The 224,832-nt window shown below is 37.2% G+C and overlaps 8 protein-coding genes across 14 annotated transcripts; 6 read left to right on the top strand and 2 right to left on the bottom strand.

The window, feature by feature from the left end:
• Positions 1 to 18,120: 18,120 nt before the first annotated feature.
• On the top strand, positions 18,121 to 46,827 carry herc4 (HECT and RLD domain containing E3 ubiquitin protein ligase 4). Of its 2 annotated transcripts, XM_088917001.1 has the most exons (25): positions 18,121 to 18,378; positions 19,837 to 19,969; positions 22,309 to 22,605; positions 26,675 to 26,834; positions 28,727 to 28,803; positions 30,279 to 30,500; positions 30,846 to 30,937; positions 31,691 to 31,821; positions 32,545 to 32,735; positions 33,436 to 33,512; positions 33,824 to 33,948; positions 35,099 to 35,158; positions 35,861 to 35,972; positions 36,668 to 36,857; positions 38,290 to 38,462; positions 39,268 to 39,387; positions 40,946 to 41,044; positions 41,613 to 41,780; positions 42,318 to 42,461; positions 42,632 to 42,798; positions 42,892 to 42,958; positions 43,692 to 43,774; positions 45,008 to 45,191; positions 45,636 to 45,738; positions 46,021 to 46,827. In XM_088917001.1, the coding sequence occupies exons 3-25, from the start codon at positions 22,380 to 22,382 to the stop codon at positions 46,227 to 46,229; spliced, it is 3,180 nt and encodes a 1,059-aa protein (XP_088773127.1). In that variant the 5' UTR covers positions 18,121 to 18,378; positions 19,837 to 19,969; positions 22,309 to 22,379; the 3' UTR covers positions 46,230 to 46,827. The 2 variants fall into 2 exon arrangements, with proteins under 2 accessions (XP_088773127.1, XP_088773129.1); XM_088917003.1 differs by lacking the exon at positions 18,121 to 18,378 and having other exon boundaries at positions 19,835 to 19,969; positions 32,545 to 32,705.
• A 261-nt stretch (positions 46,828 to 47,088) lies between these two features.
• cox5b2 (cytochrome c oxidase subunit 5B2) lies at positions 47,089 to 50,095 on the bottom strand. Its single transcript, XM_088917004.1, has 4 exons — positions 49,904 to 50,095; positions 48,906 to 48,976; positions 48,110 to 48,209; positions 47,089 to 47,743 (listed from the first exon to the last, which is right to left on the bottom strand). The coding sequence occupies exons 1-4, from the start codon at positions 50,004 to 50,006 to the stop codon at positions 47,631 to 47,633; spliced, it is 387 nt and encodes a 128-aa protein (XP_088773130.1). The 5' UTR covers positions 50,007 to 50,095; the 3' UTR covers positions 47,089 to 47,630.
• Positions 50,096 to 50,215: 120 nt separating this feature from the next.
• dnajc12 (DnaJ heat shock protein family (Hsp40) member C12) lies at positions 50,216 to 75,478 on the top strand. Of its 5 annotated transcripts, XM_088915920.1 has the most exons (10): positions 50,216 to 50,626; positions 54,587 to 54,829; positions 55,119 to 55,202; positions 56,625 to 56,743; positions 61,780 to 61,917; positions 66,330 to 66,407; positions 69,567 to 69,645; positions 72,410 to 72,549; positions 73,940 to 74,135; positions 74,676 to 75,478. In XM_088915920.1, exons 5-10 carry the CDS (start codon positions 61,864 to 61,866, stop codon positions 74,759 to 74,761), a joined length of 633 nt encoding a protein of 210 aa, XP_088772046.1. In that variant the 5' UTR covers positions 50,216 to 50,626; positions 54,587 to 54,829; positions 55,119 to 55,202; positions 56,625 to 56,743; positions 61,780 to 61,863; the 3' UTR covers positions 74,762 to 75,478. The 5 variants fall into 5 exon arrangements, with proteins under 5 accessions (XP_088772046.1, XP_088772047.1, XP_088772048.1 ...); XM_088915921.1 differs by lacking the exons at positions 50,216 to 50,626; positions 55,119 to 55,202 and having other exon boundaries at positions 54,726 to 54,829; XM_088915922.1 differs by lacking the exons at positions 50,216 to 50,626; positions 54,587 to 54,829 and having other exon boundaries at positions 72,413 to 72,549.
• Positions 52,388 to 65,298, bottom strand: sirt1 (sirtuin 1). Its single transcript, XM_088915919.1, has 9 exons — positions 64,877 to 65,298; positions 63,926 to 64,045; positions 63,416 to 63,654; positions 62,230 to 62,382; positions 61,750 to 61,897; positions 60,354 to 60,433; positions 59,980 to 60,166; positions 56,532 to 57,098; positions 52,388 to 54,840 (listed from the first exon to the last, which is right to left on the bottom strand). The coding sequence occupies exons 1-9, from the start codon at positions 65,247 to 65,249 to the stop codon at positions 54,539 to 54,541; spliced, it is 2,169 nt and encodes a 722-aa protein (XP_088772045.1). The 5' UTR covers positions 65,250 to 65,298; the 3' UTR covers positions 52,388 to 54,538.
• Positions 75,479 to 83,063: 7,585 nt separating the features above from the next.
• On the top strand, positions 83,064 to 85,845 carry LOC148834950 (uncharacterized). The gene is made up of 5 exons (XM_088915785.1): positions 83,064 to 83,148; positions 83,258 to 83,599; positions 84,508 to 84,680; positions 84,906 to 85,016; positions 85,723 to 85,845. Exons 1-5 carry the CDS (start codon positions 83,064 to 83,066, stop codon positions 85,777 to 85,779), a joined length of 768 nt encoding a protein of 255 aa, XP_088771911.1. The 3' UTR covers positions 85,780 to 85,845.
• A 5,950-nt stretch (positions 85,846 to 91,795) lies between these two features.
• On the top strand, positions 91,796 to 97,458 carry LOC148834949 (fatty acid-binding protein, intestinal-like). Of its 2 annotated transcripts, none has more exons than XM_088916653.1 (5): positions 91,796 to 91,928; positions 93,969 to 94,043; positions 96,010 to 96,182; positions 96,408 to 96,518; positions 97,350 to 97,458. In XM_088916653.1, exons 2-5 carry the CDS (start codon positions 93,977 to 93,979, stop codon positions 97,389 to 97,391), a joined length of 393 nt encoding a protein of 130 aa, XP_088772779.1. In that variant the 5' UTR covers positions 91,796 to 91,928; positions 93,969 to 93,976; the 3' UTR covers positions 97,392 to 97,458. The 2 variants fall into 2 exon arrangements, with proteins under 2 accessions (XP_088772779.1, XP_088772777.1); XM_088916651.1 differs by having other exon boundaries at positions 97,227 to 97,458.
• A 4,134-nt stretch (positions 97,459 to 101,592) lies between these two features.
• tm9sf3 (transmembrane 9 superfamily member 3) lies at positions 101,593 to 138,765 on the top strand. The gene is made up of 15 exons (XM_088917663.1): positions 101,593 to 101,866; positions 107,248 to 107,443; positions 109,051 to 109,173; positions 110,054 to 110,214; positions 110,371 to 110,448; positions 110,745 to 110,876; positions 112,354 to 112,520; positions 116,278 to 116,372; positions 121,846 to 121,976; positions 127,074 to 127,213; positions 127,881 to 127,949; positions 128,099 to 128,245; positions 131,701 to 131,784; positions 133,377 to 133,453; positions 137,001 to 138,765. The coding sequence occupies exons 1-15, from the start codon at positions 101,774 to 101,776 to the stop codon at positions 137,066 to 137,068; spliced, it is 1,761 nt and encodes a 586-aa protein (XP_088773789.1). The 5' UTR covers positions 101,593 to 101,773; the 3' UTR covers positions 137,069 to 138,765.
• Positions 138,766 to 144,040: 5,275 nt separating this feature from the next.
• Positions 144,041 to 220,547, top strand: LOC148834947 (tolloid-like protein 2). Its single transcript, XM_088916673.1, has 21 exons — positions 144,041 to 144,230; positions 183,709 to 183,819; positions 186,428 to 186,508; positions 192,110 to 192,280; positions 194,365 to 194,482; positions 195,012 to 195,190; positions 197,303 to 197,408; positions 199,846 to 199,970; positions 205,492 to 205,607; positions 205,947 to 206,049; positions 209,077 to 209,193; positions 210,751 to 210,896; positions 211,706 to 211,901; positions 212,086 to 212,211; positions 213,514 to 213,674; positions 213,920 to 214,100; positions 216,579 to 216,704; positions 217,161 to 217,288; positions 217,859 to 218,072; positions 218,396 to 218,646; positions 220,419 to 220,547. The coding sequence occupies exons 1-21, from the start codon at positions 144,041 to 144,043 to the stop codon at positions 220,545 to 220,547; spliced, it is 3,075 nt and encodes a 1,024-aa protein (XP_088772799.1).
• The last annotated feature ends 4,285 nt before the right edge of the window (positions 220,548 to 224,832 follow it).

Below are 224,832 nucleotides of genomic sequence, written 5' to 3'. Positions count from 1 at the left end.
TATACTGTACTGTATATCACCTATAATAATCTGTTTATACAGCATTTAAACGATTCTACCATGAATGAGATATTGGAGCCATTTCCTTAAAAGCTATACAATCCCTATCTTGCTTAATATGCAGAGATTCATTAAGACAAATATGTAACTGCTAATATGGAATAGTATGGTGATAAACATAATGTCTCTTGAAAAATGATGAAGACTAAAACCAGTCACTGATTGAGGAAGGTGAAAGGGGAAAAGGGCAATCATAATTTTGACATTTGAATTATGATTTCAAACAAGACAAAATCCAATCTGAAATGTATCCATCCATCATAAAGCAGGTGGAGGATAAAAATAGAATCGAGGGTTTTCAGCCAAGTGTCAGCTGCTATCACTATGAAAATAAAAATATTCATCACTCAGCTCAAAGTAAATTGTTTGTTCTGACTCAAATGCTGTTTTAACAGATGGTATATTGAAGAGTCTCTGCTGGTCTGTCCCGGACACAATCTATATTTGTGTATGCTGGCTTCATGAGAGGGATGACACCAAGAACAAAACCTAAATAGACGTGAAGTCAAGACCTCTGCATGTAGTGACGTCCAAAAGCCTATACGTCAAGCCAGCTGCCAGCCTATCAGCTACTCTTATCCTTTCTGATTTCAACCATGGACACCATCTCCTGCCAAAATATCTGGGAAATGTAAACTGTGTGTCTGTCACTTTCCTGGAGGAAAAAAGAAAACCACACCAGCCCCACTAGCTGTCCCCTTTTTGGGGCTTAGTTCATCTCAACTTGAAGGGCAAATATTTGTTAATATATGTCAGCTCCCCACAGCAGTGTGAATTGAGAAATGTGCTGAAGAGCCTGAATCCCGCCTTGATGTGTTCTTACAGAAATTTAAAGTGAATGGGACAGAATGGGATAGAGATACGGAGAAAATTCAAAGATATTTTACACCTGTTTATTGTTAAAGATCCCTTTCTTTACAACAATATGCAATACACAACATACGCTCTATAAGGCCACATAACAAGCTAGAAAGTATATCAGAAACATGCTTATTTTGGTTCTGCACTTTGTCTCATTCTTATAAAGCCTCCTAATCATAATTATTCTCTGACTGAACTATTTTCATGTTCATAAGCAAAGGATATCATCTTCTAAATAGGTGTACTGTATTTTTCCCCAAAACTAACTGAACTAACCTTAGAGGTTTCAGTATAAAATAAGGAAAAGGGATATTTTAAAAAAATATATGTCTAGGCGATTGAATACATCTTTGTCCCTGAATTTATATCTCTAATTTAGTATAGGTCACATCTTGGAGTTCTTGGAAAAATCTAATTATTGGAAGATTATGTATTTGGTGGCCCTTGAAAGGTCTGGTGTTGTGCTAGTGTCTTCATTATTGTCATAAAACAGCATTATTTAATACTTGCTGAACAAGCCTTTTCTCTGATGCAAGAAAAATATTACAGACCTGGGTAACTGATTTTGATGCTATCTTATAACCTCAAATCCAATGACAAGCAATTTTAGTCAGAAGTTATTTTTAGAAAATGTAGACACTTTAAAAGAATTAGAAGGGGTTGAAGGTTACATGACTTGCATGTCAGCATTGACCTGTCAACAATATTGTGAATACTACAAGAAAGATCATAAGAGCTCTTGTGAAATTGGGCGGGGGATCAGATCTCTCTTTTTATAGTTACTTATAGTCGGCAATTGGAAGGGTAAGCTGTACATAGGATGCTTCTGTTTGTCTGTGTTCCACAACTCATCTTTGGCTGTCTTCCAATTAAAGGAGTGATGTTGTCTCACTAGAGTAAGTTATCAAAGAGCTGACTGACCAGTGACAAGATAGGCAATTGATTTAAGCTAGGGCAGGGAATATTTCACAAATAGACGAGTGTTTTCTTACTTTCCAACATTTCCTGTATTCAATACACTGTATTACACATATCAATATCAATACATGTTTTGTCATTGTATTGATTAGGACCAGGTAAGTTAAGCCAATTAAAATAAGATTGTCTAACACTGGTGTACATTAAATATATTGGGGATAAGACATGAATGAATCCAATGAATGATCTGTGAGCTATGGCCTTATCAGATCATTCTCTTTCTTTATCACAGTAGCACCATCTACTTCTAATTCATAGATCAGATGTTATATTGTTTTTCATTAGAAAGTACATTAAGAACTATGCACATAGCAAAATGGTCTCAACAGCCTAGCTGAATAGGCAGTTAACACCTGACTGTTATGTGGAGAATATAATCTTACAAGCACTAGGCTTGAAAAAAAATCATATGTTGTCTTTTGTCTTTTTTACATATCAACTTGCTGTCCAAATTTCTTCTTTGAATGAAGCCCTTTGGTAAGACCACTTTGTCAGTGACATTTAGTAGGTTTCCCCTCTATGTAGAGTGAGCGTGTTGGGGATAATTTGTTGGCTGTCAGTTCTGAATTTAGGAATGTGCCCTTGCACTTTAGAAGGGTAAAGAGGAAATATGTGAAATGCACCTGTCAGATTACATATCACCTGAACCAACAAGCCCATGAATTGGATAAGCCGGTTATAGGCAAAATTCTGGGTCCAAATCCAACCCCAGACAAAACAGTTAAAGATATATCAATAGTACATCCTGATGAAAAGCCATTTTAACATGTGGTATGATTTCTCTTTAATGGCTGGCTTTACAATACACATGAATGACACAAGTAGAAGTGCATTTAAAACAAAGAACAGGAAGTACTTATTTACCCTAAGGATTTTAGGAGAATCAAAAAGGCTATCGAGCTATCTTGTTAAGGCCAATGCCCTGGCGTTTTAAAGAAATGCCTGTATCCTTGGATCAATTAGCTATTATTCTCAATTTAAAAATGAATCATTTTTGAGGAACTTTACCAAAAGGCTACTGAACATTTAACTATACCACATTGGATCTATTATAGTTGTTGCATGTTCAACGAACTGTTGCCATCCATTTTCCATTGATTTCATATCAGTTCTATTCCATTTTACTTAGCTTAAACTGTGTCTCTTTCCCTTTAAAAGTGATTTCCAGAAATTGTAAACTATGACTTTGGACTCAGCCTGAACAGTTTCAAAATACAGTATACTTCAAAGCTCACTATATTGTGAAGAAACTTCCCTAATGGTTCTCTCATCTCTGTTTGCCTCAGAACACGATTGTTTGAGAAGACAATATACTACAAGCATTTCCAGGTGCTTTAACAAACTGGGTAAGAAAGCTAACATTAATTACAGCTACCATTTCAGTTTCTGCTACTGATCTTCCAATAAGTCTTTCCCAGTTAATGTTGAGAAAGCTTAAGTCTTCCATAAAAACTCCTTCTTTCTTTGCACATACTGGAAATGTATAATTTCATTATACATTTAAGATCTACAGTATATCATGTTCCTAACCATATATGTTTACAAGGGGTTTTAATTAGTCTGACACACATATATTTAGATTCTTGAATCTTCTAGTTTAATTAATTAATTGCTTACACTTACTGTATATAGCACTTTTCTGGACACTCCATTCAAATCGTTTTACAGTTAATGGGGACTCCCCTCCACCACCACCAATGTGCAGTCCCACCTGGATGATGAATCATGAATCATAAATGCAAGTTTAAGTTCCTGAACCTGAATACTCTTTTTGATACACACCTCCCCCTCTTCTATCTTTCCTGTCTCTCTGGAACAGAGTGTAACAAAAAGTGTTACATTCCTCTCCATCATTTTCAGTTAGCCAGATTTCTGTGATTCCAGTAAAATCATAACTGTCTGATAATGTGGTACAGTAGCTTCTACCAAGTCTAATTTGTTTCCGAAACTCCTGGCATTTAGGTGTAAGTGCTTCATTCCCTGATCATGTGTTTTGTTTTTCCCTTCGGTTCTCCTCTGGTCTTTGTTCCCCACATACCTTTCTTTTTAATTGTCTTTGGTTTCTCCCCCCTTACATTCCTGTTAAATGTTTTTGGGTTATTTTATGGGTTCTTATGCCAAGGAGACTGATGGCCACCTCATTCAGATGTAATTTGTCACATCTGTACATGTGTACACATCTGCTATGGAAAGATTTCCAGTTGTAGCGGCGAGGCTTAATAATAAGGCAGAATTAAGTGTTTCTGAGCTTCCCAAATGAGGCCCCATTTCTCTGTTCATCTCTGTGGAGCAGCCACAGAGAGACCATTAGTGCAGGGTGATTTAAGGTTTCCTAGGACAGCTCCCAAAGGGGGATGCACTTAGCTAAGTCTGGCTATCATGATCAATGGTCATCCACTGGCGCCTATCAGTCTAGGGAGTGCCGGATGGACATCTGGACTGCATTACTAAGTGTCAGGACTAAGTGACTCATATCTCACCTTGATCAACCAATCAGGGACTGGTAGGGCTGAGTAACCCACGTGGGACTCTGATGCCCATGGAACTTTCAGCCAATGAATGAGCTGAAGTTCCTCCAGGTAAAAACAGGCAACACAGAGAAGGGGAGATTCAGATTCAACAAGATTCAGATTCGGGAGATTCAGTAAGATTCTGGAGAGGATTCTGTGGACTGTTCTAAAGGGAATTCAAAGGAGAATTCCAGGGCAGGACGGCCCAGGAGCAGAAGGCTCCCAAGGGCAGGACATTCTCGCAGCGCGCCTCCTGACCATCCCGAGACTCAGCCCGGACAACCACGGAACGGCCAGTGTGTCCGAGTGCCAGAACTTTCCTTTGTTCTAAGAGTCTAGAGTGGAGGTTGCCAGAGAGTAACCAGCAGCAGGCCTCATGAACAGGTCGGAACTGTGGACAGCTGAATCACTATTCAGAACTAGCTCTTCATCAGGAACGAACCGGTCCTCTTCCTGACTTGCTGGGATCCACAGTCATCTTTTCTCCTGTGCACAAACTTTGCTAGTTAAAGCCAACACTAACTAGCCGGTCAGTGAGCATCTGCAGCGCACCGTCGCAAGCCGCACAGCACAGCCTGGCACCGAGCCAGACAGCGCGGATTGGACAGCAACAGCCTGCAACTGTTTCTTTGTGCCCGCAGGAGATCTGAATCCCCAGAAATTGGATGAGTATTCAACTTCAATGCATTACAGCTCGAGAATTCAATTGTTATCCCAACCAGTTGATATCAATTTAATTCCTAAGAGTTATGTACTTGTTTTGAGTATCTAATGTAGAAGTTGTAACCAAGTTCATTTACGAAACGGTCTTAATGAATGATATACTGAACGTATGTCCTCTTGATATATGTAACACTTCGTAACTGATTGAATATATATCTTTTGTATTCTGATAACCTTCTCGATAAGATCTGTTAGGTTTACATGTATATTCTATGTATTAATAAATGTATCCTCGTGTATTAGTACCTGTGTGTGTGCGTTGTTTGAGTTATGTCGCATGGTTGGATTCTAAAGCCATCAAAAGAATCAATTTTGTGATTTACTGCTACAATTAATAATTGTCTCAGTAAATGCCCAAACCCTACAGAACTGGTGCCTTCAGAGAGCCACTATGATTATTTATTTGGCGTCCCTGAACGGCTATGAAACACTACATTTATGGCGTCCCTGGGTGGGCGTGGCAAGACTGAAATGAATCAACCAAGCGGAATAATTCATATAAAACGCCGCGGGTTTCATACACGACAATACAGTGTGCTGAAAGCCGAAAGAAAAAAAGTTCCACTTGCTCTTTAAGCAGTGCTTGATTGTTTTGTGATCTTTTGCAATCTACCGGGTTGATTGCATACTTGATCTTAAACTGTGATTTCGTACTTAAAAGTAATACTCTTTAAGTTTAACGATGGTTGCTAAAAGGTCTGAATTCGAGTCGCTTTTAAGCACTCTCTCTAGCAGCGACAAGTCTGACCACGATCTCTTCCATATCTCCGTCAGCGGAGAAGCTAGAAGAATAAATCTCCATTCTCTGAGAGAGATAGCGAAGGACATAGAGAGATTTGACCCCGCAGTGTCAGAGAATAATATCGAGAGTTATATTCAAGACCTCAGGTATAACCTGCAGTTCCTGCCAAACGCCACAGAACAGGAGAAAGTGTTTCTGGTCAGGAAAACTACCAGCAGAGCTGTACATGAGTGGATGGCTAGGCAGATGAAAGAAGTCTGTAATGACTTTGAGCAGCTATGTCAAGCACTTATCGAAGAATACAGTGCGTTTATTGACCCGACTGCCGCGATAGCCGCCGCCCTTAACATTAAGCACGAGAGAGCAGAGTCCCCTCGCGAATATTACGAGAGACTTAGATGAACTTATTTTGCAGGGCGAAATGATGAGGGTTGCGAAGAGAACACACATTTCAAGGGTTTATTCATTGCGAATCTCCATCCATCAGTCAGAAAGATGATCTTAATGCATACAGATGCACAGACCATGAAAATGACTGATATTAAGAGATTCGTGCAGAAAGCCTGGGAGTATGATGTCCAAAGTCGCTCTGAGCAAAAAGCTGCTAAAGCGACCGTGTTCGCCGTCAGAGCCAGCAGGGTTAATTCCCTCCTGCTCGAAGGAGCACAGGCTCCTGAGCTGGCTAAGCCCCGTTCCAAAGCAGGCACACAGGACCGCACCCAGCGTCCTAAGTGCCATGAGAACACCGGGGGAGGAAAAGGGCTAGATAAAGCTGAACAAAAGGATTCAGTAGCCACCCGCCTGGCCAGGCTTGAACAAGCTTTATTAGGACAGGGACAACCGCTCCCCAAGGCTGCCGGAAGCGTGAATGAGCTGATACTCTCCACTGGAGGAGGCGGAGACCCGCCCCCTCCCACTCCCTCAGTCTATCTGATTGAGCGGAAGGGTTCCTGCCTGGATGAGGTCAGCCACTCCCAAGTGAGTGCTGACTCCACCCCTGAAGTCACAGAGCAGGCAGTAAAACACAGAGGAAAAGCAGGAAGCTTTTACCTCAAGGCTGCCATGGGAGATGTCTTACCCAGTGAGACACTGATTGACACTGTAGTTGAAAGGTGTTTGATGTCACACAGCAAGCTCAAACGGGTAAAAAAAGAAAAGGGTATGCGACTCAGAGTGGAACCTTTGGTGGATCACCGGAAAGGCAAAGTGTGGAAACAGGTCAAGGCTCCTAAGCCTTCTGTACAGAAGGAAAGGGGGGCCAAGAGGCAGACTGTGCTCACACAGTGCCCACCGAACACAGAGGCCTATGTGAAGATTCCTTCTGTTCCCTCTGGACAAGAAATAAAAATATTTTCTTGTTCCCCGGATATACAGGGAAGTCGTGTCCCGGCTGAGGTCACAACAGCCTCCCTGCCACAGGAGCGGTGCTCCAAGCAGCCGCCTGATCCACCAGGTAAAGCACACCCCTTTTACATCCCTAAAGAGGAGCAGATCTCCCCACCTGGCGATGAAAAGGAGCTTTCCCTGTGCACCCTGGCACCCAAGAGGGGTCATGACCACCACCCTGCAGTGGTGGAAGGGATCCAGATGGCAGGAGAGCAGGTTGGTGATGTAGCCCTCGCCCTTAGCCCTGAGAGGTCCTCTATCAGTGAGGATCTGCTTGAGCAGCTGTCACGGGGCCACCGCCAGGTGCCCCTGGTGCAACATTCACAGGTTAGACAGGAGGTCCAGCTGGACGCTGAGACTACTGCGCTGTGGACACACCTGATCCCAGATGCCGATTCCCTCTGCTGTGACCCAGGGAACCTGCAGTCAGGTAACATTATTTCTCACAACTACCAGGTAGTGAGTGAGACTGACCTGATTGTTCCTGCCTCAACGGCAGGGTTTCCAACACACCCAGTCCCCCAGAAGGGACAGGGAATGAAAGCCGAGCCGGTTTTCTTACAGCCACCAGCTCAGTCTGTCAGTCTGAGTCTGACCAACAGTGGTTCACCCAGACTGGAGCTGGATGGTCAAGCCACCCGCCTGCCAGTGCAGGACATCGCAAAGAGGGGTATCAGAATCCCCGCCTGCACTGACATGGGCCTGGTGGGTGATAGCGAGTTCGAAGACAGTGAACTAGCTATCCCAGTGCTGGGGCAGCTCCCTGAACCCCTAGCGAGGGAAGGGGGGAGCGAGCAGGTGTCCTACACCCACGCCCAGCGAACGATTGTAAACATGCCGATAGAGGGATTCCTCAATCAGGAAGTGTGCAGGGTGGACCGGAACAGTGAGAATGGGGTAACAATCTCAGATCACTCAGGTGCTCCAGATGACCACTCAGCCGAGGGTCAGGCATGGTCCACCGCTGCACCGCCCCCTGCAGGGTTCCTAGAGCACAGGCATGAACAAATCGAAAAAGCAGATGCCCTGGAAAAGGAGGAGCAGCATCAGCAGCTGCGTCAGATCTCCTCAGATTTCCAGGATGTTGGTGCCCAAGATGCCACATGGCATACTGAGAAAGACACCATGTACACGCTGCGCCAGCTTAGAAAGGCGACAGTCACTCAGAAGGAGATGACTGGGATCAGCCACCCGAAAAGACTTTTGGGAGGACTGATCGCTGCCGCCACTGTTGCACGTTTGCTTTTTCTGGTAGGTTTGTGTGCTACTGGCACTCTCACCCTGACTGCCCCAAGAAGGCAGGTGTCAGAGATACCAGAGGGTAGTGACAGACTGTATCGACAGCAGCAAAAGTTGGAAAGCTTAGGGAAAACCCTACAGGCAATTTCCTATGCAACAGGGTTAAACCTTATTCCCCAACCAGTGGACATGATTGTTGGTGTTATACAGTGGGTTTATGCTTGTGTGCAACAGGCCAGAATGTTGACACAAGACCTGTTAAGGGAGCTTAGTGCCACTGTAGCCAGTCTAACCACGGCACAATTCCCAACCCACTTGATTCCACTCTTCTCAGTAGAGGAGTGTGTGACATTAACCCCATCGTTCATAGCTCACCCAGAAGGCAAACCAAGATTGAATTCGGTTCCAAATCTTGAGATGGGTATGGCTACCAAAGCTATCCATTGGCTGTGTCTAAACGATTCACCAATGAAGGGTGTAAAGCTACTAACGAGCAGAGGAAGGTTAATGAACCCCATGAAGAGCAGGTGGGAAGTAAATGGCTGGTCAGCACACCACATTTAACTGTCACCATGACTTGTGACAGGCATGATACAGCTACCGCAATGCAGCTACCTAATCAAAACAGTTTTCCTGCAAGTTCCTGAGGAGGCCATAGTACAGCATGGTAAATTAACACTGTACGGTCTGGAACCAGACAATATAAGACCAAACTTGAGGTCTTGGATGCCTTCAGGTGCCACAATATTGAATTGGATAGAAATCCAAGAAACAGTAAGCCTGAAGAGGTACAGGTAGTTGAGTTTGCTTTAATGGAACAAACCTCCAAACCACCCTAGCAGATACCCAACACAGGTGTTGTGGTTTATCGGGGGGCTGGGAACAGGAACTGTTGTTATTGTAACACTACTGCCAGGTAGCTGGATCATGACTGACAGTGTACTCTGAATGATGTACTCTCACATCAAGATGTACTCCGGGTAGCATGAATGAGTCAAAGGTAGCATGTCAAAAGAAAGGAAGTGACTTCTCCCCAAATATCTGCCTACAGAGGTATCAGATATTGACAGTGAACTTCCTGATGTGTAATTCCTAGACTTAGATAATGTCTCCTACCGTGTTTATACATACTCCAGATGTTGTTCATAATGTTTGCATCCAATGCTGGTTCCGGTATGAATTCTCGAGGAGTAATGTGGACATTTAAGATTAATGTTCTAATGGCAAGGGACATCATTTAACTCTGTTTTGTTTTGAAGGCAACAACGCCTCAGGACCTCGTGACCTTCAAAAAGGGGGGATATGTAGCGGCGAGGCTTAATAATAAGGCAGAATTAAGTGTTTCTGAGCTTCCCAAATGAGGCCCCATTTCTCTGTTCATCTCTGTGGAGCAGCCACAGAGAGACCATTAGTGCAGGGTGATTTAAGGTTTCCTAGGACAGCTCCCAAAGGGGGATGCACTTAGCTAAGTCTGGCTATCATGATCAATGGTCATCCACTGGCGCCTATCAGTCTAGGGAGTGCCGGATGGACATCTGGACTGCATTACTAAGTGTCAGGACTAAGTGACTCATATCTCACCTTGATCAACCAATCAGGGACTGGTAGGGCTGAGTAACCCACGTGGGACTCTGATGCCCATGGAACTTTCAGCCAATGAATGAGCTGAAGTTCCTCCAGGTAAAAACAGGCAACACAGAGAAGGGGAGATTCAGATTCAACAAGATTCAGATTCGGGAGATTCAGTAAGATTCTGGAGAGGATTCTGTGGACTGTTCTAAAGGGAATTCAAAGGAGAATTCCAGGGCAGGACGGCCCAGGAGCAGAAGGCTCCCAAGGGCAGGACATTCTCGCAGCGCGCCTCCTGACCATCCCGAGACTCAGCCCGGACAACCACGGAACGGCCAGTGTGTCCGAGTGCCAGAACTTTCCTTTGTTCTAAGAGTCTAGAGTGGAGGTTGCCAGAGAGTAACCAGCAGCAGGCCTCATGAACAGGTCGGAACTGTGGACAGCTGAATCACTATTCAGAACTAGCTCTTCATCAGGAACGAACCGGTCCTCTTCCTGACTTGCTGGGATCCACAGTCATCTTTTCTCCTGTGCACAAACTTTGCTAGTTAAAGCCAACACTAACTAGCCGGTCAGTGAGCATCTGCAGCGCACCGTCGCAAGCCGCACAGCACAGCCTGGCACCGAGCCAGACAGCGCGGATTGGACAGCAACAGCCTGCAACTGTTTCTTTGTGCCCGCAGGAGATCTGAATCCCCAGAAATTGGATGAGTATTCAACTTCAATGCATTACAGCTCGAGAATTCAATTGTTATCCCAACCAGTTGATATCAATTTAATTCCTAAGAGTTATGTACTTGTTTTGAGTATCTAATGTAGAAGTTGTAACCAAGTTCATTTACGAAACGGTCTTAATGAATGATATACTGAACGTATGCCCTCTTGATATATGTAACACTTCGTAACTGATTGAATATATATCTTTTGTATTCTGATAACCTTCTCGATAAGATCTGTTAGGTTTACATGCATATTCTATGTATTAATAAATGTATCCTCGTGTATTAGTACCTGTGTGTGTGCGTTGTTTGAGTTATGTCGCATGGTTGGATTCTAAAGCCATCAAAAGAATCAATTTTGTGATTTACTGCTACAATTAATAATTGTCTCAGTAAATGCCCAAACCCTACAGAACTGGTGCCTTCAGAGAGCCACTATGATTATTTATTTGGCGTCCCTGAACGGCTATGAAACACTACACAGTTGACCAGAGTGCAGAGGCCCTGCTCCGCACACCCGAATCTATAGTGAACCAGAAGAAGAGGAAGCTACAGTACATGCAAGAGCATTTAAAACCAATAATAGGAGGCAATTATGCAGACAAAGGGCTGTAGGAATACAAATTAAACTACTCAACTCTGTTGATAAAGCCAATACCCTGGCCTACTCTAACTACTGTAAGAGCACAGCCCAGTAAGGAAAAAATCCCACAGAAACCTCTGGGGAAATATGCTTGGTCATGTGACTGTTAAAAAGTAGAAAGCAGAGGCTTCCTGTATCAGTCTGGGGGAGCGGATGCCTGCAGTCTGAGAGGCAGAGGGCAGAACTCTTGTGTGTGTGCCACGCACCAGAGGGAGATGTACTGGCTGTGGACTGAAGAATCTGTGAATTCCTGGGAAAACTGATGTGTGAGTTTTGAACTTTTGGAAACTTTGAAGAAGAGTCTGAGCGGCTGTTCTGTAGCTCGTTTGTTTTAAGGCTGTTAGGCAGTGTATGTGCTCAGCTGCAAGAGGTAGGGACTTCAAGAAGAAGTGTATGCAGGAGCTCAAAGAGGAGCATAGGCTTTTGTTTGGGTGTTTGGTAGTAGTGGTATTTTTATTTTCCCTGCATTGAGAAATCAATTGCACTTTCAAACTTTGATTTGGCCTGGACCTGCCTATTTTTATAGATCCCATTACAACACACCCAAGGGCTTGTCTCACTACCAAAGCCTTTTGTATTTTTATAATGTTTGCTGTATATCTTATTTTATCATACCTTCCTACTAGAGATGTATTGGGTAGCTTTATATCGTCTGTCAGTAGATCTCTTCATCTAAGCTTATGTACAAATCAATAAAAATAATTCAAAACCAGATTACATTGATAAAGTTAAAGTGACATGACTCGGTAATGAAGCAAGAATATGTTTTACGCTAACAGCCTGCAGGAACAAAATCGTTTTAGTCTTGAACAGACAAGATTACGTGACAACAAGTATTAAAAATCTCAAAGGTATTGTTAGTCAACTGAGTGGACTTCAGCATGATTACTGCAACCTGAACCAGGGGACACAAGTGGAAACTATGTGAAAATGCATTTAAAACAAACACCAGGAGGCACTTCTTTACAGAAAGGTTGTGGAAGTAGAACAAGCTTCCCAGCCATATTGTTGAAACCAATATCTTGGCCACTTTCAAGAAAAGGGGCTAGAAGAGATCTTTGGACCCATTAGCTACTACTACAGTAAATGGGCTGACTGCCTCCTCCTGTTTGCAGCCTTTCTTATCCTATTATGCCTGTTTCCCTGTTTTCCAGAACTGAAAAATGCTGTATGCCAAACCTACTAAGCATAACCCTCTTCTGATACTGACAGTGTGATCGGGGCTCTTGTTTTTTAACACACTCCAGACTATCTAATGTTTTGGAGATCTTCCTTTGATGTGCGTTTTCCTTTGTTTATCTATAAACCTCATATCTGGAATGATACTAGCTAATGAATTTGCACACAAGGCAGAGTCTCTCAAATATCATTTCATGTTTACAACAGCAGATCCATCTGAACTAGTTCCAAAACCAATTTATTTCTAGCTGCTCACCAGCTTAAGGGCAGTCGCTGTTCACACAGGGCTCACACTTGTCAGAAATCCCAGTTTAAGCATTGCCATGCAGATGATGTCTATATGTAATTGACTAATTTTCCTATTTAGAGCCACCGCATACATATGTTCGATTTGTAGATGTAATTTCCATGAAATCTCATCATCTCATCAACTATTACAGAAATTAAAAACATTGAAAGCCTCCTGAAAGAGTGTTAAAAAGAACATACCCAGATGAAAAGCAAATGTATTTGTAATGTGTTGAATTACAGTATATGTGATACTGTACATCATATGTTCTTATACAATATGCTTAAATATGATATGTTGCTTATATAGATCTATAGCATAGTAAAATGTATATTTTGTTAATCAAGATACTTTCACATTTTTTATTTTTTGCTGTTTTCAGACAATATATTTCATATAAATATTACAACAAAACAATGCAATTAAAAAATAAAATAAGACATTTTTTCTTTGACTGTGGCATGTTGAAATATTCCACAAAAATAATGGTCCTGTGGTACAGATTGCTTAAGTAGCATAACAACAATAAAGATTTGAGAAATGAATTCTTGTGTTTAGTGTGTTTTTTAGTATATGACACCAATATAGTAATGACAAAATGGATTCATTTAAAATGTCTGAAACAAAGTAATTTATGAAGTAAATATTTTGCACTTTCAAAAATGTATTAAATATTTACTATGCATCTATTACTCAGTATAGTCATATACCAAAAATCGCTTGAAGCAAAATAATGCAAATATGTAATCCATTTAGCAGATACTGAATTATTTATGAAAGACATAATAGACAGACATTAATATAAGAGATATCCTTCGGCTGAAAAAGAAAGTGTTATTCTTCACTAGGAAAAAAAAGACAAAACATAAAGCATTAAACACATTAAACTTTTTATTTTTAATTGCCTTACAGAGAGACATTAGCAAAACAAAAATGCAAAATTCCACTTATGAATTATTATTTAAAATACATTTTAACTTAATTGGATTGAAAACATTTTATTTTTATACAAGAGCGGTATGGTGGCACATTTTCAGCATTACTGCCTTGCAGCGCTGAGTTCAATTCTGGACCTGAGGTGGTATCTGCATGGACTTTGTATGTTCTCCCCATGTTTACATCGGTTGCATTGGGTGCTCTGGTTTCCTACTACAGTCCAAAATACACTGGTAGGTTAATCGCTTCAGGGAAAATTGGCCTTGGTGTGAATGTGTGTGTTTATGTCTGTGTGATTGCGATGGCATGGTGTCCCATCCAGGGTGTATCCTGCCTTGTGCCCATTGGGTCCAGTTCCCCTGCCACCCTGAATTGGAAGAAGCTGTTAGAAAATGGATGGATGGATTTTTTTTCGGCAGGTGTGACAAACTCTGGTTATGGAGCACAATCATCAGATTTTATAGGTCACCCTTAAATCATCGATTTTTGGTAGCTATGATCATTTTTATTTTGCACATATACTGTAAGCAAGAGATCTGTTGAATTAAGTAACTTAATGTACATATAATTTGAGATGAATATAGAAACATCCTACAGTTCTCAAGTTACACCCTACAGATCCAGTTATAATTTCCTGCATTAGTGGAACCAATTAACTTAACTAAACTGATCCAAACTCATATATGTTTGCAAACTGGTGATTTAAAGGTTACATACTGGACCTCCTGGGTTTTTAAATTTGTTTTCGTGATGTAAAACTTTCTCCTGAATGACCCCAAAACCCCAGAGATTTAATAAACAGTTTCAGCAAGAATCTAATTTTAGAAGAAAATAAATATTTTCATAATTCTCATGTAGAGTAATAATTTCTAATTATAAGAAGATAATTATGTAGTTTTAGATATTCCATTTATGCACTGTGTGTATCAATAAGCAGATCCCATCTAATTCATCTTACAAGTTACAGGTGATATTTTCCTATAAGTCTTTCTCCAATGCGAGGTTTGAAAACATCATCATTACTCACCTGTGTCTGAACTCTAAATGCGCACCAATTGCCTTTTACCTTATTTATGTTCAGGGTAAATATTAGGTATAAACATACACAGCTTCCGGGTACCTAACCACCATCAGTTTTCAGAACAGGTGTTATTCAATAATTGATTCTTTACACAAATGCAGAGCTTAAAGGTGGTTTTATGTAAGCCCTGCAATCTTTTCGAAGCTGTTGCTAAAGATTATAATTTTGGTTAGAATTTTCTTGTAACCCAGTGTATAAATGTTTTTGTCTTGCTTGTTTTCTGTCTATCCAGCTATTGTAACCTAATATTGATCTTGAAACCACATATTGATCTTGGAAAATCACAGACCAAGACAGTTTCTCAAAAAGATTTGTGGCCAGACTGACCACTTCTTTCAGGACTGTAATGAAATAAAAAACAGTTTTTAAGGTTCAGATGTTAATCCCACAGATTAGGTGTTTATTGATGTTGAAATTTAATAATCGTTAATAAAATTATTAATAAAATTCACATACAGTAGTCTGTAGTGGTACATCTAAAAAGTGACATGACTTTCTTTGGGAATTAGATTTCATTTATTATATTTAATAACAAGTTTACTCTCTAGAAACTAGAAAAGTATAAGAAATTTAATGTGCTCATAGCAACATCTGGTGGTCATACAAAGCAAAATTAAGAAAAAGAGTGAAATAGGTCATCATTAAGTTGAGTTTCAGCAAGAGACCAGGGAATCAGAGAGGAGTCAGAGAAGGCCTTGTATATTAGCTTTTTCCAATCAAGACATTAACTTTGTCATTAAAGGATAAACCAAATTATTTCAGACTAAACTCAGTCTTTAAATAGTGGGTTTGTTAGCCTGGTCAGCAGGTACAGCTGGATTTGGGGTGAAGACAAGTCTCGGATATAAGATTAGTACACTAATAATCATTATTCACTAATTTATTATTGTTATCATTATTATGTATCTGTGATAATTTAATCTGCTGTTCTTTTTAATACTGCATTCTGCATTGCTGAATTTCTGTTGTGATAATCATAGTTACTGCTCACAAGAATATACATTGTATATCTGTTGAAATAAAGTTTCAAAATGTAAAAAAGGTATCTGAGAGTAACTAGGATTTCATAAAACAATGTGCAAAAGTGGGCCCCCAGAAAAAAAGCCAATATTTACACTACAAATCTCTTAAAATCAAATCAAATTGATTTGTGAATCAATGAATCAAATTGGTTACAATCACTTTGAATCTATAGGAATGGAAATCTGCATTCATAATTAATAGTAGAACTTTTAATTGTTATAGAGTTCAGTTTCATGTTATGTTTTATTGTGGGTTCTTATGGAGACCAATGACTTGAAAGTGGAAGCCAGAAAAACTTGAAAATAACTGTAATCTTGCATTGCACAACTACCCCCTTTCAACTGAGATTTTTGCCTTGCTTGTTTTGGTTCTTATTTTTGTTTGTCACTTTTGAAATCAGTACACATTTTGTTTTAAATTACCAAAATAATTAATAATTAATAATGATATAATGAATTTGGTGCCTTTCAACTCAAAAGATCACACAGTACTTCAAATGCTGTTAAGGTGGATATTTCTCTTACTCTTCCACTGAAGTGCAATGCCCACTAGGCTGATGAGAAGCAGCAATTTTGTGCCAACATTCCCACCTCACAGCAGATTAGATGGGATGAATTACTTTGATAGAAATAGCTGGATAAGATGTTTGGATGAATTTCCTACTTGCTGCCAAACTAGATGGGCAATATGGCTTCCTCCTGTTTTTAACATTGTTATCTTATTCTTTCATAAGCTGAAATAGGGGGGAAATTTAGGTAGGCCAGACTAAGTCAGACTAAGTGGACTAATCTACTTTAGTACAGAATTAAGTGAGTGCAAAGAGAATGAATGCTGAACCGACACAATGAAACTAGTTTAGGAAAAAAACATACAAAAAATGAATTGCAAAACACTTCTAGTAAGAAGTGCAGTTTCCAAATGATTTTGTCTGTCCATTTTATGAGTCAAAGCTTGTGTAGAAACATACAATCCCAAATTGCTTAAACTCAATTCCTAAAATGTTATAGGTATTTATAAGAGCATATTAAAGCTTCCTCCTCTGGTATGTGTCATAGATTCTATAATGCACTACAGGTTGTTGTGATTTTAAACACTGCAGAATGGTGCACAACAACAAAACAATAGCCATAAGTTTTAAGACAAAGAAACTCTCAGGGGACCTTCATCCCCTAAAATACAAACCTTCTAAACAAGTTGAAAAATTCAAGCTTAGTAACAACCTGCAAAAACACAGGAATTTACGATTATTGTTCATAACGTAGACAAAACGTATGGTCATTATCTTTGGTTAATGTAATATGAATAATCATATAATTAAATGTCTGATAGGTAGTCTTCACACTTGACTCTAAATAATTGTATTGTTGACTAAACTATATTTTCAAAAAACATGATTCCGAGAGAAAAAAACTCATAGGTTGTGTGCAGCTTTGTGTTTGATACATTATCTATAAATATATACAAGCTTAGCACACAGAAATGCTACAACATTAGCAATTTCTTCCAAAAACTGAAGCAGAATCCAAGTTGCTATTGTTACTATGGAAACTGGACTACTGTGACAGTGCTTAGCAATTTGAATAATAATACGAAGAAAATCGATAACGCTTGTTGGTACCTCATGATTATTTCATTGAAACCAGTGTAAATCCATGCGCGTACGATAAAAGCATCAGTTTAAATATGTTGACTAGCAATGCTTTTGGCCTAATAACTACTGGACATGGTGCTGCTGTACATTCTAAGGGCAAAAAATACATTATGTACATATAAACACCACATAATTCTGATTTGTATTTAATCTGCGTTTTATTTTAAATAATAAAGGTAAATAAACTGCAATTAGAGCTACACAATACATTAGGGTACACCGTACCGGTTATAATCCCCCTTGAGGCCCGATCACGACATGCTGTTTAATCATTTTCAATCTGTTCTGGGCGAACATTTAAATCGTCCACGTCCCCAACTGTTCCGAACACAAAGGCGTGCCATCCCTGCAGGCCATGTACTGAAACAGCCTCACGTTTTTAACACAAGCCCTAGCAGCTTCTGGGTGCTAAAACGCACGAGTACTGTGTAGGACAGCTCTGCAACAGCGCCGACACCGCCGACAGACGTCTAGAATTTGCGAGAGAGCCTCGGAGGGGAGGAAAGAGCGCGTTGTGGGTGTTGCTGTCATATCGTCACGTCCGGGGCAATGATATGAGCTGTAGAGTCTATGCAGCTTCTAGAAGCAAATTCATAACATTCAGAAAATAGAAGAAGCTCCTATATTTTCTCCTGTTTCGTCAACTCCCTTACATCAGTTTTTGAACACGGCCTCAACTCGCTGTTGTGCCAGGAGGTGTTTGCAGTGAGAATAGTGGGACTAACGTAGAAGACAAGACAGCCAAAATATTCCCCATGGTGGTGTAACACTGAACAGACACATTTTCAGGTAAGATTAAATGCATCGAGATGATGGTGTTTAGTCGTAATAAAAACGATAAGGTACAGTACAAGCTAAATTGGTTTTAGTGCCTATATAGAAGTAATTTGGATATTGTTTTTTTTTCTTGAAAATAAAATAGGAATAAAGCTGTTTCGTGTTGTGCTGGCTGGCAGATGACCCCGCTTTCTGTATGTAACACTAAAGTTATGAACCTGTCAGTGTATAGTCAATGTGTGTGCATGTATTTGCGGAATGAATTCTTACTTAAGAGTAAGAAGTCTGAATGAACTTCGTTTTTGCATCTAATACAAAAACAAAATGTAGCTGTGCAGTTCTCCTACTGTATGTTAGGTGCTTATTTTTTCTTGCCTTAATAAAACGCCGATCAATCAAAAGCATTCAAAGTAATGCCTAACAAATGCATAGGAAGAAACATTTTTATGTTAATGTGGAAAATGAATTCTATCATCGTGGGCTAACGCTGCGAGGCCTGTAGTTCGTCCTCTCTTAGAATATCTTGAACTCCTGGGACTAGAGGCGGTGTTAACTAAGCAGTAGTGGTAATGTCTTCCTTTGCAGTCACAGGTAAAATTGTAAAATGCCTTATGTGAAATTTAGAAGTAACAGGGGATAAATAAGAAACGTGAAAAATTTCATATAGTACTGTCAGACAAGTAAGTGCGAAGGATATTGTGAAGTCTGTGTTAATTCAGGGAGTCGCATCATTTCTCCACAGTTCTGGAACCTTCAGGTTGCTGCTGTGCTGCGGGGTTAAAGCTATCCTGTGACTCAGGGTTGGCACTGGGCTTTAATAACTACCAGCGAGGCGACACGCCTGTAGTGAACGCTCAACACTCGCTTAACTGCGCCGATAGTGTTCTGACACGTTCGTCATGGTACCTCTCCACACACACTCCGATTCCTATACCAAGAGCAACGATGTACTGTATCGTTACGTTATTTAAATGACATCTTTCGTTTCTTCAGAGCCTGCTGAGAAGAATAACCTGCGAAATACGTTTGAAAAACTTTGTACCTATACAACTATAAACGAGCTGAAATCAAAAAGTGTACAATACGTACAGTACAGCGTGTTTATGACCACCACACATGGCACTCGCCTATCTACTTGTCCCCCTGCTCTTGTGAAATCACATGACTTTATGCAAAGCGAGTTATACAAAATATAAGGAGGTCTCGAATCATTTAGTGATCAGGGAGTAATTGTTATGTATCACTATGTTTAATTTAGTAATTAAGTATACAGTAGGCTGCTACTATTCTCATGTGGCTAGAATAAGTCTTCTCATTGGGCTGTAACAACAACTTTTGTTTTCTGGGAGTTTTTCTTGTTTTTCTGCTTTTGTTGTCTGCCTGCATGTACAAGTCTTTAACTTACAGTTAACTTACAGTTTTTGCTTGCAGTTCATTAATGCTAACGCATGGGATGTTTTGTTGTTCCAGGAAACAGATGTACAGCTTGCAGGTGCCGCGTTGACTGGTGGCTGAATGAAAGAGGCAACTGACTTCATTCTCATACTGTCCAGTCAGTCAGTCTGACAACACCAGAAAGACAACTGACCAGCCAGTTGTCTTTGTAAGTAATTGAAAACAAGTTTCCTGAGTCATAGGCATTCCTGTACACCGTGACTTTCACAGATAGTGGAAACTGTCAAGAATATTGAATAAAGGTTTTAGGGGCAGTTAACATTGTCGTTGGTAATGTTCATAAAATTAATCTTTTTGTCTAAGGGCAGCTGTACTAGTATGTTGATATAGCAGGTGTGTGCAGGCCTGGATTTTGTGTGTTCATTTTTGGGGGGTGTCTTTAGAACTCCAGTACATGAAGAGCTAGGACAGAAACGCTGTTAAATTGATCCAGTTATGCCCACAATGAGTTGATATGGCTTTCTGCGAGTTAGTTGGAATGAATCCTGCAGACACAGTGGCTCTCCAGAACCAGCACCTCCAGGTTGAAGAAAATAACAGTAAACGAGGCGTGGCCAACCTTAAGGCCTTAAGAGCCATACTGCAGGAGGTTGTAGGTCTCCCTTAAACATTGGAAAAATTGGAACAAGCACGATTTGATCAGTTGAGCAAGTTATTTGATTGAGACAGGTCAGAAATGGCCAGCCATTAAACCTTAAGAATGGCAGGCTGTTAGTCATTTACAGTTCTAATGATTACTGAACAAACCAGCTGGGTGAAATTAAATTGATCCAAGTGCCAAGTGATGCTTGAAGGGAGATCCATAAAACCTGCTAGATGTACCTCTCCAGAATCAGAGATGGCCACTTCTGACCTCAATAATTACTACCCAGACAAAAATACTTTGAAGCCTTAATTTGTCTAATGTTGGAGTGGAGGTGGATGTCACAAACCTTGCCTACTTTGTTGTTCACTTCTGTTTTCGTCAGGGCCAAAAACACGCTGCAACTGCATTTGATGCATTTCCTATTGCAGTATTTCACAGAACTAGGACAGGGTATGAGTGTTGCAATTTTCATGCAATACGTCAGTCACTCTGAATTGTTTCTCAAGTACAAATCTGTGATGTCATGAAATTGTTGAATACTGAATAGCCCTGTATAATTTTATACATTTTAAAAGCAAATTATGATTCTAATATTAACTGTACACGCTAACCTTTTTTATGAGTTTTTTAAAACTCATAAAAACAACTAAAATTACTGTTTGTTTTACATTGATTTTTCATTGCTGTACTATATGTACAGTCTAGGATCTGCATTTGGGTCATTTTGTCATCCTCTAGGTCAGCAAAACTATTGAAACCCTCCTATCTGTTCATCTCTTCTTCCTAATTCTTTGCCATTGCTGACTTTGCTTACACGACAGGTCCATTTTATTTAACTTCTCATTTTCACTCTCCATAAGTAATAGATTTATGGAAAAAACTTTTCCAATAAAATGTAGGACACATCTTCACCAAACTAATCCCACCATAATAATACATTGATAAAAAAAAGTACTGTTCTAATGTTGTCATCTTTATCTGAATTGCAGTGACTGGTTTAATTTGGGAGATGTTATCCTGTGGTAATGTTTTTATCATCCATCTATCCATTTTCTAAACTCTTTATTCAATACAGTGTCACAAGCACCAGAGCCGATTCCAGGAAGTAATGGGCACAAGGCAGGACACACTCCAGACAGGACACTAGGCACAGACATACACAAACACGCACATGCACACACTCACATCAGTTTTCCTAAAAGCCAGTTAACCTAACAGTATGTCTTGGGACTGTGGAAGGAAAACAGTGCACCCACAAAAAAGCCACGCAAATACAGGGTGTCATACAAACTCCACGCGTCAGGAATTAAACCCAGGGCCCCCTCGCTGCAAGGTAGCAATGCTAACCACTGCACCACTGTGCAGTATCACTATATTTTGGCATTACCGTTCATTCTGAGTTTATTATTTGCTTTGTTTCAGTGACATGCCATTTACATCTTGTAAGTGATGGCTTAAATACTGCTCTGCTTAGTTCCCGAATGTCTCAACCAGTAAATGTGACAGTGTGGGGTGCAGCTGGACATGAGAGGCAAGAGATCACTTTTTTTTAATCTGGCTATGTTGTTATTATTATATCTGTGACTGTTTCTCCTATGGGGGAGCATAAAGCCATAGCAGAATAACAGAAACAAAAGCAAATTGGTAATCTATTTTTTTTACAAAGCGGTTCCTAGCAAGAAGGACTTGAGAAGCACTGATCTCTCTCTTTTAAAAGACCTTGATTACTTTATTGTTCCCAAGTGCAACAACTTCCAAAAGACAGTACAAAAGTGCAATTCAGAACGCCAAAGGAGAGGGTTACTCCTGACCAAACGGCTCACAACTGGATGAGTTTGGCTGAATATCTTGACTGCAAGAAACACTCGTTTCTTCTCTGTTCTTGTTCCCTGTGCTTCCAGTGTTAGAGCAGCACAGTCCCGCTGGTTGTTGAACGTAAACACGGGAACTGGCCTGGAGGAGGCAGGGCGCCATGCTGTGCTGGGGAAATGCTTCTTTTGGCCAGCTGGGTTTGGGCGGGATTGACGAAGAGATTGTGGTGGAGCCACGGAACTGTGAGTTCTTCAATGGTAAGAAGGTCTGTGACGTGGGGTGCGGACGCAGGCACACCGTGTTTGTGCTGGACGATGGGGCCGTGTATACCTGTGGCTGCAATGACCTTGGACAGCTAGGACACGAAAAGTCCAGGAAGAAACCAGGTAAGCAGTGAGATTTCTTTTTTATTTCTGTAACACTGGTGCACATGATGAAGCACAGGTATACAGAAGATTTTGCAAGCAGAGTCCCGTTCAAGGATAAATCATTCTGTTCAGTTAAAAACATAAGAAAGGCCAAGTGGCCTGCTCTCAATTGTAGCATGTCTGGCTCGTTTGGTAGTATGTAGCTAATTGATTCAAGGATCTTATCCTCCTGTTTCTTGAAAGAAACCAGGGTGTCAGCTTTAACAAAATGGTTGTATAGCTTGTTCCATTTCCCACAAATCTCTGACTAAAAAGTACCTCCTATACTTTTAAATGCACTTCTTCATACTTTCTCTTTGTATCATTTATAAGAACGGGATAGTCAGTGAAATGGTTGAATGATAGTGTGAGAAATTATGCCATCTACAGTATCATGTTCCTTCAAATTCAGGTAAACATCAGGCCTGTCTTATGCCAGGTTGTAATAGTTAAAGCGGTATCCAAAGGCAATAAATAATGTTTATGTAATTTTAAAACAAAACATGTGAATTGAAGGGAGTTCTCAAAATATGGCGCATGCCTTCAAAACTAAATAGAATACAACCTATGATTAAATCTCTCTGCAAACCCAGATGCCACACAAAAAATTTCTCCCTATTCTAAAATGCACCCACTAAGCAGGAGAGGCTATTTTAAACTGAGGGATTCTTCACTCAGGAACTCCAAGTTCTCTAGAAGCTACAGAATAGAAAGCTCTCTTGGCAAGATTCAGAAATAGTACTTAGCTCCAGTCGGGTCATCTGTGATAATCTTGAATAAAGACCTCTCACCTGCACACTCTTCAGGTTCTCTCCTTGTCTCTCTTAGGGAGGTTTTTCCTCCCCTTTTTTTCTCTTGTCTTGAGCTGTTTTTATGATGGTCCAGAACTTAATTACGGTAAACTAAGGTAAACTTTGATTTCTATGATCACAGTATCTGGACCCCCTACATCTGAGCTAACATCCCCTCTGCTTTGAAGATGGAAATGTTTACACTGCCAGGTGTTACACACTCTATCTAAACTCTTAGACACTTCCTAGTCACTTACTGTATAGCAGTAACAAAAGGTACAAAACAAAAGCTGTACCTTTGAGATGTTTTAAAACAGTAGCAGTGAAGGTTAAGTGGCAGACTTTAAATATGTCTCTTGACTTCAAATGCAGACATTTTCACTATATTCCATATTTTTATATTTTTCACTGTTTTCACTGATGGATTAGGCAATGTTGCCCTACTGTGCAGGATTACCACTAATGGAAAACACAAAATATTATATAAATATGTGTTTATTTTCTAAATGCTTTTGAAATTTTGCGATTTTCTGATGTTCTGTCCTGTTTAGCAAATCCTCTTAGTTGTTTAAACAAACCTATTGATGTTTGTCTAATTAAAAAAGTCACATTAAAACACAGATTGTACTTACATGTTATTTAAAGCTCCATTGTTTGTCAATGCACAATACTTATTGAAGCTACTGAATTTGTAAGAATGCCTATATTATCAGTCAGTTTTACACGATGAACATAGCACAATAGAGGAGTAAACTTTCAGGCAGAAATGTACTGTATGTCACCCAAAGACAGAAATTCATGGAAGGATCTTGGAGGCCTTTATTCAGCAGATACATTTCTGTTATTATGTACATTATATTTCCTTAGTACTATTCCACATTTTATTCCAGATTCCATCTGGCTTCATAAAACAAACCCACATGGTTCTTCACAGTGTAACCAGAGGGGCCTATAAAGGGTAGCTCCTGTCTATTCTTACTGCACAGCTCTGAAAAGATTCCGCTTTTTTTAAAGTAATAGTTCTGGCAACAGTTATTAATGGCAACTTTTTAACATCCCATCAAAAACCCATTTTGTAGTTGCTTTTTACTTAAAGTCTCTTTTCTGAATTGTTTTCCAAGTATACGCAATCCCCACAATTCTTTTTTTGAAGCTCACACTGTATACCTTTTCTAGTGACAGTTTATATAAGCAAATTAGCTCGATATAAAGACAAATAATTGAATAAGATTAGAAGCTTATGTTTCATTCTGTATATTCATTAGAGAATTGGGGGTTTTATTTTTCATTTCTCCTTCAGATTTCTGTTTCGGTTCTGTGTTTTACCACCCTGTTTCTCTGTTGCTTAACTGTGCAGCACACCAATGAGGTGCTTTAGTGTGCTGAGGGGGAGGGGATTGCTGTCACACTGTAAATGCCTGTGATGACTAAGCTGATTCCAGGCATTCCCCATCCAGGTCTTTGCACATACAGCAGAATTTAGGGGCGGTTATACTGGTGTCTGTCGGAAACAAGCAGGGAGAGCCCTATTTCATTTTAAAATGCTCTTGAGTTAGAGAAAGATAACTTGTAGGATTATGCATGCTTACTTCCTTTATTGTCACATATGGCAAATTTCCTTTGCAGGCACATAAAAAACGTAATACTGTACATTTAACATTACGCGTCAATGAATAGGAAACACACCTGCATAGCATGAGAAAAACACATAAGCAGCTTAAGTAATCATTACAGTTCGGGAAAAAAAAAGAAATTGGGTTTTGAGTGTGTGAGATAGACATAAGTAACATACTGTATAGAACAAAATTAAGCAGGTTAATAGCTGTGGGAATAAAGGATAACTTAGTTCTGTTCCATTTACTGTACTGTATATATATGGAAGGAGTTCCATTTTATTGTGCAAAGGGTGGTCATGACAGTCAATGATTATGTTGGCCTTCCTCACTGTTTGATGTAGATAATAATAATACTTGCTGTGTGAGCTGATGCATCTATATTGAAGCTGTCCAGTTCACTGTCAAATTTTCAGCATACTGTAGCTCTAACTATAGTACAAGATTTGAGATCAAAGATTGAGACTGATTTTTTTATAATACCATTTAAACTAATATGTATTACACTTTATGTATTGTGCTAGTAGTGCAAAACTGATGTTTTTATGAACTTGTTAAAGTATCTAACAAAGTTAAAGTAATTATAATTTTTGGTAGTGATTTATATACGTGAAATGAGAAAATAAAACTAAAAGCAGAAGGACAGGTTTTGATTTTTTTAATGTGTTATAGTGTTATCCTCATGCTGCCTGCACAGTTATTTTTCCTTGTCTGTACAATAAAATGTGTGTACGCCTGCTACAGAAAACATTGTGAATTTGTTGCAGTGACAAGGAAGATGCTCCGTAAAGAAATCAATAAGAAAGCTGAAGTTAATAAATTGCAAGGTTAATCCAGCACCAACCTTTCAGAGCTGTGGTGGGATTTGGAAAACGTGACAGGGCAGTTCTCAAATCAGTGCTTCAGGAAAGCTGTATACAGTAGGTTATATAAACCTAATCAAAAGTAGCATTAAGTGTATGCAATTATTAAAGACCCCAAAATTTAAACAAGCAACTTTATTAACAGTTTGACTTAATAAGTTTGTTTTCAGTCCAGCATTTTTTTTTCAAATTGTTTTCCCTTGCAGTTTTCTTGTAGTTCACTTGCACTTAAAATAAAGGGGAATGTTTTCCCCCTGGAGCATTGTCCTTTCAGCTCTGCCACCTTCTTGAATTTATTCTAGATTCATTGATAAAGGATATACTTTTTAATCAGTCGAAACACGGGAATGATGAATTGATTAATCTTTACTCAGTTATATATCAGAGTGGAATAACTGTGATAAAAGGTGTTTCTACAATGGATCTTGACCTTTTTGTTCCATAAAATCAAACACTATTCATGGGATGTTTTAGAAATGTATTTTTATATTATGGAAAATGTCTCATTCAAGCCAGCTTTATTTAGGACAAAATTGTGGGTATACTGAGAGTTATTTCAGTGACCAACATAAATTAGACATTTTGCATATTTTTAAAACAAACCATATAGGGCTTCCTCGCTTAGTGCTCTGTGCGCTAATTTGGAGCAGCAGAAGCATATGATTGTACACCTGTGTGCCCAGCAGTGGGCATCAGAGGTTACATAAAGCACTGAGCGAGGTGTGAAGAAAGAAAAGGTGCCAGGCAAGGCCAGTCAGCTGGTGTCTCCTTGTGTCTGTAGAGCAGGTTGGGGCCCTGGATGCTCAGAACATTGTGGCAGTTTCCTGCGGAGAGGCCCACACGCTTGCCTTGAACGACAAGGGCCAGGTGTTTGCATGGGGCCTGGCTTCAGATGGACAGCTGGGCCTGCCAGGAGCAGAAGAGTGCATTCGGGTCCCCAGGTAACTCCTCTGCCTTCTCCTTGACGAGAGAACCTGACTTCTAGTCATATTTAGTGACCTTTCTTTTTTGTAAAATTTTAAATCAACAAATGTTATTTTTTTAACATGCACCCACCCAGTTCAGCTATTCTGTCTTCATGTCTTAAGTTACAGCTATGACCTCTGTACCTACACAAGGCATTGGAGAGGTACAAACATGCTCCTTCAACTCACCCATTTACTATAGCTATTCAGTGTTTGACTTGCTGCAGGCTCTGCAGCAATTTCCCGGAGGTGCATCTTTCACTGAAGTCACTGCAAACCTGCAGAGAGAAACCTGAGTCCTTTCTAAGCAAAACCGGCCCTTAAAATAATAGGGCCAAGTAATTTTCTCTTTTCTGGGCTATATGAGTTTTCTGAACTTGGTGTCAAGTTTTCAGATCATGGGTCTCTCTGGTGTCTTATGAGAACAGTTAATCTTCTACTGTTCATTATATGAGCACTGTTGTTTTGAACCCCAACATTCTCTCTCTCCTTGGGTCTTTCTGTCCTTCCTCTCTCCTTTCTTTTTATCCTGTGTTGCTGTACTGTTGATGACTCTTCATAATTTACCTTGAATTTAATTAACAAAGGTAAACTAGACAATTCCTTTGATCAATGTGTCAAACACCCCACCCCAGTTCCTTTCTTGAAGGTCCCAGGAACTGCAAATGTTGACGCTCTCTAGATATTGACCATTGTCTCTAAATTCTTAGAAAACCCAATAGTCCCTTCCAACGGGTGTAACAACATTGTTTTGCTCAGCTTTTTACAGCTTTTTACAAATTCATGTAGAGGTCACAAAACCATTTATCCATATTTCTTTTAAGTCAGGTTCAGAAGTTTTCTGTTTCAGATCTTCCTTATAGAGGCTCCAATAAGTATGTCATGTAACAGGAAGTGTGGAGTGTAACAGTGATGCATCATTGAAACTGGAAAACGGCATTACGTACTGCTTGGCCAAGTAATCAGTATAGTTTTTCATGGTAGTGTTATGCATTATCCTCATAATTTTACTTGTTAGCCCTGAATGATATTTCACTTCTTTCCAATGCTTACAGTACATGCTGTTACAGTTTGTAATTTATATGACAAAATATATAATGATGTCTTGTCTCATAATGCGAAGATATATGTTCTTCTCATTCTTGGTTGTAGCAAAAATATTGCATTAAAGCTTGACATGGATTCCAACTCTTTCACTTCACAGCAGGATTCAGATCTTTTTATTTTCATTTGGATGACCCCAAACCACAGTGATAAATTGCTTCCTCTTTAATGTGATAACCACATGGTGTATAGTAGTATTTTATTAACATTATGCAGTAAGCCTGCATTGACGTCTGGTGATGGCTACAACCTTCCTTTATTCAGTGTGGTGATTTTCTGCTTTTGCTTGAAGTAATTTAGCTAGTAATGCCCCACCACTTGTTCCTTCATTTTAGTTTTGGAGAGTCAGTAATCAAAAAAGCTTCCAGCAGTCCAGACTCTTTTGTGCACAATCTTAGTCTTTTATTTACAATGTTCAGTGGTGCTCACCACTCCAGAGGGAATGCTGAGATCACAGCAGTATAAGAAACATCTCTTTTGAAATGGGAAGTCAAGCCAGAATGTTTGCAATAGAAATCAAACCTCAATGTTCACAAATAAAAGGCTGGGAAAACATCGTATGATATTTATGAAAATTTGAGAGGTCAGAGCCCATATAGGAACCCCTGACTCCACAGATTGTATGTGGTCTAGGTAAAATTAGCCATGTGTAGGAGGATCCACATTTACTGTAGGGTAACTGGACTCGATCCGCCTCATTCTCCCCAACACATGATTAATTAGCATTTTTTATAAACTCACAATTATTTGTTGTTTATTAACAGAAATATTAAGTGTTTATCAGACGTACAGATAGTCCAGGTGACCTGTGGATTCTGGCACTCCCTTGCACTGTCAAAAGGTACGTTACTAGAACATAATATCTGCTGAACTACAGCGATATCAGTGATAGGAGTCCAACCGGCATGCACCCAGCCTTATCTTCTATGTTTTTTAATCATTTAAAAAAAACATCTTAATCATTGTAGTTGGTTGTATATTGTTAATATTATGTACTTATTAAAACAATTTAAATATTTTTTTATTTGTAATCCTAAAAAGCACAGTGCAGTTTCACTCTTCCACTCTTAAGCCTACCATGAAGGAGCGTGTATGAAAACGTCTACATGTCCTCTGAAAACACTGGATTGACTTAAATTTCACAAGAATATAACTGAGTTTACAATCAGGAGGAGGTCATTCAGTCCATCAGTCTATTTGAAAGTTCTCAAGGCTAATCATTTTAAACATTTGTCATCTTGATGCTCAACTGTTATTCAGCACTGAACATGTACTTATAGTAGGCTCTTAGGATCCTTGTTCTTGCCTCCCTTTTCACCTATAGATCATAACAGGCTTTGTCATTTTAGCCAGGCCCTGAAATGGACTTGGGCTAAAGCAAATAAAAATAACTCAGAAACACTCCAAAAATTAAAAAAAACTCATAAAACTCCTGTAGTACAGTATGTCAATCTAAGCATAAGGCAGGAGAAACGGGAAAGCAATGATATAGCTAAATTAGTTGCACAGAGAAACTGCAGAGAGGCAGAGGAATGCTATGCAAGACACAGGAGGAATAGGGATGGGGGATCTGTTCTTATTTCTGCTGTATTGGAGCCTTTTGGTTTTTCAAGGTTTCTAATATTATAATTGTAGTAATGATTTTGAGTAATAATTTCTGATGGTATCTCCTTTAAAAGCAACTGTTTTGTCAAGACAGGGCATGCAAACTGCTGTTAACCAGTAGTTAAGTCAGCTGTGAAATAAGGTGTCTGATTTCAAATTCAAATAACTTTGTCATGAATATTAAATTACAGTGCTGCTAAATCAACAGCAATTAGTAAACATTTACAACCACTCTGGACCATGACATTGAGAGGCTCACCTGCTCATTTTATAAATCTGCAATAAGATGAAATCTGTTGAAGAGGTTAAGTTCCCAATAGCCCAGTTATGGGGATCATACATTTTGGAGGACAAAGCAGGAAACCAAACCATATGCAGTAGCACAAACTGAAAATCGTTTTACAATGGATGCGACAGAGGTACTATTTGAGTGAGAACATAATTAATACAGAGCCTTGAAATATTAAAAACATGGAAATGTGGTGAAAAAGTTTCCAGTTCTCTGTACGTGTAGTATGTTGCAGTTGTTTTTGTTTGGTCTTTCTTGTTCCAGGTCTTTTGTAGTCATTTTATTTGTCAGAAACTGAAAAATAATGCACTATGAATTCACTGAATTCTAGATGGATGAGTGGGTATGTGTCCCAGAGCATTTGTAAGTTAAATAAAAGTTTTGTTTTATTAAATTATAAATCCATTAATGTATTTGTGTAGGCAGCCAGATCTTCTCCTGGGGACAGAATAAATATGGCCAGCTGGGTCTGGGCAACGACGCCAAAAGCCACTCATCTCCTCAGCTTATATGCTCATTACTGGGGCTCCCCTTTGCTCAGATATCTGCAGGGGGAGCCCACAGTTTTGCACTCACCCTCTCAGGAGCAGTGTTTGGATGGGGACGCAACAAGTTTGGCCAACTAGGACTAAATGATGAAAATGGTAAGACAAAAAATGGAAATCATAGTTTTTTTTATTGGTTTTAATAATATTTTGTATTAAATATTCTGGGACTGTTGAGATGATTAACAGTCAATTGTTACATTATTTCCTTTAAAGTGAAATACTAGTGAGAAGTTAAAGTAATCAAATTTAAGAGAAGCTGTCTGGAGGTTTTGTGCAAAAGGCTCTTAATTGAAGTTGAGTAAATGTACATGAGTCCTAGCAAGTTAAATATCTTATGACGTGACCATGGACATGTCTTTTATCTTGGAAAAGCAAGTCTGCCTGGCCATCATCCAAGATCCTGCAACTAAGCGAGATAAAACTGAACTGTTTCTTTTCCAGACAAATATGTTCCTGTACTTCTTAAATCTCTCCGAACACAAAAGATTGTGTACATCTGCTGTGGAGAGGATCACACAGCTGCCCTGACAAAGGTAGACGTGCCATTTTCAGTCCTGTTTTTCCTGTCCCAGGTTTGACTAGTAGTCACTTGTTACTACTGGTAACTGGTAACTGGTAACGCATGACTGGCATGACCACAGTGTATCAGTTGCACTTCCAGTGTTTAAGAATGTTTGCATGATACAGGTTTTTATACAGTGTTTTATATTAGTTGTGTTATGTATATATGGATTGTGTTATGTATGTTATTATAGTTATATTGCTGTTTTTTCACTTTGATTTGGTTTTCTGTTTTAAACAAATCTACAGTACACTGTATATACTGTATTACATATTTTTCCATTGTTTGAATATTTGACTTTTTCCACCAAAGAATAGGTCCTGAAAATGGAAGCAGTCTATCTAATAGTATTAATTTATCTTAAGAATAAAGAAAGAAGTTTCTTAATATTTTTTTTCTTTAAATTAATTAAAATAACAAATATTTCAAGCAGAAGTGACAAACATAAAGAGGGTACATGAAAAAGAGTAAGAAAAAAAATATTAGAAAATAGATATAAAGTGTAGGACATCTAAGTCCATTTGATAAAATCTTAATCTTTTTGCATTATTTAAGAAACTGACCCCTGTTCCTCACAGTTTGCTTAGTGTCTTTGCCTCTCCAGGAGCACTTAGTGAAAAACGACAATTCCTGTTCTTAAGACTTAACATCTGCAAATATGCCCAATTAATACTTAATTTTAATTAGACCAGCCCTTTGTTTTTCTGTTTTTTCTGTGCTCTAGGAGGGGGGTGTCTTTACATTTGGAGCAGGAGGGTATGGTCAGCTGGGTCACAACACCACCAACCATGAAATAAATCCCAGAAAGGTCTTTGAATTAATGGGGAATGTAGTGACACAGATTGCCTGTGGCAGGTAAGTAACACACCTCTGGTACTTGTGGAGTAAAACAAAATTAGATTATCTGGCGAGAGGGTTAGCTTCTGAGATTTCAGAAACTAATTTCATCATGGCTAACAGGAAACACTGCATTTTGCATTGTAGCTTTTACTAATAGTGCAACTGGTGCTTGTACTTTATTAGCTGTCATTCAATATATGTAAAGAAGGAATATGCAGTATAAATGGTGACTTTTCATTAAAATTTATATTATTCATTAACATTAAATTCTAAAAAATAGAACAGTAATTCTCACAATAGAAGAGGATTCAAAGTAAGAAACAAAGGTTAATTCTGTACTAAAAAGCAGAAAGAAGATTCTACGACCATGCTAATTGATATCAATCGATGATGGTAAAGACTTTTAAAAGCTTATCTGCATCCTTAAGATTTTTTTTGTGATGATAGAATCAGTTTTTTGTTTGCTCCTGTGATATTCAACTCTTTATGAAAATCAGCATGTATGTAAAGATAGATAGATGTATGTATGTATCATTTGCATTTTTCTTTACAACATAACTGGTGTATTTAAATGATCCAGTATTATGTTACTCTTAGTTTTCCCTGTTTCTTAAAAAGAATGTTTAAAGCAAAACATGTCATGTTTCACTAAAATTTTGTACTATGAAATGTATCGACAAATGAGTCTATTTTCTTGCCCAGTTGTGGTGGTAAGTGCTTCTTTTTTCTTTCTTTCAGGCAACACACTTTAGCTTTCGTCCCTTCTTCAGGAAAGATTGACTCCTTTGGTCTTGGAGGAAATGGCCAACTGGGAACCCGCTCAACATCTAATAGAAAAAGCCCTGCACCTGTGAAGGGCAACTGGATCCCTTATAATGGACCATGTCCTCCAGATACAAGTGAGATAATCATGACAAAAATGGGGAAAGGTATTTTGACAAAGAATTTCACTAAACTTTCAGTAGAGAATTTCCTTTATTAGGTCCAGGTCAGATATCACAGTATATTGAGTGATGTTTCTTGGCTTCACAGGGGCACAATTCACAGGTTAGAATTAGCACATGGCTGTCTATACTAATGGGTAATTGGAGCAATCATTCTTCAGTTTTATCTCTATGAGATCATGTCTGAAATCATTTCAGTTCAATACATTGGATCAATATTTTTCCCCTTCTGCAGTGGCCATTTATCAATGGTAGCTGTTACTATGCATGTAGTCATACATTTACTTATGCAGAGAGCTTGTCCAAGAAGGTTAAATGTGTTTCTGTTTTGCTAAAAGCCAGCTTTCTTTTGGCATTTGGTTTTCTGCACTTTGACTGCCTTCATTAGAAACAGACATTTTCAATCACTGGTCTGGAAAGACTGAAGCAGTGGCTGACCTTGATGGTAGCACAGCCAGCGGAAATAAAAGAGCCAATATCAAATATAAAAATTATCAATATTTTTAAGATGCCTCACTCAGTCTTGAAAAGGGTAAAACACTGCTTCTAGAGATGATTCACCTAGTACCTCCCTGAAAATAGAACTATGTGGTCACAGATGATCATTTTTGTCCACCATAATAATCTGCTTTTAGAGAACTGCATGTTGTGGTTCAGAGAACTAGTGAATTAATCTGTTTTACAGATATTGAAGAGTGCTGTTGCATGAAGAGAGTGTATGCTGGTGGAGACCAGAGTTTTGCACATTATTATACTCCTCAGGTAGGTCCAAATTAATAACCATTGAGAACTGAGTTAAAAGTACAGTGAGATTTTTCAAACAGTTAAGACATAGAATACTTTAATTTTGAGTTTACAATACAAGCAGTTAAAATTTGTGTTTTCTGTCTGAGTCAAGAAGTTATTTGTATTTTTGTTTCATTTCTTTGTTTTTTACTAAAAGAAAGAATGATCACTTGGGAATTAATACTTTATTTACTTATTATTAATACTGTTCTTCCTTAGTTGAGTGTATCCAGGAAGCATGTGCTGTACTATGATCTCATGTCAAAATGTTTTTGTTTTCTTTTAAGAATGCCATGCCTGCAGATGATGTCCGAGTCCCAGACCCTCGCAGGCAAATCTTTACCTTAAATGCTGACCTCATTCAGAGGTGGCTTAACCACGCACAAGGAAGACTTCCTCCTGAGATAGTCAAGTAAGAGTTCCTGGGTCAAGGTTGCAGTGTTACCAATGCACTCATACCTCGGTATCCAAACCTAATTTGTTCCTGAAAATCGGGAGTTTGTACATCAAAAATAAAGATTCCATTATTTCTTATGGGAAATACTCCACCCCGTTCCAAACCAAAGACAAATTCGCTCAAAAGCCACCCTAAACATATCATACCATATGGACCATAATAGCAAGCTTAGTGAGCAATGCAGTTCTACTCAAATAAGCCAGCTATAGCTGTAAAATAATTAATGATATCATGTTTAAATTTTTCATTCTTTCGTAATAGATCACTATCCAAGTGATCGGCTAGAACGATGTGTATACGGTTGTTGACTAGTACGCTAAATAATCTTTTTCTCTTCCTTAAGACTACATAAAGAACAGCAACTACAAAACAAACACAGAAGAACACTTTAAAAATTAGAGCACTAACTTTCGCTGCGATCCTAAACAAAGCACTGCTGCCTCACGGCGTCCTTAACCATAATGCCTTGCACCCCTGCAGAAACAAACAGCTGTTGGGTGCCGCTGAATTGAAATGTTCGTAGAAAGTTCTCGGAAATTATTAGCTAGCGAAATTTCGTTCTAATAACGAATTACAAGGTACAAATTCTTCATGTTTGGATTAGCGAAAATTTTGTATGCAGAACATTCTTATACCGGGTATGAGTGTATTTGTACATTTCCTCAAACTGCAGAATTTTGTATGTGTGGTATTCCTGCCCATGGTGTTTGCCATTCTTATTAACTCACAGTTATTGATTATTTGTTAATGCCTACAAGCTATGTAACACATTAGGTTTGATAAAATGCTCCATTACATGTTAATGGAACTATGTTCAGTGTGTAGTGCATGCTTTGTGCATCATACCCAAGAATGATAGGCTAGTGAGGTGAGAATTTTCACCATTTTGACCAAGCATTGCTAGGAATTCTTAGTTTGCATTGTTAAATTTGTGAAGTATATGAAACATCTGAACTTTTACCTTTGTGGAGAAACGTCATGAAGGTATTTTGAACATGGAGTACAAAACTTTTAGTAATCGCTCTTATGTTTTGGACCTGAAAGTTGGCTTCTGTAAAAGAGAATAAAAAATAACTGATATCCTTTTTTTCTTATATCTCTGCAGTGAGATTGATTTAGTGTTTTCCTCTGCAGGCTGTCTTAATGGAAGCTTCTTATCTGTAAGGTAATGCTGAACACTAAAATGTTATTATTAAAAACATTAGTGTTAATAAATTATATTATAATAGCTTCGACACACCAGTGACTTCCACATATTCCGGTTTATTTTTTTTTCTTTGCCAGTAAGAAAATCCCACTAATCCCACCTTTCAAAGATAAAAAGGAGCATGTTGGCATGCATAGTATTTGTTTTTTTCGACATGTATAGAAAATAAAACTTGTATTTAAAGCAGTCATTTTTCTATCTTACTTTTGTATTTTAATATTTTTCTCGAACACTCCTTTCTCCGCTTCAACTTTTTTTTTGCTTTTACACTTTCATTTACCCACTTTAAAATTGGTACATTCTGCATTTTACATAGTGAATATGTCCCAATACTTATAGTCACTCGAAATCACTGGATTGAACACGAGTGTAAACATGTTTTTGTTTTAAAAATCACATTTTTACATGGAATTGCCCCAAAATAAAATGTATATAATACTGTAGTTGGTCATATTAATCTTATGATCAGACATCTAAAATGCTTGATAAAGCACAAATAACAGAATTTACTTTGCTGTCCCCATGGAAAGCACTGCATGATGGATATGCAATTCAAATAAATAACTATTGAGACCCTTGTTTTTTTCAGTTTTTTTTACTGTAGAATCAGAGGATGAGCAGTACATTAGGGGAAAAATTGTTGTGGTTTCTTTTTCCCAGCAATCCAGATCACTACAAAACCAGCAGTAAATTCTCAGGGGTGGATATGAACACAGCACGTCTTTTATTTCACCGACTGATCCAGACTGATAACCCACAAATCAAGCAGCAGGTTAGTGGAGGAAAAACCCTTCAGGTCATGTAGACCCAATAAAGTGGTTACCTCAATTACGTTATTTCTAACTTTTCAACATGATGATAGACAGTCAGAATGTCACCTTTGTCTAGTTTGTCTGAACCATTAAATAATGCATGTTTTCTCATGAACTGAAGAACGTCTATGGGGTCATTACTGACATATATTGATTCATTGAATTTATTTAAAGCCCTGAATTTTTTGAATGTTTAATTGATACAAAATGCAGCACCTTGCCTAATTTTTGTTTCGGAGAAAAAACACAGAATACAATCTAACCCCAACCCTCAAGTTCAATTGAGAAACAAAATGAATACATTTAGAAGTTTTCTTAATTCCAGTTGTCATGGAATACACTTTGCCTGGCAATTTCACTATTCCTGAGTGTAATGGTACAGTATGTTGCATTTTTTAAAATCCTTTGAGTTATACTGTCTCTTACTGAGCTGTGGTATGTGTGATTTGAATTGTAAGCCTTTTCTTCACTGTCCTTCATGGTAGTCTAATAATATAAATATTTGCTTTTCCCTCCAAAAATATATTTTTTTACCTATGATTACCTATTATTACCAATGTTGTATTGATGTGAGCCACTGCAGGGTAAGCTCCCAAAAGGATCTGCTTTTGCATTTTGTGGTATAAGGCTTGCAATTTCCCTTTTTTCTTGCAAGGTTGCTGCCAGCTTGGAAAAGAACCTGATTCCTAAACTTACCAACTCTCCTCCAGATGTTGAAGCTCTGCGACTGTACCTCACGTTGCCCGAGTGCCCGATTTTTAGTGACCCCAACAACTTCATCACTCTCTCTATTCCGTTTGGCAGAGCTGTTGTCACTCTGAAGGAAGCACCACTGAAAGTACTTGGTAAATTTCTCTTAGTTTCAGGGTCATTGTAAAACTTCTATTCAAAACATAAATTACAGCTAACTGCAGTTCAGAAGATCATAGTATTATATTAACCATATAATCAAAACCATCTCCACATTGCCAGTCTCACAGATTGGACCTCTTTTTACAGCTTTCTGAACCCGAAAAGATGCCTTTGTAAAGATGGAGAGGTATTTGACCAAATTTCCCCTTTAAGGTTTTTGGATTTATAACATGATTAAACTATAGATATAGGAATATTAGATGCCAGAAATTTTCCCTGGTAACACTTATTAAATAGCTGAATGTGATCTATTAGCAGTTTTTTTTAATCAAGCCTTTTTTTTAATTTGGAACTACAGTTTTTTTAATTATATTCCCACTCAGTGTGGGCTTGCCAGTTTTTTAAGCTTATGACACCTGCCATATGAGCCACTGATCTTTTACAAAGCTGAAAGCTTCACAGTACTTCATAGGAGGTACTGATAGGAAAAATGTCACATGTCTCTCTGATGTTGGCACATCTAACATCACAGGAGCCACCACTTTACCAGATACAAAGATGCAGTAGATTAGGTGCGACCATTCCTGGTCCTGAAAACGACATCACTCTAAAATCATTGCTTACCAAAGCTTTTGAAGACAATTGAAATTGGATTAGTTTAATACGGTTTAATGAATTCCAGAGTGACCATCTGTGGTCCTTGAGAGCTCCACAATGTTGGTAGTTTCATTTCATTTGACCTCTAGACTACTTAATTGCAATAATCTCCTTCTTAAGAAGTAAAAACAAAATTCTTCTATGTGTTTTGCAACAAATTAAGGGTGACCTACAGAAACATTCTTGACCACACCTACCCGTCTGCCTCACATTTTGGCCAGTCATGTGGTGAAGCCTGAGGTTTTTAAGAAAAGTCATTTTCTTCATATTTGTAGAAATAGGATAGTGAAATGGATTTTTGCTTCTCTTCAACTGGAGAGATCCTTTCAATGAGTCAGTAACATTGCCTTTTTGATTCACTATTGCACATCAAGGCTAGGTATTTACAACCCTGGAATTCTTACCTTTTTATATTAATAGTTTTTCTTATACTAATGAAAGCATGTGTGTCTTGAGTATTATAGTTTTATTTATTTATTTTTAAATTGAAGTGAACATATTAAATTTGCTGCCAGGATTTTTAGAGGTACTACTGCTATTTATTGGCAGCTAAGTGGACTTGTATTAGGCAAGTTGAAAAGGAGGTTTATATTTAAAAGAAATGATTGTAAGTTTTTAATTTTAACATTGACCATCAAACACTAGTGGGGTAGATATTGGAGTAGACTAACTTTTTTTTTCTACCACATGGAACTGGATTTGGGGATTTTTTTATCTTATATTTTGCAGACTTTGACATTTAATTGTCATCTTATTGGTGTCTTCCAGAAAACTGGTGGTCAAAGTTTGAGCCTCCAGTCTTCCAAAGGTTAGTTGAGCTCTACAAAGATGTAGTGGTGAGCCTACTGAAGATGCAGAAGATTGGAATCCCACTCCCTGAACGGGGAATATTCAATTCCTTCCTGCATATTGCTCTGAAATTTCTGGAGACTCTCCACAGAGTGAGTAGGAACAAAAGACAAAGTTACCACTTTCTTTTCTTTCCACCAAAAACACAGCATGTTTATGATTGAGTGGCTATCAAGACTTAGCAGTAAACTAAGAGGCTGCTGTGAGCATGCTAGGTTTAGTTTGCAGATACTCGTCTTCTGCATAGCCTTTTTAGCTCCCATTTGCATTTTTTATTTGAGAAATAGACACATAATTGAGTTCTATGTTCAAATTACTGTGCTCCCACAAGATTTAGTGTTGGTAGGTATGGTATTTCAAATTATGGTATTTTTTATTACTGAACGTGTATATTTTATCTCATTGTAATTAATTCAAGTATCCATTTGTTTTCCCTGAACTCTAAGTTCTCGGACAAAATCGGTCACTTTTGAACTTCAAAGTTCGCATTAGCAAAATTTCGTTCTTACAGTGAATTCCAAGGTACGAATTCTTCATGTTCGGGACGTTCTGGGGTGGCATAAAACTTAGTGCACGTGCATTATTGTAGGTGGAGGGTCTGTCTTACAGTAAGCCTGGTTATGACTTAATTAAGTAAAAACAGATATTATGTTTTTGATGGTGATTTTCTGTTCATGACTTCTGTCAGCCATCAAGGTCCTTTAATTACAAGTTGGGTTTTACAGTCACTGGTGTGTTAAGGGCTGTATTTAACTCAGGTCTTCATCAAGGTTAGTCTTTAAAAGTGTTTGGTTCTTCCAAAAAAACATAGCCAGAGTTTACAATGATGCAAATGGTTTCTTAATTGTTGTTTACCAAAGATTTATGAAGAGTTATGGTGGGATTCTTATTTTTTAGGTTAATGAGAAAGCTGCTCAAATTATACAGTATGACAAGTTCTATATCCATGAGTTAGAGTCCCTCATCGATATTAAGAATGACTACATCACCTGGATCCAACAACAGATGTATGGGATGGTAAGAAAAAAATAATGACTTTGTTTTGACAGTAAATTTCAATTTATATAGGCTACATTCTGGTATACGTATTGACATTTTTGTTACATTTGACTCAAGTGAATTAAAAGAAGTGGCCTTAAAAGGCATGTTTTACTTTTAAAGTTTATTATGTAATAAAGTAATGGTAAGAATGGTAAGAAATTTGCATTTTTGGTTCCTTCTTTTCCTCATCATGTTTTTGATTAAAAAATAGATTAAAAATATACTGTGGTTTGAAATTGAACTAGCTGGGGTTTACACCTTAGCAGATGTAAAGTTTTCAAAATTAAATGATTAAAAAATCAAATTTACAGATTTGCAAAGAATTTTGAGAATTAACAGGAAATATTTTTCATATAATAATCACTTTTTTGCAACAATATCCACACAGTTGTTGTTACTTTTTTCGTCATGTATTCTTTTAAATATATTCTTTAAATTCATTTTTGAAAATGTACATCTGCCTTTTATAAGAAACAGAATTAAACATTTTATTTCAGTGTATCCAATTTCTTCTTGTATAGTGAGGTTATAAATGATGATCATAAAGCCCCCTGTAGTCTGAATGTTAAGAGGGTTTCTGTTGATTTGATGAGTGTGACCCACTCTCTCTTTTCAAAGTTATCAAAAGTGTTAACATCATTGCTCAGTTCTAGTTTATTCATCTTACTGACAAGCTGTTAAACAGAGCTCGCTTAGACAATTGTTTTAAATGAGGCAGCATTTTTCTTCTTTCGCAGAAGTTTTCAGGTGTGGGTTCAGATGTTCAGATTAAAAAAGCACTAATACTAGGGCAAAATATTTTGACAAACTCAAATTCAAAGAAAAATTTTTTTGAGTATAATTTGATAGAATCAGAAATACACTAGTTTATAGTTGGCCTCAAATGCCAGGTGACATACATTAATGTCATTGTACAGTGTGGTATTTTGGAAAAGAAATACTCCAAAAAACCATACTAGGTATACTCATACTTTTAAATTAAAAATAGTCTTTTTGTGCCGTGTTACTGTGAAATAGACTGAACAGTCACTAGTCTTAGGAGCAGTACTATTTGTGTGCTAATATGTATGAAGAAGTAAAGGCACACTTACAGCATCATTTAGACAGTGTTTATTATTCTGGGACCCACCCCATACAGTGCAGATGAGGTGCTAATTCTTTTTTATCTTAAATTTCTTTCTGCTGCCATTTTTGTAGGACCTCAACCGTGGATTAGAGGTAAGATGGGTGTCTGTATCAGGAATCTAGGCAGACATGCATCATGTGCGGCTTTTGTCAGTCCATCTCATGTCATAGTTTTGCTGTTCAACTACTCTAGCCACAGTGCGAGATTATGTAAGTGGAAGACTGGTTAAAATCCATGAACATTTCCGATTCTCCTAGTGTAACCGGAGTTGCAGGAATTAAAAAAAAAAAGCTAAATTGTCCAACCAATGTTATTGAAGAATTTGAATAATTCTTTTACCAAATGCTCTTTCAACCCTTTTACACAATTTCATAGTGAAAAATCTACTGTGAAAAACTGTCTTTTCAGATGCCAGACATTCCAGTCACCATTTGTACATACCCTTTTGTATTTGATGCCCCAGCGAAAACAACATTGCTGCAGACAGATGCAGTGTTACAGATGCAGGTGAGGATGCTCTGTGGGTGGATCTTGTGCACTTATTCTTGAGTATACTACTCTCACACTTCTTTAAACTCCAGGTAAACACTTCTTAAGGGCGATATATAGTCCATAAAGACAAACATATGATAATGGGGTAATATCTTATTACACGCTAAGAGAAGCATGATGGAATGGGCAAGCAACAGAATTTGAAGCATAATGGAACACTGTTAAAATGAATCCATACAGTGTACAAAATAACAAACAACAATGAATTGGCAACACTTAACTAAAACTACAAAAATATTCAGTTTTGTAATGAGTTTAAGGCCTCTAAATATGCCATCTGTTGCACCACTGCCCTGTAAGCCTAGGACCTGAGGTCCTTATATATAAAATGTATCCTTTTATGTTACATATATTTTTATACATCCGTTGTATCATGAGCTGAAGCCTGTCCCAGCAGCAATATGCCGATTGTCTGATGAACTGTTATTCCAGTGATAATAAAGTGCTTTGTTGTACACATAAAGACAAACCTATTCTTGTTCAAAAAGGATGGAAGTTCTGATGATTTTCTTCTTGGCTCCAGATGGCAGTAGATCAAGCCCAAAGGCAGAACTTCTCCTCATTGTTCCTGCCGGTGGTAGAATCTGTGAACCCCTGTCTGATACTCATCGTTAGAAGGGAGAACATTGTTGGAGATACCATGGAAGTGCTGAGGAAATCTAAGAATGTGGACTACAAAAAGCCTTTAAAGGTATGTGAGACAGGTTATGTTTCCACCTTATTTTACAAAATTATACAAGCCAGCCAAGGAGTTATTTTTATAGTATAATATATATTGTTGTCCTGCAGGGTTGCTTTTGAAATCTTTCATTTTCTGCAAAGTACTTTAGTATATTTTAAGTGTGAAACGTTCCTTAATAGTTTAATTTTATGCTATTGTGGTTACCTTTTTTCAGCTTTTTATAAAATAACGCTGAAAAAAAACATGATTCTTATTAGTTTCAAATTGTGTATTTATGTATTTTATTTATGTATAATTTTATTATTGTGTTTTTCTTTAAATCTATTTTAGCAAGATTCCAACTTTTCTTGCGATCTTAGTATAGATTGTGCACTGTGTTGTGTAGGAGTGCTACTTTTTTTAAGGTTCTTTAAACTTAGGATCTCAAAAACATGAATTTCAAAGCCACACCAGTACTAATTGGAACACCGGTACTAATTGGAAAGCATGAGCATTTATGTCACATTACCCATTCTAGCAGCTGTACTGCTTGCGGTTTTGTTCCAGGTGATTTTTGTTGGAGAAGAGGCAGTAGATGCAGGAGGTGTTCGTAAGGAGTTCTTCTTGCTGATAATGAGAGAGTTGCTGGACCCCAAGTATGGAATGTTTAGATATTACGAAGAGTCCAGGCTTATCTGGTTTTCAGACAAGGTGAGATTGCATTTTAAACATCTTCTGTGTCCGATATCTTCATTATGTTGCTTTTAGTTGCTTAAGACATGTTCTTATATAAGACTCCCTGCCAGCTTGCATTTTACTGTGCAGTCATGACTATGTTCTTTTCTGAAAAGTTTTATCAATCTTTTTTTTTTCTGTTCAAGACCTTTGAAGAAATCGATTTGTTCTATCTAATTGGAGCAATCTGTGGTCTGGCAATCTATAACTTAACGATCATTGAGCTGCAGTTCCCCCTGGCCCTTTATAAAAAGCTGCTTAAAAAGACTGCAACACTAGATGACCTGAAGGAGCTGATGCCTGATGTTGGGAGGTTAGTAATGACCAAAAGCAGTTACAGTTTGTCTTTCATCTTGTCAAGATTTCTCCCAAATCAACAAATCCTATATATCATTTGTCTCCACAGGAATTTGCAGGAATTATTGGATTACACAGAAGATGATCTGGATGAAGTCTTTTGTTTAAATTTTACGGTATGATTGCACGTGTTAATCAGAAAGTTTTGTTTTGGCGGTCTGTTTTGTGTTTTTTAGTGTTTTTCTTCAGGAGATTGATGTTTTAATAGTCGCTGAAGTGTCAATTAATTTATCCACTGTATAGTCCCTTACTGCAACATAATTGTGGAATAATTAAAAAAGTCTCAAGTTCACTTGTGGAGATTAAAGATTGTGTTTGTAAAGTGTGTTTTAAGTATTACAAGATATCTCCGAGTTAGAAATAAGTTTCCTGACAACAGTAGTTAACCTAAAGAGAGCATGAGTTCTCTTTTCAGCTTGTGGTTAAATCAGTGTGTACAGAATAAAGTGTTTCACACTGTATTTTATTGTTTTGCCTTTGGGGTTAAAGCTTACCAAGTTTAAAAGCTAACACATTTGGCTTCATTCTTTATCATACAGGATATTTGCTAATGCAGTGATTCTGAATCCTGGTCTTGAAGTAAACCTGGTCTGCTGGATTGTGTTTCGGCTGGCCTCTCAATCATCAGTACTAATTGTAACCTATCACAGATCTGCTTGCTAGTTAAGACTTTTTTCGAAAATTACAAACACCATTTTGTAATGCCATTACAAATGCCAGTAATTTAGCCTGTGATTAAGAGCTGGAACAGAAACCGGGAGACACAGGGATCTCTGAGGATCTGGACGGAGAACCACTGTGCTGATATATTAATGTTATTAAATAATTCTTTATTTCCTTGTGTAACAGATCACAGTGGACAACTATGGTGTAACAGAAGTCAAGGAACTTGTTCCAAATGGTGCAGAAATCTGTGTTAATAAATCAAACAGGTATGTAAGATCATTTTTATGCCCCCACATTCAAGCAATAGAATATTTACAATAATAGCATAGATGTGTTGTTCTCTACAAGGGTGTTACAGTTCAGCTTTTATGATTTTTCTCATATGAAGTGCAGAAATGCAGAATAAAACTTTTTTGTTTTTGTTGTTCTTACACTTAAGGACCACATCAGTGGACATTATATTTATAATATAACTTATATTTAGTATATTAATATCTTCACAAAATAGAGGAGTATGAATAATTAAATAAGGGGGGGGATAAAATGATCAAATATCAAGTCAATAACCAATCCTGATACAAGCTTGTCTTGCAAGCAGATATTACATTTTGCGCTTCCTGTTGTCAGGGAAAATGCTATCTTTAACATGATATGTGTTTTTTATGTTCTACAGTGCACAGCAATAATATAATACACAGGTCACAAAATATAAAAATGAAAATCTTTATTTACAAAAATTCTGTGACAGCACATTTTACAAATATGTGAATTCCAGAGTCCTGCTTCTTATAGACACACCCTGTTATTGAGGCACAAGTGCCATAAAGGAAAAAATGTTAACCACTGTTTTTGTTCAATCAAAAAAAATATATCTTACTCAGGATTAAGTTACTCCCTAAACTGGATGTTGCATGAGTCGGAAACTATTTTCCCGTTTCAAACAGTACATCACTAAACAAGTGAAAATCGTAAATCAGCAGTCCCTTTCCTAAAGCACAAAGTCAGTCTCTTCTGTGCTCAACTTTCCTGAACATTTTATTTTACTTTAAAGGAGGGAACTCTCTCATGGTGCTCCTCTCTCCTCTCACTCCTCTCTTCTCACTTCTTACTTTAAATTCCCTATTCTCCCCCTGCTCTTTCTTCTCTATTTCTATGAAGGTATAGTCTTTTTAATTCTGCCTTGGAAGCCTACTTTCCCACATGAAGACTTTCTTGGATTTATCTTCAGCTGGTTTAAGTTTAAAATTGTTCCTATTGCCTAGCTATGTTTGGCTCTTCCAAGGACCAATGACAGTGCAAACACTCAAAAAAAGTCTATTGTTTCTTACAGAACGGGGGTACTGTGATATAAAATGGGAGCATTTTCATACATCCCAGCACATAACAGTGTCACACAGTTGATTATCCTCATAAACGGTTACAGGAGATAATACCTATAATTATCATTAAATATTTATATTGGAAAAGAACCATGTGCTTTGCTCTGTTTAATTTCTTAGGCAGGAGTTTGTGAATGCCTATGTTGACTACATCTTTAATAAGTCTGTGGCTCCATTATTCGATGCCTTCTATGTGGGATTCCATAAAGTGTGCGGTGGTAAAGTTCTGCAGCTATTCCAGCCAAATGAGCTTCAGGCAATGGTCATTGGAAATACTAATTATGACTGGAAGGAACTGGAGAAGGTAGGTAGCACTCCATGTATGTCATGACATTGATAGTATAGTATCATCATCATGCCAAGCAATATTACAGAAGACTATTATATACTATAAATGTGGTGTTGGTTTGTGCATGTTTTTGGGCAAGAATGAAACCTTACTGATTTCAATACAGTAGTAAACACTAGGCGTGGGATTAAAAACTTTACATCTTCACTGAGATAGGAATTTCTTGATTTGAAGTTTTTGAATAAAGGAATTTTAAAAAATCAAAAAAACATTCTAGTGGGTACAATCCACAATAATTTGACTGTAACTAATTAGATTGGATAATAAATACAGTACATGAGAAAAAAAGAAAAAAAATATATTCTACATAAGTTCATGTTCCTAAACTTTGAAATCTAAATTATCTACCCTTCAAAAAATGTTTATGCTTAACGTCATGCTTTACCCGACTTTCACCAGACCACAGAATATAAAGGAGAGTATTGGGCTGAACACCCCACAATAAAGCTCTTTTGGGAAGTATTCCATGAGCTGCCACTAGAGAAGAAGAAGCAGTTTCTACGTAAGTGTTACCGCTGTCACATCAATGTCAAACTCCCCTCCCACTAACACAAAGTTCTATACAAAATGTCTACAGCCATATCCCATTAAATGAGTGATCCTAGTGTGATTATATTTAATTGTAAATGTCCAAAAATTAACACAAATTTTTGTATCAACCATAAAAGACTTAATCATAAAACACTTTTTTTTATCATAATGCACTAAACAAACATTTGTATCCCATTGTCTGTGAATCTTTTATTGTGGAGCCTCATGTGACAGTTCTGTGTCTGATGTGCAGTGTTTCTGACTGGAAGTGACCGCATTCCTATAATGGGGATGAAGAGCCTCAAACTTGTGATCCAGCCCACAGGAGGAGGAGACCATTACCTGCCGGTGGCTCACACTTGCTTCAACCTGCTTGACCTGCCCAAGTACACTGATCGAGAGACGCTACAGAGCAAGCTCATTCAAGCCATCGACCACTATGAGGGCTTCAACTTAGTGTAAGATTGGAGAACATCTCATGCAGAAACAAAACAATGTTTCAGTTTGGGACACACATTTTTCCCTGGAGTTTTTAGAAGAAAAAACTAAAAGGCCTAGATGGCACTTAAAAAAAACTGTTTCAATAGATTGTGAGAAGAAAAACTGTTGAAAAGATCAGATGCCTTAAGGTCAAGAGGACTATCTGAAGCAAAATCCATGGAGGCTTTCTGTCTACACCTCAGAGACCAGTTGTTCAAGTCGATTCTACAAGCATTATTATTGTGGATTTCTCCACTTAAAGACACAGGAAGGTCCTTTTCTTTCTAGCTGGAATAAACACTGCTTTAGTATAGTGTCAATGTGTCGTTTTCTCCCTTTAGCCATTTTTTCTTCTGCTTTTAAACAAATTCAGCATTTATTTAAACAGTGCCTAGTTACATTTCTGCACTGATCTTCCTGGACGTATTATTGTAATGAATGTAATAGCTTATTTTTGTGTGTAACTTTTTACAGACTTGTACAGGACCATGTACACTGTTCTGGAAAAAACTTTGAGCCAACGTTGAGTACAATTCAAATGGAAGTTTCCTTTTTGGAGTCGCTATTAAAATGTTAGACGTGTTGGAGTGTGTGAATAATATTGCAGATTTATATTACATAAAGTGGCAAGAGATTGAAAAGTAACTTTGGTGTGAAGAGCCAAAACACGTGAACAAACCTGATTTCCGTCAATTGTTGTAAATGCCAACAGCATTTTCACTTTTAATAAAATTGTATAGTTTCTGTACATTTCATCCTAACTATAAATTATCCTTGGATTATATCCCAGTACAGTTTGCACGAAGAATTTGTGTGGATTCCGGAAAGAACTACACAGAAATTTAAAACAGAGTAATGATCAATTTATTTGTGGGGAAAAGTGACATCTAAAAGTTATATGCTCCACTTAAGCAAAATTTTAGTTGTGCTGATGGACTCCTTGAGTTGGTACAGAATATATACCTGTGGATAAAAATTTGCATACCCACCCATGTTTAAAATTATATTCATGCCAGTAAGCACATGTAGTAGGAAAGTGTATTTACAGTCACTCAGGAAATGTTAACATGGGAATGTTTTTAATTCTGTTTAAAAAGAAAACTACTATGTAAACTATGAATTCATTAGGGTAAAGCCACTCATACCTGCTCCCCTATCCTTGAAGCAAGGAGGGACTGCCCCCTTCAAATGACGCTATTCCAGCCCAGGGCACACATGTGCACAAGGAGACAATTCAGACTGTGTAAAATATTTTACGTTTAAATTAAGCAAAATATAGATGCCAGAAAATTTACAAATTTTCAAACATTTTCATAAATCTTTATCAATGGTGGAGACGCAGAGAAGCACTTGTATTCAAAATAAAGAAGGGTCTCTCCTGCTTCAGTGTGGCAGCCCGTGGTGAACCAGTTTGTAGTGTGAGCCACAGGAGGCACAGCGCTGGGGATTCCCTTCATGGAGCCAGAACCACACGATGGCAGTGTTATCTTCCTCACCTGAAAAAAGAAGTGGGTTAAAATCTGAGATTTAATCGTTTTTCCCCATTTTAAAATGGCCTTTTGGGGGGGGGGGGGCATTTTAAAAATATCTATTATTTGGATTCGTATGGGATGTCATATTTCCAGGAAATTTCCGGGAAGTGTTTAATTTGGTTTGGAGGTTTGGTTTCCCTTTGTGTGCATATAATTGCAATGTAAAATTCTTTTTTAAAAATTCTTTTGTAGCTTACAAATAAGACTCTATCCTGAACCTGGCAACTCATCCCTAGGGGTAAAATGGACTTTTTTTTCTTCTGCACATTTCCTAGCAATAAAGAAACGTATTTTCTTCTGTTAAGAGTCATGAAATCTGACAGTGCTTACAGAGGCAGCCAACCAGTCTCTTGCTGCCAATGCAGGGAACAATGTGAGGATCCTCTTTGGTTCCTGCATGCTCCTTGGGCTTGAAAATGCTGTAGGGGTCCTATGTGAGAAGAGGAGGAAAGTGTTTGGTAACAAAAGGCCACTCTAACAGTAAAAACAACAGCGACTCATTTGCTAATATGACATTTTAAAATATTGGTGTGCTGAAAAAGTTTCTGCAGTACTGCTTTTCTGAATCTGTAGTGATATATATTAAGGTTCAACATACTTTATCCGTTATATGTGTTTGATATTTTTTGTATGTTTTAACAAAGTCGAAAGACTAAATGGTAACGCATTTTTCTTCTATTCTTTCCAACTATCTAACTTAAGCAGATGTGAGCTTAGTTATATTACAATTATATTAATGATATAGGGCATTATACGTTCATCTCTGGGAAATTTCACTTATACTGTATTCTGTATACTTGTACATATTATTTAAATCTACCACTCTGAAAATTTAGTGTGCATTATTTCCAAAATAACAGGAGGGAATAATAATAATTTCTATCACTTTCTCTGTTTTCTTTATTTAGAAATTACATGTCAGTATCCTAGTCATGTAAAGTAAGTGGTGTAAACAGCTTTGAAAATGTAGTCATTTCAAGCTCTGAATACTTGTGATGGTAATCAACATTATCCAGGATGGGGAAATTCTACACAATAGAAGAAATGTGCATCTCCACAAGCACCAAGTGTATTGTAATTTGATATTTGGCGTTTTTAGGAATTCTGTAAAGTGATTATTCTGTACCTGTCCTTTCTTCATGGCCTGAAGTACTTGCCGTTCCAGTCCTGTAGCCTGCTCATCATCAGTTGGGATTCCTTTAAAATAAAAGAGCAAAGTTACTTTTAATGATACACACCAGTTTATGGAGTAGTAGAAGATGGTACAAAGATTAGGGGAAATTATTTTTGTTATTAACAAAAGTGTAAGCACAAAGTAACTTTAGGTTTACGATTTCCAGTTGATGTTACCTGAACTGTAGGTGTAAATTAGATCTGTAGGGTTAATAATTGGGTAATATAAGGTAGGTCTACTGTAACTATTGCCCAGAAAAAAAGAGCTTTAAAAATCCCATACATCTTAAAGATACCTTGTATGATGCTTGAAAGACATCCAGTTTTATTTGACATTGTTTACATGTGTGTGATATAAAAAGTGGTCAGCTATGCCCATCTTGCTGATAAAAGGGAAAAAAACACGTGAATGCTTGGTTTTGAAATGGATACTTTGTCATATATATTGCAAAATAACGTGGTTTGTTGATGTTTACTCCAAGCTGTATGGGACACCAAAACCCACAGCTACTGTATAACATGATGTTTCGATATACAAGGTTTTGCGTTGCCATTAAGTGGACACAACCTGCTATCATACCTTCTGGCACTTTTTGGTGCTACAATAAAACCACAATGACCTTCATTTCACTTTTCACTAAAATTACTTTACGAAAACGTTATTTAAATATACGACATTTATCGATCTTAAATTTAATCGCAGTTTCTTTGAGACATAAAGTAAATTACGTGCTAACAGTACAGGTCGTCTACAGTAGAAGTGTAAAGGTTTAAGATCAGAATTCGGTTGTTCTTTACTATTTTAACCACAGTGACTTTAAGGTGATTTCCCAGATGTAAACGGTACCACATACTTTATTTACCCAAGAAGGTGTATGCGTATTAAGACGTGTAGCTCGCACACTGCACAAGTAATATAAATTATGCCGATCTACACTGAAAGACACTCACCCTTTAAGGTCCCCATGGCTCGCAGGGCATTGCCAGGGACGGTATTTAATCTCGCCAAACGCACGGCATGGCTCGAGGTTCTCAGTAATAGCCTGACTGCCATTCCTCCCTGGCGTTTAGTCTCCAAAAACCCTGCTGTTTCAGCGTGACCGGGGACATAACATGAGTGACACTTACAAGGGTGGCTAAAATGTATCCGAGACTAAAAATGATTGACAGCCACAAATAGCCACTCAAGACTCAAAGTCCGTCGAAGTTTAACCAATGAACTGAGGAAGGTGTAGTGTTCTGAATACAGCAGGTGTCTATTTTAAGTAAGTATACATAGGAACAGCTCTTACTCATTCTGATGTGCAAAGGTTTCCAGTTACTAAAACCTTGTACTTGCAGGAAAAGTTTCAACAACAACGCAGCTTTAAATGTGACAAGTCGTCCCTGGGAATGAATAGTTATATTGAAGGCCAGATAAATGTTGTGCTATTGGCAACAACCCTGCGATAGTAGGTGCGTGTATGCTGATGCTAGCTCTCCCGCAAACTCGCGTTATCAGAAAAACGCTTCACCTGCGAGTGATTTAATTCGATTTCCTCTCGAGAATCTGGAAACTGAATCCTGAAACTATGGGTGGTTAATTCCGTAAGGGTTGCAGTGCTTGCGGTCTGAAGGGTTTGTTTGGAGATTAGTGAAAGTCTGACGTTTCCTGTGCCAAAAGGCATTCACCAGGTAAGATATTTTTTTTTGTTTCAATGTGACGTGTTCCAGATTTCTCTACTTCAGATGAAAAAGCCTTTATGAGATTAATCTTCATATTGTTTTCTAATTCCTCGTGGTTTCATTATGCTGTTTGTACGGTTCTGATAATAAACTGGCAGATAAATCGGGACATGAGTAAACTTCGTGTCCTTTGTAAATATTTTAAAATACGTTTTTGCCGTTGTGCAACGTGTTTTGGAATAATTACCTTGATGTTCCTTATTGTTTAAAATGAACTGCGCTTTACTGTTCAGAAATACATCTATCCTTATGTAGCACTATTAAGGAAACTTCCCGAGCATTTGTCTTCCCCAGAATTCTAGCAATCTTTCTGTTAATTAGGATTCAATTAATGATGTGGGCAAGATAAATTTAATCTTAATACATTCTAAAAATAGTTTAATAAATTACATTTTGGAATTTGTTTTAAATTATATTACAAAAATAATTAATCGTGATCTAGATGTTTAGATAATGAACTGGTCAAGCAGTCAAAATACCGATTATTTCTAGGCTATAGCCTACTATATGTCAATGACTCAAAATGTGCTGTGAATAGATAAATGGAAGGTTAATTACTGGTTGGCTGCCATTAAATAAGCTTTTTATACCTGAATACTGTGCAAAAACTGGGGCAGTATTTGGTTTAGACAGGGTGATGTTTACTCTGGCAAATAGACAACAAATCTGATTAAAGAATTTATCCTTTTCAGGGAACCATTTTGTACCTAAGGCATAGTGAATACAAAGCAAGAGTGTTTTTGTAATTGATTTCTCCATAATGTGTATATTGTTAAGGAGGGAGTTTTCTCCTTCTTAAATAAACCTGGGATTCTGTGCTTTGCCCTGTGTTGATGGTAATTAAAAGAGAATAAACTAATTCTGGCCATCCAAAAATGTCCTGCTTTTGAAAGTCAGACCATCAGCTGGTTTGTATTCTACCTTGAAAATAGGTCAATTTGGCTTTTGGGAAAACTGGCCCTGCTGTGATTGTGTACCCTGTGAAGAGCTGGCATCTTGTCCAGGGTATACCATATCTTGTGCCTATTGCTTGCAGGTATTGGTGCTGGCTTCCCAGTGACCCTGTATTGGATAAAGTGGTTAGAAAATGGATGGATGGATTTGTAGAGTCTAACATAACCTGCAGGATTTTGACCTGGGAGAAATATACTTGGGCACCATCTGTCAAACCTGACCCTATAAGACCCTACAATCCTTGTTGTTCCATTTCCCACTTAACTGAGGAGTTTTGTTTATTCAGATCTTCCACTGTCTATGATGTTCCAGTTTCAGCTGACTTATAAAATTTGAACTGAGTTCTCTAGTTTAAATTGAAAGTTGTCTTCCGTCATTCTGTTCACAAAAAAGTGAAATCGTTCATTATCAGGAGGACACTTTAAATTGACCATTTCTCTGAGGTTAACAATCAAGCTCAACCTACCAATTCACCAATTGGTCATTTGGAATATAACAGAAGACTTTGGGATCCTAAAGAGCAGGTTTAGGAGGGCTTGTGTGATAGGATAATAATTAAAGAGAAATATTCTAAATACAAAGGGATGGTGATCTCCACGAATCCTACACTTCTGACAGAACTGACAGCCCAAACTTAGTTTACTTCTGTGAATTTACAGTATCATAAAGATGAAAACAGGAGAATATCTAGGTTGGTAAGGAAAGACTTAACATCTGCAACATCATCCTGCAAAAGAATACTGAACACATCAAAGCTTATATGTCAAGACACTTTATTGCATTATATTTCAAATTCAAATATGTCTTCTGCTTTATACTGGTTTACATAAAATAAGAAATGTGTAACTCAAGACGGGCTTTAGAACAAGTTGCTCTTAACCTGTATAAAACTCAATGACAAATCATAAACGATAAGCATGACAGAACAGAGCGAGAGAAAGGCAGCATAGAATTTATGCATTTTATAAACTTGCTGGAAAAGGGGCTTTTCTTGCCATGCCATTTCTGAAACAGTACATAAAAAATAACAGAACAATAGAAAATGTTGCTCCTGTATTTTAAACATTTTGCAGAGAAGTTGAAGTCACACTAACTAGTTGGTATCTATAAAATCTACACCAGTAGATTATGTAAAACATATATACAGTACAAAGTAGCAATAAAGAAAGTCTCTTTGTAAAAAATAACTTAAAACCAGACTGTGATTTCAATAGGTTCTTGAACCTAAGTGACTTGTAGCCTCATGCATGTCAGAAATGGAAAGATGGCTTTTCAATGCAGCAAAAGGAAACAAATGGGAACTCCTGGACTAAAAAAAACTTGTATAACCCCAAAACTGTAACTGGCGACTGAGCATGGATGTTAGTGTTGCCTAAAGGAATAAAATAAAATAAATTACACAATGTAAAACAGAAAAAGGGGTTGATTCTAGTGTGTCTATACATACCTTTCTTAATACAAATGTTGAAAGTACCATGATTTCTTAAAGAAGGCTAATATAAGTGATGTTTATGCTCTTATATAAGAGGCTGTTTTTTTGTATTTGGCAAATGTGCTGATTATTGAGTATGGGTTAATGCACATGCTGGATCATAAACAAATGGTTATGACGTCTGATTCTTATGATGCATGTCTCCCCCTGGATGCCCAATTGCAAATCTGCATTTCCAGTCTATGCCACACTACCCCAGTCACATCTGTTCTGTGCTCGTCCGCTGTTCCCAAGACAAAATTTAAGATAATTTGTGAATCTGCGTAGCACTGCAGCTACAGGATCCTTGTAAAACGTTTCACAGAGAACATAGTAGTAAAAGAACTTCACTACTATGTGGAAAAAAAAGCTTGCATAATTTACATTTTGGCAGTGTAAATGCTTTATGGAAAGGTGTATTTTAACATTAATGTGAGCTTGTGCCACAGTGACGGCCATCCTTAAGCACAACTTTACAGCCACCAATGTTATATTAAAAGATAAGAAAGCAGGCACATGTTTCCAAAACACTTTACAAGTCACGTTTTTAGCTGTGCTAATTAAGTCCACATCCAAAAGGTGTTATTGACACTTTGGAGAAACATTCTATTACTGCATTTCCACAGGAATTTGTTTGTTTTAAAAGGAAAACCCGGACACAGTAATCAGTGACACAGTGTCAGCTTATTCTGTAAATCCATATAAGGCGTAAAATGTCTACATACTGCAAGTGCTATATTTTCAAAGACAGTTTTTTAAACCAGTCACCTACTCTTGCTGAGTATGCCTTTGAGTATCACAAAATACAAAAATAACAATACTAGTATATTTACCATAAAAAGTAGCTGCCAAAGTCTTTAGAAAAAAATGCCAGTGTTTCTGTTGACATATTTAGAAATTCAAAAGACCAGAAGCGACATTAAGATTTACTGAAAATGTATAGTTCATCTTTTTTTCTGGTATGGAAAAACCCTGTTCTTTGGTCTACTGTTGCCATTCCCTTTTTCATCCTGCTGCCAATGACATGGCTTTGTTTTGTTTTTGATTTAGATGCTATGTGTTCATTAGCGGAAGAGATCTGAAAGCAAATGCTTGCCATGCTTGTTTACAGTCTTACAGGGGAGATGAAACAAAACTATGAAAGTGCAAAAAAACTAAAACAATCAAATGTGTTGTACCATGCTGACAAAAAAAAAAACATGAATGGTGACCTAATGTGAGACCTAGACTGGCTACAGTCTATAAATCTAAATGCTTGAGGAAAAAAAAAAATGCCCCCTGATGAAGTTGCCATCCCCCAAACAAAAGGTTCATGACAGCTCTGTTTTAGGTTATTTTTCTCCTTAGGCTGTCTGAAAGCAATGAAGTACACTTTCATAGTAAAGACTACCAACGCTGGTGGACAGGTAGCAGTTAAAAGCAGGCGCTGGATTTTATCACATCGGTGTCATATTTGTAACATCCTCAGCTATACTGTCTTTCAGGATTTCCCGGTCATTGGTTTGCTTTTCTAGCTGTTCTCCATTGCTCCTCAAACAGTCTTCTCCGTCCTCGGCCTCTTCTAATCGGCCATAGAGCTCTTCACCATCGCTGTCGTCCTCCCCTATTTCTCCTGGGCTGCAGTATGACTCCTCGCTGTGACTTCCACAGGAACTCGAAGACTCATCTTCGGAATTGGAGTAGACTTCTGCTCCTTGGAAAATGTAGTGATTTGGTGCCTGGAACAGGTATTGTGAATCTAACGCAGGACAGAAGAATGAAAGTTAATGACATTGTTGCACCGGCATAGATGTGATGCAGTTTGGTGGGTTTAAAAAACCGCTTCGGGCCGTAAATGCTTTGAATAGTCTTCCAGATAACCTTGCTGAACCGTGCTCACCAGTGGGATTTTCCTGGATCAGCGGTCAGGAACTTTGATCCTATAGAGCCTGTATGAACTGATTTTCACTGTAGCTGAACTGTGACTTTATTGGATCAACTGACTGATTAATGTGGATACGTTAACGTTCTTTTCAGACCTGTGCTCATCGACTGTTCAAGACTGCTCATGCAACCTTGTATGACTGTGACGTGGTGCCTATTCCTGAATCCAAAACTAAAGTGAGCAAGAGCAAGTGCTAAATTAAAATAATTATTCCTTTAACGCCTATTTTCTGACACTATTTCCTTTGTGCAACCTCAACAAACATCAAGATCCCTTTAATTGTTTTACACGTCAGAATTTTAGTCCATTTACTCTACAATACATGAGAAATTGGATTTGTATTTCTCCTGATAATTCCATATCCTTTTTCCCCACTGTACAAAATGCTACAATTTTGAACTGCGCAAAATACAGTGGTCATTAAAAAATGAATTTTATAATCAAGAGGGGTATATATTACTGGATTCTGGAAGTTATGCATCGAGTTCATATACGGTATGTGAAATATATAAGAATCAATATTGCATTTGGCTCCAGATTCTTTACAATTGATTACAAATGTTTTACTGGATTGAAATGTTTGAGTGATATAGCCAACAATATTCTATGAAACATTTCAGTATGCCAGTAACTTAAATCATTTGGGCCTGTGGTTAAGAAACCAAGAGTTGCTCAGCCATCACAACTCAATAAGACTAACACTTGCAGGTAAAGTAACAAGTGTTATATTCTAACAGTTCTAAATTAGAGGAAGCCATTCAACCCATCTAGCTCTTGGTTCCCAATAGTTAATCGACCCAAGGATTTGAACCTGGCATCATTCAGGATGTGGCTAGACATCAGTTTTGACAACATTGCTGGATAGCTTAAAGTTCTTAAGTTGTTTGAAGGATACAAGACAAAATTGTTTTAGGGTGTTCATAAATGCTTTTGAATTGTATGGTGATGGAGTGTGACTGATTAACAAAAAGAATGCTTTTAAAATGGATTTTTTCACCCTATTATGAAGCCAATACTATTCAACTACTTTCTTGGTGATTCTAATCATACAGTTTTTTATTTTGTTGTTGAATTCCAAACTCAGTTTTTGATGGTGACTTTCCATTGATTAAATCACAGCAGCCTCAGTCAAACTGAAAGCAGTCACACATCAATTGCAGTCGCTCAACATACTTGTTAGCCCTGGTTTTAGGCTTAGAGACATAAGCTCTAAAATTCTTCTTTTTTACCTGCTCCATTAATGTGAAACTGGAGGGAAGCAGAGAATTTGGATTCCCTTCAAAGAACAAAAAGATATTTGAATTTTTCCTCAACTTATTAAATATCATTAAGGGTCTCAGTAAAAAGTTAATTCAACAAAACAATCCAAAAGATAAATCAACCACTGAAGCCATTAATTCTCGAGTTACTATAAATAAATGAATTTTTAATTATATAGCAGACAATACACTAAAAGACAGTTGGTTTAATGTTCGTTATATTATGCTGATTGAGGTTGAACTTACTGTCGAGGCGTTTGCTGACTGGCTCTCTGCCAAATCTGCTCATCCAGTATCTTTTGCGAATTTCTACATCTGCATTTTTCTCTCCCACTCCAGGGGCATCTTCAGTCTTCGAAGTCTGCAACTCACTCGGTTCAGTTTTTCCACTGTCCCCAGAAGACCCAGTCCTGCTTTTTGAGGAGTTTTCCATCCCGTTGTCCACTGCAAGCTCAGAGGTAGGCTCTCCTTTGTTCGATAACCGATCCCCAGTCAATTCTTCCAAAGTTCCCACAGAGTTGTGGGTGGGCTCGCTTGTCTGTTCCCAGGAACCAGAGTCTTCAGTGAGCTCGAGGGGGGTGGGTGGCAGGTCGCAGAACTGTAGTTCAGACTCCCTCTGTGGCCTTGGGGGTTTCTCTGTAATCTCTGAAAGTCTTAAAGGGTTGTAGCACAGTTGTTCATAGTCTCCACCTAGCCTATGGCATAGTTCATTAATGATAACATCACAGTCTCCAAGCAATTCCACATCAAAGTTCAGATGGGGCAGCTGTTCTCTGTTGATCAGAATCTGAGGCACTTCATGAGGAATTGAGCCTGTATAACACAAGCAAATTGGAAATGAAATAACCATAAAGCCAACACTATAAATATGGAGTAGAATGAGGGTCTCTGTTAAAGATTCTTTCAATAAATACTGTGATCACTTTACCTTCAAAAGAGTTTAAGTCACAGACTTACTGGGAACTGATGTATAAATACTTCAAAAGCAAAATGAGCCATTACTTAGCAATGACAGCAGGGTAAAAAATATCATTCTTTAAATACTTTTTCCATTTTCCTGTAGAAATTGTCATTTTAAATAGGTTGTAAAGAACGAGCATACATGAGCATGAAATGTGTCAACTTCACAAGATCTCAGGGACCTTAGTAGGGGAAAAAAGGCTCGACAAAAGGTTAGAAAATCTGTGTTTTTTGAAAATCCCAATAGCATAACTCGCCCATGGTATGGGCCCCATCAAAACACTGAAATTAAAATTAACCTTTGGGTAAAAGTTTGAAAGTGGAACAGGGAAAAGAGGAAATAGGTGTTTTCCAAGGCATGGAATCCTCTAGTAACTATAAAGTTTTTTTCACACCAAAAATGCTTGTGTTTGAAGACTGGGCAGACGACCAACTTCGTACTAGACAGGTACACTGACAACGGAGAAGTCATTAAATGGGTGATGAAAATCAGGGTCTTGCATCCAGCAAGATGGCAGCCTGACCTGCTTGTGCCACTGTCACACCAATGGAATTGAAATTTGGTGTATTTCAAGGTTTTTTTTTTTCATGTTTGTACATGAACAATTTCTAAATAACTTTAAAATTCAAAATTCTAATGCCGACTTCTAGGATTAATGTATGTGAAAGTGGTGTGCCTGTGTAAATCAAGCTGTCTGGCTGCCATTTCTTCTTGGTTGTCAATGTGAGGCCTGTAGCACAAGCTACAGCCATTTGATATCTGTTTGGCTAATTAAGCGTTCTCATTAAAATACTACAATTCAAATCTGAGATGCTAACATTTCTGCATTTACCACGACAACTGTCTGATTGTCATTTTATTCTTTCAATTCAGACTGACATACAGTGGATATAAAAAGTCTACACACCCTTATTGAAATTGCAGGTTTTTGTGATGTAGAGCCAGAAATCAAGATAAATTATGTCAGTCATTTTTCCATCTCTAATGTGACCTTGCAACCAACAAATAGATAATTTTTAGGAAAAATAATTCAAATTAAAACACCTACAACACCCTGGTTGCATAAGTGTGCACACCCTTTTATAAGGGGTTGTAGCTGTGTTCAGAGTTCAGAGTGGCATACACCTGCCATCAATGAAAGTGATTCTGATTTACCCCAAATAAAAATCAGCTGTTCCTGTAGGATTTCCTTGAAACTTTTGTGGTTGCATCCTACTGGGATAGCCATGGTCTGCAAGGAGCTGCCAAAGCATCTACAGGATCTTATTGTTGAAAGGTACCGATCAGGAGAGGGGTATAAAAGAATATCAAAGGCATTGGATGTACCATGGAGCACTGTGAAGACCGTCATCAATAAGTGGAGAAAATGTGGCACCACAGGGACATTGCTAAGATCAGGATGACCCTCCAAAGTTGATAACAGGACAAGGAGAAAACATATCAGGGAGGCTACCAAGAGGCCTACAGCAACATTAAAGGAGCTGTAGGAATTTCTAGCAGGTACTGGTCACTTCTTGCATGTGACAACAATCTCCCACAATACGGGAGTATTCTGCACATGTCTGGGCTATGGGGTAGGGTGGCAAGACGGAAGCCATTTCTCACAAAAAAGAACATCCAAGCCCATCTAAATTTTGCAAAAAAATACATTCAATCACCCCAAACCATATGAGAAAATGTTTTATGGTCTGATGAGACAAAGGTTGAACTTTTTGGGCTTAATTCTAAAAGATATGTTTGGTGCAAAGACAACACAGCTCATCATCCAAAGAACACCATACCTACTGTGGAGCATGGTGGTGGCAGCATCATGCTTTGGGGCTGCTTCTCTTCAGTTGGGACAGGGGCTCTAGTCAAGATAGATGGGATAATGACTAGCTCCACATATCAAGATATTTTGGCACAAAACCTGCTGACCTCTGTCAGGAAGCTGAAGAGGAATTTCAACTTACAACATAACAACCCAAAGCACACATCCAAGTCAACCAAGGAATGGCTTTAGAAAAGAAAGGTCAAAGTCTTGGAATGGCCCAGTCAGAGCCCAGACCTCAATCCCATAGAAAACCTGTGGAATGACCTAAATAGGGCTGTGCACAGGAGATCCCCTGGGAATTTGAAGGAGCTTGAACTTTTTTGCAAGAAGGTGTGAGAAAAAATTACAAAGTCCAGGTGTACAAAGTTGATAGAGACTTATTCACAAAGACATACTGCTGTAATAAATGCAAAAGTATTATTTGGGTGGTGTGTGCACACTTGTGCAACCATAGTGTTGTAGGTTTTTTTTTATTTCAATTATTTGTCCTAATAATTGTTTTTCTCTTGTGGTTGCAAGGTCACATTAAAGATGGAAAAATGTCTGACATGATTTATCTTGATTTTTGGCTTTACATCACAAAAACCTGCAATTTTAATAAGGGTGTGTAAACATTTTATATCCACTGTACAGCCTATAGCAGAAATGGGCTCAATGCAAATTGTTTAGCCAATTAACTCCAGGTCTCTCATTGTAGTGAAAATACAATTCAGTATGGCAAAATGGGGTTTTTGAACAATTCATGCTGATTTTTTTTACCGTCTTTATTTCTCTCGATTTGCTAATTTGTGGCCTGTACTCCAAACTGCTACTGTTCTTCTTACTGCCACACTGCTTTACTTTAGGATTGCCTTAGAAGCCTTCAAAAGCATTCTTTTCCAGCAAAGCAATGTAGCATTAGAACTGCTTTAGTAACGTACTTGGAATAAGAGCCACTGGTCGCACTTTCAGTGAAGATCCGATGACAATCAGCAAGTCCACTTCATCTTTGTCATGTTTCATGCCTCTGTGAAACTGTTCTGGTAAGTTCTCTCCAAAGAAAACAATGTCTGGTTTCATGATGGCAAGAGGGAAATCAGGTGGACACTTGGGGCAATGAGGTACAACCTAGGAGTATAAGGAAAAAAAGTTGGGATTCCAGAGATTTTGTAACATTAACATTAAAACCACCATTGCCAAAGAAATATGACTATTAATCCATTAGCAACAACTGAAAATTCTAATTACACTAATGACTTTGTTGTAATTTTAAAATGCATCCTTACTGCACCACAAATGTATATTCAAACCATACCTGATTAAAAATGTCTTCTCTAATAGCTTCACAGTCAACTTTGTATTTACAGATTAAACAAGACGCTGTTGCAAAAGACCCTGTAACAAAATTAAAAGCCACGTTAATGCACTTTTAAATATTAAGCGGATATAAAACAATTTAAGGGCAATCAGAAAAAATCTGGTATATATCTGGATTATTTTCTTTCAAAGAATCAACCTTCTGTAGCACTATTTATTGCCCCTGGTACAATTCATTGAATGCAGTTGTTTTCTGAATTGACAGCATATGAAGTAATTTTCTCCTTAACATTATGCATGGGCCTACAGTTCCTTGTAATACTATTAACTTGAATCTCTTGGCCAAGTTTAAAGTCAGAGCTCTAGAATGTCATCCAGACAGACATTCTGGAAATAAGCTAATTTTACTACATTGCCTTTCAAAAGTATTGGGACAGCAAAGTTAAAACATTTGTATATGTGTTATTGGGTCATTTCAAACAATATTCAAGTTTAAACAAAAACAATTCAGTGATTTTAAGTGGCCAACAGTATTTGGATGCATATCCCTAAAAGGCAATAACTACATGAAGTCTGAGACCCATTATACTCGCCAAACTTGGTATAATCCTTTGAGATTCCTTGCCAAGTCTTTGCTGCAGCCACTGCCTATTCTTGATAGTAAGACTTCAATTGGTTTTTCAGCATGTGAAATATATGATCAATTGATTGCCCATATGGCCTGAGTCATTGTCTTGCTGTATATTGAGTTGCTTCCCAATATGTATGGAAGTATGTCCACATAATCAGGCAAAATGTTCCTATAATCATCAGAATTTTTTGCTACTTCTGCCATTATTAGTTGTTAATAATGTTCATGTTAATAAAGATGAACGAGCCAGTTCCAGAGCAGTAATATCCTGTAGCTTGTCAATACCTCTGCCCTGCTTCCCAAATGAGATGGTATTCTTTGAAACATCTGCAGTTCCTTTCTTTATCCACAATTTTACCTTTCCGTCACTTTTGGCAAAGGTTGATCTTTGTCTCATCTGTTCATAAGGCAGTTACTAAACTCTTTTGACTCACCTTTACACTTGAGACCAATTTATATTGTGTCTTTCCTGTTCCTGGTGCTGATGAAAGGTTTACTTTCACACACGTCATGTGGTGCAGTCTCCATTATTCTGCTCCCTGTGTTTTGATAACTTCAGCAACAAGTTTTTGTTTGGTTTTCATTTGGACCCATGCATGAGAAATTATTATTCGAGTTCATGGTAAAAATCCTAGTTTAGACCTCAGGGCCCCAAAACCTGCGGGGGACACTGCAACTCTGTCTTACAGGTTTCTCTACTATCCGAAAATTTTCATGACTTGTATTTTAAATGTATTAAACACATCACGGACGGTAAACTAACCATGACATTGTATGATCCTTTGTACTCCAGCCACTTGCTCCAGTGTGTCGATATTCTGAGTATAGTTTCGAAGAAGCTTCCCCTGCTTATCCAACATTGCAATGAACTTATGACATGGCGACGGCTGGAACTGTCCTGGATAGATCTCCTGAGAGAGCAGAACACACGGTAAGTAACCCAAAAACTCCACCCTTGATAGAGAATGTAAGATGCTTCAAATAATTTTAGAACATTTTACACACCCCAAAAATGGAGACCGTTTCTTCTTATACTTTTAATCATCTCCTGTTCAAAATGTAGTGATTTTGATTTTGGTGCATGTATACATTAATACACAATTTCCCCAAAAAAGTAAGCAAAAAATGTTTTGGATGTAAAAGATTTATTCATAACACAAGTCACATTCACTCTGGCATGTTTAATAATGACGGCAGCGATCTGTGACAAAGGTAAGGCGCTCTTAAATTTAAATGAACAAACCTTGGCAAATTTGAAGAAGGGTCGTGGATCTCTCCTGAAGTACTCTATGTCAAACATCGCCTGAGGATCTGGAAGATCGGGGAAGTCAATCGCAAGCCGCGCGTAAATGCCGTCACGGGATCTAAAGTCAGGTATTCCACAGGACACCGAGACCTGCAGTTAGAAAGAAATGTTTACAGCTGTTTTCCCATTTCATAAAATTCAACACTAATTGACTTATTTCAAAAGACCCATTTAATAGATAGATAGATACTTTATTGATCCCGTGAGGGAAATTGCAGTGCAACAGCAGCTTAACACACACAACACAGCCACAGTGTAACGAATTATATAATAATGGTACAATACATACAATACAATACAAGAGTTACTCACAGTCCGGATGCACAAGAACAAACTAGAACAGAACAGTACACAGAACACAGAGTAACTATAGATATAAATATAAATATAAATGTATTGCACAGGTCCCTGGCATATATTGCACAAAAAGTGGTTGTAAACGGGAAAAAGAAAAAGAAAGAGAACAGATGTAGCAGTAGATGTGTAGATGCGTTTAGTCCAGAAACAGGTCACTGTCGATGTTGCCTCTGCCAAGACGCAAGGTGGATGCATTGTACAGTCTTATGGCAGACGGCAAGAATGACCATAAGACTGTACAATGCATCCACCTTGCATTGATGTTGCATTAATGCACCTTGCATTAATGATGTTAAAGAAAGATGTATGTAGGTTTACTGAAATTACCCTCAAGGTTCCTTTAGAAAGAAAAATCCTGTTAGCGCCCGCTCCTTCTGCGCATACCATAATTTTAAATACCTAGATTTTCTCATTTTTTCCCCGAATTGCAGCATTTCTTCCTCTTATTATTCCATTAAATTCAATGAAGGAGAAGATTCAGCTCCCAGCTACAAAGAATTTCTGCTTAGCTTTTAGTTATTTAAGCAAATTTTAACATCCAACAATCCTAATACTTTGCACCATTTGAAGCTCATGGAGTACGTTTTGGAGTAAGTCCATGTAATATTAAGAGTTACTGAGAGGCATATAGGATTATAAAAAGCTTTACACACTATGCTTTTCCAGTAACATTTGCCTGAATTTGCTATGTGCTATACAGGTATACAGCCTTTCTAGTATCTCTGTTTTTTACAGATCTTCAGTGACATTTCTAAGAATTACATACCCCAGCTCCGGTCAAAACTATAATCTTTTTACATTCTTGCAGTAACCTGACCACATCTTCCATGGTGTTGATGTCTTTGCGTTTCTTTCTTTTTGGAGGCTCTGATATGTTGATTATTATTTGCCACAGTGTCATATCATCCAGATCAGGAGGAAGAACAGTTTCTGGGAGAAGGTCTTTTAAAATCGTTCGAGGGTCTGTTTCTCTCATAATGTGCTGCTGAATAAAACTGTAGGAGCCTGAAACAAAACATATTTGACATAAATCAATTGTTCAGTTGACACAATCTTAATATCTCTTAAACCTATCAAATTAATTTCCAAAAGCAATCTTCCACTTCAGCAATACTTCAACTGGAATCTCCTATCCAAAAAACACTTAAATGCAACTGTCAGTTTTGTGTCTGCAAGAATGAGATTTAAAACCCATACACAAACTCTTGTCTTCTGAATAAAACTACAATGTCTGCGTTACTGACACAACTGTTTATTACTATTTTAAAAGCCATACCTATCTGGGGCTGAGGCGTCCAGTCACTAGAACTTGCATGCGAAGATCTGTCATCATCGTCATCGCAATCGTAGGAATGGAATCCATTGGGCAGAATCTCATCATTGAGATCAATGCACTCTGTCAGCAAAAACAAAAGTAAAAAAACTGAATCACGGCTCCGTCTTGACATAACTGAGTTTGTACAAATCATTTAATCACAAAATAATGGAAACATCTTCAACGCCATGTCTGAAAAATTGAAAGACTGACAAGGAAATCTGCAGAATTTTTTTTACAAATTATATATGCACAGGAAAGAGGTGTGACTGATTCTGGTGGGTTTTTTTTTAATTGATTGTACAGTATATAGTAAAGCGCCAAGTAGACAGGTATAATTCGATGTGAAATTGTATGAGGTAAAAAATGTCACGATTATTCGGTAAAGAATCCAGCGTCTATATAAACCGTTCTTGAATTATTTTAATAACCTTATACTTTGCACCCCAGACGCACTGGTACTTTCCTGCAAGTAAATCGTAAGAAAACCTTTTTGCCATACTCTTGATGTGTGCACGTTCTGATCATTGCATTAGTTCATTTTCTGTACAAAACTGCAATGCCCACTTCAGAAATACATGGCCCTATATTAATCCTTAAAGTTATACACGAGAAATGCTACGTCAAATCAGTTTGTACTCTCGATTTTAAAACACGAATATTATATTAAAAGTATTTTCACTATAGACTGTGCAGAATTTTAAGTTTTCGGAGGTTTTTGTTCATGGCGGGTAAATAGATACGCTTGGTGCAGAATGGTTACCCTTGCACTGCATTTATGTTGCACTTTTTTATTATGTAATTTTTATCCACCGGTAGAGTTGTGAAAAGTTCTACAGACTGTATTAGACTGTCCACGTTAATTCAAGCAGACCAGACAGGAGAGAGCAGCGATCGCGGAGAACTCCGTACCTGGTCGCTCTGCAGCAGAACCGCCGACCGGATCATTCTCTCCCTCCTCCCCCAGCCCCTCCTGCAGCTCCAAGCCCAGAAGCCCATTGTCTCCTCCTGGTGCAGCCGAGGCCTGTCCCACCGTCACCACCTCCTCCAACCCCGGCCGCTGTGTCGTCGCCGCCGCCGCTGCCGCCGACACCGCTGCAGCTGCTGGTGCTACCGCAGCCGCCGCCCCAGTCTCGCCGGCCCCGATCCCACTCTCCTGATCGATCTGAGCGGCCTTATCCCCGTAACTAAACGCCAATCCCACCTTCGGCTTTTTAGGCAGAGGTTCATCTGTTTCGAAGCCACTGGCGCTGGAGTTTAGGAGGATATTCTCTCCGTCCGCCATCTTTAGCTCACTCGGGCTCCTCGCCGCTCAGACTCGACCATAGAAATCTTCCGTGCACGACAGCTGATGGGAGATTTAAACGGACCACGTGACTCGATCTCTTCCAGCGGTGGCCCACGCGACACCGCTACCAGCCGATGACGTCAACCACAACAAACGATGTCATGTGACTAGAGTGGAACGATGCGACTGCGCAGGCGCCTTCGGGGCTGATAAAGAATGTAGTGCCGTGGCTGTATCTAACGGATAACGCCATGCTTCATCACAAGATTTTTCTCTGTCTGTCTATACGTCTCTCTATCTTTAATCGATCATACTAAAAACCATTGTGACTTTATTCTATGGTTCATCTCGGCCATCAAACCAAATTTAAGTTTAAGCGTCATGTATCTGCCTGAAAGGCACAGGCGTTGTTGGCAAATGGCTTCCGTTATTTTATAGGCTCGGAGGCGAGCAAGTATGGAAAGCAGGGATGACTGTGTCTCTGATGATATTTCTTGAATTAAAGATGCATATCACATTTAATCATAATAAAGGACGTTACTTATTGCTTAATCTTTTTCGGTTAGATGATGACAGGTGCTATAAAGGGTTTTGTGCACTGGTATCGGCTCTAAAACATACCTTTGGGTGTTAAACAGTGATTGCTAGATGCGATATTTTGCATCACACTCTACAGTACTTTTGCCTGATATGCGGAATGTAAGCTAAAAGACCTAACTTATAAAATTTACGAAGCGGGATAATAGAAATACTAACAGGTTCTAGTACAACGCAGGAGAAGTACTGGACATCTCGACTACATATCCCAAATTGCATTGTGTAATGTAAGTCAAAGCCCCTTCAGTGTGTATTTTCTCCTCCCACCGTCGCTGGTCCAATAAACTGGATCAAAATGCTCAAAAGCATCAGCTGACCGTTGCGTGAAAGAACTGGAATGATTTTTTTAATTTTCTGAGTCATAAGATAGGCTACATTTAGCAGGTTTAAGGTAAAGTTGTTTCATTGCTCATATTCGTAGCAATTGGTACTGAACTACGCATATCTTGATTAGTGTTGGTAAACTTTACCTGTCTTCAGATGGACGCGATTTTGAACTGCAAACCTGAAGATCTGGAAGACTACTACGGTTTGCTTGGATGCGATGAACTGTCTTCGGTAAGCTTTAAATCAGCTGAATGTAGTGTTGAATTGGGTTACTGCTTTCCCTGTTTTAAGTCAATAACTTCTACTAACGTTGCCATTTTGCAAACCCATCTTCAGTTTAAAAGTTTATTGAAAGGCGATAGAGAAACTAATTTAAACACTAAACATCTGTGTAGATGTTTAAAATGTTTTTTGTTTACTTCTCTTATTTTTCTGGTGGTAGCAATTGGATAAAGGAGAGAGACACTTCTTTTTTAATAGCTAACCTTCATTGTGTTATTGAACATATCCATCACTGTGGAGGATATACGCTGTGCCTTTGAAACAACACCCGTTGTTTTTCTTTAAATCCCTTCAATGGAAAACCAGTGTTTGTGTCATTGTATTGTAAACTAACAGGAATTGGAGAAGATGTTTAGTTATTTTAAATAGATGACAGTAAGTGGAAGTGTAGACTTTTGCAAGTGATTGTACCTGTTTTAATTGGTACTTGTTAAAACATTGTAAAATACGCCGCCTTTGTCTAAGTATCATTTACATGGAACAGAAAAGGATAAACAGCCCTGCCGTTGTTATAGGTTTCTGGGGTAATGCTGCCGTTTTATTCTAATATTATTTATGATGATGGTGATCTGCTCAAGCCTTGGGATTCCTGAAATTGATGTTTTAAAAAGACAAGAGTTAAATTGGAGTACACAGTTTCACTGTTTGCTAATTTCTGGAGAAAAAAACCCTAAGAAAGTCTTACTGGGGATGTTTTGCCCATGATTAATTTTAATCCATGCTGTTAATTAAAAATAGAAGTGAAAGTAATTATTTATATTTAACTACATTCTGTTAGTATTGATTACTGGCTGTTGGGGTGAGATGATATAAATCTGCTTGCTAATTTCTTCATGCACTACATGCTGTCACACACTACATATTTCACTGGAAAAGAACTCTGTAAATTAAACGATAAAATACATCAAGATCCACAAATTTTTGATGATCAGCTAACCTGTGAAGACCCAAACAACAGCTGTCCAAACTACATGAGTTCATTGCCAAGATATTTACTGTATCTAACCTCCCTCCACAGCAAAACAGACAAATGGGAAGTCACAATGTCAGCAGTGGTGAATGAAATGCCCAGTCATCCTTGTCAATCGATTAAGGTCCCATTCTGAGACCTGGAGTGGTGTTCTGCACACCAGCTTGAATGTTCAGATTGCAGCTGGTGTGCAGCTTCTGCATGATTGAAGATATCCCACACAGCTGTCTATCAGCACTTTCGCCAAGCCTTTCAGCTATCAGCTTGTGATTACAGATGTAGGACCATGAGTTCCAGAAGCTTCTAGTCATGATTAGGCGTGAAGCCAGCTACGGTACATGGAGGCTGTCTAGCACATGGATGAGATGGGTGTGTTTTTTTGGACACTGTAATTACAATGGGTTTAATGTTTCACAGTTTCGTTGTCTCTGTGAATAGTCTTAAAGTGTAAGAATAGACCAATGCATAGATGCTGCACAAAAACCAATGTGATAAGTCCATTTCCTGATCACTTGTGACTGCAGTAATGGATTATCAGTAGTAGTAGTAGTAGTAGTAGTAGTAGTAGTGAGCTAGGACTACCCTAGCCAACCTTCTGGAAATGCCAAAGATCTTAAGTAAATCTAGAGATGTTATTAGTACGGAAAATAATATATCCAGTACATTATTCCGCATCTACTGTATATGTGTTTTCACTGAAAAGGTCATGCAAATCATTTAGTTTTAATTTTGTCTTTTGGGTATTTATTGAGTTTGAACAGCCCTCATTAGCTTCTACTATACTCTGCTCAAGCCACACAAACAGCAGCCTTAAGGTGCCCTAAACCATAGTCTGTCTCATCACAATATGTGTGGATTTTTCAGTCCACCAAACCCATCTATGTTCTGGGCACTTGCAGATCAGCTTCCCTGACACCTATGAGTAGAGGAGGTATGATCAGTGAAATTGTGCTAGTGCTTGCTTGAAAGGAGCATTTCAAAGATCTCAGGTCAAGACTCTATCGCCATCGAGAGTGTTCACAACTCCAATCTGAGAAAACTGAGTGCTGTTCAGCTCTTACGTAAGTCATTTCATGTCTGTTGACGTTCAGCAAAACACATTCTGCTCATGGTTTCCTGAATTTCTTTCATTTACTCAAGGTCACTGCCGCTTCTTCAAACCTTATGTAATATAGGCAGGGAAAAGTGAGATAATGTCATTAGAGTTCTCTAGTTTGCATATCACCAGCGAAATAAACACCATTTTCCACCCTTTATGGGTATGCATACAAATTATACAATTCAAGACCATTCAAGCATTTTGCAGATATGACGTGCACAGCGTTAGCTCTGCACACAATGAAGCTTGTTCTCTGTTTAGATTCACCAGAGTGCTTGTTTCCACTATTCTTCAAAGCAAGCAGTTTTCTCATAGATAATCCTTTCAGGTGCAAATCAATGGAAAACATTTCTGATAAGACTCTGAGACAAGAAAGGAAGTTGATTGCATGTATGAGAGGAGCTAGAAGGAAGCAAACTGACTTGTTTACTTGTGTCTCTGGTTTCATGTCATACCTTTTATGCATAGATGTTGCATGTGAACTCCAATTTGTGAAGAAGCACAAATAAGGTATTTTTCTAGCTGCGTTGCCAAAATAGGACCAATTGATTCTTCCCAAGGTATTGTAATCGGAATTGCAGAACTGGCTTAAGATAATACATTTTGTTAGGAAATGTCTCGGTTAAACCAGTTGCGTAAAATGAAATAAAATAATTATAGCTATTTATGAGTTTCATAGGACAAGAAGAAAGCAAGCTTAGTCAAGACATGGAGCAAAGAGTGACGATAGTAAATGATGTTCACATTATATTAGTTACACATTACATTTTACCAGAAATCTGTTTTTTTACTGGAACAATGTTAAATATCCCTACGTTTGTCAGAATACTGGAAAATATCCAGTTGTACTGTTAAACTGCAGTGTGAATTAGTGCTCCAACTGTGTAAACAGCAGTGCACAAAACTGACAATCGCTGCATGAATCAGTAAAGCCATCCAGATTAGTTTAAGTTTAAAATAAAAAAAACTTTTTTGTTGTTGTTTTTATATGATTTACATTTCTGTCAAAGGAACATTAATGATTTTTTTTCTTTTCTAGGTGGACCAGATCTTGGCTGAGTTCAAAGTCAGAGCTCTAGCATGTCACCCGGACAAGCATCCGGAAAATCCCAAAGCAGGTATTTACTCTTCTACTGTGTTTTCTGCAATGTTCACATGCACTAAGCAGCAGTGTAGTTCAGTATAACTGAATTACATTTGAAACTGTGACAAGTAAATGTGTTCACATTTAATATGAATATTTCTATTTTCACTTTTTCATCTCCTTCTTTGCAGTTGATATTAACTTTTGATCCTGCCTCAGAACTGCATTCCCAGACTGCCCTAGCTGGGATTGAAATGCCAGCCTTAACCCTTGAAACAGATGCTGTAAAACTGACCTCTTCCTTTCCTATTGTCAATGAAGCTGCAATGTCCACTACTGATGTAGACTAATTCTGTAGATCTGAAGTTCCTTACTGTGATTTATTATTTTTGCAGTTATTTGGTTAGCTGGTTTCTCTTATCCATTGTTCCCTTCATTGGGCTCAGCTCTCTTGTTGTGCATCTCCACAGTATGTTCCAGGGTACAGGAAGTGTGTGTTATTCAAGATCTGGCCTAGGGTACAAGGTACTGGCATCTAGATGTGAAATTCATGACCTTGAAGATTTGGTACTCATCCCTTACTTCAGTAAAGATGGGAGATGAGCCCTGACAAATGTGATGTGAGTGACAGCAGTGACTAAAGGAGCCATTGATGCCACACATACAGTAAAGGGAAAATGGCTGTAATTGCAGCCAATTGTCTGGGAAAATGCTTGGAAAATAATGTTGTTTAAAACTAATAGTCCACCTGTCATTGGAGCTCTTTGAGGACTGTTTTTCTTATGACCATACTGAACAATATAGATTTTTTTACCTTTGCAAACCTCTTCCTTTAAAACAAAGAACAATCTTCTACATTTATCCATAACAGAATAATAGCTTTTATCCTGTTGATGTTTTTAATACATTGATAAATCTTAAATCTTGTTTCGGTTCTGCATTATTTAAAGATATGTGGTTTGTTTTTTCCAAGTAACATGCACTGCACAGGATCCCTGAAGGTTGCAGTTTAATTTTTATTTTGTTAGACAAACCAATATAACATTATTATATTATATGGCGTTATGTTTGCAAGCCTTTGGCAAATTCCAGTCCATAAGACAACTCATGGAGCTTCTAGATGCCATAGTATTGTACATTATGATGCAGGGAAGGAACATCTTAAGGAATCATACCGTACATGTTGAGGCTCCAAGAAATAGGAAATGCAGAAGCAAGTGTTATATCATGATTTGTATTTATGGTATTTTTGTGTTTTTTACATTTACAATCCTAGGTGTTTTAAGAGAAACATTATACCATATAACATTTAAAACACATGAGTCCTGATACCACAGTGTTACCACGCAATATCATGATAGATTTTCATTACAGTTTAAGTTTATTAATATAAAAATATTATTGGAAGCTGTTATGTAAAGGGAAGAGCAGTTAATCTAACTGAAACAAAACTATCATTACAACCAGAGTAAAACCAATTATTGTAATTGTGATTATCAGCAAAGCCCAATGTCTCACGTTCCTTATTAACTGTCTTATTGTGTTTCTTACAGCTCATCACATGAAAATTGGAATATGTGAAGGGACATTTTAGTATAATATTTTTAATAAAGTTACTGTTTCAAAGGCACTCCATTTTTTCTCATTAAACATGGCAACCTTGTCAGTGAAGTATTTGAGTCTTATATTTGAAAATTGACATAATTGCACCAGAACAAAAGCACCCTTTTCTGATGGTGCCATCTAATGACCCTTAAGTCATTAATTGACATCTCTTTCTCAGACAGCACCTCGACAGAGCACCACTGTGGGCAATATTATCAAGATTGTACCTTGCTGCTGAATTCAATAAGAAATCTTTTTTGCATATTGTTTAGCAAAACTGCATATTATAAAGGGTGCCTTATTTGTATGTTTCACAAATATATAATAAATGCATTAAGTATGTACTGTACATGATATAATAAATTCTTAATAGGTGAACTTACCAGTTTGGTAAAGCTACCAGATTGACTGTCAGGTAATTTACAATAATATGAAGTTAAGTGTATGGGCCTTTCTAAACTCCTACTTATTGTAAAATTACTTTCCTCTATTTTTTTAATCATCTCCTTGTTTAAAACACATTTTAAACACTATTCCTCTAGAATAAGCAATAGTCTTGTTAGAATTTGTAACTTGCAGTCAAAACAAAAGTAGTGGTGCCAAAAAAAAAGTCTGTCAAAAAAGTGCCAGTTCACATTTAAATTTGACAGGGTTTTATGTTTTAGAAATGTCAGGAAATAGATGCTTGGATATAAAGGGCCCTGAAGAAAAACTTTTTTTAAAGGTTACAATGGACAGTTGAACATTTCAAAATTCTTCTCTGTTTTGTATGAAGCCTATGATGCCTTGTGCTTAAAATGTTGGGTTGTTTGCAACCCAGAGTCTCTCTGTATAGTGGTCTGTGAATATATTTTACTCAGCATCGATACAAATGTTGCTTGTACTAAAAAGAAAAGACAACATTTTTGCACTACTCTCATGTTGGCAGTGTTGCACACATATTGACCTGTAATATAAATTTGAGAACACGTACTTTGATGTAACCTAACACCAAGTTTGAAACAACTTGCTAAGAATTACTTTTCAAAATGGCTGCTAATACCAAGGGAATAAAAAAAATCATTCATCAACTTTAATACAGTTGGTAGGGCAATAAAAACCCTTCTTTCCTGGGGTTTGTCAATATGGTCAATGTCTTAGTGCAGCTGTGGACCAACATTATAATTTGTTTGTATGTTATTGTCTCTTTTTAGTAGAAAACTTTCAAAAGCTGCAGGAAGCCAAAGAAGTCCTGACTAATGAAGACAGTAGGGCCCGTTATGACTTTTGGCGACGCAGCAGAATCACAGTCCCCTTCCATGACTGGGAAGCCCTCAGCGACTCTGTCAAAACTGTGAGTACTAACATACCAGTTTTTCAAAATGCAGGTCAGAGCATACAGACTCAACTCTCCAAATCTGATGGAAGTGATTATTTTAATTTATCCTTAATAAATATAATTGATCTACACTTGTTTAGCAGACACTTCTCTTAACATGTATTGAGTGCTCATTCATCCTATTCCAAGCCCCTTTTCGTTTGCATTTATTTTAAAAACGTCATAGTCTTTTCAAAACTTAGAACAACACAATTCTGTCTTTTGATTGTCATCAACCACCAGATGTCTCCACTCAGTGTCCTGACCAATTCACAATAACAGGGTTATTGGTTATTGTAGATTAAGTGCAAATAGTTCACAAACAAATGTAATTCATTGCAGAATCTTTCAACACTGATCACCAGATTTCATAATCCTACTAGTTTACACTGTATTCCAGGCAAAGGAAAATTGTGTAAGCACTGACCCTCTCTGTATTGTTGTTATTAATTTTGAGAAAGAACCCACATCTTAATTACCGTTATCATCCTACTCTTATATGAGTCATTCAGAATCATAATGATTAATATTGCTTGTCTGCATAGTGTAAGAGGAGGTGTACATCTCTCTTTTGATGAGAGAAGAATTATGCAGTCTACAAAGCATCCCCTTTTTAAATAATTTCCAGATCTTTTGTGTAGTTAAACGTAAGCTATTCTATGTGTGTTGCAGTTAATGGATTTCATACATATGTTGATCCAGTCAAGCAATGACTGATGGTTCTTCAGAAAGAATGAATAATTGTAAACCAGGCACTTGGATTTTAATAATGTGAAGAGAATTTTCACATGAGCAGAAATGCAAATTTTCATTATAATGTTTTGATGAATCCTTCCTACTCTTGTTGCCTGTTGAAACCATTCAGTATAAGCTTTAAAAACGAATTTTCTCATATTTAAAAATATCAGATAAAAGGTACTTCAAAATACTGAGAAGCAAGTAACATGTTGCTTCCTGTTCGTATTCTATTATGGATGTTCTTATTGTTTTATTCTATTATATCCATGTCACTATACTTTCTGGTTGAGGAATGATGATTGCCAGAAGGAAGATGTACACGTCCAGCTGTAAATATTTCTCAAATTAAATGAGAAGAAATGGTGAGCAAGCTCCCTTTGTTTGAACATTTACAAACAATTGAAAAGGAGGGAGATGCTTAATGTTGTTACAACTCACAAAGTCTAAAATATTAAAATGCATCTTATGTAAAAGAGAACTTTGTATCTTGTTTTCTCTGATAGAAGTGCCCAAGGTACAGTCCTCGAAAATCAGTGCCAAAGCACCATGCACAGCACACATGAGAGCATGAAGTGAAAATAAGCGGTTCATGCATGTGATTGGTTTGTATGCTGCACTTGGGTTCTAGTCAATGCACTGGGCAGTGAAGACCAAGAAGGAGCCCATGCTGGAGGGCCCAGAAGAGAAAGCTGCTCTTGGCTGTGGTGAGCAGGATCCCCTGACAGGAGAGGAGGGCGGGAGCAAGGCCTGGCACATGGGGAAGACAGAAGACAAGACCCCGGGTAATGAGGGAGTACAGTCTCCTAACACACCAACATCCCCAAGTGAGTAGTGTGTCGAACCCTCAGGCACATTCTTTATGAATGCAGAAACTCTCCATTCATTTCAGCATATCCTTTCTCTATTATAATGTTTACATTGGCCTTGAATAGCTTTTTAGTCATGAATGCGATATAAATCCTAATGACAAATGAGCTTTTTTTTATGGTAATACAGCACAATAGCTTGTAGCACAGCTGGATTGGATATGCCAGATTTTCATTTCTATTCTTCTGTTATTGGCCTGTTTATGATGTTTTTAATTATTCAACCTCGAAGAAATTGAGTGGCTCAACAGCCTTGAGAATTCTTTAAAAGAAGATTTAAGAAATATTTTAAATGTTCTTTTTTTATGAGCCAATATAGAAGTACTGTCCATAAAACTGTAAAAAACAAGCTAAGATAGAATTAGAAGCTGAGAGGAATTTTTATAATTTACGATTTGGATGAGAACGTTTTCTGTCTTTTGAAGCCAAAGTAGTTCTGCAGGTTTATTTTGGTCTCTGTAATATTAGGAATATAACCTATTTGATGTTCAATTTCAGATGAGAACTACTGGCACTTGCGTTTTCGCTGGTCAGCTGATACTCCATCTGATCTTCTGAGGAAATTCCGAAATTATGAGATCTAAATCCACATCGTGCTTCATTGAGTTGTCAACGTCCGTCTTCGCCTTGGGTTTAATGTTTCACAGTTTCGCTGTCTCCGTAAATAGTCTTACAGTGTAAGAATAGACCAATGCATAGATGCTGCACAAAACCCAATGTGATAAGTCCATTTCCTGATCACTTGTGACTGCAGTAATGTATTATCAGTAGTAGTAGTGAGCTAGGACTACCCTAGCCAACCTTCTGGAAATGCCAAAGTTCTTAAGGTAAATCTAGAGATATTATTCGTACGGAAAATCATATATCCAGTACACTATTCCGCATCTGTATGTGTTTTCACTGAAAAGGTCATGCAAATCATTTAGTTTTAATTTTGTCTTTTGGGTATTTATTGAGTTTGATCCTTTTGATAAAAACATTATGGCCCATAAATGCATATGAATTATATCTTTACTTATTGGTAATCAGTTATTTTTGATTGTATGAGGCTGATTAATCCCCTGTTATGCATTGATGACTGTGTTTTGTGTATTACTAATGTTGTTTGTTGCTATATGAATATCTATGCGTAATGAGTAGGGCTGCCTACAGTATGTACTAGTTTTTTAATCTTAAAGTATTATCATATCTTCATATTATTATATATTTGATTAAGATTTTGTATTGGTCTTTGTTGCAAAATGTGACATTTTAGTAACATTGGGTGGACATTTCAATACAATAAATGTATTTACTGAAAACACTAGTGGTTAATTTATCTGTTCAAAATATAAAAACACATGAGTGATTTCAGACTTGGCTCTCTGGTGATGGCTGCAGTTTGTGCTCGAACTACTCAGGCCTGACTGGAGGAGGAGTATGTGTCCTTTCCTGGTGCTGTCCAGTACTGACAGGTCCAGGCCCACTAGTGGCGTGAGCCATCCAGTCGGAGTGCCCATCTGAGTTGAATTTTTCTGATACATAAATCCATGTGTGTCTCAATCTGTGTTACACCAAACAGCCATACTGTAGCAGATTTATCACATTTTTATGCTCAGCTAGGGCGGCTCAGTGTTTTGCATTGCTGCCTCCCAGCGTCTGTGTGGAGTTTGTATATTCTCTGTGTGTTCCTGTGGGTTTCTTCCTGGTACTCCAGGTTCTTCCCACAGTCCAAAGACATACTGGTAGGTTAATTGGTTTCTGGGAAAATTGGTCCTGGTGTGAGTGTGTGTCTGTGGACTATTGTCTTGTCCAGGGTGTATCCTGCCTTGCACCTGTTGCTGGCTGGGATAGACTCCGGCTCCCCTGCGACCCTGTACTGGATAGTGCAGTTAGAGGATGAATGGATGGATATGCTCAGGGATGGCTTTATGCATACAGTTGTTCTGAACAAATAAATGATGTGAAGTCGGTGAATGTCACAGTTTACTCTTAAGAGCATATTGAAATACAATGTAGAACATGCTTTTAGGTGGGGAACCGGTTATTGAAAAGAAAACCTTGAACTTCCAAGAGATAAGATTACTGTTTTATTCTGGAGTGAGGTGCATGATGGAGCTTTATAAGGATATGTATTGGACACATTAGTCTTTCTTATCTGCATAAAGAACTCTGATAATATCGGCGAGCTTGTCAAGATTGCTTGTGTTGGGCTGGACAGGGTTACAAAACCCAGAATAATACACAAAATGAAACATTACTACTGTACATGTAGGCAAATAATGTAAATATTAAAAGCAAGAAGGCAAAACAGAACAGTCTACATAAAGAAAGAACCTAGATGTGTATGTTTATTCAGAAGTGAAAAATTCTTATCGCAACACTTGGATATGCAGTGAAAACCGAATGCAAAATTCCAAAACTACAGTAAGTGTCATTGCTCTGAAATCTAGAATATGTGCTTGCATTTAGATGCACAAGAAGAAGAGTACAGAGGACAGTGAATTTATCATTTAGAATACAATCAATTTTTCTCTCAACTTTTTCTTCTATTTTTCTCTAATTTTCATCTTTGAATTAAATATACATTGTGGAAAGCTCAATAAGCCTCTGTGCTTTGGACAATACTTTCCCTGGAAACTGGTTGACATTCAGTCAAACTAGAGCAAATTGGGTTTTCTTCACACTGCAAGTTAGCGTTCACAACTACACTGTGAAAATCTCTCATTTAAGAACTTTTATCACATTGAAAAAACATTGTGAGTAAATTCACCTCATGAGAAGCTTGATGTGTAGTCTCTTGCAAGCATTCAAAAAAGCTTTGTTTATGCTTTTGATATTTAAATGTCGTGCACACTGCTAACCTCCTATGTTTCATGCCCTAGTGCTGGCTAAACAGATAAGAACCTTACAGACGCATATCCTTTAAGCAGCACTAGAAATGTTATCTTCTGCTTTTAGTCACAGGAGTGTAGGATTATAAATGACATTTCCATATTTCTGTGTAAAGGCCCCATATTTGCTCTTTCAACATTTTGGGATGCAAGGTATTGTGATATGCAAATGCAGATAGTTCTTAAAAGAAAATATGTTGCCATTTTTAAAAGCCTTAATAATTAAAAAAGCACTTTGATCTGCTGAAGAGGAAGAAAACCCACTGAAATTAGACCTAATGATGCAAACAGGTGCAGATTACTCATAGTCACACAGACCCTTTAATTTCCTGAAGTCGAAGAGACTGGCAGATGAATGTGATTTCATATCTGATAATGTGACATCAGAATGATGCAGAGCCCATATTAAAAAGTGCCTTTTATGTGATTGTGGAGATGTGCAAAGCCTGAATGTTATTGCTTTTTGTATCTCTGGAACATCCAAGTGGATGTCAGACTGTTGCATTTTTTTTATTCAACTAAGACTCGTTAAAGTAATCTTTCATATACATCTGTTTTTTATTTGACTTCACCGCTGTTATAAAGTTAAACAGTGAAAAATGAACCAGAGGACCCAAGTAGAGTTTATGTAGAAGTGCATACTTTATCTACTGTATGTAGAAAAAACCAAGAACAGGAAGCACTTCTTTACCCAAAGGCTTGTGGGAGTATGGGACAAGCTATGTAGACATTGTAATAGAGCTGATAACCTGACTTCTTTCAAGAAAAGGGGCTGGGTGAGATCCATCGATCAATTAGCTACTGATTTACCAAACAATATAGATTGGCCAAATGTCCTCTTCTCAGTTGTAACCATTCTTATGTTCTTATATTTTTTTGCCTTTTGAGAAAACTGGGTCTATCTGAATCATTCCTTTTGTTCTGTTTGAACAGCTTCAACAGCTTTAACTAGCTTTTGTCTTTTTACCCCTTCACCATTCTGTGATATTTCATACAGAATAATCTCTGTTCCTTTTCTTACTTTATTTTTCCCATAAAGCTTTTAACTCTGTATTGTCTAACACACAATCCTAAGATTTTATGTTTAAAAGTATATAATTTTTATATGCAGTTCTGTAAAGCCGATTTGTTTTTCATTAGATCATAAAAAGAAAGCCAATGCAGTATAAACTGTACTGTTTTTTCCTTAGAGGGCTTTCTAGGAAACACTGTTCTTATTTTTGTACATTGATAGCTCTGTTCATCCAACCAAAAAGAAGTGATTCATCTTTTGAAAATGTCATTGAAAGTGAAGGTCTTTTTAAAAACTGCCTTGCATAAGAAAAGTATTGGAGGACTTTAAAGATATCTATAAAAACTGTCAGTGTTTTGGGGAAAACGTTTCAAAGGAGATGGGACAGAGGAGTTCAGCTGATCTCTTGATGTGATGAATACTGAGGCACACAAGATTTAAAAATAAGTTCATAGCTTCCTTTTGATATTCCATGATTGAAAACATGAAAGTAATCTTGAAATTGCTGTTATTTCTTAGTATTAGCTTCATTCAGATTAATTCCCAGCACCAAGTAATGCTTTATAACGATTCCATTCATTTTCTAACCACTTTATTTAATACGGGGTCACAAGGGAGCCAGAGTCTGTCTGGGTAAAGCAGCCGCTGCAAGGTGGGGTACACCAGTCAATCACAGGCATTATAATAATTTCATTTAAGAAATTCTATACTAGTGAACACAAGACTGTTCAGTATCTTGCTAACACTGATGAAGTTTGAATTACTTAGTCAAGACTGAAGTTATGCTTCTTGGCATGCCCCATCAACTATCTAAAGCCAATGCAGTAACACTATCTCTAGATGATGTACAGTACTTGAGCTTCAGTCTAAATTGAAGAACTTGGGGGTGATATTTAATCCAGGATTGACGTTTGACCACATTTGCAACACATTGTCAAAATATCATTCTTCCACCTTAGAAATATTGCCAAACTATGTCTTATGTTGTTGCTAACTGTTGCTGAAAAGCTGGTCAACACTTTTAATTTTTTCTTGTATTGCTTACCGTAAAGCCCTACTACTAAATCCACATTGAACAAACTACAGTATGTCCAGAATCCTGACCAGGTCTAGTGCAAGGGATTACATTACTCCTATCCTGGAGTCCTTGCACTGGCTTCCTGTAGGTTTCTTGTCAATTTCAAAATCCTGGTGCTCACCTGTAAGACTGCATGGCTTGGCACCTCAGAACCTACCTGTTGCTATCGTCCTACTCCCCACTTCTCAACCTTTGCTCTTCTAATTCAGGTCTCCTGTCTGTCCCCCAAGCCGTCTACACTATGGGTGACAGGGCCTTCTGCTATGTCCTAAAGCTCTGAATCTCTATCCCTAAGGATATCAGAGAGTCATCTTCTCTAGACTAGACTCAAATCTAGACTCAAACATTCTTTTTTAGAAGCGCTTTTATTTAACTGGTTCAAGGCAAGAAGGCAGAACAGAACACAATAGTGTTCTTTAAAGATATCATAGGAATGGATTAAAAAATGTGTGTGGTTAGATACAGTTAGACATTGTCAAATAGCCCTTAAAGGCTACAAACAGTGAAATATTCACACCATTGTAAAATAACATAATTTTGTTAACATAATCATTAGCAATCACAGTAGTATAGTTCCATTCTGGGAAAGATAATACAAAGAAAAAGTTCCAATTTTATAAATCTGAATTTGCAAACGTCTGTTTAGGACTGTATTCAACTAATTAATTCAGTTAGAGAAGTACAAAATGAATGCAGAACGTTTGTATAACAAACACTAATAGCCATTCAAACACAAAAGCATGTAATTATTCCTGCCTTTATGTATCTATATGAGTCATGTTGCATTTGAATGCATTGCTAGTAGCCCTTGTGGCTGGCAGTGTTAATACTAGAAGCTTGTAATGATTGAAAATGTCAGAGGAAGAGTTGATAACCTTTCCACAGCAGGTTTCACTGTTATTTTGCATTTTAAGATTATCCAAGATGTGATCATTGCACTTGTTTTCTATATATTTTACAAGTCTTCATGGCAACATTATTAAATGATAGAAATAAATTGCTCAGATTTAAATTACTTACAAATGATTTCTAAATGGATATGTTAGCATAATAGGTATTAAAAAAACTATCTTAAAGTCATTTCATTTCTGATGAGATTATGAGTGCACTACTTTAGTAGCGACGGACTGAAAACTTCACACTGACGTAATTCCTGCTATAACTGTTTCGTGAAGTACTGAAATAAACTGAAGACGGAAGATATTTTTCATTTCAAAAGTCAGTAGGAATTAAATAAAAAAGTGAAAACACTGTGATATTGCTTCAGATATCCAAAAGGAGTGAAATGACATACAGTATATCCATGTCAAGTCCATCAATAGCATGTGCACAATTGTGAATGTTAGTGAATTATAGTCAGTGCACTGTTGTGGAGGGTTCTGGCTCTTGTTGGTCACATACAGAAATCTGTTTTTTTCATTTGTTCCCCACCTGCCAGGCAGGCCGATGACACTTGCCGAGGTGACTCATATTTTCCCTATTACAGGAGAAATGTCCTGTCTTTCAGTGGCTGTGTTGTTCATGCTTAATCTCATCCTTTGTCATGTTTCCGTGACAATAAATAGAGGTTTAAAATTCCCTGAGATAACTGGAGAAGCCTTTTCAATTCAGCTTCTCATTTTATCTTCAAAGGCTCTGTTGTTAGAACATTTGTATTGTGACTCAGATTAAAGATGTTCTGCGCATCTCTCTTTGCAAAATACCTGTGCAAAAATGTCATATCCCACTATTTAAAATTATAATTGTTGGTATTATTATTTTCAAAATACTGTAGAACTGCAAAGTTATATCTGGAGAAAAGGAACATGTGTGTTATATGGATATGCCTTTGAGCAACAGAGTAGCGGTAACAGAGAATGTTTTCTGCCAAAATTGTTATGTCAGGCAGTGTAGTACTACCCATGTAGGACTCATAGTAATACCATTTTCTTGAAGATTTCATTTGTACTGGTTTTGTGAACAACACACTGACAATGTAATGTCAGTTTGTAAAAACTGTTTTTTAGGTTCTGATCTGATGGTTTATACCACCTGTGTACAGAACATAGAGCAGTGTAATAGAATGGGCATACTGTGGTATACTGTGGATCCGGGGTGTGAAACAATTTTGGGGAGGGTTGTAAATGGGCTGGCTAAAACTATACCTCTCAGAGAGCTAGAGGACTACTGGACATCAGAACGAAACAAAGCACAGCACAAAGAAAAAAATACTGTTAAATAGTAACAGTTGTTTATACTTGGTTTGGGTAGTCGGAGAATGAATTAGCTTACTGTAAACAGGACTTGCAGAACTAGTGTAGTCAGGACTCCAGTGGGAGGTTGGTGTTTATTTTTCCTCTATGGGAAAGATTATATAAAACCATTGCTGTAAATTAACACGAAGTCAAAGACACCTGCTTCTAAAAACTCAAATATCCATGTGTCGTTTCTAGAGTACAAGCGAAAGGCCCATCATTTGTGACCAGCAACCCCAAATCTTCACATCTTTAAATAACAGCTTTGTAGTTCCCACTTCTGGAAAATCATCGTCACTTGGAGCATGGAAAAATTATGAATGAACAACACCGCCATCTGTTGGACTTTTGAAGGTGATGTTTAAAGTTAAAAAATGAGATTTTCTTTCAGTTCTCTAATTGCATAACTGTTATCTGGCCATAGTCATGCTCAGTAACTGTGCCTGCCAACATTAAAACACTCGCTATTCCAGCAAATAAATTCTTTGTAAGATTTCCTCAGACTGATTGCTTGGACACACATGGGTGGAATCATACTAACAAACGCCGTAGAATTATATTCTGGATCCAGTCCACTCTTTTATATCCGTCCACATCATTTCTTCTGACCTGGATCTGAGAAGCGTTTTCAAGTGCCAGTTTAACAGGGCTTCAGGAGATATGGAAGTATGCAACAAGCTAGCCAGGCACGATATAGAAGCCGATGCACTGGCTCCTTTCAGGAAACGGCTGGATGTTTGTCAGATCAGTTAACTACTAACTACAAAAAGGTGTAACAGGCCAAATATTTTCTGCTCATTTGAAACCTTTCTTATGGTCTTCAAAATAGTAGCACAAGGAACAGCAGTCACACAGACCTTAATCCACAAGATAATTGCAGACAAAAAACATGTAGATTTTAAGCGGAATGTGTCTTCTGCTGATTTCTAAGTGACGATGGTACAGTACTGTAATTCTCTTTCACAGGACCAGTGTCTGCAGATGGGTCCTACAGGCTCAGTGGTCCACACACAGAGAAAAAGCCAATTAAATTTAAATTTTAGTTTAATATTTCTGTTAATTATAGCAATTGTTTTTTAAAAGATCATCGTTCAAAGAAGTTGGAATTTTCTAGTAACTATATCCAGACTAGTTAACTATGTCCAGAGGGTTAACTTTGTCAATGCTTTTGAGGATTTAGGATACTTGAATCGGGTCAGATTCAGTTGCTTCAGTAAATCCGAGTAGGAGTAGGACATTCTTGTAAACTTAGAAATCTAGCAAGCTTATTCCTTTGCTCTGGATTGAATTTAGAGCATTGACATCTTTTATTATATCGTGGTAACCAAACCTGTACACATATTCTAAAGGACAATCTTGTTGTGTAGTGTGTAATTTTAACATCTCTTGAATTCTATATGTTCTTTCTTATATTTTTAAAAGTAGCAAAGCACTTCTAGTCATTGCAAAAACTGACTGCATGTACAGTATGTCAAGATGCCTGGAAACATCCATAAATAACTAGAATATGTGACATACCTGAAATTAGAGCAGATTTTTGACCTCCAGGAGTGGTGAAAACCTCTAATATCTCTGAGAGCTGTGATTTGTTGCACCAGAGGATACCATGTTTTAAAAGTAAAATGTAACTGAAGTGCATCACAACTATGTTTGTAAGTTAGTTGTTTCAATTTATAGCTAGTGACTGTCATGACCGCCAACCTGCCCAGACCGGGCCCCAAGAGAGCTAACCAGTGCCAGCATGGGGGCGATAATTACAAGCGCCTCCGCACGTGTTAACTCGGCACCAGACGCCCTACCTTGCGGCCGGCTGCAGTATTTAAGCCATTTAAGCCATTTAAACCCGCTTCTTGCTGCTCGGTATTGAGTCTGCTCTTTGAGAGCTCTGTCTGGCGTTTATTCTGTACCTCGCACTCTTCTGGATTCTGGACTTTCCTTTTGCCTTTCGACTTTGGACTTCGCCTCTCGTTTGTCACTATTTGTACTTCCTGGATTTCGAACCACCTTTCTCCTTTTGACCACGAACTCGCCTGACGTACCGCATTGTTCGCCTGCCTCGACACCTACAGTACCTACTCCTGCGTCTGCACAGGATCCACAAACTGTACAGTATCTCTTCATTGGGAATTCCTTGCAGCGACAGTTGCAATATAAAGACGAGACCTTTTCAGAATGTGAATGTTTTTTCTTTTCTTTAATCTCATGCTTTTTGAAACTGAATTCAGGTAAAAGCAAAATCCAGATGAAAATGGTTTTTATCATTTTCAAATAGGAAGCTTTTGTCAGGTCTCTTGAAATGGGAGAAGTTTTATGTGTTTTTTTTAATGCTACATGCTTCTACGAGAGGCTGTGTCTAGCCACAAAGCAAAATATAGTAAACACGCAAAAATGTAAAAAATATTAAAATGTATCCTGCAGTTATATTTTCTTACCTATATAATTGGGTATGAAAATGAAACAACTTGGTTACTATACAGTACATACAAAATCAATGAGAGCCCACACTACATGTACAGTATCTTACAAGGCTGATTATACATACCCTGTCCATTAGCTGGTGATATTGTGCCTATTGCTGCATTCATAACTTTTTTTTATGTGAGAATTCACACGTAATTGGGGAAACAACGCTATTATGAAAACAATTAAAACTTATTTTGCAGAAAGCAAGTTTTTGTATGTTTTAGGCTGCTTGTTTGGAATTGATTTACCTGGTTAACTACATAATATGAACTATTCTACACTTAGATAAAACTCAGTTTGTACTTTTTTAGTTAGTCTTTAAAGAGAAAAATAAATGATAGAAGTGTTTGGTCATAATTTATTCAGTCTTTCTCCAATTCATTAAAAAGGTGCATACAGGTCACCAAAGGTTTTGAAAAGTCAATGTAATATACTTTGATTTTTGAAAAGCTCAATCTCTTCTTCTTGTAGTGGGATTTTCTCTCTGAAATCTCAGAATTACCCAAATAAAACAAACTGGGAGGAGGAGTTACAGTACAAGGAAAAATAAAGTCTTTGAACCTTATTTAAAGAAAACAAAGTTAAAGAAAAAAGAAAACAAACTCTTTTAAAGAAGACAAATCACAGCTGGCTAACGTATTAAAACAGATATCTCTTTTTTCCTAAAAAGGAATCGATGTCTCAAAACTTGGTGATTTGGACAACCTGAAACAGCAACTAACTGTGAAACAAGAAGGAGACAAATTCACCATAACAGAAAAGAGTGGTTTTCGGACAAAAGAGATCAGCTGGACAATGGGAGAAGAGTTTCTGGGGGATCCTGCTGATGGCTCTGTAATGAAGGTACCGTCCTTGGTTAACTGTGGAGAAAGTAGAGTATTTATATAGGCAATAATACCTGTTATCTTAGTATCTTTAAATGTTGTCTACACAAGCATTCTTGGATATAACTTCATCAGAACACTAAGATAAATCAATGTTCTTAGAATCATAAGGTCAGTTACCTTTTGCAGCAAAGTGGTTCCCAATGGGTTCACTTTGACTAACCCTTCATGTGCTTTTTAACAGGGAACCTACACATTTGAATCCCCCAAATGCTATGTTGGCAAATTCAAACGTGTGTCTGATGGCAAGGAGCTTGTGAATAGCAGACAAGTAGATGGAGATGAGATGCTACAGGTCAGTATTCTCTAGTGTTAGCGGTATTGAGGTACAGAGTGGATGCTCCAAAGTTAAACAGAATGAAAAGTCAAAATATCTCTCCAACCCCAATATTTCAAACTAAATGATATAATTTGTGTCTTTCAAGAGTATAGTATGGAGACATTTCTTCATTAATACTGTGTGAAATGAACAGAGCTGATGGCTTCCTGTTTAAGAAAGACCTTGATAGGAATAAGACGGCAATTCCATCAAAGAAATAACTCTTGTTTTAAGGTTTTGTTAATTCTATTTAAAAAAAATTGCTACCTCGACAGATTGTTAGTAACATTAATTCATTATTTCCTTGAAAACACAGTATCTTGTTTCTATAATTTTTAACCGAGACACTAAAACAGCTCATTTTAATCTGAACTAAGTCAGCAGTTTAGAATGTAGCCTACAGTATAATCTTTGATACTACAAATGCAAATATTCAAAACATAATAATGTAAATCCATAAATGGGTGGTTTTTTCCCACAATGTTCAGCCAAAGTACAAACTAAGTACCATGGATACCAACTGTAATTTCTTGGATTCTGGGAGGATCTCTACAGATTTTTTGCAAGTGAAAATCCTTTATGACACCAGTTCATTATCTCATATCCTTGAAAAATGTTCTTTATTTTGAACTCATAAAGCACTAACGCTGAATAAAATGAAATGTTTTCTTTCTCATTTAAGACTACAAAGATCGATGATGTAGAATTGAAAAAATATTTTAAAAGAAAAGAGGTGTGATGTGTCCTGACTAATATTCCCTACATCATGCTGGAATGTTAAATACCAACTGTGCTACATTTCTAGGACTGGAATCATTCATCACTTCATCATTACACTCCAGTCTGAAACTTCTTCATGAGGCCATTGTAATAATGATTGCTGAAACAATAAAACTTCTTGTATAAGCATTCAACTAATTTTTTGTTTTGTTTTTAATCCTTGCACTTCTTCACTAATCTGAAAAAGTACTTATTTTGATATTGTCTCATCCTTCATCTTCTATTGTAAGGAAATCATGATTTTAAAATGATCAACAACTGACTTGGATCTGAGAAGCGTTTTCAAGTGCCAGTTTAACAGGGCTTCAGGAGATATGGAAGTATGCAACAAGCTAGCCAGGCACGATATAGAAGCCGATGCACTGGCTCCTTTCAGGAAACGGCTGGATGTTTGTCAGATCAGTTAACTACTAACTACAAAAAGGTGTAACAGGCCAAATGGTTTCTGCTCATTTGAAACCTTTCTTATGGTCTTCAAAATAGTAGCACAAGGAACAGCAGTCACACAGACCTTAATCCATAAGATAATTGCAGACAGAAAACATGTAGATTTTAAGCGGAATGTGTCTTCTGCTGATTTCTAAGTGACGATGGTACTGTAATTCTCTTTCACAGGACCTGTGTCTGCAGATGGGTCCTACAGGCTCAGTGGTCCACACACAGAGAAAAAGCCAATTAAATTTAAATTTTAGTTTAATATTTCTGTTAATTATAGCAATTGTTTTTTAAAAGATCATCGTTCAAAGAAGTTGGAATTTTCTAGTAACTATAGAAACAGTTTTGTTTTCTGGGAAATTAGCCTGGATGACCAAACTAACAAACAAACAAAAAAAAAGTCCATTTGTAGCTTTTATTGTTTTCTTGGGTGTTCCTTAAGAAACTAACTTAGTCGGAGTAACTGCAGTAGCCATCTAATAATAGTGCTTGTTTTTGCATTGTCATATTCAATGTGGATTCCTTTGAAAATGTGTTCATCTAGCTCATTTTATTTTGGTTCCTTGTAGCTCCTAGAACCCAAGTCAGGATACGTACTTCTACAACGTGATTAGATAGCTTATTCTAGACTCTCACATCCTTTTGTATAAAATGCAGTTCTTTGTAGTTTTCATCTGGTTCTTGTTTCACGGTTGATACAGAAGATGTCCAGAGGGTTAACTTTGTCAATGCTTTTGAGGATTTAGGATACTTGAATCGGGTCAGATTCAGTTGCTTCAGTAAATCCGAGTAGGAGTAGGACATTCTTGTAAACTTAGAAATCTAGCAAGCTTATTCCTTTGCTCTGGATTGAATTTAGAGCATTGACATCTTTTATTATATCGTGGTAACCAAACCTGTACACATATTCTAAAGGACAATCTTGTTGTGTAGTGTGTAATTTTAACATCTCTTGAATTCTATATGTTCTTTCTTATATTTTTAAAAGTAGCAAAGCACTTCTAGTCATTGCAAAAACTGACTGCATGTACAGTATGTCAAGATGCCTGGAAACATCCATAAATAACTAGAATATGTGACATACCTGAAATTAGAGCAGATTTTTGACCTCCAGGAGTGGTGAAAACCTCTAATATCTCTGAGAGCTGTGATTTGTTGCACCAGAGGATACCATGTTTTAAAAGTAAAATGTAACTGAAGTGCATCACAACTATGTTTGTAAGTTAGTTGTTTCAATTTATAGCTAGTGACTGTCATGACCGCCAACCTGCCCAGACCGGGCCCCAAGAGAGCTAACCAGTGCCATTACAAGCGCCTCCGCACGTGCTAACTCGGCACCAGATGCCATACCGTGCGGCCGGCTGCAGTATTTAAGCCCTTTAAACCCGCTTCTTGCTGCTCGGTAATGAGTCTACTCTTTGAGAGCTCTGTCTGGCGTTTATTCTGTACCTCGCACTCTTCTGGATTCTGGACTTTCCTTTTGCCTTTCGACTTTGGACTTCGCCTCTCGTTTGTCACTATTTGTACTTCCTGGATTTCGAACCACCTTTCTCCTTTTGACCACGAACTCGCCTGACGTACCGCATTGTTCGCCTGCCTCGACACCTACAGTACCTACTCCTGCGTCTGCACAGGATCCACAAACTGTACAGTATCTCTTCATTGGGAATTCCTTACAGCGACAGTTGCAATATAAAGACGAGACCTTTTCAGAATGTGAATGTTTTTTCTTTTCTTTAATCTCATGCTTTTTGAAACTGAATTCAGGTAAAAGCAAAATCCAGATGAAAATGGTTTTTATCATTTTCAAACAGGAAGCTTTTGTCAGGTCTCTTGAAATGGGAGAAGTTTTATGTGTTTTTTTTAATGCTATATGCTTCTACAAGAGGCTGTGTCTAGCCACAAAGCAAAATATAGTAAACACGCAAAAATTTAAAAAATATTTAAATGTATCTTGCAGTTTTATTTTCTTACCTATATAATTGGGTATGAAAATGAAACAACTTGGTTACTATACATACAAAATCAATGAGAGCCCACACTACATGTACAGTATCTTACAAGGCTGATTATACATACCCTGTCCATTAGCTGGTAATATTGTGCCTATTGCTGCATTCATAACTTTTTTTTATGTGAGAATTCACACTTAATTGGGGAAACAACGCTATTATGAAAACAATTAGAACTTATTTTGCAGAAAGCAAGTTTTTGTATGTTTTAGCCTGCTTGTTTGGAAGCTTTGATCTCTTTGCATACTATTAGATATGTACTTGATGTTAAGATATTGGCAAACTGGTTTTATCGGAAAACTTGCATAAATGCCTGAGGTAGTTGAATAATTTTTTATTATTTGCTTTTTTTTTCTAATTCACAGAACACAAAAAGCATGAAATGTGCAAAATTGGTACTAATGTGGCAACTGGTACAGGGGCACAAAAAGTAAATTATTTCTATGTAGAAATACTCCAGTTATTGGTGTCCGCAAAATATGGATATTTTTAAAAATCTGTTATCAAAGTTTAATTCCTTCCTGTATATAAAAGGAAATTTAATTTTCAAGCAAAATCCTATTTGAAAAGCTTACACTCATGCTGTGGGTTTGTACATCTGGGCAGGCAGCGACGAATTGGTTTTGAATTTGTAGGTCAAAAGAAAGCTTTGCATTCTTTTGCTTTGCAAGCTTTGCATTCTGTGCATCTAAAGAAAACTGGCTTTGAAAAATGGACTTGTGCAGTGGACAGGCAGGCAAACAGTGCAGACATGTTTGGCATCATGTCAGCAGTTTGACTGGAGTATTTTCAATATTGCTGCTGTGGGAGTTGAAGAAAGAAGTATTATTTCTTAAAGGACTGGGGTTATGTAATATCTAAGATTGCATAGGGTAGACTTGTTTTTTTTCACTTTCTCAGACCACAGCTGAGTTAACTCTGACACTTATGCTGGTAAAGACCCCACAGTGCAGCAGGAAAGAGTCTGGAACCTGTACACTGAGAATGCATTCCTCGATATACCTCCCTCTGAATGACCAGGCCAAATACATATACTGAGTATCTAAAGATATTTAGCATTTTATATTACTGAAAACAGAAATGAAAAAATAAAGTATATGAATTTTGAATTATGAATAATGTTGTGGCATAATTTTGATTGTGAAACACTTGAGAGATTTTGTTGTGCAAGCTTAAATCGCCTCATCATAGAGCAAGTTGATTGGGCACAAGTAATGAAGTCATTTAACCCTATTGAATGTGAAACCTGGTGAAAATCAAGAAGAAAAAAAGGATCAATATACTGCTTAGCCAGCCTCCGACATGCCAATACCAAGGAGAATGCCTTCTTGCTGTTGGCATGTTGGAGGATAGACTAAGTCCATTGCTCTCCATCTTAGGTGTTTACAGCCAGTAATTTCTAGCCTGGCAAGGTGTTGCTGCTAAACAGTTTTCCAATGATAATATTTGACACAGGAGACTAGGAGTTACATTGATGGAGAGGACCATGAATCACAACAGAGCTCCACTTGTTGTGATTGATGGCTATCTGACTGCATGGCGCCACATCGTTCGTTCAAGTCCTGGGACGTTGCTGTCCTCCCTGCGGACCTGACATGATGAAATTCCAGCTGGGCAATGCACATCCTTATGCTGCTCATGTAATAACAGCCTTCGTGTGAGATGCTAATCTGTCAGCCATGCTGTGGGTGGCCTCTATGTTTGACTGCTGCCTCGTTGAGTCAGTGGTGACTCAAGGGGTGAGCAGGCACCACATGTGCTCTCAGAGACTAGTGTTCGGGCACATGTTTCCCCAGGTTCTAGGTGAGGAATCCTACATATTAACATCTCTAACCTGGTGCAAAGCATGTGTCACAGATGTACAGCTTGCATTTCTACCCACAATGTTCACACACCCTACCTGTGTCACTCTCCGCCCTGCTGAGAAGGATTCTGCCGTGTGCAGCTGCAGTGGCCAGGGGCCACGCCTCTGCCCTGCACCGATTGCTGAGGAAACAGGATATGCAGAGCACCTGGCTTTAGTGAGAAGTCACACAGCAGCAGGTGCTCCAGGATATTTAAACTCTGTTCAGTTTTTTCCTTCAAGATCCGGCATTACTCCACTCCTTATCCTGTTCCTGCTTCCCCAATATGCCTGGACACTTGCGTCTATGGCTGTGCTTCCCAGGATCAATCCAGCCTGCTAGTGTGGCAGTGCAGCTGGGGACTCTGTGCTTCTCCGCTCTTTAGGTGACACACTACCCATTCGACCCAGTCCAGGGTGCCTTCTGTAGTCCACCCTGACAGAGCGTGCTTGGCCTGGTCTCAGGAGGAGACCCCCCCCCCCCCCCCCCAAGGAGTGCATGTTTCAGCTGATCACCCCAGTGATGACACCCTGTCTTCTTTGGTTTTTGATGCGGACAGATCAGCTCTGCCCTGCTCCCTGGTTAAATCACAGCTCCAGACCATGGTGCTTCCACCTCTCCTTACTAGGGCCTGCCAGCCTCCAGTGGGCGTATTCCTTGGCCCAGTCCATGTTGCGCCCTCTTTAACTCACAGCCTGGTGCCTGGCACGCCTCTGCATGACCACCCCAATGACCTCTATCCCTGCTTGCACTCCTACCCTGTGTCCAGTCTGCACTCTGCACCTGCCTGCCCTTTGTCTTGACCTGTCCCTGGGACTCTGCACCGGACCCGAACCTCAGTCAGCACACTGCTTGGCCTGATCCCTGGTGCGTCTCTCCGGTCTGTCTGACAGTGCATGCTTGCCCAGGACTCTAAAAGAGACCCCCCTTGAGAGCACTCACCCAATGGACTGTCCCGATGACATGCACCCTGTACAGCCCAACCAGCCCTGCCCCGTCTGTGACTCTCCATCCTATTTCCTTTCCTGTGAAGCAGAGGCGGAGCCCATTCCTCCTGGACTGTGACACCCTTTCTCTTGGGTCATTAACACCCCCTCGCCTGCCCTGTCATCCTGGTGAGCAGTGCATTGTAGCTGCATCGTAAGTTTCACAGTAGGCACCCTATTGGTGACAAATGTTAATCATGACAATGAATTTACCTATATCATGTCTGCTCAGTGAAACGTCAGTGCACCAGCTACAAAACAATTTCATCTTCCTAACCTTATGAATTTGGTGCACTTTTAAAGCTCCATAAAATTAAGAATATCTCACCTCAGAAAACCTTCCTCTCTGCAACAAGCTTGGTACAGTTCTCAGCATTTTAACTGTGCTTAAGTGGGAACAAAACAGGGTTTTAGCTATTGTTGAGCTAGTTTAACTCTCCTGCAAGGGAAATAAGGATATTCTTCATTCTATGAAATTTTGTGCTAGTTTGTTTGTAAATTTGCTTCAGCTTGACTTGCATATCACCATTTCCCTCCTCTTCTCTTTGACTGACGGGTGCTTTAAAGGGTGGGGATTTGCTGTTTTATGGGTGGGTGGTATTTCATCAGCATTAATTCCTCGTTTTGGATGTGTGATGCAACGAGGGTCCTTAAATGCCACTTTATCCCAAAAAAATGGGATTGCATAATTGACTTCAAGCCTGAACAAGTCACTTCCGCCCAGTGCCAACACCCACATGCTTTAAAGCACTGGCTGAGGGAGATCGCTCAGCATACTGGATGAAGTCATTTTCCAGGTCTGCAGCACACCACACAGAACAGGCAAGACAGGTACAGTAAGCTCTATAGAGTATATCAGTATTCCACAAATTCTGTGTTTTCATATTGTCATTAACAAAATATCACTAATTTTAATGCGTGTTGTAAGTAAAAGGAAATTATTATTATCTGCTACCGTTTTTTGTCTTAGAGAAGATGATTAGTCAAAGATGTTGAACAATATGAAATTATTTTTAAACATCTTAATCCTGTTGAGTGATACACTAAGAATCACTTGAGATTTTAAGAACATAAAACCTCACAATGGATATCTTTTTTTTAAGTAGGATCTATGATGTGAATTACTGGTGTAAGATAAAGTAATTATACTGACATTGTGTATGCAAACAGAAGATTATCAAGTATTATCATGTACAGGAATTTTGTGTATTTTCTGTAGTTTCTATATCTTGTGATTGTATTTATATGATATAGGAACAAGTAAAGGTTTATTCCATGCTGAAATGAGAAGCCGAAATGTTGTGTTTCTTTTCCAATTAATTCAACATTCATTAAATTAGTCATTTTAAATCTGTCACACCCAAAGAATGACTAATTTAATGAATGTTGAATTAAATGGATAATTAATCCTTAATTTTAAATGTTTTCTTACAGGAAGAGACAGAGAGATAAGAATAAAACTGTATACTGTAGATACTTTTTCCACATTCTTTGTATTTATGACTTTTAAAAATACAAAGAGCAGTATAAAACAAAATTTAACAACCCCTATAACTACGTATCATAACAAATTAGGAATGCAAAGAAAGCATTTTGTTTTTCACTTGCCAAATGAGACACACTAGATTTTACATAGGCAAACCTTCACTGGGCTGAGAAATATTGTTTTACCCTTTCATTGACTGATCAGACTTGTTTTACAAAGGCTTTCATGTTTTTATTCAGAAGATGTTTGTAAGTATCCCATTAAGGTAATGAACTTGTGCTTACAGGTGTAAACTATTTTTTTTTCAGAATAGGGTTTGGCTACAGAAAAAATTAGAACCAAAGTCCTTTTACATCAGTTTTTCAGAATGCAAAGACAACAGTGTGAAGCTTTGGCATGCTGGTGAAATACTAAGAAGGCAGCAATTATGTTCTTCTTTGAAGAAGTGAAACTAAGTACTCCCTTAAAGCTACTGAAAATGCAATACATTTTTTTGTATTGAGTTTTTGTATTATGTAACATAGGCACTCTTGGAAGAAAATATATAAAAAGACAAGCCTGCCCGAACTTGATTTGTTTAAAACATTCTTCAAAAATGATAGATGAGTAGTAGGTTGATTTTCATCTTGTTTCATCAGTGACTGCATATGAAGGCCATGATTTGCTTAGGGTGTCTAACTTAAAGACTTCTCTGAGACTGTCCACTATCCTTTTCATTCCATCTAAGACGATGAGAGGAGCAAAGTGAATTTTGGATGCAAAAAGCCATATTGAGGTTAAAGGTTTTGCAGCAAAATCTGTGTGAAATCTGATTTATCGTGTTCTTACTAGAAACCAAAATAATCCTTTCTCCAGACAACAAAGTGTCCAATCTGGACACAAGCTTTATCTTGATGAATCACTTAAGAACCTTCTATCTCATTACTTGACTGCTTTTAAAGCATCTATTTCATGTGATCTCTGTGAATCAGGCAGTTTAAAATGCCTGCATACAGCAATACAGTAAGATCCTGCAGGATTTATGTCCTCTAAGATTTGCATCTTGCATCACTTTCTAAAGATATTTCATATTCTTTCATAAATAATGACAATTAATGGGACGTTTAGTTGTCCTTTAAGCATGTCCACTTTGCTATGTTTAAAATAGCTTTAAGTGTGTACTGTGTATGTGCATGCATTAATACTTCCTCTGCTAAATTATTTTTGATCCTATAGCATGGTTTCAATAATATAAATTACTTTTATCAACTTCACTTTCAATTTCAATTTTTGTGCTTATCAATCTTATTTGAAGACAGGTGAGGTTTTTCACCCTGTAACAGTACAATCTTTAAAGCCACAAAATAAGAACTGTCTGAACAGCTGAATATGTTTGTCATTCACAGGATTGAAGATGGCTTTTAATGGCTGTTGGGTGGAATACAAAAATGAGAACTTGAAAGAATTTTTGGTGGCCTTAGGTGAGAGTTAACTTTTATCATCAAAGAACATTGGATTGAAATTACATTTATAGCCTGGGAGTAGGAGTATTCCTCTTTTACTTTAAGTTTTACTATAAAGCCAAGATGCAAAGTTAGTACAGTATATCATAGAATTATTCCTTAAATCTATCTACAAAGCAGAACAACTATCCTTATAGTATACAACATTTTACAGCAACTTCAGAGCACATAAAACAGCAGGTACACAGAAAAATGTCATAACTAGAAAAAGGAACAAAATGAAAATGTATTTGTACAATATATCATAAATACAATATACAACAGTACAAATTCGATTATCTACCCCTTATCAGAATAATGGTCATCATGGGGAGTATTGTGGGAAGTTAGATCCTATCCTAGAAGCACTTTGTTGAACTGAGCGCATTATTGCTCTTCCCAGGTGGGAAGACCAGTTCACAGGACCATAGACAAAGAGACAATTCAGAATACTCAGTAAAATCTCCGCCATGTCTCCGGGAAGTGGGAGGAAACTCCACACACAGCACTGAACTGGAATAGCACCCAGAATCCTGAAGCCATGACACAGCAAACTTCATGTGTTATCCTTTCAAGTGTCTCAATCCCTATAACAGAATCACTATGTCAGAATGTAGCACAGGAATGTGAGAAGTGAAAAGAATGTATCTGGAGATAAGCCAATGCAGAATTGGACCTCCTTAACTGTTTCGACCTAGCTATAATTAGTGTTATCCCATTTTTGATTTTTCTCAAAACAATACAGTTTACCATTCTGTAATTGCTTACTGTATTTACTAACTAAATTCAGTTTGGGGTCTGTGATATGGGCAGCGGTGTTTGGATTAGGAGTTGAGGTACTGGACTCCATTTCTGGGGCCTGTGGGTTTACATTACAGGTGGGACCTCGGTGCTGTGCTCTAAGCAAGATTTTTATATAGATTGCTCCACTATACCTACTCAAAAGCACGTTTACATTGTATTTCGATATGCTCTTAAAAGTAAACTGTATCCTTCACTGATTTCACACCATTTGTTATTTGTTAAAAGTACCTATTAAAATCTGTTATCTGTTAAAAACAACGGTATGTGTGAAGCCATCCCTGAGATATCCATCCATTCATGCTCTAACTGCACTATCCAGGGTCACAGGGGAGCCGGAGTCTATCCCAGCAAGCAACAGGCGCAAGACAGAATACGCCCTGGACAAGACAATAGTCCATTGCAGGGAAGACACACAGACATGCAGTAAATACTCACACCAGAGCCAATTTTCCCAGAAACCAATTCACCTTCCAGTATGTCTTTGGACTCTGGAAGGCAAATGAAACAGCTGGAGAAAACCCACATGAACATGGGGAGAACATACAAACTCCACACAGACAGCATCCCAGATATGGAATTGAGCCCAGAGCCACAGCACTGTGAGGCAGCAATATTAACCATAGAGCTACTGTGCCGCCCCCCACCATAGACCTTTCTATATAAATGGATCTCCAGATAATCACTGTAAATGAGAATTTGTTCTCAATTGATTTACCTGGTTAACTACATAATGTGAACTATTCTACACTTAAATAAAACTCAATTCATACTTTTTTAGTTAGTCTTTAAAGAGAAAAATAAATGATAGAAGTGTCTGGTCATAATTTATTCAGTCTTTCTCCAATTCATTAAAAAGGTGCATAAAGGTCACCAAAGGTTTTGAAAAGTCAATGTAATATACTTTGATTTTTGAAAAGCTCAATCTCTTCTTCTTGTAGTGGGATTTTCTCTCTGAAATCTCAGAATTACCCACATAAAACAAACTGGGAGGAGGAGTTACAGTACAAGGAAAAATAAAGTCTTTGAACCTTATTTATTTAAAGAAAACAAAGTTAAAGAAAAAAGAAAACAAACTCTTTAAAAGAAGACAAATCACAGCTGGCTAACGTATTAAAACAGATATCTCTTTTTTCCTAAAAAGGAATCGATGTCTCAAAACTTGGTGATTTGGACAACCTGAAACAGCAACTAACTGTGAAACAAGAAGGAGACAAATTCACCATAACAGAAAAGAGTGGTTTTCGGACAAAAGAGATCAGCTGGACAATGGGAGAAGAGTTTCTGGGGGATCCTGCTGATGGCTCTGTAATGAAGGTACAGTCCTTGGTTAACTGTGGAGAAAGTAGAGTATTTATATAGGCAATAACACCTGTTATCTTAGTATCTTTAAATGTTGTCTACACAAGCATTCTTGGATATAACTTCATCAGAACACTAAGATAAATCAATGTTCTTAGAATCATAAGGTCAGTTACCTTTTGCAGCAAAGTGGTTCCCAATGGGTTCACTTTGACTAACCCTTCATGTGCTTTTTAACAGGGAACCTACACATTTGAATCCCCCAAATGCTATGTTGGCAAATTCAAACGTGTGTCTGATGGCAAGGAGCTTGTGAATAGCAGACAAGTAGATGGAGATGAGATGCTACAGGTCAGTATTCTCTAGCGTTAGCGGTATTGAGGTACAGAGTGGATGCTCCAAAGTTAAACAGAATGAAAAGTCAAAATATCTCTCCAACCCCAATATTTCAAACTAAATGATATAATTTGTGTCTTTCAAGCGTATAGTATGAGACATTTCTTCATTAATACTGTGTGAAATGAACAGAGCTGATGGCTTCCTGTTTAAGAAAGACCTTGATAGGAATAAGACGGCAAATCCATCAAAGAAATAACTCTTGTTTTAAGGTTTTGTTAATTCTATTTTTAAAAAATTGCTACCTCGACAGATTGTTAGTAACATTAATTCATTATTTCCTTGAAAACACAGTATCTTGTTTCTATAATTTTTAACCGAGACACTAAAACAGCTCATTTTAATTTGAACTAAGTCAGCAGTTTAGAATGTAGCCTACAGTATAATCTTTAATACTACAAACGCAAATATTCAAAACATAATAATGTAAATCCATAAATGGGTGGTTTTTTCCCACAATGTTCAGCCAAAGTACAAACTAAGTACCATGGATACCAACTGTTATTTCTTGGATTCTGGGAGGATCTCTACAGATTTTTTGCAAGTGAAAATCCTTTATGACACCTGTTCATTATCTCATATCCTTGAAAATGTTCTTTATTTTGAACTCATAAAGCACTAACTAACGCTGAATAAAATGAAATGTTTTCTTTCTCATTTTAGACTACAAAGATCGATGATGTAGAATTGAAAAAATATTTTAAAAGAAAAGAGGTGTGATGTGTCCTGACTAATATTCCCTACATCATGCTGGAATGTTAAATACCAACTGTGCTACATTTCTAGGACTGGAATCATTCATCACATCATCATTACACTCCAGTCTGAAACTTCTTCATGAGGCTATTGTAATAATGATTACTGAAACAATAAACCTTCTTGTATAAGCATTCAACTAATTTCTTGTTTTGTTTTTAATCCTTCCACTTCTTCACTAATCTGAAAAAGTACTTATTTTGATATTGTCTCATCCTTCATCTTCTATTGTAAGGAAATCGTGATTTTAAAATGATCAACAATTAAGTCTACATACAGTATATCAGTCCTTAAAACCTCAACTCAATTATCTCCAGCTCTTCAAGAAGCATCTCCCACTGATCCCAATGACAAGCTTTATACTGTCTCGTAACTGGTTGAAACACTTAACCCCCATCTCTTTTTTAAAGCTGACCGGAGCAAGGACCTGGAACAAGGTCCAGCAGCCATATCGCCCTTCAGCACACAACTGGCAGCCCACTGAAATTCAGCAGGTGTGAGCCTGAGAAAGCTAAGGTTGCTGCTGGAAGAGGTATTAGTGGGGCCAGTAGGAGGTACTCACCCTGCGGTCTGTGTGGATCCTAATGCCCCAGTCTAGTGATGGGACATGAAACCAAGGTCCTAAAAGGGCGTTTTTCAAAAAGAGCACAGGCGTTTTATCCTGGTGTCCTTGCTAAAATGTCCCATTGGCCTTTACCAATTGTAGGCTCCTAATAATCCCCAACTATGAATTGGCTTCATCTCCCTACCCCCCCTCCACTGGTGCACTCTGGCTGCTGTCGCATCATCCAGGTGGGGCTACACATTAGTGGTAGTGGAGGGGAGTCCCCATTACCTGTAAAGAGCTTTTTAGTGGAGTGTCCAGAAAAGTGCCATAGAAGCGTATTATTATTAATAATAATACGGTCAATTATAAAACTGCATTACTTGAGTTCTTGTAGATATTATCATATCATGCTAGTCCACTGTGGACTGTGGGCACATTTCTAAATTATTTGATGATATACAGATATGTTTTAGTTTATCTGCTTGGTTTAGAGTTCCCGATGGAGATATTCTCTACTCTCATCTACTACTTTTACTAAAAGATAACTCTAATCTTTGTCTCTCACAGCATTAGAAATATTAGTAAGAGTAACTGTGATGAGAGCCTACAAATTCCCTCCCTCAGCATCATAGGATCCTGTCTTCTCTTTATATTATTTACATGGATCTTTTTTAAATTATCTGGGGACACATTTGGATGCATTGGCTGGGTACTACTGATAGCAAGGGCATTGGGTAGTGGAGATTCTTGGCAATGTGGTACTTTTAAAAAAAAACACTGAAACTAATAAAGGTTGGTTTAAGAAAACTCAAAATGGGCTCCTCCTTTTATCAGCCTATTAGTGTCTTTTCTTGTCCTTAGGTCTTTGTTTGAGTCTTAGAGGTAAAACAGCTCTCTAAGCTGACTTTGTCAGTGTCTTTAAGATAAGATAAGATCACTTTATTAGCCATATAAAATTTATAGTATTAGGAATTTGTCTTTTCACATACCGCAGCTTGCTCTCCATGAGACATAGACACACAGACAGGGAGAGAAGCTTGGGGTCAGAGGACAGGGTCAGCCATTGTACAACACCCCTGGAGCAGTTGGGGTTAAGGGCCTTGCTTAGGGGCCCAACGGAGTAGGATTCCTGTGCTGACTACAGGATTTGAACCGGCCACCTTCCAGCCACAGGTGCAGATCCACTGCATACACTGTCCATATTTATATATTGTCTACCAACTATTCAAAATGGGATTACGTCAGGAACAATGCAAGAAACCTATTTAAATGCAGACATTGTGACAAAACATGAAACGACTGTCAGATTTAACATTAATCCACAATCTTTTTTTCATCCTAAATGTACATGCTCTTAATTCCCATTCATGTCCTTGTTTCACTAGTGCTGAAGCAGTCTTCTAAATTGACTTTACCAGTGACTGTCACGATTATAAATAAAGGTATGAAGTTACCAGCTTACATTTTAGTCTTAGAATATGAGACAAAGTAAAATTAAAAAGGTACAGATAAGAGACTCTGTGTGTTGGATTAATCACCAGTAAAACCTCATTTAGAACATTATGTGTAATGTTAGTTACCAGATTATATAAAAATGTGGTGCTTTGGAATGAGTCCAGAGAAGAGGAACTAGATACATTCTGGGATTTAAATGAATGTCCCATTCTGACAGGCTGAAGTAACAGAACCTTTTGTCTTGAGGACAGAAGGATATGAGGGGACCTGATACAAGTATTCAAAATCTTCAAAGGCACTGGCAAAGTGAACCCAGCAGATTTCTTTAGAATGAATAGTGAAACACAAACCAGAAACCTTGTTGAAGTGTATTTTAAATTGAGAACAGGGGGCATTTCTTTACTCAAAGGGTTCTGGGAGTATACTGTAGAACAAGTTACTCCTTGTTGTTGAAGCTGATACCTTGGTTCAAGAAACAGCTGAAAGAGATCATTGGATCAATTTGCTCCTAACAAACAGGGTAAAATAGATTGAATTTACTGCATTTCACTTGTTTGAAGCCATTATTTTTAAAATGATTTCTAAAATAAGAAATAAATAAAACAGATGAATGGTCATTGATGGTTTGAGGATTGGGTTAGTTTAACTGATGAGAACCTTAATGTTCTGCTCAATGCCAGTTTAGCACTTAAACCTTATATCAGATACTGTCCATTACAATGGTGTGTCTTTTTTCACAAGTTTAATACTGGCCATTTAATTCTCCCTGTTATTTGCTGAGACCCTGGTTCATGCCTTTGTTTTCTCTAGATTGGGTTACTGTAATACACTGCTTGCTGGTACCTCTAAGTCTACTATCAATAGGCTTGTGTATATTCAAATTTTACATGGTACAATTTTAATCAGATTAAAGTCCTGCAAGCATAACACTTATTAATTTAACATATTGTGTCATCCCTGTAAAGTTTGTGATATTTTTCAAATCATTCTCCTGACCTGAAAATCTCTCAACAATATTCCATCTTGATACCTGAACTCTGAGTTGTTACACTCTAACCTATGATGGAGAATTGGGTAATAGAGTCTTCTACATGTACAGTATTCACCTAAACTGTGGACTGCTCTGCTTGAGGCTATATGAGACTCCAGTTTTCTTTTTGTTTTAAAAGTCAGTATAAAACACCTTTTAAACTCGTCTTTCCTGATTATTTCTATAACTGTACATGACTTGTATATATAAATTCATTTTGTGTTACTTTATCTATCCTTTGCTGTTTCTCTATTCTTTTAATTGAAAAGAACTTGAAAAGTCCTGACGTTAAATGCCCTATATTCATGATTAAATCAAGAGGTATTTTTTTCCTTTAACTTCTTGTTTCAGTGAAACTATACTTTTTAATTTTAGAAGACATTGTAGTCTCTAGACTAACCTCAAACTTGGATTAATTTAGTGTAGGGAATAGTCTAAGAGTCCCTTGGCACTGTCTGGAAAGCAAACCAAATAAAAGCGCACCACCACTTTCTCTGCACGTTTGCTCCTCACTTACAGTATACCTTTTAAAAAAATAAAATTCAAATTGCTCGTCTTAAACCAGAGTCCTGAAGGTTGCTTAGCAAAATTTTGTCTTCTCAAATACTTCTCAAGTGGGGATATTTTTTTTTCTATTTAATGTCAGGATTTGTTTTTTACTTGGGTGTTAGTAGTTTTTTTATTACAGCATGTGCGTATCCACACTGTAGAAATGAATTCATACCTGTAGTTTTGGGGGATCATGCAATAGTGATTAACATCACAAGGGCAAAGATCAATCTAACACTTAACCCGTGCAAAACACGAAGAAGGACGTAAACTGCTGCAGGACTACCTACAGGAAATACAACCAATTGACTTTGGAAACGTGGGAAAAAGCGTAGAACCAAAACTTAAACTTTATTTTTGCCATTTAATATATTTATATATGTATTAAATATCGCACTGTGGTATTGTCAAGACACAAACTGGGTGGCTACGAGTCTTACCAGGAACTAGGAACTTTCTGAGAATGAATGGAGTCAGTGCATTAAACACGTAATATGAACCCCCACAACGGTGCTGCACCATTGACGAAAAAAAGTTTTTTTAAAAAGTCGATAATTCCGTCTCTCCTGACACGTGTTGAGGCAGCGTGCTGAACCCAAAGCCCGGTCTGCCCAGTATCCACGACCTCAGGAAGCTACCTGTGTAGCTGTGTGGCAGTTCCTGCACGCCGACTGCAGAAGGTGAGGCACTTCCGCTGAGTGACTTCGCAGCCGGATGACGTGGCTGAACACAGCAAAGGCAACGGCGACTGAGAGGGAGATTGAGCGCCTCCAAATCCGGCACTGACTCACAGCCAGGGAGAAGAGGTTGTGGGGGGAGAGCTTCGACCGGGCAGTACCCAAATTTCGTTCGCAAGGCTGTCCTCGACATAACATGGGTCCGCTTGGGTGGAAGATCGTGGCGGTGGTGTTCCTGTCCGCAGTGGAGGTGTTGCTGCCGGCCCGGGCGGATGAACACGAACACACGGTAGGAGTTGGGGCCGATTAGGCATAGGAAGCCTAATGTGTCGGAGGAGATCCAAGGATGGCAGTGAGCTAATTTTTCTTCTTTGGGCATATGCGGATCATAGGTCCAAACACGAAAAACACGCGAATGCGATGCACGAATAACTCGTGAAGGGATACGTAACGTACAAAGAATGGGAGTGTGACCAAGGAATGAGAAAAAAAAGAAAATACAGTACAGCTATCAGCTGGAGCTATTCCCCGTCACCTATTCGATGTGAAGCATTTTATTATGCAAGGAAAAATCAGCAGGCCATTGATGAAACGTTTTTTAAGGAACGTGTTTCAATGCCAACCCCTGTCAATTTTATTTTCAAACATTTCGAAAGGTGGATAAATCTATTAGGGCTGCCCCTTGTGCTGCTGGTTTGACGGTACATCCGGTTGTACAGGCCTGGCTGGTGTAGGACACAGAACATGTCAAAAGCTTTCCTTGTTTTCATCGCGTCCAGGCGAGGGACGACATGGATCCAGACCGGAGAGGTGGGGGGGAAAGCAGAGCTAAACACTTTTTCTGTGTGCTTCTTATTTAAAGATGTCGTGCGGGAAGTGATTTTTTTGCACACTGCAAATTGGAGCGAGTAAGTCATTAACGTAGCCATGAGAATCGGGTGAGCGGAGCAGCGGACCGGGGGGACGAGTTAGATGTTGTACTGGGCCTCTGGAGCAGAGAGACAACCGGAAAGGGCTGTGGAGTGTGAGCGAGATTTGGAGTTATATTGTTCGGAGTTGGCCTGGAAGTGTTCCTGGTAATAAAGTTTTCATGAGTACATCCGAGTTGTTGCATCTGAAAATACACATCTGCAGAAACAGGAGTTGCACTGGCTTTGGTCAAAGCGTAATTTCCTCCCCGAACGATTTATATATAATCATCGCACTTCTTGATATTTTTTGTTACTTGACTTTTACCTTCATCCTTCTCACTTTTGAGATATTAGAAATTCTTGTCACCATTTCAGTTTTTGTTTAATTTTGAAACACATACTGTAGTTTATTAGTCGCCAGTCCTCTTCTTAAAAGTGAAGAACAATTGCCAGTTTGCTACATGCTTAAAATGCACTACACTTCTGTATTTCGTCCAAAGAACCATCATAAAGTTTAGCTTGTAATGACTTGAGTCCAATCTGTAACAGTGCTTACAGAACGTTTGTGAGAACTATTCACCAAGTTCAAATTCCTTTAATCTATCTTCTCTGTTTTTCATTGCTTGCATCTTTCATTTAGATGTTTTTATTTTTCAGTCAGTTATTTTTAAAATGTCCTGGTGTAAGTGAGCCTCTTTGTTCATTCTTTAATTCCTCCAAATATTAAAAATTCATCATTTGTTTTTTACTAAGTGCACTTGAGGTGTAATGTTTCGATTTCTTTTAAAAAATTTATTCTGCCAAAGAGTGGCTTTTCTGCAACTTGTGCCTTTGTAAGTATCACAAACTTTAGGCCTACTACTGTACTTTTACAGGAGGCATTCTTTATTAGTTTACATATTATTTCCCTTCTATGTTTTACCTTTGTTTAAAAAGCCATACGTGACATGCATACATTTACAAGTATCCTTGAAACAGTTTTCTGGCCTCCTGGGGACTGGAGACATAGTGACTGAAAGGATGTTTTGTGTTCCCACATAAGAGGTTTCAAAGTAGAGAAGGCCATTGGCCCATCTAGCCCATTTGGTAATTAATTGATCCAAGAATCTCACCCAGCCGTTTCTGGAAACCGCAGCTGCAAATTTTCCATAATATTTTCTATACACGCAAGGGATCACAAAAAATTTTGAGATTTGTGGTCCTTTGCAGGGGTAGCTCCAGATTTAAAAAAATAATAGGCCAATCAACTCCAAACTTTATAGTTACCAACATGTTAAGTATATGTGCAATGAGGGTTCCTGTTTATACCACGATAGCTACATGAGCACCCTGTTATTGTTAAAACTCGGGTTGCTTTCCTTTTTTTAGAACTACTATCTCAATTGAAATGGGGTTTTTAACAAATTCTGGAGGGATGACAGCAGCCAAGTTTCACCTGTCTGTACTTTGTAATCATTCCCCACATAAAAAAAATAAAAATACTACAGGTACTTATAGTCTTCTCTTCCTCTGATGTGTCTTTTGCATCCCTCCTCCACCCCATCTCCACCTCTGCAGCTGCCCCATGGTCACTCTTTACTCACGAGGGTCCTAGTCTCCTTGTCCAGTGGCCAGAAGGTTAGCCTTCAGCCAAGTCGGATAAGCCAAATAAACTGACTAAAGTACTCAATAAACCATTCAATGCTCTTATTTCATGGTTGTTGTTGTTCTTGATGAATTACAGTTTGGCACATTTCATGAAAAACAAAATTGCTTCTAATCTGAGCCTCTCAAGTTCCTGTGACAACCTGGTGTGAACTAGAAAACTATCAGCCAAAGGCACAATATAACCTCTCAGGCCATCTGCCCATGTTTCAAAATCTGGTTAACTAGTTTGCTCTAGACCTGCCAGGTATCATTTTAGTGAAAATAGTTAACATATGGGATGTAGGGAGTTGTGTATAATCCACACTGTGAGACTGACTATTGTGTTTGTGAAATTCAAATTACCATTGTATTAACTGCTAGGCTGATTGACCCCAAACTGTGCAGGTTTCATCATGCCTAGACTTGTTTGGAAAAAATATGCTCTCAACAGTTCAACATGTGCTTGGTGATATGTGCCATGCAATGCTAGCTCCTCTTCAAAACCTGTTTTGTCAACTGACTCCATATTTGGTAGGTATCACAATGTAACAGTGTTGCAAAAATGGATTCCTGCATAAACCAGAATGATCATGTGATTGCAGTTGGACTTTTTTTTGATGCATATCCCATGCCACAAACTGTTTCCCAGCAAGAAAATTACTTTTTGAGCAATTCCAAACAGTGTAATTAACATCCCTCCTTAAATTACAGTGACTTTCTGACCATTTTGTTCTCCAGAACCTCAAACAGCAGCTGACTGATTGACCTGAAGCCTGACAGGTTTTGTCACTCTAAAACCTGCTTTAGAAGTGAACCCTTGCAGGTTGCAATTGCATTTTCTATACCCTCAGTGAATCCTCACCTTCTTGGTGAAATGCTGCCCTCAGTGCAAACTCTCGGGGATCAACCAGGGATTAAGCTGTTGCAATTGTCTACAGTTTATAAGAAGCAGGCATTGTTAGTGTTAGGATCTTTAACAGTAAAGAAAATTAAATGGCAGCAATGTGGTCATCTTGGTTCATTCAGCAGTTCCACTTTTACATATATTCATTGTTGGCACTGGAAGTCTTCCTATGATACTCAAAGTTAATTGGCCAAAGCGTCTTGGAGCAAGAACAGTATGCACAACTCTAAAGTAATTTGTGGCCTATTGTGGGCACAGAAAGTATATGCAAGATTCAGGTGCAAACTTGGAAACCCTTTGTGTGAAGTTAAAATCTCTGCCAAGTTTCAGTTCAGCTTGTGCAGCAGTTTCTTAGAAGATGATGGTGACAGGGGTTTTGAATATGTGTGTCAGCCCATGATCTTGGCTGAAGAAGAAACCCAGTTTATGGTCTGAAAGTTTTGCCTTAGGCTTACCTGTCTGTTACAGCAGTCCTGCTTAGTATTGAGTCTGCTGTTCAAACATTGTTACTGCCACATCACTTCAGTATTTCATGACAGTGGGACTTCCTCGTATGCTTTCAAAACTGTATGCATTTGGGTTGTTGTTCTTATTTCTTTATATACTGTAATGCAAAACATTTTCTGCTCTTGATCTTGTTGCTGAAACAACATTTTGGTTTTATCATCCATTGTAGAATATATATTTTCTAAAGAACACTGTACATATTAACATTAGGTGTGGCCTGCAGTGTTGAACTTGTCACTGGTGTGATATGGTTTTTGCATTTTGATTAGCTCTTGAGTTGTGTGTTGGCAATCATAACTGTAGCATGGGGTGTTTTCCTTTTGTTTTTCCGGTGTTTTGGTGTTAGGTCTGCTCTTGCATGAGTGACGTGGCAGTTTGTAAATATTTAAGTCTTCCAATACAATGCAGCTTCTGTTTGTTCCTTTACAGGTTTCTTCCTTTAGCTCTGATTTACCAAAATGTTCCCTGTGTTTTTCATACATCTTGTTTAAGCTGGTTATGTTCGACATGTTAACTGTGCGTATTTCTAATTGCTGTCTCTATTTATCTTAAGGATGCATTTTTATTGTCATGACTTTCATTTATCAAATGAGCACGTTGTAGGTTTAGCTCTAGTCTTTCACCCGTTTCCCAGAGGTGTGGCACTGCAAGGTATTGTGCTCCTTGGAGTAAATCAGACATCCTGAAAACAGTGGATATTACAATGCACAAAGTCTAATACCTTAATCTTAACATTCAGACCTCAGACACTAACAATATTACTTTATTAATAAACTTAGAATTAGGTCAGGTGAGTTCATGGTTTTCTTCTAAATAAGTCCTGAATGGTTTGGTTTATTTAATGTGATCTCTTTGAAAAGAAATGGAAATATTGTGAACATACAGAGAATGCCAGTAATAGTACAAATGTGAAAATCTGGCCAATTCATTTTTGTAAGGATTTATCCAGATTTTAAGCCATTGATTCTAGTGTGTATAAACTGGGTTCTGGCACATGATGAATTCTGCTATTGTTCTTTTTTTAGCTGGTCTCTGGGATTGTAATTAAGTTTTATTTTTCAAAACATTGTCCTTAGGTAATCTTGATGAGCTTTGATAAATTTAGAAGAACATACTGTTGCACACTAAAAATTAAATCTTAAAATGTGAGATTTAAATGTTTCATAACTGGTTGTGTTTTGAACACGCACAATTTGTTGAAATGTTAAAATCCATTTAGGATTATCACAGTGGTTCAAATTCTAACTTAAGCTCGGAAATTAGTTTTAAGAAGAGCATTTGTCATGTTTCCCTTCAGATATCTGCAGCCCATTTAAAAGGTTTGGGATTTTATACATATTTAAAGGTGCTGGATTTCATTTTTTGCCAGAGTGGCCAAATTAATGGAAGACCTATACCTACAATTTGAAGATGATTAGATTTGATGTGCTTTGAAAATCCATTTGTCTCACAATAGTTTTGCTTACCTTGTACACGACTCCAGGTTTAGCCTAAGAGTAAATAGGCACTCTGAATAAAGGCTCCTTGTTTTGCTTTTATATGGCATATCAACATAGAAATTGTAAGAGTTTTTGCAATTTTCACAAAAGCAGTGATAATGGTTTTAAATCATCCATATTCCTAATTTCTGCATGCTTCTGAACAGTCTAATGTAACAACATTGTTGAATTTAGTGTTAAAATATCCATCTATGTAACCACCTTTACTTTTTTTCTTTTATAGTATACAGATAAGGAGGAGGTTGTCTTGTGGATGAACACAGTGGGACCATACCACAACAGACAAGAAACATACAAGTACTTCTCCCTCCCCTTTTGTGCAGGATCGAAAAAGACCATTAGCCATTATCACGAGACTCTAGGAGAAGCTCTTCAAGGAGTGGAATTAGAGTTCAGTGGGTTGGACATAAAATTTAAAGGTAAGTACAATGCAAGCTAAAATCTGCACAGCAGAAAATTCAGCTCAGGAAATCTAGGCAAATACAGACTTGTATTAAACATTTTTTTTAGGTTGTTAGGTTGAGTGTTGCCCTTAATTAAACCATTGCACATCTCGGCATTAGCAGCAAAGTTCTTGCACAGATTGCTGAGAGAGACCATTACTTTACATTCTAGCTGCACTCGTAATGTCGGGAGAAATCAGTTTTATGTTTGCCCAAGAAGAATGGGCTTCTTCAGGTGTTTGTGCCATTGTGGAAAGTAATAAAGGTGGTTAGAGCGCTTCTGTCAGCTCCATGTACTATAGCAGGTGGGGGATAACCTGTACCATCAGCCTTGCACATCACAGATGGCCCTTTGGCAGATGCTCCAAGCAAATCAGTATGGCTTGGTGAAGTAGCATATCTAGCATATCCATGTCGTCTCTATTTATTAAATATGCTTTTTGTCAAATTATATTTCTGGGGCACACATTAAGTTTGTGTACTTAGACACACTGTCTGAATATTTTTTGTGTGCTACTTTTTTAATGGATGAAATTAAATTGAAAAATGCCAGATGCAAGATTCTTATTTCTGTACATGGGAGGTTAGTCACTCACGAGAATTAAATTGTATCTTACTTGTCACAGGTGGGTGGGTTGAGAAAAATGTGATTCTTCTTAATCAACGATGGACTTTATACAAGAAAGAACTTCATTTAAAAATGTATAAAATTATATTTAATGTTAATAAAAGGCAGTAGATAAAAGAAGTCAGCCCTTGAAAAACGCCAGGATAGTTGTATGGATTAGCCATTTGTCTGATCTAATCAGCATAATGAGATATTATAAAAGACCAAGAGGATGAAAAATATTGAGTCTGAGTCAAGTGAGGTAACACTTAACCCTCATAATACTCTGCTACATCTCTACTTAGCAAACAATTTTATTTCCTTTACAACAGCACTAAATGGACATTGCTGATCTGGAAATAGTTTGATTTTGAGATATTGAGAGCTTTCCCATACAAATGTGTTAAAAAAGTGCCCCAATGAAGCTAAATAGGTTTATTCAAAATCCTGTAAAACTTCCATGTTCTTTTTAACCTAAAATTTTAACTTATATTGACATACTGGAGAGTACTCATAAATACAGAAGGGCATCCAACAGAGCAATTTGAGTAAGGTATCTTGTTTAAGGTACTCAGAAGTAGTATCACGTCATGACCCTGTAGTCTGCAATATAGATCCCTTAATACACAGCAGTCCAGACGGAGGAAATCGCACATATCTGTCAAATTCAAATTAAGTACATAAACGACAAAAAATGGAAACTAGTAGACACTTGTGAGAAGCAGAGGGCATTTCTTTACACAAAGTCTTCATGTTGTATATATTTAGTTATTCCATTTTCCTGTCAGATACTGGTCATCTTCACTGGGATCGGTCTAGAGACTAGTGAGGGTTTTGGATTTATGTGCTTATAAAGTTCCCCATAGTGAATAAGATGAGCTACTGCATGAGGTCTCCAAGTTTTGTATTCTTAGTATCCACTGTTATTTCTAAGTGCTAGGTTAGAATTATAAATTTTGTTTTCATATCCTTACAGAGGAGGTCATGCAGACAACATACTGTGAAATTGAATTGGACAAAACAAAACGAGATGCCTTTGTTTATGCCATTAAGAACCACTACTGGTACCAGATGTATATTGATGACTTGCCAATATGGGGTAAGTGATCTATGAAGTTTATAGGTACGAATGTGATCTTGTTTACCCTTTTGGTCACTTATCCTGTTACTGTTACATCACTACATTTTGTACTTTCTGAACTGCCCTTTTTGCAGGAGACAAATTATAGATATGCTTGGTGTCAGCTTAAGTAAAAAAACACTTAAGGTTCCTGTTTTTTCTTCCTTCCGACTCCAGTATCTGCTTTGTAAGGTGCTGAGCTCTTACATAACAAAGTCCTGAACTGAGCAATTAATATAACGTTAAAACATTTTAAGACTTTTCCTTTTAATGAAACTAACATCACTTTTTATAAGTGACTTACAATTTGAAGTATTTCAAGGATGCGTACGTTTGGAAAAGATTGAGAACATAGAATTTGCTCACAAAAGGAGGCTATTTGGCCTTATTCATTAATTTCAGTTAAGCAGCTTATTTCTCTTGATGGTTCATCTAAGGAGCTGGGTTAGGCTGTAAACTTTTAAATGCAGTCTAAGCTTTTTTTGTCTAGTTTGTTGATGTATTCCTAAGAACTTGTATGCACTACTATCTCATGTAAAGTACATCGCCACCTGCTTGGAGAATTGAACTGGTTTGATTTGCAGGTGCCTTTGGTACTTTATTGGTAAGCTGATGTTAATGTAGTGTAACAGTGGAGCAGTCAAGCTGTGCAACCCAGTGGTTTAAGTGAAGCATGAGCAGTAAGTATCATTCTTAATTGCATCCATTCATTTTCAGTAGCCATGTTGAAAAGACCAGTGAGTCTGTACAGGGAATCTCTATTTTTTATACTTGCATTGCATTAGCACCTGCTGGTGATGTCTCCAGGGCAGGATATTACATCTTATCGCAGCTGTTAACGCTTGTCTTTCCTTTTCAGGCATAGTTGGAGAAGCAGATGAGAATGGAGAAGATCACTACCTCTGGACATACAAGAAGTTGGAGATAGGCTACAATGGCAATAGAATTGTTGATGTGAATCTGACTAGTGAGGGGAAAGTCAAGCTCGTGCCGAATACAAGAATTGCAATGTCTTATTCTGTAAGTTTATTCATAAAGCTTAAAGTCACAAACCTACTAGGATGCTTGTGGCATTTAAAAATATGTACTGGGGAAAATTCTGACATTTTTCCATGAGGAGTGGTCATTATGAAATTATGGAATGATTTTTCACAGTCAAGAAATACTTTCTTTCAGGTCAAGTGGAAAAAGTCTGATGTGAAGTTTGAAGATCGGTTTGATAAGTATCTAGATCCATCCTTCTTTCAGCACAGAGTAAGAAGACTTTTCAATAGTTTTCATTTATCTTACTGTATTTTCTTTGTGTCCACTACCAAAACTAGTTCCTTCAACACAGCAGGCTTATTGGTGAAAATTTCTAGTGCACCTTCTACTATTAATGAAAATTTTTTCAGTAAAGAATGAATTAATAGAAATTCCTTAAAGATTGTAATTTAACAGTGGAGGTGCATTTATTACAAAATGTTGACTATAGTAAAATAATTCATGGAGTCTCATTCATGAGTCTATAATCCCTACTTGTACAGTTCATTTAATCTTCTCTTTTTTAGATTCACTGGTTTTCAATCTTTAATTCCTTCATGATGGTGATTTTCCTGGTGGGGCTGGTTTCGATGATCCTGATGAGGACATTGCGAAAAGACTATGCCAGATACAGCAAAGAGGAAGAGATGGATGACATGGTCGGTGTTCTGTGTATATTGTACAGGTTAAAGGATATTAGTCAGGGAAATTAGTGCTTCCGTAGCATGTGAGCTCAAAATGGGTACAGACTGCGCTTAGCCAGCAGCCATATCACTCGGCAACTCACAACTGGCAGCCCACTGAAGCTCAGCAGGTGTGAGCCTGGTCAGTACCTGGATGGGAGACCACCTGGGAAAGCTAAGGCTGCTGCTGGAAGAGGTGTTAGTGAGGCCAGCAGGGGGCGCTCACCCTGCAGTCCCTGTGGGTCCTAATGCCCCGGTATAGTGACAGGGACACTATACTGTAAACAGGCGCCGTCCTTCGGATGAGACGTGAAACCGAGGTCTTGACTCTCTGTGGTCATTAAAAATCCTAGGGCGTTTCTCGAAAAGAGTAGGGGTGTAACCTGGCCAAATTTCCCATTGGCCCTTACCAATCATGGCCTCCTAATAATCCCCATCTATGAATTGGCTTCATTACTCTGCTCTCCTCCCCACTGATAGCTGATGTGTGGTGAGCGTTCTGGCGCACTATGGCTGCCGTCGCATCATCCAGGTGGGGCTGCACATTGGTGGTGGTGGAGGGGAGTCCCCATTACTTGTAAAGCGCTTTGATTGGAGTGTCCAGAAAAGCGCTATATAAGTGTAAGCAATTATTATTATGACATTTGTTTTCTTGTAATTTGTAATACTGTTTGAATTTTCTTTTTATAGTGTATTGCATGTTTTGTAAGTCATCCTGGATAAGGTGTGTTCTTTGAAAATGAAAAAACATCAGCAGTGGTTATTGTAAGAACTATATAATAGTACAGAATGTCTATAGGAATACTTGAATCAGGTTCCTTCATAGTCTTCATTGCTCAAGACTAAAAAGATTCAGTTCTTTTAGTGTGATGTTAGACATTCCTTTATGCCTGTGAAAGTATATGGCTGTTCTTCTCTGGACTGATTTCAGAGAAGCAATACCTTTTTATATAATGTGAATTAATTGTCCACAGTTTTTTTGCATTGTTCAATTTTAGTATAATATTATGCAGTTCTAGTTCTATATTCTTCCATTGTTTCTTTTTAAATAGGACAGTTGAGTTTGTTTCTGCTACCTGTTTATAACACTCTTTTCTACATTAAATGTTATCTGCAAGTGTTTGCCCAAGTTCTACAGTATTTTGTAATCCTGCACTTTTGGTATTGTCTGCAGACTTGAGTAGTTTACTAACTATTGTAGAACTTAGATCAATTTGCTACTGAGATTTGGTAGCTAGTTGTAGGGACCTCTTGAGAACAATCGTGAGATATCCACAAACATGACAGTATGTAAAATATGGTCTTTAAAGCTAGGGGAAAGAATAAATAATGTTAATTTAGCACATAGAACTGTCAGTGATTATAATTTACCTGACACTGTAGTCAAGCTTAGAAAAGTGTTTTTGGAAGATTCACATCCCTAACCTACTTGTATCTGCATTGTCTGATGCAGGATCGAGATCTTGGTGATGAATATGGATGGAAGCAGGTTCATGGAGATGTGTTCAGGCCTTCCAGCCACCCCCTGATATTCTCGTCACTGATTGGCTCTGGCTGCCAAATCTTCTCAGTCTCCCTCATTGTTATTATTGTCGCAATGATAGAAGATCTGTATACAGAGTAAGTACGGATGAAGCTTATCACTGTCTTCAAATTATGTTTTTTGTTTTGACAGCCACACATTCTTCACTTCAGTCCTAATGTCTTATCCATGCTATGAAATGTTTTTTTTTCAGAGATATAAAGAAAATAAACCTTGAAATCCCTTGCAAGGATTGTCTAAAATAATTTTGCTTTTTAACACATTGATGCATCTGTTATACACTCCTATAGATGTGTCTGATTCTTTCGAACCTGTGGCATGGTCTGTTGGTTCTTTTAGTCTCTTTGTTGTGAGAATCAGTTTGTAGGGGGGATGTCTGTCGGTTATATTTTGATACACATAGCTGTGATCTCCAGTGATATTAGCTTCCTCGTAGGACTGCCTATAAGAAATGATACATTTAAAAAAAAAACTGCGTTCTTTCCATGAAACGCTGCCCTTAAGATTTTGTCCTCATACTCCTGATAGCATTGTCTCTTACTGCTGTGTGAAATTAGTTTTTTTAGAAAAGTCCCTCGTCATATTTGTGAAGCCATAGTTTAAAGATGGAAATACGTTTTGCGTCTACAGCTGACCAGTAGATGGCAGGATCTACTTACACACTGATCTATGTCCTGAGTGTTTCAAGGAAACTCATTTTCATTTTCAAGCTCAGTGTGTGTCAGCACTCCAAATGCAGGGGTTTCACGATTTTTTACAACTCTGTAAAATCTTTTAATAGGTCTAGTTTTGGAATAGCAATACTTTCTTAATTTCTTAACTTTCTTAAGAGAGCTTCAGTCTAAATTGAAAAACCTTGGGGTGATATTCGATTCTGGCTTAACATTCGACCCACATGTGCAGCATATTGTCAGAACATCTTTTTTTCATCTCAGAAATATCGCTAGACTATGCCCTATGCTATCACTTACTGTGGCCGTAAAGCTGATCAGCACATTTGTGTTCTCTCGAATTGACTACTGTAATGCTCTACTTGCTGTGATATCTAAATCTACTTTGAACAAACTGCAGTATGTCCAAAATTCAGCAGCCAGAATCCTGACCAGGTCTAGTGCAAGTGTTCACATTACTCCTATCCTGGAGTCCTTGCACTGGCTTCCTGTGGACAAATTCCGTGTGGACTTTAAAATCCTCATGCTCACCTATAAGGCTCTGCATGGATTGGCACCTCAGTACCTGTCTGAACTATTATCGCCCTACTCCCCACCTCGCAACCTTCGCTCTTCTAATTCTGGTCTCCTAACTGTCCCCTTAAGCCCGTCTACATTGTATGGGTGACAGGGCCTTCTCCTGTTATGCCCCCAAGCTCTGGAACTCTCTCCCCAAGGATATCAGAGAGTCACCTTCTCTAAACTCCTTCAAATCCAGACTCAAAAACGTCTTCTTTAGAAGAGCCTTTACTTAACTGGTTCCATTCTTCACCCTCTGCTTTTCTTAGTACCACCATCCACGGTCTCCTCTGTATATTGTAATTGTGTTTTATCTTGTGTATTCTTTTTATTTATTGTTGTTGTCATTCTGTAAAGCGCTATGAGAAGCCACCTTTAAAGCTGCTATATAAAATAAAGTTTATTATTTTTATTATTAATTATCTTTCTAAAGAGAGCTTGACCCTGCTGCTAAACTCGTGCATTCTGACTGAAGTGTTTTCTTCATACAAAAATAGCAGATACAGGAACCAGCTAACATCTTCATCTAATAGATACAGCGGATATCATTCTGAAGCCTGTGGTAGTAAAACAAGCTTGTTTTCTGAATATATGGCATTATGTAATGTAATTTAAAATTTTGGCTCAAATGCTTTCATCCAAAGGCCATACTGAACAGTCGAAGAAATTGCCCACAAGCTTGATGTGTTTGTACCTTTTAACATAATGCCTACATACTGTAACAAAATGTGCAAGAAATTATGTATGCAAATCTCATTATGCAATAAAAATTAAACTTACATTCCTTCAATATAAAGGAGTGCTAATAAGTCAGCTCTTATTTCTGTGATAATATTAATACAAAATGTTCATGTTTACTGTATCTTATTTTTTTAGTCCTGTATGTTTTTTTTAATGTATTAAAGAGGTCTCCAACATATGTAAAAGCATGTTCTCCTACTACTGACAGTGTAAAGAATTTTTTTAAAGCTATCTTTAATATGTGGACATATGGATACTTAATGGGATGGACAAAAAATGTCATAGTTCTAATGTTAGTTTTATGCTTTAGTTCTGGAAGAGGCTGCAGAAAATCTAGACAGTGTTAATTGTGTAGTAGGTGGCAATGTAACTGTTTTATTAATACTGGCTACTTTTAAGTGCTTCCCCCTGTAAACACTACTCCCTTTGAAAACAGCATGTTTCTCTGTGAATTGCACATGGAAAAATAAACTTTAACTTCAAGGTATATTTTATAGAAAGCAGCACATTTCATGTTGCTTTTTTTTGTTCATTTAATAGAATTCAAGATCCAAGTTCATCTCTTGGGGAAAAAAAAAGTGCTGGTTTACTTTTTGTTTTTAGTCTTTCATGTTGAAAGCAAAGTGCAAGTTCTTCATAAAGAAAACAGGTGACTCATTACTTCAGGTGTTTGTACATGAACTGCAAAGTTCATGTTGGTGATACTTCACATATTAGACTAATTTATGTAGCCCATTGGTGGGAAAGTTAGAATATAATTAGACCACATAAGGTCAATTTAAGTGTTTGGATAGTGTGGCGTTATTGCCATAGTAGTTTCATGTGGAGAATTTTGAAAGTATAAAAAAAGTTGAGCATGCTTACCTTCGACACCTAGTGAAATCTGAAGCAACTGTGTATGATGAACAAATGGCTTGATTGTAGTAAAACGTGCCTGCGAGGTTTTTGCAGGTGTTTTGCAGATGTTTGTTAATGGCAAGGGGGCCAGTGTGGGGAGTGGATTTGTTCGTGCCATTATACTTTACTTTGTCATTTTCGACTTTCTTGTTCCCAACTGCACCATTTTCTGCCTATTCTGGAACATGACAGATGACGTGCTTGGGAATCTGAAACTAATCTCAGTCCTTCCAAAGAAACGTGGTAACAAGGCCAAATGCTTCTATACTTAAACAGGACGCAAGAATTACTACCACTGTTCTGTATTCTTTACCGTCCTGTATTGAAATATTTCGTTTTTGAAGAAAGTGACTGTGTCACCATATTCCTTGACATCTGTCTGTGGAGTGATTATGGTAGACCACTATGGATTTCAGGCGTACAGGGAGATCTGGAGCCTGTGAGGTGATAAGTACAGAATGACAGAAACGGTCCAGATTCTCAACAGCCTGGCTAGTCCTCAGTGGCTCAGTATTGAGGCCACAGTGGAGCTTCAGAGAGTTTAAGTAGATTTCATTTTGTGACCTGGTGAATTCCTTGTCCTGTTTTTCTGATAGGTTTTATGTAGGGTTCAGTTCTCATTTCAAATTTAGGTGGCTCATGTTATGTTGTTGTTGATCCTACTGTCATATAAGTCTCCAATAATTAGAAAGCTATTGGTGTCTTCACCAATATTGCTTAACAGTGAATATTTAGAACATGTATCTAGTCTTTCTGAACAATGTGTAGGGTATTAAAATCTGAAAATGTCTGCTGAAAATTAAATACATTCCAAAAGCCCTTTTAAGGGAGAAGAAACATTGAGTAATTTAGTGTGCAAAAGTGAAACCAGATTGAAAATTTATACTCTGTGAAAGTTGCTGGTCCGTTTTCAGAAAGAAAAAACGTGCTTAAGAATATTGACCACATATTTATTACCTCTTCACAGGAGGGGATCCATGCTCAGTACTGCAATATTTGTCTATGCTGCGACATCACCAGTGAATGGCTATTTTGGTGGAAGCTTATATGCCAAACAAGGAGGTAAGCTTTTTTTGTCAAATTGAAGAAAATAACCACTATCATAGGTTTTTTTCTGTGTGCTATTTAATAGTCCAGGTATAATGTGGTTTTTTGATAGTTGGGCAAGGATCAAGTTTGCAGAAGCTATACAGCAACTCAAGCCATCCACAAGTGTTTTTTTAGTTTAGTTTTTTTGGGAAAATTGAACCTTACATATGATCCTTTTTTGGTTTCTTGTGCAGTAATGTATTGTTTTAATAACATCAGCAATATCACTTTCACAAGTTTCAATAAACTCCAAAATATTTAAGTTTTTATATTTTGTATTCTTTTGTACGTGCAATTTTTATTATTCTTGAGTGCCTCTGACACAGGAAAATAACAGAACTTCAAATATTAGTTTCTTTGTGGTAGAAACATGTCGTTACAGCATAGTTGCTGTGCTTTGCAAAATAAGAGTAATAAATTCAAAGGAATGCCAAACATCTTCTATTTTATTGCACACTTCCAAAGCACTAGGGGATTGAAGATAAATCTTCAGGAATTATGGGGAGAAGAAAGCAGTATTTAAAAATATTTGTTCTTAAGGATTCTATAATTGTTTTGATATTCACTGATGAAACACGCTTTTTTGTTTTGCAAGTATTTTTATACTAATATTGTTGTCCTTACGTATGTGTATAATGTAAAAAAAGTTCATATTTACTGTTCATTTAATTATTTACCCTTTTCACACCTAAATACAGTTCCGGTTAATACAAGGTATAATTGTACCATATATCCTGTTTCATAAAAAAGAAAATTCAGCTCTGCTAATGTAATTCTGGAGGTTAGGAAGACATTCCACGTCTGATCTCAAGCAGTGCAGTTGCTTTTTGTTGCAAGATGCAATTTGAATTAGTTGAGCAAATGAAGAAAACATTATCATGCAAAGTTATCTTTCAAGTTAAGCTTTATTTTTAGCTTTTTCAAAAGACACTGTAGATAAGTTGAAAACCGAATATAAATAGTGGCATCTATAGCCCAGTTCTCCTTCTGGAGAAAATGAAAATAAGGTGGTCATTGCATTAACCGTAATCTTTTGAAATATTAAAGTGAGTAATTCTGGAGCTTAGGGAGAATTACCACGTCTGATCTCAAGCAGTGCAGTGTCATTAAGAAATGCAGCAGGGTTTAAGGTATGTGGCTCCAGGCAGGCTCGGATCCTGCAGGTGTGATAATTACTGAACTGATGCACCATGGTGGATCTGGACTTGCATAACCTGTTCAAATAGTTCATGGGGAGCAGTCATAAGCCTGTGAGGTGGCCAGGCTAGCACAGAGTATAAATGCTATCTGGAGGTTTAACTTCTGTTCTACTCTGTGTAGTGAGTCACAGTCTCTTTACAGATTTTTAGTTACAATGTGAATAGCAGTGGAGTACAATTTCTCTTTTACGCAGCCAAGTTCATCATATAAGCTCTAGTACATCTAAGCAAGTACAACAAATTGGGAAAAAATTCTGTCTAAGTACTTTTCCAGTCAAATAATGTCTGACTACTATTAAACGACTTTTCTAAGCTGTATGTTATATTATTCGGGAGTACTTTTTTCTTCTCTTGTCTGTAAGTTCTTTGTGAAGGTGCTGGTTCTCGGGGAAGGAGAGAACTTCATATAGAAGATATAAGACAAAGGTGATATAGTTGCACAGGGATTTTCCCATGTATATTATCACTGTACATTTTCTATTAGAGAAGGGATTGCAGTAGATGATGACTGTCACTCGCAGCTTCTATAGAAACAGTTTTTCCACCAGTACCATTGTAAAATAATGGTCTACAAAAGTTTTATTGATGTATTTTTGTTGGTGGAATTTGAATATTGACGGTTGGACTATCTTTGTATAAAACAAAAGCAATAATGATAAACTAAATATATTATTTGAAAGGTCAGTCTCGCAGGAACCTTTCAAAGCTACAGTATACAAAGAAGTTGACAGTTTGCACTGGTCTGTGCTGCAGTAGTGCGTGGCATTACACAGCACTTCTGGAAGAAATGTGCAACAAAGTGTTTACACAACTGTAAATGAATCAACCAAGTCTTTGGTTTAAATCTGTCAAGTGATAGGATTAACTGCTGTTCTGAAAGAACATAAATGTGTAAGTTGCGGTCTCTTTTCCCCTTTCTATTCACTCACACTCTTAACATAAAGGCCTAATCTCCTAGCAACAGTTATCTTTCAGGCTTTCATCTGTTTGGGTACATTAGATTAATCAATAAGGACTTGTTTAATCAGTCAGAAAATCTATCATTTTTAATTGATTAAAAATACTAATAAAAATAGATCAATATTTTATATAGCAATTGCTATTTATTTCTATGAATGTGCTCACTAATTTGGTCTGTAGTCAATAGTGGATGGAATTGGCTCAGGTTTCTCTGTTCTGCACAAAATAACAGTATATGACGGTAATATACACAGGCAAAATAAACAAAACATTACCTGTGTCAGGAGTACTTTTTGTGCTGACCTGTAGGTCAGTGACACAACACCCCCGTGCTACAGCGAATTTATAAATACCACTTTGTTTCAGTTTTCCTTCACTTTTATTCGTACCACACACTGAGGCAAGTGGTGACAAGAGCACCTTACGAATGATGCTTGCATATTACAATTTAAGGAGGTACTTGGTGATGTCATTATGCTTGTTAATATTGTGCATTGTCAGCAATGATTCCAGCATGGAGCCTTGTGGTCTTTGCTCTACAGGGCAGTGGGTAACAGATTCCTGAAGGTGGGCAACATGCAAAGCACAATATCTTAAGTGGTATAAGTGAACAAGGCCCTTTGTCTCCTGTTTTGCACAAATTTGTCATGCAGGAGTATACATTTACTTCAGTTGTACATGGTCAAGCAAATATAAAACTAGAAGGTGTGATCTAAGGGGATCTAAGGCATTTATTGACTACTTGTTACCTTGGAACACGTTAATATTTAAGAAAGTTCTCATTATGATTCATCATTATAGCTGTGTCATGAGGCAAATTATATACAGAGATGGATTCGGAGCGGTGGCTCTGTGGCTCAGGATCTGCGCCTGTGGCTGGAAGGTTGTCGGTTCAAATCCCGCAGCCGGCAGAGGAATCCTACTCCGTTGGGCCCCTGAGCAAGGCCCTTAACCCAAACTGCTCCAGGGGCGCTGTACAATGGTTGACCCAGCGCTCTGACCCCAAGCTTCTCTCTCTCTGTCTATGTGTCTGTGTCTCATGGAGAGCAAGCTGGGGTATGCGAAAAGACGAATTCCTAATGCAAGAAATTGTATAGGGCTAATAAAGTGATGTTATTCAATCCATATTTTAACAGTGCTCTCATTAAGATTTATGTAGAATAAGCAGTCATGATAACACTAACTTCTGTCACATGCTTAGCGGCACAACCATTACCAGTCAGCAAATGCACGCAGTATTTTGTGTGGACTCCTGATTTGTAAGACATTTTGTTTTCTTTATGTTTTAAAATTTTTAATGTAATTTGTATTGGCCAAGAAGTTAGAAAATGTTATGCAATATGTTGCATTTCCATGAAAGGAGAATGAAGGATTTATTAGTTAATTTTTTTTGTTGCAAGATGCAATTTGAATTAGTTCAAATGAAGAAAACATTATCCTGCAAAGTTATTTTTCAAGTTATGCTTTATTTTTAGCTTTTTAAAAAGAACTGTAGATCAGCTGAAAACGGAATATAAACAGTGGCATTTATACTCAAGTTCTCTTTCTGGAGAATATGAAAATAAGATGTGTTATTATGCTAACCGTGATCTTTTGAAGTATTAAAGTGAGTAAAAATAGTCGCCCAGGAAACACCATGATGGAACACTGAATTATCACATTCCTTCAGAGCCCCTTGAACATGGGCACAAGTATAGCTAATGAACATTGAGACTATCACTTTTCCTCCATTTTAATTGTCCTTAAACAACTGTGACATCAACAGATGTCTATAGTTTGCAGGACAGTTACCTCTAGCTCAATCTTTTCCTCACCCATTCAGTATCTGTATTTAAATCCTTCCATTTATATGACTTTATAAATGCACTTGATTAATAAAATATTAGCCTCAAACAATTAAAAGCCGGCTTGAAATTACTGTACATGTATCTTCTGTGATAGTGTTCCTGTTATGAAATTGTCATTTATTGGAAATGTGTCGGAGATGGTTTTCTGAATGTACGTGTTTATTTTAATGTTCATAGTTTCACAGAACCTCTTATTGGAAGTCATACCATTAGAAATGTGTTCACAAGCTTGACTTTTGCAAGTAATGCAATGCAATCCTTGTATCTATTTAAAATATATTATAAAGTTGGAGATTAGTCTGGGCATGCCTGTATAATTGCAATTAAACCATGTTATTTCTGTTCATGCTGTTTTAGTTCTGTTATACAGTGTCTTTATTTGCCTTCTCATCCTTTTCATATTCTAATAATTTGATTATATGTGTCTGATTCCCTGCCAATCTGGAAAATTGCTGCTTGACAGCCACAATTATAATTCCATCAGATCTGTTTGCATTAGTGTGTTGCCTATATCATGCCTATATCTTGCTTCACTATAATTATTCTGTTGCAATTGGATTTTATCATTTGGGATTTATGATCATGATTTTAATTCAAGATGACACTCTAAACATGGTTATTCATGACATTAGATTATACTGATGCTTAAATAAATCAGAACACTGCACAAGAACAGTTTTAGACTCAAGCAGCTGCTGTCCATCATTTTGATGAGTGCCAAGGACCAAGTCAAGGTTAATTCAGTGCTGAAAAATAAAACGCTTCAGCTGTTGAGCCTTCTTTGGGTGTCCTCATCAAATTCAGGTGTCATTTTTGATGAATGCTCAATTGGTCAGTTTTCCCACAGAAACATTTGAACATTTATTTTGATTATTTTAATTATGTCTTAAAACTGTGGACAATATTTAACTTTCTATAAATCTTTTGATGAAATTCAGTTTCATTTTTAAAATTCCATCTATAAAACCTAACTCTTCATTACGTCTTCTAGAACATATATTGAAGGCTAACCTTCATTTTATCACTGTCATCATCTTCTCAAACACGGATGTCTGTTGTGCTTATTTGGTTAACAACTTCCAGCAAACATCAGATTTTGCCAGATTTGCTTGGTTATTGTGAGTTCAGTGTGACTGGGAAAACCTAAATTATGACGATCATCTCATGCTAATAATAAACTACCCTAAAAGTAATCCTATTGTTCTAACATTTTAATTTTGTTCCTTCCCTTCCTAACTAGTCTGGCAGTTATATGTATTCTTAGATGTTTTGCAATTGTTTAATCCTCCTATCCTGTGTTGTACAGTAGTGTTACATAGTGTTATTATGCAAAGGCAATCTGTATGTTTCTTTAAATAATACCCGTCTTGGGAGCCTCTCAGCACGTGGAGAAAAGCATGAGAAATTAAAAGTGTGTTGCTGAAAACTTGTTTCACACAGGAAGAAGGTGGATCAAGCAGATGTTCATTGGAGCCTTCCTGATTCCCGCCATGGTGTGTGGAACTGCATTCTTCATAAACTTCATCGCCATCTATTACCACGCCTCAAGAGCCATACCTTTTGGCACAATGGTGAGTGAGGAAACGCACATCAAAGGGCCTTCTAGTCAACATACTTTTATGCCACATTTGAGCTTTCCTTTAATACGATCTGGTCTTCAGGTTCCCTAATGTCTTAGTGTTGCTCATAAAAAACAAGTTCTTGACAGATTGGTGTCGTAAGTGTTGATGCCTTTGACTAACTTGATCTTTTGAAAGAATGTTTGTAAAAAGTTATTGGGATTATATTTATCAGGAGATGAGTGCATTGTATATTTTGATGAGATGTTAAATGTGGTACAAGTTAAATCTGTCAAAGAGAGAAGGTACCTTCTCACTCCAACATCAATACATTAATACAGGCTGACTGGACCTCACTAATTTATGGCTGGACATACCAGTTCTTCAGATATTTTCTCCTTTCAGTGTATTTCTAATTGCAGTGCTCCTGGACAGTGTAGAACAAGGTGCATTAAAGCCGTAGATATTCATAGAGTTTCATACTCTGTGCGTGTAGAGCCCTTTCACTGAAGGAAGGCAAAGTACAGGAAATTCAATTGGAATTTACCGTAAATCACACCTATATTGAATTCAGATTTCTAAGTTCCTTTAAGCCCCAGCGCAATGTAAACTAGATTGTAATTCTAACTGTTCTTTTTATAAGTACTTCTCGTAAGTGGTGTTCTTTAGCTTTAGTAATCCTGGGATGATAGTAAGGTCAGATTTTACACATTTTGTGAAGTAAAGAAAATCCTCAAAAAAAATCTTTGGCTTGATTTCCGTCATCGAGCTTTTAACCTTTTGTTGTGAATTCAGATTTTTTAAATTAGTTTACACAGCATAGCACTACTGCTTCGTTAGGAAGTTTTTAAACAGAGGATGTAAGATTTGGTGATCTCTTCCTCTGAACATCCTCTGAGATGCTATAGTGCCAGCTGGTATTTTGGTCTTGCTTTGATTGAGGGATTTACTGTGGTTACAGAACAAGAGATTTTATTGGTTGACCAAGGTAATATGTGAAATAGCACACATGACAGGGATGATATCTGGTGACCTAGTAGTACCCAAGTGTTACGATGGTGCTCTTTAGTAATTCAGTAGCTGATAAGGAAACTAAACAGAAGTTAATTCCACACTAAAAAGTAAAAATGTTTCAGCTATGGATCCGTTTTCAGGTGTCTTTTTACTTTTCAGCATGGAATTAACCTTTTTGCTTTTTGTTAAGCGTATTTCACATTGGGAGCATGTGTAACAATTTGGTATTGCATTTTGGACAAGATGTGCAAGTCATTTTTCTGAGCTTTTTTTCTTACCATTTCTGAAAGCTTTTTGGGCTCATCTGCTCTTAAATATGTAAGTGCATTTATTATACAGGTTGAAAATCCTTTATCCGAAATTCCAAAATCCGAAAACCTCCAAAATCCGAAAGTTTTTTGAATGCTGACATGGCACAAATGGAAAATTCCACAAAGTGCGGGATGGTTCCACCACGTACAGCTGTTGTGCGCCGCTATGAGTTTTCATTTTATTTACCTGTAATCATATTCAGTGCTTTGTTTTTATACCTTACATAAAACTTAATACCTGTATAGTAAAAAATAAAATACAAATAGCGTACATGTACTGTAATCAAAACATGACATGGTAGGTGGAGACTGATTTCTTACCTTTCTGATGGTATTATGTTAAAAAAATTATTTAAAATTTATATAAAACTACAGGGTATATGTATAAGCTATATTATGAAATGTAAATGGATATCGTGTTTAGACTTGGGTCCCATCCCCAAGCTGTCCCATTTTATAGATGCAATCAATATAAAAATATTCCGAAATCCGCAACACTTTCGGTCCCAGGAATTTCGGATAAGGGATTCTCAACCTGTAATGACATTTATCTGTAGCATTTATCTGCTACTTTGAAATTTAGTTTGTCCTGCTAGTACTGTTTGTATTTTGTTGATTTTTGTCATGTTGTCTTAAGCTGCTGATAATTTAGTTATAAAACCTGTTCTTAATGCATTAAAATCACTTTTGTTTTATGTAAGAAGAAGTAAATATTCAAAACCAGTTAGTTTTCTTTCCTTTCCTGCACTGTTAGGGCTAAATCAAATGAAGCAGGAAGGTTAAGCATTGCTACCTTGTAGTGCTGGAGCCCTGTGTTCAGTTCCAGACCTGGGTTGCTATTTGTGTTGAGTTTGTATGTTCTTGCCGCGTTTGTGTTTTTTTACCGGATGGTGTCTGTGTGCGACCTGTCTGTGATGGACTGGCGTCTCATCCAGGGTGTATCCTGCCTTGTGTCTGTTGCTTTCCAGGATAGCCTCTGGCTACTCCTCGTTATCCTGTATTGGATAAAGTGGATTAGGAAATGGATGGATTTTTTAATATCTGAGACACTGTCTTAGTGTAGCTGCAAGTTTTTTTTAACAGTCTGGTGTTTCCCATAAAAAAATGGTGTTGATAAAGGTGATGAAATCCACAACCCATCCCTGCTTAGTGTCCACTATTGTGAAATAATTAGGATTTTGTTTTAAAACAGTACATAATACAGAAGGTACCCATTTAGAATTGGAACGGAGAGGAATAATAATTCTTTAAGTGCAAAAGCTAAAGCAATGTTATATCTTTCTGAAATATTTATGCTTGTGCATTAATCCTGTTTAAGTACGTGGGAATCTCCAAATTGTATAGTTAATTTTATAAACTATCAGAGTTATCTGGTGAAATGGAAGTCTTTTCTTTACAGTTGTTCTCTTTACAGATGAGATTAGAGTTTGTGTCTAGATCACGAATTGTTTTTGCTCTTTTTTATGGCTAAAGTGGCAAAGCAGTCAGTTGCATTGGTTAGGACAATTTGAACTTTATAGTTAAATCCTAACAGAGGTGATAACCTCCCAGTCATACTTACTTAACAGGATTGTCAATCTTTGTACATAACACAAAATTATTGTTTCTTAATAACCCTTCTTCTGTCATAGATTGTTTGCAGCTTTTCACACACTACTTGTTGAGATCTGACAGATCAAAGTTTAATGCTTTCACAAATCCTAATCTCTATACAAAGCCCTTTCATGAACCCTGGATTAAATTAAAACCCAATATGGACTATGGTTCTGGAACCTTTACATTAAAATTGCATTATAAGGTATTTCAAATTTGAGCTTGAAAGTTAAATGTGGAGTACGCAGCCTTTAATTCTAAAGCCAGCTTCATTTTTAGTTTCTGATCATCTCACGTTGATACCTGACCCATTTTTGTTTTGGTTTGGTTGACATTTCATAGTTAATTCGCAAATATTTTTCACTGTATTATGACAAACTTTGAAACAAACTAATTTTGTTGCCAGATAAACCTCTAGTTGACTCAGCACGGGGATAATTGCAATAATTTGTAACTCTGGTTAAGTAGTCAGTTTTTATTTTGTCTCAACATAAAAAAATGCATGTTGATCAGTGAATGTGCAGAGATCCTCATTGGCCTATTGTTACTTTACAACTGATCACTGAAGAAATCTTTTAATAAATATCTGCAAAACCTTTTTAATTCAGTGACATATCAGCATTTATTGACCATTGTGTTTCATGCAATGAATTGATCCACCCTATGTTAATGGAATACATGCATCTGCTGAGCAAGCATGTACGATATCGCATTTCTGTGGGCTAATCTGATTTTCTGCAAACGAATGCTGACGCAAAGCAATTCTTTGTATTTAGAGACCGACCATGCTTTTTGCATTTATGTGAGATTACACCTCCACCTAAAAGAAAATAATGCCTTTTCAGAAAACCCTACCTTTTCGATCTTTCTATGCATGTTCTGTGGTGGTTTTAAATGTTTTTATTTTTAATATTTTCATGGTCTGACATTATGATGTTGATTACAATTGAAAACAGAAGGAATAGTGTGGTTTTAAGATGATAATTATGCTGTATCTGATTGTCAGCTGTTACAGTCAATAGGGTTTTGCTAATAGACGCATTTCATGAATAACAAAAAAAGGAGACTCAGGAGGTCGAGACATGTCGCTAAGATGGCTTGGATCTTGTGAAAACCAGTTTCAGTCCTCACTTTTCCATCTTGTCTCCAGTAACCCGAGTCATCCAGTTTCCTGTGCTGTTCAGAGCTAACAGTCATTTCTGTCAATGCATTTCATGCATTTGTATTAGTCTCTTTTGTCATTACTGTCACTGTGATCCAGAATTTCAACTTTAACGCCCAACACCCATCTGCTACCACTGTGAAGGGTGGATCAACCTTATCTTTATCTTTCAAGCTAAAGAACTCCATCTTAACATCCTGCAAAGCGATTGTCTGAAGCGAGAATGACCACACTTTTAATTTTCATACAAGAGCTCAAGATTCCTCGACTTGGAATCTTCCTTGACCCCCAGGAATGCATCTCATTTAAAACTGTAGTCCTCAGAGCTGATGGAACACCTCAGCTGAAGGAATTCTTGTTAAACATTTATTTTTTCTTCTGCTGTATTGTCTTAGAAATCAGTTATTAGTTGGCCAAGCATTAAACCATATCTTCTGGGTTTTTGTATTTGGAGGAGTTTCTGAAGCTTAGGTTTTTGTGGAACTGGTACTGGGTGGAATACACATGCTTGTTTGTTACATGTGGTATGTGTAAATGTATATTTGATGTTCACTGTAATTATTCTGAAGCTACTTTATATATGTTTACTCATCCTAGTCATGCAATAACATATATCATTATATGGGTTACTCATTTTCTTCAGATATACAGCCGTAAACATTACTTTTGGTTTTATTTAGTTTAGGTTTGCTCTTCAACCCACGTCATAGCGGTGCTAAAGATTTCATTAAAGATTGTCTTGTGTATTCACTTTATTTAAGAAGTTCAACAGTTTTGTTATACTTACGATAAATGGCAAAACATCTTTTTTTAATGAAATTTATTTTTAAAATAACATTTATTTAACTCTGCTCTATGTAGCCCCTTCTCACACCACCTGCCTTTTTACCTTAATCTTCATTATTTGTCCTTTTCCCTTAGGTGATATGTTTAAATATTATGAGGAGAAATGCCAAAACCAAGCAGTCATTGTATTGTTAAAAGATTGTGGTTTAAAACTGCTCAGTGAATTTATTGCTTATTTTTTAGGTGGCTGTTTGCTGCATATGTTTCTTTGTTATTCTTCCCTTGAACCTGGTTGGCACAATTTTGGGCAGAAATTTGTCTGGGCAGCCCAATTTCCCTTGCCGTGTAAACGCTGTGCCACGTCCTATCCCAGAAAAGAAATGGTAAATATTAATTTACTGATTGTATATACATACTACTAGGAATATAAATATTCCATTTGAGAATATTCATACTGTTGTACAATAATATGGATATCCATTTTTCCTGCTTTCAGTTTTCCTTTATCTGCTTTAAGTTCTTTTTTTTACTTAAAGGATTGCTTCACAGTATTCTAATTATTTTACAATTGCCATGATCTACTTGGAAATAAGTAGATATGGTTTAAAATCATTTATCAAGATGACTTTAGTAAAGAAAAAAGGAATGAGTTAATCCTGGAGAATATTAAGTCATGCAGTGCTTTGTTCATGTTTCATAGAGTACTGTTGAAAGTCATTTATAACTGATGTCTGAGCCTGCTTTACAATGTCCATATGCCTTTATTTTTGGAACTTGGCTAAATCAAAGTTATGGTAGAGGCTTCATTTAAAGTCTGGGGGAAAAAGATCTCAAAACAATGATTCAGTTGTTTGTAGGTTTTTACCCAAGATTACAGTTTAATACAATTTCTCATTCCCCATCGTTTATATAGTATTTCACTTTGAGACATCTAAAAATATAACATCACTCTCTACTTGAGTTGTTGTCACTGGAGTGTTATGAGAAGTAGCCTTTTTATGAGAGGGCTGCATAGACTTTCTAAGCGTCTGACTGTTCTTTTCATTTCAGGTTTATGGAACCGGCTGTTATTGTCTGTCTTGGTGGAATTCTGCCATTTGGCTCCATTTTTATTGAGATGTAAGTTTTTTTATAAGTAACTCTGCAATTTCCATTGTTCAAAACTATGCAATCTTTCAAGCCAAATACTAAGTTAAAGATATTGGGAGGGTTGTGGGGACCACGTGACTATAAGAACTAATTTCTTTTCAATGCCATTCTGTTTGCAGGTATTTCATCTTCACTTCCTTTTGGGCTTACAAGATCTATTACGTCTATGGTTTCATGATGTTGGTTCTGGTTATTCTGTGCATCGTGACAGTCTGTGTGACCATTGTGTGCACCTATTTCCTTCTTAATGCAGAAGACTATAGGTGGTGAGTACATAGAGAACAGGCCTCTCTGCCCATCTTCCAATGGCACATTTTATCAAGTGTATATTTCTGTCTTGAGTCTAATATGCATACTTTGTTAAAGAGATTTAGTAGGGCTATATATAAACACACAGATCAGATCAAGATTCCACAAACATTCGCAGTTTCTGATGTTTTAGCCCTTTCTGTAGCTGCCAGGATTTGTGAATGATGTATATTTCAGCATTAGTAGCACACTTTCTTAAATGGCTTAGATCAAGTAGAATAACCTTTAAAAGCATTGACTTTGTCAAATATATTCCATTGCTTCATAAATGTAAAGCTTAATGTAATACAGTGAAGTCTTCCTTTACCTTTAAAAAAAAAATTTTTTTGCCTTAGTTTTTAAACCAGGCTATATATTTCTGAGGGTTGCTAATCAGTGTAATAGCACTGTACGAGGGGAAAGGGCACCAAAAATAATTAGACGTGATATTTTTGTTAATTCCTTTGGAATCAGCCTAACAGAAGGTGATTGTGCATAATATCTATGAACACTAATCAGAAGTTCTCATTTAAATATATCACGCTACGTTCCAAATAACAACAGAACCTACATTAATTCCAAGCATGGTACCAGCATAGCAGTGACACATGAAGTGATCTGTGACTGATCAAGAAAGAACTACATTGGCTTTCTTAACTTGTTGGTTAAACAGATTTTTTTGCTCACTGTCAGAAATTAGAAAAGATGTTTCCTTGTTACATTTCATATTCCTTGAAAATATCAAAATCACAGACACTTCCATAAGGATTCTGCAGTCAAACTGCACACTGAGGTGAAATGCTGGCTGTTGATTTTGATTAACTAAAATCATGTTGGAAAGACTGAATGGATTTCAGTTACTGTGGATGAGTCTTGCAACATTGGTAATATTGCTCTGATTTCGATACTTGTTTGTTTTTTCAATTATGTGACACTGGAATCTCTTGGTATAAAATCAAGAAATCAGCCTTGTGGTGAAGATTTGTTCAGCTAAGAAAGAAGAAGAAACAAGTAAAAGATTTATTCATTGCTGAAAAGAGAAGAAAGGAAACACAACATTTTGGCTGTGGAGCCTTCTTCGTGTTACTCTGGGTGGTGTCCGAGTTAAAGGAAAAAGTAGCCCAGGGAGGAGGAGAAGGAATGACGAAGAGATCTGGAAAAAGATTTAGAGGAAGGCATAGTGGGTCGCAGCAGAAATAGGCTTGAAGTAGTTCAAGTAGGTAGCTGCGTCAGCGTGCGTAGGCTGCAAAGGAACAAGATAAGAAAGGAAACACAACGTTTATTCTTCTCTTTTCAGCATGGAATAAACCTTTTACTTGTTCCTTTGTAGCCTACGCATGCTAACGCCACTACCTACTTGAACTAAGAAAGAAGCTGAGAATACCAATGAACGTTGATGGATTTCACTGTCTACTAATTTGGCTTCTGCAATGGTTGGTAAAGAAAACTTTGTACAGGAAGTAAAAGATGTTAGTCCAACACATAACCACCAATGCTGTCTCTACCGGGCAGTCCTCTCCTTTTTCCTCGGTGAAGACTGAAACTGACCAAACCAACTTGACAACATTCAACTCTCCATGCAAAAGGCAATTTAAACTTTTCTGCAAGACATTGCAATGAAATCTATGTTCACCAGCTTCAGAACAGTGCCCTACAAGGGCACAGTGCTGCAATTAAGCAGTGTTTTGAAGGATTTAATTCTTTTATGATCATTTGTCTTTGTATTCAGAACAATTTTGGAATATTAGGAGAGATAAGCAGCCAATGAAAATGTTTTCCCTGTGGATATTTGTAGACTTTTGAGCACACTGAATTAAGCACTGCAAGGCAAACAAAGAGTCAAACTCAATGTTTGTGTCAAGTAATTCAAGGAGAAGCTGGCTGTGTTTCCAGTCCAAAGAACTCTTTCATTTTGTGACTTTGAAGGAGGTTTTGGCACCATCTGCTGGAAGCAAACATGACAACCATTTTTCTCACATTTTTGAATAAGCTAGCCACGAAATTCAGCCAGTTGTTCTACTCAGAACAACTTTTCTTTTTGTCAAAACCCTGTTTCCTATTGTACCACGAGGACTGTGGACTGATGGGTAGATGTAGTTTGTCTTCAAATGGAGCTGTACAATCTGTGTGCCAGAGGTAACAGAAAAGATTTGTTTTGGATTGAGTGCATTGATCCTGAGAAATCTTACAAATGGGAGAGACCTGACACTGGCCATATGTGCATATAGGAATCTGTGAGGCATACTTTTCAGAAGCAAATATAAAGTAGACAACCGAGTAGAATAACCAGTGAGCACCATGTGCAGGCTCTTCAGTTTTGCTATATACTACATTTACTTCACAGTGTTTGGCTACGGATAAGAATTTTGCACTAAATTCTTTTTGAAAAACAAAAGGTAAACGACGCAAAAACATTTTTCATTCTTTTTTTGTGTGTTACTTTTTAACTTATTTGTAAACAGTTAAGAATGAAAGTATCTGTTTTGCTGTAACAGACTGGTTCCTGTCTAATGTGATTGGCAGTGTTTTTAATTTGTGTTACTGCACTTTAGAGGGAAGAGTCTCTTAAATGGACTTTTGCTGAATAATGTTAGAAACCCCTGGTCTATACTGAGTAGTTAGGCTTCCATCCAAATATGCCTTGTGTTCTTCCTTATGAAGTCCAAGATTTTTCTTACCATTGAGATTACACTGGGTCTGTAGTATCCTGGGTCATAGAGATCATACTGGCACTATGTATCCATTTAGCTAAAAGCTTAGCAATTTACAACAATTACAATTATAATAATTCACATTTAATCCCCGATACAGCTGACCTCGTTTTTAACTTAGCCTTTTGCCAAAATATCCACTGTTAATGTTACCTCTGAATCACTCTATGAAATCAACCAGAGTGAACTGCAAGTCTGGGTTGAGGAAGAAGTTAGGCATGCTAGCCTTTGGAGCAATTCCCTACTGACCGCTGTACCAGATAATGGTTCAACATCAGCTAGATGCATACTACAGCAGCACAACAGTATTCGGACAATCGCCACACCTTTTCAGGCCCTCTACATCCCATTGTCTGAGTTGTCCTAGATGTTGTCCTCTGTCCTTAATTCTCACTTAGCCAAAGTTTCTGCTGCTTTCCCAGCTAAAGACGTACACGTCTGAAGAAGGTTACGTACCTTAAGATGTATTCTTGGGCATCTTGTTACAATCTAATAATTAAAGTTGTCCATATTGAAAGTTGGAGGAACTCGGATGGAATTTGTAGCAAATTAGACTTTTACAACATGAATCTAGTAAAGACTTCTGCTGCAACTGTGTTTTGTTTAGATCTGGCCATTAGAAATAAAAAATAGAAATACAACTGTGGGATTATATTGTTGAGACCTTAATCAGAACCTAACATTGTCATTTTAATTATAATTGTTGTTCTGTTGTTTTTCAGGCAGTGGACAAGCTTTCTTTCTGCAGCATCTACTGCAGTTTATGTTTACATGTACTCCTTCTACTACTATTTCTTTAAAACTAAGTAAGTATCCTAAATCCCATTCCAGGTCTCATACCTGTTTTAAGTTGCTGAATATTAAGTTATAAGCAAAAACTGGGTTACAAAAAAGTTATGATAGTAACTTAGTCTTGCAGTTGTAAGTGGTGCATTGTACACATGTTCTGGCTGTCATGGTGCAATACTGCCTTAATTTAGTGTACAGCCAAAGCTATATCAGTCTTTCATTTTCAGAATATTTTTTTCTCTGTGCTAAATAGAACACAGGACATGCTTAAAACGCCTGTTTTTTTCCACAAGTGATAAATTAGCTCCATCAACGCCAAAACTTTCAAAGAACTCAATCCGCAACTAAGTGTCATTTTCCATTTTTATAGATGCCAACTTTTATATACAGCAATTCTCTTGTTTTACCAAACCTTTTGTTTAACGAGTCTGCTTCAGCTGCATTGAATAAAACATTAATGCATTGGCCAATGTGTAAATCTGTAGTTGGCTGCTCACTGCAGTTTGATGTGGCATTAAGAGCTAATTAGCTTGCAGGCATACTGTAAGATATCTCTGCTTCAGGTTTTTATAAGCTGCTGTATGCTGAAGTAGGTAAGATCATTATATTTAGGCACTAAATTGAAACCAAATGGAAAATAAATAGTTACACGTATAATAGGCCTATATATAATTACTTGCATTTCATATTCAGGGATTTTTATGCTGCCAGTTGTCTGTGCCCAATATTGTGTTCACTGGACAGTGCAATTTTCCATTGGACTGCGGGCAGCCAGCTTCTGTCCACGAATGCCATTTTCCTAATTTTTTTCTCTATTTCCGGCATCTGAGTAAAACCTGGAAAACGCAACTGATTTGACTTCTTGTACCACATAATTCAGTGCCATTAAGGTGCAAGATGGATTATAAACCAGAAAAAGACACAGCACTCCAGGACCAGGGTTAGCAATCCCTGCTGGATAAAGATGCAGGCGGGACCAGGCATTATAGCGATACGTTTTTGAGAATCATCATACTCTTGCGGAAGTCTTGACGATTTTTGTTCCAAAGTCATGAAATTGAGAAACGGCTTGCAGATTCTAAACATTTCTGTAGCCTTTCCAATTGTAAATATTAACACTCAACTAGGAGAATCAGTGGGTGGTACTGAAAATAATTACCTGCAAAGCAATAACCTGCATTTAATGCAAGAAGAAAAAGAAAAGCACTAGTAACGGGGGAAAAAAATTGGACAAACCTAAAGGTGTATTCCGTTGCAAGATGTATTCCGTTGTATCATGTCAAAAATGCTGTAAGCCCCATTTTGCCCTTTTCCCTTAAAAACATATCCTTTAGTGTTTTGAAGAAAAACATATTTCGAGTTTGTCATTTATTTGAACAGTTCTTTGTAAAGTGATCTTTCAGGCTGATCATGCTACAGCCTGAAGAGTCTGAAAGTGTTTATTACATTCTGAAGCCTTTTTTGTACGAAATTTGACAACTCATAAAACAACTTTAAAATTAAAACAATGCAGCAGATGCAAACATCACAGGCTGAATCTCTGAGTGTAATTTAATCTACAAATTTGTTTTTTTGAAAAAAGTCTAATTGTCAAACATTTCCTGTCTAGGATGTATGGCTTGTTTCAAACATCGTTTTACTTTGGATACATGGCTGTGTTCAGCACTGCTTTGGGTATAATGTGTGGTAAGTAGTCAACGCCTCCCCCACCACCCCCTTCCACAGCTCCCTGCCTCCATCTGCACTTCAGAAGCTAATTACACTTCATGAGCTGGAGTCATGTGGAGAAAAAAGCTTTATACACCTTTAGGAAAAGATCATCAGGAAAAATACAAACAAAAGTGCTGATTTTAACAATCTGTAAAAGTGTTTTCAGTAATGTTTGGTTGCGAGAAAGTAAATCTTTGAAAAGTTGTGTTTTCACCAGAAAATATGTGCATATGGGAGTCGTGCAGGTCTACTGAAAATAATTTTTCTCAAACAGTTGTGTATTTTCTTATTGAGTTGTAAGTTACATCCAGCTAAAGGAAATGAAAAACGTAGTGTATGTTGGAGAGGTGACCTGCGGATAGTTTGGCTGTCCTTTTCTTTAACTCTCGACTAAAAAGGTCACTTACAGCAGTGTTGTACCAGCAAAATTTGGGTTGATTAGGCTGTTTAATGTTACATGATTTTGTGGAAACCTGAAAAAGACTCCTCTGCCAAAGTGTTTTGTGCTTGAATTGAATTATTTACTTCTAAATCAAAGACCTGTTAACCAGTTCTTATATTTGTTCATACCTCAACAAGTGAATTAGGTTGAAATAAGATAGGCATACTTGTTTCAGGAGTGTGAATAGTCTCTTAAGTTAAAGTCTATCATGCTCTGTTAATCTCTGTTGCAGCAAATTAATACGATTTTTTTAAATCAGTCCTTTAAGACATAGCTTTATTTAGATGTTATTGCATCACATTCACTGACACCTGGTGACTGTGTGCAGTGATGTATGTGTTTTGGCCATCAGTGATCACTGGATCCTGGAAAAATCACTCATTATCCTTTACTTTCACAACACAGCTAATATAATTGAACACTTACTGCTAAAAATGGAGAATTCGATGAAAATTGTTAGGTTACGTAATAGAAATGTCCTTGGAGCCATGTACTTTCTTAGGAATAAAGAATTATCTACATGAAAAAATAGAACAATGTTTTGAAAGAAGAAAGCACCAATATGTAATAGTAGAAGATGTGAATCACTGGAACAGGTTCTTAAGCCCAGCTCCCATTTAAAGGGGAACAGCAGTCCTAATTTCTCAGACTGGTTATTAAATCTCAATAACAAAATAAATTAATTGACGGGATCACAAAAGTTTACATGTTCCAAATTAAGCACAAATTATAAACTTTGGGAGAGAGTTAGAGTTTGTATGAATAGCAGCATGATGCAGCCCTTCATGCTCACTAGTAGCTATAATGACTAATGTAATATGATGTATGAGCTTGAAATGCTCTCATTAATGGCAATTCTTTATAAATCCACAATATAAAAATGGTGTTGTCATTCTCCTGTAACTGTAACTTCAAGCCGATGGAACGAGTCCAATAAAATGAGAACAACATAACTCCCCACACCATCGTAAGAAGTGCTTGTAACTATTTTATCAGGTTGTTGTGCATTATCGGATTAGTCCGATATGAAATTATGAAATACCATTATGAAATTGTATGTGGGGTGGATTTTAACTAAAAGACACAGTGAAAGAAAGGTTGAATGAAAAATGGTATTCTGTTTAGATTGACATTCCCAGAAAATGGGTCTGATGTTAAATATGGCCTTTATTGGGCTGTATGGTTGTGTAGGTGTTTTCATTAGTCTTCTTCAGGCTACTCTTCTTAAGACTAGATTGCTCAGATCTACACCATGGGAGTCTTTTTTGACTTGTTAATTGAACAGATATTAATTCTGAAAGAATGAGAAAAGATGCAATGAGAGAGAAAAAACTATCATAGATAGTTGATGTATTTACTTAGCACCAGGTTGTGAGCATCTGTTTTAAATGCCCATGTGGAAAATGGTGAGGTGCAGTTCTGGTGCCTGTAATTATGTACATTTAATATAAAAGAAATCCTAGTGTGTTCCCTAGGTGTCTAATGAAAGCTTTTGATCACTCAATAGGCCTGTGATGCTGCCACATCAGCAGTAGCAGGACCTGGTGTTAATTTAAGCGGCCACTGGGCAGATGAAGTATTGCTTTACATTTTATGGGCAGGAAAATGTGCTTTAATTATACTGGCATTTAATTTTTGAACCATTTAACATAAAAGGAAGCCAAATGCAGATGCAACCAACTTAACAGGAGGTTTCTTTATAGAAGGTCTACAAAGGTATACCCATAGCTGGCCACAGTTTCAGTTCACAATCTACTGCTGTGCCAGGTAACAGAGGCGTACTTTATGATGTTTCAGTGGTACAAACTAGTAACAACAAATTCCGCGTTTGCAGAAATTTTGAAAAAATGTTTAGACAGATTTTTTTACAATCGTCAGTGATGCTGTGTAAAAACAGGAATAGAAGATTTTATTCACAATTTGCACGTGGATTTCAGAATTAAATTCCGTTAAGAGTTTATATACTATTATAGATTACTAAACTGATTGTGAAGGCCGGGTTTTCCCATTGCAGTGCTATTGAAACTTCTGACAAAAAAAATGGCAACACATTTTTTAAATGACTTAAAAAACAGCTGTTTAACCCACTTAAAATGCACTATGCTTTATGAATAAAGCATGTTAAAAACAAATTAGCCATGCCATTTATAAATTAACCATATTCATAAAATAAATTAACCATGTAGCTTATAAATTAATCATGCCATCTATAAATTAACAACATAAAATAAATCAAGCATACTGTTTTTAAATTACCCATAGGGAAATGAATGAATCAGAAGGTTTATAAATAAATTAGCACAGTATATGATGAATGACATCTGGTGTTCCTAATTTTAAGGTTGTTATAGAAGACTTTAAATGCTTTAAGCTACTGTATTTTTTCTTGCTGTAATTGGAAACACAGAAAGGTGACAGAAATTAATTCAAAGACTTTTAAATTGCATTTCAAGTATCTGGGAGAAAGTTCAATACAGTACCTAATTTAATTTGCAGTCCAGATTTTGGTTAAAGGAAAATGTATAGATTTATAATGAGATGTTTTAGATGTTTTAGAAAGCATAAGTGTATCATGGAAACTGAATCTGTACAATTAACAATTATGTATTGTGTTCTAGCATATCAAAAGAAATATGCACCAGTGTTTTTTCAGGCTGATTCATCTAGATGTTTTGTCAAAAAGGAAGCCATTATCAAAACTGCTTGATGTGGCCAGTTTTAGCTTTCTTAGAATTCCCATTTTGTACAGTTAAGTCGTATAGACTAACACTACTATATAAGTGTTATTTAAACTTAGGAGGAACAACATCTCTAACTACTAATAAAGTACTTGCCATATTTTGTCTTATGATACAACATGTAAATTCTCTTATAGAAAGTAAAGTTTAACAGCACTTAATGTTTTATTGCTGCACACACCCGTAGGAAATGTACAACAGGTTTCACAAGTATTAGTTTAAAATTTTAAGCTGTTTTGCTTGAAAGGTTTGAAAAAACTTTGCAGCTGGACAATTCCAGTTCTTACAGCAGTGCTCTTTTATGAACTAGAACCACTGATTTGTCCCACTTTTTATTTTTCAGGAGCTGTTGGTTACATGGGAACAAGTGCCTTTGTTAGAAAGATCTACACAAATGTGAAAATTGACTAGACAAAATGACAGCACCGGGATCTGTGAAGAAGCTTTGGCTCATCTTACAGAAGCTTGCACAAGTCATTTTTGCAAGAAGAGATTGGGTTTATTACTTGGTACAATGTGGTTTTCCATTTTCTGAGTGACTTACAAGAAACAAAAGAGGAAAAAAAATACAAAAAAAAGGCAAAGGATAACGAAACATTTCCATTGATCCTAAGTTTTTGACTGCTATCACCAACTTTTCATGAGCAAACGCTTGGAGTAAATGCAGTAGAACAACATTGTCCCCCCACCCCCATTACCCACCCCGCAAAAAACGAGAAAGTAGCTCATTATTGATGAATAGTCTAGCTCTCTTCAGTGAAGAGGACAAACAGTTTATTGAAAGCAATTGTTCTATTATATAAGAAAGAGGGGAAGTTGGCTGCTTAAACCCATTGACCTGGGGTCTTTCTGGGCTTTTTTTGGTTTTCCATTTCACCCAGACTGCCATCATTATTCTAGTTTCTGTTTTTACTGTCTTCTTATTTATACTCATTTGATTTTGCAGAAACATTGCATACACACCCAAGGCTGTAAAAATGAAAAGGTGCATGTAATATATCGGCTTTAGTAACAGCTGGACCAATGCCATTTCCACTACTTATTTGTCATATTATTAATTCTCATATTACGCCTGAATTGGTTATTCAAGTCCATCCATCCAAAGAAAAGTAAAGCTTAGGTCAGAGGGTATTTTGTTCTGCACTTCTGTTTACTGTACAGTTAACAAACGGATGTATCGTAGAACTGGTGATCAGTTTTTATTAGACATTTTGAGGTCTAAGTGACAAATTGTTTTAATTGGATGTTTGATGTGGTCCTCTTTTTTTCTAGTTTAGTCTTACCATTTTTTATTGTTTTTTATGTTTGGGTGTGAATGAAGGCTTTACTTTAAGATAGACTATGGATATGGGAAATTACATGTATATAACCTTAAAATAATGTAACTTTAGATGTAGAACCCAAATGTATTTGGATGTACAGATTTATTACAGAGTACTTTTTCTTAATGAAACATTCAGTATAAAAGTTTGATTTTGTTTGTTTGGGTTTTGGGAGCTGTAGCTTTGCTACATCTTGCTGCCATTGTATGACATTTTCATCTTTGTGTATGTACATCTTACTTAATTTTCTTTCTGCAGCTACCTTTTGTAAGATTTTTTTTTGTTCTTCCCTGGACGGTCTGTGCATTTTGTAAAAGCACATTTCTTCAGAGTGCTAATTAAATGAATAAACTTATTTCTTGCTTATGAATTTCCGAATGTTGATAGGTTTGCAAGTAGATTTTTTTAATTATTCACTGGCTTTCCATTTTGTGTTCATAGTCATTTTCTGTTTTATTCTGCAACCAGAAAAAATTATGCCGAGTTTCTGCAAACATACTGTAAAAAAATAATCACACTAACTGGATGTTTTCATTGTAATGTTGCAGGTACCTTCAAAAACTCTTCCTCCGTGTGTTTTGAAAGATTTGTAAATACAGTGCATATGTCTAAGTAAACAATCTTAAAAGGGGTTTGCAGAAGCCTTTCCTAACAATTTAACACCCATGTTAATTTATGGTTATTCACATATATGATTTTGTCTGAAAATCGAGACATTTTAAAGAAAATGAAATTGCTGTAAAGACGAGGCAATGAGAAATAAACTATAAATATTTATCTACACCATTTACCTTGCCACATTTTATATATGAAGGTATGCAACACTCGAGCCCTATTTTGTTTGTCACATCGTGGAACAGGTTAACTGTCTTTTTGAAACTGTCATGTAAATATGAAGACTGACCTCAGTTTTCAATGTTCTTGCACTAGCTTGTTGGAGAACTTCCTGCACATTTTGGAGAAATAAAAAAATCTGTTGAAAGACCATAACTGAAGATCTGTGGTGAAGCCCAATTAGTAACATCAAGCTTCTGGGTTGGAGGCATGCTATAATCTTTTTCTTCCTATTTCTTGACTAAATTGTTTCCCTTTTTTCCTACAAACTTCAGATTTTTAGCCGCTGCCTAGAAATGCCATTTCTGACAAATTTAACCTTTTTTTCTCCCAAACTTTATATTAGGCATTATTATTCATTTATTTTCTGGATAATTATTTCTATTTAATTCTTCGATAGCAGAATTATTCACACATAATGAAAATTAAATTCCTATATTGTTGGGTTATAACCTGTTTTTTGTGTTTTTTACACTGAAATTCAGTTAAAATCTCATTAGCAATATGATTAATAAGACGAGCGTTTTTCAGTTTGAAATGGATTCTCCACCATAATGCTTGATAAATTGATCATTTGCAAAAAGAACTGTATATGTGTCTGAAGATGATTCTCATTCTAATAAACTGGTCTGTAAAAACTGAATTTTGATAGATTTGTGTATTTAGATTGAGTTATTAAATACTGATGGCTACAGGTTACTGCTTTATTGTCCCTGGGTTTTCCAGGTTTTAAGCTTCGATATTGAAAAGAATACTTTGAGTTACTCAAAATGTTCAAGAGATGTTTTTTAAAATGCATAAAGCTTTTGTCTATATAATTGTTCATATACAGATGTACTGTATCACAGTCCCATCTGACATAACTTGTGGACAGCAATTGGCTTGTGTTCCTTTGTCAGTTTGTTGCACTGAAGTGCAGTACTGGTAGTATTTTATACTTCCATTATAATAAATGTTTCTTGTTAAAAAATGATTAAGGCACTCTGTGCCTTTGGGAAGCAGACAACTTAGTTTATTGTCCAAAGTAAACATTGAATTGGAAAATATTTGGGAACTACCCACATATTCCAATAATTTTAAACTCAAAGCAGCATCCACGTTTTGCATCCTACAGTAACTTTTTCACGGAACCACTTTTCTCTTCATATTGGATTTGTACGTTCATGGGACTAGGCAAAAAAACATGCAAGTGTTTTCTGGATTGCATTTTCCAACTCCCTTGAAAGATTTTACCTTAAGGAAGAGGTGGTGAATCCGAACACTAAAATATCTCATTATGACTGTGAACATTGGTTCATTTTAGCACGCTTTATTTTAACCCTAGCCCCCCAATCTGTTTTAATGGTAGTTCTTTTTTTTTCTTTGTCGCTTAACAAAAGCAGCTAAATTTTGGATCATGACATTACTTATTACCTGTCAATCGCTTTATGAAGAGCAGGTTACCTAAATTTCTGCATGACCTTATTTTTCAGGGTAAATGGCTGTCAATTATCTCCCACAAAGGATTTCTTAATTGTTTCAAACTCTTAAAAACTAACCTGAATTGACTAAATTAAATACTGTATTTACTGTATGCAATAAACCTGTGTAAAAACTACCTCTAATCCAATGTATGCTGTGTTAATTAAGGTTTATACAACTTGACATTCTTCGTTTGCACTGTTGACTTGGTATGTGGATTAAACTATGTACCATATTATACTGTAGTTTTAGAAGTATTTCAAATCCAAGGCAATGACATATCAGACTATTTATGGTTGTATTTACTAATTGTCCTGTTTAATGTTTCAGTTGGGCTTCACACTGTGAAAACTCACATCTGGGTAAATGGGATGGGTTGTGGATACTATATGAAACTGCAATCCAGGCATGCATATATGCTGTTGACAAGACCTTAAGCTGTATATTCATTGCAGCTGTTCTTGTAGTAGTCATTGTTATTGGCAAAAGATTGTAGAAATCTTCTTAATTTGCATTAAATATTTCTTGAAGTATCAGAATAGAAAGTGAGCTAATGTACTAAATGGCATCCTTTCTTCTTTTAACCTTTGTTTTATGCTTTTATTATTTTAGTGGATCTATACATATACTGCCTAAACCTCTAAAGTATTTCTTATAATTTTCCTATATTTCTATAGCTTGGTTTCCTAAATATCTTCGTGCATGTTAAAGTTTTTTAATGGTTTTGAACATTGAAACAGTTTTATTTTCTGTCTTATGTTGCCACTAAGTAACCGTTGTTCAACAATAGGTGCTTCAAGGAAATTACATTACATTACATTCATTTACAAAAAATTACAAAACGTAAAAAGGACATGATACATTTTTACCACCAAGTAGTTTTTCCTGAAGCAACCAATTCTATCGCATCCACTCATTGCTGTATTTACAGTCCTTTCATTATAATCATGATTTAGCTGATGTGGCTGCTATCTAACCTTTCCTTATACAACATTTACTACAATACTAAAATTATATGCCTGGTGTTTTTTTTTCCCCAGAATTACTGACCCTTTCCTTTAATATGCATTTTCTTGCTGCATCTGCAAACAAATACATCAATGCATCTCCATATTAAACATAATTATATGTAAGAGTACATAGACCTATCCTCCCTCGATAATCTGGTAATGATCTCTGTAGGGCTTGGGTCATGTTCTTTATGAAATGGGCTATTCTGTTTCCTAATGAGGGTTCATGGTGTCAAAGTTCTGCTGTCACAGCAAAAAGAATTTTGTAACCATTCAAGATTCCCAGTAGTTTTTTCCAATGTTCAAATATAATACAACCATTCTTATGGTTTGTATTCCTAATTATAAGTATACCTTATTTTTAAAGGAACAAGTAATAGGTTTATTCCATGCTGAAAAAAAGGAGAGAGAAAAAACACATTTCGGCCGTGGAGCCTTCTTCAGGTGTACCCTTTTTTTATATTATCTCGACAGCACTGGCAATATATAAACCCTTGTGACTAGAAAATATACTTCTGTAATTTGCAAGCTCATGCTGGGAGATGTACACTGCCCCAACAAAGATAGTCCCGTCATCTGTTGGACTATATGTTGAAACTGTTACCGATGCAAATGACAGTCAGTGAAGAGACATTCATTTTGAAAATGCTGATGGATTTTTCCCCCCCATAAGTATTCATATGCTTCCCTAAAATACTTAATTGCTATTATTAATTTAGTCCTTCCAAAAAGGTGAGTTCTGGGGGGTTTTGTCCCGGACTGAACACAGTCCTGTCTAGAAGAGTACTTGGTAATCTGGGGGATTGCCTAGAAAAAAGTGGTCTGCTAGCGTATTGTCTGCTGCTCAAACGAGAAAAAACAATGATCATGTGGAATGCTGTACTTTCCACCAAATGGGAAATGCAGAAAAAATATATAAAAATATGCTTTTAATAATTTTTGAAGAGCATTTCTTTTGGTTTCACAAAAAGCAATAATATAGGAATGTCTAATTAAAGATTGTGAAACAAATCTAGAGAACTGAATACCAAATTAAATCTCAAAATAGATCTCTCTCTATGCATGTATGTTATTAGATAACATACATGGAATTGGACGTTGATTAAATGTTTTCGGTATTATTTGGATTAACTAATTACCGTTCGTGACTGACTGCGATACACTTGAGTGACTCTGACTATTGCAGAAAACATCTGTGAAGCAGTTTATTTGAGAAAGTTGATTGAGCATGAATAATAAGATGATTTAACTTGTTGAATGTCAAGCCTGTTGTAAATTTAGAATGAAAAACACAGGAATCAATATTCTCTGCTTATCAAGAGAACAAAGCCTGTCGTTAATATATTGGAGGCAGGAGTAGGTCCTTGCACTTTTACTGGCTGACTAGGGTGTTCACCCCCAACAACTTCTAGCCCGGTGACAGTCTGTCAATGATAGGCCAGGATCTGGGAGGCTGAATGACGACACCTTACCAAGATGGACGAAGAGGTCCAAGTTTGATGATCTGGTGCGACTTCGATGAAAGCCTGCTCTTTTAGCTCTGATGTGTCCCCATTCCAGCAGGACACCACACATCCTCCTGCTACTTTCTCGCAAGATGAGAATGGGACTATGATACCTTGGATGCCTTCTCACTGTGCTCGAGTTCCCATTGCATGTCTGTGGGATGAACTTGGAGAAGATGTGGCATCTAGGGCTCAGAGACCAGTGAACAAGCATATACTTGTCCAGAGTCATAGAGTTGCATCCCATTAGGCAGGATCTGTAAACTTGTGCAAAATACTCTTTGCAGATTTACAACTTGTATTGCCGACCACGGTGGCCACACATGCTATTAGGGACCCCTGTGGATGACAAATGTTTATTAGCAATAGTGAAAATACCTGTCACGTCTGTTCAATATAAAAGGCCAGTGAACCTAGTGAAAAAATGGATATGGTCGTTTTCATTACAACTTTGGAATTTGATGCAGTTATAAGTGGTGTACTTTGATGCTCGGTAAATGTAATTTCCTCCTGTGAAATGATCATTTGGATCAGAGAGTTTTCACAACAGAAAAAGAACTGATTTAAATTTTTAATGTTGGCAAAGGTTGTCACTTCCAGTCTACCTTTTCTTTCCTGCTGCTTTTTATTGCAGTTCAAAGAGCTACATAAGAATGTTCACTTTAATATGTTATTTTAAATACATTTTTATGTATGCTTTATCTTGGCTGTCACTGAGGTGAAATTGATTTAATCGTCTGGTTTAACTGATGCTGTTGCCTTCCCTGTTGTTGTGGTGTTGTAGAAATCGGAACCTTCCAGCAAATTATTGACTAACGTCAAGGATCTCAAATCTCACGTGCGACATTACCTGCACTGTTATTACGTCCTATAACCCTATTTTCCGTGTAGACGACGACTTCCAAGATACCTGTGCTCATCTTTGTTTTGAACGACATTATATTAGGTGCAATTGGGCCCGTGTGATAGGCCGGAGCTCTTGGCTGATTGACAGGGCACAGCAACGCCTCCGAGAATGAGAGAGCGAGTGAGAAAGAGGGTGCCTGTGCCGCAGATATAGCGTGCTCATTAATCACAGCAGCCGGGGGCACAACACAGGAGAACATCTCTCCCACACATCAAGCAGAAGTCCTTTCACGTAGCAGGAGCTGCATGCTGTAGCTGATCAAAATTACCCTGACTTCCAATTAATTTACTTTCCCTTTTTGTTTCCAAACAAGCTAAAGGGGTTGCGCTGCTTCTGTCCCAGCAATGTGCTGTTGTGGACCTTCTGGGAAGACTTTATGGACACTGACATTTGTAGAGATTGTGCTAGTTGTGATAGCTCGCTGGAGTGTTGCCTTGGATTACGACTACACCACTGCTCCTGCAAGTACTTTTGATTACTTGATGGATTCAGAAAACCCCGATGATATCAGCTACAAGGATCCTTGCAAAGCCGGTAAGTACTTAGAAAACCCCCCAGAAATGTTCATCAGTGACTAGCAGAGTTTTCGGTGCTTTTCTCTTTGCATTCAGTTACAAGCGCACTGGTCAACAATCAGTCACATCGCCCTGCGCGATATTTGTATTCAAATGCAAATGATCTACAAACGCATTGTGTTTTTCCCCTTACTGTTTAGTACTCTTTTTTTCTGAACCGATTTAAATAAACAGCACGAACTTGCATGCGTTTTGAGTGTAGTGCCCAAACTTTAGCAAATGTGACTTTTATCATACCAGTTTGAGTATTTCCCAGCTGTTACAAACGCGTTGCAGTCTCGGTTGTTGTTATAGTCACGGGTTTGATATTACATTAATTTACAATGATAGACAATATGCCTGATGCCCTACACATAGAAGGCGTTTTGCTTGTAGAGTGCGAACATTTGTTTTTAGCTGTGTTGATAGGATAAGTATTGACGAAGTAGACACGCAGTGCTTAAGAGGACTCCACATTTAAACAAATAGGAGCACTTGTTGCCTGTCACGCTCCAAATGTTTTTTCTTTGGGACTTCAAGAGGCACAGTGTTCCAGTAACCTCCTTTGCTTTATCCTGTAAGACAGTATGGAGCGCATAATCAATCGTACGTTACTCTCAAAAGATGTCCTGAATAAATGACATGCATGTTACTACTCAACAGCTGGTCAGTAGTAGTTTCACATAAAGCACTTTGCCAGCGACGGTAAGGTTCCCATGAAGATGTAATAAAAGTTAATCTCCACCACAAACAGAAGTTTGGGGGACCGATTATATCTTGAAAAAGTATGTCCAGGGAAGTGAAACACAAGGCTTCTGTTTTGGAGGACAAAAACAATGATAATTTAAATTAAATATTTTGTGCTGGCTGTGTCAGGACACTGCCTCAAGGAAGTTTCTGAAATATTCACTATGATGGAATTCTAACTAGTCCTGAAATCAGATCTCCGACTTTGGTCCTAGAAGGCGCCAGGTAATGGACACCAGGTCTCCATTTTAAATACTTGAAATAATTTTTATAGGCATTATTAAGCAGGTATTGATCGGGTACTATATATTTAATTGAACTTAAAGATCAATATAGACCAGAATCTTTGTACCCATCTGCCTTTAGTAGCCAAAGTTATCCTCGTGGAACAGATTGTGTGCCTAGTTCAACAACAGCTTGTAGGTTTTCTCAGTCTGTAAAATCTGATAAACTCCAAGATTAATTGTTAATTGTATTGGTGGCTGTTGGACCAGGGATGGAGATCCCTAGAATTGATGTTTAATTTTTCTAATCATTTAAGCACTAATTAATCCAGACTGTGCTGGTTTCCTAAGAATTATGGAAAGGTGTTTGGTGATTTAGAAGTAAAGAGTTCAAACTTAATTGCTTAGGAATTGTTCAAGAAACAATTGTATCGTAGTGACCTCTTATTCCATTGTAAAAGGTTACCTTTGTTTGATCCAGGCTATATTATGCCCCACATTTTACCTGAGAATTGTATAACTGATTGGTTCCTTATTCACTGGCAACTCCTTTGAGAAACTGCTATCTAGACCTGTTGAATCTCTGTTATTTGATGTCTGGAGTGGAGACTGGCTTTTGGAAGTAGCATCACATAATGTTGATGTTAATAAAAAAGTCCCTGTATTTATATAATGCTTTTCATCCAGAAGGTTCCAAGACCACTACGCTTACAGGATACTGGGTTTAACTCCAGTACTCTTCTGAACCGTGCCAAAGGATCTTTAATAACCAGTCAGGTCATCAGTTTAACATGTCATCCTTAGGACAGCACCACCTCCATCAACACCACTTACTTTTGCTAAGAACATAAAAAAAGTTCCGAATGAGATGAGGCCATTTAGCCCCTCCAGCTTGTTTGGTTGCTGGTAGCTAACCGAGTATCTTATCCAGTTGGATAGCTTGTTCCAAGGTCCTGCAGCCCTTTGTGTAAAAAACTCTCTGCTCTTCTTTGTTTAAAATATACTTCCTTTGAGTGTCCACTTGTGTCCTGCGGTTTCCATATTTCCCTGCTGATTCTGAAGAAGCAGGGCTGACCTTATCAGTGCAGTGACCTTCATACAGCTCAGTGTAGGACACTCCTTTAAGCCCAGAAACTTATTTGATCTTGTGTTGAAGTTCAGCTATCAGTCCAAAGTCTTTTTTGTAATTTGCACTAACTTGTACACAGTATTCTATTCAAAACAGGTGAGTGTGGCGAGCTGTGGAGAATTGTCCTTTTGAAACCATGCCCTGTTCCCCACAGCAAAGATACCTGTGCTGGCTCCAGGAAGGAGGTCTCCCAAGACACCAGGTGGCATTTAGCCATGTGGACATTGAATGAAAGAAGTCATTCATTGTCCTCCACTTAAAGTACAAAGCAGGGCAAAGTTCATTCACTTTTGCCCTTTACCAGATCTGTGGTCCACTAACATTTGCAGAAGACAGGTCACTTAGACTCTTTTGCTTTATCCCAGTTCTGTCTGCCATTGCACTGGGCTACCATTCACCACTTCTCTTCTGAACCACATTTTCCTTAAACAGTTGTAATGTCTGTCAGGAAGCTTGTAAAAGTACAGTAGGATGTAGGTACAGGAATCTGGAACTTGCAGAGGGACACTTTGCATTTGTTACTGAACTTATGAACTGTGAGAATTCCCAACCTTTTTTGTCATCACGCTAGTGGTAACATCTATTTTATTCGTTGACTTACTTCATGAGACAGCCAACTGTGAAGTTTCTCTCAGAATGTGATAGCTCATGCATTTTAGGCACATGCACTAAGTACTGAATAGTCGCTGTCAGCGGCACAGTACATCTGCCTTTATCAGCATAAAACATGCTGGGAAGCAAGCTTATGTATGATGGGGAATGAAAGAAAAAAAATGTCAGGAATATAGCTTTTGTGAGTCTCACAAAGGCTATTGGAAACCATTATTTAATTGCTAATTCTTCCAATCTTTTTCATGCAGAATGTGCATATGAAAAAATAACACTTCTAAGTATTGGTGTTTCTTAAAGGTTACAAAATCCATACCTTCAGTAAATCTTTGCAACAAATTTGCCTCAGTGAGCTAATTTCTTAATTTAGAAACAAAGTACAATTGGTTAAATGTGTAAAGTAACTGATTTTCTCATATATTTGTTTTTCTGCTCCCTCCATTTTTTTGAAAGCTTTACTTCGCTTTGGAGAGAGAGAGTCTTTATTATCCCCAGGGGGCAATTTGTTTTACAGCAGCAGATAAGACACAAACATGGCCATAGGTATAAATAAGAACTTGAACCTGTTTGTTTTGAAATTGGGAGATCTGTATCTGCTGTTCTGAGGGGAGTAATTGGAATTCATTAAACAAATGGTGTGAAGGGTCCTCTAGGATGGTACAGTATATGCTTTACACAATTGGACGCTGTTGGAAGTCAAATTCATTCTTTGCCCTCATTCATCTAATAAAAGAGTTGGGAACTCTTAAAATTTGTGCTGTGATAGGAAAATAAATCTCTTCTGAGGAGTGAGAGTCTCTCATTTTTGTACATTTTCAGTATCTTCCTGATTTTACTGTGCGAGTGGTTTCTTCACCAGCCCTTGTAGTTTGTTGTACTGTATCAAAACTGCTGTCCCGCCTGACTACTGGAGAGGATGTCAGAAGCAAAGGGATTGTCTGAACTGGTGGTGGTCGATCTCTTAGCCGTTTAATGTCAGACTTCTGTAACAACAAAATATAAGTTTTCTAGTAAGATTTTATCAGTAACAGGGCTGTCTGCTGCCTGGGCTGGTTTCCACTAACAAAGGGGATGTGTCAGTGTCTGGCCCCGGCCCACTTCTCTATGGGACTCTTGAGACTCTTGCTTCCAGACGGAAAGATACTGACCCACTCTCGGATGCTGCTGTGACCTAGGCTTCAAGAAATGAGAGCAAAGGATGTTAACAAATGCTCCTTCAAAGAATAGTTTATGTAAAAGCCAGGGCTTCTCAGGGAAAATTTTTTTTTTTAATTTTATGACCTTTCTGAGTTCATGGGTGGTCATCTATGTGAAGAATATTGAGATTTTTTTTCACAGTAATATTCTGGGTGATGTTTTCTCAAGCTCAATATTCAAAGTATTAAATCTGAATTAAAAAAACAGAAAAAAGTTCATTTTACATATTTATGAGATCAATGAAAAAGACACTCATGCATAGAGTTTGAGCTTAAAGAGTGTTTTGCCTAATGTAACTGTACCTCCTCTGGGCTGTTTATTGCAGGAATGGGATTCTTTTTTTTCTTTCTACATATTTTGGACTCCAGAATCCAATGTTTATGTGTGTGACCACATTTCTAGTTAAAAAAACAAGCCAAAATGTTGAGAAGGATGGGCCATTCACTCACCCCTCAAAGGTGTTGTGCTGCACCCCTTGCAGTTCAGGAACTTCACTGTATTGTCCCATGTCATAATGCTTTCTTCCATTGAGCCTGGAGTTTCTTTTGTTTTTCAGGAATATGCCTTCTTCTCATTACTGTGCAGAGGGAGGGTGTGGGAGTCTGCACAGCAATTGTAAACACTGTTTTTAATCTCTTAGACAGCCTCTGTTTAATTTAGTGTCTTGTTTCCCTCCTCTGGTCGTAAATTACTCTGATAAGAGACATGGGGAGGTAGGTTAGAGCTTTAAAGGGGTCTTCACCAGAACCAACAGTTGGTTTTTATTCATGTATTCATGATTTGGACTCTTTAAGAAAATAAAAATATTTTGAAGAAATCGGTAACTAATCACCATCGTAGGATGTACCCTTAGTCAAATTTACTGTTTTAACAGCATTTGCTCTAAGATATTCTTATGTGTGGAGTGATGTTCTCAGGACCACAGGAAGTAACCACTGGCATTATTGTTCATAATGCATTATTAATAGGTTTATTAACAATCTCTCGCTGTTTTTTAATCCTTTAGTGCAGTACACTACATAAGAGAACTCATAATGTTTCTAAAGTTGCAAATGAGGTTGTCACATTAGAAGAAAATGTATACTATTTGTTGTGACTGATTTACCTCTTAATGGACAGGAAAAGGTAGGTTATACACACAAATATTACAGAATAAAATCCACCATTTGCTGGTTGTTGGTTTTGAAAAAGAATCTGGCCATCTGTCTTCCTTTGTCTTACGTATTTCTGACTTTGAAGTACATTTATGGTAATGTTGTGTATACGTTTTTACATTATGTGGGTTTTTGTAGGCTGATGTGGTATTTGACATTGAGGAAGCCAGTTTCCATTGTAATTACCATTCCGAGTAATTAAGAGGATTTTTTACCAACTTATTTCAACTTTGGGAACTGTCTTCCTAAAGTTGCACGTTGTATTTCGCAATACAAGTAGAGTTAAGCTTACTGAAAGATTTGGGGAAAATAACGATTATAATAATCATGGCAATATCATCATATTACCAAAAACATTTCAGCAAGGAATAGAACAATAGTGAGAGTAGGTATAAAGGTAAAAGCAGTCCTATAATAAACACTGCAGCAGAAGGTAAAGTCCTTGCATTTGTATCGAATTCATCATCCTAAAAGACTGGAAAACTTTATTCACAGCAGACTCACGGGATCCATAACTAAAATGAAGCACCTACTATATTAGCAGTTCAGATAGAAAAATGAAAAATTACTTCAGCAATTGAATTAAAAGGGAGTTTTAGGTAGGCCAGGTTTTGTAACCCTATAGAGAAACTTTTACCAGTGCATTGAGATTAACACCCCTACTCTTATAAATAGTGTCATGGGATTTTTGAGGACCATGTAGTCAGGACCGTTTAATGTCTCCTCCAAAGGAAAGAACTTCATACAGCACAGTGCCCCAGTCTGCCACATGGAGTACTGCAAAACAGTTTGGATCCAGACCGGTAAAAATCATTGATAATTGAAAACGCATAAAAGGCATATACCCCAGATTCCCTAGTAGTGATTCCAGGAATCGGATATTTTTTTCCAATCAGATCTTTTTCTTGAAAATATTTGTGTTTTAAGCATAGTGTTTTTTCATCTACCTGCAAGTGTTGTTGAAGCTTATGTATGATATAATACAATAAATACAGAGCCCAGAACCTAGGGACCTATTTTATAATTGTGCATCTCATCTAAATACAAGTTGGAAGGGAGAGAAGTGTTGAAATGTGTCAGTTGGCTTGTGAAGATAGGCATGTTTTGGTCTGGGCTCTACATGAATAATTTCTGGCCACTGCTTTGAAACAGTACAGAGCAGCAAAGAAGCACTTCTGTTTTCGTCCACCAGAGCAGATCAGCACCTGACCACTGCACCCGCAGAGAGAAGAGGGTCATGTGGCCTGTATGTTGGACAGAAAGAAAAAAAGGTTTTCTTTCAGCTCCCTAATTGTGAGACTCCCCTGTGGTCTCAGTTTATATCAGCTTGATTTTCTTATTTCATTGTGTACTTGTTGCATTTCTTAATCTCATCCTGTGTGTGATTTTCCTGTTGTTCTGTTCTCCTAGGATGTGTAGTTTTGTATGCTTGTGAAAAGACCTGTCAAAGCTAACTGCCAGAATTTCCCGAAGAGGGGTAAGATTAGAGTCGCAGAGCAGTGTGAATCCTGCAAGAGAATGATTGTGCACCGAAGCCTGTTGCCTAACCCTTAAGGATTCTATTCATAAGCCTTTTCTAGTAGGCTTTCCAACTAGAATGGATAATTTTAAGCAGGAGCAGCTCCAGAAAATAAGACACATAAATAAAAAGTAAGATTACCTTCTTTGAACAAGAAGGAGTATAATTGAAGTTCTATTTCAGTTCTTGGTTCTCCGTTTCTTAAAATATAAATTCTTTATTTCATTTCAGTTGGTTTATGTTTGTAATATAAAGTAAGATAATTATTTTGACCTGTATTACTGTACATCCTATATTCCTGCTTAAAAGATCGTTGTAGGACTGAATTTATAATTCACTGTAATTCTTAAAGTGAGAAGTATGTGTGATTTTCAACTAAATTCCCAGCTAGAACTTCAGTTTTAGTTTTTTCTGTCTCTGTCTTCCAAAAGTGGTAACAGGGTTACCCTGCTTCTCTCACTGTCATGAGCAGTAGGGTGTGTATGTGTAGCCATTGTGTACGCCCAAACTGTAGGCCTGCGTGATGGGTTTGGCTAGGATGTCACTGCTTGAAATAGAAAACATTGAATTGTAGGTGTAAATTAAGTTTTAAGCGGCAATATCCTGATTTGTGAAACCACTTACAGTGGCATCCATAGACTAGAAGTTTACTAAAATTGGGTGTTTAATGTTGTGCACCTATACAGTTATTGTATTGCAGTGAATTAATTTTGGTGACAAAAATCCAGTGATTGCTTTAATTTTAAAGACAGCATAGAAACAACTCCACTTCACGAGTGGTTGTCACATCAAGATGATCAGAGCCTTGCAGTCCATCTAGCCACCGACAACTCAGACAGATTCACCGGCATCACTGTACTACTTATTCTCCCTGGACAGCCCATGCTGTGGTCCAGCTGACAGAACCTTAACCTTATTCCATCTCGGAAATCACCTGGAGGTCCACAGGCAGCTGTTGTCCCAGCTGCTTAGGTCAGGACTGCTTAGGACTGTTCAGTGGCCTCTCTTTGGAAGTGAATGCAGGCACTGTTTGGGCCTGAGCCTCTGCCACACCTCAATGAAGGTGCTTTTATTGAAACTGGTCGGAGGATGAGCACCTAGAAAGGAGGGTGGGGGGGCTGTGTCTGTTTCCTCTGCTACGTCCCAGCCATGTCCCCTCACAGATGACATCTTTGATGTATTGGAGTCCCTGTTGTTACAGACATTTGTACATTCTAAGCCAAGGGTTGAACCTTTGCACACTGAGTTTATGGGCAAGGTTTGTAAATTCTGGCAAACTCCAGCACTGGCTCCCATCTCAAGTGTTGTGGTTGAATGCCTGTCAGTGACTCCTCATATTAAGGTTCATGGCTTCATTTGCCACCTTCTGCAGAAGTCATCATGGGCTTCATCTCAGATGCACTGCCTCACCAACACTCAAGCAAGGCAGTGCACTGTACCTGATTTAACTCGTCATGCTACAATGGTTTGCATGATTCACTGTCTGGAACTGATGTGTTCTGGGATAGTTCTCTGGAGCATTGATGCACCCTGACCTAGGGCAAACTAGTAGACTTTGCACCAGAGCCCAGTCTGCATCCTGGACTTTCTTTTTGGTACATCTCACAGTGACATAAGCTTTACCCTCTACATTCAGTGGGTTTTACTGCCAGAGTATGATCTGCACGTCTGTCCTTTGGAGCCAAGGTTCTTCAAGCTGTTTGTACATGTAGACCTTCTAGGTGTTGCCTGATGTGCAGTCCTATTGTCCTGTCTTAAGGGCTTTAATATTTGTTTTCCTGTTGGCGAGAATAAATGCTTTCACAACCCTGGTTCCCTGGGTTTGACCGATGAGGAAAAAGAAACGCAACATTTTCTGGAATGAGAATACTGTAGTTGTAGCTTATGTACTTTAAGTGTACAAAAGTTGTCAATTTGTTTTAAGCCCTCTGACCAGCAATACATCTTGTGCAGTGAGGCATTGCAACTTGTCCTTCACACGAAAGCTCGTTAGGTGCACTTTTACCCTACTAGATCCAGATGGAACAATGCCCGATCAGGTCACCTTTAAAAAGGCCTTAATTCAAAGCTCAGGTCACTGCAAGAAAAAGGCCACACTTAGTCAGTTTTCTGTGCATTCCATAATGCCGCCATTGTCACCAGAAGCAAGGGAGAGGGCCATTGGCATGCTGCAGGCAGGCATGTCATGTGCCAGCATTGCCATACACTACGAAGCTGCTCCACTGTATCCAGACTGCAGAGAAGGTTTCAGCAGATTGGCAGGACAGGTGACCGTCCGATATCTGGTCGTCTTCGAGTGACCACACCAGAGCAAGACCGACACATCAGACTGGTCCATCTGAGAGATCGTTTCAGGTCTGCCACCCATACTGCTGCTGAATCTGCCAGCATACACAATGCCCGCATCAGTGACAGGACAGTGAGGGTCCATGCTGCTGGCCTTAGAGCAAGCGACCTGTCAGAGGCCCTCTGCTCACAGCTCCTAGACGTCACACCCGACTGGCTTGGGTCAGACTGAGGCTGCGATGGACTCGTCAGCAGTGGCATCAGGTCCTCTTCAGCCTGTTCCACATAGACGGGAGGGCCAGAGTGTGGAGGAGGAGGTGCTGAGTTTCTTTTTTCCATCAGTATATATTATTAGCTATAGATATAATTGTACTGTGTTCGGAAGCAGTTCTCAACAGTTTATGAGTTGAAACAGCAATTAATCTCTGATTTTCCCAGTGTACAGTATGTACACCGAATATGTTATTGTTTATTGTGGACAGTATTCACAAGCTAGTTTTTTCCATTTGTAAATTACCTTGTGCAGAGATGTAGCTTCAAGGACCTGTACTACTGGTTTTCAAATTGTATAATATAAAATAAAGAGTGCTTGAGGGCAGCATTGAGTTTTTGTTATTTTAAGACTTTTCAAATATGACACCTTTTGCTCTAGAAGAAAATGAAACTGCTATCCAAACTGTATATCAACAAGAATCTGATAATAATGCAGTTGCTAATTACTGCAGTTTGATAAAAAAATTGTTGAGGTACTTATTTGACTTAATTAAAATAATTTCACAGTATTTCCTTAAATTATTTGCATAAAATGTGTACAAATGATGCTCTTAAGGTCAAGGTGAAAGGTCAGACAGCAAAATAAATATTTTTAACAAAAACCCAAGTTCTATACAAAAAAGATGAGCTAATCAATGTTACAGATTTGTTTCATAGCATCAATTAACTTTAATATAAAATTTCATATACACAAAATAATGTGTAAATACTGCAGTAAAAGTAATAGTGTCAAATGAGATAATTAGCTAAACTTGGCAAAAAATGTAATTGCTTCAGGCTTTTAAAAATTAATATTTATCTGTGAGATAATTAGGCATAATACATAAGTTAAAAGTCATTTCTGTTTATGGATTTTTTTATATACAACATCAAATGTAATTCAATATAGGACTTCAGAAACTGCTTTCACATCATTACAAGAATGCCTTTTTCAAACAATCAGGCCAGGAAAAGTACTGCCCCTATTATCATCTTGATTGACAAGAAAACTGTAAAACTTTACAAAAGCACATGTCATGGTCTATATTTTTAGCCATGTTTTTGGTTGAGTGAGTACATCCTGCAAGTCGTGGTGCTACCGAGTTAACCCTGTCAAAAGTGGAGACTGTTACTTTCAGGGAACTTGGACTCATTGCAGTTTTACCTCATTTGCGTTCTTCATAGAGTTCTGCACCTGATTGGCAATCTTTCCAAACACCCGCCAGAACACATAGCCTCTAAGAAAATGGTAGTGTTCAGTAAGTTCAAGTCTCTTACCTCCTTCCTCATACACGAGGTCTTGTTTGAAATGTGGCCATTTGTACCCCTGGCTGGGGATTAACAACTGATAGAGGTCACATCACTGCTGTCATTCTCACTATTGTTTAAACTTAGTAGTGTTGCTGAGAAGGGTGAGAACACCCTTCTTTTTTTAAATCCAGAATATATTTTACAAGGATTTGGCTCAGCAGTCCAAATAGAAAATATTCCCAAGACAGCCTCTATATTAAGGGCAAACCATTAGTGCTTTCAGATATGTGTCATATCACTACATATGAAAGCTGAAATTTTCCAAAACTGTCATCCAGTGATTTAGTATTCAAAACATCTAAAAACCCTACTTTTTTAACTGAATGTTCTACTGTATGTATAAAAATGACTGCACTGTAAACATTTGGGGTCTAGACTGTTCCGTTGTTTCTTATGCACCCTCTGCAATACTGAACCTGTTGCTACCTGTCTCTGCTCAATCTCACCCTACAATTGGGACTAATTGCTTCCATCTTCGTATTGGTGCATTCCAGCTTTGAACTAGAATCCTGGGTCCAGTCGATGAGAATAGATGGTCACATATTTAACACACTTGTCTTTCACCTGATCTTTGATGCTGGTTTAACCTAGAGGTGATGATCTCTACCTGTCTAACTTGACGTCTGGGTTTTGTCTGCAGCCGCAAGAATTCCATAGGAAGTGGCATTTAATGTATAGTTTCACTCTCTTACTCCCAGAGACCTTCTTTCCCATTCCCTATTTTTTTTTTACTGGGAAGCTTATTGCCACTTGATGGAAAATGGGGGTGAGAGTTGTGTACCAATGAAGAGGTCGCCAGTAGTTTTACTCGTGCATCCTTATGTATTGCCATTCTGGGACATGTTTAATATATTCCGTGCCCAACCCACTTCAGAACGTGAATGTTTCTGGAAGGGTTTACTAGTGTAGAAAAAATAAAAAAAACTAGTGTAGCAGAATAAAATAATACTTTTTTCTTCTTACCGTGGCGTTACCAAGAGATAGGTGTGCAGTGTTGTTCTTCTTCATGCTCATGCATTCTGTTAGCTTAGACAATGCCCCACTTAAGTGAAAAATTAAGAGAAAAATTAAATGTGCAAATCCCCCCTTTCTCCTTCAGTTGTCAATATCATAGCAGCCTGTCCTGTATCATTCATTTCTCTGGGTGTCCATCAGTTCATTTGACCATTTTCCGGTATTTTCTGACGGATAACAATAAAATTGAAGCCCGTCATTAATGTGACCACTTTTCTGGCTTGTATAAACCAATAATATTTTGTTTTTGCTTTCGTTCCATTCTAGTTCAGGTAAAGACGTACAAGTGACATTTATGTTTTCTAAGCGAGATCAAGGTTCTTTTGCAACTGCACAGATCTTTTTTTGTCTCGGAGCTGGTCTGCTTAGTGCCTCATTCAATTAATCTGTGATGAGAGGTTCTTGCCGGGCAGAGCTCAAGGTTAAATCTTAGGCAAAAGTGCTGACAGTTTGATCTAGTGACTCTGCAAAGAGTGTCGTTTTACGTGAGGCTGATTGTCGGCCAGCCTTGGCTGCATGTGGGTTTGCTGATAAAAAAATACATGCCTTTTGTACTTGTGATGGAGAGGCATTGATGACATTCTAATCAGCATTGAGGTCTGTCCATGTTTTATAGGATGAGGGCTCTGCATTAACCATTACTTTTTGACATTGTCCATATTTTGCATCCAGTCTATCCAAACTATATCTTATACTATCTCTAATGTACAGTATCTTATTCAATTACATGGATGGTCCTCTCGGGACTTGGTGTACAGGATAAAGAGATCATTTGCTACCATGCTTGACAATCACTTGTAATTGTTGCCATCACATTTATAAACCCAGGATGAAATTAAAAAAAAATAATACTAGTCCTTTCATTCATAAAAATGCTGAGATCTGCTAAACCCCCTCCCACATGGGATGTTTATTCCCAGCCATGTGTAATTGAATTTTAACTACAGCTGTGCTCATCACCACATTTCCAGCTTTCTGTGGTTTGAAGTCTGAATACATCTGTTGTTGGCCAGCATGAGCTGCTGCAGTGAATCCTCTTATGAGGTGGCAAGTGGTTTAATAATGTACCTGAATGGCTTCTCCATAGCTCTGGGCTGTGGTCTCTCCAATTTATCCTTTTTGAATTCATATGCTTGAGAAAAGCGTTGTGCTCATTCTTGGCTCTGTGTAGATTTCAGCTTGCTGTTGACCTAACCTGATGTCTGACCTCACCAGAATTAATAAGTTAATCGTGGCTGGGCACAGTTACTTCTTAAGAAGTAAGACTTCAAGCAGAACCCAGATGTGGATGGAATTTGTGTTTGTAGAACCTGTATGTGTAACTTAGTTATACAATAAGAGAAATAGGAAACAGTGATATTTAAGAATCAAAGCTTCTCTTTAAGCACCTACATTTGGTTTAATGTATACTGCTCTTGACTGGTATTTTCTAAAAATGTAAAGCAATAATCAAAATTCTGGTTTTGATATTTTACATTTTGAAGCAGATCCATGTGTGGATATCCTTAATTTCTCAATTGTACTGTTCAGTGACATTTTCACAAATTACAAGGGTCATCTGTCTTATGCTGATTGTACTGTATAGCACACAAAATGTTTCAATAGAGTAGCATTTCAACCATAATTATAATAAATAAGATTATATTTGCATCTCACCAAGAATTAATGATAGTTTATCCATCTTAATGAAAGGTATATTACAAGGGTGATAAACACTGCCACAGATTATGCCAGATGCCCTTGCTTTTATTAGCCAGCTGGATAATGGTAGCTTATAGTTAAAGAAAAATGACTCAGACTGTCATTAAATTACTGATACCTATTATTACCAAACATAATTTTGTGCTGCTGTTTTTTCACTTGTGTTTCACGTGCAGAAAGAATCAGATTGTGCATATTTTGTCCCAGGCTAATGTGCTTATTATCCCTGGTTACTAAATAAAAGGGCAGTTCAAAGCGATCTGAGTGATTACTCTTAATTCTAACACAGTAAACCACTTCCATCGAATGAGGGAAATATACAGTTGTAGAACCTTAAAAACTTGGATTAATTAAATTTGTCAGTACCTAAATCAGTTCTTTGCTTATTTACTGGAGCATTAGCAAGAAAAAAACAAAACAAATAACCAAACAAACCACCAACCATCCTGTTCTGTTGTTTGATTGTGAATCAGATGTGAAACAGTTGAGCAGTTTGGCTTTAATCATAGATATTTTAATGTGGTCTGCGCTGATTTTCGCTTCCTTATTTAATTTTTCATGATCACAGTGAAAACACAGGACTTGATGGCTGCCAAAGGCAGATCCCTGTGGAATGTTTTAATGTAAATATCTTAAATACATAAACCAGTGTGTGAGGTTAGCAGAGTGTGCTCTCCTTTTTAATTTATTTATATTTTCTTGGGATTGAAAGGCAGTTGTTGATGAGTGTTTAGGGAGCACAGATCTGAAGATTTTGTTTTCTTCTGGCAGAGAGGTACTCAACAAGCTTTGTTTTCACCACATATATCACATAAAAATTGTTAAGTCTTATTAACTATTTGATAGTTTAATTTTTTACTATGAAAAATTGAAATACAGCAAGATTTTTTATTTTGTTTCAGTACAGTACATAAATGTTTAGCTGTCTTAAAAGCCCTCAATATAGTTTTTCACTTATCATGCAATGTCAGTAATGTTACTTTCAGGATTATAAAATAGAAACACAAAAAGTAAGTGTAGATAAAATGGTTTATGTCAAGATATAATGAAATTGTGTTTCCCTATCCAGTAGTGAATAGGTGTGCTATTTATGTGAATTTCTATTGTATTCTACATGGATTTAGTACTTTTAACAATTAATAGTGTCATATTAGAAACAACTTGATCTGCACATTAGGTGGGGAAGGAAAGTGTTCTGACAAAGGCAAGAAACGTGTCTGTAACGACTAAATATTTAATTTAATTTTATTTTGAGCAGAGAGCCTATTCAGTATCAAGTATGCATTTGATTTTCAGGTTTCATTGAAAGTTACTGTACCTACTGTGTATTCGATTATACTTTGCTGTTTACCTGCTGTTTAATTATTTTTCTCTGTATTTGTTAAATCATTTGTTAAAAACACACTTTTATATCAATGTAAATATAGTGAATTGTCTGTCACTTAAGTAATTTATGCAGATAATTTCATAAAACATATTTCATGAATACATGCCTGTCAGATTATTACCAAAGAGATAGTCTGACATGCATATATTTTACACATTGTAGGATAATTTTCCATTTTTTTAATGCATTACTTTTAAGCAATTGGACAATTTAAGATGTTAAACTGAATTGTTAATTTTGAAAGATTCCCAATTAAAATGAAAGAATTATATTGTTTAAAAAATACTTTTTTCCTCTGTTTTGTCAGTCTGGGGAAAGAAAACTAAATACAGTACTTGCCTGTACTTTATATTAATTCCAAACAAGAGAAGCCAATTTGTCAGAAAGTAAAGATCGGAAGTGCATGAGCGATTAAGTGTAGCCACGCATTGACTGGAGCAGCTGTCCCTAGGTCAACACATCATGAGCAGTTGAACATGTCTCCTGTTAGTTCAATTTCATAGCAGACAAGGGAGATTAGATTGGGGTTATGTTTATTTGTAGCATCACTGCACTGAGGAAAAGGGAGCATGTGAATGCCAAATTGATATGTATTATTCAGAAAATTTTTGCGATGGCTTAGGATCCAAATATAAACCAAATATTAGGATATACAGTATGTGCTGAGGCATCAACTTTATTTTAAACTGCTTTGATTTTGCAGTTAACCTAAGACCTGTTGTGCCAATATGTGTTTCAAGGATTAAATAGTATTTGCTGATAAGTTATGTGAAGGAGCTACACTGTGAGTTGAAATCACCAACTAAGGAGTGCTTCTAAAGTTAGGTGGCCTATTCAAACAAAGGTATTATGAAAACTAGATACAGTACTTTGGAGCATTGAAACATGGTGCATAACAAATAGGACCATTCAGTATCAACTCACAGAATGACCTCCCGCAGATGAGTACCATGTCTTTCTTCAGATGTGAGCCATTGTGGACACAAATGGTGATTGTAATGAGCCAGTGTAGCCCCCTACAGTATGTACTGTCCTTGTCAAACGGAATATATTCCCATGGTTGCATTTGCATATGTACAAATGTCATTGCTCTGGAGTGCATTTCTTTCATTTTACAGTTGCATTAAAATAACCACCTAACCTCATGAACCCCCGTGTAGTTCAATTTATTTTTACAACATTTTGCAAAATATTCCACTATTCTTTAGATTAGCCAGTCTCTGAGGTCACTGAGGTCAGTCCCTATAAATTAAACTTATGATGTCTGTTCTAAAACAAACCCAAGTGACTTGCAGAGAGTTTGAAAAATCCCAGAATTTCCATTCAGTTTACTACTTAGCCATTTCATCTTTTGACTCAATGAATGTAATAGCTTTTACTTTTCTGTTACAGTAAAAAGCCTTATACTTTCAGTGTTTTTTAACAAGTGAAGAACACTTTGGGGATCTTACTGCTGATGTCATATCAAAGACCTTAAAGCTGTTGATTTGGAGCAAATCATAGTCAGGTGCATCACCTCAGACCATGATCTACTTTTTCATTGTGTTAATGTGGATGTTTTGGTTGAGTGCCTTGTCCAGCAATGCAAGCTTATGAAGTAAAGTCCCCAGTGGAGAGTTGCATAAATGATCATTGTAGCCATACAGTACAAGAGTTCCCGGATTTTGTGCTCAACAAACGTAATAGCTAAATGTAATAGTCCTACTTGTAGTTCTTATTATATTCAAAAGAAATCTTGCTTACTAAACTGTAATTATTGCAATAGTAGAACTGAATAAATGTAATTTTAAGTATCTACAAACAGTGCACAAAACCAATACCAAAGTTTTAAAATGGATTTAAAATGCACATAAATTAAAAGACAGTGGTCTTAGGAGGTGTCTATGTCTATATAATCTTTATTTTGTAGGCTGAGTCGCTCTTAAAAGAAGGGTGTATGTCCTGTCCTCTCTTAAATAAATCAGGTACTGTACCTGTTTCGTTTAGTTCAATTAATTTTACTGCTTTATTGTTGTTTATGTCATCCACAATCAGTTTTCCATTAGAGATAGGAAACGGACAATTTGGACTTTAATTATAGAAGACCCTCTAATGAGTGTAATGTGAGTATTGGGTGTCTGCTTCATATTAATCATGCCGCTAGTCCCGATCTGTTGAGGCTAAAGGAATTGTTAGTGAAAAACTTTGGGAAGCAGAAAAATCTCAGGATTTAAAATGTGAGCAGGTTTACAAAATACTTGTAACCAAAATCGGACCTGTCATGCATTCCCAGAAAAAAGATGCAATTTAGTGAGTTAAGAACATATGGGTGGCCTCCTCTCATTGCATCTTGGCCCTTCTTGCTCATTCGGTTGCTTGTAGCTAATTGACCTGAAGATCTTACCCAGGCATTTTTTGGAAGAAGCCATGGTATTGGTTGTCCCATACACCCAGAACCCATTGTATAAAAACATGCCCTCTGTTCACTGGTTTGTGTTTTGGTTGCTAATTCTTAAGATGACCGTTGGGTTTGTTTTTTCAATGCCTTTGAGGATCCTGAAAAAGTCCCCTCACCAATGAAAACTGCACTTGTGTTCATTAAATGATATCTGCCTGGTGTTTGTCTACATTCACTGTTTGTTAACTCTACTGATAATTGATATAAAATATGAATGCCTGTGTTGTTCTGATAATTAAATTACCTCAATTTATGCATTGACTCTTACCTGCATTCTCTGATTTCTGTTTTCATTACAAAAACATTCTTTACCTTGAAAGCCTACAACCTGTTATTTAAGAAGTTAACTTTTATAAGGACATTTATCAAATACTCCTGAAATTGTAAATATTCTGCATACTATACTCTGTGTCTATTCCTGCAGTTTTTTTTGTTAAAATGGTTCAGCCTAGGAAGGCCAAATATTTCTAAATACATGTCGAGTATTTCTTGAGTATGTATTTTGTAGTCTTAGTGCCATGATCCTCGGTTTTATTTGTACTTACTGTTTCCATATCCTTACAGTACATATAGTTAAAGTAAGTCTAATTGTTCTATACATGATTCAGGTTTTTTATGGTCTTTTCATGGATGGGTCCTACATTAATAATTTTCCAGTCAGTGGGTTTTATGCCTGTATAAAGTGACTTATATGAAAAAGGTTATAGTCTATGAATAGCGTCACTCATTTCCTTAAGCACAATTACTTGAGTACCATCAAGCCCTAGAGATTAATTAATCTTAAGTGCCTGTAATACCTGTAACACTTATGCCTCTTCTGTGCTAATGCGGATTAATGCAGAACCTTGTCTTTACACTGCCTGCCTGAGTTATGTTGTCTGTTTCTTCTTTGGTAGACAACTGGGTGAAATATTAACTAGCCACTTCCCTGTTATTTATATTTATATGATCTCGGGGACACTTCATCATTTACTGTTCTTTTGTTGTCATACTGACAAAAACCTGTTTTAGCCTCCATTGTATATTTGTTTCTATCTCTGTCTTGCTCTAATATAATTTTTACTTGTGCTTTTTTATTGATTTTTACTCTTATGTTTTGCTTTATTTCTTAAAACATTCAGGCCTCATCTTCTAGGCTTTGATTTACTTCAGCAATGAATCCTTTAAATAAATCCTTCTTCAAGCTGCCATTCATTCTCTACAGATTCTGTATCAATGCTGCCCCATTCTAATTCTCCCAGACCTGCTCTTATTTCTTCATAGTCTGCTGTCCTGAAATTGTAAACCTTTGTTTTAGACTTTTGAAAAACAGATTAAGTCATACTTCAAAACATACCATATTACATTTTCATGGTTCCCTCACATGAAACAGGACAGTGGGCAGTTTATATCAGATGCTGTTTGTCCTGACATTAACAGCGACAGCAACTGTCTGTACCTACTGTACTTGCTGTGCTTTTGGACATTGTTAGTCTGCTCAGCATACCTGTGATGACTCTGGGTCCCTGATTCACATCTCTCTTACAGTGTTTTTCAGAACAGGTTCGTAAGGTGGGTCTCTACAACATCCTCCACTGCCTTTTTTCTTGTGTTCTGGTTAGTTCTAATGCAGAATCAAAGCTGTAAGTCGTGTCTAAACCTCAGTATCTGAATGGTGGCTTCCTGTCTTGTGAGCTTTCAGGAAATAAAGTGGAGAAATCTCTTTAAATCGGTTTGACGATTTGATATTAAGTGGTATAACTGCTGTGTTTTCCTTCTGATCAGCTCCACTTAGTGTCTCTGTTTATTTATAATGGTGGTTTGGGGTGCACTCTTCCATGAATACCAGATTTGCCATTTCTGATGACAAGATAGTAAACTTTATCACATTTAATTCCTTTTATGGCACAACATCTCAAAGTGCATTAAAAAAAGCAAACATATTAGAAGTTCAGAAAGAATTAAAAGCTGTTGTGTATAGTACATTTTAAGACGGGATTTAGAAGTGCTGACTGATGAATCATCATACTTCTGTTTTTGGAGACGAGAAACATCACAGCTGTTCATATTCAATCGATTCACATACCTACTTTTTACACTTAATTAGCTGAAGCTTTTAATATATCATCTCCAATTCTAAGTTGCATCTACTTCCAAATTTACCACTTTGACCTTTCAATCGTGTTTACTTTCTTCATGCTTTTATCAGATTGGTCTGAGACATGCATCAGGACCCCAGACTCACAGTAGTTGTGTTGGAATGGTCCAGGGCTACATTACAGGGTTTGTTCAAGTGAGGAATGGAGTGAACAGTGGTATGAAGACCTCTCAGTGCTCATATTTGCAGATTTATGCTTTTAGCCACTGCTTCTCTCCTCTCGCTTGTACCAATCAGTTAAATTAACGTAAATCTTTTTTTTTGGGGGACCGCTCTTTCATGATTCATAATGACAATAAACACATGGTCAATGTGTCTTTAAACACAAGGGAGGTATTTATGTGAGCTGCAGAAGACTTTGAATGTTAGACTTCATTTTGAGAAGACCCACAGGCAACAGAATGAAGGATTTGAATCTTGATGTTTGAATGCCTGTCATTGCTGTCTGGGGAGATGCAATAAGAGCACTGATGTGTTCTTCTATAATCTGGTTAAATTGTGGCATTGGGGTGCTAAGTGCTCTACGGAGACATTCACACACTTTTCCTTTCTAGCTAATATAAGCTGTAGCTCGTACACCTCCTGTGAATTTTAGAGTGCCAGTACTTTTTTCTGATGAGGCTAAGAGTATTGCAGAATGGTAAAGCCAGAGGATTGGGTAAGATTTTAATCTATCTTTTAATTATGATAGAATTACTCAAGTTATTCACTGGGGTATTATCTTCCTAGTACTGATATGAGTATTGATGCTGAGACAGTTCTCTAGTATTGTTAAAATCTTGATGGATCCAGTTTGGTTCTTTTAAATCATACTGTAGGATCCCTACCCCCAAAATGTGAAATCATTTTTATTTACATGATTGTATTTTGTAACGTCACAAAATGCTTCTCTGCACCTCCTGAGGGTCTGTGATCATCTCCAATAGCTTGAATTGGAATCTAATAAAATTCACTGTGGCCCCAGCTTGGTAGTGTGAATGCAGACTTATTCCTTTAATCCTACAGCACTCCTCCCTCTCCACCCCAAATGTGTTCCCTACCCATGACGGATTAACGCTGCTCTGAACGCAGCCATCAGGGATTTGACTCCCTGTGTGGTCAAGGCTACGACACTGGAGAAGTCAACATTTTTCTCCCTTTGTCAAATATCATTGCAACAGTGCTGTTCTAGAATGAGATCGGATTTGTTTCAGATTCTTTCCCATTGCCTCTAAAGACTATATGATATTAATCTTTCAAAAGGAGGTGCTGCTAAGGCGTGACATATTACAAACCTGTATTGCTTCTTTTCCCAGAATATGGTATTTAGTCAGAAAAAGTCATTTTAAAGAGTCGTCTGATGCTCCAGAGTTGCGCGTCAGTTGGTTAAGTTAGGTATGAATACACACAACACCATTTAGGAACAAGTGAAAGGTTTATTCCATGCTGAAAAGAGAAGAAAAGAAACGCAACGTTTCGGCTGTAGAGCTTTCTCACAGAAGAAGGCTCTACAAAAAACCCTTTAACTTGTTTCTTTGCAGCCTACGCATGCTGACGCAGCTTAATACTTGAACTACAATACCATTTAGCTGTAAAATGTTAAGCATACACTATCCCTGCTTGGCAGAACAGAATAGCCTTCACTCTATGTACTGTAGGTGATTGCGATGGTAATGAAGCAGTGGTGTGCTGAATAGAACGTTACAGGTTTGTAAATGGGGAAATGATGAAAAGAAGAAAAAATTATTTTTATGTGATTGGCATAAAAATGTTTAAATCGTGATGCAATGATTAGTTTTTCAAACAACAAAGCTCTTATAGACTAAAAATTTCCACATTTAAATCCTGTATGTGACATATTTGTATCTTATAAATATGTCAGATGACTAACCCTTTATTTTGGTGGTGATTTTGTTTTGACACACTTTAGATTCTGGAATATTTCATGGCATTTGATGTATGTTTGGTTGTATGTTTAACCACAGTACATGAACTATGGATTTCCTAAGGAAAGATGTGATTCTTCCACACAGTTGATTATTGAAAGACCTGGACTTACTTGGATATTGACTACTTTGCATAAAGTTGAAGTCTGTGACTTTTCTCCTGCTCTTAGGTTTTATCTTTTACTGTATAGGACCTTACTGTGCTATCAGTCCATTTTTTTCTGTTCTTAATAATGTGACAGAGTATGAACAGTTATGCGCAAAAAATCTTATTATGAAAAGCTGATTATGAAGTTCTGCAAAGTGCTAATTTTTCAGTTATACGAGGCTATAAAAGAGGAGGTTGTTCAGTCCGTTGAGCTGATTTTTGGGAGTGATGATTGTAAAGAAAATTCCACAGAAAAATAAAAGTAGAGAAGTATGCATTTTTGCTTATAATTATTAGTTTTGACTGTGCCAGCTGGAAACGTAAAATTGTTATCCTTTCATTTATTCTGGAATTCTCTAAACACAGGCTTAGACGCAGGTTTTATGTCATGTGCTGGACATTACATCTCAAAACCTGATAGTTTGCGCTTTTGGTTGGTCTTTTCTTTTGCACCAGTTACACTTGTAAACATAGCCGTCATTAATGACCAATTAACCCTTGACCTTTTTGTTATGAAATCTGTAAACTTGTTTTTTTTTGTTCATTAAGAATGATGAATGTTGGCATTTGTTTTTTAGCTGCATATCTGTAGATTATAGTCAATGAACCCTTGACCTGTTGAATTTTTGAGTTTCCCAGATGTTTACCAGGTGCTTATGAGAGATTTGTGCACTTACTGTACAGTGATCCTTAATGTGATTTTTATCACAGCCTGTCTGTGGCATAACCAAGTACTCTAAAAAAGTTAGGAAGGTAAAATACTTGTGTGTGTGGTTTATATTCAGTATGTATGGATTTCCTAAAGAAAATTAAATACTGTAGGTCACTCTGTTTGGGTGGTATCTTTATTTTGTATTTATTACACAACTCTAAGACCACTTTATAAGGCCACTTTTTTTCAAAGGTTGCTTAAAATTGTAGTGTACCAAGTTATAATAGCAGTCATTTTTCACATTTTGGAAAATGTTCTACACTTTTGTCAAAGTTGGAAGTCCATGGTGCCTGAATATGTTGTTGCCTGCACTTGATGGGTTATACCACACAACTCTAGTAAAGTGCAGCGTTCTGTACACCCAACACTTAGTTGGTATTAACTTGAAAATGGTGAACATGTCTGGGCAAAGGATTTACAGGTAACCAGAGAAGGTGGTTGTAAAGAACAGATTATAAAAAGGCCATTCCTTCAAGGACATGCAAACTCTTGCTAGAATGGGAAGCCATTGCAACTATTAGATTGTCCTGAATAGAGGCTTTGTGTTACAATGTGATTAGCAATGTTTTTCATTGTTTCCAAATAACTAACAAAAATAGCTATTGAACTTCAATAATTATTATCTGACAACAGCAAAGAAATATTGATAAAACCCATTCATGTATCTACATCATAAAATTTTATATGTGAATGATGCATTATTGCCTTCTGGTGCACATTTTTTGATGATTAGGAAGTTAAAATGTTCTTTGCCTCAGGAAAGATACAAGTTTCAGGTTTACCCTTATCAGATTGTTGAGTTTCCTGAGTGATGTCACTCATAGCATACCATTGTAACCACTAGTTATGTCCCTACCCCAAAACAGCTCAAATTTGAGGATCTTAGGGCATCCTCAAATATATATGTGGATGCCCTAACGTGTACAAATAAAAGAGTGTCCAAGGTAAAGGGAAGAAATAAACAAAAATGACACAATAAAGAGTTTTTTATTTATATGGCAGCAAATTGTTATGTTACAACAAATATTGAATCATATTCACCAAACCTAAAGATTTAACTCTCAAAATACACAAAGTGTCCAACGCTTTAAGAAGAGATTTCCTAATGATTCCTAAAAGGCAATAGGTTTACAGTATGCTTTATGCTGATGTTTAAAGATTTACGCTGGAAAAGACTGGATGTGTAATCACACTTTCCTTTTATAGTAGTAAAGTATCAACATTACTGGACACGCAACCAGGTTCATATTTGTACACCCTGGCTATTAAAACATTTATATGTGGCCTGTTCTTTTTGAACTTTGTTTTTTATGAGTAGTTCAAAGGGCTTGTGAATCTGAGTCAGCTGAAGTGAGCTAAGGATTACTGTATGTGTTAATGCAGATGTTACCATAAAAAGTGTAGGTACTGTAAGTTATTGTATAGCTAGTGTTTCAAAGTGTTGTAAATTTCATCTATAAGATTTTCAGTTAAATGATTTTTAAAACCACATTAGAATTTTGAAAGTAGATCCTTCCTAAAAAAGTCCTTTTATGTTAATCACAAGGTGGGAGGCTGATAGCAGAGAAAAAGCAATAAATGAATATGGCTAAGATTAGTGGTGAATGTAAAGATTTAGTGATTGCAAAAGAAGAAAAAAATACTTGTATACACATATACAGATAAAAAATGTCTAACTCAAGCTGCAGTTTAATTCTGAAACAGTCTGATGAATTACCTCTTGATTAGGCATTTCAGCTTGATTTACCAGAGTCGAGTTGTTTGCTGAGAGGAGTCTAACAGAACAGGATCTACAGAAAGACCTTCTGTGTCAGTGTTTCATCACAGTTCACTCTCTGTTGTGTTACTATTCTGTTTTGCAGAATGAAGACGATTACTCCTAGAATGCCATTTTATTTTTCATACATCTGATTGCACCTTACTGTATTTTTTTTTCTCTCATTAGGTGGTGCCTTTCAATTTAACAGCCCCTTATGTGTCTTATCATCTTAGGTTATTCCAGTGCCTCCCCTTTCCGGATAACATTAAAGCCTCATTGTTAACTGAAACCTTTTCAACGCAGCTTAGATGTGAAATTAAGCTTGATCTCAATACTGCCCTGTGCAAGAAGCCTTATCTGCAAACAGTTTAGGTTAATGAAACTCGAGTCTTTCACTTTAAATATTTCCGGAGGTTCTGCACTCTTTTGTAAGAGCTCTTTCAGAAGAGGACATATAATAGCTAATAGAGATTTCACAGTTTGGCTAACTAGACCTGTGGAAGGTTTAATCCAGCAAAAAAACCATATCCCCACCTACTTTGTAAGAATTACAAGTAAATTGTATGTACTGTACAGCCAGTCAATTTAATTAAAATGTTAATACCGTAGTACAGGTTTTAGAATTGTTGAGAACTGGATGATGAAACCAGAAGAGGCATGTTAATATGTGCATGCATTAGCACTGTTGGTAGTTTTTACTAAAAGTGCAGGGCCAAAGTAGGAAATCCAGCCTTGAAAAGTTGAAGAGAAAAGAATTGTGTCTTGGAAAAGGAAAGGATTAAATGCTGTGTCGCTACAACCTCTTAATAATGTCATAATGTTCACTCATGATGGAATTCCCCTTCAAAAACCTTTTCTTTCTGGTACTGGAATGGATTTCTGCACTCAGACAATGAAATTCAAATTATAAACCTAAAGACAAATGGTCTGAATGTTATATGAAAAACAGGTTTTATTGCCTTATGATAAAGTCATCATTGGAATCTTTTTTTCTTCTTCCTTTCTCACTGGATGTTTATGCCAGCTGACAGAAATAATAGTCCAAGATCCACTGCAAGCATTGTGTTTGCTGGCTCCCCTTCCTTTGTTCAGTCGGCGCAGTGCTGTAGTGTTTCCTCTGCTTCGGCACTATATAAACCATGCTGGCCTCCTTTTGGGCCGTTTAAGAAACGGCTCAAAGTCAAACTTCAGCAGTAATATCTTCAAATTCTATGGCAGGTATTCTAGAAATAGTACTGGAGGCATAGAGGAAGTACCAAAAAATAAGCTGGTAATTACATACAGTGCTTCAGTAAGGCTATAATAGCTGTTTGTGACAAGTGGGCTCATTGCTGTTTTCTCCATAAGGGAAAGTACAGACACCATAGGTGCTCTGATATGTGACCTCCTCATGTGATACTGGATTAAATTGGAATCCTGTAAGCTAGAATTGCCCTTGAGTAGTGCCCCAATTATTCAGGTAGGACTTAATGCTTTATGCTTCTTACTCATTGAAATAGTTCCTAACACATAGCAAGGTATCCAAGAAAGAGCTCAAACAGTGCAGATAACTTAGTCAGTTTTATGCTCTTGCAGTGGATTTTATGCATCTTTTTCATTTAACTTGAAGCTGTTTTCCTTTTACACAAAAAGCCTTCAGACTGTTTATTTAAGAAAAATGTCTATTTTGTTTAGGATCCAATGTGTAGGGAGATTGCAAAGGACCCCAATACACAATGAAGACCATAATATTATGGTTTAAAGGTTCACGGTATTGCCAAAGAAACAAAACTTTATTGTTCCAACATGGTGCCACACGCCTTATCCAAAAAGATTCATGAATATTTATAATGCTGATTTACAACTTTGAAAACCAAGCCCAGATGCACAGTCTCGGATTTGAGGTAGTTATTCAAAAGCTAAAGTTTTTTTTAAGTCACACGCTTCACATAATGTTCTCACAAATGCACAAATAAATTGAATGAATTTTTGCTGAAAGTTGGCATTTTTGCTGCTGTTTTGTTCTGTCATGTTTGCTGTTGACCATGTAGATAAAATGACTATCATAAAAAAGAACAATGTTAAGCAATATATATTAATCAACATTTAAAAAGTGTTTCAGACTGTTAATACTATACTTTTTATGCCATTATTTTCTTATTACCATTATAGTATCTTCTCATCAGGAAAGCATTAAGCAAGAGTTTTTGCTAATCAATTAGGGTTTTTTTCAGATTTGTAATCTGAAATCTCAGGTTTGCCTCCCTCGTAAGTTTGATAATGCTGTCTACAACATAAAATTCTCAGAGGAATTTTGTTTCCTTGCATATTCATTCATCAAAAATAGGAATAACATTTGTTTTTGCCGGGAGCATAGTTAAACCCCCAAAACTGTAGAATGGGTTGTCTTCTTCACCTGTGTGTGCCATTCAAGCATGTGAGAACACGATGCTGTAAATAGGGAGCCTGACCAAACTGGAGTCAAGAGTATAAAATTAAATGTCTGGAATTCTTTTTTAACCACATTCCTGCTAGACAGTAAAGGAAATGACCAGGTTTGAGCCTTTGACATGCCACAGAATTAAAAACAGCTGGATTGCCCAAAAACCTCCAGGTGTAAAGGAATCTGAAGATGTTGGCGCAATAATGAAATGATCTTAAGAAACTGATAAAAATACAGACTACGGCTGTCCTTTCCAGATACTTCCTCCAAATTTGTTGTTGACCTAATCTGTCATTGTCAGTGCAATTTTTCAGTGAGCCTTACTGTGGATAGACTTAGTACTGTATAGGTAACAATTATGTACTGAGATAAATTTTCCAAACTGTTTTCTCTACATGACTTTTATGTTCACTGAACAGCCAATGCAAATTCCAGTTATACTTATGGTGGTATTGTTATCTCCCACAGATGTGATCTTCTTTTTTTATTTTTGTCTTGAAGGGACGTTACTTAGTGATCCATAGGTATTAGCAAAACAAAACATATTTAACTTTTGTTCTGCATGCACACGGCTTACGTTACCTCTTCTTAGACCAGGTAATTTGTCCCATCACTATAATTCATAAATTCATAACTGTGATGGACAGCACGGACCTTGAAGGACTGAGCTTTACGTACTTGCTTCATATTATTTTTTAAGCTTTCCCCAGGGGTGAGACTCAGAAAGTCCGAGCTAGGGAAAGTTCAGCGAGCCATGTAATTGGAAGCTGTGTGCTCTGAATCCTGAACGTGCCATGCTGCCTCACATCACTAGAGACTCGTGAGCGTTGTTGCACTGGTCATGGTAACCAAAAGGGGCCAGATGCCTTCAGAGCTCCGCCATGACATGTTTGGAGAAGATCTCAAATACTGAAAAGCTAAACTGCCTTTTTAATACATTTTTACATTATTTAAATGGTGGTTAAACACAAGAAAGGGTAATGCCATACAGGAGTTCTCTTGGCTGATGTACTGAATGTGAGAAAAGGGCTGATGCAGATTAAACATATCCATTGTGAAGCAGTCTGAGGGGCTTATTAAAGTCTTTGAAACCCCCCAATTATGGAAGACAACTGGTCTGGATTAAAAGTGCCCTGTGACATGACAGTTACATTCTAGAATACTTACCATTGTATTTTGCAGTAAATTCGAAAGCATTCTGTTTTCAAGTTGCATTTGTCAATAAAATGGAAATGATAGGCACCTGACATAGTGAAAACTGAAGCAGTTCGAGTGAAATGAGTTGAGCACATGCTTTTCTGAAGTCTGAATCAGTTTTGCCTGCTGTTCTTGCCAGCTGGTGCTGGCTGTGAAAAAAGCTGGGGCACGTCATGCCAAAACAGACAAGTTATTTATAGGTGCTAACAGCTCATCAGCATTAGCAATGTAGACAAGTAGGCTATCTTTGTGGGACAGTGCTTGACAATACATTTCAACCTCTTTTTGTATCCTAAGCTCTAGTCTTAAAAAAACCTTTTCAAAATTATTGTAGTGGCATATGAACTGCAGGAGGAAACCAAGTGGAAGATCGCCCAACTTTTAATTTCAGCAGTGTTATTTCAGCTGTTCTAAAATAACAGGCATCTTTTCCATTGAGAGATGTCGACGCAGAGTTTGTGTTCCTCTTGTCATCTTGTTCACAACGGCAGTATGCAGGCTTTTTTTAATAGATATTAAATTGGACATCTGTCTTCTCCAACTCAACAGGCTGACCAAAAGAGCAGCTAATTGGAATCAGAACTTAACTAAAGTGGGTCTGAAAACTAAGTGATGATGGTGCCTGTTTAATTTGGACTGTTGCATGATTTTCTTTGTACTTGTTCCATGTATAGAGTTCTGTTCTGAATTCAAAACTACATGAAATAGAATTATTAGTGAACTGCAGTGTTTTTTAAAATAGCCAACATGGTTTTTTTTTGTATTGTACTGTGGACTCTTTGAGAAATTTATTGTACATACTGGGATGTTTGAAGTAAGGTAATTTGGTGTGCGGTGAAGTTCTGGTTGCACAAAGCTATTCATCTTAACATTTGATCCATTGGACAACAGTAGATCCATTAGACTGAATATAATTTGCAGTGCTCAAAATGGTTCTGTGTTCAAAATGATTTGACGAAACAACTCTGTTATGATAAGCTACCAGTCCCAAATAAAAATAAATTGCAAACTAAGCATGTCTGTGAAGTGCTTTTACTTGGACTTTGAAAGCATGCTCACAAATAAAGTGGTTACAAATGGTTAATTTGTTATATGGGGTATCATAAAAATAGAGAATATAGGTCTACACTCAAAACACTCAGGTGCTTTAGTTTCAATTGGTTTCTAAGGAACTTTAAGCACCTACATACAGTATGTGAAATATAGGACCCTACCTTTTTCCCAAGCTTAATCATAATATAGTATCTCTTGAGTCTACAAATACATTGATTCAAAGAAACTAACACTAGTTTAAAACCAATTTAGCATATTTTGATCAAATGCCAAACATGACCTCAAATCATTATGGAAAAACAGTTTTAGAAAAGCCAAAATTTTGTATGTTTTGTCGTGGGGCTCTCTTCTCACTGCATTGATCAAACCAACTTGAAACTAGTCTTAGTTCTCCTTCCATCACTTGATTAGTCTTGATCTCCTTATTGTTTTGGGAACATATCACCTTTTATGAACTTGTTAAGGGGGCTTAAAACAAGCTGAGTGTAAACTGAACTTACACACTATTTCTACTTGGCTGGCCTTATCATATATCTAAACTTTTTCAATGTCTTTATTTTGCCCTTAAGTCAGAGCAGGCTGTCATCTAATGGCAAATAGCCTAAAACAGTCATATTGTTAAATTACACTGATATCTGAAATATGCGACACACAGTTAATATAAATTTGTAAGAGATGAAGGAAGATGTCAGTCGCTCAGTTTCATTATATTCAATATTGAGGTGATTTCCTCGTGACTGGTCCTTCTGGATGTAACTGGAGGCTGCAATAGTAACTTCTTTCTCAAAAGCCTGCCTGAGACTGGCACTTCAGGGAATTCTAGAAGAGATCCACCTCTGCCACACAAATTCAAGCTGCCCAACTGAAATTGAGAGGGATGATTTTATGCATTTAAAAGTTTGTCAATATTTGAACAGTGAAATAGTAAAGGCACACTAATTAAACAATAGTTTCGTACATGGTGATGTTCAATACTGTATTTTAAATCTTACTTTGTGCCATGACTTTTTTATGGAGCTATACTGTTTGACTTGAGCAAAATAATTTAAGAATTGAATATATTCATACATGACTGATTTGGTTTCATTATTGTTGCTGTCTAGGCAACAGGAAAAGAAAATGTGGACCCAAATATGTAGGAAGGGTCAAGCAGAGATCACAGTATAATCTGAGCAGCTCGGAAGAGCAAATGGAGCTGGAACATTTTTTTCCACTTAATATGGACAATTAATCTTGAAAAGGAAATAATAATATTTCATTTTAAGCTGACGTGCGGCCTCTGTTGCCTCACCCGTCCCATCACAGTATAGACAGTATAGAGATCAAAATCTTTGAAGCTTTACAATGTTTATTTAAGTGTTTTAAACTTTTCAGTTTCAGAAACACACAACTAGAGACAAATGACAGTGCCGATAGGTTACTTTGCCCTCAATCGACTATGACTGAAAGTCTTGATGCACAATTTTTAAAGCCTGGTAGGACATGCTTGGGTCTGTGAGTATACCTGATGTGCATGAAACAGTGACTCCTGTGATGGGCCAGAGCTTGCAGCACTATCAGTTGAAAGTTGCATTTATCACATATTTGAGATTATGATTAACAACTGTCATTTCTAATGTTGGGAAACCAGAAAATGCATTATCCATTGCAGAACAAATAAAAAGTTTTGATGCTTGGTCAATAATATTAAGGAATGCTTAAAGAAAGAATATAAATTAAGTAGCAGAACACTTTTTTTGTTTTTAACAAATAACACACTGTTTAGAAAATTATTTATATGTCAGAGCCTCTACATCTAGGTCTGACTTCATATATTCTTTTTGCTGTTTGATTTTTGAAAAAGTAAGGACAGACTACTTTTAAAATCATGTAGTGTTAGTTTTATATACTGTATAGTGTAGAACTCAATGTTAATGAAATATAAAGGACTAGCATGTGTTATCACAAGCACGTCTTACAGTGCCTGAACTGCACAAACTAAACAATCGTGAAAAAACAAAAGATCTGTCTTGGGATTTAAACACTTTCAAGAGCCCACAGAAGCGACGTTGGCATAAGTGGCTCATTCTGAAATTTGTAAGGGACACAGAACTCAGAAGAATCTTTTTAAATATGCCAAACATTATATGAAAGCGATCAGAAATAAGTAAAATAAAATAAACATCTGTACTGTTCTCAGTGTATAATTCCTTTTTTATTCTTAACCATGTTCCCACCATTGTCATTTTGACTTATTTTCATACTCACTAACTTTAATTCTTAAAGTACTTGAGTAGTTCCTTTTATTTCTGATTCATAACTGTAGCAGCCAAAAGACCAAGATCTTTCCACCTCTCCATTCCAAGCTCTCCCAGCCCAGATATTGTATAGCCTTCTGTTTGGTTTGGGGTTACAGCTACATTTTTCTAATGGCAAACCTGTTGTTCCCATCAAAGTCTAGTTGAACTAAAAAAACCTCTATAAACAAATCTAAAAGATCAAGCTAGTGAACCTTTTTTTGTTAATCTCCTGAATGTACCAGGAAAAGATATAATGCCTGCCATCTCATACTCATTTCGTTTATGGTAAATGCTTAAAATTTACAACCCATATTTAGCAAGTGACAAATGGCTTTTGAGACCCACTTTAAATATCTGTCAGAAACTACCTGTTTCCTGAAACCTGACATTGGCACATATTAGCCAGATGTCTTCCAATTGACCTTGGACTCCTGAGTGGTTAACCTTTAGTCCTCCTCTATTGTAGCTAATAAGAAGCTCAAAGGGGGTCACTCAGTGACTAGCTGTGATTTTCCGAAAGATGCGCCTGAAAGATACCTCTGGCTATTTACATTATTAACCCTGCCTTTTATTTGAGCTCCCTTCAGCAGCACTTTCCTTAGCAGAAAGGTGGAAAAGGAAAAACAATAAAGCAAATCTTATCCAGGATACAGGAGGTGTGCGGACAGCTTAAGCACTTGATGTTTAAGCATGACTATATACTGTATTTAAAAAGCTGAAATTGTTCATGTATCCCGTACTCTTCTGTTGTGTTTCCTTTTGGATTCTTGCTTTTAAAATGACATCAGAGGGCAAGTAGAGGATAAAGTCTGCAACACATTTTTGCCAATGTTCAGAAGTCTCACCATGAGAGTGTCCAGACTTGTCAGCACCAGTGAACTTTGAGTCCACTTCACACCTGGAAGTGGGATGGAAGACTGGAAGAACCCTGACAGACAAGCGAATGGAAAGTTTTTCCTGTGTGACCTGAATATGACTGCAGTTCATACAGCGATAGTGACAGTGTTTACTTACTTCAGAGATCAAAGTTATTCAGCAATAATATTCAGAGTCTTAAGAGGATATCTCATTTCATTTAAAAATGTAAATTAAAATAAAAGAATACTTCTCTGAAGTGTAAGAAATAATTTCTCTACCAAAACATCATTAACTGAAAGCCGCCTGTGAATGTGTCTTAAACTTTCCTTGCCCCAAGAGTCATGGTGTGAATTGAAAATCTAACTCAGTTTCCACATATACCGAGGTTAAACAGATGGGACTGTGTAAGATCTGACATATCTCTGTATGAGGTATTTGGCAAAGCTGTTACCTGCTTATGCTGGATGATTCAAGCATTGTTTTCCGTGTTTGAGGTGTGACTGAATGCTAATTGATAGAGCTACTGTGTCTGTGTTTGATGAGCCCACTGTTACTGCACACGACTGTACTAGTTTTGCTCGGCTATATTTAAAACATTGTAAACCATATTTGCCCGCCCATCCTTGTTGTTTTCCAAAAGGAATTTGTAGGTTACAGTATATTCAGGGGACTCTCCTTATGATGAATCTTTGCCTGTTAAATATGTGAGTGTGAACAGGTTACAGGCTCAGGCACCTAACATGGCTAAATATGGGGTACAAAATGATTTAGCAGTGAGCAATTATTTTTTCATTAGTACATTTCTATAGTGATTCCGAAAAGGGCTTTAAACAATAGTGGACAAGTGATTTGATTAAAAAATCCAATGTAAATGAAATGAATCAAGAACATACAGGACAAACTGTAAGACAGTCAGACATACTGTAGGCCCAAGTAAAAAGATACGTTTAGATTTTTAAAAAAGTCAAACAGTTTGTCTCTGGAAGAGTTGGAGGAATGGGCTTTCCATAACAATGGAGCAGCACAGCCACCAAAAGTCTGAGATTTCATCCTAGATTCAGTGAGCAGAGGACCATCCTCAACTGACTGGAGACTGTGGGAGGCGGTGTAAACATGAAGGAGCTCAGAGTCAGTAATAAGATCTTATATTGAATATATTTAAAGGCAGTGAATATACAGATTTAAGCGTAGGAGTGATATGCTGCCATATGCTGTCTTGTGTGAGTTACTGTATAAGTCTAGCTGCACAGTTCTGGACATATTGCAACTTATTGAGAAGAATGTTAGGGAGCCCCAAAAGCATAGATTGCTGTTGCATACTATAAATATTCCATGCATGAATACAAAGGGGTTAATCCTATAAATGATCTGTTTTTACCATAGTAATAACGTCTGTGCTTTTCTGCAATTTATAAATAGGATTAAGTGGCATGATAGTTGTGATACCTTTTCAAGAAGTGATTCCTTTTGAAAACACTTGTTGTAATGAAATTAACAATCCTAGCAGGAAAATACTGTGTCGGTGTCTCACATGATAATTAATCTTAATTTTATGTATAAATGTGTTGGTACGCGAGCAAAGCTGTAGTGAAATCATGACACAGTTTTCATTTCTGGATAGGAGGTACAGATAATCTTGGCAGAGTTATGTCTGTTTTCAGAGGAAATTAGTTTCATCAAATCATTCAACTCAATTTTATACTGTACATGTTTTTATCAACAAAACTTTTGTTTCTCTGTTTCTAATCATGTAAGAAGGCAGAGGCTTCCACTCTGCAGACAGAGTTAAACAACTTTAAATGTTTGTCATCTGGACAGAGAAACAAAGAGCAAAGCCTTGCGGAACCGTGCAGGTCCTGTGCTTGCAAAATTGCCCTACATTTCCTTGCTGTTGGATCATTACGGTAATGTGTGGGATTACATTCTGGGTTAAGCCTGCTCTCAGTGTTTATATAAGACTTAACATTTCCATTGCTTTCAAGTGCTAGAATTTGCCACCATGGTCCATGGTTTTACATTTGCCTCTTCTCCACATTATTGATCAAATTCCTAATATTCCCTATGAATTGAATTTGAGAATACCATCTTTGATTGTCTTTCATAGTGAATCTGAAATGTTTTTTTTTTCAAATGCACATTGCTTCTTCTTTTTAGAATCCGTTACCTGTGTTCTTGCTGGTTCTAATATACTGTAGCTTCCATTTCGGTTACAGAGGGGTCTCTATACCCCATACCCCTAGTTCATGTTATTTCATTTCAGGTTAGTTATACGTTCAGCTTTTATGTCTAACTCTCTGTTCATTTTTCTCTTAGTTTCTTTTTTCTGTTTCTCTTAGAGTTATTTGGTAATTTTCAGAAATGTTATGGGTGTTATGGAAACAAACTACTCAGCTGAGGTTGTTGTTGATGAATTGGTTACTAGAAACCAGACAAGCTAGATGGGTTTGTAATCTCTCATTTGTAACCTGTTTATCTTCTTATTGAAATAATCAATATTAGGAGACAAATTATCATGTTCTTTTCATACAACAGAAATTTCTGTCAGTGGTTGTAATACATGCCAATCCTATTTACAGTAGTTAAGTTAGATCCTAATGAATGTGATAGAGGGACAGATGTGTTAGAGGTTGTCTGGAGTAATTCTCCTAGCTGAGAGAACAGCACCCTCACTGTGAGAATGAGGCTGGCTGAACCCCCCTCACTTTCATGAGGAATGAGCCAGGGAGCTGCTTCGAGAGACCAGAGGGAGTGGCAGGAGGCAAAAGGAAGCACATAAGGCCAGATGTGTATATGTATAGGAGAGTGGAAGTAGGTGAGATTAGGGTCTAACCTTTCACCTGGATTTCTGTTATAAACTCTATTTGTCAGGACACTGAAACAGTAGTTTAACTTAAGAGCATGTCTACTTCTATATTACCAAGAGATCATGATCAGGACAGACTGCTACACTACACTTTTTCTCACTCTTTTTATTACCCTGTATGACCTAAAATGTGAAGATCATCATTTATTTTAGGTTCCTACATTGAACTAGTAATTATAGAGCCTTGATATCTATACCTGTTTCAATCACATTTTTCAAAGTGTGAAAATGCTCAGTTGTAACCATATTAATTTTGTCAAAACCATTTTATCTCTCTTAAAGGCACTTTAAATAATTCAAACATTTTTCACAAAGTGCTCTGTTCGAGTAATAAGTTATTGAATGGAGAATTTCACTTGCTTTCTGTTAGGTGTTCTATGCATTTTCCTACTGTATGGCTCTTTGCATTTTTTTCTAGCATTTATATATATATATGGTTTTATTCACTTTTGGTGTTGTCAGACTTGGACACTCATTGGCATGCAGACTTCTATTGGCCTCCTGTCACTTGACAGTAATTTTACATCATTTTTTAAGTCCCTGTAGAATGCAACTGCCATGTTATTTCATCTCATAATGGTTTTATGAATGAGATAAAGAACACATCACAGTGTTGTAGCAAGGGGTTATGGACATATTATCTACTTTTATGGATGCATTTATGAATTAATTTTATTTTATGAATAGTCCCCATATACTGTATTCATGAGTATGCTTAGTTTATAACACCTCATATATTCAAGCCAAAGGAGTTCCAAAGCATTTGCAATTGAGAAGAAGTTTTTTTTTTTGGTCCTGTTGTTATCCATTTCCAAAAAATGCTTATGGATTTAACAGTGTTGGCGCTCCAAGAGAACATTATCCCAAGTGGGTTAAATTGTAGTTCAAGGAGCAAATTAAACTGTAGAGTATAATAAAATAAACACCAGACCTGCAGACAGGAAATTTCCAGCTTCCCGCCTAAAGTGGAATTGCTTTGCCAGACCTGGATTCCCATAAGAAAATTGCCAGAGGAAAGTTTAAAATCAGGCTGTGAATATTGCTCCCTAAGCTTGGAAAGGATGGACTGCTCTGTGGCTCAAAGACATAGAATTCATTGCATAGTCAACACAAAGTAATGAGCACCCAGTTAAGGAACAGGGATAGTATAAGAACTCAATAAGCCTGAAAAGCCAGGGCTCAGTCTTTCTTTGAGCTCAGCAGCAGCTTGTCCTATTTTGTCCTATGTCATAGTTTGAATATAAGGGTAAACGGGTGAATGTGTCCTAAGTGTATACGAGTCCAGCTGACTTGAGTATTATTGGACTTTATTGGATTTAAAGTGCTAGGAAGGTGGGATGGTAAGGTGTTTCCTTGTCAGGCACCCACGCTGTTATGCTCCCGCTCGGAGGAGGAGAGATTATGGTGGCCTCTGCTGGAAAGACATGATGCTGCATCTTGACGAAGAAGCAGGATGAAGGCTCAAAATATTTGCTTCACATGCAGTTCTGGCCCTTTTGTGAAACAATGACTTGTTTTCCTGCAATGCTAGAGGCTGGCATTCCAATGATGATACAGCTGGTTCCTTGTGCCCTGAAAAATATGGACTTCTATTTCAATATCATTAGCGATTTAGCAAGAAAGTTGCTAAAATTAGCAGTTTATCTTCTCTTTGAAGCCTATTATTCTGCATGTGTGCTACATTAGACTTTGATGTCATTTCCTGTGATTTGTTTTCCAAGTAAAGTAAGTAAAATAAATTCCAAGGCATCTTTTCTGTGACTTTGAGCAAGTCGTCTATTTCCGATGTATGAGCCCTTCATTAAGGCATTTTGACTTGAGATTTGTGCTGTGCACCAGTCCACATTATTTCTTAGCGTTTAGTTTGGAAAATTCTTTTCAATTTTTTTTTGCCAGGTCAGTCTAGTTAACATTGCCAATAACAATCCAAGCAGAAAGAACAACATTCCTGTAATAGGAAATGAGAGACAGGCATCAACACCTCCATTCCTGATTCATCATTATCTCTACATTTAGATATGGTTGTATAAAATGCTGGAATGTAGATTTGGGGAAAAAACTCCAAGTGGTCAGTTGATATACTGATTTTGATTCAAGAGTTTTTGCAAATATGTTCTGTAACTGCTTAGCTGGATTGAAAACCTGTATTTTCACAGGTTTGTTTTCTTTATGGAATGCATAATCTTGTGTTTAAATTAATTGTACAGTCATTTTTGAAAGCCTTAATGAAATCCACAGGGTCCTGGGATAAAGTCCAGGCCAAATATGTGGGTGCCATGAGAACACAAGACAGACCTGAGAGAGGGCAAACACAATTGTAGAGTATATCAATCTGATACTGTACATTCAACAACTTAATTTTTACAGCAATTTCATTTTTAAAACCTGCTGTCCTCAATTTCTGTCCATCAGCCACATGATTTACAGAATTTAATAACATGCAATGAACATATTTTTCTTTGAAGTTTATCCTGTTCTGTCTTGTGTTTCACTAAAAAGAAGTGTTTAAATTTTATCTTGTATATGTAGCTTCATAGCTTAGGATCTTGGACATTGTCTTTTTAATACAGACAGTAGCAGACCTAGTAATCTCTATACCTACCACCCCTAGAGTAAATCTATGGATTTTATACTCCTTGTGTGACATACTATAAATAATTATTGACATGTTGGTTCCTAAATTACCCATTTTTGTACATCCGTTTGTAAATGGCAGAGGTATTTTAATTAATGTAGTAAGACTAAGGGCCCAAGCATGTCCTGCAGTATTAATGCTTTTTAAGAACGAGTGCCCTGCAGTAATTATATTGAACCAATGGCCCATAAATGCTTCCTGGAGGATGGACAGATCTCCCATCTGATCCTGGTCAGTAAAGGACCGCTGATGTGTAGAAAAATAAGCTCTCAACAAACCAATTGTAGCCATTTCAGTCTTGGCCCGAACTCTACATCTGAACTACCTATTACATGGACATAAGTTTTAACGTGTAACAAATGCTGTTGTCTCTTGTGCCTTGTGTCTTTGTTATCTTTGTGGAATATTGTAGTAAAGCAGATGGCTGATAATCACTCTACAGTATGTGAATGGACACCCTAGAAAGATTTAAACTCCCTTTGAGGGCCACTGGGGAAATTGTTATGGGCAATTTCAGAGAAGAGCTTCGAACCCAAACTTTCACAATAACATTCACATTGGCAGAAAAGAAAGTATTTCTGTAGACAGACTGAAATAAACTATAAATAGTTGAACAGTAGTTTTTTATTTCAAATGTCGGTCTTGCATGCGTGTGAGCTATCGTGTCTATCGTGTGTCGTCTGGGTCTGCCCTCATTCTGTTAAGTCCAAAGTCTTACAATTCTGTCTGTTCTTCCCATGGCCTTAAATAAGGGCAGGACCTCCCTCCCTGCATTAATATAGAACTAAACATGTCCTCCTGAGAAAGACCTCTTATTTCTGCATCGTTCCCATGCTAGCAGCTTTTCTAAACTTTCCAGTATGAACGCATGAAACCACTGTTCACAAGTGCCTCAACAAAAGAATTGTCTGTTCTCTGTGTATTCAGTGCCCTCCTGGGTTCCTCCTTCGCTTGTTTCTGACCCCTGAACTGAACTGTTAGAAGTGCACACAAGAAATCTAGGATACGACCAAGCACATGTTCTACTTGTGAAATAACAATATGGATTTCATGTATATAAAATGCATTTTTTATAAGATTCCTGCCGTACTGCCATTTGCTAATCTCATCTTCTAGTCACTGCAGACAGAAAATCAATTCATTTATTATTCAGTCAGTACCTCATTTCAGAGTTGTTTTTGTGCTGTTAGCATTGCGTCCTTCAGCAAAACAAAGCACACAGCTTGGCTTGGTCAAAAATTCCACTTGTAAAATAGTATACTGTAGGTTAGACCTTGTCAGAGCTTTTAATGGAAATGTACCATTTCAGAAGGATAAGCCTCTAACTTGGCTGTGTTTGTTTTTCATATCATTAAGATATGTAGTAGTGACTTCAGTTTTACTCCTTTTTACTTTTATGTTCTGATCAAATAGATTAAAAACCATATCTCGGCTTAGTGATTTTTTAGGGGGTAGGTTATTTTGATGTTGAAAATGTCCTTAAAAATCTCCTGTTCAATTAAAATAAAATGATAGCCTCTGCCCTTGTGCCTGGGGATAAATCATCTCCTGGAGTCTTGCCAAACTGTGCCTCTTACAGTGTTTGCTGCTGACTGCTTTACTTTTCAGAAGTAAATAATCCCTGGATAATATAAAAATAAAATATTTGGAAATGCCCTTGATCCAAAACAAAAGATCAGGTATCCTGTTTGTGGCCCTGTTTATGTAACAGACTTTTACAGCAAACGTTACCAGAGCACAGTAATGAGAATGAGCCGGAAGGTAGTGGTTTTCTGGCCTACTTCTGTCATCTTCTAATAAACATTGCATTTTGTATTATTAGTAGCTTACAAGAAGCCATTATCCAGAGCAATGAGAACATTTGCAAAATAATCTAAAAATCGACTTCTGAATTAAATGTCTAAGAGTCTTGGATTGACAGTGTGAATGTGGAAGTAATATTTAATTGGAGTTAATGAGATTCCCAATTACGCACGAGGTCAGTTGATTAAATTGATTTGCTGAGCATTGAGTCAGATAGGTAAAATACAGGCCAGGCAGTGAGCTCCAAACTTTGACAAAGCTATCCTCTTTCATGTTTTTTTTATTAGGAGGGTTCTATGCTAATATGCTTATATTATCTTGTGTTAATATTCTGGAAATGTGTCTTTTTTTTCTTGATGTCTTCTTAACATCCTTCTTTTGGTCAGTTCTACCTTGATATTTACTTCTTTGTACATGCATGTGGCAGATTCTCCTTTGTAGCGTATGTATCTTTATCTTCTTTGTTCTTACACCAGTAAAACACGACATGGATGGAATGATATTGCACCTTGCCTCTGTGATAGCAATTTCACATCTGAGTGTGAGATTGTGTCATGACAATACAGCTGTGTATCAGACGTCCAACACAGGAATTCCTGTGTCACAGAAGTGGATTAACAGATGTAGTATGACCATTCACTACAGCTTGTAATTAATGATTGAGGCCCACTGTAATGGGAATTATGCTTTTTTTTAACAGTTGCCTTTTGGGGAGATATAGCTTTAGATGAAGAGGACATGAAGCTCTTTCGCGTTGACGAGGCCAGTCTCTCAGCTAAGCTCTCAGCCGGAACTAGAGGACACACTTCAGGTGAGCTGCAACAGTAAGTGGAGTGCGGAGGGAAGCTTGAATCCTAGCTATAAAAATAACTGACCGTGACAGGCATATCCCAAAGAGTAACACAAGGTTATCTGAGATCTGCCAAATCTGGGTGGTCACAGCACCTTCCCCTGCAGTATGCCATACATCTGTTAGTCAATAGTCTCTTTTTTACTGTAATAGAGACTGATTAAAAGCTGGCTATTCTAAATTGAAGAGGAGAAGAAAAAGTTAAAACAATTGATGATGGCAGATTTAAATAATGTATTACAGAACAAAAGCAACTCAAGTGCTGTTAGACCACAGAGTATAGAGCACCACACCAAGAAACTTAGTGAAAGCTATTGAAAGTAAACTTATGAGTGATGTTTATGATATAAAGAAAGTGAATCAGTACTGCTGTTAAAATATACTGTATCCCCTGGACAGAGGTAGATAGTTGCTTCCTATACTGTAGATGGAGGTGTATAAAAAATAGGAAGAATTCTCTTCTCCCCTTAAACACAGAGATAGAAAAAAAATGATAGTCATTTTATAACATAATGTAGCCATAGTGTAGCTTTCTATCACTGTCACTGAGGAGTGTATGCAGCTGCCAGAATCCTTATATACACCACCATATTGAAGAGAGCTATAAACCTGGGCTCACTTGCAGCACTTCTCACCAATAATCTAATGCCAAATCCCAACTTGCCAGGAGTACTGTAGCTTCAAACTTGTGGTGTTGTTTCCCTGTAAAACTCTTAGCACTTCTGCATTTTATTATAGTGTTTTAGTGGTGCCCTAAATTAATTTAGACACAAGAAAAAGAGGTTAGAAGAGGTTAGGTTGGGGGGAAAAACAGTTGGGGGATATTAATTTGTTGTCAGTGCATTAAGAATTTCATTGTGTTTTTTAAGGTTAGACTCTTTTGGAGTTAAAAGAGCTGGAAAGATTTGTTAGAATGGACTGCCAAAGCCAATTTGCTGATAGGGACTGGAGGGAGGCACATGAATTATATACTGGTAGAAACCATAAACACACACAGCTTGTTGCCAAATGTTTGAACCACTGAAAGAACGTTAAGTAGAAGAGTGACTTGTTTTTGAACCACTAAAAGACTCTGAAATCAAGTTTTTTAAACACAGAACATCTGAGTTTGCGTATTTGCACATTTTACAATGTAATTTGTTACAAGGTAAGAAATTGTATATTTCTGAACATGATTCTATCCTTGTGTATTTTTCTCTCCATTTTGTATAAAAGTGCTATTCTATTTTCATTTTGCATAGCATCGCCTGAGAATTTGTCATGAGAAGATTTACCCATTTTTATTTTTCATCAGAAGCTGGAGCTTCAGATAAACTTGGGATAGAATTACAAATGTAATCTCCACTCTGAGCATTGAGCCCCGAGATCCTGGGCACATTTCTGTCTGAAACATGGCAGAGGTCAGTGCTTGATGTTGGGGACTCAAACCTGAATAACCCTCATTTTCATTCACACTTCACTCCCAGAGCCCAACTTGTTAGCTGCTCTTTCAAAAGCTGTTTGAACATCTTTCTCCTTGTTAAGCTTCTTGTTATTACAATTAACCTCCATGGAAAAGTGTTTGTGAGGCTGCTTGGCTCGGAGCTTATTGGAGCTGCTTTTCCTAAGAGTGTGAAGTCAAGACTGTGAGGTTTTCCATCACAAAAAAGATAGATGTAGCAGACCTGTATCCCTCTGCACTTCATTTAACACTGTAGGCCAGACTTGCTAAGCTTTTAACCAAAAACAACTTTACAGAATATGCTGCACGTGGAAATATTTAAAACCTTATTGACTGTTTTCTGTATTTTGTTTTGCAAAAAGCTTTTACAGTTTTTTTAATCATTCTTAGCTTGTGAAACTTGGTATGGAGACATTCTGACTAAAGTCACATGTTGAGCACATATTCTATCGCATATGATAAAACATTGCATTTTTGTCTTATTCTGCACAATTCAGCCAGACTGAAATATACTGTTTTTCTAATACTGTGGTTCACTTATGCTCTCTTCAAGGTCATATATGTTTTATATCTACAATATAAACAGATATCTCCAAGCTTGTCACTGCTGCTTATTGTTGTTATTGTCAGTAGCAGTGAAGCTATCTATTTCTTCTTCATTTCCTTGGATGAAGTTCTTAAGAATGCTGGTTTTGGGCTGCAAGATTAACTTCTGGTCCCTCAAGGCACTTGCTTACTAGCAAGATTCCATATTTAATGTGTCTTTTCAGTCCCTTCAAATCTTCAGGTATTGAAACACCCCCCTAGACTATATGTTCAGTAAGCTTTTGGGTTTTGTGGATTTTAAGATTTTTGGAAATGCAAAATGTCCACATTCTTTGAGAGGAATTATGCAAATATTACCCAATAGTGTTTTAGAACTTGGAAATAAAGAAAGTGCAAAGGCGTGGATGGTCTGAACATGATAAGCACCGTACCTGATCAATAGACTCATGCTTATGATCTGTATATTATTGGTGCTTTACCTGTAAATGTCTGTGTTTTCATTTTCAGGAGTTGCTCTTGTCAGTGCTGAGGAATCTCTCACATTGTTTGTTTCTTTCCTGTTATCTTGATTTTTTCTTTCAGGTGGAGTTGGGGAGCAAAGCAGTCTTTCTAGCCAGAATTCCACTACATCTGCAAACCATAAAAGCAGAAAAGTTAAAAAGGGTAATGTGGTACCCCACCCAGAGCTTTGGGTATCTTTGATATTTTATTATTAAATGTTACCTGATGTTTGGTTGTTGCCGTGGTGTGTGTATGTGATCTGTGTTATTTACAGTGTCTTAACTACATCTCTTAGGTGGTATCAGCAATGGCCACAGGTTATTGTTGCTGTAAGTATTGATATTTTAGTATTAAGTATATTTTTAATACTTAGTATATTTTAGATAGTTTTCAGAGTAGAATACTAGTTGCATTATTACAACCTACTAGCCTGATCTTGTTAGGTCTCAGTATCTGAACAAGGCTGGGATTAATCGGTAGTGGGGTGGAAGACCTTCAGGGCTACATGTGTTGCTGTTGTAGGTCTTGCAAATCTATGCCTTCAGCATGGAGTCTGGGGATGCTATACTGTAGGAGATGCCCACCTTTGGATGAAACATTGAACCAAGGCCCTGTGTCACTAAACATAAATGTATACATCATAACTGTTGTATCCCTGTGAAACTTCACTGTAGGCTTTCACGCTCAGGCCTTCCTAAAGTTACCCTCTCAATCCGATAGTTGAAGCTTTTTTCACTCCTCTTCTCATCTGCTGTGACTTGGGGCTGTTGGCACGTTAATGGCAGCAGCGTGTACCCCAGCTGTGAATATAAAACTCTTCGGGTCCTTGGGATGAAGAGAGATATACTGTATACTGTACATGCAAGGAGCTGTAGTGACTGCAGTTATAAGTTTTGTTTGTTTTTAACTGAACAGGAGATGTCAAAAGGTGATTCAATTATTTCTTAAACTGTTTTGTTTATACTGTAAAGAATGTTTTAAAGGGATAGTGTGCCTTAAATCAGTGGTGTTCAAGCACAGTCCAAAGAAACCTCTGTGGTTGCTGGTTTTCATTCCAGCCGGGCACTTAGTCACCTGTACTAATTGATGCATGTAATTGATCTGCTTGCTTACACTTTTTTTGTGCTCCCAGTGCTTGGTTTCAAAACTACACTGGAGAACATGTATCTATTTCTGCATACAGAATTTTATGCAGTCTGTCCTTATCTTGGTACTTAAAAGTTAAAAAAATAGATAAAAGGGGAAAATAATACAGGCTAAATGGGTGATCGGTTTATGCCGAAATGACACAGTTGAAAATAACAGTGTGTCAGACAATCCACGATGAGGCTTTTTTTCTTTCACTTTTGTCTGATTAGATACATTTCAGCTCACACCTGAATGATAGGAGTTTTAAAACTCAGAAAGTGGCACACATTTGACCAGATCTCCCTATATAACAGTTTTGCAGAACTGTTTAACCCTTGTAAAATTCATTAGAGCCCAAACCAACAAAACTACTGCACAATGAGAAGTGACCTGTCAAACACAAAAATCAGTTATTTTCATCACCATAATCACGTCACAACTTAAAAATGGACATATGTCTGAACTGTTTGATGATTACCATGCTTTTTGAACAGATTCTTCTTAATTAATTTTATAGATGTGTCTGACATAATTGAAGAGCTTGTTGTGTCAAGAAGGAACTGTTGCTGCAGACAACAGTAGACCCATGTAGTTAAGTAGGGTTCTAAATTGATATTTTTTCTCTTCTTGTGTAACAGATGTGCAAACAGTGGCCAGCTACACTTGTATCTTGAAATAATGTAGTATATATTTGACATCAGTCATCACCAACTTTATATGGTCCAAACCCTTTTCAAAATGTCTATAAAGAACTTATTTAATTAGCCCTGTAGTTTGAAGGCTTCAAACTAGCTGTTTTCTTTCCTAACATAGGCACACCTCTCTTCGTAAACATCTATGGAAACACTTAGAGTAACAAACTTCAATGAACAATGTCTGTGCTTTATGATATGCAAAAAAACCAGCGTTGTTTGTGAAGAAAGCAGGAGACATTAATCTACTGTTAACTTTGTTTTACTGAGTCTTCCTAACGTTAAAAAGGTTGCCAGTCATTATTCACATTTGCAGGTTTTTCCAAGAAGTTCTCAGCTAATGAGGCTGAATCGATCAGTGTTAACAAGTCAAGAGCAGCTTATTTGTTTTTATCTCCAATACGTTGCTGTTATGTGGTCTGGAAGGAGGCAAAATCAATTTGATTAAGTACCAGTTGTTTTGCATTTAAAAGATTGATGGCACCTCTAACACTAACACTTTTTAAGGCAGCAACTAGGCTGTTCTTTCTGAGGGGGTTATTTACTGAACCTTTAGCGGGTATCTAGGGGCTTTTATTTTTGGAGACCTGGTTGCAAACAATTAGAAGCACTACATCATCCTCTTAGGCTATCCATCATTGCTCCCACACAGTGATTAGACTTACACAGACTAAAATTACAAACAAGAAAGTATTTGTGAGGTCAGGTTCTTCCCATTTTCCAGATGAGTCCTGGGAGGAGAAACATGGGAACCAGTAAGTAACCAACTGGTATCTTTGCGAAAGCAAAGCCACAAGGCAGAGAAGTTTAAATTTCCTTGACTGAAAAGAAACTGAGCTACAACAGGAAAGAATAAAGGATGCCATGGGGATCATATTCCATTCTTGTCGTTAAAGTACATTTAGTGTTTAAGTAAACATAACAGGGCCATTTTTGGACACCCTGATTTTAGTGATTGATGGGAATGGACAGGGGTCTTACATGACTTCAGCAACACAAGGGGGATTTAGAAGAAATGAAAATGCCTCGTGTTGTAGCATGAATGACTATACCATTGTAAAACTGCCAATAAGAGATGGAAGTAAAAGAGTTTTTCTTTATGTGCTTTTTACGTTGCTCAGTGGCTTCAAGGTTCTCAGAAGCTGTGCGCATATATATTTTTCACTCTATTAGTGGATTAAAATGTTATAATCCCAAGGGACACAAGAATATTTGTAGGAAAAACTTTTGCAAAAGGGCTTATATTGGTTTGATTAAAGCTGAACTACTGTAGATCTTCTGTTCGGTTCAGTTAAGCCTTCTCCACAGCTATAATACTGTTCATGATTTAAAGACAGATAACTCATGATGACGTTCCTGTCATGTGCGTTTTATGGAAAACTGGAAAAAAAAATCCAGATGGTCATTTGGAATTGTTCTTCAAGGTTGGGCACAGTCTATAAATTATATTAATATTAAAGTAATAATTTTATACGTATAGTACATTGCAGCGTTTTTTCTTTTCATTATTTGTTATTTTTTTCATTGTGTAATGTTTTAAAAGAAGAACACCCTGGGGGTGGGTGGGCAGTTTAGAGTAGAGTTTATAGCCCTGAAGTCCTGAAGTGGGTTGTGGGTTTGAGTCCCCTTCGCAGCTAATGCTGTGTGTGCCCCTGATCAAGGTGCTCTGGCCCCACTCGAGTACGAGTGTACTCATTGTACGAGTAACATCATTGCTGGATATAAATTGGATATAAAGCTCTGCACCACATCACCACAAGCCTCTTTTTTACAAGGAGGCACCTGCTCTCTGTTCACTGCATGCCAATTGAACTGATAACCTGCAAGGATGTACACACCTGTCTTGCCCTGTAGATTCTGGATAAAGACTGTGTGCCCTCTGGAGTGGGGCAAATCTTCATAGGCAAATTGTGCTAATTGGGAAAGAGAAACCCCTGTGGATAGAAGCGTTTAGTCTCTGATGTACTGATAGCACAGACCTTTCCGGTACTATGCTTCTGTTAAATTCTGACAGGAAGGATTTGCTTGCTCATGTTTCAGCTGTGGAGATCAATGAAAAGAGCTCCGTCAGCAGCGGCTTGTAATCATCTTTGTCAGAGACCCCCTCGCGTGCAAAATGAAAGCCCAGAGTGCTTGGGCTCAAATCGCTTTAATGAATCCCAGGGCATCGTTTTCAGGCTTGCTCCTCGCACATAATGGTACCGTCCTTTCTGTTCTTACACAAAACTAATTGGCTTCGAAAGCTGTTTTTTTTACCTTGTAAAGTAACTGGTTCAAGTTTACACGTAAAATTGTGCAATTTTATCTTTCAGAGATTAAGTATTAAAAGTGATAATGTGGTTTTCAATTAAACACTAAAGCATGTACAGTTGGGTCTCACCTGTGTCATTGATAAACTGCTTTTAAAAAACAGAATACATACAGTATGATGGTAAAACATTTTGACGCACACTCTTTAGACACAGTAGTTGTTGGGTTTTTTTGCAAATCTGAGAATTATTTGTAGTTGCAGATTCATTAATAAATTAGAAATCCGTTAAATTGTTTTGTGTTTTCTGGTCTCCATTAAAAGAAATCGTACAGGTTAACATACTGTACTGTATGGTTGTGATTAGCAGTTTTCTTGAAAAACATGAGTTTATGAATAAATTGAAATGAAGCATTTTCAGTGATTGGTGAAGAGGATTGCAGTGAATCTAAATTCCACATGTACAATTATTCGTGTTAGAAGACATTTCAGCATATATACAGAAGTGTTGTCTATGGTTTCTGGAAATGCTGGAAAGTATTTAGGACCACATGTGACTTGGAAGGAAGTGGGATGTCCAGGATATGCAATACATGTCCAGGACAATTTAAAAATTTAACCCGAACTGTCAGAAGAACGTCCCCCGACATTGCTGGATTATTCCCAGTGCTATTTATCTGCAGTAAGAATGTAGTTCATTAACTAAATGTAGTTGAACTACATTCTTCAAGGTCAAATTTGAACTCCTATTGGGTCAATGATGCAATATGGTCATTGGTGCAAGGATCAATGCACCTGGTATTCAAACTGACATCTTCACTTGACCTTGTCCAGGTGTTCAGAGAAGGATTTTATTTCTAAATGAAATATGAATGTGATTGTTATGGAAATGATTGCGATGTGGTTTCTGTTGAAAAGAATTGTGGTGGTCTGGCAGAAGTTACACAGCTGATACCACCAATTCTTTCACTAAAAAACAGATTTAATAATAATACTAATAATAATAATAATAGACATTTGGTGTAGCTTAGAACTTCAGAGTCCAAGTTGGAGCCTCACATTTTTCCACTGCCTACACAAGCTGAAGTGTTCATCTGCCCATATTAAGACAATGTGATTTTTAAGGAAATTGTGTTTCTCTAATCTGTAAATTACGTTTTCGCAGACTGAAATAATGTTAAATCACTTTTCATATTGCACTGCTCTCTCCAATACAATCTTTTATATTCCAAACAAAAAGTGAGCATTTTAAAATGAAGAATTGACTTTCTGTAGGAATTACACATTTTGGTAATGATGTACTTAATGTCTGATGCATTATTGTACATGTTTGGATTGCTGGATTGAAATATGTTCTTTTGGTAACAAAGAAAATGCTGTTATAAGCATAATACTGAACACTGAAGTCTATCAGGTGGCTCTATCCTCGAGACCCTTGAGTTTACATGGAGCTTTAAATGGAATTGCAGATTTCATCTCATTTGACAGCCTGTTTCCAGTGCATGACCTTTGCCATCTTTTTTCCAAAGAAAGCTACAGTGTAGTTTAATTGAAATGTGTGTGAATGCACTGTGATGTAAGTAGCAAAATATCCTCAGGATTCGTGATTATTTGGTATTACTGTAAACAGACAGTGTTTGGGAGGGACTGAAAATTCCATTGTGATTTAAACAGTATTTGTTTTTCATTTACTAGACCCAAAGCGGAGATACATTCAAGGCAGCAGACAAAAGAAGAGAAATCCAAAAAGCAGAGCTTCAGGAGCTGATGAGGCAGTGAGCAGGGTGCGCAGGGCAGCTACATCTCGCCAGGAGAGGATATGGCCTGGTGGTGTGATTCCCTATGTGATAGGAGGAAACTTCACCGGTTAGTAACACAAGGAAAATACTTCATCGTCCAATTTGCTCATAATTCACAAGTTTACATTTGTCTGTTTTTTTAATTCTCCAGCTGTTCACAGGATCACTGAAAATAATAAAAAATTAAATAAAACAATTCCCATGATTCAAAGTTGTATGACACAGGAACAGTTTAAAAACACTGTTAATCTTTAGTCAAGGACAAGAAGAATGCATAAAGAGATTTAATTAAGATTTTCCTGATCCTATAAAAGTCAGACCAAGTCAATCACAGCTATTTTCCATCTTAGCACAGTACCAGAGTACACAGATGGGAATACAGTATCTGCTGCACCATTAGAGACACTTTTTTTTTACTTTACTGTAAGTGATCGATAACAAACCACAAAACCATGCTGAGGAGGCTAATTCTGAACAATCCTTTGTGGAATGGCTCAACAGAGCTCTTTGATCAATATCCTGCTTTCACACAGAGTAAGACAGGTTTAATGTTATCTTCCTTACATTGTTATTTAAAATAAGAGATGCATTTTTAGGAACATTCAGTAGTAGTATTTTTTACTATTTATTTATTAGCAGACACCCTTTTCCAGAGCAATTTACAATACATACAGTATATGAAAGTTACTTTAGATAACAATTAGGCTAAAAAAGTAAAACCATGTTCTCTGTGGTCTGGTTTTTTAACCCAGTAAAGGCATGAAAAAATAATGGTTAAAAATATGTTGTAATTTTTAAGTCTGACAGATCTTGACTGTTAGTTTTTCATTGTTCCATTTTTCTGTTGGCAACCGATTTAGAAAGTGAAAGCAATTCTTAAGCAATATTAAGAATATGCTATATTCTTATAGAATATGCCATATCAAAGCATATTAAAGAGTGTGCTATATTAATATGTGAAATATTAAGAAAACCTTTAACATTGCTTATCTTTTATATTAAAATTGAAGAGGTGAGTATTTTCAGTGATTTGTCTTTGAAGGAGCTGCATGCCTTGAGGTGTAATTTATCAATTCGTTCTTTCTTAATGTCCTGTTGTGATTCCCCGTGTGTTTGCTTGTGGAGGCAATTTAAAGAGGTGGAGATTGTAGAGATAAGAGATCTTGAAGGTTGACTCGGAATTAAAGGGGGACAAGGTAACGATAGGCTTTGTGTTGCGCACAAAACTGCTTTTGTGGGTGGGCTGGGTTAATTGTTAGGCTCTGAAAAGAATGGGGTGGGGTATGAAAGTAGAATCTTAGAGCTGTCAAGATGGTATCACAGGGGATCATGTGCATTAGAGAGGATAAAAGCTGCTGGAGATCTGAGACTTTGTACGCTCCAATGGGGGTGGTAAGGGAAGGTAATGGGATGGACACTGCAATGGGGGTGGTAAGGGAAGGTAATGGGATGGACACAGACCGGAGTGTGATGTTGCTTATCTTGATGGATGACAAAGTAATGAGATACCGGATGAAGCACTGTGGAGAGAAGCTATGCTTGCTGTTTTGCAAAATGTAAATATCTTACTTTAACCTTTAATCTTAAATGAAGGAATTAGACATGCAAGATCACCGCCTTCAAAAGATTTTGCCACTGGGTAGGAGGAAATAGTCCCGCAAGGTTCCTCTTCAGTGTTACACTACAAGACTAGTCATTGAGGTCCTTGTAAAGGAAGATGACAGTTCCTAGGTTAGACACCCAGCTTTTTTTTACCGCCCACAGAAGCCAACCGGAGCTTAAGCTATCATTCAGAACTTTGAAATCAGTGTTTCCATGCTTTGTGTAACAGATTGGTTTTTCATTTATGTGAGCTTGTGGTTTCTCCAATGACTGCATCATTCTTTTATCTTTGCTTGTCTTCTGTTTTAGTGTTATTCTGCCAGCGTCACAGGGGTGCATAATTGTTTGCTGAAATGTTAACCCTCTGTTTTTTTAATAGCTACATTGTGGAATGAAGCCACCCAAGGCTCTCACCACAGAAAACATAGTTCTTAGCTTACCTGAAAAATTCTTTAAGAAGAATTTATCTTTAAGTGTTTTCAAACATCACACCACACATTGAAAAACTTTATAGAACGCTACATTTTCTTCATCTTCATGTTTCCTCAGGTTCTCAAAGAGCTATTTTTAAGCAGGCCATGAGACACTGGGAGAAATTCACCTGTGTCACCTTTATTGAAAGGACAGATGAAGAGAGTTTTATCGTCTTCACCTATAGGCCTTGTGGGTAAGTCAGCTACTGGCAAGCGTCCATAAAGCTCATGTTTCTCAAGCAACAAAATAAAATATAAGAAAAGCGTTAAATAGGAATGTTGTATATTCTCCAGAGCATTGTCTACAGTTCATTAAAAAAATTGCACCTGGTTTTCCTTGCACCATAAAAACTGTGATCACCCACAAATTTTATTGTTTTAAATAATTTGTCATGTACTGTAGTTCATGGGTACAGTACCTAAAACTGCCTTTTTAAAAGTGTGGAAAAGTAATAAGCAGAATGTTTTTCATTAAGAAAAAACATTCTTGTGTTTGCATTGAATTTAAAAATGTTGTGCATTTGTTTGTTTGATTGTTTGTTTGTTTGTTTGTTTGTTTGTTTGTTTGTTTGTTTGTTTGTTTGTTTCCTAAAGGGTTTGTTATTGTAAAGCAGACTTAGAAAGGTGTGGATATAGTTTTTAGTAATGAACTCCTCAGGCAGTCTTTGGTGGTAGCAGGGTAGATGAGAAATCTAACCCTGCTAACTTGTCTGCTTCGTGTAGGTGCTGTTCCTATGTGGGCAGGCGTGGTGGAGGACCCCAAGCCATTTCCATTGGCAAGAACTGTGATAAGTTTGGCATTGTTGTCCATGAACTTGGTCATGTTGTAGGCTTCTGGCATGAACACACACGTCCGGACAGGGACCACCACGTCTCTATTATCAGGGAAAACATCCAGCCAGGTAAAACAGTGCTCTACTTCTGCATGGATACTATAGCATGGGACAAAATCCAGTTTTCCCAACTGTTTTCTAACCGCTTCATCCAATTCAGGGTCATGGGGGAGCCAGAACCTATCACAACAGGCAATGCGCTCAAGGCGTGGTGCACCCGGGACAAGACACCAGTCCATCACATGTCACAAACACATACACATACATGGAAACACACAGACACGCAGAACACACCAGGGCCAGTTTTCCCAGAAGCCAACATACCCGTACGCCTTTGGACTGTGGGAGGAAACCAGAGGACCCAGAGGAAAACCACGTAAACACGGGGAGAACATACATGCTCAACGCAGGAAACACCTCAGGTCCAGAATTCCACCCAGGGCTCCAGAGCTGCAAGACAGCTATACTTACCACTGCACCACCGTGCCACCCAAAATTCAGTTTTTGAAACTTTAAAAATATGGATGAGCTACACAGCTTTGCCATATTAAAGAGAGAATATGGAAACTAGTAGAAAATAATGCAGGAAACTGTTACAGGTGTTAATGAACACAGCTATTTACTGTATACTGGAGGTGTAGAATTGCTTTGGAAAAAGTAGTCACTTCCCCAGTCTTTTGAGGTGGTTATTATAGCCTGGCAGAGTTTTTTTTATTTGATTTAACTTTCATCTTGTTGTCTCAAGGCCTATAAATGAGCTTTACTGCCACGTTCCTTTGCTACCTTTGCAAAAATTATATTTTGTTTCAGAACATCACTGTGAAGTAACTGTTAGTTAGGAAAAGGAAGCAGTTCCTTTACAGGGAACAGTCTGGAATGTGCTGTATAATTAACATTTAAAATCTTTTTGTGTTCTGTTTTTTTCAGCTTGATTCTCCAAGTCATATTTTGTTTCCCAGTTCTCAATTTTTGACTAAAATATTCACAATCTAGCTTAACTTCATACTGAAACACTATTAAATATAAATATACCATAAGAGTTGTTGGATTTCCATTCCTCTCAGTACATTAGTTAATCATTTAAAACAAGCAGCTCAGTACATAATTCTATATTATTTATTAATTTCTGTCCCTCAAGTGGAAAGAAAACATTTTATTCTCAATAAAAATCTCAAATCTATCTGTGAGGAATTAAATGACCCAAATGTTTAAAACATATGGAGATAAAAAATAAACTTACTAGAACAGAAGTATTCAAAAGGCTTGATAGTTTAGCACAAGTCTGTGAAGTTTTTGAGTAAAGTTTGTACCTGTAACAGTAATAATCAGAATGTGTTCCTTGAGTGGAAAAAATCCCTCGAAATGAAAAAGGATTGAGTTTGCAGTGATTTAAAAAAAAGCAACAGTAAGAGTTTTATTAATGTGTTAACACTTATAGCCAAAGCTTTTTCTTGGTTCTGTTGGCTGAAATTGTAGAACTGGATGAATATATTCTGAAGACAGGTTTGTAATGGGCTTTGTGGAAAGTCAGTGCTTCAGCAGTGATGGCTTCTTGGCATAGAATGACCCCCTTGTACCCCTTGAGCAGAGAAAATCCTCTGCTCACAGTTTGACGGATATTGATTTTGCTGCGTTTCAAGGGCTAAATTTGATTACGCTTGCCCAAAATAAAACCAGCTCAATAATTCAAATTGGCGAGGAGAAGGAAAGTATATGTGGCGAGGTGGAATCTCGCCTGTAGCTTTGTGTCCTCCAGCAATTAGGCATGAGGCCAGGAGCTGCATTATTGCTTTTTTTCTTGATTCCTCGCCAAGCCCTCTGAAGGTCAAATGTCCCCATTTCTCATTTACCTCACTGGGGTGGCCATTCTGTGTTTAGTTTTTCACTGGAACACAATGGTTCATAGTCTGTTTGCATTCTATGATTTTACTGATTAATCACAAGTACTGTATTCTAGGACAGAACCAATGTTATTCTCAATGTAAAGTGCCTTTAAGCCTAGCTATAATTTTAAAGGTTTTTAAATTTACCTTGTGTTTTGGTACATCCATCATAGCTAAGATTATATTATGTATAATCTTGTGCTATGCACATTTGTAGCACAAGAAATAAAACTGACCAGCAAATGAATGTATACTTCTAACCTTTGAAGCTCTCCATTAACTAAGAATCACGTCACAGGACAGGAGTACAATTTCCTGAAGATGGAACCTGGCGAAGTGAATTCTCTGGGAGAGACCTATGACTATGACAGTATAATGCACTATGCCCGGAACACCTTCTCAAGGTTGGAGTCTAAGGTTATGTCTCTTTGTTTCTTTACAATGTCTTTAAATAGTAGCCATTCCCTCCTGTATTTCTGTGTTACAGCATTTAATTAGTTGTATTATTAGACTGAAACAGATTTAAAAAATTGCTGAAAAACATTTCAAGTATTTATACTGATAAACAGCATAAGAATTACCTTGTAATAGTTTAGCTTCATATAGATAGGATGCACTTGCATGATGTTTATAGAGAAGGATACATATGCTTCTATTTTTCCTTTCCAGTAGGTATTGAAAATTTCACTGTTTTTTTTTCCAAACCTGAAAGGATATTGAGTCATGTTTTTTCCACATAACTCATTAAAACATGTACCAGCAGATCAAGTCTTTTTTTAGCTCTGCCTAAGAGATATATGGGGTACTAAACTGATATTATTAGACAGGAGCCTTAAAGCAATGTTTTGTAGGTTTATACTATGATTATTGTGTTTTGAAATTAGAGTTTGTAAATTTATACTCAAACAAAGCTCTTCCTAAGCCTCTGTCAACTATATACTGTATATATAAAGAAATTGCACATTAACTATTCCAGTAAATATGTATTTAAAGTTAAAAAGCCTGAGATCCTCCGAAATATTTTTAAAAGCAGAGTGGGTAAATTGAAGTTAGTAGCAGACTATAGTAGCTCCACCAAACATTTTTCATCTACCCAAAATATTTAATTTCGGTAGATGTACTGGAGAAACAAGTATGTGCTGCATCATACTGTCCTGCCCATTAGTAAAGCATTGCAGATTTGACCATTTCTGGAGACACTGACACTCTGTAATGCTGTTTCCTCACATATCTCTACATAAATTGGTTTTGAGAAGCTGCGTCTTAATTGGGACACACACCCATGTCTCTTGGATCATTTGTGCCTAAGGTCATGTTCATTACAAATCCAAAATGAATGGAGCTGACAATCACACACAACACTCTTTAGGATATTCAGAACTTTGGAAAGCCCAAAACAGGAAATTACTGGAAATGGAAACCAGTTCTTAGCCTATTTGCAATTTCACCACTCCAATAAAAATAAAGCACACTGTCTAACAACATATTTGGTCTCTTTGGCTGTATTCTTCTGATCTTATCATCTCTCTGCAACGTACAGTATACTTTTCTTTGTTTGTTCCTCAGTGACAACTGTTTTGCATTCACCTCACCCTTAAAACTCTGCCTGACCAGACAATTATTGCTCCTTGTCATCCAACAGAACGTCCATACAAAGTTAAACATAAACTGTTTTTGATCCTTACATCTCCATTACTATGATTTTAATTACTAAATTTTAAACTGTATTTGACAAAATGATGGAAAGATGTCTGATGTTCTTTTTTCAGTACAGTGATGCAGTCATACTTTCATTTTTAGGCACTTCAAACTTCAATCATTTTACATTTGGCAGTTTTAAGAGTGACATAACCATTGGCACTGCTTCATAAAGTGTTTTATAACACTGTAAAATTGATAGAGAGTGCCCAATGCATGCTTTTGCCAACCCTGGTTTTGAAGTTGAAATGTGAGCACATGGCTTGAAAGGGTTTTTTCCTAGCCATATTTTTCTTATTTCCCCTGTTTCTTGTTTTTTTTAAATTTAATTTTAGAATCACCAATTCCTTTTTTAATTCTATACCTACACATTTTACAACTGTCTCGGTTTACAGCTGCAGCTTTTTTACTGCATGGGGACACAGCCATTCATATGATTCAAGCTTCACATGAATCAAGGACTGTACACCGTCCTTGGCACTAAACGGTGTACAGGACGTTTAGTGCCAAGCAGTGTACAGTATCTGACAACTCACTCATGTCACTGCAAGCTTGCAGGTGCTTGACAAGTCTGTTTCTCTGAAAGTCCAAACACCTGGCCCACTAACACCCATTCTAACCCAGCAGTGCCCTGCCAGTTGTCCACTGCCAGTCCTCTGTCAGCTAGTGACATTACCCAGGTGTGAACCAGCAACAACTGCGCCATTGTACTTTGTTTTCCATTTTTAGAGTTTCATGGTTTATGCTGACCTGCTGTTGATTCATATAGAAATGAATGTCACCAGTGGTATCATCTTTATTCAGGTCTCCATTACACATTGACTGACCTGTTTAGAATTAAAATATTAATTTTACAGTAGTTCTTGCTAAAAACCCCTGCTTGTATTTTTTCTGCATTGCAGTTATCAATGATAAAACTGTACTTATCAAGGTATTTATGTGTTTTGCAGCAACAGCAGCTGGTACAACATCAGTTGCAGTTCCTTTGCCATGCCCTGATGGCCTGTGTTTCAAATTTCTCAGTAATTTTACTGAGGCTAAAAAAGTGTCTTTTTGATGATTCTTCTGTGTTGCTCCAGGATTAGCCAGGATCTATGTTTGTATTGCCATGTTGATTGGTTACTGCTGCTGTCTGTATTATAGGGGTGTGTTCCTGGATACCATCCTCCCACGCAGAGATGATAATGGTGTGAGACCTCCTATTGGGCAGAGGGTTCGCCTCAGCAAGGGCGACATTGCACAGGCACGCAAGCTCTACAAGTGCCCAGGTAAGCGGGATGCTACAGGAATGCTTAGTTTGTATAACCGCTGGATAAATGATTATGAACCCTTGTTCAACACTGTTCCTGTGGATGATTTTTCATTTGCATTGGTTCATTGGTTAGGATCACACCAACGCTACAGTATCAACAGATCATTAAAGTGTGCATGCACAACATTTGTTAGTCTCTGTCCACTCAACATTGATCCTTATTTGCAGGTTTTCTTAACTTGAAGCCGTGCTGTACACACCTAAGAGACCAGGTGCTCCTTTCCTTCCATGGTCTTTGCTACTGATACCCCTACTAGTCAAGTCCCAACAATAATAACTGTCTTTGAGCCACTCTCCTATCCTGAAACTGTTCAGTCCCAGTTTTCTTTGTTCTCTGAATTCCTGACAAAATTGTCTGATTCATCATGTTTACTGTGCCTTCAGAGAAGGTTAGGAAAATCTGTTCTACTTGATGAGGTGGAGGATTCCTAACGACATTTTGACTAGTTATTGTAGGTATTGTAGGTAGTTATTGTAGATCAGAGTTGTGCCGAGAACCTCCTTGGTAGGGGAGTCGGTATGTCTTCCTGCTTTCATTAATCAGTCATCACCTTTTTAAGCAGCACTGCAATGGCATTTTCAAGGTTGTGTGTGTCTACAAAAATGGCCTTAAGAGCTTCATTATGCCTTATCCTTCCATTACATCAGTGAATCTGCTTGATTTGCTCTGCTTTCTTATGAAAATAATGAAAAACTCAACAATAACATTAATTATTCAAATGTTTAGGACTGGCAATGTCAATAATTAAATCATGTAGTTCTTCAAATACCAGGAAAAGTTCTTCCTCATTACATAGTAACTTCCTTATTTTGATACATTGTTTGGTTGTTAAAAATCTAAATATGCTTTAATTACTTTAGAATCTTGTTTAATGTCATTGATGCAACGGGTTTTTATTTTTTTGTAAGAAAGTCCTGTGATTTTCTTATTTGGATCCTCTTTGTGCAAAGGTGCGGCACAACTATTGCTTTTTGTATAAAAGAAAAGTATATTTTAACATGGAGAAAGCAGAGTTGTTTTCCAGTACAATGTAATGCAATGCTGTGATTGATAAAAGAAAGGTTATATCCATTTACATTTATGGACCTGGTTTGGAAGCAGAAGCCTAAAAGCAGTATGCAGGTGCTCTGTTGGCTGATTCAATACACTGCTGGGATCCAGTTACTTAACTTGTTTGTCAGAAGTAGACAAGCATGCATTTAGTTTTTCAAATTAATTTAAAAGTATTGTTTGTAAGTAAGATTAAATAATGATACACAAAGAATTATGCTGTGCAATATGTTCAGGTTTGGCTCATTTCACAAGGTTATGGTCTTCTACAAACAAGCATTTTTGTTGGCAAAGGACCACAATTAAAACTACGCCAGCTTAAAATCTATGGAGCTTTTAAGACGGATCATATTGTTTGTAATTCTTAATATGTTATATTGGTATAAAATGTTCCTGGTAGAAGAAGCAATACTTAACTTTACCAATAGGAAATTTTGGTTTATTTTTTTCCCACAGTTCTCTGGTTAGACACAGTGGAGCCTGGTTTATCACAGACCTTTATTTTTGGTTCAGAAGAGGCCTGTTGAATGTCCTCTATCTAGTGTTAGGCCACATTGATAGGGGGATGCTGTTTGTGTTACCATGCATTTGAACTCTTCACCCTGACTTGAACTCTAATGCGTCTCTCTCACAGCTGGTGATGTGCCACCAGAATGTGAATCATTGCACTGTCAAATGATTCAGGATTAGTATTTCTTTAGACCTCCCAAGATTTATTGTTTGAGATTACATATCCAAACAGAGCCTTCACATAAAACACTTTCCTAGAAGCAGCACATTATCTGCATGTTGAGAAAAAGTGTAAAAATACAGCAGGTGTATCAAAGTAAAATCAGATATGTTGGTAGATTTTTATTTCTTGCTTGACATCTTTTGTGATGTGAGCTTTTTATATTAATAAGTATCTTTACATAAAAGGAACTCACTGGACTGTTATCGAGAGTATTAAATATACTGTTTTGCTTTTACGTCTTACTTTTATTTTGACTTTCCTAGCTTGCGATCAGATGCTCTGGGTGCTGTGCCATTTCTCATTTTCAAACCCATCTCCACATTATTAAAGTAATCATTTTTAGAGGAACAAGCTAAGTGATCCAAAGCCAGTGTCATGTACTGTAATTAAACATATGTAAAATTAGTCTTTTGCCAAAATGCCTGTTGTATGATGCATAGGTTTGCTTTATAAGAATGCGTAACGTAGCTGGTAAGGATTCAAAAGCAAAAACTATCATGCAGAAGAGGGTATAAAGCAGTTTTTTAAAAGTGTAAAACCCTAAACTGCTTTTCCACAGAGCAGTGTTTTAAAGCCATTCCTCCCCTCCCCATGACATTGGGCATGATGTCACCAGCTATGCCGGGCAGTTTTTGAGCTACCCAGCACTCAGTTGACTTCCGAAAACCCCAGCTGACCATTCAAAAAGGAAACCAGTACTTTTTTAAAGAATCTGCTCCAAGCAAGCGCCCTGAATTCTGGGGAAGAACACTGGGATTTGCATGACAAAAGAAGCCAGATGTTTGATTTAGTAAACCTTTTGAAAGAGCTGTTGTGGAGGCAGATTCTGAGAAGGTTTCAAAGTGTCACCATGGAGACAATCTTTCAAATATAGGTTTGTGTACCTTCAGGGTTTTATAATGTTTTATGAAACCATAAAACTACATACACTATGTATTTCTAATTCAATACATGGATGACATACCTGAAATTCCAGCCTTTCCTTTTTAAATGCAGAACTGTACTTGAAAGGAAGCAGAGTGCATAGCTTCTACTGGGTACAAAGTAATTTCTCAGCCCAGCCAAATTTCCAATTTCTCTACTTGATCCTCTGTGTAGTGATATACCCTGGGAGGTGCAGAATGGCTGTCACACTACCTACTGTATATGATTGCTGCACTTCAGTGGATGAAATGGGTCACTTTCTATGTATGTAAAACAATTTGGGATCTCTTTTTATAAAACACTCCTTGCATTGTAAATTGAGCTGTTATTATAGAAGCTAGATCATTTTAAAAAGTTAAATATAGTTTCAAGTTCAAGTTTATATGAACATTATAGGAAGACTTTATATGAACATAATTTATAAACATCATGTACAAAGAGGTTGGAAGAGAGAACGATATTGTGCTTTATTCTTCATAGTAATCTCTCGATTCACATAGGCTGCTGTGCAAAACTCTGAGACACATTCTGAAGTAACAGTATATGCTTGTTGTGTGCATACAGAACAGTACTATTTTGTACTATTTTTACAACTTTGGCACTGATACAGCTTAGTTAGGACTACTAATATAAGTTATATACCTGTGGGTCTTTAATCTTGTTTTGATCAAGATTATGTTTTAAAAGAGATGCTCTATGAAGAAATTATCATGTATCAAGTAGAGAACTACTGTCATCTTGTGTAAAACAGTTGATCATAAGTTGAAAAGTGTAGCTTTTTTGTCTTGAATTTTTTAAAATCAAACGGCAACTAATACAATGTACCTAACACATTGTGTGCATTAATAATAATAATAATAGAAAGCCACCAATGCTAAGCAACATTATTAAGTACCTTTTCACAAACTCTGTTCCATAGAGTTCTGACGGGGCAGCTTAGGAATTTGATTTCCAGTTCAACGCACTGACAGTAAATTGATTTATACATGTACAGAACGTCATCACCTTCATCTTCAACCTCTATACTGTAGTTTTAATTATTTGCTGCTCGTTGACCATCGGTGTGTGTAAGCCTTCATCCAACTTGTGCTTGCAAACAAGCTCATCTCTCCACCTGACAGGAAGTCTGTTTGTGTTTGGCCTTTAGCCTTATGATCCACTGCACTATTTGTTTGTGAGGTGACTCATTCTGCTGTATGTGTGACTCTTTAAAACGTGTCACACACTCTTGTATGATGTCAAACTCTTGCTTCTTTTCTGTGTCTTCTTGTTTTTCAGGGCATACATTTTATCACGTTTCCTTGGGTCACCTGTAGTTTCTTTATTATTTTTAGGTTAAAGATCCATAAAAACTTTTTTTAAAGGCAGGATTCTACAATGGAAACTGTACTCTTCCAAAAGTCATGCAGCCTGAGATTTTGTGTTATTTTATTATATTTTGGACATCTGTTTTTCAGCTGACGTCATGAATTTACTCAAATACATAAAAATTGTTTGCTGGTAGATAGAACCAATTTACTTGCATTTTCTTAGGATAAGCTCCCTTTAGTGGAAGTTCGTTTTTACCTAGTTACTTATATAATGTACATTTATCTATAAATACATTTTCATACATTTTACTGTAGTATAGAGAAGTGAAAATGTTTATTTGGTAGCCTTTTATTTATTATTAGGAATGGACTGCTGAAACATAAAAGCAAAATAAGTAAAGAGCAATGTAGAGGCTTTTCATTTCCTTTTTCCTGTGTACATTTTTTAGCATTCTTGAACGAGTGAGCTGTAATTGTATTGGACTTATTTTTCTACAAGGCCAAGGTTGCACAGCGGAAGCTTAGGTGGATAATGAAATCTTCTCCCAGTTATTTTGAAAGGTTTTGGTCATTTGTCACACTGTGACAGAAGCAGTTCAAGTCCACAGCTTCCCCCTCAACAAAGTTTAAGTTTAAAATCACAAGAAATTTTATTTGGAAGAAATATATAAAATTCTATATTATAAATAGCTCAAGTAATCTGTTTCATTTGAAAGCAGAAAAAACTGTCATAAATGGAATAACAATTGTTTATTAAATGTTCCCCTTCACTTGTACAGCCTTCTGTGTTCTCACTTGGCTAGAATTTCTTTGAGGTGCTTAAGGCCTCTAATTGCATTCAGATTGAACTTACTCTCAGACACGCAAGTGGTATTTCTAGAATATATACAGTATTAGTAAATTTATAGTAATGCCTGATGATTTTTTAAACATACCTGGTTACTTCCTGATAACTAACATAACATCAGATCAGATGTGACCTGACCTCCCAGAATAAAACGCTTTAAACACTGTAAATCTCTGATTCTGCTAGATGTTTGAAATTAATGTTAAAATTCTATTGTATTTAGCTTTGTGCAACCTGACTTTGGGAGAATCGGAGAAAGTATCTAGTGTAATCATCCTTTCCTCCCATCATCTGACAACATTTTGAATGTACTTCATATAGGAATCTGAGATGAATAAACTTTTGCTTTTTTTCTCAATCATCAGCATTATACCTTGCAAAATCGAAAATACAGTATATGCAAACCAGGATCAAACTTTGTGATTAAGAAGTACCAGCTCGCATTTAGATTCTTCTTACAATTCTTGCTAGTGAGTGCCTTGATTCTGGGATAGTGAAGTTTGTCTGAGCAAGATGTTCCACATCGTGGAGTGGTGGTGAGATGAAAGAGCCTGTTAAAGTGAAAGACTGTTCTATAAGCAAATCTGTAATAAATCCTTGCTTGATTCTCAGCTTGTGGAGAAACTCTGCAAGATTCATCAGGGAATTTCTCAGCACCAGGATTTCCAAATGGCTACCCCTCATATTCCCATTGTGTTTGGAGGGTGTCAGTGACTCCTGGGGAAAAGGTAAGGTCTGAGTTTATTGAAAGATATGTGAATAAGTTCACAGATAATTTAGTTCACAGTAATTAAGGTTGTATTTCAATGGCATTGAAAGACCCCAAACAGTTAGCAAAAGAAACAGCCCATAGTATCATCCAATTAATCTGCACATCAATGCTATAAAAGTGGAAGAACAAAACTTTTTATAAATTATATTTTCTAACAGAGGTAGTAAAGGCCTGAAACTCCTAATAATTTCCTTATTATCATGAAAATGAATACAGGACTATGTGAATATTATTAATGATGTCTTAGTGTGTGCCTAAATATCTTGGAGATTAATATTCCCGCCTTGTTTTTCAGATTATTCTCAACTTCACAACCATAGATCTGTTCAAGAGCCGTCTGTGCTGGTACGATTACGTGGAAGTGCGCGATGGCTACTGGAGAAAGGCCCCTTCTTTGGGTAAGAGTGTCTGTCAGCAGCTGCGTCACACAGATAAGGCAGGACAAGACCTACCGTGTGGATACTGTAGCTGACGTCTGTCCTTGATTCATTTAAATTTCAAGGTTTTTGTTGAGACATACAGTACTCTTATGTCTGAGACAGCTCTAAGCCAAATATTGCACAACATAAAGCATTTCTAACTTTTGTTGAAAACATACAATTATTAATCTAATAAAAAATACATGTAGGCCTAGGTGTGGTTTGCTATGTGAACTGAAAGCTGAAATTTCAGCATTTCCGTACTTTTACGTATTTCTCAGTAAATGGAGCAATTTGAGACCTCTGGCAATAAAGTCAAGAAACAGATCATTATTTTTTTAAAGCAGGAGTAGCATTTCAGTGTTTCAAGTGTAAGTTGAAGGCACTTCTGAGCTCCAGAATCATTAATACTGGAGCTGACCCTTTTGTTTGCTTTACATCTTAAAAAAATGTTTCCAAAATTGAGATGGAAGACATTTTTCGAAACTTTTTATCTAAGTGTTACTGTATTAAGCAGGGAACATGTAGGTTAAAAATTTGGATAGAGGTTGTGTATGACATTGGATTTAGCTTCCCATGAAGTTTTGAGTTAGATCATGCACTTTAAAAAACACACTTATCAGTAGAAAAGGACAGTGTAAAAACAAGATGTGTAATTTTCATTCATTTTCAATCATTAGCAGTCTCAAAGGGTTTTATGTAATAGCCAGAGACAAGCAGGTGAAGGATTACTGGAACAGCTACATATACTGCTGTCACAAAAATGAAGATAAAAGAATCTGAATGTTGGCAAAGCTTCTGTCGGGTTACATTGGCTCTACTTTCTCAGAATTACAACATTCTGTTAAGAAACTTTCCCTGACCTGACAATGGACTACACCTACCTCCAGGGAGCACAAAAACTCATTCAGCTGACATTAGTGAATACAGGGGTTATAAATTGCTCTGAGCCATGGTTTGTTTTCCAAAATGTCTGGACATGCTGTGCTTCCTGAGACTGAGGATGTTACAGATAAATCAATTTGTCCCATTCACACTGCTCAGCTTCAAGAGTAATATTTCTGAAGGGCTGAACTTTTGATATTTCCATAATATTGACAAAAAGACACAGATTGCCACCTTCAATATCCATGCGTTTACTAATCATTTCACTCACCTTTATAAGTGGTAGTGACAGTTTTTAAAAAATTAAGTTACATAATATGCTTCTTTTTTTCTCCGATTTCTGTAGTACTGAAATACGTCTCTCTCTCACCTATGGGTTGAGCAGGGAGTTGTAGATGAGTCTGTTGGTTGGTGGTTGAGAGCAAGTGTTTCCTCTGATGCTGGCTAGTGCTCTTGTCCTTGGCAGAGTTGGGAGTCCTGCAGGTGTTTTGGTTGATGTGCACCAGACCTGAACATACAATGCCCTTTCACAGGTTCTGCCAGTGTTGACATCATTAAGTACATTGGCATTTGAGCGATAATCCTCCCACATTGTACCATGGGTTTTCTGGAGGTGACAGAAGTGGTTGTGCTCCAGTATTTTCAGATGGCTCTTTTAGATCAACCAGGCATCATAGTTATGTACAAGAGCGGTAATTGCCATACCCCAATATACTGTACGAGGAGCCTTTTTTGAGTACTGATTCAGTCTTGTAAAAACAGAGGTGGAACAGATAGACCATCTGGTATAGTACAGTCCAAATTCAGTTCGGAAGGAATAAGGACTCACCCTGTGTCTTAAATGTGTTAATCATTTTGTAATATTACCTACTCAATTTTAAGTAAATTATAAAGATAGAGAAGTTTTTTCTATTTATCTTGATACTGTTGAACAATTACAAAACTACCTTCAACCTGACCTGCACTGTCTATTGCAGTCTTTGTACAAGACCTTAAAATTGATTATTAAAAACTGATTTCTTACAAAAGATGAGCCGATATTCCTTTTTGGATTTATGAATTATTCCATAATAGTTATCCTCATAATAAGGACTAACAAGATATCTTATTTCTTGGTTTATGGTGTGTTTTTTTGCTATAAAGCACAATTCAATTCTGCGATTGTCATTGCAATAATGACATTAAGTGAAGACATACTGTACATTACTTTTCTCTTAAAAAATAAGACGTTTGACAATCAGGAGGGGTTTGTCCTATGTATTTTGGTTACTAGTAAGTAATTTGTCATCCAGAGTATCTTGAACATCAGGTATTGACAAAGTGATCCAAGTATATCATCCACGCTTTTCTTCAAACAAGCTTGTTTCAGACCACTACCACTGTACTGTGTATAGAGGTGCCATTGGCTCTTAGTTTTAAGTGCACTTCAACATCATTTCAATTTACAGTATGTCCTCTGGTTTGCATTTCAGTGTTGATTCTGAAGTCCTTACTGTCCTTTCTGGTTCTGAACTTTGTCAACCAATGGTTTTGATTACCTTAATTAGGTCCCCTCGTAGTCAATTTTCTTCTCTGTTCAAGCCTAAAAACAGTTTCTTTTATCTGTCAGTGTAAGACATTTCTTTAAGCACAGCCATGTATCTTCCCTGCAGCAATATCTTTATTTCAACTAGGTGACCAAACTTTTTCACAATATTCTAAATTATGTCTTACTAGTACATTGTACAATTGTAACTTAATGTGTCTTACTTTCACATTTATGCTTTTTAATTATAATTCCCAATGTGTTTTTATTGCACACTGCCTAACAGGTGTAAATGATGTGTAAACATAACCTTTTTCATGGATAGTTCCCTCATGCTCTGTTTCCCCTTTATGTATGTCAAGTTATTCTGTTACTTGCATGTAATACTCTCATGTTATCTACATGGAATGTTTCCCAGTCTTGATGAAAAATACCAAATTGGTAAGTTCACAACTGTTTCAATATCATTTATACTTTCATGTAAAATAGGCCTGTGTTTTATAAATTACTTTGTACTTTCAGTATAGGGCAAACAGCAACACAGAGGTCAATTGCCTATACTTTAGAGATGATTTACAGTGTTCCTCTCTTTCTAGGCAGGTTCTGTGGAGACAAAGTTCCTGAACCAATCATTTCTACTGACAGCAAGCTCTGGATTGAGTTTCGCAGTGGCAGCAACATCCTTGGTAAAGGATTCTTTGCTGTATATGAAGGTAGGCTTATGAGCAGTACGGCTGTGCTCAGCCACAGTTCCAAATGCTTATATCATCAAACTTTCTTTTTAAATATTAATCAACAAAATTAATTCCAACAGTGGTAGACTGAATTGAGATCATGGTAATCACTTATCAGTATGGGAGTCTGTATCAGTGACAAAGTTGAGCTCTAAAGGGAAGCTCATCAGAACAATGTGCTACAAAGACAATTGACTATTTTATGAATATCTAACAATTGTGAAATTTTCTGGGTCTGTGTTGGGTTTTTTTTGTGGTGTTCCTGGTGATGTTTCTTTTCCAACTGTGACACCAAAGCCTAGGAGACCATGCACAAAAATAATATGTGCATGGAATTGCACATGTGGATGTACTATAGGAGGAAAGCATTTAATTCATAACAGACATAAGCAATATTAACATACTGTATACATATTCTTACCCAAACAAATCCCCACCTAATGTTACGTCTTGTCACTATGGGAAAATTCTGATCAGGAATATGTGGTTCTTGTGTTGCCAACATTATACACCTCTACTTCCATCAGGGTCAGATGACCAAAACTTTGATTGTTTGTAGCACAAGTGGGAGGAATGTTGTGTTTAAATGTGTCTGCATCCTGTGTTGCATGTGGGGGTAGTAGGAATAGATGAGGGAAAGAGGTGTTCTTGGAGAGAGTGGAAGTTATCAGAATTGTTTTAGAGACAGTTGGGGAGTTGTAGAATGGTTTTAGTGCAGAATCACTGTTGTCTGTTTAGACATCCTGCCACATCATAAAATACGCTAGTTCATTTTCACAGTGTGTCAAACTTTGTGATGGAGCATTCTAAAAAAACACAATGCCACACCTGATTTCATATACTTAAAGATTCTAATTAATAATGGTACTGTACATTTCAAGGTGTAATAACTTTATAAATTATAGGAATGAGCATAAGGTTCTTGATCCAATACATTTCACTCCAGTAATCCAACAACATTTGATTCTTTATGGAGTATTGGCCTAATTTAACGGTCTGGCTCCAAGTATAGTTTACTTGTATCTGTTAACATTACTTTGCTTTTTTTGTTTGTTTTTTTATCCTAATGTGATACTTCATAATTGACCATTTTAACTCTGATTAGTTCTTTTTTTGGTATTAATGTTAATAATGTTAGTTTTTTTTAATTATTTTTTTAATTCACTGTGATACACTCATACTCATTACCTTAAAATAGAAATTTAAAGCTAATTGTGCTTAATAATAAAGACCCTACGCACCTCATTATCAATTCACAACACACATTTCCAATCTTTTTATTGCATGGAGAAATGAAGTCATTCAGCTCGTACCATTATTTTGATTACGGTATATCCTTACCATTTTAGCTCGTGCATGTTTAAAACATGAATATATTATAAAGTCATAAGAAGTACCTTCCTGTGAAAGCTGTATTTGTGCAGAGTTTCGTGTCATCTTATTTATAGGTACTCTTTAAGGTGGCTCATTCAGGCGAGCTTCTGGTGAGCGAATACCTATCAGAGCCATTTTGCGACTTGCGTTTTTTTTTCTCAGCTATCTGCGGAGGGGAAATTAACAAGGATGCGGGACAAATTCAGTCACCGAACTACCCAGACGACTACCGCCCCTCAAAAGAGTGCGTCTGGAAAGTCACAGTGACCGAGGGCTATCACGTGGGGCTTGCCTTTCAAGCCTTTGAGGTATTGCTCTTCATGGACCTGCATACATCCATCATGCTGCCAGACTTGTAAGATTATCTTTAAGGACTTACAAGATTTCATATCCTTATTTTTAGACAGTATTGGTTTTTGTTAAGTGGAATGTATAGTTTTCTGTGTATTCTTTATATTCTTTTTTTCTTGTTGACTGAAATTTTGCAAATATCTATTGTAGTACTTGTTAAATCTTTTCTGTAAAACACTAACACATTGATGATATCTCACTTTCTATGAATGCTTGTAGTGTACTGTAGATATGAAGTAATACTAAATATACAGTAGAGTATGTAGTCTTTCTTACTTTAGTATTGCTCACTGTTCTATGACACAGTAGAATAATTATTTGTGAGCAGTGTCTTACTTGTATTCCAGGCTAATCTGTACTTCATTAAAAATTAAAAATGTATGTTCACAAAAATGTTAAGTATGTTCACTCAAATGATTTTAATTTGTTTTTCAAATTAAGAGCAGACAATTGCAGGTCACTAGAGATATTTTTAGATTTTTACCACAGCTTGCTTTGACCTTGCAGATATTGGGAAAAATGGGCTATGGAGAAAAAGTGAAGTAGAATCCCGGTCTTCTGATTCTAGATAGAAAATGTGAATTCTTCCTACAAACTCCTGTATTCTGTAGCAATGATTACAGAAAATGTTATGACTGAAAAGAAATGTATTAAATTGTATGTATACATTTGTTTTTGTTGTGTATGTTAACTGGAAATAATTGAACACTTTGCTTGTTACTTTACTTGGGTCCTGAGAGCATTGTGTTGTTCGTCTTATTTTTAGATTGAAAGGCATGACAGTTGTGCTTATGACTACCTGGAAGTCCGCGATGGAGCTTCTGAAGACAGTCCGTTGATTGGGCACTACTGTGGCCATGAAAAACCAGACGATATAAAATCCACGTCTAACCGGCTGTGGATAAAGTTTGTTTCAGACAGCTCCATCAACAAAGCAGGATTTGCTGCCAACTTTTTCAAAGGTACTATCTTAATGTTTTTGTATAAATCTACTCACTTTTACGAGCCCTGTGATCTGGCACAGTTCACAGCTGTTGAAGTTAGCAGGACTGTGAATACTTTTTCGTGTTACAAAGCAGTATCTTGTGCAAGCGTAGAATAAACTCTTCACCAGGTGTGAGTCAGGTGATGGTTTCTGTGTTGCAGAGGTTGACGAATGCTCCAGGCCTGATAACGGGGGCTGTGAGCAGCGCTGTGTGAACACACTCGGTAGCTACAAGTGTGCTTGTGACCCCGGGTACGAATTGGCACCAGACAAGAGGAGTTGTGAGGGTATGATGCACTTTTTCTTTTTATTGTTTTGTTTATTATTTATGTCTGTGGATTGTTTGCTAAATGAAAGCATGCTTGCAAGTATGCAAGCATACCCCAGCAGTATAATGGAGGAAACAAAGATAAGATAAGATCACTTTATTCGCCATATACAATTTCTTGCATGAGTAATTTGTCTTTTCGCATACCCCAGCTTGCTCTCCATGAGACACACAGGCACACAGACGGGGAGAGGGAAACTTGGGGTCAGAGCACAGGGTCAGCCATTTATACGGCACCCCTGGAGCAGTTGGGGTTAAGGGCCTTGCTCAGGGGCCCAACAGAGTAGGATTCCCCTGCTGGCCGCGGGATTTGAACTGGCAACCTTCTACTGTAGGTTACCATTTACAGCTGATTTCTAATGATATTATTAGTAATAATATTATATTATAATTATATATAATATATTATAATTATATTATTAGTAATATGAGTTCAGCCTCTTTTACCAAATTAAGTTTATCCTCCATGTGTCGGCGAGGAAATTAAGGTGATTTCTGTTTTAATTCCTAACATAAGAAAAACTGTGAGGTTTGTTGTACTCCTCTTGTCATTAGTATATTCTTGAACCACAAGCCTCTTCAATTCTGTATTTCTTAACATGGCTTGATTTTTGTATAAAATACTCTGAACTCAATAAGGACAGTGAATGATCTCGTTCAACTAGATTTAATGCTAGTTTCCAACTTCCTAGATGGAAAAGATAGCTTAGCCAAACCTCCCCTAAAATTACATTGTGCAGTAAAAATAAATATACACAGGTGGCCCACTGTGAAATGTAGTACAGAACATTTAGAATTCTTTCTAATCAATGTGTTTATTTCAAGGCTTTAAGTGATATATTTATGTTAAAGTGATGTTAGGATACCGTTTTAATTGTTTTAATATGACATTTGAAACACAATCAACATTTGAAGTCCATGAAGGTTATATTTACAAAGCTACTTCTACAATATGCTCCATGTAGTTTATTCTTCCCGGGAGTGTTCAACATCTGTATGTACCTATGCATGAATAATTTATCACAGTTTGGTTTTGTAATGGAAGACTTTATATATTTTTACATGCTTTGTATTTGTGACAAATGCATCTATCTCATTGAGAGAAAAAACAAAAATAAAAAAGTCTTGTCAAAAAACAGCAAGATTATTTTCATGTTGTGTGCTATTGTAGAGAAAGAGTTTGCCTTTTTGCTAAATTCAAGTACAAATATAGTGACAAATGACTACAGTTCCGCAAGTGAAATTGTTCTTGTGTTTGCAGCTGCATGTGGTGGCTTTCTTACCAAGTTGAATGGCACCATCACCAGTCCTGGCTGGCCAAAGGAATACCCCACCAATAAGAACTGTGTGTGGCAAGTTGTGGCTCCTTCCCAGTACAGGATCTCTCTACAGTTTGAGGTTTTCGAACTGGAGGGCAATGACGTGAGTATTTGTTTAAGGCTTCTCCTCCGATGTTCTTGGCAAATGTGATTGGTATTTTACCTTTCCCTTACCTTCCGTTGCACCCTACATATTTAAAGCAAAGAATTGTTCACAAGATGCCCACAACAGCCATGGTTTTCATTGGGAATGGCCCCAAAAAACGTCAATGCGTTAACATTCTGATGTAAACTCTATTGTGTCTCTATAAGAAAAGCATGTCTGACCATCTTTCATTTGTTTTCTAGGTTTGTAAATATGATTACGTAGAAGTGCGCAGTGGACTTTCCTCCGATTCCAGGCTGCATGGAAAATTCTGTGGTTTGGAAAAGCCTGAAGTCATTACATCTCAGTATAACAACATGAGAGTGGAGTTCAAGTCAGATAATACTGTCTCCAAGAAAGGGTTCAAGGCCCATTTTTTCTCTGGTATGTAAATGTGGATTGAATAACTTTGGCATTTTCCCTACAACTTCTGCCTTTCACGTTACTTCAAAATCTGTGCTGATTTATCCAAGAGGACTAATTAGGATTGACAAATTCTGTGATTGTTTCCAGGGACTCCAGTGCAATATTAAACTGATGAGGTGTGATTATTTCAGTATGTTGGCTACTTTCCTCCAAGAGATTTAGTAACATCTCAGATTGTGCAGGTGTTTCAAGCTACAATCTTTTGAAAGTGTGTATGTGAGATTTACAGATCGTGATGATGGACAGGTTTCTTGAGGTTATCCCTCTAACATTTTTCAGCCAGATTACTTTTCCAGAGCAGTAAAAATGAGAAAATATGTGTCTGTGACTGATGTTGTTTGCTCTTCCCTGTTTTAACTCCCACCCAATAAAGTGTCCTGCATAAAACCCAGACTGCAGATCTGTGACATTGAATGTGAGCACTTTGACTGAGATGGTGTCACCAGGCACTCCATTAACACCCTTCCTCTTCGACCAGTTCCTCAACGCAGAGCATTTAGCACATCATTCTGTCCTCTTGCATGTTTTTTTGAGTATCTTGGCTTCCAGGATTTTCATTTTTAAAATGAGTGAGAGTTTTATTAAACTATCTTTGTCAGAGATGGTTTTAACCTTCATAAACCTTCGTAAAAAATAAATGAATGAATGGTTGATTTGAGATTAAACAAAATGGGATTTGTTATGACTAAGCATATTTAAAATAATTTCCTTCACATCATTTTTCAAAGGTAATAGCATCGCCTAAATGTTTTTTATTATTGCAAATTGGATATGTTTACTTTAAGTAATATCTAGGCTTATGATTGCTCTTAGAAGAAAAGTCATTTACCTGTCCTTTTGTATAATGTAACAGCAGTTAAAAAGTGCTTTCTATGTGGTTATATTAAAAGTCTATTTTAGCTACCCTCGTCTCCTTGAGTTTACTACAACTTCAGGAGTAAATATTTATTGTACCTTTGACCTTAATTATGCGATTGAAAAATATTTTGAAGGAAGTCATGTCTTTTGTTTCTTGGATATTATTTGGTTGCTGACTGAAAAACTGTAAGACCTGCAGGATTGCTGCTCTTTCTAAAGAGAGTTGCCAGTAACTGCTTGTAACTCATGTCATTATCATGCGTATCAATTAGAATAAGCTTTTCACACATCATGATTGTTAAAGATAAATGTGGAATCATTGATCTTTTAGGAACCCCTGCAAAAACGTGATAAATAGAACCCCATATACCCTTCACAGATTTGAGGGACTGATTGTGTTCCATAATGTCATATCCACATTTTCCCACTCTTTGGGATCACAGCAGTCACCTATATGACAGTTGACGTTATTGAGTAAAGGAACGTTTGAAATGAAAAATCAAGGTTGTCTGTAACTGTAAACACTGCATCCTGAAATGAAGCAGTACCATGTGAACATACTGCATTTGACCTCACAAATGTTGGGCTGTGCAAAGGAGGGCTTCTACGGAGGGCTTCCTTTCAATGTGAGCTGTGACAGGAGGGGAATCCACATCACAAAACCAAAGTGAATCAGGTGGGCGAGAGTAGATGTCAGTGGCTGCACTCTGGGTGTGGCTGGCAGTGGCTGCTGTGCTGCTTGGGGAAAGGAGGCGGGAGCCCAAGGGTTTTGCTTTATTATGAAACACACTTTATGAACAGTTCTGTAGAACCAGAGAAGCTCATGCGAGCTCAGAAGCTGGGAACGGGTACAGTGCTTCTATTTAAAGGAATGAGCTGCTTTTTTGGCTTGTATCAATAGTGTAGTTTTTGCATTTTGTTTTATTACAAACCTCTAGGCCTTGCTGTGGTGAATGCAGATCTTGCTATACGCTGACACTCTGCTATCATTCTGTGGACTGTTTTTATGCAAGCATCCCTTAAGGTTATACTTAATCTGTCCTGAAAAACCTGCTTTTCTGCATCCCAATTAATGTCTACTTGAATCCATCTAGGATGTACATTATTTAGCCTGTTGTGACCTTCTTGTTTTTTAATGATAGGGAACTCTGCAGTACAGATTCCTTGTTCCCATCCTCAGCTGTGACTGAACTATAAATTCAAAGTGCCCTTCATTACTTTGTTCAGTGTGCCATTGGTCCCATTTACAGTATGAATTTCATTTTCATTCAGCATACAAATGTTAATATTAATCTTAATTGCACAGTAAAAATAGCATCGAATTTGAACATAGCCTGTTGATCATAGACATTGTGACATTAGCGTTATGCTTTTTCTGAAAACAGCTTTTCCTTGCCCACCGTACGTAACCCTATGTCTCAGAATTATTTCCTCCTCAGTGCAGTGAGATATCCAGGTCACTTTCGGATGGATATGAACAATGTGAAATGAAATGGTGTTTGTACTGTGTAAGCAGGTGGAAAGCGCAGGTAAAAGGGTCATGCCAGAATTGTTATTAATGATTCTCCTGCTCTGCAGATAAGGACGAATGCTCCAAGGACAATGGTGGCTGTCAGCAGAACTGTACCAACACATTTGGGAGCTACCAGTGTCAGTGTCGAGATGGGTTTGTTCTACATGAAAATGGTCACGACTGCAAAGAAGGTAACTAATCCCGTTCATTGGTGAACTTTTATTTGCTGCAGAACTAGTCAGGGGCACATTTGCAGAGTGTCTGAAACTAAATATCCTGGGAACCACAGGTGCTACATTATACCTCAGTCCTGCCAGTGGGAAGGAAGAAATAATTTGAGGTTCTTTTCCTTGTTGTTCTATATTAACTGCCCTCATTCTTTCAGCTATTCGCATTCAATTCTTAATCTGACAGGGCAAACCACTGCTTTAATTCGTACCATGCTTTTCTCCTGCAAAATGAGTCTGGAGGCCTTGGAGGCTTAACTGTGGGTCACCTTGGGTCACTACTGTTTTTGGCTTCAGAATATCCAGATCCAAACTTAAAATCATATCTTGTATTGATGTTTATACTGCTTGGGCCTAGTGGGGAAACAACTTCTAGAGCTAGGCAAGTAAATTCAATGTTTTTTTGTGTCTTTTAAACAGCGGGCTGTGAGTACAAGATAACCAGCGTGGAAGGAGTGATCCGCAGCCCCAACTGGCCTGAAAAGTACCCCAGCCGCAAAGAGTGCAAGTGGGAGATTTCCTCTACAGCTGGTCACCGTGTTAAGATTGTAAGGATCTTCCTTGTGTATCCAGGAAGTCACATATATGAACGTACAGTATTATTACCCTGTTTCATTCTACAGAAATGGTGCACTTTCTAAAGTGCATTTCATGTGTACCCTATCGGGATGGAGTTGAACATGAAGTTGGGCGCTAATTTTGAATTCAATTTGTACTATACATGTAATATTTAATTAAAACTGTATCCTGTGTCTTGTTCCACGTCTTGGCTGTACACTTGGACTTAACAACTCTTTGAAGAGCCCTTAAGTCCTAATGAATATTAATGTAAATATTGTTTTTATTTAATGAAGCCAGGAAGTTTAAGACAGGTTTAAGACAACCACAGGAAACATACCTCTCTCCTTAATTCCTAGACCTGAATAAAAATGTCAAAACATCGCACTAGTTATTTCTTGAGTTTTACCAGTGTTTCTGTACTGATGATTTACCAGACTTGTCTTCTTTATTTACTGGGCCTTTTCTCTCTTACAAAATGTTTCTAGGAAGAAATGGAAATCTTGCTTGAACCGCTGATCCGTTCACTGTATTCCCTTTTCTTTGCTTGTTTGGACCAGGTGTTCAATGAATTTGAAATAGAGCAGCATCAGGAATGTGCCTACGACCACCTTGAGCTGTATGATGGCCCCAACAGCAAGTCGCCAATACTCGGCCGCTTCTGTGGCAGCAAAAAGCCAGAGCCAGTCATTTCCACCTCTAACAAGATGTTCCTGCGCTTTTACTCTGATGCCTCTGTTCAGAGGAAAGGATTTAATGCAAAGCACAGCACAGGTATGGGGTAGTCTTGCTCAACCGGCGAACATTATTTTAAATGTTTGCATATGTAGAATCTGGATTTGTATGTGCCTCATACACCGCCCCACTGTATGTTGATCCTCAGTGTAAAGTTCTGCACCGGAAACAAGGGAATCTAAAATTGTTCTTGTAAAGTTCACTGTCCTTGTCAAAATAAGCACTTTCTTTGCAGTTCTGCTCCTTTTTTCTGAGCTCGTTCAGTTAGAAATATAATGGTGAACATACTGTATAATATGCTATGCACATCTGTTGGAGAATTTAAAACTGATTTCGCTAGCGTATTGTATTTATGTTTCTAGAATGTGGAGGCCGCTTGAAAGCAGAGATCCGAACAAATGATCTCTACTCTCATGCCCAGTTTGGGGACAACAATTATCCAAGCCAAGCTGACTGTGATTGGGTGATCATGGCTGAAGATGGGTATGGAGTGGAGCTTATTTTCCAGACATTTGAGATTGAGGAAGAGTCGGACTGTGGCTATGATTATATGGAGATCTACGATGGTTATGACAGTACAGCACCAAGGCTCGGCAGATTCTGTGGCTCAGGTGTAAGTCTTTATTCCAAATGCTTTAGTTTACATTCCTCGTTTTACGTGTCACAATGTCATCTGTTGTGTGTATCTAAAATCGTAGAAACCTTAGAAATCAATATTTCTGCAAGAAGTGTCTAAGTGTGCTTTAAAACTGTCCTTGTGCACTTTTTACCTTTTAGGTCACTTTGGGATTGTTTGTACATATGAAACTACGCATGAACTGCTCTGAGTGAGAGCTGCAATCTGTGTTGCATTATCAGCTAGTTTGCTGCACCAACAAGCCTTCTGTCTCTTTTAGAGCTTACCATGTTGAATGCTTACGATTTTCAGTAATTTTACTGATTTCCATGAGGGGGCACACTCTCCCTTCTCAGTCATAAATCTGTTTAATTTGTGATCATTTCTCTCACTTCTGCCAGATCTAATTAGTCACTAAACTAGGATTTGATTTGTGAAGTAACAGGAGGCCTGATTTCACCAAGACCAAGTTCTGAAGATGCACTGTGAGCTAAAAGAATTGTGGGCTGTGTAAGCCATGTGATAGTGCCCCCACTCCCAGCAAACTCGGCAAAACAGACCATGACCGTAAACTGAGTAGATCCCCAGCAGTCCAGAAATGTAGGACTATGACAGAACCTTCAGAGCCCCAAAACCTCAGAGCAAGAATTAATCATTCACATTCACAAAGTACAGATGCGCCCTTAGACCTAGGGTTAAAAAAACCCTCCTACCTGTATGTTGATGTAAAAGCTCACTACAGTATATTCATGTCCAGGTTCCAAGGAGTACTTGTTTTACTGCTTAAGTTTCCAAACTAGTTTCACTAGTATTTATGTATGAGAGGCATAAATATAAAATGCATTGTTTCATTTTCTCTGCATGCTGAGGGTAGAAATGCACTAGGTATTACCTTTAAGGCTTGGCAATGTCATTTTGTCTGCAATGCTCATGACTGGGAGATCAGACTTCCAGATTAGATCTCATCTCTGACAAGCTGCATGAAATCCTAACTGCAGAAAAAAACTTTTATTTTTGTGACACTGTTCAACCAGATGTGTAATTGAATGTGCTTCTGGGACTTTAAAATCTCTTTTCGTGCCTCAACACATCTGGCAGGGTGTTGCTGCGTAGGCCTGAGAAAGTTTCTGATCTCTTCCTTGCATGTTATGTGCTGCATAACATTGTGATATTTCTGGGAATAGAATATGATTTACCCATAACAGAATTTTTTCAAACATATATGCTCCAAAATAACAGTTGTGTTTATTCTGAAATGAGTCATTTCTTGTTCTTTGAGTACATGGAGTTGTTACTTAGTTGTTCCAAGTCACTGCTTGTTTGAATTTAATACATTTTCTATAAAATTCAAACTCACTGCAACATTAAGTAACAGGTCAGGATTGTATAACCTTGTACTTTGCGAATACTAATTATAATACTAATAAAGTCCAGGTGAAATAAAACCGAAATGTCTTTTATATTATTTTGCTGGTTCCTCAAGAATTACTAGGAACTAGAATGAGTAGGAGAATGACTTTAAAAACTCTGTTTTTGGCTCACAGCTGGAAAAAGAGAGAAATGAGAGAGAAAAGTGCTTTGGTATTATGTGTATTTTGTGAATGCCTTGAATGTGGGAAAAATTAATAGAACTATTCCAGATAAACTTATTTTATATGCATCTCCTAAAGTTCTGGGAAGTGTATTTTTACACTAACCTTTGAAAGATTCCCTTCAAGTTGGTGTAAATGAAAGAGAAGATGTAACGTCCTGTCTTTTTTCTTTTCCAGCCTCCAGAAGAAATCTACTCAGCAGGAGATTCCATAATGATTCGCTTTCATTCGGATGACACCATCAACAAAAAAGGATTCCATGCTCGATACACCAGCACCAAATTTCAGGATGCACTGCACATGTGAAAAGCGTGCCCTAGGACTTATTCAACCTTTACAATAACAGATATACTAGGTTACTGTAAAAACATCAAAAAGATCATTTTACAGTAAAAAATCAAGTCAAATTCAGGAGTCTCACTTAAGGGTATTTTTCTGTAAGATAATTATATTGAAATAGTGTATAAGATACCCTAAAAACATCTATATATGTATATGCATATATACAGTATATATGTTTTCAAGCATGCCAATTACCTGCTGATCAGGACCAAAAAATAGTTGTTTACCAAGCCATAGAGAAAAAAAAATATATGGTAATATATAAGGTTATTAGGTATGCTAAAGAAGAAAATGAAAGAAACTGCATATATCATCCTGTGTGAATTTTGGAGTTTTAAAATTCCATTTTCAGTATTTAGGCAGCATTCATGACTGCCCACATTTCAACAGTTACTGTATTTCTTATAGTCCAGTACAGCTGCCTGAAAGGCACCCTTTGGTTTACTAGATTTCTGTCTTTTTACACTATGACAGTTAAGAATTGCATTCTTTGGTACATGTGACATATCTAATGGTTTGATTATCTGTGATTGTTTAAAATTGAGGTGTTGTTCAAAAACAGTAATTTATTTTGGTCAGAGATGGAAGGATTTCAGAAATTAGCAACTAGACTAGAGTAATTCCTTTGCCCTGCATTTAGAAGTGTATTTCTGTAGGGAATGACAAAGTCAGCCCTGTTACTGATTTTCAGAGGCAGTTTTGGGAATTAGGTGGGTGTTACCTCAGGACAGAAGACCAGAAGTATGTTTTTCGTACTTCACGTACCAGTCTGATGAAGTCAAGGAGTTTTGATAAGGAATGATAAGAGCTTTGTTATTTGCTCCTGTTTCGACTTGGTTTGGAAAAGGACTGCACTTCTGCAAAGCAGCAGCAGTGTTCTCAGTAGGATTAAGAACTGATAGTGTTTTGTAGGACTGTTTCATACTGTGATTAAGTAGTCATATGTTTTTGTGAAACATCTGTGACAAAGACTGTTGATCAGAAGGATTTTCATGCTGAAAGACCTTCTCTCTAATACCACCATAACTAAACAGTAATATAGATAATACAGAAAAGTGTGGCCTGCTCCAATATTCCAGCTAGCCTCATGCTCAGGTAAAACTGCATTCCCAGCTCCCATGACCCTCCAGGCTGTTTTCAGTAGTTCTCATGGTGCAGCAGCCAGGCTGTGGCCCACAGCTCTAGCCACTGATGCTGCGGTGTTCCTCTGATGTACATGGAATCCTGAAATGATAGAGCAAGATGTCTCCGAAATACAAGATACAGACAGGTTTAAAACTTACTTAATCCCTGTTTTTTGTTTCTTTAGAAATAGTGATTTACTGTAAGGTTTGTGTTAATGCGTACATAGCATCCTAGGCTATTTCACTACTCCAAACATTTGTTGAAAGCTCTTTAAGCACATTCTTTAAATTCATATTTAGCACTGAAATAATTGTCCGCTCAGTCTTTTTAGCGGTGAAGAATAAATGTGGTTTAAGCCTCGGCTCAAACGTTTCAAGGTGCGGGGTTCTCTATCACATTCCTTAGACTTGCAGTAATTACAATACAGGTATGTGATAAATTGCCAAATACTTATTGATTTGAATTTGGTGCCATCTTAGGTAAACAAACCACAAAAAATACAATGTTGAGAAGATCCTCATTTTTTTTTCGTTTTAGTATTGCCAGTTATTGTTACTGTGCCCACCTGATTTGGCAGTTGTGTGTCTTTCATGTCTCGGGTTGCAGCTGTGAACCCAGGGACCACAAACATGAGGCAGTTCGAGGAAGAGGATGCAGATTCCACTGACCCACCCAGCTTTCATTCACTCGTCTTTTAACACATCATGGGCTCTGCCCAAAGATCAGCACCAATTGGAGAAGAGGCACGTCCCTCACCAACAGCACTGCATGCCAACAACTCTACCAGGAGTCCTCTAGGCCCATTGAGAGCTGAGAGAATCCTGGCCAAAACAATCACACCCTACCCCTGGCAGTGCTCAGCCAGTAGTGCTCTGCCATTCAGGGAATCCAGTCACAGGCCCCTAGTTACTTAAGCTAGCATCAGACACGGAGCCCAAACAGCACTTTTACTCATGGAGCCACTTATTTTTAATCTAAAATTAAGATACAGCCAACATGAGAAGACCAGCATTTCTGTCACAAATTCATTCTCAGGGTGTGTACTTCATAGGTGTAAGAAAACTTATTGAAGGATCAGTTTAGCTTGGTGTGATAAATGTACAATTCATGTCCTCAACAACAGGTACTCGAGCAATAATTAGTCATTTGCCATAGTCCAAAATCTGAAACATTGTCGGATATGATATGCTGTTTAATAAGGATGCAATTAGTCTCAAAGACACAGGATATAGATTTATATAATCAATAGCACAGAGATTGCTCTACTACTTTCTGAGCAGTTTATTTCCAAAAATTAAGATATGTACAAAAAAGTACAATACTAAATATGAACAGCTGGTACCATGCCATTTGTATAAATACAGTAACATAAAAAAAACTATTTAATATAGTTAGAACACATGACGAGAATGAGAACATCATTTTGAACTATTTTTTTATTATTTTCCATTGAGTCTGCAAGTATATTTGTAACCCCTGCACACTGGAATGAGAGATGATTTTTTTTTTTTATTTTTGATTTGAATTTCAATGATTAGTTTTTTTTTCTCTAGGTACTTTTTTACTATGCAAATTCACATCTTGAATTTGTAATCCTTTTAGGGTTGTCCTTGACCCGCTTTGCAGTTATTTTCAAGAACCTTCCCATATTTCATTGTTGTGCTTAAAGTGCTTAAACATAAAATCTGATGAGTAAAGAAAATAAACCATGAAGATGTACATTCTTTCCCATACTTAATTGGAGCTTTCTTGAGAACTTAAAACCAGATCTACGATTAGTCATTGTACTTTTTTATTCAGAAAATAAGTCAGCTCATAGTTCCGTTGGGTCATGAGCTATCCTGGTCTTCAAAATAGTCCTAAAATCTGCACAAATTCATAGGCTCATCTGTATTTTAAATTAACTTCAAATATCTTTATAGCTATAAAAGATTCCCTGTATGTTTAACTACTTGTAAATCTAAGAATATGTCAAGGAAATGTACTGCATTCCCATCATAATAGTCTGCCTTAATTCAGATTCACACAACAGAAGTTATTATATTATATTATATCCTCAAAAGTAAATAAATTTACATTTTTTAAATGAATGACACATACTGTACTGTATGTCTATGACCTGTATGCAATATTGAGGAATTCCAATAAAGAGTTATTTTTAGAAGAGGGTAAATAGTAAAGGTTGCTTATACGCATGAACGTAAGCTGTTGCTGGCATTCTCCATACACATGACATTCAAACTGGGAAAAAAACGAAGATGTCACCAGCTTTTATGATTTTAAACCAATAAGGTCCTTGACAACATTTGCTGTGAACCTTCGCTATTATTCTCAGATCAGTCCTCCACTGAGTCTTACTTGAACCTGCTTTCCATTGGGTAATTCATTTCGTAAAAGGTGCTGCTGTTGTATGTTGTTTATTGTACTGTATATCAACCACTGTTTATTCACGGGAATGTGAAAAAACAGACTACAACTAGGGCCCATAAAAAGTTCATTAATACTAATGTGCAGTCCCGGAACAAAAGTGTTTTTTCTAAAATCCAAACTATGGATCACAGATCACAAAGTGACAATTCCCAAACAATGAAGATAAAAAATCATAGAATCGTACATGCATGTCAGTATATACCTTTTTGTTCCTTTAAAAAAAAATCATACAGTATATATGCATGAAAAATCACAGGTGTATCAATTGTTAAAATTTAGAACAAGGACAATAGTTTTAAAAAAATATTGATGAGAACATCAGAATTATAGTTTATGATATTCACCACCAGGGCTTTTATTAATTTTATTTGTTAATCTTTTTATGCTTATAACCAAGTTTCAGGTTGTTTGTTTTGTGTATTATTGTGTAGTGACTGCAAAAACTCAGACCTCATTCTTATCTTATACAGTACCACTCATTATGGACTGAGTAGATATTGTATTGTAAACTAAGAGAATTGGCTATTATATCCTTTTTGTCATTGCAATGCCTTGCAATGTGTTCTAGATAAAATATGCTACATAAGTTAGCATTAATATAGTTTTTTTCATTGTTACATATAAAACTATATATAGCACTAAATGTCTGCGTTGGTTTAATGTATGTGTGTAGATGTCTGTTTTTGGTTTATTA

The sequence above is a fragment of the Atractosteus spatula genome, chromosome 5 (assembly GCF_055471065.1).
Source record: "Atractosteus spatula isolate fAtrSpa1 chromosome 5, fAtrSpa1.hap1, whole genome shotgun sequence".
Lineage (NCBI taxonomy): Eukaryota > Metazoa > Chordata > Actinopteri > Semionotiformes > Lepisosteidae > Atractosteus > Atractosteus spatula.
The sequence above is the reverse complement of the archived record's forward strand: the minus strand, read 5'-3'. Positions and strand labels throughout refer to the sequence as shown.

Coding starts and splice junctions, on each gene's coding strand:
- LOC148834947 (XM_088916673.1), top strand. CDS start 144,041: ATGTGCTGTTGTGGACCTTCTGGGAAGACTTTATGGACACTGACATTT. Junction 214,101..216,578: donor CAAGGCCCATTTTTTCTCTG/GTATGTAAATGT, acceptor CCTGCTCTGCAG/ATAAGGACGAATGCTCCAAG. Junction 218,647..220,418: donor GCAGATTCTGTGGCTCAGGT/GTAAGTCTTTAT, acceptor TTTCTTTTCCAG/CCTCCAGAAGAAATCTACTC.
- LOC148834950 (XM_088915785.1), top strand. CDS start 83,064: ATGACCGCCAACCTGCCCAGACCGGGCCCCAAGAGAGCTAACCAGTGC. Junction 83,600..84,507: donor CTTTTTGAAACTGAATTCAG/GTAAAAGCAAAA, acceptor TTTCCTAAAAAG/GAATCGATGTCTCAAAACTT. Junction 84,681..84,905: donor CTGATGGCTCTGTAATGAAG/GTACCGTCCTTG, acceptor GCTTTTTAACAG/GGAACCTACACATTTGAATC.
- tm9sf3 (XM_088917663.1), top strand. CDS start 101,774: ATGGGTCCGCTTGGGTGGAAGATCGTGGCGGTGGTGTTCCTGTCCGCA. Junction 109,174..110,053: donor TGATGACTTGCCAATATGGG/GTAAGTGATCTA, acceptor TTTCCTTTTCAG/GCATAGTTGGAGAAGCAGAT. Junction 133,454..137,000: donor TGCTTTGGGTATAATGTGTG/GTAAGTAGTCAA, acceptor TTTATTTTTCAG/GAGCTGTTGGTTACATGGGA.
- dnajc12 (XM_088915920.1), top strand. CDS start 61,864: ATGGCGACGGCTGGAACTGTCCTGGATAGATCTCCTGAGAGAGCAGAA. Junction 66,408..69,566: donor GATGCGATGAACTGTCTTCG/GTAAGCTTTAAA, acceptor TTTCTTTTCTAG/GTGGACCAGATCTTGGCTGA. Junction 69,646..72,409: donor TCCGGAAAATCCCAAAGCAG/GTATTTACTCTT, acceptor GTCTCTTTTTAG/TAGAAAACTTTCAAAAGCTG.
- cox5b2 (XM_088917004.1), bottom strand. CDS start 50,006: ATGGCAGTCAGGCTATTACTGAGAACCTCGAGCCATGCCGTGCGTTTG. Junction 48,977..49,903: donor AGCCATGGGGACCTTAAAGG/GTGAGTGTCTTT, acceptor TTTATTTTAAAG/GAATCCCAACTGATGATGAG. Junction 47,744..48,109: donor GAGACTGGTTGGCTGCCTCT/GTAAGCACTGTC, acceptor TTCTTTTTTCAG/GTGAGGAAGATAACACTGCC.
- LOC148834949 (XM_088916651.1), top strand. CDS start 93,977: ATGGCTTTTAATGGCTGTTGGGTGGAATACAAAAATGAGAACTTGAAA. Junction 94,044..96,009: donor AGAATTTTTGGTGGCCTTAG/GTGAGAGTTAAC, acceptor TTTCCTAAAAAG/GAATCGATGTCTCAAAACTT. Junction 96,183..96,407: donor CTGATGGCTCTGTAATGAAG/GTACAGTCCTTG, acceptor GCTTTTTAACAG/GGAACCTACACATTTGAATC.
- sirt1 (XM_088915919.1), bottom strand. CDS start 65,249: ATGGCGGACGGAGAGAATATCCTCCTAAACTCCAGCGCCAGTGGCTTC. Junction 64,046..64,876: donor TTCTGCTGCAGAGCGACCAG/GTACGGAGTTCT, acceptor TTTTGCTGACAG/AGTGCATTGATCTCAATGAT. Junction 54,841..56,531: donor AGTCAGCAAACGCCTCGACA/GTAAGTTCAACC, acceptor GTCCTGCGTTAG/ATTCACAATACCTGTTCCAG.
- herc4 (XM_088917001.1), top strand. CDS start 22,380: ATGCTGTGCTGGGGAAATGCTTCTTTTGGCCAGCTGGGTTTGGGCGGG. Junction 22,606..26,674: donor AAAGTCCAGGAAGAAACCAG/GTAAGCAGTGAG, acceptor TTGTGTCTGTAG/AGCAGGTTGGGGCCCTGGAT. Junction 33,949..35,098: donor CTTCCTCCTGAGATAGTCAA/GTAAGAGTTCCT, acceptor ATATCTCTGCAG/TGAGATTGATTTAGTGTTTT.